Below are 288,358 nucleotides of genomic sequence, written 5' to 3'. Positions count from 1 at the left end.
GAGCCGGGCAGCCCGGGAGCCCAAATGCTCACACTCCTGCCAAGGCAGGCGAGCTGCCCACCTGTGAAAGCTTAGCATCTGCAGCCCCTCCGGCAGCAGCCCCGGGAGCCTAGCAGGCTGTGGGAGGGGGCAGCCCCATGGCCCTGGGGCAGGAGGATCAGGGCTTGGTGGCCATCCGTGCTGGGGGCTGCCAAGGAGTCTGACAGCTCCTGTGTGTGGTAGTCAGGAGCCAGGCAGGTGGACAAGGTGGCAGGTGACACCTAACCCAACCTAAGCAGGGCCTTTTTGGACCTGCCCCCACAAATCTTTTCTAGTGGAAAAAGGGTTTGCCCCATAGTTTCTTGCCAGTTCTGTCTGGGACTTCCCAAAACACAGTATCTAGAAGAGAAATTCATAAAGCGATGGTAGGCAAAGAAAGCTCACCACATGAATTCAAATTAAGCTAGAACAGATACAGCAAATGTGAAAGGATATGCAGCAGGCACATTTACTAAACCAGGATGGAGTGTGTCTACTGAGAACTCCCTGGAGATGCAGCCAGCCTAAGCACATAGGCCTCTCGTTACAATTCCTGTGACTAATGAGTAAGTGCCATGGCAGCTCCATGTATAGTTTATAGATTCACTTATAAATTTAATACAAGAGTGGGCCAGAGAAACAAGATAAAGATTAAATATATAGCAAAAATTTGTAGCAACATCAGCTAATTGCATAGCTGAGGCAGGAGGTGTTAATTACAATTATAGATGAGCCAGCTAGTAATTCACATTAGTGAGCATAGAGCAATTATCAACCTGCTGGTTTTCTTGCTACTCATAATATACATGTTTTCCCATTTCTGATGGAACATAATAGCTGTATTGAACAATGTAACAGAACAGTAATGGATATAATGCCTATTTAGGTAACCTACAGCTGTGATGTGCAGTATTATCACAAAGATATTGTGTTTCATTTGGAATAAGTCACTATCCAGAGAGCTAAGTATTTCTACTCCTAGACTTGAGTAGAAAAAGCGTCATGGGCATTTCACAGATGGACAGACACACTTTGTTTCTAACATTAACATTTACAAATATAAGTTAACATTGGCTGGACCTGAGGCGAAAGTGCAGTTTAAATTATGCACCAATAAAAAATCAAATCTTAGACTATCAACATCAGCACATCTGTTTCAAAGTGATAAATTGGAAGAATCTCACCAACATTGAATTGGAGTCTCTGAGCTTGGCAAACATGTTATGCCTATGAGCTTCCAACTGACTTGGTTTAACATCGCTCACCCAGGAGAGACCATGTCATCATGGTGGCAGCAGCCTTATAATGTAACGAAAGCATCATCATGTGGTGTGCTAGAAAGAAGGTATTAAAGGCAAGGTGATCTTTTCAGGAGTAGGACTCAAGATGACTTAGTGCTTGCATGTCATTCCCATGTTCTTCACCATTCAGCAATTCCAGTGGCAAGGCACTGGATGAAGTGCAAGTGCACAGATTCCCAGGGGAAGGAAGGCAGAATGCTGGTTTAGCCCACAAATCCTGTAGACAGTGGGGTGGACAAAATTCTCTCTTCCCCATTTACAGAAAAGCAAGGTGCTCCACTGCAGTTCCTGGCAGTGCCTTGCTCTTGATCACTCCAGCCTCAAACAAATGTTAAGGAACACTATTGCCTTCATACTGACACAGAAGACTGTCACATTTTGAAGATATTCCATTGTCTTTTCACATCCTTTCCATATATTTAGGCCATTAGTTCAGTCACATTGTAATTCAATGCAAGGATATCAAGCAGCCATGCAATTTTTGCTTGAAAATTAGTATCTTTCTGGGCAGATGTTTATCAATTAACAGGTACTTCTGGGATATTATAACTAAGCTACATATTTTCTGCTTGTTTAACAATAACTGAAGCTGAATTCAGTATTGTAGGTGTATCAAGAGAAAACGAAATCCCTCCTATGTTAATATACAAAACAAAACTGCAACGTTAGTAACAGTATTTTCTTACTATTTATTGTTTTTAAGTATTTGTAGACTTCAATGGAAGGAATAATGGGTAGAACCATGTAAATATTTTTGCCTAAATTCCATGACTATTTACTCTAATTTTAGAATAAATTTGTTTTGAGTTGTATTTGCACCACTTCTGTGTTTCATTTCTGGATTATATTCTGCAAAACCACCTGCACAGTAGAAGATTTGTGCATTACATAAGTCAACATAGCTGCTATTTTGAGAGCTTAGCTGAGATATAAAGGGAGCATACACTTCACACTTTCTATGTAGCAATAAATATACCTACAAATCTGATATATCTGTGTGTTTCTTCCTTTAAGTATATATAGGTTATCACCCTATCTTAATCTGGGATTTTTTGGTCAGTGTGATTGAAAGGAACTGATCGAATAGTTCTGTTAGTACGTATCATCCTGGAATTCCTAGGTTTCTGAAGGTCCAACGGGGGAATGAGAACCACATTAATGTCATAAACTGATAAATTATTTGTAATCATGTTAAACTGTTAAATATCCAGCAAGATTTGGATACCAAAATTTTCTGGCTTCATTTGTCAACCTGAGGAATGATATAGAAACACTGTGTGCTTTCTCTCAACAAACTTCCAGATGAGGCACTAACATTTTCAAACCTGTGAGTCTGGATGTGTTTCAAAGCACGTTTCCATCATCTTTGTGCTGAAATTCTCAGTATCACCATGATGCCACCAGGACCTGGCTGATGCCAGAGCAGAGGGCTGCAAATGAATTAAGTAACACTTCTACTGGAGACAGACAATGACGGAGAACTTATCTCACTCTCAGATGACCCAAGCTAACTCAAGCTTGAAGTAAAGACAGTTCTGAAGTTTAGAGGGAGGAACATGTGAAAGGTCCTGTTTGGCCATAGGAAATAAACAGGAAAATTGGTAAATGTAACAATCTCACAGGATAACTAAACAGATATTCAGCACACTTAAATACAGAAAAAGAGTACTTCACAGAGTTTAAGTGTGACATGCTTTCTCTATGTGACTAACTGGAAAATTCTTGCTTGACTTCAGTAGAACCAGTATTTTGTCTTCTGTACTCACACTTGACACGGATGCAGCCATGTTTGTTCTATAGAGACTCGTGAACAACTAAAATATAAGGAGCAGTTTCAAATGTTAAATGTTATTAAGATAAAATAGAACACATTTTAGAAGTAACACTTTGGGATATTTGTTATTGATAGTCAAGCAATAGAGATGATCAAATATAAATAGTTTACAGATGAGTATAAACTATAGCTCAGATATAAGTACTTTCCTCTGTATTTGAGCATCATTAAAGGAATCATTTGTCACTTTTTCCTTGGTGCCTGTTCAAGTAGAAGTTACAGCTTTCAAGGTATTTTATTGTGAATGAGGTTAACTTTAGCGTCCTTGGGCTACTCCCTCCTTTGAAGAAAGAAATTATGATGCCTATAACTATGCTAGCTGAGTGCTTTGTGACTGGAACGCTTCTGAAGCAGTCACCACACTGATAATGCCTCACCCCTGTGCAAAGTGGTGTACGACTTATTTTTGTCATGTGGTGGTTTAACACTGATGGGCAGCTCAGCACCACCACACCACTCTCTCACTCTCCCTCCTCGGAAGGGGAGGAAAAACAGGGGGAGAAAATACAGTGGAAAAAGCTCAAGGGCTAAGATAAAGGCAGGGTGAACATTCATCAATTATTGTCATGGACAAAACAGATTAAGCATGGGGGAAATTAACCTAACTTATTGCCTATTGATAGCAGACTAGAGCAGTGAGAACTAAAAGCAAACTACAAACACCCCACCACCACCCAATCCACCCTCTTCCACCTCCTTCCCCCAAGCAGCGCAGGGAAATGGGGAATGGGGGCAGCGGTCAGTCCCTAACGCTTCATCTCTGCCACTCCTTCATGGTCACTCCCTGCCCCTGCTCCCCGTGGGGTCCCTCCCACGGGATTCCATCCTTCCCGAACTGAGCCTGCGGGGGCTGCCCACAGGCAGCAGCTCTGCAAGAACTGCTCCCACACGGCTCCGTACCACGGGGTCCATCCCCCAGGAGCAAACTGCTCCAGCACGGGTCCCCCACATGTGGGCGGCAGCTCCCCCCAGACCCCCTGCTTCTGCGTGGGCTCCTCTCCACGGGCTGCAGCTCCGGCCCGGGGCCTGCTCCTGCGGGGGCTCTCCATGGGCCGCAGCCTCCTCCAGGCCACATCCACCTGCTCCACCGGGGGCTCCTCCACGGGCTGCAGCGTGGAGATCTGCTCCGTGTGGGACCCATGGGCTGCAGGGGGACAGCCTGCTCCACCAGGGGCCTCTCCACAGGCCGCAGGGGAACTTCTGCTGCATGCCTGGAGCACCTCCTGCCCTCCTGCTGCACTGACCTTGGGGGCTGCAGGGCTGCTTCTCTCACATTTTCTCACTCCTCTCTTTCCCTGCCACTGTTGCAGGAGCTTCCTTTCCTTTCCTTTCTAAAATCTGTTCTCACAGAGGCACAACCAACATCACTTGGCTCAGCTCTGGCCAGCAGAGCTGGCTGGAGCTGGCTCTGATCTGACATGGGGTAGCTGCTGGGCTCTGCTCACAGAGGCCACCAGTGCAGTCCCCTGCTACCAAGCCCTTGTCAGATAAGCCTAATATACACAGTAAATATATAGTATAGGTTTACAACCACATACTTGGGGAAAGATCATACAGAATACAGTCCTGCAGAAGAATCACTTAGGGTTCATTTCTGTTTGTAGCTGCACTGACATCAGCAAACGTGAACCAGATATATTGCTTCTTTAGCTGATTTTAATTAATACTAATACTTTTCTTCAACAATCTTATTTAAATCTAGAGCCTACAAACAACTTCACTAATAACAACAAAAAGCTAATGCATATGACTATATATAGTGGTAATGCATACCCACTGAAACGCAATGAGATTTTTCAGACAAAGTTATTTCTTCTACATAAAGATTTACAGATAGCTTTGCTGCAAGACTGTCTTTGTAAGCATAAGATCTAGCATAATAGAGTTTTGATCTTAAGAAAAGATACAATTTTTAATAGCTATCTATTATTAATAACAATTTGGAAGATGAACTGAATTTAAAAATAGATGCAAATACAAGTTTTGAATATGTATTGAATATGTATTCTGTAAATCAATTGTCAGCACTACTTCAATTTGCAAAATGTGCATTTCACCTATGTATGCCCAAAACCTGGTTTAGAGGGGCTTGTGAGCATTGAACATCAGTTTCCAGTAATACACCCAGGTAGGTATACCTTGCTATCCAAACAGTAAGTTCCTTCTCAACTCAGGCTTGCTTTCTTGCTCCAGACCTTGTCACCCACCAAAAAATTCCTCATCCTCAACCACAGTTTGAGATTTCTTTGGCTTCCATACGCTCAACCGTACGAGCTGCTAGTGGCCTGACTACCCCATCTAATGAGTCCATAGTTCTGGCAACTATCACAAACTCTTTTAGGGATTCTTGGAGCAAAAATGCAGTAACTCCACTTTTGGAGAAAGAGAAGCTAGTTCTCCAGCAAGGCATTACAGACAAGTATCTAAAAGCTTTCAAACCTGTGCACTGCTGTGATTCACTTCCAGAAATTCAACATAAATTCCAGAGCAAGCGCAGGTGTCATCAGAAGGTGATATGCGAGAGGTGACAAAGTACAGAGTCATAGGGGACTTTTCTCAAAGGCTCTGAGTCATAACACAGGGATATCTTTCACTTGTGAGCACCACATAAAAAGTGGCAAAATTATTGTTGCTTTTTAAAATTTCTGTTGCTTTTACTGGGGGGTTGTAAAACATTCTTTATTAAGGATAACTCCAGTGTAATTCTTACACCGTGACAGCACAGATGACGCCAATCTGCTGCAGATGCTCATAATTATCATTTTGTTTATTTAGGCACAGTTGCATTTGGCTTAGCTTTACCAAATGTTATAGAAAGTAGTCCAGCAGCAAAACCTATACCATAACCGAGGAGTGATCTGAGGCATCTGAAACACCGAGCACAACCTACTTCCAGATGGGAGCTGCCTGGTTGTACTAGGAAAGCATGCCCTTAGATGCTAAGCTAAACTCTAGATAGGTTTTAGGTAACCTTTTCTAATCCTGACTCATTTTAATTTAGTTCATTTGTACTAGAACTTAAATTTAGCCTTCCCAGGAGACATCTGTAGAAGATTGAAATTAAGCTTAATGTAAATATAAAGAAAAAAAAAAGCATATAAAAATGGTCCATAAATCATTGTAGTTCATTGAAATCATTCTGATACTCTTCCTACATATGCAAAAATAGCTTCTGATATTCTGAATCCATACCCTGGCACGAGCATAGCAATACAAGCACATATTGGGCAGGCACAGCAGTTCAGTGCTGCCCAGGTGAATGGAGAAAGAGGAAAACAAAATGCATAACAGAAAGCAAGGGAAAGAAAGAAAGCTTTCAGTACACCTGAAAGCTTCCAAATAAATTATCAGGAAACAGAAGCCTAATAACAAGCCTAATAACATCAAGGAGTTAGTGATCCATGTAACAGTTAACCTAAGAGGGCACAGACTTGTGCTGAGCTCTGTTATCCTGCACATACTGCTTGGCCTTCTGGCCTCTGTTGTTCTGTGCATCTCCACTGGCCACAGGATAAACCCAGCCAGACTGTTAAAACAGAGGAGCCTGCGGGTAGCTCCCACTAAGTACCAGCTACTACGCCACCTGCGTGCCCTTGTCTTTATCTAAAAGAGCAGCAAGAAGTTCTCGTGTGAACAGCTTTTTAGTCTGACAGTAGAAATCATGAATAGTTTTCTTTTAAGAAAACCCTGTAAGAGCTCAAATTACCAAAACAGGGTTGCTTTCCATGGACAGGATCATGCCGTGCCCTGGTTGGAGACCTGTTTGATGCTGCACAAATGGGAGTTCAGCATCTGAAGGGACATAAGATTGTCTATATTATCCTCTTTTTCTTTATAGTGTTAGCTCCAACAAACAGCATTTTATGCGACACTTTACGAACTCTGACTGCCTTTCTTTCTGGGACCATAATAAAAAAGCATCTCCTGGTGCAAAACAATACCATGCTTTCTTTCTGTAGCCTGCTGTAGGAAAGTAGGATATTTTTTTTCCGAAGTTTTTGGGGATTCATTTTGTTTCATTTTCAAACTTTTTAAAAATCTAACAGAAGCAAGGTACTGGAACAAGTCAGGTGTTAAGGGAGCCAGAGGTCATCAGTGTTTTCTGAGCATCCAAACTTGAGTTTTGCCACCACTAGGAAATAGAAATGTCATTTTGTTTTAACTCCTTGGCACTTAGGATCACAACATGTCCATTTGCTGGCAGAAAGACAGGCAACTGAAAAGCCTTGACACACTATAGTACAGACATCCATCATTATGTCACCTTCTGCTTTCACCTTTTATTAAAAACTAAATTAGAAGACTGACTTAAATGTTATCAAATTCAGTCAAAAGCTAACCTCTAGGCACAAATTTTACATGCAAATTTTGAAGCAGAAAGAACAAATTCTAAGGATTTCTTAGGATAAGACATGGAAGATAGGCTTATAATGAAAAGCTACTACCTCTCTTCAGTAAGTGACAATGGTGTGAAGCACCGTTAACAGATCTATTTATACTATGGGGAAAAAATAGACCAAAAAGAGAAGATGCAAGAACTTTAAAATTAAAGCTAACATGAGTTTTGAACCTAGGATAGCTCTCTGAGCAATTTCACTCCAAAAGTTTAAAAGTTGAAATTAAAAGTGGCTGCTAAAATAGGCATTCTTTTGATATGAGACAGGGTGAGAGAAAAGATCTAAAGTAACATATATATTCAGATTTTCTGGAGCTTACCATGCTATCAATTTTGCTATTATTAACCTTTCAGAGATGCAGAGCACAGGCAATTGAAGCCCTAAGCACTTGACTGAGTGTACAGAGGAGTGCAAACACCATGCTTCAAGTTTTTCTCTTTTCTTCTGTCCTAGTTGATGGGAGAAAGAAAATCAAATCTAATCTTGACCACCACTAGTAGCAGACTATTAGTCCTTGATGTACTTGGTCAACTATTCCAGGTAAGACTCTGCAGGCAGAGATAAGTCTTTGACTATCTGAGACAGAGCCCCTGTGCCTAACAGTGTGTTTATGATGATGACTGACATAAACCCCAGGACCATTAGTCTAAGTCCAATCATTTGGCACAGGTAGTCTTACAAAGTAGGTCTGAAAGAAATGCAACTTTATTTTCTGATGTTATGTATTTCCTCATAGAAAAATCAGTCAGTAGCATGAAATATTGAGAGAGGTTCAGAAATGGTTTCCATCCACCACTGGTGTTTGGCTGGCATGTTTGGTTTTTTTGTGTTTTTTTTCCAGATTTTTTTTAACTTGTTAAAAATAATCAGAAAATTTACTTTGAAAATAAAAACTCTAGAAATCAAAACAATTGTGCTCCTTAGCTCCTTATTCTTTTCTGAAACCCTGCAAAAACAGTGAGAGATGAGATCACAGAATAGACATCATCTCTGGGGTGTGCGATGTCTAACCAAGGGTAAAACAGAGTGACTTAAAATTAAAGCAGAGTAGAGATGGTGTATGCCCTGGAGATGACAGCCATTATCCACTACCCTAAAATCACTTTAGTGTACTGGCAATAAAAGTTAATAATAAAGAACATATCTTTCCACTGATATGCCCTCCTTTCAAATAATTAAATACAGTTTTTTGAAACAAAAAGACAAAATTCTATTCACAAATATAAATCCTGCATTTATAGGCCCTTATTAGTTTTCCTCAGTCCCTGGAAGCATATAAAGTTTAACAACCTGCAAAACACTAGGGAACGGGAAAAGCTGAAAGACAAAATCCATGTTGGTCTTCATAAATCCCATCTCCTCCAATATAATGCACACACTTTATGTAGTATAATTAATAGTGATTTCTTCCTCCACAGGTCCTAATGAAAGCAAGAGAAAAGGTTTGCTGTTGTCTTATAGCAACATATGATTTTATTTTGCTTAAAGGAACAGCTCCCAGCATTTAATAGTACATACTGTGCACAGCTCCTGAGCCTGTCTGGGATACTACAAGTCAGATTTGAGGCTAAGAAATGTGCCTTTTTCTAAATTGACTGCACAAAGCAACCAAAGTCACTGAAGACAAGCTGTACTGTCCCAGCCTTATCACAGAGAGCACTTTCAAACTGACCCATTCAGAAAGTTAATGTTCCCTACAGCACAAAGCAGAAAAAATATAATGAATTGGAACCTTATAAAACATTTTCATAATTATCTCATTTATTAGACTACTTCAGCAGGATTAATCTTATCAGAAATCTGACTGCTTTCAGAATTGGCTGGAACTGCCATTACCTGGCCACCGAGCAGTGAGAAGCGAACTATGTTCTTTTAAGCATCAAATGTCCATCAGCCCCTCTGTATATACTATAAATATGACCTGAGCTCTCCGAGAAGGTTTCAACCATTGTTTCACTAAGAAAAGAGTGAGAAGATGGGTTCCTATATGGCTGATGATAACACTGATGATAACCTGTTGAGTGGCTTCTTCTTGTTTATGTGTGACAAATAGCTTATTACAGCAATAGCTCCAGATGATATTTCAGGATAGTTTTTTCTTGCTGAGAGATGGTCTGCTTTACAAACTCTTTACCATTATAGCTATACTGGCACAACTGTGTAGGAAAACAACCCTCTTCCAAAGTAAATACAAAACCTATGTCCCCTTTAGCAAGTCTTGACAAATGGGAAGATCTGTATACTACAACAGGTAGCGCTAGGGACTGGACATCCATGGCTTTTATTATATTGGACTTGTCTTACTCTGGTCCCATTGCCCAAATGCCCATTTATGTCTGGACTTCTGCTTGCAGTTTTTATTTTATCTAAAATCCATTTTTTTTGTGTGTACTGAGGCCACCCCACAATGTGAACTGAAGAAAGTACTTTGGGGAGGTCAGGAGATCCACTTCAAAAGCTCACTCCTGATCTGAGCTGAGACACTATTGTCCATATGCCTATGATGTAAATATAGATGGAGTAATCCTGATGATGTGCATTTACTTCCTCTCTAAATTACTTAAAATCCATTGCATCCTTTTCTTCTCATACAAGAACTGAGGTTTCTCGTGTGCACATTCAAAGCCAACTTTCTTGTACTGGCAAAAGATTATGTCATAAAACTGGTATACAAATAACATCAAAGGTAAATAAATGCATAGTATTTCTAAATGTGGGACAAATATGCTTGCATGTACATTGCTCTTGTAAAAATGATAGATTTATTCAACCTGCCATAGACAAGCAGAGCTGTTGACACTCAGTGCCATTTCTATATTTTCTGAATTTATTAACGTTATGTAAAATGCAGAATCAGCCATCCAATGCATAAAAATTTTATTTGTTGGACATTCAGGAGAAAAAATGAATAGATAAAACAAAGCCTCTATATGTATGTTTATGCATGTAATCCTTTAAACCATGGTTTGCACAGCAACTGTCATTAATTTTAGAAGTCATCCAATCATATTCTTCCACAAAGCCTTGAGAGTATAAGAGTAAGCTCACATGTACATGAAAATGATAAACGTGTTCCTCTGCCTTACAGATATTATTTATATTCACCAGTGCCGTGCCTATCATTTTTATGTAATGCAATGCATTATAATGAATTCTAAGTAAATAAATACTTTAAAATAAAATAAATCAGAGAACTTCAGGCAAAAGCTTGGGGATTTTTTCAGTGAAACTTTTACTATTAGGGAGCCCATTAATGTTACAAAACATACTTTCTTCCTGAATCCCAATGGATTGTCTTGCATACCACTTGAGGTGTGCACGCACCCTGCTTCAATGAACACTAAGTTGGAGTAACCACCTCAAAGACATGAGTCCAACTCCCTGATATGAATCTAAAAGAGCAAGGACTTGAAGTTGGTTTCCCACAGAAACCTCTTCAAATGAGTCTTGATTTCACTATGATATTTAAGACAGTAGTACCACATGCCTTTTGTCCAAATTCTTCTCTCACACCACTAGGAGGAATGAATGTTACCACTTCAATATCATGAATCTCGATTGTTTGCAGGACAACTTAGTAGATTTTCAGTATGAAGAAATTGTAATGATGTATCTATATTCAATAAACTGCCATTATTCAATAGAATGACTCAAAAGGAACTATATGCCTGTACTTCTGTAACAGCAATAGTTACCCTCAAATTCTTATTACCCAGTCACCTTTTAAAAACTCTTAAATTATTCTTAAACATAGATATTCATTCTCAAATTTTCACCCAAGAGGAGTTATTCAGTCTTGCTTAAGTTGAGACATAAATGCTTAATAATCATCTCTAACTCCCAAATAGTCCGAAAAAGCATACCGGTCTTCACTGGGTGTCCGTCTCTGCTTGGCTGATTTCCTAGATGCTCCATTTCAGTCAGAAATATGCATGCAGAATGCCTGTTCCAGAGAGATATGCACCTCCTTCTTTCCCTAATGTGCCATTGTTAACTAGGTTCAGCATACACGAACCCAACCTCTACCCATTTTATTGGAAGACTGAAAAACTAGTTGCAATCAGCAATACAACTAATTTTGTCTGCTACAACTGTAAGTTGTACGCCATTAGTATAATGACTAGCTGTTGGAGCACTCACCTAATAGGAAATAAAGCAGCCTGAGCTCAGCCCAAGAGATGTGGGATTAACCATCTGGCTTTCAGTTATCGGGAGGTGAAAGATATGCCATCTGCCCTCAAAACTGAGATGCTGAAAACAGAAAACAGTGAGAAGGTAGGCCAGGGTAGACCAGCTCTCTAGTGACTAGAAGATTCATGGAACAGAGAAATTTCAAGTTCCAAAAAATGACCCAGAATATGAACTGAAACTCTCTTTTCTCATAAAAAGTGTTCTCACCACTGCAACCAGAATTACCCCTGCTGGGTCTTCATCTGGATCTCTGCTACTTTTCATTACATAAGGGTTCAGATGCAAGAGAAGGCATGGAAAATTCATTTACCCATATTGGAAAAGAAAATAGTGTTACTTTTAGTCAGTAAATTTTAAGTCACATAATCTGTAAATATGAAAAAGTACTGATCTCAAGAGACCATAACTATAGCTACAGTTGTGAAATCCTTGGTATGATGCAAAGTCATAATTTAATCATGGTAGTAATGACTTTACCTTTGGTAATCAATTAATGCTATGAATTTTACATTGCTGATATAAAATCATTAATAAGTCTTGTCATTTTCTAGTGCATCAGCAAGTCGTTCATTTTGCCATAAAGTAGAATTATCCTAATATACCAGCTAACGGAAAGCTCACTCCAGTGCTGTATTGATAATTTGGAGTTCTTGCTCCCAAAGGAGAGACTGTTTCCAGGCTGGTACTGACTACTCTGCCTCCCTCTTAGATACATAGAATTGCAGTGGTAGTTCAAAATAAAGAAAAATGGTGCTATTTAGAATGAAATTCTGGTTAAGATAAGTTCACAATGCTTTTACAATTGCCTTTTATGAACATTTGGGCAAGCAAAGCCTCACCTATACAAGTGCCCACAGAAAGCCATCTCTGAGTCAATAAAATCCATGTATTTTAGTTCAGTGCTAAAATAAGAATTGTCTTAAGTGAACGTAGAAGTGAAGACTGGTTGTATGTTTCAGAATAGATCAGAAATAGTAGGATTGGTTTTGGCTGACCAATTGTAACCTCCATGTGAGTCTGTAATCATTGTTTTTATGAATTCTTTAAGGAAGAAAATATTATTCTAGTCCTACACAAACCGGAATCTGATCACATGCTCTATGACCACTCTGAAATGTGAATTGTGTTAAAAACTATTGACATGTACAATGGATACGTCAGAGACAGGCCAACTGTTCTTACTTTGCCCTCCCAGTACTTGCAGCAATAAATAAACCAGAATTCGCTCTCTGCCACAGAATCTTGTCTAGATTACTTTCATGCAGAAGACCCTAAAGAATTACTTTTAGAATTTAGACATTGGATTATCTTTCTCCCATACCCAGCTTCTTGTGGTCCCATGAAATTATGAGGAGAGATGGCCAAAGGCCAGTTGTATTGCATACCTCCTTCTATCCAAAAGCACTTTATAAACTTAAATTAATCACTTCAGACACCATCAGAGTATGGCAGTACACAGTTTGGGGAAAATATTTTAGCATTTGTATACCTACACTATAGCAATTAACCTTGGTATGCTCTTATGTATGAATACATACATGAAATTCTTCATAGACTATTGTTCAAAATGCATATATGTATGCTTTTACATATACATATACATATACATGCAATACATTCCTCCTGCTTCATAATCTGTGAAGCTCAAAGAAATCTTTGAGAAAACAAAAAGCACCTATTGAAAGAGTAGTATCTAGTTGCTGTCCAGGAATTCCGATGCTTGGTCACACTGGCTGGAGTAGCAGCCTTTATTGAAGAACTGCTAACAATTCTAAAAATAAGAAAAAGCCCTGGCTTGTGAAAAGTGACCATGGAAGGAACAGGGGGAAATTAAGAAAGCAGGCACAAGCAACAGACCACTGCTTTAGCATTACCCTGAGCACTCAAAAAGACAGCTAATGACCTTGACAGTACACCTCAGGCTGAGATCTGAAGAGATCCATGGCCCCTGTGTTACGTCAGTGCAAAGACTGGTGACAGTTTTTTGAACCTGTTCCGGGATATGTCTCCTGATATGTCCTCCTCAAAGTTTCATGGTTAAAATGTCTCACAATACTAAATCCAGAATATGTTCCATGTTATTTCCATTTGCAATGTCAAAGTTACACTGTAAACCAAAATGACATTTTTCTATTTTAAAATATTTTTCCAGTAGCAAGCCACAGATCTTCTGTGACAGTAACTGGCACTGTGATTTTTTTAGATCCATTTGCAGAAGATTAAATATGTGTTTTATATCCACTTTTATGCTTAACATAATGGCAGCTACAACAAAAAGGTAGTATAGACTGGTCCAAGCTTTCCTACATTATTCTCCAGTTGACTGAACCAAGTCCCAGAGAAACGTTTTCAAATAAATATATTTATTTAAAGCACTTACTCACTGCAAAGGGATTTTTTTTCCCCCAGAAATATGATCTGCAGTCTGTTTCTAGAAGCAGCATCTTTGCTTCAAGTGGTTTCTGTAGTATTTGCAAACTCTTCAGACAGTCTTTGAAAATACAACTGAAATTGCATGTTGTGTCACCCAACACCAGAGCAGTACCACTCACAAATAAAAGTAAAAGCCAGGTTAATTATGGCTTGAACCCTACCACTGTCACACTGATAACTGACTACTATTCTTCATTCTTGTATTTTTTTAACACCAAAAACATGAACTATGCTTCCCTTTTAAGCTCCAACTCATTCAGTTTCAAAATATTAACTCTTATCTCCATCTCTTTGTTCCATAAGGTCAGTCTCCACTGTCCACTTACTCAGTTTTCTAACAAAATTTTCACCTTCACCTTCCTACGCTAAATTCAGGTGGAATATTCACTAAGTACGTGCAAACACTTTCATTCTTCCTTTTTGAGTCACTTGTATGCTTGACCATTTCAAGCATCCATTCTCATGTCTCCTGCATAGACTGTAAACTGCTCAGAGACTTTTTTTCTGGGTTTGTATACTACTTGACAGACAGATTATGACTAGCATTCTTATGTGCAGACAGGAAGCTAACTTTTTATTTATTTTTTTAATATCAAGAAAAGAGGCATTCTTAGGAGGAGCACTTTATAATGCCCTACTGAGGCTTTTGATAAGTATCCACCCAGAAGGAAGAATGCCATCCACTAAACTGGTAATACAGAGAAATCATGAAAAACATCCAGAGTTCTTGTTAAGGTAACCATTTGACTTAAGTCAGGCCAACCTATATAACATGAGAGAGGTGAAGATGAACAAAGGGGTGGAGAGTGTAGTTGTGGTGGGTTTTGTGTGTGTGTGTGTTTTTCTGTTTGTTTCTTTGTTTCTGTTTTTAATCTTTTGTTTATCTAACATAAAGCTACATGATAAGAAGTTGAAATTTTCCGTAGCAGTTATTCCATCTTGATATAGAATGACTTGGAACATAAAGAGCTCATTCAATACAGTTGTTATTCACAGTGCTTAAAATTCATGAAATCACAGCATAAACCACTTGCTGAGATTTATACTAAATATTCTTCCCCCAAAAAAATCATGCCACACCTCCATAAAAAAGGTATAAGTTGAAAAAAAAAAGTGCAAAGAGTGATGTGCAGAACTGTTACAGTACGGTATTTACTTGTCTGAATTTGCACCAAAAAATATACTACAGTTATATAACTACGTATCTTTTCAAGGCAATTTATTGTACATTAATGTATAGAAGACAGTGGTACACAACAGGGGCAAGATATGCCACTATGCTTAATTCCCATGACTCCTAGTTTGCATGTATGTTCTACAGAAATAACAAAATAGATCTGTTTGGGTTATTTTTTCAGATGGAAAATTCTAATCAAGTGTTCTTTACAGAAAACAGAGTTAAAATTGGATTTGAAGGTAGTATAACAGATGAATGATCAATGGGAAGAATTACTTTTTTTTTTTTCATTATTTATTATGGTAGCATTTGGAGACTCCAAACTTGGACCAGAAAACCATTGTGCTTGCAACTGTACAAAAACTAAAAGAGAGAGAAAGAGAGAAAACATTACTGAATTGCTGATCCCATAACCCTAACTTCATCATGACTTGATTTTGATTTCATAACACATAGGTACTTTGTACTCAGCTCAGAATGCAAAATACAGATGAGCTTTGTAGTCAAGCACAATTTTTTTTTTACCTTATTCAAGCTATAATAGGAAAGGTCTGCTTATATGTACCAGTACTTCCAAAAGGTTTAGATAAAAGCATCTCTCTTAGGCAATTCATAATTCCTTTTACACGACAAGAGGAAGATGAAAGAAGATTGCTTCCTAAAGTTGGGACAGAATATCACAGAATCATTGAATCATAGAATGGTTTGGGTTGGAAGAGACCTTAAAGACCACACAGTTCCAACCCCCCTGCCATGGGCAGGGAGACCCCCCACCAGACCAGGTTGCCCAAAGCCCCATCCAGCCTGGCCTTGAGCACCTCCAGGGATGGGGCATCCACAGCTCCTCTGGGCAACCTGTTCCAGTGCCTCAACACCCTCTGAGTAAAGAAAGAACTTCTTCTGAATATCTAATCTAATTCTACCCTCTTTCAGTTTAAAATCATTACCTTTTGTCCTACCACTACCTGCTTTTTTATAGTTGCTCTCCTGCTTTTTTTGTAGGCCCCCTTTATGTACTGGAATGCCACTATAAGGTCTCTCCAGAGCCTTCTCTTCTTCAGGCTGAACAACCCCAACTCCCTGAGCCTGTCTTCATATGAGAGTTACTCCATCCCTTTGATCATCCTCGTGGTCCTCTTCTGAACTTGTTCCAACAGGACCATGTCCTTCTTGGGCTGGGGGCCCCAGAACTGAACTCAGTACTCCAGGCAGGGTCTCATGAGAGTGGAGTAGAGGGGAGGAATCACCTCCTTCATCCTGTAGCCCAGGATACAGTTGGCTTTCTGGGCTACAAGTGCACATTGCTGGCTCATGTTGAGCTTCTCATCAACCAACACCCCCAGGTCCTTCTTCTCAGGGCTGCTCACAATCCATTCTCCTCCTAGCCTGTATTTGTGCTTGCCCCAAGAAATATATATCAAGAAAGCATGTAGATTTGATTCTATATGCCACATGAACAATTAATATTCTGATGTGTTCAAAACATCAGAGTACATCAACACTATTGATTTGGAGCACCACATTACAAGACATACCTGCTGTGATGGACCTTTAACTGTGATGAAATAAAAATATTTAAAAAGTAAAGGTATGGCACCAACCTCAGTGTATTACAATCTATAGATATTTAACTTGTTAAATACAAACTTGTTAAATACCTGTGGTTTGTATGATGGCAGAAATATTTAAGAACAATGTAAACCCATGAGGTAAGTTAATCATTGTATTAGACTTTAAAAGTCCTCCAGAAGTTTCAGTAGGAATGCTTGTTGCTAAAACATATGCCAGAATGAGACGTTTCATCTCTTTGGAGCTTTGCTTACTCTAAGCCTGAATGAGTCCAGGTAAAGAAAATTCTCTACTTAGCTATCTCAGAAAGATGAAAACAAAAATAAATATAGAAATAATAATATTTTAAGTACCGCTCATTAAAAACTAATATTCAATTTTCTTGAGTTTTAGTTCACACTCACAATACTCTGATGGCAAATACTGTTCTAACTTACGTACCAAACATCTTCTTTTTCTGTATAAACATCATTTTCAGCCTGGACACAAAGAGGGACTTACCACCAATAAAATACTGACTTTCAGGAATTTGGCAGAGCAAAACTTAGAAACCACCTGAATCAGAAACATCACAATATAGATGTAAACTTCCACACTAAATTTATGGCATAATTATCATTTTATTCACACACTCAGCCTAGTAAACTACACACAACTGTTAAGTTCCTGTCTTGCATGTGACTGGGTAAAACTATAAACCTGAACTTGTGATATTATACATCATTTTTATTATCACATTAAAAGAGTTATGGTTAAGACATTATTTAACTCAGTACAATCTGTACATTTGACTATTTACTAACTAATTAGGGGGAAAAGACAGAAGTCACTGTGGTAAAAACTATCACAGATAAAAGGAGAACGCAGGACTGCTTCGAAACTGTGGAAGTTCCAATGCTCAAATGTGTTTCTGAGATATTGATTTCCAAAAGCAGTGTTTGTGATGCATGATGCTGCAGTACTGTTTCCTTAAGAGCTGGGGGGATCTATAATTATTTTTCTGGTCAAACCAAACAGTCAACTCTGCAAACAACAAATCTTTCTTTCTTGCTGCTGGTCTCCCTTGTCACTTTATTTGGCACATTTCCCTTTCCCTTCCTAGCCAGCAGCTATTTGAATAGCATACCAAATGTCAATGAGGGTTGTTTAAAACTTTTCCAAAGGTGTTTCTCATTCTTATTTTGCTGGTCAGACAAGTTAAACTGCAAATTCATAATAAACAATTTAAACAAGATGGGAGAATAACCGAAAAAAAAGAAATCAAGTACTAGCAGTATGACTAATACTACTATGATTAACAACACTATGCTAATAGAGCTAATATCTCTTATACACAGTATTCAGGACATTAATTTCTTTGTTCACTCTCTGTGGACCTGACTGGACATACAGAGGGTTAAAATACCAATGTGATTGTTTTGGTCAAGACTCTTCCTCCGGAGCAGGTTACGAAACTCCCTGATACATTCCCAGCATCAGATCAGATGGCTCTCCAGGGATCACCAAGAAGTTTACAACACACTCCCTACTTCTAAACTGGTTTAATTCTACTAAAGAATGAGAGTTTCTTTCACACCTCTTTCTCCCTAGCACAAAACCCACCTGAAGCTGTGGTAGCAGTGTTTCTTAGCAAGGTAATTCTCTTGGGTACCAGAAAAGGCAATTTTTGCCTTATGAATGTGCTACATCTGTTTCAAACAGAGTTCCTTAGGGTTAGCTGAGAAAATCCAGTGTGCATCCACAGTGCTTCCTTAGGTGTCATGGTCCCACTCAGGGGGGAGGAGGAAATGGAGGCACTGGAGAACCCTCTTCTCACTGAGAAAGCCCTCTCTGATGGTCTGATGGAAGGGAGGCCAAAAGGGTGGATCGCTTGTGGTTGCATACTTAGACAAAATTACCGAGGCAATGAAGTTGAAGGGCAAGCCTCTAAGAACTGTGTGGACAACAGTGGATAATTTAACCTTTTCGTTGAATTGAAGCTATGCTTTCACTATTGTTAAACTGCTCAGTGAATGCAAGCAGAATAGAGGCTGAGTACAGGCTGAATACTCAGTGAATGCATCAGTTAGTTAACCCATGTTTCACTTCAAATGTGTATTCCTCAACTGGCCTATCAATATCAAAGAATTTTGTGAATAATTTTCTTAAAACTCTTGTGAAAGTATTGCTTCCACTTTTGAATTAATTCTCATCCATGATTTACTTCTTCTGTAGCTGCTAACCAAAATAATCTGTAGAGTTTTTAATATTGAAAGGATATTTTTAATTCAGAACTACTAATATTTCTCTTTCCTTCCACCTTTTCCTGAAAAACACTTACACTGTCATGTATCAAATCTCTGTTGTGACCTTTTACACAAAAACTGCATTAACTATAGCTTTCTTTTGTCCTTCATTTCCTTGTACTTCCTGGATTTACACGGAACGATGTGTGTCAGGGAGCAGAGAAAGGCATATATCTGGTATATCTATTTCTCTTTGGCTCCTGTAAGGAGTGGAGAGGCAGGAACTCAGTGATAAGCATCAGAAGTATCACTGCATTACCGTATCTGAAACGTTATTTTTGAAAGTAGAAAATTAAAAACTTCAGCAGGAGATGTGAAGCTTTTGCATAGGTGTGGAAAATATGACCATACAGCCCTCACTAGAGCTTTAGTTTGTTCTTTCTAAAGATATGCTGCTCGATCCATCCTCCCATGCCCAACTGCACAAAAAACTTATTCTAGTCCAATGATGGAGTAAATCCCACGGCTAAAAAAAAACAATATACAGCTGTGAGCAAGTGATAAAACTGCCTGCCAGCTCAGCTGTAAAGGCACGTAGGAGGGTTTTCTTCCTCCCTCTGGAACAATGTGAATAGAGTTATGATTGCCACCTGTGGAGCTTTATCCGATAAAGTAAAATGGCCATGTTGTATTGCAACATTTCATCAGCGTCTCATCAGTTGTTATTGGATATGTAATGACACTTCAAAACTGCAGGGTGACCTTCCTTTGAAATACGACGATATCGGGAAGCCTCCCCTCTTTTAAACTGAAAGCCCAGTGATGCAGAAGTTTCATGTGAAAAATTATTAATCCAAAGCAGGATTAATAGGCAAATGGAAGGCAACTTGGACATGGGGTTACACATTTCCTGATTTTAGAGACTAGTGATATGTGTTTAACAACTGGAGGTCCTAAGGTTTCCAGTCTTAGGTCTGAAGAAAATCCCAGTCTGTAGACAGGACTGGGGTCAGAGATTGTAACAGTGAATTTCTGTAGGGACTGGATTCCTGAAGCCCATGAGTGTCACTTGACAGCACGCAACTCAGAAGCCTGGAGAATGCAGGTTAAGCAGAGACTCGGGGCTGCCACACTTAGTGGTGTGAATTTGTCAGTCCAGAGGAATTCAGAGCAATGCCTAAGCCTAACTTTTCCATGTTTTTAGAGTTCTAATAACTAGAAGAGGTGTTCTTAGATTGAGAGGGGCTTTCTGAGGTGCCCTCCCCAAGAATCAATGGAAAAAAAATAATTATTTACAGTGTCAGAATGTGTAATGAATCATTTTGTTAGACTGCTAGAACCTAAACTTAGGTTATAGAAAGTGTGCTTCCTCAACCTGGTGAAAAGCTTTGCAGAGCCCATGGGCCATATGCCAAGCCATTATTCTTCTCAGCCTCTTGCAGCCTTGTTTTGCCTATAATGGTTTGATTGGTTCCTGAAGATTTCAGATGTTGATAAGCTCCTGCAAAACTGTTACTTGCAATATATGGCCATTCAGTGATTTAAGTGGACCTCATGTGAAAGCCTTCTGGATTTTTAAAAGCACTAAAAGTTGTCTTCACTCTATTCTCACTTAAGCCAAAGGGACACCAGAGACACAAAGTCAAGTTATCATTAAATATACCATCCTATGCTCTTCTAGGGATATCGTTAGTAGCTATCAATCAGGATTGTGCAAGGATAAAGATTTTACAGGGTGGAACCTGTATAAATACAAATAATCTGCTGCATATCACGCAGCACAACTGCATATAAAAGTGTACATAGGCCCTGGAGAGAGTAATACTCATCATTCAGCGAGGTACCACCACTGACAGACACAGTTAAATTAATTCCTACACCGTGAACAACAGGTTGCATAGCAACAGGCAAGCACGAGATAAACTAAACTGGTGGAAATAAACTAAAAAATATCTGGGGCTTCAGAAAGGCTAATTTTACAATGCTCAGGAAAACTTGAACGTGGGTAGAGCTGTTTAAAAGGATTTCAGACGAGGGTCTCACCAGTGCACTGTACGATGGCACTAATATTCACTTTTCCCTACTGGAAGTACTTTACCAGATACATCCTTGAGCTACCTGCCCTTTTCACAGATTTGTCCTATTGTTACGACATGGCTGACCCAGATTGTTCTCCTTTGTTGTCATTTCCAACTGAGGAGCCCGAGCTTCTGGAAGAAATTCTTGATGTTAGTCCCTAAATGCATGACTTGGCACTTTTCATCACTAAATGAAAATTCTCTTTCTGCAGTCTCTTACTGATCTCTTACTGCAGTCCTTCAGGTCATCCAATTTCTTCTTCATATTGATAATACTTTCCAATTTTTGTCATCAGCAAATTTCATTACCACATTCCTATTATTTCTGCCAAAATCATTAATTAAACTATTACATGAGATTAACCTCCAAAATCAGTCACAGAGAACCATTACAAGCAATTACAGACAATCTCTTTCCACCACTATTCTTCTGGTTTCAACCAACTTGTTGTGGTCTTTAGCCACTTCTCCTCTTCCTTCAAAGGAATGTGAGCTGCTCTGTCTGATTTATGTTATACATAGTGGGATCCAGCAATGCCACTCAGGTTATGTGGCTGCATTTTTTATATTTTTTTATTGGAGTCAGAGAGGAAACCATTGTTACCTGGGAACTTCTAATAGTCAAAGCTTGTATACGCAAGGAGTTCAAAACAACTTTTCAAAATGTATGAACTTATTAAGCAAGCAAAGTCAGATTCATTCTGGATATTTGAGTCTCTGAAGTATGGCTAGACCATCCCTGGGATCAAGCTATAAAACAGATAAAAAGCAAAGCTGAGAACTTGGACCCGAGGGCAACCTTTTCAAGATCCACTATAAGATGCTGCTTTACTGAAATATATTCAAGAACTGTTGTCACAGAAAAGTTCAGTATTGACTGGGAGTGTTTGTCATGCAGTTACAGAGAAGCCAGTTCAAAGCCTGATTCTATTCAACTTTTTCACCATTGAGCTAGTTAAAAATCATTACACATGACCATACAGTTAGTGGAGTAATAAATAAGGATGAGGGAAAGGACTCAGGCAGAACAATCTCTCTCACTTGCTGAGTTTGGTCTCTGTTTAAACAGTTTATTGATGCAAAATGCAAAATGCAAAGTTACACTAGTGGAAACCAAGAACACAGTTAAAGGCTACAAGCATGACAGGCTGTATCCTGGAAAGCAGTGGCTAAAAAGCATCTAAGATTCATAGTAGACTAGCAACTAAACATAAACTCCTGGTGCATTGCTATCACAGTGCTGTGTGCAGTACTGGTGAGAGTCACCCAAGATTGCATCTAGGTTTAGGAGTTACGTCTAGAAAAAGTTGAAAATTCAGCTCTGTAGAAAAGAACACAGAATAATTTGAGGGTTGTAGAAAATGCCTTTCAGTGAGAGACAAAATAGCTCTATCCAGTTTTATAAAAAAGAGGAAGCTATGATCTGATTACAGAATATAAGTGCATTGTCAGGGAGAAAACACCAGGTGTTATAGGCTATTTAATCTAACAGGAGAGAGCAAAGTGGGAACCAGTGGCTTGAAGTGGAATCCACAGAAATTCATGAGAAAGATAAGGCACAAAATTTCATTGATAAGCATGTGTAAACATTGACTTTTCCTATTACTGACAAAAATTTTCGATTAAAGATTTGATCCATTTGTAAAAGATGTGCCTTAGAAAACTAGTTTGAAATGCTATGACCTATTGTGAACAACTAGATGATCTAACGATTTCGTTTAGATGATCTAATGATTTCGTTTAAATTTATGATTGCACACAAATGGCAACATAATCTCTCCATCATCCCTCAGACATTCTATGTATTTCTTAGACTTTACCAAAAAAGACTATTTTTTTCTATTTTAAAAAAATATATATTATTAGTGTCACTTTCATCTTTCTCCAGCAGTAAAATAAATCCTCTAATATCAGCACTATAACTGTGCAGACATCTAAAGAAGAGTGAAATGATCACTAACACATTTTAGAAATGTAATAATTAAATATAAATTGCTTTTTCACACATAATACGACAAGTGCAAGGTCTGATATTTCAGGAATGACGTGATTGATAGAAAGTACTGTACACATGCCATTTCCTTTCCAATGATATGCCCTGCCAATGGTATACAGCTCCCATCTCTACACTGATGGATCACAAAATACTGGATCTTAATCCTGTCACTGGTGCATTAAAGAATATTGCCTGTCCTGGGCTCCGGGCCATATTGACAGAAATTCAGCATTTGTGGTGGAAGAAGGAAGAATGAAATATTTCTCTGGGAAGATTTTTTTTCCCCTGCTTTTCAAGAGAAAAAGTGCATCTTGAAACGAATCAGTAGCTTAGAATGTTAAAAGAAATCACAGCTGAACTTTACGGGCCAGAAGCAGAAATATGTCTCATATGGATTTCAATATTACAAACACATCATCATCTCTGGTATAGGCCAGACTAAAGAAAGTATGCATTTAGACCTTAAAAGAAAGCCAGTGGAAACATCTGAAGTGCAGGTGAAGTGTAGAATTACTAATGACAGCAAAAATTGTTATATGATACAAAAAATGACATAGCTTGTGTGATTTATGCCAGATGTGGGACAGATACCCACACAACTTATTTAGAAAAAAATGCAACAGATGTGACAATACCTTCTACCTCAGAAACAAAAAACATATAAATTTAAACAAGACTATAGACAACTACTACTTCTCAATGCAAAGCCAACTTGTAACTGGGAAACAAATAGAGATTAATTTGGAAAGACACCATAAGCTTATTAAATTACTTTTTGTAGTAGTACTTAAACAAAACTGTGGAAACTTTGGTAGCGTGAAGTAGTTTTGTGCGTTTTTTTTTTCAGGACAACAAAAAACGGTTTAACTATATTTCATTCTAAATATGTCGGAGCAGTGCAGAGGAATCTCTGTAACTCACCAAGGAACCTAAATGGAAGTAGGGTTACTTTCTAAGGACTACACAGATGACCTGTGTTCAGGTAGACAGGGGTGTATGTATATGTGAGAAACAAGGATGAAGACGGGGTCAGTTCTGCAGAGATTCTGTCCAGAAATTTGAATTCCATCCCCCTCTCCTTCTTTCCTTCTTCTACTTCTCATTTCACTTTCTGTCTCTCTCCTTTTTTTTTTTTTTTTTTTTTTTTCTCTTGGAGGGAGTAGAGGAAACAAGGCCCCCACAAGTTTCTGAGAGTGCTCTGATTATACTCCCATCATGGATAAAATGAGAATTCCTCCTAGACAAATCACTCTGATACTTGTGAGAAAAATCTAAAATTGTGTTTCTTTTAAATAGTCAGCCATCTGGCTAAGATTTTTCTGTGAGAGAATCCAGTATAAAATTAAGTCCTTTGTGGTTCCCCTCATATGCAATCAATGGGATCCACTTGTGAGCTTAGGTTAATCCTTCACACAGTGCTTACAAGGACAAATAATGTTTGAAAGCAAATGACAGGAAGTTGTTCTGCAGTCATTGCAAGAAGCTTGAACTAGTTGTGGAAAGCACTTGTCATTGGTTAGATGACTTCAAGATGCATATTTGAAGAATGCTTTATACCAATAGATTAAATAGATTTAAAGACATTGAGACCCTGCAAAAACTTATAGATGTACTTTTCTGTTTCTTCTGAAAATTCCTCTTTAATTAAATATTTTATAATGGGTAAATGAATCACTATTTTTGTTTCTTTTTCTAAGATTAATGTGGGGGGAGGTTGCTTGTTTGTGTGGTTTTTTTGCTTTTTTTTCTGACAGGTTCCCATGCACTAATATTAAAGGGGTCCATACCTAATGTAATGCATCAGGCAACAGTAAGAGCTACTTCTGGGGTAAAGTAAACAAAAGGAGAGACAGAGAGAGAGAAAAGGAAGGGGAAGACTGCCCAGTGGCCAACTACGAGAAGGGACGGGAGTTCGCAGGTAAGTGTCCTCTCGTAGGTGTTCAGCAACTTGGTTGAGTTTATGAAGCTCCAAGAGAAAAGTGAAGTATAGAAGTGGAAATAGTAGGCTCTTGGCACTACAAAGGCTAAGCAACATAAGGCATCATGCAAAAACACAGATACTTATCAACATTAAATTACAGGGAAAAAAAATGTCAGTAACTGTGAGGAGCAACAGAATTTGAACTTGAACAAAGATGTTTTGTTTTATCAGTTAGATCAATAATTCCAGTCCTTGGGGGAAAATGTGTCTTTTCATTTGGCTTCTCAGGTGCTAATTAATCCTTAATTATCTTCATGGATTCATGTATTATTCACTCCACATAAATGTATATTGTTACCCCTTTTCAACATATGTGGTTAGCCAAACTTCGGGGCTGGCAGGTTGCTTGAAGACATGCTGGTAACCAACTAAGGTGTTTCTTTGATCCAATTCTGTTTATTTATATCAACTTTAGGAAAACATAACATCCCTTATTTATGGTAATTCCTTGGTAGCTTCAATCTTTTCTCCTCTCAGTTTTCTGCCTTAACAACACAACAGCCAGAAAAACCTCAACAGCATTTCATCTGCTTTTCTTTCATGCCCAGAAATAGGTACCCACATTTGGGACTGAGCCTGCAGTCTAGTTCATTGAAGAGCCTTAACTGTCTTTTTTTTTTTTTTTTCCCTCCATGGTTGTGCTTTTCTGTCTTGATGCAGAAACAATGCATTTGGAGGAGGAGGTGAAAACACCGAGAGGTCAAAGCACAAAACATAAGAGGGGAAGCGCTGTTATGTAGGCAGAGTAGTGAAGAGGATAGATGAAGTCACTGTACATAAACAGAGAAAAAATACATGCCTCAGGAAAACATGGGAAGCAAATAAAATATATTTGAAGAGGTGAAACTTAAAATGGAGATTCACTTGAGCACTTATCCATGTTCACAAGGCTTTTTCTCCCATGGTGCCCACAGCCACATGCAACAAGCTTGTGGAAGACAATCCCTCCCAGTATGTTATATTGGGGGAAAAAAAAAAAATCAAGCTTTTTATAAATCTGAGAAAAAAAGGAAGGATATTCTGAATTCGTACTTTGTTCAGCTGAAGATAGAAGTGCCTTTCTGTTTTCTGCTCTCCTTTTCCTAAGCTAACCTAATTTCTCCTGATCAGAGATTGAGTGATTTATTCTAGCTTCTGCCAAATGTCATGGCAGCCAAAAATCTGTCAGAGTCTATCCTCAGCCCTTCCAAGCTCTGCTATTCCTATGAGAGCAGCTGGGACAGGTGCTTGGAGAAGGGTATTCTAACTTTATAGAAGGGAAAGGTTGAGGTCCTTAGGTCACATTTTTTTTCTGCAGTTTTATTGGTTTCATACCAAACAGGAATCTGGCTTCAGAATTATGATGGATGAGTCCTTTGTCTGACTCGCTGATCTGGACAGAAGCGAGATAAGTGAGAACTGGTCTGGCATTTTAAACTAAGGTCTATCAGAGAAGCATTTTTTTCTGTTGATGTAAATAAGAAGGTTACGTGGAGGCACACCAGATACACAGAAGATTGAGCGCTATACCTAAAAATGTGCACAGAATGACAACAAGCCATGCACACAGAAGCCAAAGAAACCCTGTCTGATCTTCCACTCATTTAGAGCCTGTTTTGATAGATGAGGTGGGATTTGAGTGGGTGTTGAAATTTGGTGCATATCCTTTCCTGATGTCTACACTAAAAGTGCAGTTACTCTAGTTCTCCTGGGCAGGTACAAACACCATTTTCAAAGACTGCAAGGTAATGATATTGTGCCAGGAGACGTGTCACAAATAAACACTGAATTGAAGGCGTATTTGTAGTGCCTCGGTAAATCAAGCACCGATCCAAGTTCTTTGCACAATTTAGAAGTTTAATCCTGAACTGTACGCATTTTCAGAATTTAAAACTTTGGAAGGGATAAATCCCCCATTGACAATCGCCTTATTCAAAACCTTGGACTTCTCCAAGGATAAATACATCTTTGTGTGTGTCAACATGAAGAGTGATAGCACAGTTTACAAATCCCTCGCTAAAACAGAGATTCTGTTCTTACTATGGATTTCCAATGTTTTACGTGTCTTTAAATATTCTGCACCATAGCGCTAATCTCTTTGCAGGCATGTGTGTGCTTATGTAACTGTCGCTGCATCAGGCCCCATATGGTTGCCTTACTGCATGGGAGCATGAATGTGCTATTTTAATTCTCTCTTTACTGCTTTCATCTAAAAAAACATCTTCCCCGTCTGGTCCATGACTAGATACATAATGAGGGTTACTATAACCTGAAGAGAAGTGAAAGCCAGGGGGAAAGTGAGAATGCATCCAGAAGAAAACATGGTGGAGAGTTCTTGCACTTCACTGCTAAGTGTGGAGTGAGTGGTGGCCTCCGTCAAGTGCCTGTTCACAAACGGATGCAGTGAGGGACATGAACAAGAGGAATCAGAAGTTCTTGTGTATCTGCAGAGAAATAATCTCACAGGGATACAGAAATGTGGTGGGATAGCTAACATGACTGAAGTGTTGCAATGGCTTTACATCCTTTTTTTTTACAGCCACCCATGGTTTTTGGGAAAGCCAGGCTGGAAAAGCAAAGAGGAACAGTGTTGCTCTGTGTAAAGGAGGGGCTCAAATACACAGAGGTTTGCCTGGAAGCAAGCCATGAGCCAGTCAAAATCTTATTGGTAAGAATCAGAGAACAGACCAACATGTGTGACATTGTGGCATGTAACTGCTTAAGTTACCTGATTAAGAGTACAAGGAAGATGCAACCTTCTTTAGACACATCATTTTCACAGGCCCTGGAGCCTTGGGCTTACATGACAAGGTTTTGGTAGCAGGGGGGCCGCAGGGGTGGCCTCTGTGAGAAGAAATCAAGACTTTAAGCACAAGAACATTATTTCTCTAGGTTTGTTGTATATAATAACGGGAGAACATTTTCTCCAGAGGGCAGTAACTACACTTCTACTTTGACATATTTCATAAAGAGACCTATATAATCTCTACCAAATACTGAGGAAGCCTATGGAAATTAGCCTCCTGTGCCTGAAGTTAGTCTTTGTCCATACCCCCTGATGTTCTGCTTTATACCATGTCTTTATATAAAAGTAGATCAAATAATTGGATTGTCATAAAAATATAGCAAAGGTACTTGTACAGACAGGGAAGGCTTTTTTGATGAAAATTTCAATTTTGAACTTCAGGAGATGCATGATGATATTAAATTATATCACAAGCATCCCTATGGTTGCGAAGATGGAGATAAAAGCAGAGTATGGAATTATTCTGCCTTCATTTCTCTCTCTTTGACCACCTAATCTAATGAGAAAATGAAAAAAAAAAAAAAGTATTTAAATATTAACACTTCCTAGCTTTAAAAAAGTAGTCTTTTTTTTTTTTTTAACCTTTATTTACCAATTAATCATTCCATTTTTGTAGGGAACGTTTCGACTCTCATCCTAGGATGCTTATGAAGACAGGTAATACACATTTAAAATTTGCTTGGGTACAAACACAAGACTGGATTCTTTGTGAGTCAGACGTGAAAGCAGAAAAAAATAATTTTCTGCTAGACCATAAGACAAGTTAGTCAAATGTCCAATGAAACTTGTTTACACAGCACTGTAATAAATAAAAAGATGTTATATATGTGCATCCTAATCACATCGCCAGTCTAAAACATTTTATATCACCCTGAAGATGCTTTAGACAAGAGTTTAAAGCTATTTTTTTGCTTACCCAGGTGCTTTTTTTTTCTATTTACATGCCTTGAATATGCACAAGGTTAACTTTGAAAGAGGTGATGCATTCCCTCTGTGCTTTCCATATTGGGAAAGATATTTTGGATATGTATCTGTTTTATCTTTATTTAAAAGGACTTCACAAATAAATTGTTTCATACTTCTCTTCATGATCAAAAGAGAAAAAGACCTCAGTAAGCCATGATCAAAAGAAATTTAAAAACAATCCTATACTAATTCATTTTAGCAAAAACAAATAAATAAATGCAAGTCAGAGAAGACTGAACAGACAGATGGCAAATAAAAATCATAAATAAATAACAATAAAGTTCTGACTGTGCATAAGGCCTTTCATGCAGTACAAAGATTCTACAGAGACAAAATCAGCTGCAAATAATGTTTTTACTCTTTTTGTGTAAAACAAAACTTTCTGCTTAGGACTGAAAAAATGTTTACTACAGATACCTTGTTTCTACACTTTTGCATGGATATTTTTGCCTCATTGTGCCAGATATGCAAAATTTTTACAAAGGAGAACCATTGGAACAACCAGCATGAATGTTGGATGAGAATGTCCTTGGATTTTAAAAGAAAAAGGAAAAAAAAAGATGTTGAAATGCCAGTATCCGTAGTGCAACACTTGTTATAAAACCGTTGAAATTAAACTATTGGTAAGTATCTAAGTTCAGCAATTGATTCAGTCTTGAAGACTATTTCAAAGGTTGTGCCTTTCTCTTTAGAAAGTATGAAAGTGCAGTAGATTACAAGCCTACAAAGATTTAGGGATACTTTGTTCAGTGAGTAATAGTACTGATTTCCATGGATTTATCAGGGTAGCAAAGTTTATTATGTTCATTATGTGTGCTCTAAGGCAATTACAATGCTGTAAATATTCAGTAATTTATCTGTGTGGCAGACCAATAATTAAGTCTATCAACTACAGGTAACAAACTCACTGTCCAGTATTTACTTGCTATTTTAAATGAACTCTAATATGCCTGAGATGATCACTATCTTCACTATCTTATTACACAGAATTCACTCAACAGCAAACAGGGGATAACTGACTTATACAGGTGATGAATTTAAAAGCTTTGTGAGAAAAATCTCTGTGGGTTCTTTCTAAAATCAATGAGGAAAAGAAAGTTCTCCAAGATAAAAACCAGAGCAGCTTAATTAGGGTCCAGCTCTGAACCACCTTTTGCAGGACGCTTTCAATTAGCTATAAAGAAAGCCTGGGGAAAGATAAGTTTTATGAAGACCCTCCTTTGACAGTATAAAATTGGAGCCCTGGCTGCTGGAATGGTTATTATAGTGCAGAACCTTAAATTAATTACCATTACATCTGAAAAAGAGGAAAAGAAAAACTAAGATATACCCAAATGGAATAAAATAGAATGGACAATAAACAGTTACACCTTCTAGTCCTAAACTTCAAAATAATGACTTGGGAATAAATTTTATAGGATGTCCAAAGTGATTTACAGATTTATCATTCTCCTCCAGTATTAGTATTACCATTGGACCCTGAGGCCACTGTCAGACTTTTCAACAGATACTGTTCATACACCTTCAACAGTTTAAAGTCTAGGAAGACAAGTGACATTAGAGAGGAGGACAGAAGCCTAAACTCATATACACATAAGCAACATATATGCTATATTACTTACCTACATCTAGCAATGTCTTGCATTTTATAGATAAGATTGGTGGGATAGCATGTTATTTAGGTTGCTTGACATTTCCTATTACAGTATTCTGCACTTAGCTGCATATAATCTTGAAAAAATGTATTAGTTTCAATTGAAACACTTTTTCATTCTGAGGCCAAACTTTGGGAGTATCTGTATCAGGCTGATTCTCCTCTCCCTGAGGATAACTATAGGGTGAGGTAGATTGTAACTCACGCAAAAGATACTCTGAGGACTATTTGCCCTGTAAAAATTTGGTAATCAAATACTTTGAATTAAGGCTTCTAAGACTTGCCTTATCTAATTCCATGTAAATACATCTAAAATTATCCAGGCTGGAAAACTTATAGTGTTGCCATTTACACATATTCTGTAGAAACTTCCGATCTTTGGCTTGGTATAGATGCTTTCTTTGTTTGGTGAGCCTGCTGAAGCCAGTGCAGAGTAATACCTCCTATGCAGCTACTAGTTTGGATGGCTGTGGGCCAGGAGGAATCCAGCAGCAAAATCTGTACATAGATTGCGAGTGCTCTCCTCGGTGTTCAGTGAGCACTGAAAAACTGTAGACCTGCAAAACTAAAAAAGACACAAGTTGATCCTAAATGGGTTGGAAAAGACACAGCCTGCCAGAGAGAAAAAAAAAAAAAAAGAGACGGGTACCCGGAAGGAAACCTGGCAAAAAGTACAAAGAAATGACCAGAGTGGATAGGGAGCCAAACTACCTGGTAAGGTATCAGGGTAAAGAAACTGTAGAAAAGACAGGGTACGGCTAGACAAGAAGTTCAAAGACAGGTATACATTACAGCAGATGTCTGGAGTGAGAGGAGCTGTTGGAAAATGCCCTACTGCATCCTGTAACCATGGAAAAGGGAGAGGAGGATTCCTGGACAAAGCCTACTTCATCAGTTGAACAGTCTCCTAGTTCAATTAATTTCTTAATAAAGGATTGACAGATAATGCTGTCACGTGGACAGGGAAGAAATAGCTGTTATTTATGTGTTAATTTCAAAACTCTTATCATATTATCTCAGATTCTCAACTTGTAAAAATGCTGGAAGAGAACCTCAGTGCCAAGACAGGAGGTCTGTAAGATTCAAATCCCCTTTATTCTCAAGATCTCTAGTGACAAATGACCAGTATGGCAAGAAAACCCTAATGCGCTACTTAATCACAAATTACTATAAACCGATACAAAACAAGGCAATATAAGTTTGAGTTTGATCAATCTATGAACGTGATTATTTGACATGGCATCAGTAAAACTAAGTGACCTTAGCTTAAAAAATTCTGTATTTCTGTCTTCTGCTTTTAGTAAAATTACACAGAGCTACGCTTTCCCCTTGGAAAATAACACACTTCTCGAGCACATGCAGCAATACAGTAGCAATTTCTCATTTTCCCGTTTTATACTGGAGCTGTATTTATCTTTCAGTATGATAAATAACAAATTCTACAGACCTCTGCAGGTTAAACGATGCCAGAATATAGAAGTGGCAATGCTGTTCCATATTACAAGAAAAATAGATAAAATGTAAGATACTTCAAAGTATTTTCAGAAACTTTAGATTTTGTTATTGATATGTAAATAAGTGATAAAACATGACAATGATAAGGTAGTTTTCAGTGCTATAAAATTTATACAGAGCAAATTATTTTCACATATATGTGAGTGAAAGGAAAAAGGGGCAATACCTCCCAGATCAAACAACATTACCATAAGTTTCTACAAGCCTTGAAATACCTACACTGACACAGCAACTCTGTTTGTTCAAAACATTTCAGCTTTCTGACAAAACAGTTGAGAAACACATTCTGAATTGCTCTTTAAGATTTTCTTTCTAACCCTCCAAAAAGACTTTATTATTCTATTATGTAAGAAATGAGTGTTTTGAGCATTACCAAGACAATAACATGAACCTCTGGCCCTGTCTGCTGCCTTTCTTCAGTCTCTTTGAATACTCTTGCCTACAAGTTCAACTCGGCTTTTCATGTTCCTGCTAAATACCATACCTAGCAAAATCGGAGAAAGTGAGCACACACCCCCAGCACCACAAGAAGTGACAAGCATATAATCACGTTTCCTATAACATATAATCATGAGCACGTAGTAAATGATCAGAAAAATCTATTCTCTCATCTTAAAATCGTCTAGCATTTTAGGAGTTACTTGCTTTTACAGAATTTTAAATTGAAACTGTGATTGTCAAGCTAATGGTGTACTTTTGAATTTGTTATTCTACTTAGAGATTGTTTAGGCTTTGGGATTCATTCTGATGTTGTCCCCGATGCAGGTTTTTTCCCCAGTTTCTATCTGTCACTGCAACGAGACTTGCTTTTTAATAAAGTCACATATTTAATTTGCTAAAACCTCTTAGAGTAAATCCCTTTAAAAACATTTTCAATGAATTTTTAAAAGGCATGCTACATAATATTATACTTACATATATGTGAGATAATTACCATGCTAAGCACCCAATTTACAATATGTAAAGGCTGTAATGTTTTGCAAAGCAATTGTTCTATCTTTGCTAAATTACAACCTTAATTGTAACTCAGCAAATGTTTCTAGGCATCTGTAACAAACATTATGAACAGGATGGTTCTGATTATGCACTTTTTTTTTTTCCCACAGATTACATTTTCCTTATCTAGTTTACCTGTCTTGCAGCTCTGACAAATTTCAAAGCAGAGGAGCACCATCTAGTTGTTTCTACACCAAAGCTGCTGCCCTTTTCCTTAAAAGTATGTACTGCTTTTGACGGTGTTCTTTTCAGAGGTTATTACTAACAATAAGATGGTAAAGAATCACAATGGTATATTTATGTATAGTTAGGCATGAACTCCCTTTGTATTAATATCTATTTCTACGTGAATATAAGAAGATATTCAAGCAAAGAACTCAGCCTATTAGAATTTGCTTGGTTCTGTTGCTTGTGTTACAAGCCAAATTTGGTCTAGATAGAGAATATCTCAGCCTCATACATCTGCAGGAATGACCTCAGGAATTCCCTTGTCCTGTTCTCAGGGGTGTGAGAGTGACCTGCTAGCACATGCTGCCTCTGGCAGATTCCTCAGCAGCAGATGTATAACATACAGCTTGCTAATGTGGGGTGCGTCCCCTCCATGGCTCTTCAGCCTTTCCTAAAGTAAACACCTACCAGTCAGGTGGGTTTATTATTTTTTTTCACTTTTAAATTTAACTAGGAAAAATGTATAGTGTTTGGAGCAACACAATCAGGATTTTTACTCCTAATTTTAGCAGCATTCTCCTTATTGAATACAGCACAGGTATTTTATGCAGATTGCAGAAAGGTGCAGAGTCAGGATCTTTTCAGCTCACCCACAAACCAATACTGCAGACTATCCACTAAAAAAATTAAGAAGGATAATTTTACCTATGAATTCTAGAGTTTGTCAGCGTGCTTCCATGTGGTATTTGCATTAGTACCAGGAGAAAAGAAGTGCTTGGCAAAAACGTATTACCTAAAGAGACCTATATAACTCTGCCTATAAAAGAATCTGGCAGGAGAACTAAAAAGGTCATTGTATCATTTTTACAGTTTCCCAAGTGAAAATTATCTTCATCCTGAAAAACTTCCTAAGGCTGCATATCAGAAGGCACCTGGAGACCTACGCTATATTCTAGACATTAATTTAAGAAATCCAAAAAGACTATAATACACAGAAGAAAAATTGTCTTATCACAGGCATATTTCTTTGCCCTTGACTGTTAAAAAAAAAAAATCCAAGTTACAAACTAAACAGGCTGAATCATTGGACTGGGATGAATAAAATCAGCTATGTATTGACCTATTCTCAGAGACAGCAAGTAAACCGAAGGTGGAGAATTATGCACAAACCTATAGACTTAATTAGGGAGTTGCTATGGGACAGCAAGAAAAAGCAGAAAGCCCATTTATGCATGTCTTCTGTATTACAGTAGAGCTTGTAAAGAATTATTATTTGACTGAAGAAATAATGAGCTTGAGAAAAAACACTCCAAGCCGTTCAAGGTAGAAGCTTGTCTTAACCAGTTACACAACGCACTTCACGAAAGTTGATACCCTGAGAAACAGACGGATGCTACAAATGCAATTCTTTGAAGCAGACTTTCATGACTCCTAGTGAGGTCAGGGTTTAATACAAAATGAGCTGAAGCATTCTAATATTGGAAAAGAACATTGAAAGTTAAAATTACCAAAATGTTTTTTCATGAACTGGTGCTAATGGTAGGAATGTTCTTCTTTGGGTTTGTTTCTCTAGGAACCACTAAACTAGAGACTGTAGGGACTGAAAGGAAAAATCCTTTAAAACAGCAGATGCCATCTCATTTTCTATTAGGAACCTGAGACTCTGCTGACTTTTCATAATGTGGATCCTGAAAATTATCCTGACCAGTCATATAAAATATTAAATAGAAATAAACAAACAAACCCAATAACAATAAACACAAATATTAAAGACCAGGTAATTTTATATTTATAAATTTACTCAATACATTTTATAGAACTTTATTAAGACCATTATACTAGCACCTACTATGCTTCCTAAATCAAAGCCTGGTAACCCTGAACTAGTTAAAAGGAGCCAGAAAAATCAACAGAGGAAATAATTCAATATGGACATCAGTCAGCTACCCCCAGTGGAAGTAGAACAGCGTGTCAGAATATTAAAACAAAGTCACTGGCAAATCTCCAAGACAACAGCTGTACCATACACAGCAAAGTGATATATCATAACAAACAATCTCTGTAGGAACAGAGACTATCTAAATAAAGTCCAAAATGTTTCCAATTCTGTGCTTCTTGGGAAGATCTGTGATAGCCAAGGATGCTTTTGATGATCAGCCCCAGATCACTATGTGCTTTCTGCATCCATGCAGCAAGTCCTCCAAACATCTTTCCTAAATCCCAAGGAGTGGGGTGTCCTTGTATGAGTTAACCCTTCCACAGGTCTTTGTCGGATGCAGCAAGGCCTTCCTATTGCTGTGTCAACCTCTGTTTGCCTAAACTACACAAATCCATTGCTCCACCTCACTGTTGCTGATGCTACTGCCTTTCACCAAGTACACTGAACCACAACGCGTTACAGCATTAAAAAAAAAAAAAAAAAAAAAAGGTTACACCTGAGACTGGGGAAAGCCTAGAAAGAGCAGGAGCCCTGCCAGAGCTGTATCTAGAGAGAAGCAAAATCCAGCTCGGTAATATCCCTTTTTATCCCCAGCCCTTATTCACAATTAAAGGTATGAATTGTCCTGCACATCTCCAGCAGGTCGTTAATTCCTCATCTGCTCCGAGCTGAGGAATGAATACCAACCTTGCTGAGAAGTGCAACCTTGGCAAGAGAAGTGCAGATGCCTCAAGCACTCAGAAATATCACCCATACTAAAAAATTTCAAGCCCGCTTTAGGGTCAGCAGGTTTATACTGTGGGACCAGGATTGTAGTTATTTTTGGGAAGGGGAGCTGTCACTCTCCACGAGAGAACAGTAAGAGCCTAGGGTTAAGCTATGTGTAGGACTCCAATTTTCCACCTGAGCTATGAGTACACCCACCACAAGTGCCTACCTTTTTGTTCACATAACACAGACTGCTGCAAGCTGCCATTTATTCTCAGGTCCTCAGAAGCAGCCTGGAAGAGGAATGCTCTAGACCTGACCTCACTCCTACACCTTCCTCTTCCAATGCCCCGGTGAGCTGCTGGCCGAGAACCAGGGGGTAGGGAGCTACAGAGGAACCAGCGCTGCCGCAGCTGCTGCTCTTGGTCCAAAATGAAGTTTCCGGGCTTTTTTTTGTTTGTTTGTTTTTCAAGAGGGAAAAGGCAGGACAATGGCAAGGTCAAAAGAGCGGCAAGGGAGGTGTTATAACAGTGTCAAAGGAAAGTGCATTAAGCACTCTGGCAGTGGGGCATAGACAGCTCTAATCCATTAGGGAGTAATACTAATTATTATTTTATTTTTTTAATGGTCTGTAAAACTATTGGTTAGCTCAGCTTACTGCTACAGTATTTGTTTAAGGAAAGACTCAGTTTAGTTAGTTAGCAGCCACTCCAGTGAGCAGAGACTGACCCCTTCCAGGTGGCGGAGAGAAGTGCTGTGCTGGTGGGCGCACGGATGGTGGTGCCGTGCAATATTAGCACAGGAAATTTTACACTATGCATTTCTGCTACTGAGGAAGGTCCTTTCTTCTCTTCTTTGCATATTTAGAAGAGAACCCATACAGGCATTAAGTAGTGTTTTTGTTTTGTGAGTGCAGTTGGCCAGCTTGGTAATTATATTGCAAGGCTGATGATTCCCCCTATAATTTCATGACTTTTTTTTCCCGTGATGATTTTTTCTTTTTTTATATTATTTTTTTTTTAGTGTTTGTGAACAAGCGTGTAGCCAACGGTCATGCCAAAGACTTGCTTCCTTATTAACAATCTTCCCTGGACCTCAGCCACGTCCCTTCCCTGCTACCCTCTCACTTTTCCAAACCCCTCTTGCTCTCTCTGCTTCCTCTTTCTGTGTTGCAAATACTGTTGATGGGAGAGGAAAGCTCTCTCTCCTTAAAGAATATGTACTACTCCATCCTGTTTACTTCACGTTCAGAATGACCTCCTGGTCAAAACAGCAGAGCCGCACCATTTTATCACAATGAATTACAGCCTCTTGAAACAATGAAACTGGAGTTGAAATGTTTCTGCTGAGTGTAACAGGACATAAGGGCACCCAGAAAAGAAAAAGCAATGAACAAACATTAACTAATTAATTCTTATAACATTCCTATGCTACAGGGAAGTAGGAATGATTAAATCAGACTGATAAAACAGATGCATCTCCTCACACCTTGAGAATACATTATTGCAGGTTTCTCACATTAAAAAGTAAAAGTGTTTACATTAATTCCCCACCACCACCACCACCTTGTTGGTACCTGTTTATATGCAGCAATGAAATCCTTCAGTCAGTATCCGTGAATCACTTTGTTTACCCTTAAATTTAGTAAATAAGATTTTTATCTCTGTTGGTCAGATAGCCTACTTTCAGAACAGGACAGCAAGAACACTCCTATGATGTAAAATAGAACTGTTGCAAAAATTGCTAGCTGTGTTTCTTTCTTAGTTTCTAGGTGACTTGTGAAATTCAATTGAGACTGAAAAGTTATATAAGAATAGTTTTTTAAAATGAAGAAACTGCTTTCCCTGAAGCATTTCAGATTAATGATGCTCCTGATTTTCTCTTTGTCACCAGAAGCATTGATCAGCTTTGATTCATGTAAAGACCATCTTCTGTGTGCTTCTTTCTTGTGATTTGATGGATATAATTTAATTTTCTAAAACTGAATATGCTTGTTTTATTAGCAGAAGGGTTTTTTTCTTGATTTTTGCTTTCCACTCCCCACTCCCACCTCTCTTACCCCCAAATTATGTACATTTCCCATCTTCTGCAATCAAATATACCTTTTGCAGCACTACATGTTATATTCTGTCTTCATAGTCCATGCAAACTGATCCTGATGTTACAATCACAGACAGGTCTGGAACAAGGATGTGTTTTTCCTTTTTCTCTCTGACACCAGATATGAATAAAGATCTGTTGTTTTGTTTTGTCTGGTTTGTGCTCTTTTTTTTTTTTTCTCATACAACATAGGGTTACAGTTTGGAAAAGCATGGATCACCACTAAATAATGCAAAGGCCAGAGGCCATGTTTAACACTGCTGTCAAAAATGAAGCTGTAGCTGATAATATGCTGTCTTTGACAGTGAAGCGCACTTACGAAGTTTCTCATCTGCAACACCTCCTTCTGGCCCCTTCAACTCGCTCTAAATCAGATCATTAAAGTAACACTCTCAAAAATGAGTCTTGGAGGAGAAGACAGTACCTTTAACCCACATGCAGACTACAGCATGTCATGAAAATTGAACAGCTTGCTGCCACTAAGAGCTAGCATCAAACAATAATGGAATGGAATTAATGTGTATGAATGGAAGGTGTAATTTCTAAGGTCTGTTTCACCCCCAAAGGTATTTGGTCGTGGATGTACTGCAGCACAAAATCATACGCCCAGCTATTCAAGGTCTCTGCATCTGAAACAGGAGGAAGCAAATGTTATCCTTGGTGTTGTCATGACATTCAAAAATGTCCCTGACATTTATCATACCGAGAACTATGATGCGCCTAATTTGTAGTAGAGCTGTCAAACTGTATAAAGCATACATCATCCTAGTAGTATTTTCACTGTGATTCTAATAAGACATATTGTATCCAAAGTTCTCCCTTTATAGGGGCTTCCTTTATTGTTGACCTCACCAAAAAGACATAGACCTCACTCATCCTGTTGTTTCTCCTTAGCTTTGCTGCTCCTGGATTTTCTCTCTGTAATAACACTTTGTCTTTTCCTCAGCCTCGAGAGACATTCAAATCCTTTTTATAACCCAATATATTGCCAGTAAGAACTCCTTGTTCCAACAGGAAAGCAAAGCAGATGAATTCTACATCTCTGAGTATGTTCCTAGAGCAGGAATCCTTTTACAATCTCATTTGAGGCTTTATATACTACTTTTTATTTGAGCAAGTACGGTGACGTGACTTTTTCATAATAATATACTCGCTTGCTTTTTGACTCATACAATTTTTCTGCTGTCTGCAGGTCCTACATGAGAGTGTGTAATAAACTATGTCTTTGCTTCAACATTCTGCCTTCCTTTAAAATGTCCATTTAGATCTGATTTTTCCAAACCAATTAACAGTTTTAGGTGCTCAATCCAAACATCTCTAAATATCTTGTTTCAGAGGAAGGTAGACAATATTTTCTAAGACAGTCTGCAACTTAGCAAGATAAAAGAAGTTAACAAAGGGCATGAACATGCAATGAATTTGTTGTTCCACTGTAACAATGTGTGTACATACTTTGCCTCTTACAAACAATGCTATCTCACTAGTCAGTAAGAAAGGGTAATCATTCATTTGCTTCTAGGTAAGAGGAGTTACTTTTGGGAAGCCATTAGACAAAGCTTTTGTGCTGTAAAGGAACAGTGGACTTCCATAATGACTTCTCTATAGGTCTGTATCTTCAGAACAAGATGTTCTATACAGTAACCACACCAAAACGTAGATGCCCAAAGTTACTATAAAAAGTCAAATCACAGGCCTGGAGCCTACTACTTATGCCCAAACTGTTTTTACTGTGAGCCTTATCCTTAATATCTTCAGCATATGAGTGTCGGGCCTTACTTTCTCACCTACCAAAACCAAGGTGAACACTTCAACTGGATGAATAGAAATCAGTTTTGAAAATGTTATGTAGCTCTGCTGGGCTACATGAAAGAAAAACTTTTTAACTTTTCCAGCTTTACATATTGTAATACAAGATACGTGTGATAAATTAACATGATACAGCAAGAACAAAGTAATCTTTTAGTTCACATGTTTTAGTGTTTAGCTTTGTGTTACACAATATATCAGAACCACATTTTGTGAAAGAATACAGGAACTGAAGTTGCTAGATAGTCAAAATAATCTTACTCCTGGACTTTGTCCAAAATAAACTTTGTTTTAAAACTTTCGATACCTTCTATCTATAAGTCAAATTCCAGTCCTGCTACCAATCTGCGGCTTTCAATATTTTCTAGGCTGTGGATTTCTAAAGTTCTTATAGTACATATGCATGTTATTTTATATTTTCTTATCCATGGATTATTGCATAACAAATAACGTTCATACTGCAAATCCCTTAGAAGTGATCTATGTATCTGTAGCTCACAGGGTAGAAACACTGTCATATTAAATACAATTCACAAAGTGTTCTGCAAGCGTACATAATGGCACTGACCATTCCTAACTGGGGAGCACTCTTTTACCTTGTTTCATATGTTTTGAATAGCCTTACAAACTTGCTTACTTTTGCGATAGGTTTTGTTGTACTATGATGATCCAACTATATGCCCTCTGTGCCCCACTGAAAAGGGAATTTGAATTGAACTTCAAAGAGCTGAAAAGCAAATGGGTTAATCTTTAGCACTGCCAAGTCTCCAATCTGCCATTTACCGTCTTCCCTATAATTCATTTCTGAATTTTCTTCCACTTAATATTGGATGGGTCATGTTCATTACTGGCTTCACTAGAATTACATAACGGATTAGTTTGACCCCTGATGACTAAAAATATATGATGAGCAATGGAAACAATCAAAATGGTAAATGTTTGTTTATCTAACATTTGTCTCTTGTTCTGGAACAGTAAGTTTTGCTGTTAGTCTATAATCTGCTTGCACATGTAACAGTATTGAGAGTTATACTTAGTTCTGTTGTGTTTCTTCCATCCACTTACTCTGATAATGGATAAAACTAACTAAGCAGAGCTAGAGGTATGTAAAAACATTTTGCAGCTTATTCCTGATACTGTATGACATATTTGAATAGGACGGGGAAACAGAAAAGAAGAGTGAAATATATATATATAGAGAGAGAGAGAGACCAGCTATTTTATTAAGATATAAAGCATAAAAAGGCATTAGGCAATGGGAACTCAAGTTGACTCTATCTATACTGTTTATAAATACTTACTGCACTAAAAACTAAGTGCTCCCTAACATTCTGGAAGACAGCATTCTTAATGATGATCTGTTCTTCTCTAAAAATATTGGGTTGCAAGGGGTGAAGGCTAGAAAAATATTTTCACCGGCCTCATCTACAGCATAAGGTAAAAGATGTCATGGACTGCTGTGAGCATGCAGTTCCACAGCATCTTAAATTGTTCCAAGTCTGATGTTTTTCAGCCCCTTCCTTAAACATGCCACCCTGTCCCCTGCTTCACACTAACGTTGTTTCTCAGAAGTCATGTGGTGATCTAGTTCAGGGAGGTGATCCTGAAAATTCAAAGGTTAAAGAATAAGTTTCTTTGGAAGGGATTTGGGGAGTTTGTCTAGTCAGGAACAATGCTGAACTGAGAACACGTTTGCTTGAGTATTTCTCCACTTGGCTCTTGAAAACCCCCAAGAAATGATATTCCACAACCTCCCAGGGCAACCTGCTGTGTTGCTTGCTGTCCAGCTGTCTCAGCCTTTTCCCCAGAGGACAAGTCATCCTGATGGCCCTTCTCTGAATTTGCTCCAGTTTATCCATGTCTTCCTTGTACAGGAAGACCCAAAACTGGACTGTATGACTGCCAGAGATCCTTCCTGCCCAGGTGTAGGACTTTGGATACATGCCTGATTAATTTAATGAGGTCTCCATTGGCCTGTTCAGGTCCCTCTAGTTGGGGACATTCACAGACATAACGGATTCTTTTCTTACATCATTAAGGCTCTCACATACCTGAAGTTAAGAAACATATGCCTGTATTCTAGGTCAGAGTTTACTCAACCCAGTAATCTCTTTCAGATAGACTCTCAACCTATCTATGGCTTCAGGATTTCCTAAACTAACCATAGTTGTGATACATTTAGTAGCCTTGGTATGTTTTCCTTCCAGTATCCATTTGAATTCTGTGTCCACTTTTGGAACCCACAACACCTGTCTGCCAGGAGTTCTTCATTTCAAGTTCCTCTTCTGTGGAACAAAAATGCACTTTTCTTGTTTGTTCTGCATCTGCTTTCTGCTAATTTCTTTTGATGCCCCTGTCCTTTATTTGGAAAAGCAAGTGAACAGCCACTCTCCCTAGCTGCACTCTTCAGGCCACTCATCTTTCTGTAGGCCCCTATTATATCTCCCCTCAGGCCATTTTTCCAGGCCATTTCTAGGCCAATTCAATCATACAGAATCTATTCCATACCTTTGATCATGCTAGTCACTTAACTTAGGAGACAAGACCTGCCGACGGTATGCAGGCAAAGCATAGTTACATGAATAATAGTGCTCCTTGTTTAGCTGTCTATTCCTGAAGAAACAGTAACAGTGTGTTCTTATGTGTACCACTTCAGCCATAAGACACTTGCAAAGCTCTGACTGGCAAGTAAAGCACTTCAGATGCCTTCAAATGAGCTTTGGTCATTCATGTCAGAGAGATATAAGAAGTTTACACTTACCATTGTTCTCTTTCCTCTATGTACTGCTTCAGGAGCTGAGTCAGCAGCAGCCAAGGTGAATCAGCACCTTTCCTGCCTCAGTTCACAGCCTGAACTCCAAATTTACCCTACCATTACTTTTCCTGAGACTCACATAAACTGTGGAGCTCCCAGCAGGAGTTGGAAACTTCTTAAATTGCTCTCACATGTATCACCAAGACAGGCCTGAACATACACAAAAGGATAGTGTTTTTAAACAGTATCTTTGGGGCTGCTTTACCAAGTGAGAATAGTGAAGTATTCCCGTGAAGTATTTTCGGTACCCTTCCTTAATGCCTTAATGTCTTCCATAGTCCACATCTGCATCTCCACAAAGAACCGGATGAAAAGTAAGCAGTTTTTGGCCAGTAGTCCAGCTCTTCATTGCTTGGGAATATCATAAACCTTCACCACAGAATTTTAGTACTGAGGTCAGATAAACTGGCTTTTCTTCCCCTTTACAGCTGCTGTCATAGCCTGAACCACAGGCAATAAAAGCTGTTTGGAGGGCAGATGCATAAGCCTTCTACACCAGCAAGAACAACACGGACACCTGCTTATTAGCATGTTGTCAATTCATGCTCTCACTTATATGATGGGCTGTTATTTTTCGGCATGGTGCTGTGTTTTTCTTCTGTGATAGGCCTTTAGGGTCATAGTATGTCAAAGACATTGTCTCACTGGGTGAGTTAAAACTTACAAGGGTAGGTCTCTGTGCTATTATCAGCCTTTCACAAACCCAAAATAAATCTAATGCCGTGTCAGCAGATTAGCTGTGGTTCTAAAAGGAGTGATTTCTTAAATTGCAGGGTGGAAAGAGAAAATAAAATTTGTGTCATTGCCTCAGCTAAAAGAAAAGAAAACAAAACTGCTTTTTCCTTTTCTGAAGAAGGCCTCATACTTGGCACATGTAATTTTCTTGATCATGAATATCAGCATTGAAAATGAACAAAGTCATGTCATTGATGAGAATATTTAACAATTTTGTAAGGCTACATGATCCCTAATATTACACTTCCTTGTGACAAGAAATAAATGTCCCTCATAATTTTTTCCACCTACTGTCAAACACAAATAAGGAGCAAGACTACCAGTAAAGGTTTTTGACAATGATAAATACACATCTATTTGATAAGCTTATATAACACTCTTTTTATAATATTGCACACAAAGATCCTTTGACTATTGAAAAAATATATATATTTGTTTCCTCGTTTTATTACTATAAACTAATACTCTACGTAATATATACTAAAATAAACAGTAGAAATATAAGAATTTCTTTTTGTCTGTTTAGACTGAACTACTTTGCAAAACAGAACTTTCACTATTCTGTGGAATAGAAGTGCAAAGCTAAAACACGTCTTTTTAAGCATCAGTCAAACGAGGAAAACAGGAAAACAAAAAAGCCACTGTTGGCACTCTCAGGAGGCATTCTGCTTGTGGAGAAGCAATGAGACTAGAATGCCACTGAGACTACCGAGGCGTGACTCCTATATGTATCTACAACAGTGTCAATACAAACTACTGACAGCATGAGTGTCAGATTACTATTCAGTATGGAAAATGGCAGTGTCACAGTATCATTTCAACAGTATAGGCACAATTTTGAGCTATATTAGCATCACTTTGGTCTTGTTTCCTGGTCTGTAATTCCACTGTGTGTCATCAAAATTCACTTCTAACCAGCTGGATCTGGCCACACCGGGGCTCAAAGACATCTTCCTGGCACAAACTGGTCAGGAATGATTTTGCTGACTTTTATAACAAGTAGGAGAAGAGAAACAAAAAGGAATATGGGGGGCAACTATAGCACAGGGAAGGAAAAGACTAAAATCGTCAATGACATAAATTCAGATTCCAGTAATCACACTAACATACTACCTTTTTTTTTCTAAGAAAATTATTTTCTGGACAAAGGCAACAAAGATTGAATCTACTTTACTGTTTCCTTTGATATGCAATAAGTTACTACCTCACATGAAGAAATGGTGGTGTTCAAGACGTCCTAAGTAAGGAAGGGAGATAGGGTAAGGTGGATCACACTGGCGGGAGAACTAAAGAAGATTCTAATGGTGATCCTGAATGAGCAGTTAAGATCCAGTCTTAGTTCCAGTTAAGTCTTAGATCCAGTTAAGATCCAACCTTAGTTGCTATTTTCATTATAAACTTGGAAATAAAGTGTGTGCTAATGAAATTTGCAGATGGTTTGAACAGAGGCCTTATTAAAACCGGAATATAGAAACAATTGGATGAGCTCACATACTGGAATGCAGTGAAATTAGAAACTAATAAACAGGCAGCTGCAATGACAGACCTCATCAGCTAGAAATATTAGTCTATCACAGAATAATTAAGTGGCCCTGAGAAAACAAACATGTGATCCTAGGATAGATCACATAAAGTATATCTAGAAGTTCAGTATTAACATCATGGTACATGGCAACTGAAACACTACAATTTTGTATGCTACTTAAGAGAGTCACATTCAAACTGGAAAAGGTACTGACAAGAACTGTTACAGTTACTGAGAAAATGAGGAGCCTACCTTGACCGAAGGCTCTATGATGGTTGCAGATGACGATCAGAGATGCTTTCTGGTGCTTTCTCCATGCAGGTAACGTGCGCATTTGCAGCTTCTCCAAGCATTTCTTCCCACATCTGCACCTGTAATGGCCAAGAAGCATCTGACAGAAGACATCTCAAAATATGTTCTGATATACAAGCACACAGGTGCTAAATAAACAGATTGACTCACTGGGATTTGCTACTTTTGGGGGAAGTAATGCAGCTCAAATTTTTCAGTTTAACTGGGATTCATGGTTCACACCATGAACTGTTTTGATGCCTAGGAAGCATTTATAAATTCATGGAACTGTTATTTCTTTGGAACATGAGCTATTCTTTGTGATTAGGATGTCAAGTGAAATGCAACTTTTATTGGTTCTTCCTTTTCAAACATAATATAACCTGGAAAACTCTTTCTTCACAGTGCAGCATTCTGTAACTTCTATGTCACAGTAAGTACTGATTGTACAGAAACCATGTCTTGTAAAGCCTGAAACAACCATGAAGTCAAAACCATTTCAGAGAAAACTCAGTAAATTCATTGGATACTTTCAGTACGGTACTTACTTGCCTCTGTAATAAAAAGGTGGAAATCCAAAGCCCAACGTTCTTTGAGTAGTCCTTTGCTCTGATAACGAGATATAACAACTTCCTGTAGCCATTAAACTTCACTGTCTCTATGACTGGAGAATCAGAATATACAGCTCTAACTGTACATTTCAGCATATCCCCCTTTAAAGTCTATTTAGAGCTACTATAAAACCCGCTACTACTTTTCAGTTAAAGGCTCAGACACATCCCGTGTGTTTTGTTTGTTTGTTTGTTTGTTTTTTTACTGAAGGTCTTCTAGACTTGCATCCTAGATTAAGTATTATGCTTGGACACATGTACAAATTGATGCATTTTTTAATTATGCTGAAATTTCCCTCAGTCTGGATTTTATTATTTATTTTTTTAAAAAAGTTTTATTAGAATCGCTGGCTCTAGGATCTTGATGTTTCTGTCAGCTTTGGTTGTGTGGATTGAGTGGATTTATACCACTGACACACCTAGAAACTATTTACCAAAAAACTGTAGTTTTCACAAGTATTTTGAAGATGGTACCACCATTTCCTTAGTAGTTTTCTTATGTCATAGTTTCCAATCCCACACAAATCCAAACAGACTGTGTGGATGTATCCTATTTTGAAATAACGTTACTCATACTTGCTGTACAGAATTCGATGTGCTTGCTAATTTCCTGAACATCCCAGTTTCATTACATGTTTTTAAACTCCACTGACAGCTCACAGCTATTTACTAATTCTACCCATAATCACTAATTTAGCAATGGTTCTGAATCTAAGGAAGCACTAACATGTGGAGTAACTTTGTTTTGCGCCTCTATTGCTTCTTAATTTCTGCTCCATCATTTTTCAGATGAAGAGGATTGCATGTTGAAGGTTTCAGAACAGCATTGGTTTATGTAACACTACAGCAATGCCAGTGCTTCTGAGCTGCGTACACCATGTAATGAAGTTGCACATCACCATTTTATCTTAAAAAAGGTGTGCTCCTTCTTTCTCATTGTATATGTCCTTATGCTCACTAATGTCGTTATTATTTTACACTAGGGAAGACATCAGGCTTTCTGTATCTTAATTCCCTCTGTCATCACTTTTGCTACACTCCAGCTTTCTATCACAGAGGCCGTTTTCCAGAAGGATGGGCTCACTGTCCTCAGTAGCACAGTTGCCCTCAAGTCATTTTGGACACTTGAACAAACACTGCCTGGTCACTCCCGTTTGTTAATCCCCATTTTGTTGACTTGCTCAGTACTTTTTCTCTTAACACACCGGGTTTAGAGGGTGCTGATTTTCTGACACACCTCTCTACCAAATAAAACTCTTCAGAGAAGCCTCCTGAAGAGAGCACACCATGAACGTGGACACAAAAACCTCACGCGCTGCTTTGCCACCGCTTCCTCTTTTTCAAAACTGCTTTACAAAACACTCTGCTGGCTCCCCCAGCACTACATTCAGCCGGAGCTGCTGGGACAGAGCCCTTGCTTTACTCATGCACGGCCTTATCTTTAAAGTTTCACCCCCAGAGCCTCCCATCAGGCTCCGAAAGGCGCTGCCCCACAGCCCCGGTTCCCCTGCCGGCCCCGGCCGCCATTTCCCGGCCGGCACGCAGGCGCGGCGGGGCGCTGTGCAGGGCGCAGGCCCGGCGGAGCGGCGCGGAGGCGGGTTTGAACGGTGGCGGCTACCGGAGCCTGCGGGGCCGGTGCTGTGCCCGGCTGCTGATGGAGCCCGTCCTGAAAGGTACCGGCTCAGCCGCCCTGAGGGGAGCCCCCGGGATGCGGGGGGAGGGAGAGAGGGAGGAGGCGGCCTGCGGCCGGGGTTGGGGCTGGTAGCCGCCTCGGAGAGGGCAGGGAGCCACCGGCCGCGGCCGTCCCTGCCCGAGCCCTGTGGCCTTTCTCGGTTTCTCCAGCTTCTTTCTAAGTTTCTGCCTCGCTAGGTTGCCCTCTATGACTTTCATTTTGCTGCCACCTTTGAGATTTTGTAGCATGAGTGGCCTTCTCCAAGAACCCAGCTCTCAGAGCTCTTCTAGTTCAAAGCACCTCCAAACACTTCCTGATTTTCCTTGCTTTCTACAGTAGAAAAACTACAAAGTGTTTTGTCTCCTGATGGAATATAGTAGCTCAAATTGGCTAATTATTGTACGCCATACCTTTGATCCTGCTGCAGGTACACGCTGAAATAGAGTTCCCCTATAAGGTCCTAGTTTGACCCTCACTGGTAGGCTCTAACCTGTTTTTCTAGCAGCATTGTAGCTGTGACGGTTATGAAGTATTTGATGCAAGAGGAAGACATTGTTTTGTTGTTGTTTTTTTTTTTGAACATGAGTGCAATGTTTTTCACAACAGAGCAACCAAGCAAAAAAAGTAACTGGCAAAAAGTTGTTGTGGTCCTCAACCAAAAGAAACGTGGGTAAAAACAGTGAATTAGAGTAGACCTGACTTAAGGTCCCATAGATATCTGATGTTATATTACTGATCATCATTTTCTTCCTTCTGGTTTCACTAAGGAGGTGTTTTAAGTTTCATAATTCTCTTACACAGTAAAATAAATAAATAAATAAAAATCTAGCAATTACAAACACATTAATTTTAGGTTGGATGTTAGGAAGAACTTCTTTACCGAAAGGGTTGTTAGGCATTGGAATGGGCTGCCCAGGGAGGTGGTTGAGTCACCATCCCTGGAGGTCTTTAAAAGACGTTTAGATGTAGCCCTTAGTGATATGGTTTAGTGGGGGACTTGTTAGTGTTAGGGCTGAGGTTGGAGTAGATGATCTTGGAGGTCTCTTCCAACCTAGAAGATTCTGTGATTCTGTGATTAATCTTTATAAAATACTACAGTTAGAGCATTTTGGTGTTATACACTTAAAAAGAAGACGTGATACTATATAATAATGATTTGGAAGGGCATCCCTAGCAACTAAAATAGTTAAACAGTGTTTGCTAAGGATGAACTTTTTAAATTTAAATTGATGCTTTCAAATTTATTCATGAGTTCTGAGAACTGTCTGGCCTGCAGTTTGTTTAAAGTTGGTTTTGGTGAACTGGCATTCTTCCAGTTTTCAGGAATTCTCCTGATCCACTATTCCCAAGGGGAAATTGGTATGGCCAATCTAGCTATAGGTCATCCTAAGTCATACTAATGAAGGAATTATTTCAAGTTTCATTTGCTTATCCCTCCATGTCATCTGGGATTGTGACTTTTTTTTTTTTTAAGACTTTCTCAGCCCAGGCTGATTTCATTCCTCGAAGAGATTCTTAATCTGGTTGATAGAGTAAGCCGCTTAAATGCAATATTCCTGACGTTCCATAAAGCAGCTGACATGAAACTTTGTTAGCCCCTGTGATAAGTACTTAATTTCAGGGTGATTCAATATCAATAAGGTGGAATTTTAAGTCAGTTGGAAATTGTTAAATGATGTTTCTGCTGAGTTTTATGGAGGTTTGCTGATAGAATAATTCCATGACTTTTATTTCATTATGTTTGGTCGCCTGCGTTACAGCAACTATTTTTAACATTTTTGGTTACCCTGAAGATTAGCAATGATTTAATCACATGGGTGACCAGTCATGTAAAGATACTGCTTTGCTTGTTAAGCTGGTAATATATTTTAAAAAGTGAAAAGTTGTGTAAGAACTGTCAAACTTCTTAGTTTGTTACATTTCAACTAGTTTAAAGGACAGCAATACTCTAAAAAAAAAATCTGTTGCTAGCATGCGATGCTCAGTTTATTAAAAGCTATACTATATAAAAGCATCCTTTACTAGATGCGGGGGGAAACTTAGTTACAAAAGATGAGGAAAAGGCTGAGGGGCTCAATGCTTTCTTTGCCTCAGTCTTTAGCGGCAAGGCTGGTTGTTCTCTGGATACCCAGTGCCTTGAGCTGGTGGAAGGGGATGGGGAGCAGGATGTGGCCCTCGCTGTCCATGAGGAAATGGTTGGCGACCTGCTACAACACTTGGATGTACTCAAGTCGATGGGGCCAGATGGGATCCACCCGAGGGTACTGAGCGAACTGGCGGAGGAGCTGGCCGAGCCGCTTTCCATCATTTATCGGCAGTCCTGGCTATCAGGGGAGGTCCCAGTTGACTGGCGGCTGGCAAACGTGACGCCCATCTACAATAAGGGCCGGAGGGTAGACCCGGCGAACTATAGGCCTGTTAGCTTGACCTCAGTGCCAGGGAAGCTCATGGAACAGATTATCTTGAGGGTCATCACGCGGCACTTGCAGGGCCACCAGGCGATCAGGCCCAGTCAGCATGGGTTTATGAAAGGTAGGTCCTGCTTGACGAACCTGATCTCCTTCTATGACCAAGTAACGCGCTTGGTGGATGAGGAGAAAGCTGTGGATGTGATCTACCTTGACTTCAGTAAGGCTTTTGACACCATTTCCCACAACATTCTCCTCAAGAAACTGGCTGCTCGGGGCTTGGACTGGCGTACGCTTTGTTGGGTTAAAAACTGGCTGGGTAGCTGGGCCCAGAGAGTTGTGGTGAATGGAGCCAAATCCAGTTGGAGGCCGGTCACTAGTGGAGTCCCCCAGGGCTCAGTGCTGGGGCCGGTCCTCTTTAATGTCTTTATCGATGACCTGGATGAGGGGATCGAGTGCACCCTCAGTAAGTTTGCAGATGACACCAAGCTAAGTGCGTGTGTCAATCTACTCGAGGGAAGGAAGGCTCTGCAGGAGGATCTGGATAGGCTGGACTGATGGGCTGAGGTCAACTGTATGAAGTTCAACAAGGCCAAGTGCCGGGTCCTGCACCTGGAGCACAACAACCCCAAGCAGAGCTACAGGCTGGGAGATGAGTGGTTGGAAAGCTGCCTGGCAGAGAAGGACCTGGGAGTACTGGTTGATAGTCGGCTGAATATGAGCCAGCAGTGTGCTCAGGTGGCCAAGACTGCCAACAGCATCCTGGCTTGTATAAGAAGCTGTGTGGCCAGCAGGTCTAAGGAGGTGATTGTGCCCCTGTACTCGGCTCTGGTGAGGCCGCACCTCGAGTACTGTGTTCAGTTTTGGGCCCCTCGCTACAAGAAGGACATGGAGGTGCTCGAGAGAGTCCAGAGAAGGGCAACGAAGCTGGTGAGGGGTCTGGAGAACAAGTCTTACGAGGAGCGGCTGAGGGAGCTGGGCTTGTTCAGCCTGGAGAAAAGGAGGCTCAGGGGAGACCTCATCGCTCTCTATAGGTACCTTAAAGGAGGCTGTAGAGAGGTGGGGGTTGGTCTGTTCTCCCACGTGCCTGGTGACAGGACGAGGGGGAATGGGCTAAAGTTGCGCCAGGGGAGGTTTAGGTCGGATGTTAGGAAGAACTTCTTTACTGAAAGGGCTGTTAGGCATTGGAATGGGCTGCCCAGGGAGGTGGTTGAGTCACCATCCCTGGAGGTCTTTAAAAGACGTTTAGATGTAGCCCTTGGTGATATGGTTTAGTGTAGGACTTGTTAGTGTTAGGGCTGAGGTTGGACTAGATGATCTTGGAGGTCTCTTCCAACCTAGACAATTCTGTGATTCTGTGATACTTCAAAGAACCATAGAATCGTTAGGGTTGGAAAAGACCTCCAAGATCATCTGGTCCAACCATCACCCTACCACCAATGTCACCTACTTGCTACTGAATGCAGTGTGTATTAAAGCAAATTTTTGTTGGAAAGGCAGTTTAACTAGTTTTACCTTCGTGAACTTAAATAGCTGTCGTTTTTCCTCTTCTGATCCAGGTATTTGTGCATTTGTAGAAGTTTGGTCATCTAACAGAACAGAAAATTACTCGAAAGCCTTTGAGAAGCAACTTCTTGACATGGAAGCAAAAGTAAGGAAACTTTTTTTTGGAGTAAACAGAATATGAAAACTCTTACTCAGAAACTAGCTTATTTGTTCTGCTTGTTTATTTCTTTGCAGTAGGGGTTTTTAAAGGGCAGGAAAAAAAATCACAGATTCAAATAGATGAGCATGCTGTAAAATTCTTATTAGTGGCAGATGGGAAATGCATTTAAAGCCTATTTAAAGCCTATCTATTTAACAACTTCTTTGCATGTTAATACGCTAGCAAATATATCTCATAAAGTATTATATATACTATACAGGGGACAAACCAAATCTAGGGGTTGAAAACCTAAGTTATTTGTGTGTTTTGTTTTCTTTAACTTCTGGGCAGCTGGTCTGTTGTTACCATGTTTTCTAACCTATGTACTGTTACATTTTATTCTTCTACTCACTCTCCTACAAATACGGTTCACTTCCAGAAAATACTAGTAAAAATACATCTAAGATGTGTCAGTGATTTTTCCATATCAAATATACTTGAGCTGTAGGTGCGAAATGTGTTTAACTGCCAGCTGTAAAATTTCAGCTAGACACCGAAGTCAAACTAGCATCTTGCCTTCTTGCACATTATTACTGGTTAATGGAGATTTTTACAACCCACATTATGCTCTAAATAACACTTGTGTGAACTCCCAGTGCTTTTTAATTCTGCATATGTAGGTGTATCTCACTGTCATTTAGGAAGTTTTGCTAACATCTCCAAAGTCTCTCTCACTGTATGAATTCAGCTGAGGTAGCATGCCAGAACAATAGAAGAACTGTTTTTATTATAAAAGGAAATACAACTCACAATAAGTAACTGGAGTAATAAAAATCTCTTGTTCTTTTGGGCTGTGCTGTGAGATCAGTTGAATTTTGTTCTAATGGCTTCAGGTTTTTCTTGTGGAAAATATGATAAGGCTTCAAAATTCTGCAAGTGCTTTGAGTTGATCTTAAAGTAGCTGGGTGTGGTGAAAGGTACAGACAAATGGTACAGATGCGTCTGTTCAGCAGATCACTTTGAAAAGGGGTGGTCCTTCTCCATCATTATTTCGTTCCTGGCCAACACTTCCTTCCCTTCTATTGGGCTGAGCACATGATAAGAAACTGGCGTGGCTCACTCTGTCAGGAAAGAAATTTCTAATTTTGTTTTCCACTAGAGTGTTGGTTCAGTCACACCAAGTTAAGGTCAGCTTATCAACACAGAACCCCCAGGGTAAGGGATGAGACAAGAGAGGGGACTGCTGCATGTGACAATACCTTGACTGATTCACTCTTCATGGTGAGAGGGAGGCCTAAGGTGGTGCTGCTCCATAAATTGGAGGCAAAGCCATGTCAAGCATCCCGTCTCCTTAAGTTGTGGGCTGTGAGCGTGATACTAGCATAAGTGACTGTGTTTGTATCTGCAGTCATAACATAATCTGAAAGAGACTCATTGGTCCTGTATACCTAGATACATAAATCTCTTGCTTTTTGTCTTCTGAGGAGCAATAAATCAGCTTGCCATCAAAAATATTTGGAAAAGCTAAATAGTTTTCTTAAAGCCAAAAGTAGATCCAACATGTTTGGAGGCAAATATAGTGGCTCAATTGAGAATGCAACAGAAATCTACACAACTACTTCCATGTGGCTGTGTTGAGGAGGTGCTGCTGTAAAATATGAATTATTAACGTGATGACATCAGTACAATCACAACTGGTCAAACAGTTTTGTTTAGCTACAATGAAGTGAAATTTTGGTTGTAAAGAATGGATTTCTAGAACTGAAATGGTTAGCATTTAGTTATCAGTAAAGGTTGATAACTGAAGATTTGTAGCACAGTGAAAATGTCAGTTGTGACCCTAGCTGTACTGACTTAAGTTTTCTGTATTTCTCACTCTTTTTAAAGTGTTCCCGTATGATTAATTTTCTTAGCATCATCAACCTCCCTTCCCGCAGAACTAAAAGTGATCACTGTTGTTGAGAATTAGTGTAAACAGTGAGGTTAACTGTAATCTAAGTCTGTGAGTTCTTTACTAAGTTAAAGATATAATTGGCATTTTTTTGGATAGTAACAGCTAATTTCTGTACTGGCTGTTACATAAGAAATCATGTTGGGCTACTTATATTAAAATGTTGTAAGATCAGTGATACAGCTAGGGTAGGCACATGAAAATGGTAATCTAGAAAAAAGAAGTTAGAAAATAAAAGGCTACTCTATCCCTCTAGCTTGTCTTGTGTTGGTTTGACTAATGAGACTTGGGCTTTGATTGCTTCAGCCTTCTTTGTAAAGATGGGAAAGATCAAACAAGTCCTTAACATAATGTTTTTATGCTATTGTTTTATCCAGAAAAACAGGCTTTCTAGTTGCATTAATCTTTTCTGATTTTCAGACTCAAAAATCTGCTCTCTGTTTACTTCTGCAGGTTTCAAAAACTTTCAACAAGCACGTGACTCACGTGGTCTTCAAAGAAGGACGTTCGGCTACATGGAGAAAAGCACAGAAGGCTGGTGTAAAAATAGTTTCTGTGCTATGGGTGGAGAAGTGAGTACTATTGAGTATAATGAATGTGACCCGTTCCAGAGAATAGATTGTGGTATTATTTATTAAAAAACTTAAAGTACACTATCCATTTTTTTTAATGTACTTGAAACAGTGATAAGTCTATGAGTAATTGATTACTTTCCTATGACACTATTTCTATAATAAAAATACCTTTCTTCCACAGAAAGGTACCATGTTATCTATTGAAAAATGAATGTGTTGAAGTAGTTGCACGGTATATTTTTTAACCATGTAGTGTTCTACTCCTTTGCTCTCAGATAGCATACATAGGCAGTGAAGATCAGATATTTACGTTGAATAGAATTCTTCCATTTCCACATGAAAAAGCACACTTCTCCAGGGACAAAAATGAAGGAGGTAATCGTACCAGTTCTGTAATTATTTCCCATTGAGAGAGTATCTCATAGCAAGGAAAAAAAAAAAATAAGATTCGTATCTGGCTTTTAAGACATTTGGCAGGTTCAGCATGGCACCGCTTGAAGATTCTCAACTACCACAAGGAAAAAGTTAAACTAAAAACAAAACAACAAAAAAAGAATTTCAGCTTTGCAGCCATCCATGAGAAAATTTGTTTGTAGTCCATGGCATCTCCTCCGAGTTTGTTTTATGAGGCCTAACTTAGATTTCAGACAAAGTATTAAATAACTACTAGTTTTTAAGAATATGCATGTTATACTCGAACACTCCTTTTGTTTGTTTTTGTAAATTACTGTGGCGATGGACCATGTCCTATATCAGTTAGGTATCACATGCATAGGGAATTAGCAGTTTGCTAAGTGCTGGGGGGGGAGCAACACTGAGCTCTGCAGCCAATTAATTGTAGGCCAGTACAACTGCAAAGCTTGCAATGCAAGTCTGTGAGCCAAAAAAGAAATTCATGCAGTTATGCTGAGGCAGAATTTTCCTGTTTTTATATATATATATATTGATATATATATATATATATATCAGATATAGAAGCTACAGAAGCTATAACTTTACAATCCAGCAAGCCTTAACACTAATGAAGAAATCTTGTAAGTTCTCAAAAATGCACTAGGGATGCAAAATGTTATTTATGTGACTGTTTCCTTCTGTGACCTCCAGCTATCTGAGTGCACATAAGAATGATGGTCATTCCAGTGGGATATTTGGTTATATTTTAAATATGCTCCTGAGATAGATACATGTATAAATATGAAATCTGAAACTGTAGTCACAGGAACTATTAACTCTTCAAGGACATGCAGGTGTTATAGTAAAAAGAATCCCAGAAAAGTCCAGGTGAGTAGCATCTGCAGTAGCAGCAGCAGCAGAATAAAAGAAGCTCACAGAGGATAGACCAGGATGTGTTACACAGAAATGTGATCTCTGTTACAGCAGTTCCACCACAAGAGTCTCCTCAGCAGTACTGGAAGATGTTGGGTCGGTGAAACCTTTAGAAATGTTTCCCTAGTATTATTACCTAAGTGGTTGTCAAAAAATAAATGAAATAGAGCATAAAATTTTATGTAGTGGGATGACATTATTTTATCATAGAATTGTAGAATGGCTTGGGTTGGAAGAGGCCTCTAGATGATCATCTTGGATCATCTAGTTCCAACCCCGCTGCCATGGGCCATCCATGTGGTTGAAATCCTCCACCAGAATGAGAGCCTGCAAACGTGATGCTTCATGTAGCTGAAGCAAGAAGGCCATGGTTATGTTCAGAATATTGCCTGAAATAGCAGCAAGCATGGCAAAGTATAAAATAGTTTTATCACAAGACGTAATTGAAGAGACAAGAATTCTTCAGCCTCAAGAAGAAGTGAGAGTGGAGGTGGGATAGACTCCTGTGAAAACAAAGGTTCATAAAGAGAGACTGAGTAGGGAATTAATTTATATTAGCCTTTCCTCAGTGGAAGAATTGGAGAGTATCACATGAATCTGGCTGGAGGTAGATGCAGAGAAGGTAGTAAATGATGATTTTTAGCAAAGCATAAGTTAGGCTGCAACTCCTTGTTGGAGAATCAGTATAGACTGCAAAGATTTACATGGGTTTCACAAAACACTGAAGCAATTAAACACTTAATACTATGTTTATTTTTTGATAAAATTGTCTCAGGCCATCCCTAAACCATAAATCTGTTGAACATAGCAAAGTAAACTGTGAGTGTTTTGCTGTGTTTTCATGTTCTTACATGCTCCTGGGCATCTTGATATTGGAAACAGGATGCTGGAGTATATTCTATTTAATCTGGACCCTACGCTTTGATGTTTGAGCTCTGAAAACAGCAGACAAGGGAACAACTCATAAACAATTACTCCAGCGTATACTTACTCTTCTGCTTTGTGCCAAATATTTTCCCGCTTAACAGCTAGTGGGCCCCTACTTCCAAAAAGTTCTGCATGTACACTAGTGTAATGTTCTCCTGAGCAGTACTTACGCCTTTCATAGGAACTTGCCCAATGATTTGAAAAACTATAGTGTTTGCTTTTCTCCATGGAAGAAAAAAAACATGTTAGACTGTCAGGGTCTGTGTGAATGTTACTTCAATTTATTTTGAGTGCTGTTTCCAGTGATTTGCCTGAGATTTTATTGGAAGCTTCTGCTCTGTAGTATGAGCATCTGTTTGAATCTAAATAGAATGAAGTTCCATAGTTTAACAGGAAGAAATTTTATATAGAAGAAAACTTTAAAAATAAGATGACAATTAAAATTTCAAAATATTTTAAAATAAACCTGTTTCCTCTTTTTTTTTTTAATTTTCTAAGAATGATTGTTATATCTAGCTTTAAAAATAGCGCATAAAATTGTGGACTTGCTATAAGATTCATTTAAATGTATTATAAGTTTAATGCAAAATGTGTGATGCTTTTGGGATCACTGAGGTGGTTTTTTTAGCGCCACTTCAACTCAAAGGACTTAATGAGCAGTCTTAAAAAAATAATAAATCTTTAGATAAAATAGAATTGCTAAAATCTGTGTCCGAAGTAAGAACACTTAGTCCAAATCTAAACATGATTGTGAAACTCTATTTGTTCTCAGTAAGGCTAACTTAGTCATGTCACAAATAAGGTAGACCAAATCACACTCAGGTTTGTCTGCAAAGCTTAAAAAAAATTATAAGATCTTTAATGCTCAACCCTTTTTCTGTTTAGCTTCTCTGAATTAACTAAATTAATTATCTGATTTAATTTAAATTTTAATGTATTCTACATCTGTGCTGATCATTATCTAGAATTTAATAATAGGCACTGAAGTCAAATAGATTGAATATCTAATTGATACTCCAGAGAACTCTAAATTCAGATAGTTTGACAAATATTTGTAGTGGTTTGGCTCTCTTTTTTTTCCTTTTCAAAACAGTGAAGCAATTAGATTGCAATTCGATGAATACAAACTTTAAAGCAGTGTGACACTAGGTGTCGCTAGCATCACAGTTTTGAATGACTGCTGGAGGAATTCTAGTAGTCTGCTAAGTCTTCTGTAATCTTTCATGTAACTAGTTTTATTATTTAGTGAAAACATTATTCAAGAATGAAATGTTACCAATTTTGACTAAAATAACTTCAGTTAATGCACTGATAACCAAGTTCTTGCCTCAATATCATCCATGATGTACACATATATGACATTCCAAGATAACGTGAGTCCTACCAATCTAAAGTCAGTCTTTGAATACGAAAAGATAGAGGCAATCTAGGGGTAAGTTATCAGATTTTTTTTTTAATTATTTAACAAATATAGATCCTTCCACAGTAAGGGTCTGTTTTAAGCATTGTCTATACAAAGAGAAGGCAAAAAAAACAAAACTAACGGGTAAGAAGTAAAAGCCAGGTCCAGCCAGATGAAGCCTACCTTCTCACTTGCCAGAATAGGAGCTTTGGATTCTTTTTTCTTGTTTTTCATAACATTCTGTAGATTAGTGTCTTACTAGCTAGTGAAAGAAGAAAACCTACAGTCTGCACAAAAGTCAGTGCCAGATTTCAGGTTCATATGAATCTGGCCAGAAGGACTTAATACAGTGCTTTTTGAATGTGTGGGGGAATAACATATGAGCTGGAATCTTTGACTTTCAGAGCATTGAAGCAGCAATTTAGAGGACATCATTAGGACAATATTATCATGTCTTCTGTTTGCTTAAATGTATAGTTTATTTAGCGTTACAGTAGTTATGCTAAGGATATGCAATTGGGAAGGGTCTAATTATTACAGGGCTGATTTATATTTTTTTTTTTGCAACAAAGATTCTCATTCTTAAAAATTAAAGATTGCATCTCTAATTTATTTTACAGGTGTCGAGAAACTGGAATACATGTTGATGAATCTTTATTTCCTGCAGTATACAATAATGAAGGATTACTGCTAAAAGTAAGTAAAGTTTGAATTTCCTGACCTTAGGCATTGGAACTGTTTATTTTCAGAACTTTCTGTAAACTCTGTCCATCTGAATAGGTTTTTAAAGTAGACTATGGCTGTGATATTTGACATCTTAAGGACAGATAATAAAAATTGAGTTTTTATATTGGTGAATAAAAAATCAAGATTTAAATTAAGATTACATAATGATTGACTTATTCAAATCAAATGACTGCAGTGTGCCCTGTGTTTCATTGAGTTGTGATTAATGCAGAAATCCTGATTTTTGAAAAAATACAAAAAAAATTTAAAAGATCTGCTGAGCTTTAGCTTTTCTGCAAGCAAAAAAAAATTAATGAATTGGATGGCTTTTAATCTAAAGTATCTGTTTAACCTTTCTGTCTTCATATTACAGTTCATTTCAGAAAATGTTAACTTCTGCAATTGCCCGTGATTCTTAAAGAGGTGATTATACATAGCATAGTGCTAAACATTGATAATTAATACTGTGATAAAAGTGGGCAAGTAGGAAGTCTAGTTACTTTTGGCCAATTTTTACCGCATACTTAAGCTTTTTATGTATCCTCTAGCACAAGTGTATGCAGCCAAAAGACTTTGTAGAAAAATCTCCAGAAAATGATAGAAAGCTGCAGAGAAGACTGGACAAGATGGCTAAAGAATTAGCTAAACAAAAGATAGGAATTAATGCAGGTAAGTATTCCTTTGGACTAATCTTCAGATATTTTGAAGTTATTTCTTTAAAGCACTTAAAGGTAGAGTTTTTTAATTTTATTTTTACACTTTTATATATCTCACCATAACAAATAAAGTTGTTTTACTTTTTACAAAGCTGTTTGCAAGTTTGTGATATTAAGGTACCTGTAGTCGTTAGGTACGAGGAACTTGATTTTTTTTTTTATTTTTATTTTTTTAAGAAAATAGAACTCATTCTGAAGCTGTTGTAGCATGTAAATATTAATGTACAAATGCAATTTCTTTGTGTAGAAACTGATACACCGGTTTTATTATTTGAAGATGATGGTTCACTTGTGTATAGCCCTGTTAATAAAATAAGAAATCAAAGCAGTGCAGTGGAAAGAAGAATAAAGGAGATGAAGGAAAAAAGAGAAAATCTTTCTCCTACCGGTAAGAAGTTAAATTTTATTTATACATGTACAAATAGCTGCCATCTTTATTGCTATATTTCTTCCATGCTTTTCTTGCTCTGTCCCTCAGAATTATTTGCATACCTTAGTTTTCTTGAAACATTTCCTTACCTAGACTCAAAATGAAAATGTTTGATTAGAAATATATAAATATTTAAACTAGACATAACTTGTGATTCAAAATACTTTATGGGGATGTGATCTGACCATTGGAATCAGACAGCATTAGTCATCATGTGGATAGCATTTCTCAAAACATCAGTCCACAACTCACATTTTGAGCTTTGAATTCCACTGACCTGGGTAACATTAAGGGATGCTGATCTAAATGATGCACACAGAAAGGGTAGTGCTTGTTTCTTCCTGCAGTCTGGTGTCAGAACTGTGGCTATACCTATTTGCCTGTGTTTTGCACCTGTTGCTTTGTTATGATTTGACCCGAGTTCCTTTTAAGTGTGATGACTGGACCCGAAAGCTGAGTATAAATTTTCTTCTATGGCATTTGGATTTGAACTGAACCTAGAATCTGTGAGCTCTCAAAGCTCATCTCTTGTGTAGATTGTGTCTCTGACAATAATATCTGAGGGGAGACTGGATGTACACCCTTCTTCCCATGTTTTGAGTTGGTAAGAATACTTTCTGATTTTTAGTTTCCATGAACGGGATATAAGTAGTCATGGAAGACAATTTTTGCAAAAAGGAATTTCTTAATCATAGAATGAATTGGGTTGGCAGGGACCTTAAAGATCATATAGTTCCTCACCTCACAGAGGTAAGGTTCACCAGTCTGTAGTTCGCTGGGGAACACAAGACTTCTTGGGAATACTAATAATTAAAATAGACTTTCTAAGTTTGTGAATTGGTATTATGTCTTGGTTGAACTTTACAACAAGATTCTAAATCTTATTTCCTGTTAAATTCTAATATTAATACTATAATTGACAAAAGATTGTAACGTTACTACTTCCGGGCAACAGTTTAAAAAGGAGGTCAAAATTGATAAGGTTCTGAAGAATGACATTAGAAAAAGCCTAACTGAATAAAATGAGTTGACTTCAAAATGCAGATCCTAGTGAATTAAATTTAGACTTCAGTTTTCAAGTCATTCATTAGAGCTTACCTTACTGTGCAAGTACTAATGAGGCCTAACTCATTAGATTTTTGTTAATTAGTATAAAAACTGTTGAAATGTGGAACATCTTTTGTAGGGAAAAAAGTCTGTAGTGACTGACATTTTAAGAAGTCTATGTCAACTGAACTGTCACTTTATCCCTTTAAACATAATTATGGAAGGAAAGTATAGAACCAGTGACACATCAATTAAAAAATTAAATCTCTTTTATTTTAGTATGGCTTGTATCTGTTTTCTCTTGAAGTTTTAAGGTAAAACTTCCAAAGGTTTTGAAAAGCATTTCTGCTATAGCAAGGCATTGCTACTAGTTGCAAAATTTATCAGATTCTTTAGTTAAAACATCTCAACTGGCTTAGAAATGTCCGTAATATTTCATGAAAGGTTTGCAATCATTCTTTGGTTTCTGAGTACTGAGTTTTCTAGAAGAAACTTGATTCAGTTTGTAAAATCTAATAGCTTTTTTGTTAGTGTGTAAATTTGAGTCTAAAGATCGTTAAGCAGTCTTTAGAATTAATTACATGGTTACAATTAGTTGTCAAAGCAACCACTTATCTCTTAAAATTGAGCTGTTTTGAAATATGAATAGATGCTGTGGAAATGTGTGTGTTTGCACATAGGGCTAACTAATTTATTATTTACAAACTCCTAGCTTCACCAATGTCTCAAACACCTCCACATAGTTTACCAGGAGACTGCCCGCTGTCTACCTGTTTAACAAATGCAGAAGATGCATCGTTACAAGGTAACTCACAACCTTACTTAAATATTACAAAATTTAAACATAGTACATGGGTTGTATATCTTATTTTGAATGGTGAAATATTTGTACACTGAAAAAGGAACTTTGTATGTTTCCTCTGCCATTTATATTTAAAGTTGAATTATTTTAGTTTTGTTTATTGGTGAAATATATAGAAGTAAGAATACAAGGAACTGGAGAATGACAAGTCACATTGGGTAAATTCTCTGCCCTACTGCTGTGCTGCTGTTGTCATTTCCTCTTCTTTGCACTGTTCCCCCTTAACGTTGTCTTGTTCTGGCATGCTATCAGTTTACTGATACAGTGATCTCGTATAGAACACAGAGTACACATTAAACAGTGTGATGTGGAAATAAAAAAGAGAAGTGAGTGAGAGAGAGAACTCAGAACTGAAGTGTCCTCCAAATTTTCAATGGAAAAACTTGAATTCAAGAGAAAACCTAATGCATTCTCCAGCTTGATTATTCAGGGAGTGAAGACAGCAGCAGAAATAAAAAGAGTAAATACAAATCAGCTTTTAAAATGTTTTATGGTTGTAGTTGAATTCAAGTGGTTAATTAAGGTTCTTATGCTCAGAATGCTAGGCTTTAGTTCCTGTGTTTTGGCACCGTAGCAGGACATAAGGAAGAGGTTTGTTGTGAAGGCTGTTGAGCTATGTCAGTGGGTATCTTAACAGCATTAATGAATAATGTATGCCGTGAGTAATGTACATCAGATCTCATGTCTCCTGTCAGTCATGTGAGCAAAAAGCTAAGTGGGATTTCAGTAGAAAAGTAATGAGAAGAAAGCTTTTAGAATTCATAATGAGGACCACTTGAGTGCACTGCCTACTCCATTCTACTCTGACAGTAAAGTATATCTCACTTTTTTTTTTTTAAAGTAGTATACTGACATCATACAGAAAATCTATCATTATGATACCATGATGTATTTCATTTCATCTTAACTCTGGTAAAACTACAAGGTGGTGGGTAATGCTGTGGTAGTAAGAATGACAAAGGTAGTTGAAAACTAAATAATCAATGTAAAATCGTTCTGCTATTCTTCACGTATTAGAGTGGAGAAAAAAGCTTCTCTGCTTTGTTTCAAGAAAGCAGAAGAGGATTTGGGGATGCTTATTACCACGTAAGAAGACATGATAGTTAAAACTAGCATAGCTTCTCGTCAACATACAATGTGCTTTGTTTCTAAATTGATTTTCTGTTTGTTTTTTTTACTGACTTCACCACCTAATATTCAGATAAGTGGCTAAATCCTTGTTGTCTTCTTTCAGAAATTTCGTATGTATTTTACTAAGAAATTTTGTACTGTTTCTGTTTTGTTAAATGCTTATATTGCTGCTTTTCATATTTTGCAGAAGAACAAATGGAAGTCTGCTTAAACTCAAGTGTTGATGATCTCTGGGGAACTGATAAATCAAAGAGACAGAAAAAAGAGATAGCAGAACCCACCTGTGGTACTCAGACTCATGTTCATGTTTCCAGGAGTGCATCAGTGAATTCTCCCTCATGTAGCTATGACCAGAAGAGCTTAATCCCAAAACAACCTAACAGAAGAAGCCTAAGTAAAGAAAAGATTTTGCAGCGTACTTTCAATGATAATTTAGAAAAAGATCTAGAAAAGTTTCCAGAGAAAAATCAGAAGGATGAAAATACCATGACTACTTCAGTTGCAAACAAAAATTCTCTCCAAATCAAGGACTTGGGTTATTTTACTCCTTCCCAAAAAACAGCCAAGTTAAATACTGTTCCTGCTTTGATTTGCAGTCTCTCTAATTCACCTGTGAGCAGAGGAGACTTAAATACATGTTCATGTGATAGAAGTTTCCCTGTTGACAGAAGTGATTGTCTTCTGGAACACAAGAAGAGGAAGAAACTACAAACAGTGGTTAGCGTGAAACTGTCTTCTTCTGAACTGCGTGCATCAGGGTCTAAAAATGAGTTCTTGCAAGGAGTTAATACTTACAGCAACGATCGGTGCACTGAAGATGCTTCTTATGAAGACTTCTTTTCCTCATATAATTTGAATAAAAATGAAGTACAGGTACAAGTCCCACAAGAATCACAGAATCCTTCTGATGCTTCTTGCAAAGAGTCTTTAAGAAGCATGGACTCAAATGATATGAGTTCCTGTAAGCCACGTACTGCTTCTGAGAAAAGCAGAAAAAAGTCTATTCAAGCAAACGATGTTGCAGTAAAGAAAACATTCAAACCAGCTGAACATACAGAAAGTGTGCCATTGAATTGCATGTCTGATGGTGAAAAAGCTGAGATTGCAGAAGCTCTAGATTCAGATCTTGTGAATAAACGGCCTCAGCATGCTCATGAAAAATCGTACGGAACTGATATAAATTACTGTACTCGTGCTACTGGTAAGTCTGTACATAGAGCTGGAAAATGAAAAGATACCATACTGCAGTAGAAATTCTTATGCAACTAAGTTGCATTCTCAAGGGATTCCAGGATTCTCACTGTAATTCCGGTGTTCAGAATTACACCAAAAGAAAAAAATGCTGCAGTACTGACTTTTTACTTAAAAAATAAATAAATGAGTACATAGGAGCCAGAGGAACACACATTTGTATTCCCATATGTTACAAACATAAAGAAATCACCAAGAGATAAGGAAACTGTGCTCAAAATGTAACAAAAGTATGTGAGCTGTCTTTTTTCTTAATGCTTGGTATTCTGTAAACTATGCTGCTATTGAAGACCTGAAGAAAACAAGGCTTTCATGTTTACAGTGTTATGGTACTCATGTAAACTTTTTATAAGTAACTACTAGTCATAGCATAGCCGAAATTATTTTTGTTTCACAAGTTAAAATTGCTATTTCAAATTGCAGGTAAAACACAAATTCTGTAATGGAAAAAAATTCTTTCAGTTAGCAATTTCTAACTTTTGCTGTAATGAAGATAGAAGTAGACATTTGAGAGCACAGAGGAACATAGAATATCCTGAGTTGGAAGGGGCCCCTCAAGGTTGTTGAGTCCAACTTCACACAGGGAAACCAAAAGAGGTGCAAAGTAAGCATCTCTTTCAATTAAGGCTTGTTTATATGGAACTCATCTTAGTTTTTAATAATTTAAGAATACTTTTTTATACCTGAGCATTCTCAAGTTAGTTTAGCGTAAGTTATTTCAAAGTAAATGTACACTAGAATATTGAATTTCAGAAACTCGGGAAAATTCTGAAACTACATTAATAAATTATGTAAAATTTATTATTTAAAGGACTGAACAGAGTCTTGGTTTCAGACTTATGAAGTCATCCACTGGAAACGTTGAAAGGTGACTGCGTACATATCTGTGAGAATTAAGTTAACTGTGAGCTGCTATTTTGGGTTCCTTACATCTATGTTTTAACACCTGGAGTACCTCACTATATCACGTTAAATATATATATATATGTATGTGTGGGTGTATGTTATGCAAGTATAAATGTACAACCATAAATGTGTGAACCCACTGTGCGTGTTTTATGCCATGTAGCAATGTACTAGAAGATGATCCTTGATTGTTGCATTTCTTAATGTCAAAGAACAATTTGCTTTTTCATTAAACAATCAAAAAAAAAGGGGGGGGGGAGGAGAAAATGTTTACTACTTTTAAAGTTTGGTATGACAGTTAATTTGAGAGTTAATTGTAAACGACAAATTCTAGTGATCAAATTGTCATTAATGTTCTAATATGTTATACTTTTATTTTTGGACAACTTGTTTAAGCTCCCAGGAGGAGAGGCTGAACAAACAGTATTCAGCAAACAAAAGTTACCAGATGTTTATACTTTTTATCCTTCCTGGTTGGTTAGGAACTTCTGTAAGCTTCACTTAGTCTTTGTAGTGATTTTAATGATTTGTGATTTATCAGTGATGACCATTTTCCTAAGTATATATTTTTTTAAGCTTTGTGCATCTGTTGTGTAGTCAAGTAGAACCTCAAGTCTGACAGCTCAAATGAGCTCACTTGAAAATGGAAGGGAACAGTAATGAAAAATGAGTCGCGTTTTCCCTATTAAAATGAGTTCTGTGGAAGAAAAATTAAAATCATGTTTTAAGCTTTCTTACTGTGACACTGTAATATGGAATCATGCATTTTTATTAAATACAGGTTTAATGTTTTCTGATTTTTATTTTGCTCGAGTAAGTTATTTGTTGTCCATGTTAATTAGTAAATAAATAGTAAATTGCCTTCTTCTCTGTATGTTCTACATGATTTGAAAGCTGGGAAATAGTGTACTATTTTTAAAAGCTAAAGAATTGTTTTAAATATATAGTTTAGAGGTTATCTCTATATATTTAAATATCTAACATTGTTCTTCCCTAGTTTTACACTGCATTTTTAAGTTAGTGGCACTCTTATACAGTGTTTTTAATGACAAGAAGTAAGATTTGATAGGTATTCTCTGTATTGACTACTTGGAACCTTTGATTTTCAAGTAAAAATATAATACATAGGCTAACTGGGCTAACCTGAAAAATGGTAATGCCTATATTGTAGCAAACTTCAAGTTCATTTTTAGAGTACATTTAAGGCTGTCCATTTGTTCTGCTGAACAGCACTGGCATAACTACTTATTTTCATCTTACTCCAAGTTATAAATCATGTAGAGAACTGTCACAGATAAAAGGTGTGAAACTAATTAAGAGTTATAAGAATATTAAAAGACACCTATTCTAAATCACTTTTTCTTTCTCAAGTTTGTTTCTAGAGATTGAATAAAATTTTTTATAGTTCCGATTTACAGCAGCCATACATGACAAATTTCAGTGTTCTGTAATCAGTAAGTTCTGGGTTTTGCATGTCAGTACCTAAATGTCTAGGAGTTACAAGATAAGCAAAATGCTAGCTTTTCTCTATCATAAATATAAGTTTATGGGCATGTAATAATGCTATCTTTTGGGAAAATTAACGATCTACGTTACTAGGAAAGTCTAAGATCTTCCTTGTCATTCATATTGTAAATTGGTTTACTTTGTAATCCATTCCATCTGCTTACTTTTAGTAGGGCTGATGCTGACATTTGAACTATACAGTTTAGAAGAGTAATACTTAGATTTGATGAACTGCTATGACTTAATCTCAAAGCTACCACAATAAATAATAATGGGCAAGGAGTGCAAGATTATGCTTTTTTTTTTTTTCAGTCATCCTACAATCAGAGGTTGAACTGGGACTTAGAATTTTTTTCAATCTCAACAAAAAAAGAATTAAGGCTTAGCTGACTGAATTTTAGATATTGATAGTGAATGTGGGAAGCAATCTTAGTTGGCTAAGAGACAAACTAAGATCAATTATAGTGTAATGGATGTAGCTCAAGATAAAGATGGGGAATCAGGAATATCATTCCGTTATTTGGTGCCAAAATGAACAAATTTAATTTAGATGAATGAGTTTTTACCTGAAGTTCTAGGTCCAGAATGCCAAGTTGGGCATACAGCTAAAATACTGTCTGTCTTTAAGAACTCACATTTGAAAACTTGCTTAGATTTCATCTGCCTTTCATCTTTTTTTTCAATTTTGGAAAAAGATCAACTTTAAAAGTAGGAACTAATTTGTAACTAATTATTAATACAAAAAGGGCAAATATTTCAAAGTAGAGGACTATTTTGATGTCAAATTTACAAAGTCTGATGACATTTTGTCCTAGAGTATGTAACAAACTAGTTAAATTTGTTTCAATACAATTCTCTCTAAGAATATGGTGGGCACATAAGCTTTCAGAAAACTTAAATTGCCTTCTGAATAACAAAAACTTGACATTTGCCCACCCTGAAAAAATTAGGGTGACTAACTGGATAAGTACAGAATAGATGTGGTATAGCTTAATTGCTGCGACACTTCAAGATATTCTCAAAGTAGAATGCCATAGATAAAATTTATGTTAAATAGGCATGATTTGACTGAACGAAAACTAGCTCATGGTAGCTAATCATTACTTCGATTCCTTTGACTCAAAGAAAATGGAAATTCTGTAGAAAAAGTTCTGGTTCAAAACTTCTCGCTGGTGATAAATAATCATGAATGATGAGAAGCCTAAGTTGTAATTTAAAGCCAGTCTAATATTAACATATTAGTGCTTTGGAGGGCTCTCAAGGTTGATTTTGATCCAGCTCAATGAACAATGATTTTGGATGAGGATTTGGAGGACCTAATCACAGCGTCGTGAGTTTGCTTGAGTATTTGGGCTAAATTTAGGTATAACAGTGAATGGAATTGCTTCAAAAACTTCTCTGTTTCATCAGAAATACCCTAGGAAAAGCTACTAAGGATGAAAGCTTGTGACTGAGCATCTGCTTTTGTAAATAGAAGGAACCAGCAGAAAAACAGGCAATAGACAGTGAAGCTTTAGACCTACAGGATGGAAAAGCTGGAGAAATCCTGATAGTCAGGAGAGGGGAAATAGGAATTGGATTGCAAAGAATAGTCCTTACTTGTGTAAGGTCCCTGAGTTGGTGATCAGAAGAGAGGATGGACCTTGTCTCCTATTCCTGCTGTCCTGTAAACACAGAAAACCAGCGAGAGTGAACCCTAATGGGGAAGAGGTCCAAGCGTCCAGGTCTTTGGGCTTTAATCCCAAGCGGGGCAAGAGTTGAAGTGATTGAGCATTCAGGTCAAGAGAGTCAGAAGGAGTATTTCACCATTTCACACTGTTCCCTTCCTCCCCCTCCACCCAAAAAAACAACAACAACACTCCCTCTTCACTGAGAAGGTGGTTGCACACTGGAACAGGCTCCCCAGTGAAGTAGTCACTGCACCAAGCCTGTCGGAGTTTAAGAAGCGTTTGGACTGTGCGCTTAGTCACATGGTCTAAAATTTTGGGTAGACCTGTGCAGTGCCAGGAGTTGGACTCGATCCTTATGGGTCCCTTCCAACTCGGGATATTCTGTGATTTTATGCGTAGCCTTAGTGCAATGCCAAACAAAGCCAACTTAGTTAAGTGATTCATTCTCCCTTCGATAAATGCAACTTTGTAAATACTCGGTTTAATGTAATAATTGTACCTGAAAGCCAGGTTTTCTTTTATTACACAAAAATTACTGTGGTGCTGTGTAAACTGGTGTGAAACTTGCAACTTTAGTATGAAAAAGTGATGACATTTTGACTTAGTTTAAAGGCTGGCATTTTAAAGTAAATCAGCAGTAACAGAAAATGTTTATCGTTTGCTGTGTAGTCTTTTTTTTGTATTCTGTTTTATCAAGGATTAAGAATTTAAGTAGCTGACAGACGGAAAATGTGATTGTGGGTTGTACATGCAGTTAGACTTGTAAATATGTATTGTACTTTTCACTATTCCCCCAAAATAATCAGAAGTTTATTTGGGATGAGCTGAATTTAGGCCACTTCAATCACTATTTATTAAACTTTCTTTAACTGATCTAATCCTTTCTTTGAAATGAAAAAATAATGAATGTCCTAAAATAGACTCAGTTGAATTAAATTTGGGAAAATGATCTACTTAAATCTTCAGTAGTTAAAACTCCATTGATCAAAAGATGGAAAAAAGTTTTTTCATCTTATGCCAGCAAGTTTAATTTCTCAAATGAATCCAGAAGTTTATTATTTAGTATTTATAAAAGTAATCCTGGCAGTGTTGAAGAATTAAATATGTTAATTCACAAAATAAGTGATGAAAAATACTGCTTTTTGGTAGACACAGTAGAGCACCTTCTTATGAATGGTGCCTTTTTCTAAATAACTGATATGCCTACTATATGTGCAGGCAATCCTTACCTACTAACAGCTCGCTAGATTTGCTTACAAACTGTTGTTTGAAAACATGTTTCAGACCTTCAGGTTATTTCAGATAAACACAATGTGTCCTGAAAGTGCCCATGTTTCAATAAGAAATGAAAAATGTAGCAAATGGTGCTTCAAACTCTGATATATTTCTTTGTGTATTCATACACAAATTGCAAAATTTGAAATAAAAAACTATTTAGCTGATTATCCATTTGAGGTTAATATATAGTATTCAAAATATTGGAAATTTGGAGTTTATTCAGAAGATGAGGAACTGAAAGATGGAGTCAAATGTTTGAGTGTCATTCTTCCATAACTGAAAGAGAATGGAAAAATAACTGGTGCAAACTATTAATTTAGTTATTTTAATTGTACTTAGCTCTACCTATGTACTATGATAAAATAAGGGGTGACATTTTCGTTTTGAGTTTCTAAATTTGTAATACGCTTTGTTTCTAGGTGATGAAAATGAAGCTTCAGAGTGTGATGTTACTGATGGCTCTTGCAAAGTTTTTAATGAACAAAAGAATAAGCACAATGGGGGGGTGAGAAAAACTAGAAGAATCCAAAAGGTCAGTTTAACTGGTCATATCGTTTGTTAAGTTCATCCTTGAACAATCCAAGTGTCTTTGTACATGCAAATAGAACTTGCATGCTTTATTCACTATCCATTTTAACTTTTCTGACTCTTACTTTCCTTGAAATGTTATGTGGGTGGTGTTCAGATATGATGCCTATAACCCTGGAACTTAACTTTCTGGAAACTTGTGGCAGTCATGCCAAGATGACATTGTATAGGTCAGTAAGCCAGCTTTTTTAGTTCAAAAGTCTCTGAACTAACCTGAACTATCATTTTTGGGTAAGTTACTAAATGGAATAGCTTTTATGTTTTTATATATGTATGTATATATATGTATGTATAGTGGATCATCCCCAATGGATGTATATGCAGAAGAAAGATTTATGCAATAGTTGCTTCTAGATTCAGGGTAAAGCTAAATTTACGATTGGAACTCAGTTTGCATGGGAACAAATGAAGTGAGATGACTGGGTCAGCACCGGATATTTTTTAGGTCATTTTCCCTTGCAAAAGTTTTGTTCTAATTACATGTAGATCTGATCAACAGGAAAATAAATAGAATCTCTTTTCATCAGTAGTGTAGCAGCAAGTCATACAGTTAAAACAAGCACTGAATTGATCCAAGAATGGGAAATCCTATAGCACTGAAAGATGTCTGATGTAATGATATGAAACAAATCAGGTGTTTCGGTGGTAGCTATTGGTGGAGTCTTGAAGAGTTTGATCAAAGTTTTTTAATGCCTTTCTTTCTGTAAAAGTTTCAAGCAGATATAATTACCAGACTGTTCAACCTTTTAAACAGCTTCAAAATAGAATATTATTTTCCATGACTCAGTGATCTGCTCTGGGTTAAAATTACAATTTGACTTCCTGTGTGCATCTTATTGCTTGTAACTTTTCTTAATTATCTCTTCACCTTCTTTTCCTAAATATATACAGACATATTATTTGTATATCTAATAACTGTATTATATAGAATGTATATAGCAAATTCACTCTAGATCTATGTCCTAGTAGAAACGTTTTCAGACTGCTTACTTTTTAAGCTAAAGCACCTGTCCAGAACAGTTTCATTTCCCGTAACAGGAATCTTACTAAAGCTGCTAAATATACATTTATACATCCACAGTCAACGGCTCTTTGTAAGGCGATCTGCAGAAACAGTGCTTGGAGATTTGTCAGATACGTTGGTACTCATTCCTTCTCCTGAGTAATTACACATTATATAGTAGTGCTAGTTTTGATTTTATTGCTCTTAACAAAAGATCCCAACATAACCCTTACACAACAAAGAAAACCAAAAGGCAGTATCATTCCTATTTTTCAAAGCAGGCACCAAACTTTGGCCTTACAGACAGAGGTGGAATATTTAAATATTTCTCCTTGGTGTCTGCTAAACTGTCTCTGATGTAAAGCACACTCTTTGAGGTGTTTAACAGTAACAAGAAATGGAGTAGTAGCTGGAGAAAATTCATATTCAATGTTTTGAGATAGCTTCTTTCACATCCATCCATTTCAGCAAGGTGATAATAAAATTTGATTCAAATGTGTGTAACATAGCATGTGCTCTGTGTCATGTTATGAATGTGATTTTGTAATTTTAAATGTATCTCGTTGCAGCTTGTGCAAATTCATATTGAGACAGTGTTCTTTTTTTAATTGAAACATAAGAACTGTACAAAAAGATTTTATGATGTTTAACTAGCCAATTGGCTGTTGCACTGAAAAAAAAAATTACATCTTATTTTCTCTTCCTCCAGCAATTGTCTGTTAGTATGTATTAAATGTTTATGAATATATTTGTTAAAGATCTCTTAATAATATTTGAGATCTCTATAAATTTAAGATCTCTTAAGTAATATATTTATTTAAGGTCTCATACCCATTATTTGTATGCATACATATGTGCAAACTTTGTAAAGGCAGTGTTGGAGATCCCTAGGAAACTTAAATTGTATATTGTTTTGGATTAAATTAGACCAAGTATCTAAATTTTTGTAAAGAATTAAGTTGCAAAGCTTTTCTGGTACCAGTTGCAATGCTTTCATGAAGATTTAAAATAAATAAATAAATAAACAGGGCAATTTTTTTAATAAATATAAACACTTTTTTAATGGCTGCAGTTTAAACACTACAATATTTTGCATGTTTGACAAGATGAAAATGATGTTGTTAGAAAATATGAGTTTGTTTCCTTCACCTGAAGCACAAAGTATATGAGAGGAATAGCACAAATATGTATATTTAATGGGATTTTATTGAATCATAGTATTATGAAGGATTTTCTGATGTTTATATAACTCTTAAAGTTTATCTTAAAATACAAGTACAAAAAAAAAAAAAAAGTAGCTTCCTAGCTATTTTAATTGAATGATAGTTGAATTGAATTGTGTGTGTATCTCTGGACCTTTTCTGTCTTAAACAAACAAAAAACACTTAATATTTTACAATATATTAATTCCAGAGTATATGCAGTTGTACTAAGTTGTTCCAGTATAAGGCTTGAGGTCATGCTGCTGGTGTCCTGGGAACCCACTGTGAAGTGTAGTGTGTTAAATTTGTTACTACGCTGTAAGTCTCTTAATTTGCAGAGCGATGTAAATTGCAGTTATTTTTTTTCCTAGAAACAGAGTTTGCAATCTAATCTCTTTAAGAGCTCTCTGGATGAGTGCAACTTGTAGACAATGTCCAACCTGAGACTTTTTGCGGTGCTATGCTACAGTTAGCACTATAATTGTAATTCATTCATTACAGTGAATGCGTTTCAGTAGGCATTTGGAGTTTCCTGTGTGATAGTAAATTAAAAAAAAAAATCTGTGGGAAATAGGCAGGGCATAAATGTTGCATTGTTTAGTTTCATGTTTATTTCACTTTGTCATTTGTAGTTTCTTTAATCTATTATAAATCAAAAGCTGTAGGTTCTGTATATGTCTGCTATGCTATTGTGTTATGCATTTGTTTTCCTTGAACTCTTATGCAGGTTGAGTTTCTTTTGTTTTTTAGCTGAAGTCAAAATTTATAATGACTTTTAAGTACTTTTATGTCACAATTTTAGATTACAACTCATATTTCCTTTTGTATATATACTATATATATAGATGTATATATACTATATATATAGATGTCTTTATTGTACTCTTAACGTGGAAGACTTCTAATCACAGTTATTTAAAGGTGTGTTATAAACTAACAAAAGCCATGAAGACAGAGCAGTTTATAACGGCAACTGTAGGCATGTTGGGGGAAGATGGGTAAGACTTTCATGAATCTTTTATGGCATCAGCAACAAAGCTTTTTTGATTTAAAAAAAAAAAAAAAGAAAAATGGTGTGATGTATACATCAAAATCTCTAAAGGTAGATCTAAAAAAAAGGAGGGGGTTGGGGGGGGGGGGTGTCTATGAGTAGTTCCTATAAAACTTACTAGTTTTGAGATACAGCAGCCCATACCTGAGGGCAGGTCATGCTGAGTTGTTGGATAGACACTGTGGATTAATGCCTATGAATGTCAGCAGGTGGCTTCCCTGGTCTAGAAATCTAAGTTAATGATTCTGGATTGCAGTGATAGAATAAAACGTTCACATATTGTGGTGCATTTTTCAGTGATTCCATGTAATTAAATATATGGCTCTTTGGTGCTTTGCATATAGAGGAAAAAGTGAAATACTTGTAAAGCCAAAAATATTCAAACATTTGTTACAGTGGTGTTAATCCATTGGTATAAGGGTTAAGTATTCATTTCGTTGCTTAGTGTCACAAGATGTTTACATTTGTCACAACATTTGTCACATATGTCACAAATGTAAACACTTTGCAGTTTAAACATATGGGAGAAAGCAATTCGTTACGCATAACAAATTAACTGCCGATTTTTTTCAAATAAAAAGTTTTCATTTTTTTTAGAGGGATATGAGATAGTTATAGTTATCTTTGAAAGGACCTAACAGTGTCACATCACCAGAAATGCAATTGCAGTAAATTTACACTCCAAAAAAGACTTAAAAATCCCATCTTTTGAGTGAGTAGAACAAGCTCTTTAACCAAGTGGAAAAAAAAAAAAGGTGTCTTGAGGGATAATTAAAACCATATTTTGTCAGAGACGATAGCATGGACTTAACTGAATTCCTTTAAGTTTTGTTTGTAAACAGATACATCTTGGCTTGCATTTCCGTAGTTCTTGGATTTGGGTGAAGGTAAAGTTGTTAACACGAAACTTAGGAGATTTTTGAGAGAAGGAAAATTTTTACAAGAATTTAGGCTCATGCTGTAGAGAAATTGTGTGAAACAGGCCATCTTTAGATCCTGTTATCAAAATCCTTCTTTTTGGAAATATTTTATTCACGGCGAAACAAATTTAACATCCTGAAAAATCTGCAACTATAAAATGTGAAGCATCTGGCCAGAAATTCAAGAAAGCAGCTTTATGTCTATGTTCAAAATATGCATTTAACTGACTTAAACAGATTGTATATCTTTGTTTTCCTTACAACTTTGATTTAAGCTGCTTTAAATAGGTACATATTTTAAACACTGATACTAGAAACGTTTCTTCAGGTTGTAATTTAAGTGAATATTAAACCAGTGTGAATTGTACAAGGTGGAAGCATACAAAAGCTCATTTACAGTTATCAGTGAAGAAACTGGATCTACACACTTCTGGTCTGAGGAAAATGCTTGATGTAGTGGGGACAGTGGACAGTTGCCCATTGAAAGTTACTCAAATTGATTGTTTTGGGCTGTAGAGATGAGAAGAGTGAATATAGCTGTCAGTAATGAGTGCTTGCGTGACACCATCAGGAAAATTTGATGATACTGACCAAACAAATGTCTGTTGGTGTGACTTTATGCATATCTGATTTGATCCCAGAATGTTTCATGAAGTAATCCTGAACGTTCCTGACCGACTCTATCTGATGACAAGTGAATAGCTGATTTTTGTTTACCTGTGGTTGTTGAGCTGACTCAACATAAAGATGAAGAAGGTGGGAAACAAGGTTTTGAGCAGACATCATTATGAGACAACTTTGAAAGTAGTAGAAGGATTTAATGTTATACATCCCTGTAGAAAATTAGCTTCATTGGAGTGTCTGAAACAGGACACTTATAATCCAACAAGAAAGTTTATTTTTACTGGTAAGACACAGCTTTTGCTGTTGCTGTATCCAAAATGTAGCTGTGATCGTTAGTTTGTTTCAAACATTTGGATTTTATAATAATATTAGCATTTGAGAGCAAAATATCATGTCAATAAGTGTTATTATTTGTTTCATACAAGTGGAATATGCAGATACTCATTTGATAAGATACTTCTTTCTCTTAGTATAAGGTTAAGTAGTGAAAAGAAATAAGTAAAGGAACTTCATATTGGCCTAATGGTTTTTAAAATACTGAAAGATATAAGAGCAATCTATAAGTAAAACTAAAACAGGTATCAGCAAGGATAATATGAGATGGCTAAAACTGCTGAAAAAGTATTCTCAGAAAAACTGGAAAACCAGAGTTTCAAAATATTGCCATGGTGACTTAGCACTTACTGATGAAGTGCTCAAACTTTTCTTTCCAGGAGATAGCTCAGTAAAGGGCACCTTTGTATCCCATGATTTGAGAATGTTTTGTATGTCTCATTTATATGTTTAATGTCATGAATACTCCCATCCAACCTTTGCAATGCAGTTCTGGTTCTGTGCTTTGTCTGTCTAGTGAATTTGATCCCCACAGATCTCCCACATTTAGCTGAGGGCTTCCAGAACAGAAGCTGTACTGCAGGCATCTGCTGCTGCACCCTAGAGTGTGAGTGCTTTGTGCCATGTCCTGATGGCAACTGCTTCATATCACCATTTAGGGACACTACCATTCCCTCCAGGAAAATCTGTAGATGAACCTGGTGGCCTGATCTTATAATTAAGGCCTTGTGCCCTTAGAAATCATCCTCTTTATGACAGGTTTCATGCTAGCTTTTCTGGTCTACCTGCTGAAATCTTACGATCTACTTCTTAATTTGAAGAAAAAAAAAAGTGTATTTTTAAGTCACTCCCTTTCTATGGCGAAAGGTTCAAACTCATCTCAACCCGAGTTTAGAATGTTTCCTGTTCCCACAGGGACACTTGCAGCTGCTGTGGGTTGTAGGTTTTGCTGTTTGAAACACTGGAAACATGTACCAAGACAGTGATATAGGTCATGGTTGACTTTGCAATTTATCATCTCAGCAATCATGGTGATTAATATCCAAGAGCTGAATTCACCCAAGTTCTTATACAAAGTTCTCACTAACGTTCTTTCGTGTCAACAGATTTGTGTATTGGATCCTTTTCAGAACTTTAAGAAATAAGGGGAAAAAACTTCTTTGTGTTTCTTCCATTCAGACGATTGATGGGTATGATGATTTTTGGACCAGAGAATATTAATAAAGCCTTACATAAAGTCAGAACATACTCTTAGGCAACTAGGAAATTGTTCTAGAGCCTCCTCTAGAACAAAAGAGGAAAAAAATAGGGGTACTCATTGAGAAGAAAATCCTAGAGTCCCGAGTTGTTTGAAATACGTCTATGGCATTCTTGAATTTGTTGGTGGAAGGGAGGCTTAGGTGCAAGAAACAGAACTCCTTTTCTCACTCAGATCATGAGGGAAACAGCGCATAAGCTTTGCGTAAGTAACGAGACCGCACACTCTCTGCTTCAGTACTAGAGACATGCATACCTCACTGCTGAAGATGTGTGTGCTTGGTGTGACTTAACTCTAGTTACTGATAAATCGCGGGTCTTTTCTGGTTTTGGAGTATACTGTTACATTTAACACTGAGGTCATAACAGTCATGCCAGAAAACCAAACAACACACTGGACTGCAGCTGATTTGGCAAAGATTGAGCCAAAGATTTCCTTCTTGGTACAGGGAGGAAAAGCAACCAATTAGATATTCTTTTTTTTTTTTTTTTAGTAAACTTAACTCTTGGAAAAATGAATATCCTGAATAAACTTACTGGTATCTGGTATAACTGTATAGGCTGGAAATGCTTTAGTTGATGGAACTGAAAATTATCATAAAACAATCTGAACAAAATACTTCCTAAACTCCCATTTCATCCGCATTTTACATATTTTCAGTATTTTTTTAGTGGATTAACAAATACTACCATTCTTTTCTTCATCAAAATTAAGCTATACATGGATTACTGGTGTCATCTTTGTAGAACTAAGAATGAGCTCACAAAGAAGTCTGCATGGTATAATAATATTTATATGCAATCAGTTAGAAATAGAAAAAACCTTGCACCACATTACTCCTTAATAGATGTACTTTGTGCTAGTAGAATCAGAAATGCTGAAATCAGCGGCCGTTCACTGTAATAATAAATAGTTCCATCCCTACATCCCAACTGCAATGGGACTGGTTTTCTTTGTGCCTTGGTGGCTAGAAGGTTTCTAACAGATGGCTGAAGAGGGCTTACAAATCACACCATGATTTTCACCGAAGCTGTTCTGTTGTTGCCCACTGCCTTTGGAATTTGTTTTTTAATCTCAGTTAGGGCACAGCTGAAGCTTTATGAAGTTCTTTTAGTCAGTCGTAATTCAAGTGTCTGAAGAAATTGTTCACTTCATCAGATCCAGTTATGAAAGCATAAGCAGCTTTAATGTCAGAACAGATGAAACAGATTCACTTTTACACCTTGCTTAAATTTTTGTTGAAATTGTTCACAGAAGGGCACAAACTATTTTTGTGAATCTTAAAGGGGTGCCTTTGGGGTGCTTAAAAATTTCAACAGAAGAAAATTAACTGTGCCTGACTTTCTCACAGATCATTTGGAAAAGTGAGTACACATTGGAAATTATTTGCTGCTAATGATCAAATATATTTATGCTTTAGTGTAGTCTTTAAAATATTTCTGCTTGGATGTATGAGTTTTCTCTTTAACACTGTTTTGCCTCATATTTCTCTTTCTTCTGCCTTGTAATTTCTTTGGTTTCCTTCTTTCACCATTATTTTAATTTTCTGTTAGCTACATTTTAGCTTAGATTGTTTTTCCTCATTTTAGCATCCACTTCTTGAACTTCATGTCTGTCCCATTTGCAGTCTCTGCCTCTCCGTGTTTTCTCATGTTTCATGCTATATGGTCTAGAGGCCAAACTTTACTAGTAAAAGACATTTGAGAACTGGGCTGCTGCTTTTCCTGAGCAATGCCAAGCAGGGAGCCAAACCTTAACTTTTACCTGTTGGAAAAACTTGGGCTTCCCATCAGAATGGGAATCACTCCTGTTTGTGCTTTCTGGGAACCGCTACAGAAAAGCTAATCTTGCTTGTTGGCTTTTTTTCATGTCATGTTGATTGACTATGAAATTTCTGGCTCAGAGATCTAGGCTTCCCACTTTGTTTCAGTCAAAGGAGTGGGAAGGAACATCTTTGTTATGCTGCTCTTCTCTTCTCTGCTCTCCTGGAGGTATTCAGAGGATGTGTAGATATGGTGCTTAGGGACATGGTTTAGTGGTAGACTTGGCAGTGCTAGGTTAATGGTTGGACTTGATGATCTTGGAGGGCTTTTCCAACCTAAATGATTCTATGATTCCCTTACCCTTTGACTGTCCTACCAGAAAAAGTCAGCCACCGCCTTTGCTTGTGATCATAGTCAAATGAACCTGCTCCTTGAAATGCAGAATTGTCCCTTGAATTGCTGTGATATCTCTCCCTTGCTGCAGAACTCTGTGTGCCCCAGGGTTTTGTTTGCTTGCTTGCTTGGTTTTTATTTTGTTTTGTTTTAAATATGGGTGTTAGCTGTTATGGATGCATGTAGAAAACTGAAAATGTCTATTAGTTGTAAAGTGGCAGCACTAGTCTGAAAAGTCTCAAGCTACTGACCATCCTTAATCTTGCCATCAGAAGTTCTGGGGGTTCCCATGTCTGTGATTACAGGCTTTCTCATTTTTTTCTGATCTTTGGCATTGAGGGAAACCTGATTCCCAGGCACCTGTCACATCATTTTATTTTTCTGCTTTGTTATAGCCTGTTTTGATGGTGGTGGTGGGTGGTTTTTTTTTTTTCCATCTTTCCCCATAGTATTATTGATTTGGCTAGGATGGGTGCATTTTTCACATCTCTTTAAGACAAAAGCAGAAGTCTTGGTTTTGGTCAAGAGATTACAGTTGAAACTCAGTTTGCAGCTAGAGGAAACTGGAAAAATATCATTATCAAGGACTGATAAGTGGAGGAAGGCCAGCCAGAAAGTAAATTATAGCTTTGAATAATTGCTGTTTAAAACTACTGAATAGAAATCATTCACTACAATTACCAATTATTCTCAGCTCTGAGCCACCGCTACACAAATAGAATAAATTAATGTAGAACAATATAGAGAGTGTTTCTAAAAGCAGGTTTAAAGTTTTGGATCCTCTCATTACAACCTTCCTAGATAAAAACAGAGTGAAATTAACCTAATTCTTGAATATTCCCATGCTACGTGTGGCTCTGGTTTTTAGCTCATGTACTAGTAGGACTGAAGAATGTGACACCTGGAATACAGCTCTAAAAAATCGAGATCATGTCTAGGAGTTCTGAACCTATTTCAGAACCATCTGAGCTGCAATAGCCAAAATAAAAAGGGCTTGGAAGAGTACAAACCAGATTGCATAATGCTCTTGTACTCTCCCTTGCACTTTATTTGCATATGAATGCACTTCTTCTCCCTGCCTCCCATTCAAAAAAAAAAAAAAAGTCCTTTATTGCTAGCATATTGGCCAAACCACACACACAAAGAAAGTATTTTGTTGAATCCTGAAGGTGAAGGTCTTTTCTTTCCAACACATCATAGTATGCTGCTGAGTTTGAGAGTATGCTGAAGCTCCTTTCTTTCAGAACTTGTCAACTTTAAGGCATAAGACCAAGTGGTATTTATTGCTTGATATCCTTTCTTGGAAAAAAAAAAAAAAAACAAAAAAAAGATGTCTGGATCCTTGACCCAGAGACAAAACGAGATCTATTTTACTTAGGCTGGAGTTACTTGTAACAGTCACAAATGTAAAACTAATCCTATCAAGCAAATTCTTACCTTGAATGCACTTTCTTCTTAAGAATTGGCCAGGAAAACACATATTTAATGTCCATTTGCCATTTATGGCAAGCATCTCATGACATTCTTAAAGAAACAAAATTTGAATTCACTTTTTTGAGAAGCAGGTTGCACAAAACAGGGGTTTTCTCTTACTGTCCTGTAGCTCCAAGAAGCACCTGCTTAAACTTAAAAGCAAGAAAACACGTTTTGAGGTTGGCTGCCTCTTTTGTGGTGTAAGTCAGTTAACATGCAGGAAGTATCACATTGGGTTTTATGTATCAGAATGATTAACAAATACTGCTTTCTTTGAGGTCCATGCTTCATATTTAAGGGGACTTGGAAAAATCTTGTTGGCAGATCCTAAAAGGAAATGCTTGATGCAACTGTATTCCTAAGAAACATGTAAAGGAGAGCTGAAGCATGTAACTGTTCTATAGGTTTATATTTCATAATACAGCCAGCATTCCAGACCTAAAAAATAATTCAGAAAGAAATATGTTCTGATTTAGAGTACAGATATGCAATTTCTCTAGATTCAGAGACTAATGATAAATAAAAAGGGCTTGTTAACTTAATACCATCTTTTCCAATGTTTTATTAATAATAATCCTTCTTCAAATGTGCATTAGAACTCATAATGATGCTCACCAGATGTCTTTTTGCTAGTCAGAAAAGACAATGCTAACTCAAAAAACATTTTGCAATAAAAGCAAAATGTAAAATAAAACAGACACAAATAACATAGAAGAAAAATTGCATAGCAAGGGAGGGGAAAAAGCAATTAATTTGAAAAATGTACAACTAAAAATTAAAACATAGTTTGGCGAAGTTTTCTGTTTGGTAACTGTATTAAAGAGTACTGCTTGTCTTATTGAAGCAATAAAACAAAATGTTGTCTGCTTAGAAAATGACCTCTAACCTGCAGAAATATGTAGTTCTAGATGAAGATGAAATAATAGTTTGGAAGGAATTAAATTTATTCCAATTTCTACCTTCTGTATACATTTTTTTCTGCATTCTTGAGTCTTTGAATTGCATTGAGGTGCACTGACAAAACATTCAATTCACTATACCAGAATATTCACTATACCATCTTGTTTAATTCATGGTGTAGCATAAAAGCTATGATTCAAAAGCAGACTTTTCAGGGTAGTGCCAGGACAAGCTGCAGGTTTCCCAGTTTGTGTGGACACAGTATTCTCACTTCCCTGAGATAAGGTTTTAAGGAACTGTTAACAAGCATCTCTGCCCTGAAGCTGAAAAAGCAGCTGTAGCATATCAAAGTGCTCTTGCCTTGGTTTATAGAAACTCTTTTAACACAACTTTGGCAATATCAATGATCTGATTAGTAATGTTTCCGTGATGTTTCACTTATTAAAAGCTCTGAGGACAGGTATTTTTGTGCATGTTCTGAACAAGCACATCAGGATCTCTAAGGAACCTTCTTTTCCTCTAGGGAACCTGCTTTGGCAGGGGGGTTGGACCCGATGATCTCTTGAGGTCCCTTCCAACCCCTACAATTCTGTGATTGTGTGATCTCACTTTGGAGCTGGTACTATACAAGGGCTCCAAGAACCTAGTGCAGTTGTTTGGTGTGGATTTAACTCCAGAGCTCTAGCCAAAGAGCTTCATTCAGATGGTAGTGAGGCTTGGCTTCAAATACTGAAGGAGAACATTATGGTCATGCTGAAGCATACCTACACTGAAGCATGCATATTTGACATAGATGAGGTTTTCAGCCCAGAAGGATTGGAGAAGAGTAAAATCTTGTTTTGAAGCCATGTTTTGTGCCTTGTGTTGTATTCCAGAATCCCATAAAGTAAATACAACAGCATGTGTTAAGACTACTGTAAATTGTGGCCCCACCTCTGACTTCAATCATATATCCTAACATGTTCTGTACCATGCCCAATACTGCAGTCCTTCTACCACAAGAACCCTTACTTGTTCATGAAATTTCAGTGTTTAAACTCAGTTCTGGGACTTATATCATTATGATTGGAAGTTTAATACTAATATTGTTACTATAATGCTATATTTCTGTATTGTTGCAATACTGTATTGTTTTTTTCCTCTATCTCTGATTGAGAAATGTAATTGAAGGTCTGAAGCTCTGAATTCTTTAGCAGGGACATTGGGAGCTTACATCTTGTGGTCGTGGTAATATATTGGGTTGGGATTAGAAACGGGAATGATTATTTCTTATGGAGTGGTAGATGTCTAGAGAAATAATATTAAATCCATAGATTGATTTTGAAAATTAGGCAGAGTTGTTTTGAAATTATTATACAAAAGTCAATCAAACTTTTTCTACAAAATTAAAATGCTTATGTATACATACTTGTGCATGTTTATGTAGTTACATAGCTTACCTAGTCACATAATTGCATTCATAGTTACATAGGTCTTAGCCATGATTTCAGAACCTCCTCTTACAGGATTATGTTGTTGACCATGTTATGTTTTGATAATCATCTTATGTTCAGTTATGCGTGTCTCCAATACTGCTAAAATTAATGTTCTGTCCTACCTTTGTGCATGCTAAAGACTTTCATATTTATTACTGACAACTGAAGGATACCTCTTTTTCTTCTGACTTCTTTAATTCTAACTCATAAAATTCTTATTTAAAATGTACGGGGCAAACACTCTTTGCACATAAGCTAGGGGGAATCTGTTGGGAGGATACTTTTTAAGGTGTCTGTTTTAAGGATTGCTGTAATCTTTGAGTATACCTTGTTATACTATTATTTGGTTAATTTTCATTCATTAGGCGTGATTTGTGAGTATATTAGTATACTAGTAATAGTATAAGTAAATAATATTATAAATTATAATATAAATACATAAAATATAGTATATTAGAATTATACTTTAAAATAAATATAATCTTGCTTCTTCAGCATCTCAGCCAGTTTCTGCCAGTCTTTTGGAAGAAACCAGAATCATTGTAAGTTACAGGGTTTCTTTGTCAAAGTTCAGCTGCTGTTTCGTTTCCATCTGATCAAGAGAAAGAAAAGGCAGAAGACAAATACTAACCTTTTTTTTTTTTTTTTTCCTCTGTAGCATGCTAGACTGGAAATCCCTCACTTTTTTTTTTTTAATGATTAAAAATTCCATTCTTTTTTTTTCTGCTGCTGGATGCTTTGATACCAGATGTGATGAAGAGGTTTCCCTTTTTTTCTGTCTCCTTAAAGTTTAATGTTTTTAATATATGTGTTGATTAGTACAGCCTCTTCCACACATTGTACTGTACTTATGAACTTTAATCCTTTTAATGGGAAAGATTCTAATTTAAGTGTTTTTTCCAAAGGAGAAATCTTTTCGCATTTTTGATGTTTTCCTGTTTCTTTTATATCTTTAGCCAACAAGAACACTAGTTATGACGAGTATGTCTCCTGAGTAAGTATTAAACATTTTGACTCTTTAGTCAGCATGCAGTTAAAAGTTGATAATCTTTTCATGCCTATAAAAATGAAATTAATCTTTTGGCCATGTGTTAAAATTTTATTCTGTTATTCTGGCTAGAAACACGTGCATACCTGTGTGTGTCATTGCTATCTACATTGCATAGGGACATATCTGTGTTTGTGTTCTTATGATGCAGACTGAATTGTTCCATAGGTGAGCTCAACAGGGTTTCAGAGGAATAAAATCATAATATTAACCAAGTTTTGAATTTTTCTGAAACATAAAGAGTTAGAGTTTTATGTAGTGAAGGATTCAGACTTCCAGCCCAAGACTTAGCCTTTTCCCCATATGCTCTGTTTCTCTAAAAAACATAAAAAATAAATAAAAAAAAATATTTGAAACATCAGTTTAAAATGTTTTCTTTCATATAAATAGTTGCTGAAGAAATATCAGTTCTAGGCTTTTTAGCCACTTAGTTTCAAAATATTAGAAGCAGCTGCCACTGCATATTTGGGAAGAGTTAATATTTTTCTGGCATGTTCTTATCATACTCTTAAAACTCTTAAAGCATAAAGACATCCAAGAAAAACACAATTCCATATTTTATACTATATTTGCTTACAGTTTTTAAAATTGTTTTTCAAAACTCAGGATATTTCTACTACCCTCAAATCTGTTTCAGTATTGAAGTAATTAAATTATGACAGTTGCATAGCGAGCACTCAGAAACAGCACTTAATGGCTGTACTTTTAGAAATTCTTTGTAAACGGTTGTCAATAGCAATTAACAAATATACTACTATGTAGGTCAGAAAGGCAAAATGGTAGTATTATTTTCCTTGTATTTAATGTGAGTGGATGCAAATAACACCAAGACTGTAAATATATTTTGCTAGTCAGTTTTTTTTGTTATTTTTGCAGTACAGGATCACTGCGAGGGAGGGAAAGATAATAGCTACAGCGCAGATAAGGGTAGTGGAAAACAGAGGCTGTGATGTGCCTAAAAGAAGAGAACAGATCCTGGCAGCTGGGGAGAAAAGTTCTTTTGTTGAAAGAGGTCATTAATGTTATTTATTTTATGTTAACATATGTTGACTTTTCTTAAAAAAAAAAAAAAAAAAAAAAAAAATTACTATTTCATAAAATAAAAGTATCTGGTGATTAAAAATTGGTGTTCTTCAGAACTTTTTCATTAAGATTGTGCTTTTGGTTGTCTACAGTTGTAGGGATTCATCAACCTGTAAGCAGGTGGAGGGAAGGACACTCTTTCTGAAAGAACTAAAAGCAGAAAATAGTCTTCCAGAGGGCAACCCAGTGGCCAAAATCCCATTCTGCTACTCAGTAGCTACAGCTACAAAAGTAGCTCCTTTGAAATTAAAAGTCAAGATGCATGAATTCAGTGGTTTCATGGCCTTGGGTTTTGTGATGATATTAAATGCTGCTCACTGATTCACAGCCAGTAGCTATCTATTTTTCTCAATCTCAAATTCAGTGAAATTTTGCTGTAAATTTGCATCCAGTTGGTTTTTGTTATTGTTGTTGTAAATTTGTATCTGGAAGCTTTTTTTCAGCTGACCGAAGTATAAACTGGTGAGTTGTCAGTGTAACTTAAAAGATATTATACACATAGCCAAGGCCAGAGTTCACAGTAACCAGTGGCAGTATTTAAGCTATTAAGTCAGTGGTTCAATTTCCAAGTGTGTCCACATACACTATCAACTTTTGACTTGTATGAAGATAACTTGCTATCCTGTTTTTACTATTCCTTTGTTTGAAATTTCTTGAAAAAAAAATAATAATAACAAAACAGATTACTGTCTTCTTTGTGAAGAATGCTTCACAGGTTTTGTTAGAATTCCTCTAAGTAGTGTTTGCTTTAGCTGGGATATTTGTGGAGTTACAACTGTTACTCCACTTTCTGTGGAGTGAAATATAGTGAGAACGAAGCAATCCCAGAGGCCTCAGGAGATGTTCTGACTGCTTGCATTATGTCAGTGATTAATTTCAATGCTTTACCTTAGAAGATCATCGCTGTGATATATATGACTTCATTCAAGGTTGTGCTTACTTTTTTTGTCTTACATAGCATGTCATAGACATTTCCGAGAAGACACTGGAACCAGGCTTTCCTCTGCAGATCTTTGCTGTTCAGTTATAATAATGATCACTAATGAGAACAGTAAATTGTTCTTACGCAACAGCTCTTCTGTAGAGATACCAAGATCTCACTGTTTTCATGATGATGTATTTATGTGCTTCAGTGTAACTATGTAGAGAACTCAACTTAAAATTCCAGTTGTAGGTGGCCATTCTGTATTTTATACGCGGTCCATAAGGTGGTAGTTTTATTTAAGGGTAACTGAATTTTTAATTGAAATATTGACTCAGATGTATAGGTAGCAAGAGAGAACTTTGACTTCTCTCTAAATTTAAACACAGCATTTTATTCAGATGACGAAAATCTGATACTTCCTAATGACATCCTCTGAAGAGTGCTGTGTCTGTTTACATTTCTTACTAATACTTTTTTGATAGTACTACAGAAGCAACCAAGAACAAAGCTCTGTTGTACTAGGCATTGTACACAAACAGTATGTTAGATAATTCCGAACTGAAAAAGCTTTTATTTAAACAAACAAGATAGATGTGGGGTACAAAAGAGCTTTGATATGCAAGTAGATATGATTGTGTGCTGACAGAAAAAGGTCTGTTTGGACTCTGTGGAAAGGCTAATAAATTTTGGGTTAGCAAATGGGTAGAGGTTGAGGGAGAAAAGGATAAGAATTGATTGGTGAGGAAAGAAGAGATGTGGAAAAGTAAGAAAACTTGAGTTAATTTGTGTTGTGTATATATGCTTTTATAATCCTACATATCAATTCAACATATCTTTTTTTCCTTTTGTCCTTCTTAGGGAGCAAAATGCAGTAATTCAGGTGGTGAATAAACTTGGAGACTTCTTGTTCTCAAATGTTGTATGTGAAACAACAAGTCATGTAGTTACGGGGAGTCCTCGTCGTACCTTGAATGTTATGTTGGGAATTGCTCGTGGGTGTTGGATTGTTTCTTATGAATGGGTAAGAAATATATTTTTTAGTACAAAATAAGTTTAATTTATTTTGTGTAGCTGAAATATCAAAAAATGTTTATGTCCATGCTATGTGCGATGTTGAGATACTCGAGCTTACAATCGCTCAATTAGAGTTAACTTGTCTGTTTGAAGCTCTGCGTTACACTGAATACTGTCTTTCACTACTTAATCTAACCAATGTATTCCTGTACTGCACCTCAGTGTATATTTTAGAAATGCTTGAAGACTCTTCATCTCACGACAAATGCATTATTTTTGGACAGACTAGAGAATAAACAAAGCATTTCTGCTCAATGTTAACCAAGTTATTTTATTCAGGTTGAATTTTTTGTATACTTTTTTAATACATTTATATTTTGTTCTTAAATATGTATTGTGTTCAGAATTGGTTAATAAAAATAAGAGGAAGTTATTATTTTCCTGCATTGTGGGAAAACTGTTTAAAAAAAAAAAAAAAGGAAACCTTGTAGATGAGTAATTTGGACATTTTGTAATTTACAGAAATAATTCCCAGATGTCCAGATCAAATAAACATTATATTTCCTCAAAATTTCTTGTGGACTACCACATAAGGTTACCAGACTGTTACTGTAAAGAGAAGATAATCATGAATTGCTATACTGGGTTTAGCTGGGATGGACTTAGGTAATTTTCCTCATAGCAGCCCATATGGTGCTGTGTTTTAGACTGGTGACCAAGGCAGTGTTGGTAACACAACAGTGTTTTGACTGAACAGTGCTTGCACAGCATTAAGGCCTTCTCTGTTTTTTCACTTATCCCCGCCAACATGTAGTTTGGGAGGGGACACAGCCAAGAAAGCTGACCCAGCCTGACCAAACAGATATTCCATGCCATATAATGTCATGCTCAGCTGGGGGGAAGTTTTCCCAAAGTAGACATTGCTCGAAGACTGTCTGGGCATCAACCTGCTCATGCATCACTTGTACTTTTGCAATGCTTGGTTTTGATTTTTATTTTTTTTTTACTTTTTTTTTCCTTCACTTACTAACAGTCTTCATCTTGACTCACGAGTTTTTTTTCTTGCATTTGCCCTTCTGATTCTCTCCCTCATCTTGCTGGGGGCTGGAGACTTGAGCAGCAACTGGATGGGGGCTTACCTGTCAATCAGGATCAAACCACCTCAGTTGCTCACTATGATTATAGAGATCAACTGCAAGCCAGTTAATCTGGCATAACAGATGGCAAGTCTTCACCTTTCCTCATGTTTCCAGATCTGTAAAACGTTGGAATTTATATGGAAGTATAAATTCATCTACAGTAAAGAGTTGTAGAATTACTTATTATTTTTCTTCTTTTTCTTTTTTTAATAAATTCTTAAAAATTTAGTCGTTGGGCTGAAAACAAAATAAACTGTTGCCTTTTTGTTTTCAAGATGTCTGGCACCTACCCATGTTAAAAAAAAAAAAAAGCTTCGCCTATGTATTATATATATTAAAGAAGCTGTTATGGTATCCTTTGAGGTTTTAAGACGTTGAAGTTTTTGATAATTAATTTTCCCTGGGATAAAGGGTATTGTATCTTAGGTCATCCTAATGAGCCAGCAATGTGTCTTTGTGGGGGAAAAAAAAGACAAAAAAAGACCAAAAAGACCATCTTTGGCTGCATTAAGAACAAACTTGAGCAAAGGGGTCTAACTAGACAATCTGGTTAAAAATATGTCTTATGACATATGAGAATTCTTGTCTTATTTCTAACTATGTTTGCATAGCTTTTCCATCTTTTTACCCAGAGTAGTTGACTGAATACTTTATTCAAAGGAACCATGAGGAATTCTGCAGAAAACAAGTCAGGGGAATTCCATTTAAGCAAAATAATATTTTCCTTTTTATAATACTAAAACACTCAATCCTTTAAATGCCTTTCTATACTGTAGCTAATCCTACCATAAGTACTCTCATTGGTAAAATACTTCAGATTGGATTCTTAAAATAATCAGTCTGTTTGGAGAAATCATTAGTACTTTTAAAACAAGACATTGTTTTCAACAGTGGTAATTGTCTTGCAGAAGATCTTCCTTAACATTTAAAGTAACTGATTTTTTATTTTTTTATTTTTTTTGCCATTGCCTTTTGACTTGTAACATGGAGGGGGCATTTAGGCAATTTAGCCTGCTTTTTTCTTTTTTTTCCTGAACAATCTTAAAATGGTCTTTTTAAAGACAGTTGTTGGAGAGTTATCAAATTTACCATTAGGCATTTAATCTTTTTAGCACTTCCTTCACGTATATTTCAAGATGAATTATTCAAGTATATATGATGATTCAGTGTGCTAGTGGGAGGCCTTAAATAATGACTAGTCAAACACTGTTTTCAGACACTTAAGAACTTAACGTTTGACATAAATTTTCCTACATGGTGTGGATAAGAGAACAACCTGATTTGCCAAGGAAAACTTGGGACTAATGCTGACCTTATAGCTCTAAAACCTGCAGGACACTTCATCATGTTCCATGCCATACAAGTTGCCCGCTGCTGAATTAAATAAAATAGTCCATGCTTGATTAAAAAGAAAAAAAAAAAAAAAGTGATAGAAAATTGGATTCCAGACTCTTTTTAATCAAAGTAAAGGGAAACATTTTTTAAGACTATAAGTCCACAGAATAAACCATGCCTTTCCACTTTCTTCTTCCCTCCTTATTTCCTCCTTTCTTGTGTTCTCTGTAATCAGCAAGACTGCGTTCTACTAGCATTGAAATTAAGTACGTCAGATGTTATCACTTATTCTTTCCTAACTTTCAGTATTCCTATATCCAGCACAGTTTGATATATGCTGTGCTGCTTTACCATAACTTTTTAAGTTAAATTTTCTTTTGTAACCGTGCATTAGAAAACTTCTAGACAGCTCTTTCTTCTCAATATATACACTTATATTTTTAAGTATTACAGCTTTTCTTAATTCCTTTCTACTACTGAAGGAACAGTTGAATAAGAACACATCATGGCTTAACAATAAAAAGTAGTTTACTCAAGAATAATATTATAAATCATCACTTGTTTTTGTCCTACATGAATTTGAAGCTTTTTTTTTTTTTTTTTACTGTTGCAATGAAAATACAGTGGTTGAAAATTGGTCTTTGCTGCAGTCAAAAACAACCTTTTAGCAACTTAAAATGGAGAGTTCTTGCTTTTGTGTCACTGAAAACTGAATATTGTAGTGAGTGGTGACTTAATTATTTACTGCAGGACCTGTTCATGAACCCTGTATCTAATTTACTTTTTATCTAGGAAAGTAGATATGATGTCTTTGTACTCAATTCCAGAGCCATGATAGACAAGCATTAATCCATCTTCTGTTAAGATAAACAAAATTCAATTCTAAACAAAATTCTGTAAATACTACAAGGATTGATAGAGGTTATTACTGTAAAATTGGCCTGGAAAATGAAATGGGATTACTTAATCATAACTAATCTTTTGGGTTTATGTTTTAATCTATTTGTTGTTTTTTTTTTTTGCCAATTACTCTTGGTACAAACATCATTTTGGTGCTATATGGACATGATGTACATGTTATAGAATATGATACATCTGTCTTGGCTCAAGATTATTTGTGAAGAAATTATTTTCATGCAGCACATCTCTAAGAATTGTATTAAAAATTGCAGTTTTCTTGATTCAGTTAAAGTTGATTTATATTGTCATTAAAAGAAATGGCTTGGATTAACAGGTTTATTTTCAATAAATGTATACAGCTATAAGTATAAGTATATAAGCTATAAGTATATAGCTAACAGATTTCAATAATGTCATTGTAAATTGTAAATAAGTAATTGTAAAAGTATACAAAAGTATCACCTTAAAATTTATAACTTAAAATCTTAAGTTGCAGTCTTAACTGAATGTTTTTTAGTAAGTTGCTGTACTTTGCTTGGCTAAACACAGCAATGCATTATGTTTAGAATTATTTTTAAGTTGATTGACTTATTAATGTACTTAACTGATGTTTAGGCTTGATATGCTATAATAGCTATATAGAAATTTTCTCTGTACAGCTGTTGCATTTTCAAATAATTAGTTTTATGTATTATAAAAGTAAACATAATATCCTTTTGCTTTTGTAATAATGAAATTCAACAATAAGTATGAAGATATGCCACTTTTCGTTATCAACAAAAAATTGCTGTCCACTAACAACAGCCCACAAAAATGAACACCTCTGCTCCTCACACAAGTAAAACACTATTTTCTATATCACACAAAGCACCAGCTTTTGCAGCAGTTTTTATAAGAGATTGCTGGTTCCCCTGAAAGTTGTCAAGCATAAGCTACTTCAGACAACAGTCTATAGAATTTGTTTCTGAAAATGATAAGATTGCTTTCTAAATTGTTTGCATTTTGCTTCCAGTAGCACAAGAATTTGGGCAAAAGAACTCTTTCTAGAAAGTTAAGAGATGGACTAATTGTATGTGGGAAAATAAGATTTACATTAGTAGCTTATTATCAGTCTGTTTAGTTTATAATCTTGTTTCATTTTATGATCTGTAACATATTAAAGGATAAATATATCATGCTTAATATGTATTATGCCAATTTTTGTCCAAGGGAACATCTCACAATACTGCTTATGAAATTTTATGAATAAAGTAATTTAAATGAAAACTAATAATATATGGATTTATATAACAACTTTATCCAAAATAATTTTTTAACAAACAAACAAAAAAATCAGTTAGCTGTGAATCAAGCATGATGGTAATTTCATGTACTGGTGAAATTCAGATTGTTGTAAGGTGAATAATGGCAACAGTTTAATGGTGCATGGCTACGCTAACAGTAAGAAACAGACATAATATATTTGAAAAGTCTGGAGAACCATGTAGGCAAAATGTGATTGCAAGAGGTAAATGATCCTAAACATAGGGATTTACTTTCTAACAAAATCCACGTATCCCATTTTGGGGAGTGTATATATATACCTCTTGTTAACTTAATACTACCTGTTGCTATAGGAGCAGCAGGGTATTGGGTGCATATGTTTTTAAGGTTGAGTCTACGAACTGTGCTGTCTGTCACTGGTGGGTAATGATACTTTTTGGACTCGTAATTAAGTCCTGCCAAATGATAACTACAGGAAGTACCTTGCAATGTTCAAATATCTGTAAAAGGAGAAAGTTATTGAATTGTGTGATAGTGGGCAACTTGGCAAAGAACTTACCAGTCTTTTACATATATGGGAAACTATATGGCTCAGCTCACACTCATGAAGTCAATGAGGAAAATAAACTCTCTGTTCATCAACATGTCCTTCAGAATTTAAACTATCTAGAAATTAGTAGGAAAATGACTTTATATGACTTACGGGTAGCCTCATGATAGGAACTTTGGTCCCATAAGGATGATGCATTTACCAGTTGAGAGAGTCTCTGAACCCTCCTTATGAGGATTTAAAATTATAGATAGTCTACTGGCTGCAACTTATAATGATGATTTTTTTTTTTTTCAAGAATGGCGTAGAAAATCAGCCTAGAAAGAGTGCTGGATGGAATATTTTTAGATTTTTTTTTGAAAAGTACGTTTCAGAAGTTGAAAATATACCTATTTGAAGTAGTATATAAAAGACAGAGTAAGATCGTAGTTCAAATACTATGTTCATTTGCTCATCATAACAATAGAAAATCATTTCTGTGACAGGCAGAGGAAATACTTAAATGTAATTTCAGTTTTCAATGTGTAAAAATGAGGAGTCTGTATGTAGGCAAAGATATCCCTGAACATTTGAAGTACTCTTTGATTATCCATTTTGTGATGGCCCTGATGAGAAGTCTGAAAGTTGTCCAGAGTGTCAGGATCGCAAGTCTGCAAGGATCATGTCCATCCAGGATTTTGGAGCTCTGCTGAACACAAATGATCATGTAGTTTCTAGACAGTCAGTACTCTGCTCTGTTAGCAACCTTTTTTTTGATCCATAATGTACAGTTGGCGGAGGACACCTAACAGAATGAATCAGAGCTTTTCATCTTTGCAGGCTGACATGTATTATATAAAATAGTTTCATAATCCCAGCCAGTTGTAGGAGTTGATAATCAGTCCAGTATTGTTCAAAACCTTCATTTATGATCTGGCTGATGGGACAGAGGGCAGCCTCAACAAACTTCCAGATAATACAAAATTGGGAGAAGTGTTTAATACACCCGATGGGTATGCCCATTCAGAGGGATCTTGACAGGCTGGAAAAATGAAGTTCAATAATGAACTGAATCAAGAGAACAGAACTGATATAATATGGCAATTGTTGACTTTCTTCCCTTTTGACTGCCTGTTTAAAAATTTTATTCTGGTATCACAATGCAAAAAGCTGACTCTTATAATATCCTTGTAAGATTTTGAAAATGAATGTGGCCATGCATAGAAATATGACTGGTATTTTAATGGTTTTTTTTATTTGTAAAATTTGTGCTTTTCAGATTGCTTGATTTTTTTTTTATTTTTTTTAGGGAATCATTTGGTTTGGGTAAATGAAATATCAAACCAACTATTGTAACTGCACTGTTGGTTCTAATTGCACATTCAAACATTTTGCTATTTTAGAAATTATAAAAGTTCTGCTTATGGTTTAATTTATTTTAGGTTCTGTGGTCTTTGGAAGTTGGCCATTGGATCTCAGAGGAACCATATGAACTTTCATCCAACTTCCCTGCAGCTCCTGTAAGTTTGATTGCCCTTTAAACTTGTAAACGCTCTTTTATTTCTCTGAAAAATTATTGGCCCTATACAAAGGTATTGTGAGCAAGAATGCTATGAAGAAAAAACATATTTGTCAAAGAATATATTACAAGGAGTTATTTTCTCCTTCATCTACTACTTCTTGAAGTGTGTATAACAACTAACTTCTGAAGCTTATGCAAAACCTTAAACAGAAGGTGCAAAAGATCAATTCACCAATTAACAATGGAATAAACTAACATCTTACGTAAATATAAATGTACTTTAATTTACTTGTGGCATATCTAATTTCTACCCACACATATATATACTGGAAAGGCATGTTATTGCCTAGTGAGAATATATGTCAGGTAATGGTGTCAATATTTTCAGTCTGAAAATAGCTTTCAGAATGTAAAATTACTGTGGACTTCTAAAAGTATTTAGTAGGTAAAATGAAGCATTTTTCCCTTCTTCAGTGCTCATTACTGAGCTCAAGTACTGAGCTGCAAACTAATGCAAAAGCGTGTTTGTGGTGGCACAGTGTATCTGTGCAGATCTAAATGTCTGCACTCCTTGTGTTGTAACTGACTAAACACTAATTTCATTTTGGATTTAAAATACTCCAGCAGGTTGCTGGTTGATCACTAACAGTTTTGCGAAAAAGGTTTCATGATTTCTCTTACACTGCAGCTAGATAAATATTTCTTATCTGCTACTTGTTTCTCAAAGTTTCTTACAGGTTTTGAGGACAGAACATTTAATGGAGGTTGAACTTTATTTTTACCATAGTTGTATTGACTGTTAAGAAGTCATTTTTAACTTTCCTTCTAAATCCATGATTTATGTAAATTGACTCGTTCAAGATGAAGACTTTACTCCATGATTTTAAGCTATAAGTTCTCAAAGTGAAGCTTTTTTTTTTCTGAAATAAGCCCCAAGAAATTAATCATTCATTATAATGTAGTACTTTTTCCCTAAAAGGAGGAAGCAAATTTTGAATATAGCAAATACTTTAATGGCAATGCTTCAGGTGAAAAATAAATAAGCATGTTCTTTCCTTCTGAATTTGTCCCCCCCCCCCCCCCCCCCCAAAAAAAAAAAATCACCACAGTACTTCAGATCAAGCTGCTTTGAGTTTTCTGTTTGTTCTCAGACCACCTTGTCTAATAACCAAGTATGCTATCAGTAACAACTTACATAGCATTCTTTGGAAGTGATTCCTGCTGGTGTTGGTTTTTGGACTCTGTTTACAGTTTTTGTGCCTAATGCAGAACTAGGAGGAGTGGAGAGATGATGAGGAGATAAAATGGAGGGAGGCATGGTTGTGCTGAGAAACTTGTTTGCAGGGTTCTTCTTCAGCAGAGGAACAACGTCAGTGTTGAAAGTGATATTTCTGTCACCTTTCCCTTATTGGGTCATTCTTGTGTTTTACTGTAGTAGATACCTCATATTTAAAGATACAATTTTTGTTTGAGTATGAATGGAGTTTACATTTCCTTTCTTTTCTTGTTATATCTTCTTTGCTTCCTAACGAGCATTAGAGAAAATGGAAGGGCATTCTACTTTTATGTACTGGTTGTTTTTTGATTACAGGAAGGAATTAAAAGGAGTTATATTATCACTGTGTTTTAATTATTTGTATCAAACCAAAGGAGTGGTTGCAGCCTTCTTTTTCCTATCGCATTCAGTCTGAAATGCCCTCCTCTCACTTCACTGTGCTGTTTGCAGTTTAATCCATGCAGTCTCATTTAGATAATGAGATCACTTCAAACATATTCACTCTATAATTTTACTTTCATGTTGATGAATAACTACTCAATGTTAAAAAAAATCATTTAACAATTGATCTGTTAAATGTCTATCACAGTATCATTAATCATCTTCCCGGAATAGTCATCAGAAAGAGCCTTTTGCTTTATAAAAACTTTTTTTTTTTCCAGCAAATTTAAAGTAGCCATGCAGTATTTAATTATTCTTGTTCTATAGTGTTTTCTTATTAAAACAATGAAAGTTATTATCAACCAGAAGTTAGCACTATTTTTCTTTGCTAGGTCAAATATTCATATTGTACAAGATTCAATCACAATTTTTAAGAAGCCTTTTTCAGATTATTGGACTGGATATACTTACTATCAGAAATATTGGGAGTATTTTCTTTATTTATCTGATTAAATGAGATGAAGGAGGAAATACGCTATTTCTATTCAATTTCATGGAATCATAAAATATCTTATCACATACTTATCAGAAAGTACCTGTGAAGGTTTAGTTCAATGCCCTGCTTCAAGCAGATCTAATTAGATAAGGATACTAAGGGACTTTTAAGGTCCACCCTGATGCTAATAAACAAAAATCCAACTATCTAAGTGGAATTTCCCAAATTCCAATTTGTGTTCATTGCTTATTGTTCCACTGCAGCACACCTCCAAGTAGGGTCTGCCTCTGTCTTCTGTGTCAAACTGTTGTAAACAACAGTAAGGTCTCCCTTTCTTCTTGTCTTGTCCAGGCTAAAACAAAAAGGCCTTCTCTCCCAAGCTTTCTTTGTACATCATGTGCTTCAAACCCTTTACTATCTACCAGACGAAAGACATGTAGAAATTAATGAAAGTAATTTTGTGAAGCATTTTTTAATTTGGTATATCTTTACAAGTTTCCTATGAGAAAAAATAAATTACTTAGAGTAATCTTAAATATATTGAAATTGTAGTGTACAACTCTTCAGATGATGACTTAATTTACATTCATTGGGTTTATTTAAAATCAGGTCATGAAGTAATATTTAGAAGTATTTTTTGGCTCTGATACTCTTCAGTGATGCTGACATATATTTTCAGTGACGAAGAATGGTGGTGTTGTAAATGGTAGGGTACTCCAACAGAGTTTTACTGACTGCTAGTATGAAATGAAGAGTTTACCTCCATCTTTTTCAAAATCGTTTACTGTTTTTAAGATACAATGCCTTTTATTATGTAAGCCTCCAGAAATGTTGTGTCTGGGCTTTTTGCTTTGTTTTGGTATGAGGTGTGTTAGCTAATGGTTTGACGTCTTGTAGCTAATTCAGTCAGCTGCTGAAATTAAAAATTTATAAAATTATTACTTTAAAGCAAAGACTAAGCATGAAAATTAAATTATGTAATTAAAAAAAAAAAAAGTCAAAAATTACCTGGTAGAGTCATTTATTCACATTGTGTCATACATTGAGGGCCTACCTTCTTCATGAAAAATTTTGAGGGAGAAGCCCTAACCTTACTGAAAAACAAACAAACAAAAAAACCTACAGTATGACCTTTGGTAACTTTCAGATTTTTTTTTCCTTTTTTTTCAAATGTAGTAATTTCTTTCTTAAGTCACATGCATAAATTGAATTTCATCAAATAACATGCATATGTTTTTTAAGATAGGTTATTTTTACAAAATATTTAGATGGACTACAGCACCATGACTGATTGTCATAGACAACTAGACATTTGGTGTTAATGCTGTTGTCTCAGTTTATAAAATACTGGTGAGTTATTTTACAGGTAAATGACAAGGTAATAAAAAAGTGCAATTTTCATAACAATGTAAAGAAACACTATAATTTGCAAGGATTTTTGTAACTTAAAAATAGTGACTGTAATAAGTGCAAACTGAAAGAAATGGTGTTTTTTGTACATGGTATTTCTCAAGAATAAATGCAAAGTACTTAAATGCTATTTGTCCTCTGTTAAATAAAGTAATACAGGCTGTTGGGGGAAAAAAAACTGAATAGGTGTAAGAAATTGTTTAGGAGATTATGGGGGAAAGAATGTAATAACTACAGTATTGAGCTAATTACAGAAGAGTATAATTTCTATGTACATAACGGCAAACAGACACACAGATAAATAGTTCTAGACCTAGTTAAGTGTTTTATATTAGAGTAATGTTTGAAGTTCAGTGATGAGGCAAAATACATATTGCTAAAACTATTTTAGATATCTTTCACAGTTCCAGTTATTTACTAACACATACATAACATAAATGATCGGTAAAAGACAGTCCTTCAGTTGTCTGACAGTTTCTTGGATATTCTTTTTATTCAGTCATTTAGCCAAATAACTGTTATATCATGTTGATGCTTTAGACTTTGTGTCTAGTTGAATAATATGAGCTTTAGCGGATCAAGGCTATTGCAATTCAAGGATTGGAATGAACTGATCCCTTCAGAACATTAGCGCATGTTTTCTGGGCTTGAAAATGAGACAAGTTGCAGATGTGTTTATATGCTTGGCAAATGAAGTCTTTGAAGACTATACAATACATAATTCACATAAGAATGCAAAAGCATTTAAAAATCTGCTGGTCGAATCATCATAGTCGTGGCTTTGAGAGAGTATCCTGAGCCTTTCCAGTAGTACCACTTAATACCGTTGAACTTGTTGTTGTTCTGTCGTAATGGGTAATACATTCCATTGAGGTTAGAAGGACCACATGCATCAAACCACCACCCTGTAAGATCAAAAAACAAAGGAAAATGTCAACAGATGAAAAATATCTGCACAAATAATTTTCAAAATAGTATATATGAAGATTTTAAACTCTTTTTTGTCCCAAAATGAGAAACAAATCTAAAACGAGTTTCTTGTTCCCATGATTTGGAAGTGTCAATATAAAATATTTGCCTCCAACCCAGTAAGGAAAGGTATTTGGGTATTAACTACATGTTCTTAAAGCTTATGTAATCCTTTGGAGTTTAAAGTTGCATAGGGAAGGCGTTGAAGCTATGTTAATTACTTATCAATATCAAACTATTGTTGACAATCTGAGGGCAAAACTTTATTTAAAGTGTAATGATATTGAGTTGTCTTTGCTTTTCATCTGCTCTTTTGTAAATTCCTGTCCTTTGCAGATTTAAATTCCCTTTTCAGTTGTTTTTAGAGGATTAATTCAGTTATCTGTTTCAGTTCTGTGTGCAGATAAGTTCAAAACAACTGTGTTGATACTTGGTAAGAAGGAGGAAAAAGCAGCCCAAACTTATATTGTAACCTTGTGGTCCTGACCTGTTAGTAGGTCATAAGGAAAAATTATTTTTATTAATAAGATAATATTTTTATACTTTTGTTATGATGGCGATAATATGCATGTTCTGTTTAACAGGGCAGCAATCCAATTATCCTTTTAGATAAGCAGAAACTCTTTTTGTGCTATAGGGAAACAAACCATTTCTTAAGAGATTGCAGGAACAGAAGTCAAATTTACAAAAAGCAGTTGTTTACATTTCAGAATATAGAATTCTAGATTGACAAATTATAGAATGACTTGTGTGGTTCAAGGTCAAAACATTACCTAGAACTCCAATAAATAGTGAACAATAATTAAAAAAGTGTACATGCCTCTTATGTGATTTATCTTAAATGCATGTATTGACATTTCATGATCATATTGAAATATGGAATTAAATACTTGTACCGTTCCATAGCATATATGTCATATGGCAGGTTTGGGGGGTTTCTCCTCTTTTGGATAGTTAAGAAATGTGTCTGTGTCTAAAAAATCAAGAGCCATTTCACTGACCAACTGAAGCTCTAAAATAAATTTTGAAGGGCTTTAGGTGTTTTAATCTCCAGGACTGTTAACTCATTCCTTGGAAGAAGAATCTGCTGTCACTCTTGTTAGTTCTGTAATCACAGACTTTCTTGTACCCCAGCTTGAGGGACTGGTGTGTATGTGTGTGTTTGTTCGTTTGTTTTCCCAGTTTTAACTTCTCTTGTTTTATATTAACTTTTGTCAAATGGTAAAATATTTCATTTGGAGTTACCACTCTAGCATTTCTGTCAGTTTGGGGTTTCTTCAGTAGTCAAAATTTAGTAAGTCAAAATTACCACAGTTTATCTCATAGACAATTTCTGTGCCAATAAAAATAGGAAGACTGAGAAAGAAAAAAACATTCCTACCTCCTGTTAGCATTTGTGAACATTTGCAAATACATTTGTCATTGTCTGCATCCTTTGTGCTAAAATCATTTCCTGGTTGGCTTATACTGCTTATTTTGCCTGCTGTCCCCGTAAGTCCTTTAAGGTGGATCCTGCAGAACAGAGGAATGGAAAAACAAATATTTTGTGGAAGTTAATGATATTTGATCTACACAATAATGATGAAATAATTTGCAGTAAGCATCCTGTTCAAAGAGTTCAGTTCTCTTCTAGCTAATGCACTGTTGTACTGAGCGGAAATGGTCAGCACAATATCCTAATGAACAGTGTCCACGTTAGTAGAGATAGCTGTTTTGTTCATGCTATATTAGAAGAAAACGACAGCAGGTAGATAATTTTTTCATGTATAATTTCTTCATTAGGCTTTCTTCTGTAAGTAGTTGTGTGCAATTTATTTATTTTTTTTAAATTCAAGTTAAAAAGCTTAACCAAAACTTTTTTTGGTTCCTGTTTTGCTATTACCACAATATGGCAATGTAGCATTACAACTTGGCATCTATGAGAGATAAGAACATTACCTGGACTCTCAATCACCAACTAGTAACTGATACTAAGGATTTTCTAAATATTTCCGTTTCCATTTTCCAAATTCCTTCTCCTGGTAAGTTTGTTTCACTTCCCTAGTAAGTTAAACTTTCAGTGAGGCTGCTCCTGTTCAGATCTCCTTATGCAGGTACAGACACAGTGAGAAGAGATACTGGAGCACTGACCTGGGGAGGCAGTTACACAGCTATGACTATGTTACGCAATTCAAAGCGCATGTCTTGAACTGGGTGGACTTAAACCCTCTGTTCCCACAGTGACTCTTTGCTGATTGCATTTCTGTATCAGTAGCTTGCCTTTCTCCGAGCTATTCTCTTTGTTTAAGGAGTAGAACTGACTCTGAGAACTAGCTTCTCCCCAGATAGGTCTTGATTTTGCATGTAATTCTCTGCTTATGATAGAAGTTTTCTTTGGTAATTTAATAGCTAGGAAATATAAAATGTGTTATAATAACTTATGTAAAAATATTATGAATGAATGAATTTGTATTTATTCAGATTTCAAAAGATTAGCTCATTACAAATTTCCTCAAAAATCTCAAAAAGTTAAATATTCTGTTTTTTCTTGAGGCAAGTTTAAAACTTTCTATTTAAACACTGACCCCTGTAAGCCAGTTTATAACATATTAGTAAAGGTTCTGGGAACAAAGTTTGAGCCTAGACTTGATTTGCAAATATCATTTGAAATTTAATATAAAGCAGAGTTTCATATGACTGAAGCATGTTTTAAAAGTATGGCTTATAACAGAAGATGATAGTCAGTGGATGTAAATTGAAATGAGATTCTGATCTCATCACTAGATGTCAGGAAATCTTCACTGTGCAGACAAGCAATGGAAGAGGTTGTACAGTCTCCATCTTTGGAGGTTATGAAGACCAAAGTGGATAAAGCCCTGAGGCATAGTCTGACCTCATAGCTTTGAGATCAGGAAGTTGGACTCAGCTAGAGTCCATTCCGATCTCAATTTTTTCTATTATTCTATGAAATGTCAGTTTTATGAACCAACTCATTCAGCTGTTTTAATGTTTTTAATATAACGAAAGTTGCTCTTGCTTGAATAATCTCGTTTTTTCATTTTTTATAATTTTAAATATGTTCTTTAAACTGTTGCATTCTATGATGTAGTCCATGTTTGGTTGTATTTTAAAATAAAGTATCTATTTACAGATAACCAACTTAGTTTTCAGTAATTATTTTTTAATCACGTAAATGGACAAGGGGTAATGACCCATATTGCAAAGGTTGTCTTACCAAGTATTTTAATGCATTACTTTAAAAAAAAAAAAAAAATCTCTGCTGTTGATTCTAACTGTTCCCAGATGAAAAAATATTTGCTTTGGAGATGAGACAGCTGTATACTACTAAGGCATTAAGATCTAACATTCTGGAAGAGGGAGATGCTGATAGTGTTAGATTGCTTTGCATACAAGACCTGAGTTGAAGTAACAACTTCATTTCTCTTGGGTGTCAGATTGACTTTGTTTACATCAAATAGTTGTTAGTGATCTTGGAGAAATTGACCTAAATTTAGGTATTTTTCTCTGTCCAGTCAGGTAAAGCTCAATGAATCTGTAAGATTCATATAAAGAAATGTTTCCCAGACCATGTAGTAGGAAAACATCTGTGATACTGCAGTCTTGAGTTCTTCTATACACTATCATACGATATCTACTGCATTGACAAAGAGCCTGTCAGAGTATGAACTGCCCGTATAATTCAGTTGTGGCTGATACTATGTTAAAATGCTATAATAATATTGAAAGGTTTTTTTCATTTTTTTAAACAAATATGTAAGAAAAAACTGTGAAGCTTTATATTTTACTGAGTGATGGAAGCATAAATAATATGTCCATTAAAATTCTTCTTAAAAGTGGATGGTTTGTAGGGGTTGAGATGTTATTTGGTCCTAGCGTTATTTTCGTAGGTAGGAACGTTATTCTTCAAGAATCCAAGAAAATGGTTAAAGGAATGAGAGGGTAGCATTAGCTCTCTATGCAGTGAACTTCTTCTGGTGAAAGACTGAAATGGAAAATCTCCTTGCAGCATTGTCTATCTGTCATTCACAGTCCAGAAATTAATTTATTCCCTGGAATCATGATTTGATAGTCTCTTGCCATTCACAGTCTTTGATAGACTTTGATAGTCTTAAAGCCATTTGCACTGTTGATCCAGCAAATAGTTCCTTTTTTTTTTTTTTTTTATTCAAATAAGGAAAGGTGAATGTTGGTTTAAAACTTAGGAATTGTTACAATTGTATTTTGGTAAAGAAACATTTAACTGATAGTCTAAACCATACTGTTTAAAGACAAAGTAACTCATTAACAGATTTTAGGATTTCTTTCTTTAAAATGTCAATTACATTTACCCAGCTGCAAGATACAAAATTTTGTTGAGACAAGAAGAAAAGCAAATCTAGAAGTTAAATTTGTCTAAAAGTTCTCTTTGACAAAGTTGCCTGTGATGTGGAAAAAAAAAAAAATAATAATCAAAAACCCATTTTCCCCCTCATACCTTTCTACTACGGAGCTTTGAGAGTTACCCCATGTGTACATTTGAACATGGCAGATGGCAGTTGTTTTTCTGTGTAAAGAGGACACTTGGATGAATCTACATGCTTGGAGTAGAAGATGGATGTACAATAGCATTTTGTGCCCCTCTTTCCTCTGCAACTGCAGACTTGTTCTTATTGACCTGAAAATTGCACACTGCCATCTGCTGTATTAGTATGTGTATCCTATACTATGCCATACTCTCTCTTCACCTTTGTGCATCTGGTTTGTTACACACACACAGTGTGCACTAGCAAAATGTACATTGTCTCCTTTGAAAAAAAAAATTAAAATGTTTTAGGGAACAGGTGAAAAACAAGGCAAGCACTACTTTCTGAGTGAATTGAAAAAAATGTACATAATTTGTAGAAAACAAGGTAATGCATCTACACAGTTTAGAATAATTTTTTCAGGTCATTTTTTTTTAATTCAGACCACATTTTCCTGCTTACCTGTATTTTTGTTCTTCATTTGCTAGATAGAATTGGTCATACAAAGAATATGCTTCATTTCCTTCCCAGTCTTTCAGGAGTATTTTAAGAACGTAACGCTTCTGATTAGTCAGTTGAGAAACAAACTCATTTCCTAGCCAGTACTCTCCAGCAGGATCACCAAATCCCTGTAATTCAAGTTGTATATTTAAATAATTGTGTTTTCTGTGTTGTTTTTTTTTTAATTATTATTTGTGTTTGAAGTGATCACTTGATCAGTTTTAACAGTCTGTTAACTCATAATTTTAGTCTGTGAACGTTCTAGATGTTTAATATTTCAAGAAGTTGATTTCAGCAATGACAACTTTAGGAATCTGAAATAGTGAATCAATAGATTATTTGGAGCAAGTTGCCACTAGCAACACAAATATAAATAACTCAAAAATGTGGACATATCATGGAATAGTTATTAATGAAAAGTGAAGTCACTCTTTAAAAACAAATACCACACTTGCAAGACTGCTTCAGAAAACAATTTATACTACTCTGACATTTTTTTAATGAACATCTAAAGATAAAGGCAACTTATAAAATCTTCATAATTTCTAAGGGTGCTATTAGCATTACTTTATTATATCAGATTTCAGATTACAATACTAAATTATTAGTATTACTAAGTATTAGTAATTAGTATTAGTAATACTAAGTTATTAGTAATAGTAAGCCTCAGAAAATATTGTTTACCATCTTGTAGTCTTTCCATGTCCGGTGAAAATCCACGCTGCCATCTTCACGTCTTTGCATAATTGTCCAACCTCCTCCATTAGTTTCCATGTCACAGTAGGCCTATCAGAGTAAGTATGTAACAGTCTAAGTTCATACAGTCTTGTGGAAGAAAAACAACAACAACAAAAAAAAAAAACACAAAGCATATACTTTGCATAATTCTCTATAGTGGCAAGTTTTAAAGTGTACAACGTGTATTAACCTAGAAATGTTGATTTTCATAACTTCATAAAATAATTTGTGTTGTCCACAAATAACTCACTATGCATCGCGTTTATCAGAATACAAACATCACCTTAAAAACAGCTGATGGCTAGTGTTAAATGGGTCATCAACTTAAGATCTAGACTTTTAAATGAAAAAATGAATGTAGCTTCTGACTCTGTACTCTTGCATTTACATTTTTTCCTGATGAAATATTTCTCCTGAAAGATGCTTTTACTTCTTCAGCTTTTTTTTTTTTGAGAGAAAAGAGTCATTCAAATTCCCCATGGTTTGCCAGAGTATACACACTGTTAAATTCAAACAGTGAACAATCTGAAAAATGGTTTTATTTCCACTGTCATTGTTCAATATGTTTGCAGATTATCTGTCCCCCAGACATGAATGTAGGTGTAGAATTGTTAGCTGAAAAGTTAAATCTTGAAGACATGCTGTTATTCAGACTGCAACAAATGATCTATATTCTAGATATTCTAGAACTAAAATGTAACTACTATACTATGATGTTTCCAAATATTCATAGATCATATCTGACTTTACCAAGTTATTGCTGTACATTTGAAAGGATTGACATGTAGTAGGCAGTTTACTGAACTCTGTATTAAAATACACTGTAAATGCATTCCTAGCACAGCATAGTTCAAATATATAGGTGACTTGTTCAGTTGATCTCTTTCTAAAATAAAATAGGAAATGACTGGTATATACTCACTGAACTATAACAGATAAAAGGGTCAACTGGGAAGATGCTGATAGAAAGAAAATCTTTTGAAAATTTGGAGGTAATTTTTGAATCATGTTTGAGAAAAATAGGGAATAAATTAACAAGAAGAATTTGTGAATACTTAGGATCTTTTTTTTTTTGAATAAAGATTTAAAATTATTACATCTAATTCTGCTTTTCTGAAACTAGCAAAACTTAAAAAGGGATGTGTGAAGTCAATGGAAAAGGACTGGTGTAAAACAGTATAATTGAAAGTCATATTGAAATCAGTATCTGCATATACTGGATGTCAGTACAGATACTCAGAAAAATCTTAAAGTTCTTGTACAAGTATTTCTGTTTGGAGAGTTCATACTTTAATGCTCTAGGTGCTCTTATTTGGAAGTTTGTGTGTGTGTGTGGTTTTTAGCACTTTCTGCCAAGATATTGAAGTTCTGAGACTTCTTCAGAATCATTTTAAGTTTGAAAAGTTTTGAAATCATAGTTTCAGTGTTAAGCTACATTAAATTTTAATCTGTAGGCTAGCTATTTAGCTATATCATTAAATAAGCAAAATTTAATCTTGCCATCTATGGTAGTGGTGCCAAGACTTGACTTCTTAGGCTTGGTTAGAATATTTCATCTTTTAAGATTAATTAAAATAAAATTTAAAAATAAAATTTAAAAATAAAATAAAAAACAAGCATAGAATCACAGAATAATAGAATGGCTTGGGTTGGAAGGGACCTTATAGATCATGTAGTTCCACGCCCACTAGACCAGGTTGCTCAGGGCCTCATCCAACCTGGTCTTGAATACCTCCAGGGATGGGGCATCCACAACCTCTCTGGGCAACCTGTACCTCACCACCATCTGAGTGAAAAATTTCCTCCTAATCTCTAATCTAAATCTCCCCTCTTTTAATTTAAAACCATTCTCCCTTGTCCTGTCATTATCCGACTGAGCAAAGAGTCGCTCTCCAATACATGAGCATCTAATACATGAGCATCTCATCATTAATTTGAGATTTCTCCTTTATTTAAAATAAATAAATAAATCGCTTGGTGGTATTTATTCTTGCGTAACTCATTACTGCTGCTTGTGACAATGTGCCTAATCATCACTGACTGGCGCTGAAGCTATATGTCTTTCTCATCCCTATTTACAGCAGATGGTCTTTTTGGTGTTAGTAGTTTTTAGTTCTTTGAGCTGGTAGACATGTAGGAAAGGTTTCTGAAAGGAAAGCAAGCCCTTAGAGCTGCTAATATTAAACATATTAGTGTTTCGGTAGGCTACAATACATAGGAAATCTAAAGCAGGTGCTGTATTTTAAGGTTGTGTCTAGACTCTTTGTTCAACATCAGAGAATAGTGAGACATTCAACTGAAAATTTTAGGAAAGACAAAAGAAGGAAGAAAGTGAGTTGAATTAGGGACCAGTTAAAGTATGTCATATGAATAGAATTTAATTGAAAGCAGCAACTTTACTTTGTACATGCAGTTCCTTATACCTCAAAGCCTGGGGTTCCTTTGCTTATTTGTTTTGTTTTTAACTAACATCTTTATTTAATGATTGGTAATGATTTGGTAATAGTATATAAATTGAACTTAGTAGAAATAAAAATTGCCTTGAAAAGGAAAGCGTAACATTCTAAAGATAAAAAGTATTATACAAAGAGATTGATCTGTTTTTAAAAAGCTAATTTGTGATATATTGTGCATATGTGAAAACTGATTGCCACAGAAGGCTATGAAGAGGGTTACTAAGGATGGGCTAAAGCTGATTCAGATACTTTTATTAAGTGTCTCTGTAAGATAAAATGCTGATCAAAAAAGTGGTCAAATATCATTGGTTGTAGAGAAAGTTGTTGATTTTGAAGATTCATCCCACTAAAAAGACTGTATAATAAGCCAGATTTAGAACAGAACTGGTTCAGCCTTCTGTGAAATGTGTAGTTTTTAACTGCTTATAGAGAGAGGCCAGGTATTAATTTACATCGTCCAGTCTGATATTGCTATTGTAGACGTTAATTGATGTTTTGAATGTTACATACAAATTCCTTGGGGCCTATCATCTAAATTTCAACTGGAATTATTAATAGATAATAAAATAGATACTGGCTATAACACAAATAGTTTACATGTGAATGGCAAGACAACTGACTTTATAGACACAATAGTCTCTTTGTGATAAATGCTGTAGTACTGAAAATTTTTTCCCAAAGGGGAAGCAATTTAGTAAGAACTGAAATACCTAATGAGAAATTCAAGAAGAGACATTCATAAAAATCTCATGTAGATTTTCCAATAATGATTTTATAAATTTTAGGTAAATTTCATAGTATATTTTTTCCACACCAAATAAAATCATGTTAGTCATCTGTGACTGCTTCTAAAAGATGACAGTTATACGGTGTTCGAAATGGAAATCCTTTCCTTTATTATGTGGAAAGTGTGGCACAGCAAAAGGGCTTGTATTGGTTTACATCATCTCCTTTTAGTGTCATAATAGCTGTTGTAAAAGATGAGAAGATTATTGTTGATTGAGATTTGTTGATTGAGTGTATGGTTTCTAACTGTTGTACTTTGTGGTTGTACACTTGCCCCCTTGAACTAGCTAAAATGTTAATATTATTTTTACTTTAAGTAAGCATCACACTGTGAAACTTTTTGCTTTCAGGCTTGACTGGCAATCTGGAACCCTCTCTCACAAGCCCTCACCTATTTAGTTTTGCTCATAAAATCATTCCTTTGCTCTCCAGATCATTTTGCTAGAATAATTTTTATTAAAATATTTACTGTGAAACTAGGAACTTCAAATTTACATACACTCTTGGTTTCTTATTTGGAAAGGTATACAGTAAATGAAGAAATATTACAGCAAAGATTGCATAAAGCAAAATAATTATGTAAGTTGATTTGTTACTTTTTACTAAAAATACTTAAGTTAATTTTATATATTCGGAAGTATTTTTAAGCATGGAGATAGGCTATTCGGTACGTTGAAGATTAAGGGAAAGATTGGCTTAGTTTAAAACAAACACAATAAATTGCTGTGTCAGCCCACAGAGGGAAAAAAATCTTAATGATGTATACGAAAGATGCAGGGAGAGGAAGTATTTATTTGGACTATAGATTTTTCTTTCAAAAAAAAAAAACCTTCAGTCTCCAGTAAAATGATATGCATAGGAGAATTTCTTTCACTCTTGTTACTAAAACACAACTCTTCTGACCTTTCAGCCTAGCTGAGGTTTATGTTCAAAAGGAAGAAATGTAACATTTCATAGAACTAGCAAAAATAGATACCAAGATTAGACAGGCAGCAGGAGTCTTCAAACAGATGCCAAAAAGAATAAAGAGATTAACATCTCAAATTACAACAAATTGGCAGGGAGTATATTTGATTTATCTTGTAAACTGTCTCAGTACTTACAGTTCTGGCAGCTGTAGCACCAAGACAGCTAAGGTCAGCTGTTTTTCACCTTCAGCTGAGGATCAGTGCTCAATTTTTGAAAATATTGTAAGGCATGATATATAACCAGAAATAGTCCCCATTCCAAAGACACAAGTGTTTTCAGACCTACTTTCTGAATGGTAAGACGCTGGCTGGGTTATCAGGATGAATAACCACTACAGTTTTTATACCAAAGCAGCTGTAATTGCTACATCTGTGCAGTTTCCCTTTGCATTACTTCTGGCTGCTGTCTGAACACTTCTGAGTCATGATGCTCTCAAATAGGTTTTGATGCTCAATGATTTTGTGCTCTGCTGTCTCTAGCTCCTAGAGATATGACTAGGTAAGAATGGCAGCCTTAGTTTCATTGTTCTGGAAAAAAAAGAATGCTAAATGCATAGTTTATACTACTATAGTATGCTATTATAATTAAATATATATATAATATATATTACTATGCTATTATATATATTATATATTATTTTATATATATATATAATTTCACCTAATGCCTATTACCCACTAAAAGATGAGCAAGATGATGAGACTTCCAAATCTCAGAAAAAGCCCCCTCATCTGTTTTGTATTGGAGAAGCTACACATATGACGTTGTTAATGCTTGGGGTTGGAAACACTTTGTGTATGTGTATTTTAGATCTACTGTTTGTGGGATGGACCCCTTTGGAGTGACTAGCTAGCTGTCTATATGATCACTGGTTAGAAAAAATATGCAAACCCATTTTTGTTGGTAATTTCAAACTTGCCCGTATCACTTTTCTGCAAGAAAGTTTTGGTTAAAACAAAGGTCTTGGCTTGGAAAGGGTGTGAGTTCTGGGATGGAAGTTCTGCCCAGAGGGGGTGGGAATGAGGAACAGCTCAGTCACTGATTTAAGATTTGGGATACTATGTTGGTAATAGTTACGGTAACGGTTAAGGTTAACATATTGGGGTCGCCCAGGCTCAGACAGTCTGCCTAATTAACAGAAGGAGGTTAACTGGTTCAGGTAACTGCTGTAAACATGAAGCTACTGACTTTTGTGGGTTTGCCTCTGCCATTTTTCCTTGTGTCAGCAGTCTCCTGATGTTTTTCCTCCTTGTTTTTAAAAGGACTTAGCTTTTGTCCTGCTGCAGAACAGGAAAGCTTAAAAGCTCGAAAATATTAATGGAATGAAATAATTGTTCTCCTTTCAGCTCATACTCAATTCTTTGGTTTTGTATTGTGATGGGAGACAAATTAGTAGAGTGGGATCAGTTACACAGATTACACAGAAGTTGTTTATAAGCTTGTTGAGAGGTCAGAAGGTGTTACAAGAGGAAAAGATGAAAACATAAACAGCAGTGCAGCACTTTTGGCAAATAAAAAAGGTCATTCTGTTTCCTGGTCTGAGTGGCCATAAACAGTTGAAAATGGTGTAACGTGTTGATTATCCCTAAACCTTCACTTCCCTTGACAACACCACTTATGCATTTGTATTTGTATAAAAATCTACATCAGATTAGAGCTTTATAGTCTCTTAATTTTCACTTCAAATAGCAAGGAAAGTTTTCCCTTTCTTTTTAATTGTCTTTTTTGTTCTATACAAAGTGGGCAGAATAATATTAAAATAATTTAATGTTATTAAATTATACATTTATTTAAATTAAGTTTAAACTATTTTTAACCTAGTGAATCACCCTACTGTCAAAATGTTGGGAGCTGGGGGTTGGCTAAATGTTTTAGGCCTCTATATTCAAATGTGAAGTTTTTAATGTTGTACAGTCTCGGAAATTTGCAATTGCACTTTTGTTTCAGAGATAGAGTATTTTAGGTTTTAGTTTTGTAGAAATGTGAACTGCTGTAAGTTCTCAGATCATATAAATTGCTTAAAAATTTATGGCTTTGCAAGCATATTGTTAAATTCCATAAAATACCTACTTTTTTATAAGGAAATGTCTACAATAATAAAATAAAAACATTATAAAATTTAGTGTTTGACTAATACATTAAGCATTTTTTTTTATATTCAGATATTCCTTTCCCTCTTCAGCCTACTTTATCTGACAAATTAGAAACAAACATTCATCATCTGATCCCCAGACTTCAACATGCTTATTGTAGCTTTGGTTCTTTATCCTCACAATCCACCTGGGACTTTTCTGCCTTCTAGGTTTTATTTTCTACTGAATTATACTATCCAAAACTTTATCATTTTATTTGACTCTAGCAGATGGAGCATTCAATCTCTGTCAGGCAACCAGTGTATCATCCAGTCACTGCCCTTTTTCACTCAGGTGTCTGCTATGGCATTGATTTAACTGATGGCGCATTGATTTAACTTAAATTGACAATGAAGTTAATTTCAATTAAGCACTGAAAAATGCTTTTTTTCTTTTTTTTTCAAAAATAAATAAATAAAAGCATCCAGAGAGGATTTTAAACTGATCTATAGTGAAAACACTGCAAAGTCTCACCTTTTATTTAAATCATGGCAGTGTTTTCCAGGATAGATGTCTCTGTTACCCTGTTTCTGTTGTTCTAATCTAATTGTTACACAACTGCCCAGAAAACACCATAACGGAGGTTGGACTCGATGATCTTGAGGTCTCTTCCAACCTAGAAATCTGTGATACTGTGATAACAAACGACTGGATCCCATACATGGGTCCAGTACTAGTAGAGTGCTTACATGAGTACACATCCCTGAGCGCTTTTTCTGAAGTCTGATTTTACCTCCTTTCGCCACCTGGAGGCAGTTGGGCATGTGAGGGAGCTAAGAACAGTAGTGGAGGTTGCTGGCCCTCCTGGCTGCCTCAAGTGCCAGCTTTGGCTTTCCTTTGAGGAAAGGTATTGTGGCATTGAGGTTGAGAAAACTGCAAAAGAAGAGCTAGTTCAATGTGGTACCTGATGGAAAACTATATTTTTTTTAACATCCAACAATAAACTAGCTGTTACGGTACAGTCAATGGGTGTCATGGCTATAAAATACTCACAACTGGTATACATTAGTGTGTCTTGGTCATGGGACAGGAATATCTTCCAAGGAAATGTCCATTTTATTTGAGGACTTTTGTGCATTTTAGGCAGTCAATGTGATCTGCCCCACTGATTGCGTAGGGCAATTGTATCGGAGTTAGAGATTTGATAAAGAAATAAAACACTACATTGATTTTATCATGCTAACCATGTGGAAACTATGTGGAAAAGAATGAAATTCTGGCATGCTGAAGTGAACAACAGCAATGCTTGTTCATTTCAGCTGAGCCAAGATTTCACCTGAACCACTTTTATCTTCCTTTGAGATACTCAGATCTATGTCATGAACTGCCCATTAAAAAACAAACAAACAAAATCTAAGTAGTAAAGTTCACTATTACCTTGTCTTTAAAATAGTATATTTACTAGATCAAATAACTTCTTAACACATACTGTGCCCAGGTAGCACTTTAGAGCCATCCTACCTTCTTTTCCTGTGCAGTGTTAGGAACTGTTAAGGTGTAGATTCCACTTGTTGTGAGTCCAGATTTGAAAGCTTCAGCACAGTCTTTGAAGCTGATTTGCTCCTCTTTAGCTATGAAGTTGTTCTTAGCTGCTAAAAATGCAATAGAAATGGAAGGCGTTAAGAGGAGATGAATAAAAGTTACTAAGAAGTGATTATTGATGTAATCAATTTATAGCTTTGCAGTCCCAAAAATATGCCTAGTCCTGAAAGAAATGTCAGATTAAGGTATTAGTTGTGTGTTACTTTAGAGACATTACTCCAATGCAAGCACGACTGCTTGATAGGTTGAAAAGTGATGACACCTATTAATATTAAGAATAAGAAAACTTAGGATATATCTTTCAGTTTAGCAATGCCTGCTTCCATTGCCTTTAGATTGCATGACAACCTCTACCTGCATTAACTATTACGAACATATCTAACTAGCAACTGATTGTATTAAAATTGACCAGTACTCCAAAATTGTGAAATATAACAGAAGAGTTATTCTATCTTTTGTAATTCAGCTGACTGGAATAACTACAAAGTTTTAGCTAGGTTTTTGCTCCATGCTGAGCAGGAACAACTCTGCATGTACCAAGCTGAAGCTTGGCAGTTCAGGCCAACCCACTAAGGAAACATCCCTTCTGGAATTCATTTCTGTAAAAAATACATTTTAATATGCCGAAGCCTTCTTGTTTTACAGAACAATCTAAGGCTCATCTTTTTGCCTCAGTTCTTTATTAACTATGGAGGTTGGAATTTCCTGGCATTTAGCCTGCTGACTGATATTTCATATTTGACCCTTCTGGGGTTGGTTCTGTGTATTTTCCCTTTTAATCTAAGAAACACAGTCAGTTTGTACAAAGTTTTAGGTGCTATATAAATACATGCATGTATTATTGTTGCTTAATGTTATGTTCTCTTTAGCTCGCTTATTCATTACTTACCTGTTTTCATGTTTTGCCTTAAATACAAAAATAACACATTCAGTGTTTTAATTGCTTTTCCACACTCTATTGTTTGTAAACTGTCTTAGAAACTTTCCCTGCTAATTTTGTCTTTTTGGCAAACAGTCATTATTTTTTCCACTCTGGCTTTAACGGTGTTGTAGCCAACACGACTTTGACTTGTTTACTTATTTGTGCACTAGCATAGCAGATAACATCAGCAGGAACATGTACAGCCTTGCTAATGGTAATTATTTAAGGGGATAGTGCCAGTTACTAACACAAAAAAAATTGAGATTTCACTTTGTTTAGAAAAATCTACAACATTATATTATTTAGGACACTATCAGAACTGAGTGCTTCTGAACGCCCGTTTCCTTTTTTGTGAGCTAACTAGAGTAATGCAGTATAGTCCATCTATACTGTCTTTTATGTTGCAATAGTAACCATTGTGAAATTTTCTTGGTATTTAATTTTAAATCCTTTTTTAGGGGTTCTGTATTCTTGTGGATTTCTAGTTCAGATTACTTTACAGGCAAACACGATAGATTCATTACTCATTTATGTAGCACATCTTTAACTTCTAAATTTGTCAAAATTTGATATCAGACATGAAGTTTAAGATAAAAAATTTGTTCACGTGTTTAACTTACATTTATCCATAACCTTCAGCTTATGGTCTATGTGTTTTTCTATGGAGCATGTAAACCCACATAAAAGTGGAAGCTTATGCTTTGATGCTGGGCTGCCAAGCATATTAAGGATGAAGCTATTGCCATAAAAGTTGTTAGGCTGACTGATTTTTAGGATGAACAGGGAAGTTTCAGTGAAAGACTGGAGAACCTGCTGTCCTGGGCTGGTTCTTTCTGTGGTCTGGGGCATACATAGGTGCTAAAATCTGGGCCAGTGTTGATGATTTAGCCTTTAACAGCCATTACGTATTGTCCTTTCTTTGATCAGCTCTGTGTACGTTGAACAATGCGAGGTGGCAGAAGCAATAGTTGTGAGCAGGAATAAAAGCTACAATCTTATTTCATATAGTCTAGCCTAGAGCTGTGGCTAAGGGAGAGTGCGCTGCCAGGTGAATGAATGCCATGCTGGATGAATACTTGGCATCACTGTATTTTGTTGAACTACTGGAGAACTGGGTAGGCAAGCCAATGTAATTCACAGAAGATGAGCAAAATAATGAAAATAAACCACATAAATATTTTTCCCGTAGAAAAATAGGTCAGTAAGCTCAGATGCAGAATTTAAGGCAAAAAAATACATTTTTTGAGAAGCACAAGTGTGAACAAAATGGTTGTTAAGCTTTAGAGGTAGTATTGTATGCAATTTGGGGAATGTAACTTAAATTATATAAGCTTGTATTCTTTTACTTACAGTTTGGTGTCGATATCATAGTAAGCAAGTTATGAACAGTCTCCATCAAATCATGTTGCTGTTTTTGCAGAACAGAGTTGTTTACCGTGGCTGTAACTAACTGCTTTTCTAGTTCTTCTATAATGGAATTCTGTCTGGCTACTAAGACCTGAAGCTGATCTTTTTCATCTTTTATTGACTTCAGCTGAAGTGTGTGCTTGTCTTCCATCTCAAGAACTCTTTTTTCTAGAAAGCTAAATAAAAAAACTACAATTAGGCTCTTAGGAAACAATTCTAAGCTGATGTAAAGAGTATTAAGCCTGTTGCATACATGCTTTATTTTATTATAGAACTAATTGGTACATAAATAATATCTGATATAGTCTGTATGACAAGCTTTTGAGGTATAGCAATTGGGTCCTGATTTGACATTATGAAAGGAAAGATATAATTTAGTCCTGAAAAGAGGATGGTAATGCTAGAAGTACAGGGAGAATCAGTATAAAACATATGTAGACCCAAAGTAACCATTACTTATGACTATGCCAGAGTAACCATTACTTATGACTATGCCATTGCTTATTACTTATGCCTTGAATATCATTCCCTCAAAGGTTAAGCATATTAGTGAAGGTTTTCATGTTTTTTACCCTATGAAATGAAAAAAAAATCTTCTAAAGATGCACCTTTGAACTTTTCATGTGTCTTGTGTTATAATATATAATTATATAGAAGTATATTATATTTATATGGGAAGTATATATATTATTTATAATATATTCTAGCCTTTAAAAATGGAGATGTGCAAATAGTTCCTTGAAGACGTGTTACCTATCTCCAGTTCTGGAGCTGGTGTGAGTAGGTGATTGGCAGGAACGTTATTGCAGTGGTTCTGATGCATACCATGAGAGGTAAAGTTAAAAAAATGCATGACCAGGAGGGAGAAGTTAGCCTAAAATCCATTACTGTTATTGAAAAAACTCTTGAACCTTTTAATTAAGTTTCAAGCAGATGAAATCGATGTCAGATCATCTTTTATTAGGTGAGAATAATGCATTTGTGTTTACATTTAAAAATAATAATAATTTAAAAAAACACTTGGACGTATGGTTCTTATTAAAACACGTTGTCTCTGAAGGAGAAAACTTACCATTATTTCTGTGTTTGGATTTCACTATAAACTGTTTATTGCCAAAAGTAAAGTACAGAAAGGGATAGCAGAAGTAGTTGGCTTTTGATCTGTATTTCATAAGACTGACTACTTCTGAAGCTTGTATATGAGTAGTAGTTGACTCTTCTCCCCACGTTAGAAAAAGATTGTGGCCATGACAATAGAATGCATTTCTCTGGTAATAAGATATTAAAGTTTTAGGGCAGCTACAATCTGTTTTTCTCTTCACTTCTCCATCTTCACAGCAGAGGTGTTTGAGGCCAGAAATTAAACTGACTCAGGGAATTGATATGATTGAAAATTAATCTGTTTGTTTTAGGGTAATCTTCAGTACCATCCTTCAGTGCCAAACCCAGTACAAGTAGTCCTGGTATTTAGATCAACTTCTGTTGTCACAGAGTTAGGGTTTTCAGTTCTAAAGAAAAATCTTAAACTCTGATGCATTTGTCCCTTAGTAAACCAAGCAATTTTTTTCCCCTATGTGAAATATAACCACAAATTTTCTCTTCAAGGAAAATTAAAAATTCTCTTCAAGAACTTTGCATAAAAGTAGAATTTAACCAAAAAAAAAAAAATTACTAAAATTAATGATCTTACCATAACAGAAAGTTGATGCTACTGTAAAGAGTATCTATAAAAATAAGAATTTACTATGGTGGTTATAACTGAGGAATGAGAATCTACAAATTTTATCAGAATTTTGCAATTGCTAAAAAGGAAAAATCGAAAAATGTTAGTAACAATTTCAGTATAAACAGTTTAAATATCCACATTGAAGTTTAAAAAAAAAATGCAACTCTAAAGCCATTAGAAGGGCACTTTAGGGAATAATATTTTGTCAAATTGATATGCCAACTTACCTGTTTTTTTCTTGTAATTTAGTTATCTCATTGGTCTGATCTGAAATCTGTCTTTCTAATTTATTTGTTGAAAGAGAGTGTTCCAACAGCTGAAGTTCAAGTCTGGTTGTCTGGTTTAATACCTAAATAAAATTTATAAAAAGTATTTGCAGATCAAGATACATCTTTTAAACCAATTGTAATATCTTTATACTGTGAAGTCATGCAAATCTCTATGTAAGTCTCTAATTCAAAAGTTTTCTTTGAACACATTTGGGCACAAATGCTCAAAAATTAGAATGAAGTACAATACACAGGGTTGCATGAATTTTGTTGTTCCACTACCATTTATCATTGGGAGTTCTTCAATGTTATGCTATGACTTTAGTTACTATGACTTTAGTTTTGCTGTCATGCCTTCCCCTCTGTTATAATCTTCTTATTTCATTACTGGCACTATTATGGTTGTTAATCAGAGAATAATTTGAGTTGTTTTCTCAACCTAGTGTAGGAAGAAATCACTTTGCATTTCTCTCACTGGTTGAAATCTTGGCCCAGTCCTCTGAATTCAGTGGTTCCCTTTTAGCAATTTTCCTTAATCCCAAATTACATTTTAAAGTGTTTATTATGTGACAACACTTTTGTTGACTCATTCCTTTAATTATAATTTTACCTTTTTTTGTATGTATTCTCTACTATTTAAATTTATTTGCATCTTTAAATGAAGAAATTGGGAAACACAGAAGGTGCTTTTTGTTTGGTATTGGATTGCATTACTTTGAGGCATGTTTTCTAGAAATATTTATTCATTGTTTTAGAACAGCTTTTTTTAATCCAGTAGAATTTGGCTTTCGTTGGCAGGAAGAATTGATTACTCATGTCCTTCATGTTTAACAGTCATTCAGGACATGATTTCACACTTAACTGTAATTGAAAATTATTGCCAAAAAGTAAGTGTCCTTGAGAGAGCAATTGTTTGGTTAATTTCCTTATGTTGTTAATTAAGACCTTAACCCAGCCACCACTAATTTCAAGCAGAGAAGGAAAGTTATGGTCATGGTTTTCTTCCTGTAAGCAGAAAATACCTGAATAATTTCCATAAAATCATTACTGTCAATGAATAAATACATTTTCTCAGCATGTACAAAATACTGGGCTCCTTAATAATAAAGTCAGAAAGTTGAATTCAGCAAATTTGTGAACTGTGAACTATCAGTTTATCAAAAAATGAACAAAGGCTTATTTTAAGTTAAAAAAATATATCATTGGATGAATTATACAGATATAAAAATGCCTAGCAAGGATTTTAGGTTGTGTGCACTATTTATGAAATATAAAATGTAATGTGCTACATACTATTTTCACTACTTGTCTGGGAATTATATATCTGAACTTTTCTACCATCTTAGCAAAACTACAAATACACACCATTCTACATTCATTGAACTTGTCCTTAACTTAAGTAGAACATCTTAAAAATCTGCATTTTATTTCACGGGATGCCATTTTTTAGCTAATACTTTTCAATTAAAGCAATAATTAAAGATATATCTTTTAATATTTTTGTTTGAAATTATTTAGAGAATAACAATTCTCTAACAGTAGGCAAGTTTACTTCTGTGTGACTGTACATTTCCAGTAGCTACCTACTAAATCTTTTTTCTCAATTCATCTCTAGTTGGTTTGTTCATCCCTCTGTTAAATAAGAATAATAAAATGCATTGTGCTGGCAATGAACTGTAACTCCACCTACAGCATCTATGAAAAAAGTCTTTAAAAAGACTTATTTTTTTTATAAGAATGTTTAAAAATTCAAAAGAAAATTCAAGCAAAAAAAAAAATAAAAAGGTTAAGCTTAGCAAATGGAACAAAGACTGAGTGGGAAGGAACTCTGTTAGCTAAGATCTGGTGGCAAGAGGTGAATAATGAACAGAGATATACAACAGGGGTTGCATAAAAGCATACTCTTACCTAAGTGTATGCTTGGACATACACTAATATTTTCACGTACATTATCTTTAAACATAGTTCTCTAGACATACTTCAAATCCTTCTATAATGGAAGTCTTTCAAGTGATAACAGTAAGCTTGAGATGGACCTATAAGTTGTCAAATATTACTGTTCTCTTAATCTGGGGTAGAGCTGTTGATGGTATTGGTTAACTTTTAATTGTTGAACTGCAGATTGTAACCCTAGACTGTGTTAAGTGTAATTATAGGTATTTGGGAAGCAGAAGCATTTTTAGTTTGAAATACTTTACTTACTTGTGCTTCAACATCTGTTAATTTGCGGGTCTGTTCAGCTGTTTGATTTAGTAAGTTTGTGCCTATTTCAATCATTACTGCAGTCTGGTTCTGCACTGCAGTTTGCTGGATCTCTACCATTTCTTTCTTCATACTGTCTTGGATGTAATTCTCAAGCTACATGGGAAAGGAAAGAGAGAAGAAGATAGTTGCATTCTTTAAATGTTGGAAGGGGGGTGGTAGTACAGTAAGCCTGCCGACTGCCTTGCTAAACAAATTTGCTTTTTTTCCTTGTCTGTTATCCATTTATGTGAAGCTTCCCAACATTAAGCTCTGTCAGAGGAAGGGCAAATATGACAAGGAATGCGTGGCCACCCATTTTCTAAAGGCAAGAACACAGATATGCTGGAGGTAGATAGAAGGCACAGCGGTGAGAATGCTTGCAGACACTGGGAACCTCTTCTGTGTTAGTGCTCCCACCATTGTAACCACCAGAGGAGCTTCACTAGCTTTGGCAGCGATGGGAATTTTTTTAGAAGACAAAGGCTTAGGAGTTTAGTCATCTTCCTGTATCTAGACTCAAATATTTTCAAAAGCATTTTTCATCACATGACTAGGAGTCAGAGAGGAGGTCGGATGTCATTTAACACTGTTATGTGTGTATTTTTATCAGAATTCAAATAAAGACATGAAACAGTAGGAAAACCCATAAATACTTTAAATTCTTATTATTTCATAATGTAAAAACTCTTTTAAATACTTGATTCCAAAGTCATTTTTTGTGGCTAAACCAATGAGGCTTTTTCGGTAGTTATTTCATAAAAGAATACACTACTTTCAAGGAAACCGAGGAGAAAATTCCATTAGCCTGTCATGAAGTCCTTCTTTCCATGTATCTGGATTATCCAAAACAGTCTGATTTTTCTCAATGCTTCTTTAAAATCATGTTCTGTATAACTCTGTAAATATTTCATTTTACTTGCATTTGCACTCTTTAGTTTGAACTCTTTTAAAAATCCAGGCCACATAATTGTTGTTGTTGTTGATATGGGAGATTTCTAGAATCAAGTTTCTACTTCAAATATCAGTGATGTCATATTTCTGCTGGTGTATTACTTTCAAATTTTAGTCTCACTGATGCCTGCAAAATTATGTGTATACTCAGTTTTTCAAGTGTACTAATAAATTGTTACTTAAAATGGTTCCAGAAAATGTTAAGCATTGAAGAAAAATAGCCTTGAGGAACCTTAAGTCAAGTTACAGTAATATGAATCTGACCCTTTTTGATCATGTCTTTCTAGTTAGATTATACATTAAAACAGCTCCACTTCTAGGGATCTATGCATTCAGTGGTTTTGCCTTAGAATCCAGTGTTTGTTTCTTTCTTAGTGTTGGGAAGTCAGAATCTACATACATATGCCTATACCTGAAGTCAGATCCTTCTTTAATAAAAAATGAACCCTTGGAGGTAAAAAGGAGTCATTTTAACAGATAAATCCTCTAAATTAGGATTTTGGTAGCTGTGGAAAGCAAAAAGTCCCCTTTCAAAATGTAAGAACTGTTAGTCTGTAAAAGGGAAATGAAAAAAAATATCTGACAAGAAGGGCTTTTATTTTTAAAATAAAAAGAACCTAAGTCTGCGTTTCCAAATTTCCAGAGTTTAGGCAAGCAGAAGCATTTCAGAACAATAATTTAAAAATTCCTGTTTGCAGGTCATATTTTTGCCAAGGCTTTAGCACTTTTGAGGCAGATGCTCAATCTAATACAGTTAAAAGACAAATAGCAAAGCAATCCTTGCATGTGTTATTGTTAACCATAATCTCATTATATGGGTGAACAATCAGTTTGGCTTTCTAGTGTCTTGGTTAGGATTTTGTTGTCTGAGCAACATGTTGCAAAGGGTTCTTTGGGATGGCAGGGGGGTAGGGAAGATTGATTAGGGGTAGAGAGATGGAATTCATTTTCCGCTCCTGTCTCTCTACTCTCCCTAAAATGAGCTAGCTTTCTGGTTTACCTGTATTCATTCTTTATGAAATAAATACTGCATTTGTAGGTCATCACTTGGAGCTATAAAAATACCAGACCTACAAATGAACGTTTCCTTTATATACTAATTATTGATTATTGGGTTATTTCCTTTGTATTCTAATACAGCTTAAAAATTATTTGACTTTACATGCTGTTGTACCAGCAAAAATAAGTTCCTAGACACTCAGAACTTATAGGCTTTGTTCTTCAGGGAATCCACATAAGCAAGATCACTCCAACATTGTTAGAGCAGGAGAACCATAATAATTTTTAGCTTCATGCTGACCTACAAAGAGGATACTAGTTAATAATAAATAGTTAGCATGTATTCTTTCTTTGGATTAAACATTTATTTCTTCTTCATCCAGTGTGACCAAACTTTCAAAACACTATCTGTTTGTTCACTCCATTCAGTCTATGCAGCTGGTGAACTACAATGTGCAACAGAAATTTCAAAATCTGGTATAGACCAAGGAGATATGCGAGATTCTGAAGGCTTTTATATAGATAAAATATTAACATTTTCACCAAAGTTAGATACTGCTCCGTGAAGACTGAGAGCAATTAATGTGTGTCTCCCTAAAGAGGCTAGACACATGGGGATTAAACAGTTTGAGTCCAAATTAACTTTAGAGTTGAAGCTGGAGAACTGGACGTGATCACGGACATCTTGTAAAATAACTTTACTATAAATGAACTTCTGTCAAAAGAAAATTACGGGAGATCTCCAGAATGCTTTTCATCTCCTTCAATACCATAGCCATGTATTATGACATTTTTATAAAAATCAAGGATATGGCCTCACCTGGCATGTAATGTACATCCACGGTTAGAAGGCATGTTGAAAAAGCAAGGCATGTTCACAGAAAAACAAACGATCAATGAGGCATCTTGGGTATCAGAGAGCTACCATATGAGAAAGCATTGAAAATATGTATATATTTTTTTTATTTATTTAGAAAAAGGCCTACAATAGAAATAAAGGAGGCAATGAATAGTTCAGTGAAGAAAGACTGATCGATCTTTGATTCTTTCCACTGCATTAAAAAGAACAAAATATCTCAGAAAATAACTGTGGGTATTAAACCTCATTCTCCAAGGTTTGCTACAGATAGTGGTCAAAATGAGAATCTGAGCAAGGTCATATCTGCAAACAGGATTACAGAATTGCATGACTTCTTTGAAAATGTTATCACTGAGTTATTCCAAAACCTACTACTAGAAAAAGAGTTAATTCTGGGCTTAAAGGTAAGGTAAACATTTTAAGATAGGCTTAGGCAATTCCCCACAGCTGTAAGGTTGTTCTGATTAGAGTACACAAAAACTGTGATTACAGTTCAAGGCATCTGGTGGTTCTGGTTGCCAGATTTTTATACCCCTTATAATTGTGCTTGCAACCTTAGAAAGCAGTTTTGTTTAGATACACAGATCTGCAGTTTCGTAATTTATCTTACTTGAATATCTTCAAGTATAAGCCTAACTCTGAACTTTGTATCATCTGCTCTTTTTTCAAATAATATATCATTCATGTGATGCATTCTAAGTTGTTGAAGTATTCTCTTGACTCCAATTTAAGAGTTTGTCTTCAAATCTATTTTTCAACTGAAAAATGCTAAATAGACAATTTAGGGCATATGGTAATAGTGCTTTCTAATATGAAATATGAACATGAAAAGGGATTTATTTTAAAATTTATAGCCGGTTTCATGATCTGGCTCCTTTCTCCTAATTTAGAGCAATGTGAAGCATCAAAATGATATGGATCTATTAAGTGTCTTTGTAGCTTTTTGTGTTTTTCCCCCCCTAAAAATCCTACGAAGCATACCTGCATAAACCCCTCTGTTCTTTTCTTTGTATTCAATAATCCTCTTCCACTTCTGTGCATTCTCTGCTTGTACATATCATAAAAATATTTTTTCCTGACCTGAATAAAGATATGCACTCATCTCTCTTAGTTTATAATTCCTTTGTGTCATAAACTGCGAAACTGTAGAAAATAGGAATTCTTAACACGTACATTTCTTTTGCTTTTTGTTCGTTCTGCGTGTGGTTTTTGGTTGTTTGTGTGTGTTTGCTTGCTTTAGAGGCAGGTGCTTACTTTCATCTTCTAAGATGAATACAAGAGTTACTTTCATCCAAGATGCCTATCCTCTTCCCCTGATCTTAGCGAGAGCAAAACATTTGCATACTCTCAGAAAGTGAGGCCGTTGTGTTCCCTTGAAAGTGGGTACAAGAATATTTTGATACAGGCTCTGGTTAAGGTAGCTATGACTGAATTTCACCAATATTAAGGATTTGCAGCCATTTGGAAGAGTGCATTTTTTTGTGCTCACTTCTTTGTAGAGTGCTCTTCATCAGCTCCTGCCAAGCAATCTCTTTTATTTATAAGCATTGTTGAACACTCAGAATTTCTGAGCAGGGGAGGATAGCCGGGGTCATTTACAAGAAGGGCACAGGAATGAAGTGCTCCAGTTCATGTCCAAGAGTTCAGTAGCTTGGTATTTTGGTTTGTGCAGCATGTCTGTCTTCTCAAAATTTTGCTCCAATTCTGAAGATGCAACAGGGATTATTTGTCAGATTTCTCCTTTGTCACATGATTACTTTGGGGAGATAAATTTTAATCTCTTGTTAATTCAATGAAAACTTGAATATAAGACTTTGGTCTTAATATATGTTAACCTTCATTACATTATGATTATTTTGGACAAAATAGTTGTCAAAACCTAATAGCTGACTCTTAATGAGGCATCTTCAGAAATTCAAAGAATCTTCTCATAAGAAAAGTGTAGAGAGAGAGAGAAATATATCTTAGTGCCTAATTTGAAAGGAGAAATTGTTAGTTAGTTGGCATCAGTTTTGGGCCTCTCACTTCAAGAAAGACATCGAGGTGCTGGAGTGTGTCCAGAGAAGGGCTACAAAGCTGTTGAAGGGCTTGGAACTATGAGGAGCGGCTGAAGGAACTGGGCTTTTTTAGTCTGGAGAAGAGGAGGCTCAGGGGAGACCTTAGTGCTCTCTACAACTACCTGAAAGGAAGGTGTGGGGAGCCAGGGATCACCCTCTTCTCCCAGATAACCAGCGATAGGACTAGAGGGAATGGCCTCAAGTTGTGGCAGGGGAGGTTCAGGTTGGAAATTAGGAGACATTTCTTCTCAGAAAGAGCAGTCAGGCATTGGGACGGGTTGTCCAGGGAAGTGGTGGAGTCACCGTCCCTGGGGGTGTTCAAGGAAAGGTTGGACCTGGTGCTTAGGGACATGGTTTAGTGGGTGACATTGGTGGTAGGGAGATGGTTGGATCAGATGATCTTGGAGGTCTTTTCCAACCTTAATGACTCTGTGATTCTATGATCTCCAGAATGTAGTAATTGTGGAGAATGTAGTATTGTAATGTGGTGAAGGGACAATGGGTGGAGTGTGTGTAAATTTTCCACCTTTGTTGGTGTTGTGATAATGTTATGTTGATTTTGGTGTGAGGAATTCTTTTTTTTGATGTAAATGAAACTTGTGAAGATTGTGTGATGGGCATATATTTGCATAATTCCTAGCATTTCAGTGATTGCTCATGGGAATTTTTCATGAAAAAATCTAATTTTTGTGTAATTTTTGCTTAAATTATATGAAATGAAAGCACAGAGGGAAAATGACACATCTTTCCAAATGTGCTTAAACAGCAAAAACAGGTGGGAAAATTTAAAAAAAAAAAAAAAAAAAAGAATTTAGTAACATAGTTATGGTGATGCATTTTTAAAAAGACAAAATTCTCTAAGGATTTCAATTTCAGATTGTCATGCTTTTTCAGTACTTCAAATCATACAAAATCATAAAATTTGATTTAAAACTTTAGCAAAGTTGCCAAAAGATGTGTTGGAGCCCATTCCAAAACATTACTTTTATAACCAAGATTGTCATCTTTTTTTTTTTCTCCTTAAATCAAGTTTTAAACTGGCAAGAAAGAAAAGACAACACGTAGAGTATGTGTTAACAGCAATTTGTTTTCAAACTATTGGCAGAGATGTTATAAATTGTTTATGACGGCAATGGTTTGCCAATTTGTATTTAAATGAAGAGCCTTCCTCACTGCTGTTATACAGTTTGTGTCCATGTTAAAGAATCATTTTCCAAAGAACCAGCAAATTATTGGTGCATTTTGTAGACACTTTAACTTACCCTTTTTTTCATTTAAAGTTGTAAAGGAGGTCTTGCTTTTGCTCTTTCCTGCCAGATGGTTAGTGTATACTAATTAAACTCTCGTGTTCCTGGTAGAAATTACATAGCTATATGAATACATCCTTCCCTTCTTTGCCAAATGCTACCCCATATAAACAGTAAAAATAATACTGGCTGCTAGTTTCATTTTATATAATTTGTCAGTTATTAGAGCAAACAATCTTTCCAAAGAAAGTTTGGTGATTTCTTTTTAATATTTATAATCTGATTCTGTCAACTGTAGCATTCATTTTCAGAAAGAGTGGTAATATTAGTCATGACTTTCTACATAATGCTGTGTCCCGTGGAAGAAGTACATAGATGGCTGGAGCAGCATTATCCTTTTCATCCATCCCTAAGATCATTAGAAACTATCAAGATCTTTTTTCCTTGAATCAAATATAGATTACTAGACTAAGCAGTTTACTACTTCCAGGGACTTATCTGTAAGACTGAGAAAATTCCCAAAGCACATTTTTAGGCTTTTTTAAAGCCTGTCTACTGAAATGCAAAGATAATCTTTACTTTTATAATAAAGCATCCTTTCTAATACTATACTGGCTGGGAGAAATAGCAAAGAGGTCAAATTTATCTGTAGTCATACCCCTATAGCCCTGTATTTAAATCAGGAAATTTATTGCATGAAAAATGTCATTAGCCTCGTGAACTCAGCAACTGCTTTGTGTGATACACGAAGCTCAGCTGCGTTTGGTAGAGTTCATTCTATCTAACAGCTGATTGCTGGCCAAATGGAGAGGTCATATGCTTCCATGCCCCAAGCACATGTTCCTGCTCTCTTTCTTGAAGTGTCTCTCACGTATGTCACTGGACTTTTGACTAAGCCCAGATGCACTAACCTAAGGGGGAAAAAAAAAAAAAAAAGGAGGGGAAGGAGTGGACCATCAATTACAGCAAGGCATTTTTTAAATGTGCATTGAAGCTACAGTGTTTGACATATATTCAGTTGTCAAAAGCTTGTTAAGTTGCTCTTACATTCCTAGTAAAAATTTCTTGTGCTTTCACAACATACTTTGTGAGTTTAGACCAGGAGAATTTAATTGGCCCTTCCAATACCTGTAGTCATCACGCTGAGATTTTGGACCCTAAGATATTTAGTCTACAGACAAAAGTGAACAAGATGGAAAATGAATTTAAGGCAGCCATTTCTGTTCTAATGACAGGGCAAAATAAGGAAAATGCTGATAAGTCTCCTCAGTTCTTTTTCTGAATACTTGTTCAAAGTATAGAGGATACCTTCCTACTTTTCATACTCTAGATGTCATGAGTTACCTTTAACCCAGCCATACTTTGTCTTAGTTGCCTGCTCATGTTTCAGAGTGGCAGTGTTCTTTGGATTCTGGCCATGTCTGGTTTCTTCATAAGTGATCTGAAGCAGAATTTAGCCCATAGTTTGAAACATTTTTTTCAGACTCTAAATATGCAACTGTCACTTTTTAGAAGCTCATCCATGTATACTTAAATTTCTGAATCACAGATACATTTCTGTATATAAAGACAAAATACAAGTCTTTCATCAAAGACTTTTCAACAGACTTCACTTTCAATAAAAATATTAAATATACAAATTGCTTATTTGTAGTATAGTTGAAGTTTACACACTAGAAAAGGTGTACTTGGGATAAGATTCTTTGGATAGGATCTTTTTGGATCCTGTTGAACGTGGATAACAGTGAAATGTAAGATAGACTCTCTAGAGAGAAGAAAACAGTATAATTAAATGTGAACACAGCAGCTTCATCGTAGCAGTTCACAGAGGCAATAAGAAGCTGTTATACATATATATGCCTCACATACTGCTTAATGTGCACGCATGTAATGAATGGAGCTGGGATCTCCATGTATGTATATATTTATCTTTCCATATCACTGCAATGTATTGGTGTTATGAAGACAATACTATTAAAATTCCAATTTTGCAGATAGTTTTTTTCTCTTTTAAATAGCTTTTCATACTTGTTCATACTAGGCTACCAAAACTGCTTAAAGTTAGGGAAAAACAAATGAAGGAAGGAAGGAAAGAAAGAAGGAAGGAAGGAAGAATAACTACCCCTTCCAAGATTCATTTATCTTGACAGACCTAAGGGAACAGATTTTAAAAGTCATTGCATCAATCCCCATCAACCAGACCTTCAATTATTTTAAATTAGCTTCCATTAAAATCATATATTTTCCTATGTCTTTTGAAAGTCAGTAATCAGTTTCAGAAGCCTATAACTTTTAGAAGAAAATAGTACACTGCAGAAGTGATTATGTCTGGAAAAGAGACATTTAAATTGCTTTTTTTTTTCCCTAGGGCAGGAAGTCCCTATGGACTATGTGCTGTTTCTCAAGGGAGGGAAAAAAAAATCTTTTGGGAATGTATATGGGAATGCTTGAGATGTCTCTACAGCATTAGCTTTTTACACGCTTCATCGAGCATGTCTGCCTGTCCAGACCTCCAGCTAAGAATTTTCTCTTATCTCATTTTCCTGTCAGCAAACAAAAGGTGAAAGTAACATCATAAATGAATACTAGCTGAAAGTGAGCTGTGATTTATTAGAAAATATTCAAGTTAAAATTGTGTAATAAAATACTGAAGGTTTAAATTCCAACTCTAAGAATAGTAAATAAAGAATTTGAAGTAAATTATACGCAGGAGATGATTCAGTTAATGCCATTTATGAACTAAGTTAAAGCTTACTAACTTATTCTCATGTCTAATTACATCTCAATTAGAGTAAGATGATTTTCTAGCAGAAGAAAAAAAATCCCTGCCTTCATTGGGAATAATCTTCTTGAATAAAAAATAAATATTTCATTAATATTGCTTGAAACTAAATGCATGAAAAGCCTCTATTGTCTGTACAAATATTTATAAAGAATTACTTTCATTGTGTGTTCTTGACTAAAAGTATTTTGTTCCTAACACTGGCATCATCATACTTTCTATGTATTTTGAACTAACTACAAAAGTTACAGTCAAAGCTATGACAGAAAAAAAGCAAAACAGGGAAAGGGAAGAGGCTTTGAGATCTGAAACTATCCCAAAGGCAAACTCACAGTTTAGCTCCCATGGTTCCAGCCTCTGAGCTTGTTTTGTATATATGGTAGCTCTCTACTGCTCACCGAACTGAAGATAACGTGTTTTCAGGTGGCTTGTCACTTGGAGGGTGACATAAGCTCTTCGTTCTACATGTGATGCATTACACCTTACATGGCACACAGATGTTCATTTTTAAGAGACGTAAATGAAAGGCAAATGAAAAATATTCTTGTGTTTTCAGAAATATTGTTAGTAGAAACTACATGTTCATCTTCAGAAATCTTTTAGTAGTCTAAGTTCCTGTATGGGCAGGGAAATAATTTTAAGTAAGATTTAACAACTGTATCTTCAGACCTAAAATCAATTATTTGGTGATTAAGCATTCTCATTAAGAGTTACAGATATTCGTTAAGGCAGTAATCTAATATTCCGAACTGCTGTTGTTCAAGATTACAGCGAAGTGGTATTTCTCTTAGAAATCAGGGAAGGAATTCATAAAGTTCCCATTAGTCTAAAAATAAAGAATAAATAAATAAATAGTCTGAGTCATGAATGGCATTTTGCCGAAGTTCAGTAGCACTGAAGCCAGGAAGACAAAAAGCCAGTGATGCTTCTGCCATTCACTGAAATGAATATAAATATTCCTCGTTATGTGTAACAAGCCACAAACCTTCAGAAACAGGATTCCTTATTTATGAACAGCTTAAGAAATATTGCCAATCGTTAATTTTTTGAAATACTAAGTTATAGCATTGAGCTAGAATTTCACAAATTGAATATTCAAACCTTTTGGAGACAAGCCTACATGCTTTCAGTTGCATTTTGTACTTCCATGCTACCATCAGTGAATCGGGACTTTTTCAGACTGGTATAAAAATGAAATTCTGCCTTAGAAAGCACACTTGAATAAACACAGGTGCTATCCCAGATCTAAAGTAATCCTTTCCCATTTGAGGATTTTCTTCCATTCCACTGAGCTACAGGCAGCTGAAATAAACTTACTGTCAGGTATGCTGTTGGGGGTACTTATGATATTTCTCATGAAAGGCAGTAGCTATGTAGCCTTATATACTTTAGATTTTTTTAGTCAATTTTTATCTGGCATAAACTTTTCATGAAATATTTTTAAAATATTTTTTCTCTCAATTTACGATTTCAAGTTTGTTATAAATTCCTCTTTAAATAGGACAGCCTATTTTACAGAACACCTCGTGAAATCTATGATTTGCAACAGCAAATAATAGCGCAATTTTCTGAAGAAACAATGAAGCATATTTCTCTTTTTCAAAGTATGCTATCAGGAAAGTGAAAGAGAGCTAGGCATTCACAGCTCATTCTCAGCATTGCTTTCTAGGGAAGCAGTCATCTTGCATTCCACTTCCAACCAGAAGGAAGAATGATTCGGAGTTCAAGGATCAAACTAGTTAGGAAGCCGTGGAACACAATTAGTCCCTTTTGTAAGCTATAAAACTGGGTGTCTCCTGTTTCCAAGCTGTGTTCACAGAGCATCTTTCAGCATGAAAAATCATTAGGTTTTTTTTGTAAACTTCGCAGATAAAGGAAACTGAAAGCATTTTGAGTAGTTCTTAAACTTTGCATCATACTAGTTTCCAAATATAGTTTAAGTCTTTTAGAAGACTTTTTGAAGAAGAAGAAGCCTCAATGATGATGCTACTAAGAGAGAATTGGTCATCTGAGCTGAAGACATGCCAATTTTTCAATGTTCAAGACTCTGAGGCAGCACACAGGTCAGCTGCTGATTTCAGTTTTGGAGGATATAATTTCTCTACTAAGATATCACAAACTGATTTTTCTGTACATTTCCAAAAAGAAAAATTTCCTCTCACATGCTGTAGTTCTTTCTGTAAGCCATGCTGCATCTTTCTCTCCATTGTTTCCAACTCCGATAAGCTAGATAGACAAGGGGAGGTGATGTGTCTGACAAATTTGCCAAATTTCATCACCAGTCTGAAAATACCTTGCTTGGCAGACCAGAGCTGTCAAAGGATTTCCCTGAGGTTTCTAAAATACTGGACAGGGGAAGCAGGACCCAAAACCAAAATGGACTTGACTGACTACAGAAAACACTAAGTTCTGCCTTAAGTAAAGGAAGCTCAGGTGTTCATCTCTGCTTAGTAGAAAAACTGAACATCTTGGTATGTTCTCATCAAATGGTACTTGTTTATTTCCCATTGTTGTTCTGTTAGCACAGTTAAAAGTCTTTAAAGCAAAAGCTTCTGAGGAATTCCATGCTTGAAAGATAAAACAGGAAGCTGTGTTAAGAGTAGACAAGCACAAATATTTGGAAATAAGATCAGCACATATAGGCAGCATACTGCAGAAACAAAATGTAGTGTGTGATACAGATGCTTGAGAAAAAAATATTTTAAATTATGTAATCCTATTTTTATTTATTTATTTATTGCCTCAATAGCTAGGCTTATCTACCCAAAAGCAGGCAGTGTAGTGTATTGGAACAGCACCAAGAAGAAAAGCCTCTCCATCCATTGCTTCCAAAACTTCCTCTTTATCTCTGGTGTCCCACAGAGCAGTCAATTAGTGATGGAAAGTCACCTCTTGAGCTGAGTTCCAGTCAGTGCTCCTGAAAGCCTAAAGCCAGACAGCTGCATCTTGGTGCCTTTCTATGAAAACCAGAAACAGGAGCCAGATCCTCTCAAAACAAACAAAGCTATTGGTATTGATTAAAATAGAAGAGGAGGAACTCTCAGCAGAAATGGCTGCGAACCAAAGCTATGCACTTAGGATGGGTATTTTAGGAGAGGAAGCCGTCTGTCAAGATCTGATGGGATGGTCCACTCAGATGGTCCACTTTTAAATGCACTTTCAAGAGATTCTCTTGGATGCAAGACTCTACTCTGAAGATGAGTAACCAGATCTAGCAATAGAAAAAGTACAAGGCTGTTGACACTGCATGCCGCCAGCAAGAAATAAATAAATAAATAAATAAATAAATAAAAGAGGTCTGTCTTAATACCCAGGAGATTATGCATGTAGGTTGGGGTCAAAAAGAAAATTCAACAACTAAAGAATCCAAAACTGAGCCAAAAGAATCCAAAACTGAGAACAAGGGACATAGCAAAAAGGGAATTCAAACTGGACAGCCAGGAAGAAGATGAATGGTCTTAAAGAAGGCAAAAAGAGAAAAAGAAAAAAAAAAAGAAAAAGGAACTTAAAATGGATTTGTCAGGGTTGTGAAAGAAAACTAAGACTTCAAAAAGACAACGAGCTGTAAAAGAGGGTTGGAAGACTGATCTTGAAGCTGGCTAAGGGCAGGAGTTGTCTTATGGTCGTCAAGTTTAAACAACACGGTGAAGTTGTAAGGAAACATACTGAGGAAAATGGTGAGTGTGAAGGACTTGACTGGATTAGCCTCTTAGGAAGCATGAAGCATTTTGCCTTTTGAGACAAATGAATTTATAGATACATCAAATGAAATCTCAGTTTCACTAAGTCAGTGGTAACTTTTCTACTTGCGTAGAGTGGAGCTAGGATTTTTTATGCTGTCCTCAGAACTTTTTTAAGATAATGAAATTTACCGTAAGGAAGAAGGAGATCTCATGACATGGATATGTTTTCTCTAGATACAAATACCTGGAGGTGTTCAAGGCCAGGTTGAGTGGACCTTTGAGCAACAAGGTCTATTGGGAGGTGTCCCTGCCCATGACAGGGGGGTTGGAACTGGATGATCCTAAAAGTCCCTTCCAGTCCAAGCCATTCTATAATTCTACTATATCAAACTTGAAAGTGACAGAATATATATATAATATGTATATACATATATATATATATATAAAGTTATTACTAAATTATATTTAAACATTCTCTGTAGCTAGTAAACTGCAGTTTAACTGTTTTTTCCATATAGTCAGAATCCTTTTTTGTATGTGATAAGCCTTCAGCAGGGGTCAGATTGTTTATATTTGTTGCAGTTTATAGCACTTCTAAGGGTTAGGTTACTAGTCTTGGGGCTTACCCTCTTGTTACTTGTACTTTGCTTCATTTTTCACAAGACATTCCCAATAAGACTCCAGTAGCAGTCACATCAGCTTGGGTCTTGTTTGATTGACTAATTTAAATATATATGTATATATTATTTACTATTGCTTTATAGGTAATCATTATATGAGACAGAAAGTCTAGCATCAGGATGGAAGTTAGACATTAAGTGAAAAATGCAAGAATAATTAATATGGTCAAAGTTCAGACCTCATCCAAGGAAGTTTCATTTTTTTCAAGTCAATTCCTTAAAACCATAAAAATGTAAGATTTTTTTCTGGTTTCACTCATTCACTTAAGCTGTCTTTTGCCTACTTCATCCACTTCTTTAGAGTTATATTAAGAAAATGAAACTTGCTGTTCCTTTGAACATTTGAATTACCCTGTTTAAAGAAAGGCTTTCTGAAAAGAAAAGCAAAACCATGGAAATTTTTTTCCATTACATCTTTACCAGAAAATTTCTGTTAATATTAAACTGGTTGAATGGATAGGTTATCTGTTAATGCAATATAAAAGAGAATGTTAAGTATCTCTGCCATAGTTACATATATTTCAGTCTTGATCTGCAGCTTTTGTGATATTGGATTGTTGACTTTTTCACGACTGAGATAAGATTGTCAGTTGACGGCCAATGGAAGCGAAAAAATAGGCTATTACTTCTTGACTGGTTGGGACATTCTCTTTAAGGAGCTGCTTTATATTTCACTTTGAAACTGTGGATTTGAACTAGGATCTTGTAGGTAGTTTACACCTTGCAAATGGACAAGGGGAATGAAAATTGTTTCTGAAAACAAACAAACAAAAAAAAAACAACCAAGTATACACAACGTAGTGTTGGAGTCAAAGGAAAGGACCTAAAGGAAGTACGTGAAGTATCTTGGTACGATCCATACAAGTTCTTCAGAGGAAGACAGAACTAAAATGTTTTTTTAGGTGGCAGCTATAAAAATTAAAACACTCAGCTTACTCATATGCCTCAGGGTAAGACTATACATCAGGTCATATGATGAAACTAGTGCCTCCGGTACACTGACGTCACGTAACACCTATGGGGGTTGGGGAGCTGCTGGTGGGGTAAGGGCTGTCACTATTGCCCAGGAAATGGCCTTTCCACTGAGCTGGGTGTCTCCCCATTCCTACACCCTGACAGAATGGAACAAAAGAGGTTTTTTGTTTCCAGGATTACAGGTGTCAGGTGCAGGCCTGAATCAAAAAGAAAGCAGAGCGATGAAGCTGGTATAGTGTACTAGAGATTTAAGGTTCCTAATATATTCCTAAAGGTACAATTTTTCTTTATCCAAATATGAGAACCTTAGTTTTTCTCCCTATCAAAAGTCCTATTAGATGGAGTGCTAATTAAACATCAAACATTTGCCTAGTGTGTTTTCATGTATTTTAGACAATTTATTCAAAAAGCATACAAAATATTGTTTCTGAAATAGCTCAAATGATGTCAGTTGTGTAACTGATTATGCTGTCCCACAACAGAATTCTCTAACATGTTAATTTTGAAAAAGCTGAATTATTCCTGTCATCATGTATGTTTTGAACACCTTTTGAAATGCATGTAGCCATTTTTAGTACCTCGGTAGTTACAACATTAATAGGTACTACAGAGTCTAAAATGGAATGCCTCTTCAAGAATTTCAGTTCCTAACATTGAGACAGTTGTGATCTATCCAGCAAAACCTTTTTTTTTTTTCTTCTTTTTTTTTTTTTCCCCCTCCTGGAAACTTAAATAATAAGATATTGTAGCCAGCTGTTGAACAAAATTGTCTGTTAAGTCCTAGGCTGTTTTACCACAAGACATTGATTTTAATCACTGACCAGCATCGATGATAGAAAGTTGATATGTTGTTCCCCAGATGGCAAAAGTACACTATATAGTTTTCTTTTTTTATGCTCTGACATGGTGCTGGAGTCCTGAATACAAATACAAAGCTGAAAGATTATTTTACCCTACAGTATTAAAAAGATATTGAACAAAGGTTAGACAGTATATGCTGCTGGGGTTTAACAGGAATCCCTAGAGGCAGATGGACTGCAAAGAAAGTTAATGGCATGTAAGAACTGTGAAGTATTCACTCATTTAGAGAGGAGAATGGTTCTCTCCTTACAGCTTCTGTGAATAATGTTATTCTGTGAAGGACACTATATTTCCATACTTTTACTAACAAAGAGAGGAGTTAATGGAGAGAAGGTTGTGTAATCTGTCAGCTTCTCTTTTTTAGCAGCAAGACCTTGTTGTGACCTCAGTAGGCTCTTGAAAGATTATTAGATAAAGTGATAAAGGTTGGTATGGGCAGTATAAAGACACTAGAAAAGTTCCTGTAGTTCCTCTGTCTCCTTCCAGACTAAGCCATAAACTGCTGGAAGTTGGAATGAGAACAGACAGCCATCTCCCGGTCATGCAAATTGCAGGATACATTTGCTGAGCTTTGTAAATAGCATCTTAATTTTAGGGTTAACCTGTTGCACAGACAGATGAAAACTAATAGGATTTTCAGTAATTATTTGACCTGGAAAATGTAGTAAGCATTAAAAAATAAAAAAAAAAAAAAGGCATTTAAAGAGTAGTAATGTATTTTCCTAGGAAGCTTGAAAACTGACACAGTGAGTGTTTGCAGAACTATTTAGGTGTTAGATTTTTTATACAAAATATGGATCTGGATTTTGTAACTTGAAGAATTCTTTAACATTTCCTCTGAGCTCAGTTTGCCTGGAATAAACTTAGATTCACCAAACAGTATTTGAGTTGTTCCTAGAGAATAAATATGATTCTTTTTTCCTCTACCCCATTTCCTAGAGATACATCTGTTAAAGGAAATGAAATGATCACAGTATTTCCAGTTGTAAAGTGCTTTTTCAGGTTTTGTGTGTGTGTGAGGTTATTTGGTTTAATTTGTTCCACTGTGGAATGTGCCATATCTCTAAGGCATTTCTGGGTATTAAATTACTGTGCCATACCTCTTTTCTTTTTTTTTCCTTTTTCCAGATGCTCAGCCCTGTGAAATTATCTGATCTTTTCTATTATTTTTTCACCTGTAATTAATATTTGGTTAGTCTGAGAAATTCAAATAATATCATGACAGAAAAAAAAAAATCTGTGCTTATTTCTGAAGGTTCTTACTCAGTCCCATAGGAACCCTCCTTTTCTTGAAGATTATATACATATTTATAGTCCTCTGACAAATTATTTTCTCAATAGTTTAGCTCTTATTACCACTGAGAGATTTACTAGGTTGCATTTGGACTGCCAACATATTTTCTCTGTGTGACATCCTTGTTTCATATACTAGTATATGCATGAAATATTTTTTTGTTCAAGAGCCATCTTCCCTCATTTTCCCTAAGTGCTTAAGAAAATCTGCAGTACTGGTATCCTTAAGATTCCCATCAGTAAGTCTCTTACTAGATGCCAGAACACTTTTTTTTTTTTTCCAAATTGCAACTTGCATCTTTTGTTCCATTCTGTCAGGATGTGGGAAGGGGGAGATACCAAACTCCAAGGAAAGGCTGTCAGTCCAGATTCAACTCTTGTTCCTAAGCTGTTTTAACAAATGGGATGCATAATGTTTATCTATATATTTTGTACCATATTTGTAGCATATTCCATGCTTCTACTTTCCACTTATTGTCTCTTGATTCTGGGGTTTACAAACTTTAGTGCCAGCATTGCATGCCAGGGTGAGGGCTGTGCAGCATGCTGGCTTTTACAACTTCTTCAGAAATGCTGGTAAGTCTTCAACTTTTCCACTCCTCTTTCTCTTCCAGGCTGAAAAGACTGACTGAACTTACTCTAGGAAGCTACTTATGATGATATCCTTATCATAAACTAATGATGACTATCATTTGAGTCATCTGACAAAACTCTGGGTTTGCTAAGCTCCAGAGAAGCATCAGAGAGTGACACCTTTCTCCCTGTAGACCTTAATCTAAGGTCTGAGAGTGTATCTTCTAAATCAGTTAGCAGCACTCTGCATGTCAAGCCCTATAATGGTATTGCTGCAGAAAGAGTCTTTGCTCCCCATCCTGGCTTTCAGCTGGAGCTGTATAAAATCCCATGAAACAATAGATGCAAGAGGGGGTTCTTGCATTAAAGTATGTAAGAGGTTGTTAAGTAACTAGTGATTTACTGAGTTACCTTGGTTTACTGTCAAAAGTATTGTAAATAGACTAATGAAAAATGTGGTATATTTTCAAAAATGCAAATACTGTAGTATGAAAAGGACAGCCCACTACAGCCATTGAAAACTTCATATTTTGAAAGTTAAGAAATAGTTATCTGTGTCTGTTAGGCAAAATTCAATGTATTCTAAGGAATACATATGTGATAGTTTGTTTCTTCTTATTAGGAACCAAAAAAAATGGTATTGGTTGTTTTCCTTGGCAGATTGCAGGAGAAGCATGTTATTGAATTAATTCATAATCAACAACAAATAAGGTGCAGTAACAAGATAATTGTCTGTAAAAAAAAACACCATTCTGGAATTCAGTCTCTCAGCAAAAGTTTCTAAGACGTTCTAAGGGTTATGCTGTTATGTGTTGCAGTGTATTTATGTTAAGTGGGTACGCAAACACAAAGGACTGCAAACTGTCAACTCAAGCATCTCCAGGCTAATTTCCTATATGTGCACTTGAAGGAAAAGAAAAGAAAAAAAGAAAAAAAAAAAGGGCATTTATTGTTAATAATTAATGGAGAAAGTCTCCCAGTTTGCTGTTCGGACCAGTCAAAGATGATAACTTTGTGATCATATTAATAACAAGCAGAGCATTTGAAAGTACATTTTGAATGCTACTAAGAGACTGGTTCAGTAAAACAGGCATCTGTCTACCATATTTTTTTCTGATCACATCTTGGAGATGATGAGCTCTCAAATTCAATTTTATCTTGTAGGTGTGTACAAGAAAATCTCTTGCTCTTCTTTGTTGGGTTTGTACTGTTTCATGCCTGTTCCATCAATTTGGAATTTGTGGAGTGACAGAAATATTATTTGCAACAATTTTAAGCACATGCAAAAGTATCGTTTTGAGTCTTTTTACGAGAATTTACCTATTGGAGATATAAAAATAAACTGCAGAGTCAAATCATCTAGACAAGCTTGGAAACTTTATCCAATAACACGTATTAATCTCAAAGTAAAACGGTATTTTCTTTTTGGTCATGCCAGTACTCTTTTGCTTAGCAAATACATAGTTGATAGACAGAAACAAGCACTTTTCACATTTAAGTGAAAACAGATGCATTACTTAAGAAAGGAATGCAGCCCTTGATTCAGAGTCAGAATCATCTCTTGCGTATTTCAAAATCCAGCGCTGTACAATATATTTGTCCTTGTCCATTGCATGCAGATGTTTCTGGATGGTGCATGTCAGAATATTTTTTCATATTTGAGATGTGAACTTCTGTACCTTAATGTCTTAAGCCACCACTGTATACTGTATCTTGAGTGTTATAATAATTATAACCATTTGTTGGTACTTATTCATAAAATATTATGCATATCCACTCCCATACATCTTAAAACATCTGAATTTGTTTCCTCTAGAGAAGAAACATGTTTCAAAATGACAAAGGGTTTTTAGCTTCCAGGATAAGGAAAAACAAATCTCAGTTCAGAGATGCTACATCTCTATCAGCAAAGTGTTCCCCTCCTAGTCTGCTGGCATGGTTCAAGGTGAAGTTCTGGCTTTGGGTTTAATGTTGACTACTGACTTTTATTTTCTAGTCTTTTGACCTGCCGATAAACTAAAAAATAAATTACCCTATATGCCATACACTATCAACAATTTGTACATAAATTTTTTCAATTTTTTCTAATGGGAAAGACAAAACATGACCCATTTCTTTTACACTATTGCTTTGGACAGAGTCCTACCTCCTTGTAGTCTAAAGTAGGATCTAGTTTATGTACTAAGAAGTAAATTCAAGTCAGCATTCAGTTATTTCAATGGCCAAATATCTGAAAAAAAAATGCAGTTCCTGCAGTAGAATTGCCATGATCCAAATGGTAACATTGCCATTAATTTAGATAGATATTTTTAATTGTAGACCTTATGAGAATCACGTCTTCTAGAAAACCCAGTGTTTTTATATATAAAGAAATTCTCAAGGATAATACTCAACATGTATAACTACATTTAAAAGTTCCAGTCTCGTATCTGATCTGTATACCAACCTCCCATCCTCTCAAATTAACTGAAAATCTTATTAACGAGAGGCTTGTTCTCCCTGCCTATACACACACTTTAAGAAATATATATCTTACACATCTGCACAAATTGATCCCAAAGTAGGAAATGTCAAAGAAGAAAGTTAATTTCAGGCTTTTTATTGCACAGTTGATCTAGAGTTTTGGCCTTTGCTCTGCGGCATCGCTTACTGCTAAACACTGGATTAGGTGGAATAGTGGTTTGTTCTAGTATGTCATCCAAACGTTTAAACGTAATCTCCTTTTGAAAGACATTCCAATTTTATGTATGGTCTGTACGGTGATGGTGTAAGGCTTTAAAACTGTTTGGACAAAAAAAAAATGTTTTCATGAAGCAGCAACCAATTGAACTTGCAGCAGTGATAGAACAAAGTCTTCTGCTCTGTATGCAGGACCAGAGCAGAAAAGAACCTGGCCCTGCTTAACAAATTTTCTTCCCATTGTGTTTGTCCATTAACCAGATAAAGCGCACACTTCCCATGCTGTTCCATTCATACAGCCTAGAGTTCATTCAGAAACATAATGTTTCCTTTAGTTGATGGATTAAAGGCAGGATGGGGGGAGGAGTGTAAAAATCTTTTGGGATGTGCAACACTTCAGGAACAACTTTTAAATATTAATTCACACTAAAAAAGTGTCTTTTCCTTTTTTACGCAACTTCAAAATAAAACGGGTACTGCTTCTTAAACAAGCAAAATTATTTTTTTAAAAAAAGCAAGAGGTAAAGCAGGTTTTGTACAATTGCTGAGAAATTAGCATCAGATTATTTTTAAAAAACAATCTTATATTACACTTTCAGTATAGTACAAAAACTAAGTGAACAATTTTTTTTGGCAAGCCTCAACAAATCTGGTGTTATATTTTGGTAAGTTGAAATATGAACCCAGGAATGTGTATTAGTGATCTTAAGAAATAAAAACCCAGCAAGTAAACTCAATAAGCAACTTTAAAGGTTATTGTTTGCTTTCCATCTTCACTTAGTAGACCAGGTGTCACTAGCAAAGCAAATCTGAGGAAAAGCTACTTTTGTTGGAGCCTCTTTGTGAACAAAACAGATGACATAAAGAGCAGGTGTTAAAATAGTGAAAAAGGCAAACAGTAGTTATTTTACAGGATGTTTAGCTGCAGAACGGCTAGAAAAAAAAATCAGTCTATTCTAAAGCATCTTACTTGGAAATCTTTGCTCAAATAAAATCCTTCTCTGTCTTGTAAAATAGAATCTGCCTTTTGATCCCCCAAAGAATTGGTTGGATATACTTATCCTATTCCTCTTGTAGCTGACTTCCCAGAGCCTGACAGGAAAAAGCATAGTTTTTACTAAATAAGGATACTGGAATTTGCTTACTGCTTTCTGTTTACCTGATGTCACTTATGATACTGTGTTTGCCTACTTAAGTGGCATTTAGCACTGGAGCGTTGTGTGTGATTTTACTATTTATGTTAGGAAATTGCTTACCAGCTGGGGAGATTAGGCTGTTTTACTTTGTGTGTTTTTCATCCTGCACTGCACATCTGTTAATGTTGGTCTTAACATTACAATAGTGAGCACTGTAAATTAATAAATAGACAGATAAGCCCATATGTGGAGGGAAGTTTTGCCTGTGAGATTAAAAAAAAAAGAAAAAAAAAAAAAAAGACTACTGATCTGACATTTTACCCAACACTTAAAAATGTGGGTGTCTCCATTAAGCATCCTAAGCCCACAAAGACAAATTTAACTGCCCACACTTCAAGCTTCAAGTGTGTGCATTCTGGATTTAAGCCTTAAGGTTCATTTTCAGGTAGATGAAAGCACTATTGTTTCTGCTTTGAAGTGTGGCTTCTGTTTCTCACGCAAATTCGCTAGCAGGTTTCTTTGATTCTATCATGCTAATTGTGTACCTCTGTAAATGATGGGAGAAGTGAAACCTAATGCAAAATGTTTTTGTAATGAAGCAACCTTAGAATCAAAAAGTGGCTACTCATTGCAGATAATTATGAATTCTCTCCATTTGCAACAAATATTTCATTCTTCAATAAAGAAACCCTTTATGGCATCACTTGAACAATTGTTTCCAGTTCCTGTGTCAACTGCTCAGTTAAGCCCTCAAAATATTTACTGCTTAGAAGATAGTCATCTTGGTACAAGGCACAAATTTAGGATTATGATTTTATGATGCAATTAAACTATACTATTGCACCTTTTCAGGTGCCAGTCAAATAAAGTTTCATTAAATCAAAATATGGTGAATAGTGTAGCATTTAGGATCAAGTGAGTTCCTATAAAGATGTGGAATTCTGATCAGGTTTATTTTCTGGTAGTGTTAAGAATTTATGCAGTATGATTTTTTTCTGATGTTTCAGGTCTAATTATACACATGTTGCCACTTTGGCAATCAACGTCATTTTCCTTCAGATACAATGGAGTGCCATTACAGGAAGCTATGTGGCATCTAGAACACCTTTTCCAGAATATTTTTTTCCATGAATATTTTATACTTGAGTGGAAGTGTTACAGGATGAGAAGGATATCCGCCAATGATCTTTCTTGAAGTTCTGTCACTTCACCAGGCTAACTTCACTGCAAGCCAGACTTGCAGTCTTCGCTTTGAATTACAACACTTTGTCAGCGTGGCTTACATGTGCTAATTTCTCCATGCAAATTTCGAGATCATGTTTCAAATATATATTTTTAAGACCCGCCTCAGATAAAGGCATGTTCTATATTGTTTAAATAGAGATAAAATAGCCCCTGTCAGCTCATTATAAATTACTAGCTGGTTCTTTCATGTCAGAATTTTCAGACGTGCTTGCTGTCTGACTGCCTGTGTAATCAGTATGTGTCCAAGCAATTCAAATGCAATGACAAACTTTGAAGCACAAGCTCTGCAGAACAGTGAAGTTATCTGTTCCTTGCTAGTCTATAAAGTTGTGTTCTCAGACTGCGAAACAACTTGTGGAATAGAAAAGCAATTCAGAAAGCTAGTTTAGATCGTACGTTTTATGAACTTTAAAAAAATAAATAGGTAATGAGATATTATAAACGTAATTTTTAGGATAGAAATATTATCCTACCTTCATTAGCCACTGGGTGTTGTTTTCCATGATGTTTTCAAGTAGTTGCAGTCTCTGAACTGAATCATCATAGTCTAGAGGTGCGTCCCTCTGCACGGCGTTGGAGACGTAAGAGCTGGAAGATCGGCAGTTGTCTGTCTCGGGCAAGAGGAAGGTGTAGCTGCACGACCCGTGCTGAACCTGGTACTGCTTCTTGCCGATAGTCTCCATGCTTTTACTGAAGGAGTTGTATCCCGAAGCTAGGAAAATGCTGCAGCTCCAAGTGAAGTAAACAGTCAGCTGCATTTTAATTCCTGCGGCCAGCCAGCAGATCCGGAGCGCCTTGGTGTGCTGACAGGAGCCCCGATTGAGGTTAACCTGTGCAGAAATTCAGTGCTCTGCTGCCATGTGTCGTCTGAACGAGGGCTGGACTTTCTGGCCGTCCCAGTCCCACGCTGTCCTCCCCCCAGTCGTGCCCTCAGCTGTCAGATGCAGAAAGGAAGAGCAGTCCCACCGTGGCTGCAGGCTCTGCCTTCCTTTCCCCCCAAAAAAGCCTCAACGCTTCCTTCTGCTACGGCTTCGTCCTGATTTTACCGCTCGGCAAACGAATCAATCACTCTCCTTTCCTTATATGATAAGTTGATAAGGGAAGGCAGACATGTGGAGAGCTCCGCTCCTCCCTCCCGAGCTGCTATCTGCCCACGGGGGGGTCTCTCGCCCTCGGAATAAAAGGCGAGCGCGCAGCCCAGCGTGGGATGTCGGAGAGCCCTTGGGGAGGAGCGGCTCTTACGGGACCCCTGCGCGTCCCCGCAGCAGCAGCAGCTCTCATTAAGAATTTCCTAGGCTGAGAAATCAGTTCCGATCGCCTCCAACTATGTTTGCAGAGGGAGCTTGTAAACTCTTTGCAGCGGCGATCATTTTTAAAACGCTGTCAAATAGCTAAGAAAAATAATAATAATAAAAAAAAAAGTTCCTGTGCTTGTTTGTTCTTCTTAAAGGATTTATTTTTTTTTGATACACTGAACCAAGATGTAATTTAGCTTGTGGTTTATATGTTGTGTAATTATAGAGAAAGACACTCTCCTAGGCATGCAAAAGCAGGCTTGGGCACATCCTTGCAAAGAGAACAAGAGGGGGGTTTTAATTAAAAGTTTTCAGTCAAATGCAGCCTCTGTACTTTACTGAATCTCTGACCTGAATAATCATTTCTAATCATTTCAAGAACTAAATGTTTTCAAGCCTTTTTTTTTTTTTAATTTGGCTATATTAAACAGCTAACTCTGAAAGCGATAATATTAATAACAGCTGCAAATCAAAAGTCAGCTGGGACTGAAAAATGAACAACTTTACAGAGCAAGTAGAAGTCAGGCACTCAGGACGTGGCATGGGTGAAAAGCAGTTATTCTGTCAGCTTTTGCTAGCCCCTTTCTGGGCCCTCGGAAGAGGGATATACCTGGAAAAGGTGAGGGAAAATCTCATAAAGTAAATATTTGGCTGTATGAAATGGCTGTAAAAAGGAACTTCTCCTTCCTTCCCACTCCTAGTGATCTTGAAAAAGCAGAAAATTACTAACCAATTTACCAAACCCTGGGAAAGAGCTGATTTCACTGAAATTTTAGAGGAGTTCACTTTCTCTGTTGCAGAAAATGGCTTCTTGGAATAGGATATTGATTCCTGAAGAGAAACTGCCGGAAAGTTCTTCTAGGTTTGGGTTTGGAAGCTGTAAATTTTTCATAATTAAAATAAACAAAGGGAATGCCACACTAGGCCAGCTAACACGGATTAGAGACCAAAATTCCTATTATATGAGGAAAATCCCTGTGTGCCTCATGATCTCTTCGGACAGACTTTCCTATACAACGTGCTATGTTTTATTTAGTGTATGAATGTATGAATTACTTTTTATGTCATGAAAATTGTGTTCAGGGGTTGTCAAAAACTGTTGTAGCAGCTAAAATGCATTTGCTTACATTGTTGGAAGTTTCTTTACATAACATGTTGTTACCTCTGGAAAGGGCAATCTCTAAAATTCAATTCTGGAGTGTCCCAGGAAGGCTTGACTTAGAGTTGGACTGTGACCTGTGCAACCAATTTGCCAGATTTGCTTCCTGTGAGGTGTTCATCTGCCATCCTTCATCCTTCCAGCCAGTGGAAATGGAGAGAGATGTTTGGAGTTCTTGACTATATCAGTCAAGAATATTTTCCACAAAATGTAGATATTTGTAGGGTTTGGCATAAAAAGTAGACATTTCCCATCCATTCCACTTCCTGTTGCAACAGCAAAGCAAATTAATGCAACAGGTACCTGCATTGTTAAAGATTCAAAACCGTTCTGCATAGTCATGTCCACTTTTCAGTACATTGAAATTTTTGAAAGAATGTTTAATTCCATGTGCTTCACAGTCTTTTGCACATTGAAAAGCTTTTGCAGGTTGAGAAACCTGCTCTTATGCAATGAAGACAGATTTATGGATTAGATTTATACAGTAGACTCCTTGGAGCATTTCTAGGTATCTAGCCAGGCGTTCAAATTTGTTATTGTCTTTAATTCCAATACTTTTTATTATTTTTTAAGTTAAATGAGAGTTTCCTGTTATGACTTGTTTTTAACTGTCCTTAAATGGGTCCGTTCCCTGCTTTCTTTTCCTCTCACAGCTAGCCCAAGAAATATGGGGCCTGCACAAGAGTAGTGCTGAAAATAGGAATATTCCAGTCCTGAAAGCTGGATGAGGAGAATGAATGAATGAGGAGAACTGGAAGATAATCTGAATTTTTCTGCTTATATTGTCATGGTTCTTTTAATCCCTTAGTGAGATATTAAAGGAAAAAATGAGGCTCACCAGTGTAGTCTCTTAGAAGTTTTCTTTTTAATTATTATGCCTCTATTCAAGGGACTGTACGTATAAGAGACAAGATTTAAGGGATACTGACAAACTGTTACACAGGATTTCCATGAGAAGCTTGATGAGATCAATAGTTTTTGAGTTGCTATCGAGTTTGCCATCCGTGTGTCGCGCTGGTGAGTCAGATCACCAGCCTAATCTTGCAGCTCAGTTTTGCTGGGTTTTTAAGGAGAGACTGGCATGTCTCTAAAGGTTTGGTCTGGAGTCTGTTTTCCTTTTGGAAAGGCCAGTACATGACCCTGGGAGGCCCTTGAGCAGTAATGGGGCGAGGAACAAAACTGAACTTGGAGGCTGCCTGCAGAGCTTGCTGTATCTTGGACCTCCACTAGGGAGAACTGTGGTTGTATGAATACTGGAGAGAGAAATCAGTTTACCTTTTACGTTTTTTGTTTTGTCTTGTTTTGAATGAATGAATGAGTGGCCAGTTGCTATGGCAGCTGTCAGCACTTCAGGGAAAATGTATGGAAAGTGCAGGTATTCCTGTGTGAAATGCCAGCAAATGCCTGGTGGAAGACCCTTACCGGCACAGCAGGAATCGCCAGTTGTGCTGTGCTTCTCATCCAGCTCTTTGAGCAACACCCCGAGGTACGCTGTAGTAATGTTTTCCCCAACTTCTCCTTGACACTTCCTGGCTGTAGTGGCAATAGCTGAAATACAACCCCCAACACGCACATATTCGCACACATAACCGAGGGAGGATTTTGCTATTTCCCCATCTGGGTCTGATGGACTCATACTGCTTTAATGAAGTGCTCTTTCCCACTGCCCAGGCAAGTTAGTGAGTGTTCACCTTGCCAACAAAATAAATATACGTCCCTTTAACCCTTCACTACGGGGTAGTGCTCTATTTGGTGCATCTTCTCGAGCATTTGTTTGTGATCCTTCACCCTTTCCATCCCTTTGGGAGCAGCTTTCCCAGCTGTGGAGGAGGAAGTGGTCTTCTCTGCCTCCCCAGGGACTCAAAACCAGGCAGAGTTCAGGGGGAAAGAAAGTAGTAACAGCTAAATTTAGAAAACTGGTGTGAAAAGTAAGGCAAGTTAAATACATTTTCGTCCTTGAATACTGAGGAGGAGGAAGGAAGATGCTTGAATACAGCCTTTTTACGGAGCCTCAGAGGCATAATAACAAGTCTTCTTGCAGGGCAGGGCTTATTCCAGAAAAGCTGAATGACAGAGAAGATCTGTCTCCTGTCAGTTATGAAAAGAAACATCTCATTCTTAGCCATGTCGAAGTAGGAAGGAATGTAAATCATTTGGCATGGAATCTTATATATGCCAGTATGAAATTCAGTAAAAAGTTATAATTCAGACCAGTTGCTTCATCTCAGTATTTTTTTTTAATGTTCATCGTTTTCTTCGTCTTTTATTTGTGCTGAAGATATGGAGTGCCATGTTTGCATTCATGATACATTTATTCTGCAAAATGAAATATCGATGTTTAATCTGGGATTTCCTGCTTGCGTTATAGCTGAGTGTATATAGTATTTGACATAAAATAGCAAATAGTGGCTTGGTATATTTAAAGTACAAATTAGAGCTTTCCCTTTTTAGAAAGAAGATACTCACTCTACAGAACTCACCTTATAAGAAGTGATGAAGTGTATATTTTGTCAAAACTAAACATTTAGAACGTTTTGCCAGATGTGTTTTAGGCAATTGCTTTTCCTGGGAAACAGCAAATTCCCTTACTCAGCCAACCCTGCTTTTATTCCATACAGCATATGACTAAGCTGCTTTGAGTATGCCTGAATACCACTAACATTATCTTTCCAATTATCATTTTACTTACAGCTGCACAGCTTCTGTTTGACAGGCAAATGCAGAGATCTTGTGAGACCTCTGATAGAAAAGGAAGTAAAAAAATAAATAAATAAAAATGGATGTAATATAAGAAAATGTTGACTTTAGGCTATATCTGCAGACTTTGCCACCTAAAACATCTGAGGTGTTGATTTAGTAGATAAGCAAGTTCTCATTTCAGCAGTTTTTGTGTTTTAGCAAGAGAAAAAAATACATAACAAAATATGTGCAAAATAAAAACACAACAATGAGAACAAGCATTTTTGGTGCTACATTCTTATAGGGATATTTGATCTACATATAAAACTGAAAATGCTGTAGTGTGAGAATGTAGAACTTCAAAATCAAATCTGAGATTAAAAAAAAAAAATCTGAAACTTGGAATAAATTAATGAAGTATTTTATATATTCCTGGTATTTACATTCCTTACATTTTAACACTCAATATTAAGTCCCCACCTTTGGTTCCTGGTACTTTAATGTTAGTTTATGGTAGTTCTGTTTGTTGGCTTCAAAATATTTTCTTTCACTGGGAGTATTTTAACATAGTTCTCAGGAACAAGTGTCAACAAGGACAAGACTCGTGAACTCGTAACTTAAAAAACAGGGAACAGTATCTTGAACCCTACTAGATTTTCAGCCTGCTAAAAATCTTATCTGTTTTGAGATCTTAAACTCTTTGAATGAGACAAGTGCCTTATTATTATGTTTTCCATTAAGCCAAAACATGTTGTTTTTAGCAAGGCCCATAATTCAGTTCTTTAGTACTTTTAAAATTAACAGTAATATCTTACAAATCTTTTCTCCTCTCCCCACCACTTGCCTATTATTCTTTTTATTGCATCAGACCTTTTTCACTGGTCTCTCATTACTTGTTTAACAAAATTTCAGGATTCCACTCACTTTCTCAGCTGCTGATTATTTCTAATCATTCAGAACATCTGTTGTAACATCTTGTGAATTCATAGTCATCTCTTCCATGTCTCCTTTGAGTGCCCTTCCTTACAAAGAGAGGTCATTTGCTCAGTAATTCTCATATTGTACTTTTTTTTTTTTGAAGGGACAAGAGGTCAGTAATCTAATCCACTGAAAATTTCAGTTATCACTGTCTTGGTGACTCAGTCTGTTTCAATCTGTCCTTGAAACATCCAATCCATTATTTCAGTAAATTATATTTTTCCTAGATGCTACACCATTAGTTGAAGTGTGAATTGGCCAAAACTAGGATTTATATCTACCCTTGGAAATGCTTGCTTGTTAGCCCCATATTCTCTTTTGCAGTTGATCCTGCCAACACTCTTCAATTTATTGAATCTATAATCTGCAAGTTATCTTTATATCCCTTTGTTACTTTGGTATTTTATTCTCTCCCTTTTTTGTTTCTACACTTTCATGAATATCTATAAAATTCTTATGCTGATCGTCATCATCAACACATTGAATTTTGTAATATGTTCTGTTTGGCTCCTCAATAACATTTGAAATGTGACTTGTTTATGAAGCTTATTATATTAGTTCTGCCCCTTTTAGTAAATAATACTCAACCTTATTTTCATAATACTTGTTAGACAACTGTCAGAGGTTCGCTTATCTACTTAAATGCCTCAAATTTGTTTCCATTTTTGAAAGCTCTAAGTGCAGCATCTCTTCAACCAAATAAGTCAGCTTCATTGCTTACTTCACAGACACTCACCGGACCAACTTTCTTGGACTGTCTTGATTACACTTGGGATGTCTCTTCTCGGTTAACCTGACATTTAATGTGACCATATTTTCCATTTATAGACTTATTTTGATATTCCACTTTTGTTGCATAACATCTGCTCAAGGCTTTTTGAGATCATATTTGCGATCATATTAACATTAAAATAATTCATAGTTTTATACATATGCATACTTAAATCTGCATGTATGTATACACTTAGGATGCTGTAGATGCCACCACACATAAAATATATTTGGTCTTGTTAATTTAGTTTGGAACTTTGTGGTATCTCATCTTAAACAACAACAACAACATGAATGTATATTTTTTGAAATTTATGTCCTTATGACTTCCACATTCCAGAACTTTCTTAAATGCAAAATGCTTCTTATTTTTTACTATTTCATTAGTTTTATAGTGATTTTATTTATCATTCCAAATTTTCAAGGGACATCTAAAGTACAGTGTACAAATACCTATATAACTGTAATCTATACAAATAATCTGTGCAGATATCTAAAAAGGTTCTCACAACACATTAATGAAGTTTGTATTCATAGCACAGATGGTAGTTTTTCTTACTGTGAACATTTTTTTAATAATGAATGTTATTTTAATCTTTAAAAGATGAATCACCCACTTACTGAAGTAGGAAGTGAGTCCCATGATTATGGAGAATAGTTGCTATACGTCCTTCCTCCTTAATATTTTTATATTGTTTGGCTATAGCGCCCAAAGGCTTTGTTCGTTCTCCTCAGAGTTATGTGATGACAGCAAATTTTAGCTGGTAACAAGTGTAATTACATCTTAAAGTTGAATAGCATGAGTACAAAATTAACATGGAAATTTCAGCTAATGTCAAGGATCTCACAACTGGACTGCTGAATAACTTTGACAGTTTTAAGTGTTGTGCCTTGTCTATCCCCCATACTGGGCAAAGTATAGTACAGCACTTGTTTAAAGAGGTTACCATCAGTTTGAAACTGAATGAAAAAGCTTCTGTGCTAATGCGTAGAAACTAGTTCTACTAAGTCCTCTAAAACCTGTTTTTAAAAATTGTTTCTGTAGAACATACTCATTTACTCTTCTTTATTGGATTGTATGTGAAAAGATTAACAGAGATATTCATACTCCTTCTGCTCATGTACTGTTTACATGCTAATTTGAAAACTTTTTAGTTGTAGTTTTGCATATTTGGACACTTTAAAGCTAGAATCTTTATGCAAGGTTTTGACTTTTGCTGTGTTATGCGAGTGTTGAATTATGTTGATGTGGAAAGGCAGTAGGCTGTGAAAGAATCCAGAGAGCTTTCAGAAAATGAGAAATCTGTCTTACTGACATTTTAAAGAAAAATGTATATGCCATTTGTTTAAAGGAATGTATTTTTAAAATGTCTAAGCAGTTGACGGTAATCTTGCCTTCCAAATAACCCTAGTCCTTGTGATTTAAACCCTTCTTCTGTAAGCAGTCATTCAGGTTAGTGGAAGGTTCCCACCTCTGGTAACAGCGCACTTCATTGATAAAAACAGCATGTCATACTTCCGAAGAGCATGTTCAAGATTCTGAATTCAAAGATAAACTGATGTCAAAGAGAGAATGAAAAGGAAGTGAGAAACTGTATAAGAGGAATAAACAAAGCTTTCACAGAGAGAGAGGACATTTATGGCAACAGTAAGGTACCTAGTTCCTGACATCTGTTTCCCTCAAGAAAAAAAATACAGTACATATGCTAACCTTTTTATGGAGAGTGCAAGAAAAATATTTGCAGCGTATTTTCATATATTCATATTTGTTGAACTGTATTATGGATATGTAATTTGGAGAGGATAGAGCAGCTGCATACTATTTTTGCACTCCATAAAGTTAAATCTTTGCTTACTTCAATTCTAATAAACATAGTCCAGTAATAGTTCTGAAAACAATACCAAGCCTCTTGCTGATTCTGCACCAAAAACTGGGGGTTCTTTTTATCATTGGTATCACTGCTGCACAAGCAAAGGAGGAAGGTAATGTAAGCATGCTCTTGCTTTTTTTTTTTTTTTTTTTTTTTTCCCTTGTTAGTTAGGCATCAGAACCTGTGATGGAACAGAAGAAAGATTACCTGCACACTGATACCAAGAGTAGGGCTCCTTTGTGGACTACTTATCTCCACATGGTAGGAGTGAATCTCCTACTGCTGGGTAAATATTAACATAAGTACCCTACCGGCTGAGTAACAGCCTGTTCTTTATCTCTCCAAATAAATCATCTGCTGGAAAGATAATCCTCCATCTCCAGTGGAATGTGTACAGAAGATCAAATCTCTTATGAGTACCCTATCATTTAAATGGTATTTTTTCTTGAAATATAAGCTAAATAGAAAGTCCTTTTACTGCCCTTTTACTTTATATAAATCTGAATTTTTACTGAGTAGTTTCACTACATAGAGAAAATTCAAATATTTGAAAAAATCTTTATTTTGTCCCACTAGAAATACATGCAAATGAAATTCAGTGGCGGTCACTGATGATGTCTGTAGTGTCTGAAAATGAGTTCACATTCAGGCTAGCCATAGCCAAACATGTATTTATGAATATTATCAGTTAGTTCAGTCTTCACTTCCTAACTTAAGGATAAACTTGATTATAGAAGATCTGTATCTTCTCACTTGATTCTTAAGTCAATATGTTCAGTCAAATCTGTGACTGAATTCTATTCTAAATAACAAATAAGTCTTCATCTTTACTGTAAAATGACGTATTAGATGTTGTTACTGCTTCAGTTGTAGCCTGTGGGATGTTATTAATAGCAATGTCCAGTGAACAGCATTTTTCTTAAACATTAATAACTTCAAATCTGATCCATAAAATTAATAAACAGCTGATGTTCTACTAATTTCTGTCTTCCATTGCTTGTTGACTACTCAAGTATCATTTTTAAGAAAAAAAATGTTTCCATTAAATTTAAAATATTTACTTGATGATGAGAAGACAATTAGAAGAATCTCTCTTAAATCAGCCGGCTTAGAATAGTTTCCTTTTCTATCAGTGATCATTGTATCCTTGAGTAAGGTGTCAAGGTGGGATTCTTTGATTAAATATAAACATCAAATCACCCAAGGCTTCCTTGCAGAGCCAGAGAGATTTCTTTATTGATCATAAGGAGATTGACTCTTGAGTAACAAGCTCAGGTGAAAGCATCTGAAGTTAGGTGAGATGAATGACATGCAGGTCACATTACAAGAGCTGGCCTCATGCTTATTATAAAAACCTTGTTGTGGACTGCGTAGGAAAGACGAGAGCCTTTTACAAAGCACTTTTCTACAAAAGATGATGAGAAATTAGTTTTAAATCGACTGATTTCTTTTCTATTGCTAAAATTTCCAGTTTGACTTATTGAAGAAGTGATGGTTGTTCCAGTTTTGAGATGTGTCCCATTGTCTCAACTTGAAGTGTTTTTATTAGTATATTATCACCTTTTTTTTTTTAATTTTCTTACAATTTTCAGACTATTATATCCCAGCTTTATTGTTTTGACTCTAATCTCTTTCAGCACTTGAACTGTGACTTGATTAAAAAGCAGACCATAAAGAAATTGGGTCTAACTGCATTATTCATAATTCTTTCAAGTTTTTCAAGGTTAAGAGCATTATACCTTTGGTAAATGTCAGCTGAAATGTTTAAACAGTGCCTGTTCCAGAACCCGCTTGCAGCCCTCCCTAACAGATGGCGAGAAGGGATGGGCTAGCAAAGGACTGAGTTTTCAGGCAGCTGTGCGGTATTCCAGGCAGGACTACTGCAGGCAGGGAAATAGTTAGGAGTTATGGCTTGCACTTCATTTTAATTTCATACCAAGTACAAAAATATTTTCAGAGGCTAAGATCTATTAGGCTGTAGAAAAGCCTCTCATGAGAAGTGATGGAATCCCCACTGCATGAGTAATTTAATATGGTTTGCCAAAACACTGAAATATGTAAAGGAAAATCCTATACTGGCAGCAGTAAGAATTAGGTGACATAATAAGCTTTTTCATCTTTAATTTCTCTCATTAAACCACATCACTTTGTTGAAAGAAAGAAAAATGTTTATGTTGGACCTCCATGTGAAAAATATCCCTCTTCAGATAAAAATATAATTAATATATTTGAAATAATTCTTCCATTTTCTCACAGTCATGAAATTAAAACCATCAGCCAAAAGTTAATATTAGTGCCTGCAAACTGATAAGCACAGCTTATTAGCACTATTAGCAGCAGAGGTTTAATATTGGAAATTACTGTGGTTTAAATTTCATTGCAGTAGTGGAACAACTGCGTTTTATATTATTAATTCTAGTGATTAAATTTAAGAGAATATAGTTAATCCTATTACTAAAATACTGTGTGGGATTGTGTTTCATGGAGTACTGCTTCCCACAAGTGAACCTGCTTGACTAATAGAAATTTGCAACCAAATTATTCTCAGGTATCAGTTGCTTAATTGCTACTTTTGTTTTCAGGTTTAAGAAAAATGCTTATTTAAATGTTTACAATAAATAATGTAAAAAATGTGCTTCACAGAGATTATCAACATAACAATCCATAAAGTTTACATTAAAATCAGACTGCTGATGGTTTTCATTAACTTGAAACAGATTCTTTTCTGCCTTTTAAAACCTCTATTTTCTTCTATGTGAAGCAGGCTCCCTTGTATTCAGATTTTTTACCTCACCAGTTCTGCAGTACGGTGGAGAAAAACTGCACTCACCTACATCTCACCTAACTTTGCTGGTGCACAGTTTTAGCCTGCAGTACACCCAATAAAGAAAAATAGCACATGCTTTTAAGACAGAGCTTTCAATAAACTGAGAGCCTGGAGGACTGAGGAAAAGGTGATGCTTTAAGGGCAACCTGCGGGCCTCTCATTTAGAAGGCTTTTCTAGTATCAGGCAGAAGCTTTTTCTGAGGTGTGTGGTGCGCACTGTGGTTAGGAGCTGCTGAAGTAGACAAAATGTGGGTCTGGTCTCCATTACTGTAATTTGCAAATACCCTGTGTCTGCTCACAGAGGATGGCCCAAGGCTTTTCAAGCTGTTAATGACATGAACAGTAGCCAAGAACTGTCTTTATTTGAAACAGCAGTGTATTTTAAAAGTAAGCTAGAATGTGTGAATCCTCAACCGGTTGCCATTTGCATGAAATTTACACAGTGAGAATTTTTCTTTAAAGAAACAGATTTCTCACCAAACGCTCACTTGACTAGTTAAACAACTGGAAGTCTTTTCAAGAAGTATCACTACTACTTAAGATACTGCCTTTCACAGATGGTCCAAACAAGAACCAGGCTGTAGAGTAAATGTCACTTGATTCACTCCCATTGATTTCTCAGTGTTTGTGAATTCATTAATTGTTCATTCATTAAACCCCATATCTTTGCTGGCTCTTTCATGTCAGAATGAGGCATTCATTTCCAGAAAATGAGATGGCAGATGGTGTAGTAAGTACTGCCCCTTATTAAAACTGGGGGGTTGAAGTAATTTAAATTAATAGAAGACCAGCAGAAATGAAGATATATATGATCAGAAATAAAGGAAGAAAAGTGTCTTATCTATTTTTTGTTTGTTTTGTTTTGTTTTGTTTTCCCTAGTTAATTTTCTCTCATTAAAAGTAGGAAGTGGCATTGTAAGTCCTTAATACTAAATGTTGAAATTCGGGACAGCTGCAGACTGTTCAGACTGTTTAACAGCTCTGCATGTGAATGTCAAATACACTGAGGTTGGTACTGTGTCTGTGATGTTATACATGCATGTTTCATCCCTGGAAGTACTGTGTTATTTTTCCAGTTTACTAGGACTGGTTTCTAGGAAAATAAGTGGAAAGCCATGCCCCGTACACTTTTCATGTGAGACACAAGACTTGATGGTGTAATAAAGGACATCTCCTGTTAATTACACAGGACACCTGCCAAGCCTGCAGAAAGAAAAGATACAGGCCAGAGAACAGAACCAGAGAATAAGTGATCACTGTACCCTTTTTCTGTTTTTAATGTTTATATTCCACTCTGGTCTCAGCTGTTCTAGTCAATCTTTAACAATGTCTCTGAGCTGAATGTGGTGTCTAGACCCTGTATCTAGAATAGTAAGACGTATTCTCTACTTTCTAGTCTGTCAAATGTTTTCTGGTTAAAGCTTTAAAATGTTTTTAATTGTCATAAGTGAATGACAGTCAGATTTGCAAAGATAACACACAACATACATCAAAACTTATTAGGCTTTGAGTCTTCCAAAAATCCTGGTATGTGTCCCTTTGCATCTCTAGGTAACAAATGTGACTCTGATTCATAAACATGGATAAATATATGAGCCTGTTAATACCTTATGTGCATGAATACTTCAGGTTATGTTTGAAAGCTTAACTGTAGCTATTATAACTTTTCTCAACAGTTTTGGGGTAAAAAACAAGTGTTACTTTCTTTTGGGGTGCAAAAACAGTGCAAAACAAAACTTGGCTATTCTGCTCTGTTAAGTCCTAGATTTTGAACTAATGAGATAAAGTAAAAATGATGGCTTAGATTTAAGGAAAATAATAATTTTTCTCATGGCTAAAGAAGCATAAAAATGTTACTCTGCAAGGCATCAGTAGAAGACGACAAAATAATAAAAATGGTAATTTTGGTTTTAGCATGATTTTGGAAGACAGAGTCTTGATCTCTGAGTAGTTCAATTCACAATCCTGAACACATGAATTCTACAGGAATCCTCACTGAAAGACCTTTCTTTCACATTTTTAAAATTGATGATGTAAAAGCTGATAATATTTTATATATCTGACTTTGCCCTTGAGTGTTTTTCCTTGTATCTATTCATATATCTAATACATATCAGCCCCTCTTTATTGGCATGCATGTGTTTATTGTACATAATGAAAAGCAAGTCTTCTCAGTACAGCTACATCCAAATATGACTCAATACCTTTGAAAACTTCAGTTTCAACTGGAATTGGGTGCCCTGCCTTCAGGAGCACTGAAGGAGGATTGCAGTTACAGTCACTATAGTTGTTCAGCAAGTTTCCTGGTTTACCAGGAAAGCTTAGCTGAATAACATTTGGTAGCTAAAACTCACTGTAGTGGCTTCCAGTGCACATTTTATAATATGCAAGTTAGTGCACATGCACTTTTTCCAAGCAGTTTGACTCACAATCATTAGGAATCCTGAAGACTATTTACCTCCATTTGTCATATTTTAAGTAATACGTAAGTTACTACATCTGCCATGGTCTCACTTTAAATACTGATTCAAAGATTATTTCATCAGTCTACCACTTTCTGCGAGTCATACGCTGCTTGTCTGTCTCATATTCTCTTGCTGTTAGTCTGTCTTCACTGTATTTGTGCAACTCAGAATAATCCCCGTATTCATTTGATTCACTGCTGCAGACAAGAAAAAACTTTCATATATTCAGGATGAGAATGCAAATTACTATTTTTATTTAATAAAGACAGATTGTTGAGCCTGGCACTAATTTTATCCTTTATTACCAATGAAGACATGAGAACTTCAAGTACATCCTGCTTCCATACCAGGGAAATTGGCTCGAAGTGAAAGGAGGAAGACATAGTTTTTTGTGGATTGTGTCCTTTAAATGTTAGTTTACAAAGACATTCTGAGTCAAAAGGCCAATTTTATCCAAGCAATGTTTTTTAAGATGTATGTAGCATATTCAGACAAGACAGCTGGAACAAAACAGTTTCAGAAACTGTTAGACTTTATATATGCATCCGATGATTGCTCAGGAACCCATTTTGGGAAAGCTGCCCACATACCTGCGTGGCTTCCCTGGCTGATGGACTTGATTTATGTATCTGAGCACTTGATCATGTCCTGTAACGACTTACATGTGTCACACCAGCTAGTTCTGTTTTAGCTACGTATCTAATCTCCCATGATAAAAATCAGCGTCTGTCATTCCTTTTTACCACTTTCTTGTCCTTGCTTCCAGCATTATGGATGTGCAGATCTCACTAATAGAATCCTGATGTACTGCTGCACTTTGGTTACAAAAAAACTTTTTATTGGTTGTTTTGCTTGTAATGTTAGTATATGCCACCAGTTTTCTCCCTGCGTTTGACTAGCCTGGACAGCATGGAAATGAAAAATGAGTGAATGTGAAGTTTTTGCTAAATGAAGGCACCAAGTGTTGACAGGATGGCTGATTCCAACCCAGAATTTTCTCTGCATATAAACACAGAATACATTTCATAAACCAAAGCTGCAGTCTTTGTTTGTTTGCTGTTTGGTTTTATTCCAAGTGTCTTGAGAGATGACCCTTAAAAGAAAAGAAACACTAGGATGTGTTTCCATAAACTTGTATGAGAAATAGTGTGATAACAAGTCACCAGAAAAGCGCGCAAAATTTGGAGTGAGGAAGCTGAAATTAATGTATACAGATTAAAAAGAACAGACTTGGGCCGAGTGTTCTTTGCAGCCAATATTCATTGCTAGGAAGAAATTAAGGTTTGTATTGTCCTACTGATAGAGTTCTGATAGATTTCTGGCTTGCTGTAATTGTAACACATCCTATTTCTATATTATTTTCTGAACCTTGCACTTCTAGAAAGTCAGGGTTTGGAGAAGCTGTGTAGAAGTTGTATAATCATTTAAAAACAGTAGTTTTATTTTGGTCTTTTTTCCACAGTAGCAAAAGCCTTGTTAAGGTTATGTGCCTTTGTCTATTTGTTCTCTTCTGGTGATGTTGCACTGTGATTGTGTTTGCCTGTATGATTCATTACAAGCCTGCTGGCAGATGGTCACGTACACTTTGCAATAATGCTTGATACTAATAATAATCAGCTTTCAGCTTTTATTTTTCCTAGGGTAAACTGATAGTAATATATCCTAATTCCTAGGATATGGCTGTTTTCAGCCAGTGCTGTCTAAATACTTTTATCCTTCAGTAAAAACAGTTTCTGTGTTTATGCTCAACATCTCATGAGTGAAAGGTAAATTGTTTGTATGGATGGTAGTGACAGAAGACTTAGTATTTCATCTTTCTTATAGGAACAAGGTGAAAGAGTAATTTTTTCATGACGGTATATGGTAGAAATTTTCTTGGCTCTTGCATATGAATGATTTTTTGTTGGTTAAGCCATTGGAGCCCCACAGGGGCTATGTAGCTAAAGCTTCAGAAATCCTGCTTTGTCTCACATGATCCCCACACTTGTTATGTAGAAGGAAATTGTTTATGTACATTTTATTGCATAACAATAAATCAGGTTTATGGGAAATGTTTATCAGTAATGGTCAGAATGCTGTCAGTCGAAAACACATTCCATTTATTCAAATGGTGAAATTATAAAGCACTACTTCTGTGTAGAGCAGTAAAATGTGTATATCAAGCAGCATCGTTTTATAAAAGGAAAAAAATGTGTTGAATTATGTGCTCCTACCATTATAATATGACACAGATAGATTCATCATTCTTTTAATACCAAGAGTAATGTATTTAACCATAGTTCTAGATGGAAGTGCTGAAGAAGCCACAATATGGTGGAAGTTTGTGGAAACTATTTATAACTGTCTTTATGTTCGAAAAGGAAAATTTCTAGTCTAGCAATTTTAGTAGAGACAGCTGCTGTGGTGCTCTTGGTGGTTTTTGTTTATCATAATGGTAGTACACTATATCCAGGCAATAAAATTAGTTGTAAATCTGACTCCCTTAAAACACAATGTCATGTAATGGTTCCATCAAAAATGAATCTTAGTAGTTCAACTAAAGTTTCTTTATTTTTAACAAATTCCTTGTTCCATGCTTTCATTTAGTCATAAGCAACAGGATGTACTGCGACTCTACTTATGTTCTTGCAAAAGCCTATGACACTGAAGTCCATGGCACAGTCTCTACAGTGTAGGATCATGGCCTACAGACCCAATAAGATATTTTTTCTGAATGTAATTCTCAGTTACAGGACAAAGAAATTCTTATTCATCTCCAGAGAGCAGTAGAAAGTACATTTTAGCTGATACAGCTTCTATTTTCAGACTCTTTCATAAACGTGTCTAAGGTATGGTGTTAAGTGCTGTGCTCTGTCTTCCAGAAATTGAGGTTAAAATAATTCACAGCTAATATGAAAAAAATGCTACATGAACCTATGCCAACTTCTGTCCTTCTAGTCCTGGTTTCACAGATATGAAAGTTGTAATAAGCACCTTGATTCCTAACTCTCATACCTTTGATCCAACCACATGAAAAAAAAAAATTGTTTGTTATAAAATTTATTCATAAGATAGTTGCAGAATCAAATTCCATCTTCAGCAGATTTATTTTGCATTGTTTGTGTTTTACTGGGCTTGTGTGTGTATGTATGTATATATAGACATACTTCTGTTCTTGTTCTTACTGCTTTGTGATTTATTATGTGTTGATGAGATTCTGTTGTAGACCTTGGAGGCTTTTCCAAAGACAAGAAGTTCTACTGTCATGTTTTCCTTATAATGATTTATGTCTTGTATATTGAAGTTATTTTTCAGAACTATTTAAAAGATTGTCTAAATTCATGATTTTTAAAAACACTGCTATTTAATAGTTGCCTAAAGATGGTCCCAGAGGCTGTAATCAAAAAAGGGCCTCACTATTAGAAAGGTAGACTTCTGTCATTATTTTTCACTGAACATAAAACAGGACTCCGCATCCTAGTGCATTATACAAATCCAAAACAAAAGATAGTGTCTGCCCCAATGACCTTTTGATCTAAGGAAGAATGTTTCCATCCTTCTTTTTTTTTTTTTTTGTTGTTCCTGACCAGTCTGAAAGGTCACACTTTATCCATATCCCGTTTTACCAAATTTATTTGTAGTCCTGAAGCATTATCAACTTAATTTCAAGTGGAAGACTCTGGCAATAGTTGACACAAGGGATTTCTACCTGCGGAACTGATTCCAGGCAGATTTTGCTGACCTTCAAAAGGCTTTGCTGCATGGAATGACTATTTTTAAAGCTATTGTAGGGAGAGACTTTTAATGGGAGTATGTTTGCCTGAGGGAGGGGATTTTTATGGGTAGTCTGAAAGGGGCTGAATTTTGTTGGCTGTTTTAAGAGTATCTGTTAATTAGTACCTTTTAAAGTAATAAGTTTTGGAGAATCCAGAGAAAACATGTAAAATTTTTATTTAATGTTAATTTCCTAAAATCAAAGGAGATGCACATTTAAGAATCAATTTAAGAGGTACCTTTTCAGTTAAAACTGAAAAACTTTAGAAGTCTTTCAAAAGATTTGCCTAGCCTCAGACATTCCTCTGTGATTTGAGGTAAGTTTCAAGTTCCTGAAAGAGCTGCAGTTTCAACACAAAGCAAGGTCAACTTCTTTAGGTTTTATTGAGTAGTAGTGTTGAAATTCTGGGTTTAGTCCAACATGAAGGATGTAAACAACCCTGTGTATGTTGATTAAAATGTTTTGAGCAAAACTTTGTCGTTTGAAATTATATGCCTGGGTTAATTGTGGTTTAGAAGAAAAAAAAAATAGGAACAGCACAAACTAAAGTGCTGTTTTTCCCATTCCATTGAGTTTTCAGTATTGCTTAGCACAAGTTTATAGAACAAAATATGTGTTTTCTTGAAGCGGTAACACAGTGTGATTCTGACACATACTCGGTACTGTGTGGATTGGACCAGTTGCTGCTTACTTATGTAGGAGATATGTAGGAGATGTATCATTTCATTTGACATGTAATTAGACAAAGCAGGAGAAGCATTCTGCCTTTTCTGGGATCATTTGTCAAATTTATGAATTTTTTCAGGATTAACTGGACTAGTTCTAGTTTCATGCTGTCTTTGAAGAATGTTGAAGATGTGGTGTTGGCTATTTCCCTTACCAGAAGTCTTCAGCACTTTCTACTGTCTTCAACCATTTACAGGGCCTACTTTTTCTACGGCATTCCAAATTTGTCTAGCACGCAACCCTAACTAGGTGACTGTGTGTCTAACTGTGCGTGCCTGACAATTTATCTGTGATTTATAAGCAAAAGAAGCAGTGCTTCATGAAGATACAATGTGCACATAGACACTTTTTAGTAATATCCAAAATGGAATGTGTGTAATTATACAGCTTCTGGTTTAATGCCATTTTCACATTTGAACTTCTGTCTTGGTGAGTCAGCACTTCCAGTTTCAAGGTTAAATAAATTTAGGAAAGAAACCACATATGTTGTAATATTTGGGCCATATTGTACTTAACCAGATAATTATGTTGTGTTTGTAGGTATGCTGTTTAACTTTTCTGTGCAAGTTGTCTTTCTCATGGCATTTGCAAATTGAGTAGAAAGAGACCTTTGGTCTGTTACCTAAATGTTAACAAAAACTGAAAATTAAGGAAAGAGGGCACTGTAAAGGATTTTTATAACTCTGGCCTCATAGATCTTGCTGAGGTAAACACAGGATCATTTCTGTTTGGAAAAAAAAAAAAAAGATTTATTTTTTTTTTTGGTATTTTGTGATCTAGCAAGTTATGATAATAGGTGAAAATTGCTGTACAGAATGGTATATTTCAAGTTTTCTAGTGTTCTAAAAATGTTTTTGAATCACTTCACATATGTTGTTATGTTTGTATGGCATTAGGGGAATTGATTATTGCCTTTAATAGCTTTGATGAGGCACTATTAGTGAAAACCCTCTTACCTGTTTTTCATCTCAGACAACTGCATGCCATAATTAGGTGTACTTCAAAAGCCAAATTAAACTGAATGAAAGAAGTAACCAGTAAGGATGTTCTCTTGAGCATTCATTCTTACCATGATGAATGATGCTTGTTTTTCTCTTCTCTTTAATTAGAATGTTTCTACATTTGCCAAAGAAAATGTTGGAATGCAGACAAAAACTGAAATTATAGGAACAGGGCTTGATGTAATAGCTTATTTGTAAAGGAAACACAACTTGTTTGGTATTTTATTGAAACAGGAAGTTCAGAACCTCAGTACACAGAAGTACAACAAATTCTCAGGTGCTAGTTGAGTCATCTGTTGTTGGAAGTAGTCTCATAGAAGGCTTCCCCTTGATTTAGTTTTAATCTTCAATTAACAAAGGGAAGGAAATTACATACAGATTTAGTTTTAGATTATGTGCAAAGGTCTGTGGCTTTTTAGCTGTCACCCTGATGTGCATGCTTTGTGATTATGACATTGGTACAACTGGATTGTGTCTGAGTGAATATATTCAGCTTTTAATGAGCATAAAAATTCTGATGTATTTCATTTGTGAAAAAATGTAAAGCTTGCTTAATCAAAATACTCTGATTTTTCTCCCTCTCATCATCTCCTGCTTGATTTCAGCTTTACAGCAAACTGTAGAAGTAATCATCTGTGATAAGGTGATAAATGATAAAACCAGTAGGTTTAAGTTTAGTATTTATTATTTATTTTTTAATTGCCATATTTGTTTGTAATAATAGGTCTGGTATACAGCAGAAAAGAGCATGGTGATACCATGTAGTTTTGTTTAGCTGTGAAATCTTCAAAAAGGCACTTGGGAATTTGCGTGTGTATTTTCTCTGTAGAAGGCAGCTTTTTCCCTTCTTCAAAGGTCTGTATGACACTGGCCTTCTTTGATTGAGAATGATTTTATTGAATTCCCTCCAAATCCCATCATCATTGTTCCTCTGTTTAACCCCAGAAGTACTCCAGTACTGTAAAGTGAATTCTCCTTTCCTCCACCAGTGGCCTGAGTAATGTAGCTCTCTCCATACTTGTCCATCAGGTAAGGACAAGTGCATTAGCACTTTAATCAGAAATAATGTTTTAATGAAGAAATTCATGGGTAACATTAGGACTATCATGTCAGCTCCTAAATTATAAAGTTAATATAACTTTAAAACAAAAATAGATGCATGATTCAGTGAGTTTGCAGGACATTTATAAATCTTTGCCTTATGCAGGGCTAGCTAGATTAAATTCTTTTTCTCCATCTTTTTCTCCATCTCCATACACTCCACCTAAGTAGTGTGTGTAGTATAGTATAGTGCACATGCATGCAAACAATATCTTCTACCATCACGGTAGTTTGCATTGTTACAGGACTAAAGCTGTATTCCTGTGATGCCCACCTTATTCCAACTGTTTTTACTGGGAATTCTGGACTGGGATAGAGCCATAGGCAGTAAATATTTATTTACAATATTTTACTTTAAAAAAAATAAAAACAAAGTGTATGTTCTTCTGTGGGGATGGGGAGGAATTCTTGAGCGTTTGTCTTCTATCTAAGCTATCGAGTTGTTTGACTAGAAAATAACTTCAGTAATTTTGTTTGAGTCTTCCTGTGCTTTAAGGTAATTATCCTGCATCTAAGCTCAAAAATCCAGTTGCTCATAGTTTATATACAGTATTTGCTGAGTATTTTTTGGTCTGAATTGTTACAGCTTGCTTGTGCAATGACAACCTCTTGAAAAGGCTTTCTGCTCTTACTGAAGCACTTCAGATAAAATCAGATAGGCTAAAAAGCAGTAGTCTCTCTGTCCAGCCTAATTCTTAGATGAAGAACAGTAAGAATATAGGAAAGGAACTCGGAGGACAGGGTCAGTTCTCTGACCCTACAAACTTTGCTCAGCTACCATGAGAAGTCACTGAAAGTCCACTACCATAATAAGTCTGTCTAGTTCTCTGTTTTTAACCGTGTCATAGCTGGCAATCTCAATTTTAAAACAAAAGCAAATTTCATAGGGAATTTATAAAAACATTTCTAATAATAATAATGATGATTACATTTGCAGTGAACAGAAAGTAGACCTTTCTGTGCAGAGAAAATAAACTGTGTCAGGTACTGCGGCTCTACCCTGCTAACTTTCATAACACTAAAATTATTCTGTGTTCTCAACATAGTTCACTATCCCTCAGCTATAGACAACAATATCACAACTTGCTGACAAAATGTAGTCAAAAAGTCTAAAAGGTAATCATACATTTATTGCCATGCTAAAATGTTCAAGAGTTCATTAAAGGAATCTTCAAATAGAACGTGTCACTTTCTGTAGTGTCCTTCCTTCAGTACCTATGAAGAAAGTGGTGCTCTCAAAAAAGATCTTTTCTTGAGTTCTTTTCATTTGAAAAGCACCTGGTCAGATATTTAAACACTTTTTTCAGCTGTGTGTGCTGGCAGCTCCATTAGTGCTGGAGGGTAAAGTGTCTTTGCTTTCCATACTTCCCATGGGATCTTTTCGTCTAACATGACACAATTAGACAAAGCAGAGATGTTATTGCACACAGGTAATTATTGCTGCCATGGAGGAGCAATTATTGCTGCTGATCAGGGAAGCTGTAGACCAGAAGGAATGGTGATCATAGTTCTATCAGGAATGTCTAAAAGTTGCCCAAAGCTGTTATATTATTTGCAGCCTGCAGAATTCCATAGGTTGCACTGATTTGTTGATGCCAAGTAAACTTTTGAATGAGTTTATTTTGGTAGTTCTTAGACAACTTTAAAGGTGTTTCTCTGTTAATATTGATGTAATTTCAACTGAGCTTTTAGTTTGTATTTTAAAAAACAAGCATTCCCTGCTACTTTTCATTGCAGTGCGTGTGTCTCACTAAATACAGAGAATTCCATACAACTTCTAAAAGTGACTCTTAGGGCTTCTGCTGTGCTCAGTCATTACCAGGCATCTTTTTTAAACAATGTAAGAAAAAAACAAAACAAAAAAAAATCAGCTTTTATTAATACACTTTTTCATTATTAGGTGTCCTGTTATGTTGTAATAGATTGGCTGCTGAACAGAAGCATTTTATATTTTTGTTAGTGAGGGAATACTTCAGGCTGCCCTACTTAGATGGTACTGTTTTCCTCTGTTGATACTTAAAAAATAAATAAATAAAATGAACGAGAAACTTTTTTAAAAACTAATTTGCTGATGCCTATTTTTTTAAAGCCAAGTCTGTCTTATTTGTCTCACTGAACCATATCAAAAAAAGATTGAGAAAAGTCAATCCTAAGAAATTTGAAGGAAAATGAACTGATCATGTTCAAGCTTTGACATATTTCATAAAGCTGTTGAAAAGCAAGCCATGAAAGCCAGATTTATGAGCTTTTTTAAAGTTATTTGTAGATTCCCAAGACGATTGTGTTCCCATCACTTACTGTAGCCTTTAAAACTCAAATGACGCTTAAAAATATTCATGTTTGGCACACACTGAGTTACTGCTGGGCGTTGCAATGGCATTCAGCTAAAACTGAAGAGTAGAGAGAAGAATGTACTCTGCCTTTGCTTCAGTCATTTCAGTCAGTTGAGGTAGAGCAAAAGGACTCACATAATCTTATTTTAAAGATAAAACGAGGATTTTTTTAATGCTAAGATTACTTTTATTGTGGGTTAATACAACTGTTTGTGGAAAGAGCCTTTTGGGAACAGCTGTGTAACCCTTCACATTTGCCAGGCTTTTCCTTTCAACAAGATCACTGATTTTGTTATTACTGGAATAGAAAACCCTTTTATTTATCAAAGCATTATGCATCTGCACTTTGCCAGGTATAGCAAATCTGTTGACAACACTGGATTTATCATTTACTGTTAAAGGCAAAAAGAAGGATTCTCTGTATCCCTAAACCAGCAAAACAAATGTCATTTTTGAAGATATTACTGCACAATATCCTGTGTTGATTAAATAGAAAGTTAACCTGTCCAGAATGATTCAGTATCTGAAAAGTCTAAGGTAGTTAAAGTAAGATTATCCCTTTCAATGTATTTAATGCAAATACTAGTCTTCCATGTTTGATGTTTTGATTTTATGTAGTATTCAACCAGGGGAATATCAAGTTGATTTCAGTGAATTGCAGCACATTGTTATCTTATGGAATTGCTGTTTCAGTACAGCCTTTCACCAATGAAATATACTTAGTTTGAAATGTATTATTTCATTCTGTGTAAATGCAGATATGTTTACTCCCCTGTGATTAAACATGCTATTTCCTTCATTAATATTTAGTTCCTTACTTCTTCGCTGAAATTAATGATGTATTAATAGGCTAGGTACTGTCTCATGCAATAGGTACTGGTATGTAAATAATAATAATTAGCCTTATGTGGGTTCAGAGTTCAATAAGCCTAGAGGATACTATATAAAAATTATGTATAGCTTCTTACTGTTGCCATGTGAGAATGAGCTATGAGATGACAATAAGGGCAAGTCACAACTGTTAGCATTAAAAAAAATAATGGTAAATTTAGCCGAGCTTGTTATTTATGTGCAGGTAAGAAGTCAGTTTAAAAGAAGCATCCCATACCTATGTCGCTACCCTATTACATCTGCCCAAAGTGACTTCATTCTCACTTGTGTAAATGTCTATACACCACTAGCGCAGATGAATGGGAATGGATCTGCAGAGTGGATGTGCAGAGTTCATGCTGAGAGCACCTTGCACACAATACTTGGCTCAGGGGTCTGGACAAGATCCAGTCCGGTCCCCTCAACCATGCACATCTTCTGGTTCTGTTCCATCCAAAAGGAGTCCCATCCTGTGCAGTTGATGGCTGCTCCACAACAGGAACCAGAAGATCAGTAAATAGGAATGACCAAGAGGTTAGTTTCAAAAACACTCTCCCATCTTGAATTAAACCAGGGAGAATGTATCTTTTCCGCAGAAGGTCTTGTGAGAATATATCCAGCAAGAACAGATCTTTGTCAACCATGAAGAAAACCAGGTCCATGCACGTAGTGCGTACCTTTCAAAGCTGCTGATACTTGTCTAATGCAAATCACTGGGAGGCTGAGGGTTTTCTCGTTTGTGTTGGCACAACTGCATTTGTTCAACTGTCAGCTGTCCCAGTTAAGAGAAAACACTTTCTGGTTTTAGTTTATTTCCTTTTCAATTTTGAGACATATAAACATATAAACTGAGTCAGATGGAGAGTCCTACCAGTAGTGCCAGATAGAAAATGGTGGATTCAGTAAGGCTCACTGAAGATCTCCTGCACAGATGATCTGTGTATGCTCAAATCAGCTCTTCATCATACACAGAATGAGGCCACCACACCAGCACACTTGTCAGTCATTGGCATAAACTTTATAGCTGTCCTATCCATATCCTTCATTTGTTATCTCGGATTTTTCTAAGCTACCGGGCAGAAAAATTTGATTAATCATGACCTAAAGTAGTAGAACTGTAGATTGATTCTGTAAGTGGTAATCTGCTGCCCAGCTTCTTAAAGCCAGCTTTGTTGTTATCAATATTGCAAATTAAAATATGGATTTGATGAAAGAATCTCAAACTGCTTTTAAGTTGTAGCCATTTACACTGCAATTCCTATCACAGTCTACGTGGACTTTGTCCACTTGTCTACTTGAATATAAAGGTGTTGTTTCACTTCAATTAGTTATTCATGTCGCTTATCCTGTTCCAAAGAATGTAATTATTGCAGAAAAACCCTTTTTGATAAATTGTTTGCATACTTAAGCTCCCAGTCCTGCACAGATTTTTACAAATTCCTAATTCTGTACAGACAAATAGTCTAATTGAGATCGATGGCATTACTCATGTGCGTAAGGAAAGGTTGGAATTAAAATAACCTTAAAAGGAATAAGGAATGATCAGAAATTGGTATGATGGAATTCAGCAAAGACATGTGCAAAGTAGGAGGAGAAATAATCATCTGCAGACATACAAAATGAGATTGACAATGCAATATTGCTGCCAGAAGAGCGTTTTAGAAGATCCGAAACAGAACATATGTCACCTGTGTCTTACTCTGATGAAAGAAGCAGGCATACTGGGATATGTTAACAGGAATGCTCTAAGATACACAAATAGTTTGCAGCGTATGCAGCAGTGGTAAGGCCTGCACTGGAGTATTGTGTCTAGCTTTGGGCACTACATTTTAAGAAAGATGCGGATCAATTGGAGAGCGTCCAGGGGAGACTAACAAAATGATCAGAGGTCTAGAAAATATGACCCATGAGCAAAGACTGAAAGAGCTGTGTTTGTTTAGTCTAGAGAATAGAAGACTGAGGGGAGACACGATAGCAGTCTTCAAGTATTTAAAAGGTTGTTGCAAATAGGAAGAGAATAAATTGTTCTCAGTGTCCGTTGGCACTTGGACAAGAAGTAATGGGCTCAAAATGCAGCAAAGGCAATTTAGGTTATATTATTAGGAAAAGCTTTCTGCCTGTACAAGGAGATAAGCGTTGGAATAGATTGTGCATGGAGGTTGAGAATTTCTGTCTTTGAATTTTATTGGGATTCCTGGGGGCTTGTCACTTGTAGTCTATGTAAGCTAGTGGTATGCCAATGATGTGTGGCATAGAGTTGTATGTTGCACACTGGTATACCACTTCAGAGGGATACGTGGCACAGTGCTGCTTTATTTATATTCATGTGAGTAAAAAAACACCCAATTATAGATGGTAATTATATGCAGAATTTTGACATAAATTTGCAATTGCAGTTTGCAATCTCATTACTGCCTGATGGTCAGCTGAGTTTCAATCTCTTGAAATTAGACGGCAGTTAAGGTGGACAAGTTCTTGAGGCATTCCTGAAACAAGTTGTGAACATTTTCTAATCCAGAAAAAAATCCTTCTTTCTTTAGCTAGTCTGTAATTAGAGGATTTTTTAATTTCAAAAAGAATTATTTTGTGTTGAAACTGAGTGCAAATGTATTCAATTCTGAATGTTTTTGAGGTTGAAGACAGTCGCAGTAAAATAACCACATCTTAACAGTCTTAACAGAGTGTTTTTAAGTGATGTGTATTGGAAATACAGCTCCTTAATTAGATGTCATACTTAACAGGGAAAAGACTTATTGTTTTGCCGTGATTTGTTTTTTATTAATCTATAGCTGAAAATGTTGATATTACATAGCATTTAAAAATAGTTCTAGCTTTGGAAAACAAGGAAATTAAACTAAAAATAAGTGAATTTGTTATCTTTTTTCCTGCAAAAATTTGCTCTGCCGGAAAAAATGGTTCAAAACATCTTCCAGTATAATTTTGAATGTCCGCCAAACAGTAGATTTATTTGCCAAACGTTTTCATACAGTATTCCCAGTGAGACTCAGTCTTTCAGAGAATAAATTGGTGAAATTAACTTTTCTTATCAGTCTATGGGGTTTGAGAGAAGCAAGGTTGTCTGCCAACACATAGTGGAAAGAAACAGTATTAGCTAAATTGTCTGGTTTCTAGCTTTCTTCCCTTCACCCACATCTTGGCCAGGAAACACTTACATGAAGGACTATGCAGAGGAGGGGAAGAAACTGTGTTTTGAAGAAGTTTCCAGATAATATGGGTCTTTACAGTATGTCATTTATCTTCTTTTACTTTCCTTTTTCTTTTTCAAGAGCAGACATAGAAAGTTTCTTTTTTTCTGGAGCAAATTTTCCGCCCTATCTTTTAGAAGTTTCTCCCTCTGCTTCTGGCTCTGGGCTCAGTGCAACTTCTGCTGCACAGACGTGTACGGAGCCTGCCTGTGCATCGTCCCAGGCTGCGTGCATGTGCTGGGATGCTGAGGTAGCTTGAATGAGCATTCAAGAAGCGAGTTCTCACTTCTGTCTGGCTGAAGGCTTATGCTTCTCAAATTTGACAGATAGAGAGCTTCTGTTTTAGCCAAAAGATATCACTATCCCGTGGAAAAGTTGTTTCAATCAAGATTGAGAAACATGCATGCACTACTTGGAAATAATTTGTATGAATGCTGCAAATTGAGTTTTGCTCTGAGGATGAAAAGCAGCTCTATCAACGATAAATGCATTTTGTGCTAAACTGTAGAATAAGGTTATTGGTGCTACTAAGACACTAGTGTGATAGTGTGGCTTGGTCCAGCTGGGGTCCTGCATCTGTGTGAAGTGCCATTGATTTGAAAAAGACTTTTCAGAGCCAAAGATCTATTTCTGTGTGAAACATCTTGCTGAGTGTAGTTGTTTCCAGCTCTTAACATGCTCTTTTATAAGGGAGAGTACCAATTTATTTATCTAGTACAGCATTTCAGTGTAATTTTTAATCAGAGATTTTAATCAATATTTGAATTTTAAAATTGTCAATTTTATTTAAAAAAAAACCAGCAAACTGCTAAAGTAAATCACAAGGAAATAAAACTAAAATGGTGAGCTCTTAATTGAAGTAGAAAACGTATGTATGCCACACATTCTTCCTACAAAAATAGAGTTTCTGTTTTGGTTAGTTGTTTCCATTCTTCTAATAAACCTGATATTTTGAAAGATGAAAAAGAGCGTTTCTTCTTTGTCCTGCAGGAGAGCTACTGCATTGTTAACACAAACTTCCTTGATCCCGGTAGGGTCCTGCAGATTCTGCAAATTCCTCACTGCAGGATAACAGGACTTTCAGAAGTCTGCACGCTGCAATACACCCCTCTTTATCAGAAGCAGGCTGATGCTTCACTTTTGTGTATGTATGTGAGCCCTTGATCTTTAAATGTACATGGGGTTCCACATATGTGTTTTCCTTTTAAATTTTTACGAAATGACGGACTGTCTGAAAATGCATGTAACCATGCAAGTGTAACGTTTCCTAACGGTGCTGTAGCTTTGAGTGTGTTCTTCCCAAGGTCTTTGTACAAATTACAAAAACTGGAAACACAGATGTCACTTGGCCCATACATTTATCTGTATTGAAATCATATGAATATTAATATAGTAGAGCTTCAGATTTCCCCAGCAACATCAATCAACTATACTAAATGGATATACTATTTTATGTGCCTCTTTTGTTAAAGTTGTAGATTATCAAACTATAAAGGCTGGACATTTTGTTATAGCAATTTTGTTTTATGGCATTTAGTATAGTTCACCATTTATCAGAATGGTGAACTAATCCAATGGTCAGATTCTTTTCTCCTTTATGGAAATAAGTAATTTCTCAACAACTTCAAATGAAATAATACTTTCTCTTTTGATAGTTATAAGCTATAAAACTCACAGTCTTACGTCTGCAATTTTGTCTTCTGCTTGCATTTGATAAAATGTCTATTATTTTTGCTAGTAACGTTAATCAGTATGTAATATATAGCTTTTCATAAATTCAGTAAATATTAAAAAAAAAAAACCTTTTTCAAATAGGTATTGCTAAGGTTTCTGATCCTATATATGTTAGGTAGTAATAACAAAATAAATTTAAAGATTATTTTAGTGGATTTTTTATCTCTGTTGAATAGCAGAAATTAAGAATAAAGATTTACCATAATGCTTATTTTTATTGTGTAATACATGACAATTTTTGAGATATGTATAATTATTACAGATTATTCACATTTGAATTCTAGCCTACAAATAGTTTCTCTTAATTGTAATAATTCAGAACCATATACTCCATTTAATTTATGTGAAGTATTATTACTCTAAGAGCATTTTAGACTGAAAATTTCTTCATGTGCTATTTTCTGAAAGTACATCGAAAATCATGTGCTGTTCATAGGATGTTAGCAGTGTAATTGCTGAAAAATGTCCAAGTACATCCAGAAGGATTAGTTTCCTTGCATTTTCTATTACTTGAATTCAGGTATCCGTTCAGATATCAGATATACCTTAGGAGAAGTACATACATAATTCACAAAGTAAAAATAATTTATTACTGAAAACAAATTACTCTTTCTTATGTGTAACTTAAACTAACATTTGAAGGCAAGTTTATTTTAACTCTTATCCAATTGAATGTTTTCTTAAAACCTTGAAGTTATGATTCACTTGATGATGAACTGTGTGCCATTCCTTCTTGTTCTTGAGCTTAACTTTTTCACATATAACTAAAACAAAACAAAGAAAAGGGGGAGGGGGGGGAACAGATTGATGTATTATAAAAAATATAAATCAAATTTGACTCCATTACTTCCAGCATTTCACCCAGCAAAAGCAAGCACACAATCACATATTTTTCCCCTCTTTTGCTGTCTTCTGCTCATCTTCTCTTGCTGATGAGATTTGGGTCCTGACTTAACAAATAGATAATACCTTTGTGGAACTTGATGGCTATTTCCTGAGCATCATACAAAGATCAAATCCTTGGACTTTTATGGGGTTTTGTGTTTGTTCCCGCACCCCACCCAGCAAGAGCTATTTTCATAAAGTTCTAGGCAAAGTTACAAAGTTTTTTGTTTTGTTTTGTTTTGTTTTGTTTTGTTTTAATACATGCACTTTTGGTTTGTGTCCAGTCATAGGAGAGAGGAGAGTCGGTGAAATGTATTTCTTTTTTATAATGAAGAAAAGTTGTAGTTTTTATTTTACATTCTCCATAAGTTTTATTTGTCTCAAGAGCAATTTTTCCTTTCAAAATGTAAGTAAGTTCAACAAACGTACATTAATGGTACATTTTTGAGACACGCGTACATATAATAGGTATTGTCCTGCCATTCATCCAGTTAGTGAAAGAACGAGACTCCTAATACTCAAGATTTTAACAAAAAGAGTAAATATGAGATTCTGTGAGATTCTCTTCTATGAGATTCTGTTTTTCTGATCATTGCTAATACATCTGATCAGAAAGAAAAATTGGTGTCAGTGTCTGATAGCATAGCAGGCAGTGGTGCTGTCTGTTGTAGTACAGACTGACACATCTGTAACTATAACTACCAACTAATATATACACAATTTGTGGAAATAATTATTTTGGGGAGCGTGAAGTTTTCCCAGGCTTGGTCTCTTCTGAGGAATTATTTATTTTTTTTTCACCGCTTACCCAAAATCAGTATGGTTTCAAAGGGCTGGTAGCGCTCCTGGAGTGCCATGAACTCTTTGATGTTGCAAAGGCAGCTGAGTCAATTCGGTGTAGGAGCTAGATTGCACTGTTTAATCCCACAGCCCAGCAGTGTGTGGTCGGCTAGCTGCCTCTGCAACAACTGGCGAGTCCCATATTTTTCAGGTTAGTGGGACAGAAAGCAAAGCTAACCTTCCAAAATGCTCCATGAGCTCTGAACATGAATGCTACTGCTTTTCCCTGGCTGGAGGATGTGTGTGGAGATCCTGCGTGCTTGAGCAAATATAAGCACAGCTGCAGTGGTGGTTCAGGTGAAGGAAAAGTGAATGTGAAGTTCCGTGCCGAAGCTGTCCTTTACTGATATATCAGGGCTGTATTGTATTCCTACTTCATCCTCTTGGCGAATGAGTTGGTAATACACACAGCTGGAATTGTAATGGAAGCTGAAGAACATAATCTCTATCGCATGTCTGAATTTCACTGTCCTGGGTTCCTTTAACGTACACTAAACATGGAGAATAAATCAAGCTGTTTGTGAGCATCAGCTGAGGCAAGTGTTGGGTGCTCAAATTTTGAATTTCTTGATTTGTTGGTTAGCTGTGTATGTATTTGCATTTATTATTAACTTAATCCAGAAGTTCTTCCTATATGAAGACCTACCATAGTTTTCATTGTGGTGGAAGCAAGGAAATGCTTTCAGGGAAAATGGTTGAGGAAGTGGGAACACCGCTCTTTTCAATCATATTCTCTAAAATATGTGAAATAGCAGGACGGCAACAATTATATTTTGTCTTCTGTCTAAAACAAGTCCTGTTGCATTTTGAAGATAACAGCTTCTCATAACTAATCATTTTTGTCTTTAAAAATGTGGAGTTCCAGGTTGACAAAAACAATGTAACATCTGTCTCCATGACTTAAACCTGATTCGTTTTAGGTAAACAAACATTAAAGTCTCATGCTAATTGTCTTTCCTCCATTCATTGCAGCTGATTCATCCAAATAAACAATTTCAGAGATCTTCTCTTATCACATTGTATCTGTCATGAAGCTTTTCTGAGATTGATGTGAAGGGACTACTATTTTTACTTGACTATAATTTGTTCTTTAATTCATTGACCATGCTTAACACAAGCAGTTTTGTAGTTTCATGACCACACATATTTTTAATGATAAAAATGAATGACTGCTGTCCCAGTAATACTAAAATCATGAGACTGCTCCATAGACACCACTTGGAGATTGCAAAGTGCTTTATGTGCCTGAGCTAGTCCCATTTGATGGGACTGATCCACTGATCATGGCCTCAAAGGCTCACAAGGCCCATTGGCCAGTGATACTCCTGCCAAATTCTAAATCTGATACCATATGTTAAAACTGTACAGTGCATAGTTTTCGGTATTTCATGACATCAAGATGCCCAGCATCCAGATGTTTCTAGAGGAGCATTCTGCTCAGATGGAGAAAGGTGGTACATACAAAGTCCAAAAACAGATCTGCACATGTGTAAAGTATCACGTGCCAACATATGTACAGCAATTGCAATCAGACGTGCTCACTGCATGAATGTTGAACAATTCTCTGCCTGTGATCATTTGTCTGGCCAAGAGTTAACGCTCTTTCTCTGAACTGAGCTGGGGTCCTCTGAATTCTGCAATGTAACTCTGCTTCGACGCTGTGCTCGACAAAATTATTTAGAAGCTGTTTGGCTTCCATGAGACAAGATTGTGTGCCATGTCATTCATAAATCTAAATTCACAAAGGAGAAGAAAATACAGGCTATATTTTTGGGTTGTGCTTCAGGTTTTTTTGGCCTGGTTCATCCGTAGCAGTCACTGTCTTTATAACTTGCTGAATTCAGAATACAAAGAATCAGTTTAGTTTTATTCTCAAGAGAGCAGCCAAGGAATTAACAAGAACAGAAAGCTGAATTCTGTATTGATGGAGGAGAGCTCAGAATTCAAGTTTGGATTGACTTGTCCAAGAACGGCACGCAAGACAGTGGCACAGAAATGACCCGAGCTATGAAGCACGGGCTTCACGCTTCACTGGTGACCTGCCTAATTGGTCATAAGTGCTAAGGCAACGTACTTTGACTTTCATCTGAGAATCTGCGAAGACTCCATGGAAGTATTTGGCTTTATAAGACCTTGTAAACCAGGTGAAGACTATTTTGGCTGCACATCTGCAAAGCACATCTACTATTGCATTAACATCTTAAGTGCCTGTGGTTTCACAGTATTTTTGTGCCAGCACTGGAGGAAGGAATCCACTCAACAAGTAATTTCTTCAGCTACTGGTTACACCTCTTCACTGACTGCAGTTCAGCCCTTTTATGTAAACCAGACATATACGGTGTCCTTTTTGCTATATAACGTGCTTATGTTGCTCATCTGTATGAAAAAATCCGAGCATCACATAACATGAAACCTTTACTTTTGTTCTCATCTTACTCCTAGACCATTATATATTTTCTGAATTTTGTCAAGGGATACAGACTCATAAATGTTAAATATATTAATTTGGCAGGTCAATGGCAATCTCACTTTAAAGAATTTCGGGCTTGATTCTTCATTTATTTTAGTATTAAAACTTTATATTGCTTACCATGGGTTGTACACTTGTTCTGTGCACTGCTTTCATGCACAGTATACCTACAGGAAATGGTTTTAATTGCTGAACCACTGTCCCATCTGATATATACAGATAAGAAAATTTGCCCCATATAAATCAAGGTTTTTATTGGATAGCATTAGAGGCTACACTATATTCACAGAGGACTTCCTTTTTTGCTTTTGTGTAGACAGAAGTGTTTACATGAAACAGTCAGTTTGCTGTGAGTTCTGTTACATTTATGTCACTTCATGTATCTCACAGAAAATGCAGTTGGTACAGGAAGACAGGAGAGGTAAAGAGGTTACAAATTCATTCAAACTGTCAATTAGATATGTTTGTAAAGCCCCCAGATACAAACTGATGAACACTATATATTGTAAAGGCTTTCACAGTTTGTATTTCTGCCAAAATACTCTAATTATTTAGAAAATCCTTTACAATGTCTATGTAATGGCACTGTTATAAGAATGTAGGATTATGGTGAAAGATAATTCTGTCAAGAGCTTTAAGAGGTCTTACAGGTAAGCCACCTGGCCTATGACTTAAGAGTCTCAGCTCTGGTTTTGGAATTATATCAATCAAGTGTATCATATATGGTAATTTTAGTTTCTATATCAAAAAAAATAAAACAATAAAATACAGAAAATTCATTGTATATTTTACCCAAGAGTTTCTGATAGAAATGAAAAGTAAAGTTTGTATTCATGTTCTCTCATTCTTTTTTCGTGAATTAATGAAAACAATGATTAGTTTTACTCTGAGTGGAAATATACCACAATGTTTATCAATTTCTTTGTTTCCTCACATACAGATCTGCAGACTTCAGCGTCACCTATCAACAGGGAACTACCAGCAGAATCTCTTTTCAAACCAGCCTGTAATGTTTGTATCTCCCACCAGTCGGCCACCCTGCAAAAATCTGATTGAACTTATACAGCTCTCAGGAGGAAAAGTATGTAAAGCCTTACGTCAGGCAAAAATCTGCATAGGAAAATACCCAGGAAAGAAGTACCAGGAAATAAAATGTTTATCAGAAAAATGGATATTAGGTAAGACACTATACTTCAACCCATATAAAATATTATGGAATATGTATTCAAAACTGGACTATAAATTGTTTACTAAACTGAGGTTATGGAGAAGGAGATGGAACAGACTGTTACAGTTATGTTTTCAGTAAGGTTGTCTCTGTGATGAGGACATTCTGTTAAAAACTAAGGCTTCTTTGTGATGATCTGGCTACTCACCTTTTTAATTTTATGAAGAACAAATTTAATCTAAAAATATATATTTTTTTCAAACTTGTCTTGTATATGATTTTCTCATTTAGAACAAACTAGATTATGGGAAAATCCCACAGGATAATTTCTTTTTAAAAAAGAAATGTTTGTCAATTTATTAAGACACAATAAGAAAGATTTTTAACTGGTATAAACTGGCATAGCACTACTGAAATGCAGTAACAGGCACTCTCTGATAATCTGTCCTGAATTATATGTTATACGTCTGACAGACAGTTTTCTGCAGTCACTGATTTCCACTTGGAAAAAGTTTATATTTAAAATCTTCTGTTAGTTTCCTAAGAGCTATTAGTCCATTACTTTTCCATTATTCCATCACAGTTCTAAAGGTTATCTCATTGCAGGGATTCAGACGTAAAATAAAATTTTATGTCAAACTCCTCTAGATAGTACCCCACTCAAACTCTGGCAGTAACTGTACAACACAAATTGATGTTATATGAGACTACATAAGTAAGTCCTAATCTCTTGACTGTTAATGCTATCAGATCATAATGACTTAAACCTGAAAGAAAATAACTCAAAAGGAGAAATGTAAAGTGAGCCATAAGAGAATACTTGTCTAAATGCAAGTGTTACTTGATACCTGAAGATAAAATTGTGAAGAGTTGAAAGAGATGCACAAGGAGAAGGCATCGTTTTTCTACGTGTGCCTTTCTCTAGCTTTCTCTGTGCTTTTCTCTAGCTTTGAAGAAGACTTTAAAGACCAAACGTGGCCAAAAATAGTGACTTGGTGAGCATACCAGAGGTTTGCACAAGACTAAAAATATTATATAGTAAATTAAACATAAATGTTTCTCATAATATTTCAGTGGTTAATTTCAGGTGGACAACTGTAATAATCAAGACTGGCATTTTACAGTATGTGCAATTTAATACCAATCTCCTAATACCCATCTCCTTCTGTTACATAATAAATAAAAGGAAGACTGAGGAAAAAGTGTGCCCCCTCCGTAAGGAAATGGAAGACCTGGTTATCCAGAAAATGGAGAAGGCTGAAGTACTCAATGACTTTTTTGCCTCAGTCTTCACTAGCAAGTGCTCTAGTTATACCTCCTAAGTTGCAGAAGACAAAGATGGGGACTGGGAGAATGAAGAACTGTAGGAGAAGATCAGGTTCGAGACCATCTAAAGAACCTGAAGGTGCACAAGTCCATGGGACCTGATGAAATGCATCTGTGGGTCCTGCGGGAACTCACAGATGAATTTGCTAAGCCACTATCCATCATATTTGAGAAGTTGTGGCAGTCAGGTGAAGTTCCCACTGTCTGAAAGAGGGGAAAGATAACCCCATTTTTAAAATGGGAAAAAAGGAAGACCTGGGGAACTACAGGCCAGTCAGTCTCACCTCTGTGCCTGGCAAGATCATGGAGCAGATCCCCTTGAAAACTGTTAAGGCACATGGAAAATAAGGATGTGATTGGTGACAAGCAACATGGCTTCACTAAGAGCAAATTATGCCTGACAAATCTGGTGGCCTCCTACAACAGGGTTACAGCATTGGTGGATAGGGGAAGCAACTGACATCATCTGCCTGGACTTGTGCAAAGTATTTGACACTGTTCCAATGATATCCTTGTCTCTAAACTGGAGAGACATGGATTTGATGGATGAACCTCTCGGTGGGTTAGGAATTGGCTGGATGGTCACACTCAAAGAGTTGCGGTCAACGTCTCAATGTCCAGGTGGAGATCGGTAATGGGTAGTGTCCCTCAGGGGTCAGTATTGGAACTGATGCTATTTAACAACTTTGTTGGTCATGTGGACAGTGGGATCAATTGCACCGTCAGCTGATGACACCAAGTTTGCTGATGACACCAAGCTATGTGTCGTGGTCAACACGCTGGAGGGAAGGGATGCCATCCTGAGAGACCTGGACAGGCTGGAGAGGTGGGCCTGTGTGAACCTCATGAGGTTCTACAAGGCCAAGTGCAAGGTCCTGCATCTGGGCCGGGGCAATCCCAAGCACAAACACAGGCTGGGTGGAGAATTAATTGAGAGCAGCCCTGAGGAGAAGGACCTGGGGGTGTTGCTTGAGAAGTTCGACGTGAGCTGGCAACATGCACTTGCAGCCCAGAAAGCCAATCGTATCCTGGGCTGCATCAAAAGAAGCATGGCCAGCAGGGTGACTGAGGTGATTCTCCCCCTCTACTCTGCTCCCGTGAGACCCTGCTTGGAGTGCTGCATTCAGCTCTGGGGCCCCCAGCACAAGAAGGACATGGATGTATTAGAACGAGTTGTGAGAAGGACCACAAAGATGATCAAGGGGCTGGAGCACCTCTCCTATGAAGACAGGCTGAGGGAGCTGGGGTTGTTCAGCCTGGAGAAGAGAAGGCTCCAGGGAGACCTTATAGCGGCCTTGCAGTACCTAAAGGGGGCCTACAGGAAAGCTGGGGAGGGACTCTGTCAGGGAGTGCAGTGATAGGACAAGAAGTAACAGTTTTAAAATAAAAAGGGTAGATTTACATTAGATATTAGGAAGATATTGTTCACTATGAGTCTGTGAGGCACTGGCACAGGTTGCCCAGAGAAGCTGTGGATGCCCCATCCCTGGAGGTGCTCAAGGCCAGGCTGGATGGGCCTTTGGGCAACCTGGGCTGGTGGGAGGTGTCCCTGCCTGTGACAGGGGGCTTGGAACCAGATGGCATTTAAAGTCAATTCCAACTTATACCATTCTTTGGTCCTATGACTCTGTAATTGTTAATTTTGTCTTGTACATATTCAGCCAAGTACCACTGCGTGAAACTCCTTCAAGAGTGCTCTGGCATGTGATCTCTCTTGTGGCACAGCTGACTTCTACTGGTCCCATGGATGTCTGCCTCACCCTAATCCAGCATCTCCTAAACTACATGGAGCTGGATTGACCAAGCTCAGCCCATCAGTGAATCGGTGGAACTGTGTATCTGGCTGCATAGTCTCACACATTACGTAAAGGATCTGAATTCTGTGTGCTTTTACAAATTTCTCAAATTTCTTTTGCATTCTGTTGGTGCCTTTTCTGTTGCTATGTCTTGCTGATGTGGTATGGTTATAGAAACACCAGCTAACAGATTTGAAATGATGAATCAGCAGAATTTGGAAAAAAGAAGTGTTTCTATATGGTACCTTAATGGGTACAGGTCTTTGAAGCTTAGCCCCTCTCTCAGGAACATTAAAACAGTGGCTGTCTGTCCCTACAAATTGCCATCATAATCAAATAATTAAGTCAAATCTGAAGTTTGTCTAATCTTTGACACTTCACTGTTGTAATCCAGTTTGTGGTTATCTGCTGTTAGTACAAAATGCCAGTTAACTTGCTTAGTGTTGACCTAAAAAAAAAAAAAAAACTATAGGTATATAATATAGCACTGTTTTTTAAACTTAAATAAATGGTAGGTGTTTCCAATATTATCATCTGACTGTTTGCATTTGTTTTAGGGTCTTTCTCTCTCTGTTTTCTCAGCTCCACTGGACTGCTCTGAAGTACATTGCTGCCTTATAATCTGTTTCTTGTGCACATGATCTTAAATAATCCTGCCTTTTTATTTCTTTTAGATTCAGTCACTCAGCATACAATATGTCCTATGGAAAACTACATTTTTCAGCTGTGAGCTAACTCAAGAGCTTCCATATGGCTGCAAGGAACCAAGCCTGGTTTGTCTTCAACAACAAACTAAGCTGTGAATAAAATTTCTAAGAGAATGCAAGTTACATATTTATTAAATACGGTGAAATGTTTTCTACATTTTTATTACTTATATAAATGTTTATCTTGTGATTATTTTTTTAATAATAAAGTTCTTCCCAAATAAAATCATTGTGCTTCTATTTATTTGTTGAAGACCTTTGGACCTAAAAGTTGAGTGAATTGTTATGTTCTGGGTGGAAGTAGAAAGATGCTTTCCAATCTCAGAGTGAATTTGATCCTGTTTTAGTGCAGTTAAAAGCTGTCCGTGCAGTGTGGGTGACTGTGCCCGAGCTAACTTTGGTGTAGTTAGCAGGAGCTGTGCCACCAGTGCATGGGTTCTGTAGGTTCCTCTATTCTGAGCACCCATGTGGACAGCTGGAGGCCCATGTTGCCATATCTTCTTGACCACTGCTAAATAAGTTTGTTTTGGTAAAAGGATAAGGTGGTTTATCGTGCTTAACTCACGCATCCCAGTGTAAACTTGTAAACTTCTACATTCATTTTTCAAAAGTAATTCTAACTCATTAATTATGTTCAGATGCCTTCAAATGCCTTACATCTAGTCTGAAACCATGAACAGCTACTGATCCCGAGTCAAATGAATTAAGGCAGCACATCATTCATTCATGCACTCAAATCTCTTGAAAATGGAACTCTTCAATAAATCCTTTAGGCATGTTTGAAAAATGTACGCAAATATTTTAAATGTTAAAATCTTCTTCAATCTGTGTTTTTGTTTTTAGCAGGTACAAATATTTGGATATAAATTATGTTGTGAAATATTTGGCTATAAATGCACAACCTCCTTTAAATATTTGCAGGGCCCATCAAAATAATATATTATTATCATAGAGGATAAAGTATTACCCAGTAACTTAACGGCAGCTTATACCTCGCACCTTCCAAACTCTATGCGCCCCTGAGTACTGCCAAACAATGGAAATTCTGTACAAAAAATAGCAATTTCAAACAAATATTATGGAACAATCAAAGTTCAATAACTTATAAACGATGCCATTCTTTTGCACTGTTATTACTTCTTGGTCTTTTTAAGGGCTTTGGATGCACAATTTCTTTAAACTTGAGGAGTATTCAAATTTTTTTCCTTCAGAAAAAGTTCAGCAATGTCTGTGTGGCAGGCTTCTTCAGGCACAAATTGCATTTGCATAGTTGCTCTGTAAAATGCGTAACATGCTTCTTCATGGGAAAGCTCCAAATTGTGATTATTTTATGGAAAATCAGACTCACATCATTTTCAGAACTAATGAGCAGCTCTAATTTGAAAAGATGAGATCTGAGTGCTATATAGCTTTGTTATATATATAAAAGAGAAAATATAATTAATTGAAGTATTTTGCTTGCTTAGTTTTCTGACATGCACATTTTTAACAGCATCTTACCTATATGTATCATACAAAAATTGGTAATCAGGTCTCTCTACAAATCTGGCTGTTTAAAATTGAAACTATTCACCTAATTACTGCAGAGCAGTGATAACATGGTACCACTCTTCACCCTTGTGAGCCCTTTTATTAAGAAAGTAGTTGCCTGGTCTTATAGACCAAAATAGAAATACTTAAATAAGTTGTGACATGTGAACATACAGTTCCCAGTAAATAATAGAATAATTTGTTTGAATTATATTGCTTAACCTTGAATATTACGACCTCCTAGTTTATTTTGTAGTCATTTTCTAAGAGCACTACACATAGAAATCTGTCACTATTAATTTATGCAATGTAACATTCCAAATCCGTTTTCTCATAAATCTTCTTAAGATGAATCTCGACTATTTAAATTGCAAATTCTTGGATCAACTTGTTGGTCTTTATTAGTCACACATGTAACAGACTTGACAGTGAAAAGCCTAATATACTTTTTGTTTTAATTGAAATGTTTCAGGTAAAGCAATCCATCAATTGAGATAATTTTAGCTTAAATTATGTGGTTTGATAGAAATCCCTATGTCTGCTGGCTGGTCTTGAAAAATCTGCTGTACTATGTACAGCAGCCGGTTAATGCAGCCAGCAGGAAATTAAATGCCTGATTTTGGTCTCCCGTTGTTGGTAAGAGGAGTGCTGTACATCCATACTGACTGCTGTTTGGTAAGAGGACATTGCAAATACAGGAGTGATTAGAATTAAATCCAGAGATTAGCATGTTGTACAGGCATCAAAATTAAATACTATTTCATTTTTTATAGTCGGGAGTCTTTCCATGCTTTCACCATGCTTCACTGAGGTTCTGCCATATACAAACTGCTGCACACTGCTGTCCTAAATGGCATCATGCTCACCTTAGCAGGAAACTTTCTTTTTAAATCTCCCCCCCGCCCCTTTTTTTTTTTTTTTTAATGTCAGGCTTTCATGTGGAGGAGAGATTCTCTTAACCTTAGCTTTTTTATCCTGCATGAGTGTTTTTGCCATTCATTTGTGAAAATGACTTAGCTGCTGTCTCTCCTTCTCAGAGGGCCCCTGTAGCCCGGCTCAGTGATGTCTCCAGCAAAATCACATAACTATAATCAAAGATTTTTCTAAGTTAGCTTAATTTGATTAGGAATCTGTTTAAACCAAAAATAAGTAGAAAAGCCAAAATAAGTATTATTCCTTCCTGAGATTCACGCTGGCTGAGTTCATTCCTAAAAGTAGTTTAACTCCCAGCACAGGTCCTATTTTAACTCATTCCACTTGCATTGCTGATACAGATGATAGCACAGACCACCACTACCCCTCCCCTTCTTCACTTTCCATAGATAAAAAGAGTTTTTACCACGCTTCCCATAATTTACTGGACACTCACATTGGCAAGTGCAGAAGTACTTAGGACAAACGCAGGCATGACGTTGGATAATGTGTTTCTTAGACCATGTCAACTAAATAATGGCAGCAGAATTGGTGTCTTGTTCAAACAGTATATCCTTAAAAACAAACTAGGATCTAAAACAGTTTCTGTATTGTCACAGTGACTAATAATGTAAAATACGCAAGGATGTGTTTGAAAGCAAGACTGCTGTAAATTTTTAATGTGGGTGAATTATACATCTCTTTTTTTCCCCTTTCTCTGTTTTTGTTTTTTTTTTTTGCACTCAGTTTTAGACAGCAACTGTGTTTATGATCTGTATGATCTAGTGAGTAAAAAGGTCTCTAAATATTCACAGTGATCCCAGTATATGAGCCATCTGGTATTGGTTACTAAACTACAGATTGCTAAACTGCAATCTTTTATGTTTCTGGATATTTTCCTGACTCATGCATGGACAACTCTTTGGAGGTTGTTACTTTTTAAATAAAAATAACCAGTAAAACCTATTGCATCACTTAAAATTCTGTTTATAGCTTCACTACAAGGTATCTGCAAGATAATTTAGAATTTAGGCATGACTGTATTATGTGGTAAAGTGTTATCAGCATATTCAGCACTAGGAAGTTGTTAGCGCTCACTTTTTTTTTTTTTCGGGAAGCCTATAATCAACTTAGGGACTGTAGAGTTCCTAAAACTGCAAAGGTGTTTGTAATGAGTATTTCTAAGCAGGAGCTGTGGCTGGGTGGAGCTGTTCTTCTATCACTTCTTCAAGCATAAGATGGAGGTATCCCAGAAACATCTAGAAAGCTGATTAAACTGATTTTTTTCCTCAAGAGCAACTCACGGCCTTGGAAAAAAATAATAATAATAATAATAATGGAATATTTGTTCAGACCAAAAACTGGAAAGCATGAAAAACTGCATCTGTGCCAGCAGTCTGACTTCTTTAATGACAGATCTATCTAACAGCAGAAACCCAAATGACTGCAGTCTTATTGCATTAAGCAAAGTTTTATTTCTGATCTCCTTTTATTGGTGTTTTTCAGAATTAGCTCTTTGCACGATATGACCAAATGGTGGGCTTGGGAAGAGCATCACCTTCACTTCAGCATCATGCAGCAGCTCACAGGAAGATGGTTTAAAACTGTCAGTAGTAAATAAATAACAGCTGGTGCTTAGGTTATCAGCACAGGTGTCTGCTAAGAGCTTTTGCTCAGACTTGGCAAGGCACAGTTTTTCCCCAGTTGATACAGATGTGAAACAAGCCTCTACGCATCATGGAGCAGCTCAAACTCCAGCAGAGGGCTGAGGTGCTGATAGGTAGCAGCCAGACGCAGCATAGGGCTGCCAGTTTCTTTGGACTGCCTGAGTCAGCATCCCTCAGAGGGGTCTTCAGAGGCCTGTGGTGTATTGCAGGAGATGGAGCCCGCCCAGCCTCCCAGCGGGTCCACACCTTCCTCACCACTGGGGCTCCTGAGGTCGTGAGAACTGAACCTTCACATGACTTCTTCCATTCCTCGTGTTGTTTGAGTCGTAGCTTCTGGTGCCTGGAAAGCACCTGAGCTATCGCCAGAGACAGAATTGTCCGGTGGAGTTAATTTCCCAAGGAGATTTATCAGTGCCCAGAATATCTTTCATATTCCTCTTGAATGAGGTGGCAAAGGTATTGCTACTGCTGGTCCAGACAGGTTTGGGGGCTGTATTTTCCTTCTTCATGGCAGATTTCATGGAACTTTTATGGCTTTTAAGAGATGGATGAAAACTAGGTCTGTAGGGAGGAGTGTGTAGAGGGAGGTAGTTGCACAATGCTGTCACTGTGACATGATCTTTTAAACACAGGCCAAACAACCCAAGCTGAGACTTGGAAACTCACCAGTGAGGAGATGCTTTCTGCCATACATGGGTGTCTTTTAAGGCTCCGCTTTTTCAAAACTTTGGATAATTAAAGAAATAGACTTTCAAAGTTGTAGAAGAAGATGGCTTTTTATTAAGAATTGTTACAGAGATGGCCCCATATGTAAATTACAATGCAGGATATTTCAACAGAAAAAAATCAAAAGAATGTAGCCTGGAGCACAGTGTGAATAAGGAAAAAAAAGGACTTGTCAAATGGGAAAACTTCCTTGGTAAGGTTATCACAGACCTTGCTGCTAGGCAGTGAAGCACTGTCTGCAGAGGAAAACTCAAATCAAAAAGAGGCACAACTTTTGTGTTATAGAGTGACTAAATGTCATCTTTTCCCCCTTCATATTCTTCTAAAATAACTATTTCTTGTATAGTGCCTACAGATTTCATAGTGTTGTGCCAATCAAGTTCATAAAACATAGTCTGTCTGATTTGACCCTCCTGTCCAAAGCCAGGCACCTTGGTTTTAATGGAGACATCGAGATGTGTCCTTTCTTCCCTTTCCTTTCTGCCAGAACTGCCACCCAAGCCCAGAGTTAGAGTTTTCATCTTGACTGCTGTTTTCCTTCCTTCAGTCGACACTTGTAGTATCAGGTCCTCTCATCCACCAAACTCCTTTTCCTAAGATTATTTGTGCAGTTTTCTGTTCTTTGCCATCTTTGCCATTTTAGTCTCTACTTGTTTCATTTTTCCGGTTCATCAAAAAAAACTTGCTGACTTTTCCAAGCTCCATCACTTTAGTCCCCCACTCCCTACCACCTCTGACATCTAACTACTTCTTGATTCTCGGTTTTGTTTCACTGAAGTCTTAAGCATTGAATCTCGTGTGTGTTAATAACTACTTCATACTTCTGTTTTCAGTCTTCCCTTCTACAAGTTACCGTAGAAGTCCACTCCGCAGTTCTTCATCCTCTCCATGTCCTACTTGAGAGCTCTCCACTTCTTTACCGCAGGTAGTGGTAAAGCACCTCCAAGCACCCAGGCAGGCACAAAGCTATACCCTGAGCTTCTGATGGGCTAAGACTAGTATATTTGATGTATTTAGTTGGTCTTATGCTGCCCCAGCCCTCTGGTTCACCCGTCTGCTTTGCGCATTCCCTGATGAAGCTCTCAAGCTCATTGACATGTTTGGGAGTGGACAAGTGCCTGGGACCATCAGACTCTGCTTTGCCATGAAAATGGAAGAAGAGTCATAACAGAAGAGATTCCCATTGTATTAAGACACAGACTATGTACTTTGCACAACCCTATGCCTACTTCCAGGAAATAGCAAATATTGTAACGTTATCCCAGAAAGGCCTTGTAGACTCAGACCATATGCAACACATAATATGCTTAAACCTTAGATTAATTTTCAGACTTTTTTAGACTTGGGTAGGGCTGTTTTTCCGTTAGATCATTTTTTAGTTGTTGACTTGGTTACAGGTACGGGGAGAGGTAAAGGGAAAAGCACTTTGTGGATTTTCAGCTCAGGAGGGAAGCATGCCAGCTCGCTCACTCAAGAACCAGAAGTCAGTCAGGAGTTCTGCTAAGTAGTCCCTGAGATCCAGAGAGGAGCTTTAAAGCCATGATTAATTGTATATATGCAGTACAGAAAGATGATATGATTGTAAATGTTCTGTGCAGCAAATATGGGTAAACCTCTTCCATCAATGTGGCTAACGAAAGCAACATCCAAAATCCTGCATTGTTACTGTTTATATGTTAAGTTGACCAAACGCAGGGTTTTTGAGGGGTAAAGGTTTTAGTTTTAAGAAAGGCACAATTATGAACCTGCTCTGATTACAGCCTAACGTGTTACTTCAGAGGAAAATCAAGACACTTGGCAACAGTGTTAAAAGCTTGCAGATACTTGACCTCTGTGAAGAGCCTGGCTGGTCACTCTGCCACTTTTAATGCGCACTTAAAGAAATCTGGTGTTCCTCCTCCCCCCGCCGATGACTGAATATTTCTGAATAGCTTGAAATTCACACCCACTTGAAATGCTGACTTGGGAATACACTTTTTTGGACACATGCTTCATCATATTTCAGCTGTACACAAAGATAAGCATTTCAGAAGTTTGGAGGCAGAGCATTTCCTCCTACAGAAGAGAATTTATATTTTCCCTGACATTGCCCAGGCAACACAGGCTTGAATAAAAAATTGACGCTAAAAGCAGAGTTCTCTAGTCTGGGAATCAACACTGTTATTTTATTCCCAGCTACATTCAGTATCCTACTTGACGAAGAGAAGAATGTCCTTTATAAGAGCAGGGATGTTGAACATATTTGGATGACCCATGTAAAAGTGATTAGAGGGCATGAAGACGCAAGTGAAAGAATCTGGATTTAGAGAACGATCCAACTTCAGACTCACTTTTCCCTTACATTGTATAGTCTTCTCCCCCCCGCCCTTTTTTTTCCTTTCTGTTATTAGTAGTGGTATTTTGTCTACTATGTGTGAGCAAGAATTTTGTATGAGAGACTGATACCAATAGGCTCTAACCACTAGTCTCCTAAGCAGTATCAGAGCCACTGAGCTGCAGAAACAGATCTCTTGTCTTCCCATTCAAAAACACTTGTATGCCTAGAGTAGCAGTGGTGAGCCACACATGAACTTAGAAGATAGAAAAATTTCACGGGAGATATGGACTTGTATCTACCCAGGCTTGCATCTTGGGCTTTCTACCCAAGTCTCCAGTTCTCTAGATACCTTTGTGAAGGTTACTCATACCTGGCATGCAAGTTAGAGCTTCTAAGTTAGAAACCTATGTGAACATGAAGTCAGCAGAAGCTGGAAGATTCTAATAAAGGCTGTCTGAATATCCAACTGAAGTTCTCCAGGAGATTATATCATTCATTAAGAGAGGTGTGTATCTCTGAAAGCTTCCTCTCATGCCTCAGTTAGATAGCTAAAGGTACAAGTAACCCAAAGGTGGATGTTAGAAGACCTCATGGATTTAAAAGGAAACGGACAAATTCAAATCAAAATAATCTGGCTCAAGAAGTACCTGAGCTAAGAACTGTTGGAGGCTGGGCAACTGCTAAATGGCCTGGTGAATCCCTCAGTCTTGATGGAACCAATTCCAGGTGCATGATGGCCTTTCTGTATAGTACCAGCCAGGCAGCAGTTATACAAAATATAATGCACCTTGCAAAACTAGTCAGAAGGGATGGGTATGATGATCTGCAATGGCCTGCAATACCCAGAGATACAACAGCCTTCCTGATGATGAACCATCATGTCTGGTCAGGAGAGCAGACAAGATGTGTGCTGCATCAGTGGCTATGGCACAGTTTGAGGAACCCTATGACACCCAAGTCTGCTATGACTTCCTTTGTGACTGACGCCCTGAGATAGTGTAGGCTGAATCTTACGAATACTGCACTGCCTAACCATCCTCTTGCTAATCCTGGAGGTGGAAATCAGCATCCAAATACTCTTGGCAATCTTACATGGGTGGTCCTATCATGACTGCACCATATAAGAGGTGCCTTCCCCTTCCTACACTGTTGAGAAACCATATCTTCAGCACAAATCTTTCACTCTTCTTAGACCAGAGACCATGAAGTGGGTATATAACCGCCAGGAAAGCAGTCGGCTCTGCCTGCTCTAACTCTCTTTGCGCAGATACCTCCAGCTGTTCTTTGTGGCATACAGCGACTAGCAAAGCTTGCTTACTTAACAAGGACTCTCAGTACAGTCACAAACCATCTCTACATCTGTAGTCAGAAATGGTCCAAGCTGCTGCAGCAAGAACAGCTGTCCGAGGGAAAGCTGAAAGCGGCACATCGCTCTCACCGTGCTGAGCTGCCAGCTGTAGAGCAGCGGCGGGCTGGGCACGGCGCAGCCTTGCAACACCGCTAACAAGCGTCTGGCTGCGAAATCCCTACAGGGTGCTATTTTGATTTGTTGCTGTTCGCTGGAAGTGTGTTCCTTACACCTGAATTTCTGCTGCCACACAATCTATAATTCAGCACTCAAGATCAAGAAATCAGACCTAATGAAACAACAATGGAAAAAACAGTATTCCCATCTACACTGCTTCTTAATTATTTACACATGAATCTCCCTAGTAATGGCTAGGAATCATTCAGTACTTGATTACATTGTGCTTTTTTTTTTTTTTCCTGGAGCCATAATCTTAGTAGCTATCAAGCTTAATATCTATTACTTAATACTACTCCTTCTATCTGATATAATACTAGAATTAATGAAAAATGGTGTTCAAAGAAAAATGTTTGAGATTAATCAAGAAACATCTGGAGCCACACTTGATCTCAAGTTGATAACTTTTTGCTTTTGTATTTTTGGCAGAATTAGTTTCAGTTACTGAGGTAAGAAAAATCCCTGCTCTTTGTGGATCAGAAAGAAGTGCTCAGCACTTCATAGTTAATATAATTTGCTCACATCCGTGGCCTTATCTTTTCTCCAATTCTAACTTAGCAGCTGGACTCTGTAAAACCAGTGATTTACTAAGATGATTACTACCTTATAGTAAAAAAGCATAAATATTCTTAGACTGCTTTCCAATGCAGAGAAAAAATTGCATATGAATGTACAGACCCAAGTCATACAAGAAAAGTACGAACACGGGGTCCCTCAGGAAAACTGGATGGTGTAAATCAAGTGTGGGAAAATGCTGAGAGCTTCAGGTCATGGCTGACATTTAAACTCAACACCTCTGCTTCTGTGTTGCTATTACTGGTAGTCAGTGACGTAAAACTGCTTTGCTTTGGGTTTGATATTGAGATAACTTGTACAATGAGCTACTGAATATAGCTATATTTACAGACTTTATAAACTCTTTATGCAGAATATCAATACGGGTACCTAGAAGTAATGTCCCTTTTCAACTCAAGGCAAGTTCTGATATCTGCTTCTTTAGCAATGTACTCCATCCCATTACCATTGTCCATGATTCAGCTGACTGATATCTGAAGACTGACAGCTAAATTTTCCAAAACAGCAACTTCCAAAAGAAACAAGAGAGGTAATTTTCCTCTCTTCACTCTTTATTTCTGCTGCACCAGAGAGGCTCAGGGTTGCTTCATCCTTGACCATTGCCTGTGGTCTTCTTAATAGAGTTAAAACCAATGTTAGAACTGGATCAGCACAGGCTCTGTCAGCCCACTGCTGCTGGAAAACAGTCTGGTAGTCCGGAGAAATAACTCTGAAAATACCCTTTAAAAACATCTAGCATTGTCTTAGACAATACTTGAGTAATAATGCATATGGCTACTAATAAGGCTGTAAATGGCTGCATTACTGCCAATAAAAGAAGCCATCTGGTACGTCTGCCTATTAAAACACAGGTTCATTTGCAGCCTTTTAATTCTTTTGTTTTCTTGCTAAGACAAGGTTGTAAGACAATCTAGACACCCAAAGCAAATATGCTTGTCCCAAGGGCTGGAAGGATCAAAGAGAGCACTAGCAAGGTAAAACTCACTTTAATTAAGAGGTTAGCACCTACCTGGTTAGTGGCATCGCCATGCAGCAGCTCTTTGTTGATCCTAAAACCATGGCAAATTGCAAATAATACAAGGCTTAAAGACACTTGCACAAAATTTAGCATTAGGCTTTCACCACAGGATATTTTGGCTTAGAAGAAAAATAACAGTAACAATGCTATAGTTTGTAAAATTGCAGTAATAATGCCATAAGGCATTATTTTTTTCACTATAGTAGTAGAAATGTTTAGTAAAGCCCTTTACAATTCAACTCTCTGAAAGAGAAAACGATCACAGCAAAACCCACCAAGTATGACTGTCCCACACAGGACAAGTGTCAATCAAACTGATTCACAACTGTGAACTCCTTCAGCTGGATTTTGGGACACTGCAGGTCATTATGTCATTTCTCTAAGTGAACCGGTCTGAGACACTGAAAACCAAATCCATCCTCAACTTTGAGGGCAGTCTGATTCCTGTGCCCAAATGTAGCAGTTCACAACAACTCTTATTTTAAATAAGGCATTTTAATCCTCTATTCAAAGAACAGAAAGTGTTAAGATACTAAGAGATTCTACTTTCAGTGCTTGAAATAACCTGTTTTTGAGTGATGCTAATGAAAGATTATAGGCAGAGTAAAAAGTTTTGGAAGTTTTGAGAGTCGTTTATTTTTTTAATAATAATAATAATAATTGATGAGTTTCGTTTTCAGGGACTTTTAAAGTAACAGACATGATTTCGAACACTAATTTTATCAGTGAAGCACAGCAGTGGAAAAGCACGCAACACTGCAACTTCAAATTAGCCATTCTGCAGGTTACAGCAGCCAAAACATAGAATCAGAGATCCACAGAATCATAGAATCATAGAATGGTTTGGGTTGGAAGATCATCTAGTTTGGGTTTAAAGATCACCTAGTTCCAAGCCCCCAGCCATGGGCAGGGACACCTCCCACCAGACCAGGTTGCTCAAAGCCCCATCCAGCCTGGCCTTGAGCACCTCCAGGGATGGGGCATCCACAGCTTCTCTGGGCAACCTGTGCCAGTGCCTCACCACCCTCTGAGTGAAGAATTTCCTCCTAACATCTAACCTAAATCTGCCCTCTTTTAGTTTAAAAACATCCACTTAAATGTTTAGTTACATTAACAGTGTTATTTTCTATGTCATTTTTATATGACTAATAGGCTGCCTTTCAATGTCTTTGTCAGGTCACACAGGACATGTCTGTTTAGATGTCAGCTTACATCTGCTGATTATGTTCAGCTGTCAGCAGATCAACAGAGAGATCTTTCTGAAGGATCTGGAATTGTTATGGCAAGTTCCCTTATTCCAGACAATCTGGGATTTGGACAAGAGCACAAGAAGCTTTTGAGAGCATTTATTTTTGACGTGCCGCCAACGTGCTGCGGGGTTCGGGTGAAAGGAGCCAGACTTGTCGCCTTCATGGCAAAATACCACAGCCAGTGACGGCCGGCTGGTGCCATGGGGAGCTCATCGGGAAGGGCCCATGCACAGCCCTCCACGGATTTAAAGCACTGAGAGATTCAGCACATGCAAAAGGACAAGATGGTGGCTCTAATGCAGTAACAGCACAAAAAAACACATGGCAGTGGGCGATGCTAGCTTGCTGTAAATGGCCACAGCTAAAGGGAAGGCCCAACACCCTTCGGCACCGGCCATGGCGGGCAGGTGCTCAGCGGCAGGCCTCAGCCGCGGCAGGGCCCTGCGCGGGAGCCATTTCCTGTTTTCACAGCACAGAGCACACATTTGCTTGGCCCTGCACCATACTAGAGCCTCAAGCTCGTCTCTGGCTGCTCCCTAAACCTCACCTAGCCCCAACCCGGGCTCGAAATTGCCATTTAATATAACCAGTGGGTAAAAATGCATGTGCAACTTCTTCAATAAGATTTCTGGCTTCACCCTTTTAACCCAAAGAATAACTATAAATAGTTTATAATGTCTGGGATTTCCACAGCCTAAGTGCAGCTATAAATAGTTCTAAACATTTTCCCACTTCATGCTTTTGAAAAGAACATTCTCCACTTCCTTTCTTGGAGAGCCCCTGGGAATAATGCTAGATCACAGCTCAGAAAATATGTATATGAGGAGAGCTGAGCAAAACAGAGCTAACAAAGTCACTAACAGCAGCTCTCCAATTAATTTTGCACAAGGAAAGGGTCAAGCGCCTTTTCTAACGAGCTCATATTCACCACGCACCACAGGCCGCTCGAGCCGGCCATTTGTGGTTCGTCTCCTCGCTTAGCCCGTAAAGGGTATTTTGGGGCTTGTTTGTTTTTGCAAGGAATTCGTTGTTCTCCAGCCTCAGAAGCGATGTCAGGGTTTATTTGTATTTACTTGAAGTGCGTGTGTGTTCGGCGCTTGGCATGCTAACCGCCGAAGCAGAACACGTCCTTTCGACTTATTTTTACTCATGACTTCAGCAGCCTCTCGGAGGCGCCTGTCAGATCCAAACCATCGAGCCAAAGTGGCACAGCCGCTGTGCCAGGGCTGCGGACGGGACCCCAGCTCCAAGGGGTCTTTCCCATGGTGGCTGCGCCCTCCGCGCCCCTCCGCGCCCCTCCGCGCTCCTGCGCTGCGCGGCGCTGCCCTCTGCTGGCTCCTCTGTCTGCTGCGGGGGGAAAAGGCGAAGTTTGACTCCATGGCACGTCTGTCGTCCGTCCCTCCTTCCCTCCACGTTGCCTTTTTTTTTTATTTTTTCTAATAAATCTTGCCTTAGCTCCCTACAGTCCTTTCGCTAAAAATGGTCTAAAACCTCCAAAATCTATTCTACCCTTGAGGTGAAGACATTTGGAGTCGATGATGGCATTTATGAAGGGTAACAAGATGCTATGAAGGATGATAAGAAATTATTTGCTCAGGGACAGCAGATCATGCTAATAGACAGATATTTGCAAGATGCAGCTACAGGGAATGGCATACACACGCACACACACAGAATTAGGAAGTTTATATCAGCAGATCAGCTCAGGTCAGAGACACAGACCATTTACTTTGAGTGGCCCCGAAAAATGTTCATGTGAAAAAAGAAAATCCCAGATGCCATTATGTCTTTCCAAACTACGGAGCAGCTTACTGAGAGCATTTTATGCCTGTCTTACATGTATACAAAAATCTAGATGAGCAGTAATGAAAGACCAGATTCAAAACAAACATTTTTAAATTGGGCCTAGGAACTGGCAGGGATGTGGAGTTCCTAATATTAGATGGCAATGACTTCTGTAAACAGAGAGCATGAGAAGAGAAAGTCCTAACCCCATAGGACTCCAGCAACTCAGAGAACCTCCATAGTGTGAGGTGTAAAATGTGTGACAACTAAGAGCACAGTGAAATGGTCTACAGCATAGATAAAATCAAGCTGTGATGCCTCCAGAAATCCAAACCTGTTTTCTTTTGATGCTTTAGTTTTAAATGTCTATCTATGCAGTGGCAACGTTGTATACAAAATGAATGCAAATTGCCTGTGTTACAACCAAACCAAGATGCTGATTCCTTAAAAAGAGCCAATGCTTCCACGCATATTACTACCACAGCCTTTTCACTGATTTGTTACTTGGTGCGGAAACTCTGCACCCACTTAAATGCTCAAACACTTCAAAAATGCCTCTTTTTTCATTGACTCAATTTTAGTTGGTCCAGATAAAAAGTTGCTGAAATAGTGGAAAACTCCGTATAACAGAGAAGATCTGACTGTGCATAGGATCAGAGAGCTCTCAGCACAGCCCCCCCTCGGAACATTTTTGAAGGATTTGGAAGTTGCACGTTGTGGAGGGGACTGAATGTTTTTTTCTTGGATGCATTGCAGCCAGAATATGGAAACATATAAATATATATATATATGTATGTATTACAGCTGATCCACTGAAGAAGCAATCGGACCACTGAGTACTCCGCAGTCTGCTTAAAGCACTCTGTTCATCACAGGCTATATCTATATTAAGCTTAACTGTAAGAAAAGAGAAGCAATAGTTTGATGGCTAATGATAAAAGACAAGCCCAATCTCTTGGCCAGGAAGAAAAGGTAGTGGCCAGCTCGTACTCTCATTCAGGGTATTCTGAATCAGCGTTGAGATGCCTATGCCAGGAGAACACTGAAACAGTTCTGCTGTTTTGATGGTAGGAACAGAAGCCTCAAATAAAGCTGGAGAAATAACCAAAAGTTTGATAAATAACACTTCTCCCTCCTTGGAAAGAGCATTGAGAATGCACAAAGCATTACAGTTACCTGGGATAATCTCAGATATTTGTGTGAATTTAAAAATAAATAATTACAGTGAGAGAGAGAGAATTGGTATACCTTTTTTCTTCCTGTCACAAAGTACTCCGTAAGCATTTATGTTCCTTAGCCCAGTTTTGTGTTTTGCTTTTTTTTTTTTTTCCTTACAGTCTTGTTTTTCAAGTGGAACTCCTTTACTAGTAAGCATTCATTTAAATAGTCATAGTATGAGCCATGGCCCTGAAACAGCAATTTCATTCATCTCCCTTCCATGCAGGGTTTTACGTTTGCATGTCCCTATCTCTGTGGTGTATAATTCAGTTCACTCTAATGTATTCAACTCAAAATGCTGAGCCCAAAAGCCAAACACACGATTTACAAGTCAAAGTAATACACTGGAAGGGCTTGGTTCAAGGAGAAGCCTTAACACTATTTTAGATAAGCTCCAAGCTGCAGCTGAATGTGGATGTAAGCTGAGCTAGGAAGGAGTTAAATAATCAAGCTGAAATGTTATTTAAATATCATGAATTAAAAGCTCCAGCCTAGCTGCAAAGAATAAAAAAGGGCACAAGCTTGGCAATGTTCCTAAGGCAGTAAAAGCAATGTTTAGAGAGAAAGAAATCTTTGTCTGAATGCAAAAAAGGAAACTCAAATTGGCAAAATGGAGCAAGGAAAATGTATCTGGGTGATAGCAAGCTGACAGAATACAAATTTCCCTCAGCACAAACATTTAAGCATGACCGCTGTCAGAGACCTCATAATATAGTCAAGGTGAAAACCCAGAAAATTCATAGCCTATTTATAAAACTGCATTTAATTTGTAATTGTTTCTGTCACATCTCACTCTCCACTGTTTCCTACTCTGAAGGAGAAAGGTCACTTAATTCTTCCTTACTCGTCTACATTTCAAGAATTGCTGTCTTGAAACTCAAATGCACTTCCATGGGCACCAATGGGGCTTTTGCTGATGATTTCAGTAAAACAGGGACACGGACACCAGCCTCCCTGGAAAATCTGCAGCAGGTGGAGAGAAACCTAAACCTCTTGCTTCTTCAGCGGAAACCATTAGCCAGAGGAGTGAGACTACATTAAGGCGGTGTAAGTGCTGATGGTTGCCAAAAAGGGTGGTCCCACCTCCTCCTCTCAGGGAGCATAACATTGTATGAGCACACTGAGGTGGGTCACATTGCTCATTTGGTGGAATTATTACCCTTATTACCCTTTTTAAATATTTTTTTCCTCTGGAATCAGGTTCAACTTGTAGCTACAAAACATCTCAATCCCACGTCAGGGAAGCAGTGTGTGAACGCACAGCTGAGGGGAGTGGGCCCACTCCATCCAGCTGCATCAGATGAGGCATAATATGAAAATGCCTCATGAGAAAAGAATGATCAAAAGCCTCAGCACTAGGCCTTGAGGGACTACGATGAGTTTCTACAGGGTGCGTTTAATTAGATAGTTGAGCATCCCATTTCCTAAACAGCAAACCTGTCATTGAAAACTGGGTGGGAAAAAATAATTCAATACAAGCAACACAAACTTGTTTCAGAACGCATTCTTCCTCCCACCTGGCCCTACAGTGGAAAAGTCTCCACAGAAGACCGTGGAGGAGGGATGCGAGCTGCCCTGGAGCTGCAAAGTCCTTGAAGCCTGGTGGACAGGACCGGGAGCCCTGTCAGTGTGCGCGGTGGCTGCCGTGTCCATCTATCCCACCCCACAAACCCCGTGGAAGGGTTTGTCAGTGGGTCTGCTCTGCCTGCCACGTCCTTGCCACCCAAGTCACAGTGTTGCTGGCATAGAATTGCAGAATGGCTGAAGTTGGAAGGGACCTCTGGAGGTCATCTGGTCCAAATAGTAATAATAGGCCTGATAATAATTGAGCTACAGCAAATCTAACCGCTTCCCACAGCCCCCACTCTGAGCGGGGCACTCACAGCTTCATCCCAACTGGAAGAAAAGGGACATTCCTTCCCCACTGTGAATGCGATCCAAATGTGTCACAGTACTTCTAATGAAACTCTATTTAAAATGATTGTCTTGATCAAATTGCCTGTAAGGAAAAACCCCAAAATAACCCAGTGAACATCTAGTTCAATTCACAATTGTTGTTTGTGACCGATGCCAAACACATCCGAGAAAAGGACATTACTTACATAAATTCCTGCAATCGTCTGAGCAAGGAGAAATGTCTTCCTGACCTGGTCTTTGGCCAATGATACATTAATAGCCATTGTAATTTTCTTGTAGGTAATGTAACCACAGAGGCTCTCTACACTGAAATAATTAGGACTTTGGAGATTCCCTAAACAAGTTCCCATGAGAGAAGTGTCTGTGGTTAAGTTTTCAGGACTCTGGTAAATTACTCAGGCTGGAATACACTGCCATCATTCTCTGCAGTGACAAAAATAAAGAAATCACCAGGTAATACTGAAAATGGATCCCTGCAGTTGGAAATGTGATATTACATGACCTGCTGATATTTCTGTCTTTCTTTCTGTTGTCAGAGAAAACTGGATGAATGGTGGCTATCTATTGCACTGGTACTGACTGATGAAACATTTTGTAAATTATCTGCTCATACACCTATAAGCTTATTACAAGAGAAGGATAGAAATTAAACTGAATTCAGCACTTTCATAGCATTTTTTTTCCTTTTGAATCTAACTTTAGTTTTACAGTACTGGGTTCTGTGAAACTAAGAAGTACACTTGTGCTGCTGCATGGGAAATGTCTTGTTTTTAATGAGTTGCCAACTTAATGACCTGTGGGATTTCAAAGTTCCTTTTTGGTTTTAAAGGAAATGATTAATATATATTCTGTCTTTAATTATGGCGCTATAATTGCGTGAAAGGAATTCCATTCATTCTTTTCTTCATTTAAATGTTTTAATTCATGAATGTTAGACAACATATTCTCCTAAAAGGTCTGTCTCTAAAAGAGACATATATTATTACTCACTTTCAAAACTGAAGAGTGATGAGAATATTAGTGCTCCTCAGTTTTGGGGCAGAATATTTGGATTCTTACTCTAAACGGATGTACATGTTGTTTAAAAGATTGCTTTACTAAAATAAGGTGGATTTATATGGAAGTAAATGGCATGACTTCAAATATCTATTAACGTAATACTGTCCTTTAATTTTTACAACAGAAAAAAAATTATAAAACAGGAACTCTCATGTGTATATTTTTGTTGATACTTAATAGGCTACTATAGCCCGCTAGCACATGTCCTAGGATAAATTTGGATAAGCGGTGGATATAATATATTTCAGAAAGCAAATCTTAATCCTGCTGCCCTGCCTGCAATAGCTAAGGATTTCTAGTTCTGAAAATGAGTCTTGACTTCTTTCTCCTCTTTTTGCCCCAAGTAATTGGGAGATTAAACTTCTGATTTTTTTAACAGCTTATATATGCATCATGTACAAATCCCATCCCTGTGACTCAGACATTTTGATCCTTTGGTTATCAGCCAGATATTTTTCAATGATCTGTGAATCTCTGCAAATCTGACTACCTTTTATACCTAAGAAGAGCTTGATTTTTCAAAACCTTGATTTAGAAAAAACGTTTTAGGGTGCACAAGAAAAAAAAAAAAACACAGAGATGTTAAGCACCTTTCTCCCATCACCTACTCAGATTTTCTGTACCCAGCACCACATCAGCCAGCCGCCTGGTGCTCATCACCAGGGACCTCTAGTTTGCTTTCCCAGATTTTTTGGCTTATGGACCAAGACTCACTCCTCGACATGGGTCATGAGGACAGCACAGACCTAACTTGTGAGACTGGAAACTCTTCTGTTACATATGCTCAAAAGCTTAGTTTCTTTGGGGTATTGAATAGTCCCTAGTCCTTCAGAAAAAGATGTGAAACTTGTATTTGCTAGTGCAATTCACAGCTTCTCAGATGCTCCTCCTCTCTCTTTCCTGCCAGGGACTATTGGCTCTTCTGAAGCAGCAACACTGCTGTGAAAGGACCACAGACATGGAAAGGACCACCTGGATCATCAAGTCCCAGTTGTCTGCTAATCTCTCTCAGGACTGTGTGATATAATCCATTTATAAATTTATCAGCCTCCATCTTAAAACTACTTAAGACTGTATTGCTCCTCTATATCCGCTGGAAATCTCTCATTTCCCAGAGATAAGCTTCTATCATCTAACAGAAATACCTAGTATTAATCCTTCAGTGCATAGACTTGCATTTTGAGTGATTACATTTAATCCCACTTCCTTTTCTGCAGTTCTTATCCACCCAGTTAACCCTAGGCATTTTGCCTTTACAAAACTGCATCAGGAAGAATATAAGTTTAAGAAGTTTATTTGATAGATAAGAACTGCATTACAGTTCTGTTAATAAACAGAAACTACTCTACTGTCCTAAAGGTGACAGTGACCTTGTCTGTTAGTTCAAAAAGGAAAGCCTGCCCACCTTTTCTGTTAAATTAGAGTGCCTGAGTCTTCTGCTAGAAGGGAAGAGGTAAGTTAAATTGCAATAACGCATCACCACAGGATTATAAAGTGTTGAGATAATTTTCACAAATGTAATTGTGTAGCCAAAAAGAATTCTGTTGCATTAACCAACATACTTATAACCTAATGTATTAATTCAAGAATCAATATGGTTAAGAGATCCTTAGAAAACAAACAAAAACAGATAAAAACATAAGGGTGATTTTCCATAGCTTTTCCTCAATCATGTTTCTGAAAACTTTACCTCTGGCATAACTGTCAGCTATGTCAAAATGAACAAGATAAGCAACTTAGAAAATAAAGAAATGATTATTTCATTTCTCTATAAGTAGGCCTGTAGGTTTCATAAAAATTTCATTGTGTCCACATGTGAACCTAGCAAAAGGAACCAGTACAGCCCAGACACTAGTCTGAGGGGCCGTTGCCATCACTAAACGATGTTCCAAACCTCCTCTGTCCTCACCCAGCTACTCAGCCCTGTGTCATTAGGAATTAACACTAGCACAGACCTACTTTCTGCGGCAAAGTCATTACAGAAGGCATTTAACAGCATCAGCTTCAAGACCAGTCTTTAAGGAACTCTGCTTTTACACTAGTTCTCTTTTCTCTTTAGCCAGTTCCTCAACTTGCCTGCAGCTCTAACACTAATCTTCAGGTTCACCACCTTAACTAATGATTTTCCATTTGGCACTGCATCAGGTCCTTCACAGAAGCTGACAGCTCTATTGCATTTTATCAGTTACCTTATTAAAGATACCAAGTTTGTCTGACATGAGCTACTGTTGCTAAATACATTTTGCATTTTTATCCTCTTTCAGAACAACTTTACAGAATCGCAGAATGGCTGAGGTGTGAAGGGACCTCTGGAGGCATCTGGCCCAACCCCTGCTCAAGCAGGGCCACCTAGAGCAGGGTGCCCAGGCCCACGTCCAGATGTCTTTTGAAGATCTCCAAGGAGACTCCACAGCCTCTCTGGGCAGCCTGTGCCAGTGCTCTGTCACCCACACAGTAGAGATGTGCTTCCTGATGTCTGGACGGAACATTAGCTTGCTTCAGCTTTAACAGCTAATTGCCCATTTAGTGTCTTTAATCATTTTTTCCTTCAAAAATAGATTTTAAAGTCCTGCGAAGTCAGACTGACAGACTATCCAGAATTCTTTTCCTAAATAAAGCACAGTGTATTGATGTAATTGAGACCTTGCAAGCTGCAGAATCAATGTTGCCTGTTTTCTTCGTGCACGCAGCACATTCTGCCTGCCCTCAGTAGACCATGAAAGCACTGTTGGTAGAAGAGCAGTAATTAAAAAGTCGATAAATTCCTCCATCAGGCATTTCAAGTAGATTAATAAGAAATGAATAAATTTTATATTACCCAAAGTAGAATTGGATAACTTTACTTACTTGCATTTACTCTGGGTTACATTATCAATCATTTTGGCATCGGTGTTGCAGTTCCCTTCAGGGCCCTCGGGAGCAAGACCACAATTTCTGCAGTCTGCAATGTTGATTCCCAGCTACGTTTTTTACTTCTCTTTTCCAACAGATACTTTAAATGATTATGTCTGACAGGAAGAGCCAGGCAGATGTCATTAAGAGTAGGTCTATGACATATCCTGTCCTCATACCATGTACTCAGTGGAATATCATGTCCTCAGTTTCACAATTTAAATATATTTATTTATTTATTTATTTATTTTTAGCATACTGTTCCTTTCAGAATGTCTTCTCTGGTGGTATGGCAGAATACCAGAGGTCTTGGGTGTTCACCACAACTGAATTGGTGTGTCACTTCGATTCTCCCTTTCTGGCTGCTTTATAAATTGTTCTGTTCTGTTCTGGTTAGGGGAGGATTTCAAGCTTGGACTTTAAGAAGATATTGACAAAAGGAGGATAGTCAAGAAAAAGCAAGTGATGTGAGAAGAGATTTAGAAAATGTGGACTAGAAATAAAAGACTGAAGAAAGTAGATTTGTTTGTTCCAGAATAAGGAAGACAAGAGACTTCAGGGAAGAAGTCTGTTAATAACCTTCATAAAAAATGCAAAAGATTAACTAGGTATGTTTGAGATTTTCTTAATGCAACAGGTCTGCCATAGATAGTCTCTTGAGATCTGTCAGTTTTGCATTTCTATGCTTTTGTCTCAAGACAGAAAGTCATTACCATTGCAACTGACAGACATTTTGGACCTGGAGATTTCCCCATTCGTGCCTTAAAGCATTGAGATGGTTGTTTTCATGCATATATCTGTATATAAGCTGTTTTATTTTTCTTTTCTTGAGTACTTCCTTGCAATACATAGAGCTAAAGATGGTCTATAGCCAGAGAGGGGGCAACACTCCACGCAGTTATATCTCTTCATTCACAAATTATAGGTGAGCATACATAGAATTGTGACAATGTCTGTGTGCATCTTCTATGAAGCTTTTGACTGTTGTAGGTTTCCAAAGGATGGAGATGAACAGCAATTAGTAGATGTATTATTAAAATATTATGTACATTACCCTTTTTCTTTACTGTCAGACAAAGATATCACCCTCACTGTAAAAGGCAAAGGTATTGCCTTCCTTTTACAGGGAATGGGAGTAGGTAGAATGAAAATCAGCCAACTCCTTCCACCTCTACTCTTACACCAGGGTCCCATCAGTAAGCAAATGGTTTGAGAAATGCATCTAGTATTCTTCAAGTGGAACTGTGATAAAATCATTGTGGGTGGCAGTGAAAGGATTAACTGAAACTACTGTGTCAGTCTTCTTTCTGTGTGGTTTATTGCTTCCTAAACAAAGGTCTATACTTCTCCTTCTCTTACTGAGTGCACCATCCTTAAGGTAACAGACAGTCCTGCTCCAAAAAGCTGAATGGAGAAAGGTAAATTTGTTTTGCAGAAGACCGTGATATTTTAGAATATGGTTTCCTTCTGTTTGGAGCAATCCTCTATTTAGAAAAAGAGCGTGAATCTGTGGCTCCAAGGAACTGCACGAGGTGGACTGCCCTGGAGCCTTGAGCCACGGAAGTCCCCACTCAGCAGGCTGCCCCACAGCTGTGGACACTGAGAGCTCCAGCTATCAAGGAAGAGCGAGCCTGGAAGGCCTGAAAGCCACGGCCCGCGGCACTTCCCAGATCTCTGCCAAGGAACCAGGTCAGCAAGCTGTCAGGAAGCTGGGTAGGGTTCTCATTGAAACACTAGATTTTGATGACTCAGCAAATGCTCAATTAAAAACATGTCAGAATTTTTCCAACCAGCTCTATTCACAGGCTAAACAAATAAGGGGTGTGGGGAGGAAATACTGTCCTTATTTTACACCAGAGGGACTGAGGCACAAAGATATGGAGTAACTTATGCCAGGTGATATAGAAAGTCCACAGACAGGAGGCAAACTTAGATTCCATGCCGTCCCTTAATCGCAAGAGTATCCTTCCGTTAAACTTAATTAATTTGCCATTACAATGACCATGTGAGATAAGTATTACTTTCATTTTATAAGCAGGAAACCAAAATAACTTGTACAACAGCAAATAGGAAGCCTGTATCTGAGCCAGGACCTGAACCCAATGTTTCTAAAGCTGCTAAGCTTTATCAAGCGTGCCTTTTTCTTTCATGGATAAGTATATTGGATTTACATGGCTTGGTAGCAGGGGGCTGCAGAGCCCAGCAGCTGCCCCATGGCAGAACAGAACCACCTCCAGCTGGCTCCAAAAGGGACCTGCTGCTGGCCAGAGCCGAGCCAGGGAGTGACGCTGGGTGGGCCTCTGGGAGAGCAGATTGAAGGAAAGGAAAAAATGGTGTGCTACAGAAGCTGGGAGATAGGAGTGAGAAAATATGGAGGGAACCACTCCTGCAGCCCCTAAGGTCAGTGCAGCAGGAGGGCAGGAGGTGCTCCAGGCACGCAGCAGCAGTTCCCCTGCGGCCTGTGGAGAGGCCCCTGGTGGAGCAGGCTGTCCCCCTGCAGCCCACGGGTCCCACACGGAGCAGATCTCCACGCTGCAGCCCGTGGAGGAGCCCCCGCTGGAGCAGGTGGATGTGGCCTGGAGGAGGCTGCGGCCCATGGAGAGCCCCCGCAGGAGCAGGCCCCGGGCCGGAGCTGCAGCCCGTGGAGAGGAGCCCACGCAGGAGCAGGGGGTCTGGGGGGAGCTGCTGCCCGTGGGGGACCCGTGCTGGAGCAGTTTGCTCCTGGGGGATGGATGGACCCCGTGGTACGGAGCCATGTGGGAGCAGTTCTTGAAGAGCTGCTGCCTGTGGGCAGCCCCCGCAGGCTCAGTTCGGGAAGGATGGAATCCCGTAGGAGGGACCCCACGGGGAGCAGGGGCAGGGAGTGACCGTGAGGGAGCAGCGGAGACGAAGCATTAGGGACTGAGCGCAGCCCCAATTCCCCATTCCCTGTTCCCCTGCACTGCGCTAGGGAGAGGAAGTGGAAAAGGGTGGATTCGGGGGGGGGGGGGGGGGGGGGGGGGCAGGGGGAGTGTTTGTAGTTTCCTTTATTTCTCACTGTTCTAGTCTCCTAGTGATAGGCAATATATTATATCAATCTCCCTATGGTGAGTCTCTTTTGCCCATGACGATAACTGTTGAGTGATCTCCCTGTCCTTATATCAACCCTTGAGCCCTTTCCATCGCATTTTCGTGGTTGTGGTGCAGTTCAGCTGCTGAGCAGGGTAAAACCGCCACAACAAGGTTCAGAGACAACATATAGTCAGTCTTGGTGGAGTCTTAGTTACATAACCACGTTAACTATGGTTTACATTCCTACAGCAAAATTCTTCTGTGCTACAGTCTGTTTATGCTGAAGCTGTATTCCATACAGAAACACAGTTTTATTATGAATAAAGCCCTTGTATGCGGCTGCGGGTAGTACAGAACCAAAACTTCAGCCAGAAGGAGGTAACCAGTGCTTCTCTAAAAACTCATACATGCAGTTCGACTGGCTTTCCTGGCTCTGCTAAGCACCAGCAGCTACCTAGGCACACCACGTAAGTTCTTTTCCCAGATCTTTTATGATCCCAGGTTTCTTAGGCCCCTGTATGCAAATACTAACTCTGTCCTTCAGCTGGATTTCTACTCTGAACCCAACCTTAACTGCAGGCAACTGTAGCATCACTTGATGTTAAAGTCAGATAATCTTTTATTAATAGGCTTTGATTTCAAATACCAAGAGTTTTCTTTGTTGAGTTCTTTTTGCCTCTCTAAAAATTTGGGGTTGAAGTTTCCTAAGGTTGAAGTTTTCACACGTGCCTGGTGACAGGACGAGGGGGAATGGGCTGAAGTTGCACCAGGGGAGGTTTAGGTTGGATATTAGGAAGAACTTTACCGAAAGGGTTGTTAGGCATTGGAATGGGCTGCCCAGGGAAGCGGTTGAGTCACCATCCCTGGAGGTCTTCAAGAGACGTTTAGATGTTGAACTTAGTGATATGGTTTAGTGGAGGACTTGTTAGTGTTAGGTCAGAGGTTGGACTCGGTGATCTTGGAGGTCTCTTCCAATCTAGACGATTCTGTGATTCTGTGAACCCTGTAAACAGGGTTCTTTTAGGGAATGTAGCTTTGGAAAATATGCTATTTGCTGGTATTAGTATCCTGGTAAACTTTGTCTTTTTTAACACTTTTGGTCTTTGAACACGAATTTGAAATTTGACTATATAATGAGAAGCATTTGTGCTATGGATATATAACAAGAAGCACTTGTGCTATGGATGTATCTTCTGCTGCTACTGTGAAAATCTGCTCAGATTTGGCTAAATCATGGGACTTTGATACAACTGTGTGAAGTGCATAGTAGAGACTCCCAAGTTTCCCCAGTGAAACACACAAATCACATTCTCACAGACCACGCCTGAGTCCTTCTCAGCTCCAGGCTGAAGAGATGGTGTAGTTCTGAGACACGGCATGCTGCATCCCCTTAGGGTTGTGCCAGAGTACTTTATTTCTGCTATTCTCCCAGTGCTCTCTATGACCGCACCTGAGCACAGCACAAAGGAAGAGACCTCCCAAGTTAGGTACAAAGGAAATAAGAGCTTGACCAAATGAGGGAAAAAAAGACATAAGTAGAACAGTTGGTCGAGGATGAAACTGTAACTGAGAATTGTTAAGGAAAGACTGGACTGTGACCAAGTAGGCAGGAAGTAAAAATTAGAATTGCTTGAGCAAGGGGACTTTGACATACAGAAGAAGGGATAACAGGATTAGGAGTTCTCGAGGGAAATTTAGAGCAAAGTAGGATTCACTAGGAAAAAGAGACTGACACTGTGTGAGAAATGAGACTAGGATGCACAGGAGTCATGGGAGTAGAAATAGCTAGGTTTGCCTGGGAAGGAGATTGGAAAACAGCATGTAGAGACAGAGTGGAGCTGAGAACACCGGATGCATTTTGGAAGAGAGACTGAGAGTCTGAAGGGTGAAGGCTGGAAACAGGGTAAGGACTCTTTCTCTACAGAAGGAGAAATTTTGGAGGCTGATTAAAGGTGATGTGGATCCAGACAATGCAAAAGAGTTTGTGTTATTTAAAGCACTCTTTCCTCTGGGATCTGTAAAGAGTCTTGAGAATCACCATTTTTCTAGGGTCCTCAAAAATGCTTTAGAAACATCAGCAAAGTGTGTTCCCCCTCCTTTACTGGTTTAGCTTAATTAAATGGAGTCATATTATACCAGACCTATAGCCGAGAATCTGAAATTTATTTTTATGGATAAATCCTATGGGAGTGAAAATAATGTCTCTCACAACATTTCAATATTTAATTTTTGGTTAAAAGAAGAATCACTTACAAAGTTAAACCTTAAAAATTAGCAAATGCCACAGCTAAAGCTGGCTATGCCTTTACGATGTAGAATAGTTTTCATATGGGGAAAACCAAATAAAATTCAGTCTGGAAAACAGACAGTCGAGAGGGGATATTATAGAGATGTCGTAAAATCATAAGTGGCACTGTTAAGAGAGTGGAAAGGCATTTTCTGTCTCTTTCAGTACAAGCTCCAAGGTAAATAAAACGCAACTACAAAAAGCCAGGTTCTAAACAAAAGGGGACGATTTTACTGCTTGACAAAGGATGTTGTGGAGGTTATAAGACTATATGGGCAAAGGGAAAATGGACAGGTACATGTAAGATAAATCTGTTGGCAATTACTGATGTATATATAGAACTCAGATCTGACTCTAGACCGTAAGCTACAAGTGGGATGGACTTGGAGAAAGCTTGGAGAGTATAGGAGAGGTTTGACCTGTCCTTACTCCTTCATGTATTTACTGTTCTTATTGACTTGTATAGGGAAGTACAGCCAGAGCCTCAAGAAGGGATTTTAAGAAAAGCATATTATGAAACACTTTGAGAGAGATCTTTGGGTTGTGGAACTCAAGTGGATAGGGGTGTTTCTGAAATTCAGAATTAGGTCCTGAGAGGCAGTTCTGAGGACACAAAGCTGTCTTCAACCTTTCCTTTTACCTGACGTTACACAACTACGTATCGAGCCTGCTAATTTTAATTAACTTCCTGCTCTAGCTGTTAATTGTCGTGGACTGTATTCTGCACTGCTTCGCTCCCTGCATGATATGCACTGCATAGAAAGCCTAGGTATCCACTCAGAGTTGTGGATTCCACGAATTTAGATGCTTAAATCTTTAACTGGATCAAAGGCCTCCTTTGGCCTTAATACCTGTACCTTATTTCTCAATACATAAATGGAGGTAATACTAATAAATCATCTCACAGGATATTGTTGAAGATAAGACCATCTACAAAGGTTTAAATCCTAAACCTCGAGGCTGTTTGACTTGTATCTAATGTGATCTGGCTTTGCTAAGTCTAACTGATGATTACAGTGAGTGGGTGACAGGATTGTGAAACACCATCATGGGACTAAGTATGAGAAAATCTCTTAACATTCCATGTTGGTATTTAGAGGCACAATCACTGTCATTTTTCACTATAAGAGGGAAGTCTGGTATTTTTCCAGAGTTTGGTGAGTTTGGCCAGTTTAGAGGCAGCAACCACTGGCAGAAGAACCTAACATAAGAATAATTAAGTTCACACCAAATAATTAGGTCCACACCAAACAGACTCGGATCTTCAGGCATGGCAAACAGATGCCTGTTTCCAGCATTACAGGCTTGTTTATTCTTTCAAATTTCAAGACTGTTCTGAAAAAGAAGATGAAATATCTTAACAAGTTTGGAGTCCTAATTTCATAATGTGGTGAGTTTGCTTCTTTCAGCTGAAAATAAAATGCCTAGGAATTTAGTCAGTTGACAGATTGGCATTACAGTTAAAGGAAGTGTAATTAGGAACTGTGCCTTCAGAGGATTAAAAATTAAAAATTGTAGTGAGGGTCAGAGCATTTTTCTTATTTTGCTCTGTAGTCTAGAATGTGAAAGACCAGTGGTCACATTCCTGTGGTTCAATTCAGAATGATCCAGGGTTAAAAATACCTATGAATCAAGAGAAGCAAAGAAGAAGGCAGTGTCCTAGATCTAATTATTGTGGCATAGCAATTTCTTGAATTGGAAAGTTTGGGTTTCACTCAGTTGCAGACATTTCAACACCATATTACCACATCATATTGACATAATTATACTAGGAAATTTAAAAAGTCCAAAACCATAGTACAAGGGACTGTATACCTTTCATGTGACTAAAAACTAAATTGGTGACCTCGGTGTTTACCCATTTGATAACATAGACTTGATAACGAGAAGAATCTGTGCTAAAAGAGCCTGTTGAAAATATCAGATGATCAAAAGCAGAAATGAATTGTGTGAACATGTGCATGCCTTTATGTGTGTGTGCACTTGGTGTGGAATGGTGACAGATTAAGAAGCTGAAAAAGCAGCAAATAGAAGAAAAAAAAATAAAAATTTGAACATTACTGTAACAAAAATGGAAAAAGAGGGGGCAAGTTTAAAACATGCAGAATGTAAAATACAGCAAAGTAAGATCAAGCGGTCTTATTTACTCATTTGTAATACAGCAGAAAAGACATTCAAAGAAACCAAGGGGCAACCACTCTAATGCTGGTGAAAACATGTCTTTTAGTATATTATGATTTCAATGTGTATCAGTGCTCAATTTTATCACTGGACTAAATCCGACTCAAGATAGGAATAGCCATCCATGTACACAGCCGTGTATATAAACACATACAAAAAGCCCCCTGAAATCCTAAGCTGAAAGAATATTATTAAGGTTGCAAAGTCAAGCACTTAACTATGTCAGGAAATGTCAAGATTACGACTGCTTGAGTTCAGCTATGGTACCACTTTTCCACTAGACTACTATTGCATTCAGTACATAGAATGTGCATTATGTCTTGATGAGTTTGGTATTTTATCTCCCCCCCTTTTTTTTTTCAGCATGTGTCTTCAGTTCTTATTTATTACATGGTAGTCAAACCATCCTCCAGTGGCAGAATTGTTCATTTCTGCAGATTTTTTAATTATTATAGTATCCCAGTTCTTCAGAAGCTTGAGTGAACTTAACCTCTCAAGAGTCTTGTAAGGAAAGATAGTATCTTATCTATATGGAATTGGAGGCCTCAAGTTCATTCCTTGATATAAATACTTTTATTCCTTTCACATTCTCTTCACTGCAACTCATCTCTTCAGGCTGTTCACTGAGACTTGAATGCCATCTCATAAACTCACACTCTGTTTTCAAACCCAGCCAGCTGATTTTCCCCATATTTTCCCAGTCCTTTGCCACTTCACAATCCCAGTTCACTTTTTGTCTTACAAACTGCTAATCTACATTTGCCCCCCTCTAACTGCAGTTTCACTAGCCAAACACACCTAGTTGCTCTGAATCCTAGTCTGTCTGCAGTCTCCTTTGAGCAGCAGCATGTCTGGATCCTCTCCAGTCTGCCCTACCATTCCAGTCCCACGAGAGCGCTCGTTCCTGCATACCTGATTCTGTCCTCCTGGCCTCAGCTTTCCCCTCCCTGTATTGAGTTGGATTACATTCTCCACCCTGTACCGCGGTGAATTACTTTCTCTTCCATGTGGCCATGCTGCAGGCATCACAAAACAGAAGCTTCTTCCTCAATTTTCTGAACAGCCAGAAAAACTGCCTGCTGAAAGAGGCTGTGACGGGGGAAGCGCTTCTCTTCTGGTAGCCCTGGGCCAGGGAAGTGCTTTCAGTTACTCAGTGAGGACAGAAATGTAAATACTGATCAGGCCAGGGGCCCTGGCAGAAAGTCTCCCCTTTTGGAGGGGAGAAAGCAATAAAGCATCTTGTAAGGGACTCTAAAGCTATGGTGCATGCCAAATACGAGTTCTCCCTGCAGAGCGCAGCACCCCTGAGGCGGTTCAGAGAAAGGCCGCCACAATACTTCAACCTACCATCTTTCCACCAGTCTTGTTGTGCTGAACTATTCGGATAAAATTTTCAACACACGTTAAAGAGCCGTCAGCGTGAGGTAAACAGCAGCCAAGGACAAAGCTTGTCCCAGTTAAAGTCTGGCAGAGGAAACAGAGTCTTAACAGAAGGTACTGAGCATCCACTTCTTTCGTAAGGATCCTTACACACTGTAACTACCCCTACTTCTGTAACTACCCCTTCGCAAGCTCCAGGATGAAATGAACTCTAAAAAAAAAAAAAAAAAAAAAGGAATAAATAATTATGTGTGCTTGAGTTTAATGTGAAACTTCCTCTCTGGCAAAGTTATTACAGAGTTGTTTTCTACGAGACTCCGTGCGCTTTCTTTAGGGCAGCTGGTGCAGCTGCTGTTACGGGGTTCACCGGGAGCCAGAGGCCGGGGGCAGCGAGGCCACCCCCGGGGGAGACAGAGCTTCATTTACACCGCGCTGGGCTTAAATGAGTGCTGATTACAGCCGATAAGCGGGAGTGCCCCGCCTGGCAGCGCACCGCGCCGTGAGGGACCAGCCCCACAGGGGTGCCGCGGCCATTTCGGCGCGGGGCTGCCGGTGCCCGCTCCCCACCCGGCCTGGCAGCGGCGGCGACGACAACGCCGAGCCCCGTGCCCGTGCCCGTCCCCGTCCCCTGCGGCCGTGATAAGCGGGGCGGAGCCACCCCGGTGCCCGCCCGGCCCGGAAGCCCCCCCGCGGCCGGTGAGGGGCCGCCTTCCTGCCGGCGCCGCTCCTCCTTCTCCTCCTCCTCCTCCTGCGGCCGGGCAACATGGTGGCGGAGGCGGTGCTGGGGGAGCCGTGAGCCGGTGCCCGCTCCCGGGGCACCCAGCCGGAGGCGGCCGCCTGGCGGGCGGGCCCGGCCCGGGGCGAGGGGAGGGGAGGCGAGGCGAGGAGAGGAGAAGGCGGAGCGGGCGATGCCTGAGCCCGTGCGGGTGTGTCGGTGAGGCCGGGAGCGAGCGGGAAGATGCTGCTGTCGCTGGTGCTGCACACCTACTCCATGCGCTACTTCCTGCCCGCCGCCGTCATGATGGGCACGGCGCCCACCTACGTGCTGGCCTGGGGCGCATGGAGGCTGCTCTCCGCCCTGCTCCCCGCACGCTTCTACCGCGAGGTGGACGACCGCCTCTACACCATCTACCAGAGCATGGTGCTCTTCTTCTTCGAGAACTACACGGGCGTGCAGGTGAGCCGGCTGGGACGGGACCACCGCTGGTGGCGGTGATGGTGGTGGTGGTGGACCTGCTGTAGGGTCCCCCCGTGCCCACCCCGCATCCCTGCGAGGGTCCCGGGCGGTCGCTGCCGAGTGAAATCCCTGGGGAGGAAATCTGCTGCTGGCAGCAGGTGCAGGCTTCGGCCTTTCCCCTCCCAGCAAAGCCTCTGAGACCGCGAGGAAGACTCCCGCCCGCGTCCTGGCCCAGCGCCGCCCGACGATGCTCTTCGAGTGATGCTTTTCACGGCGTGCCGGTGTTGTGTTCGTTTTGCAGGTCGGAAGGCAGAAGGGACGTGACAGCAGTCATGCTCGGTCAGCACCCGAGTGGCAGCCTCCTTTGCACGCTTGAACCGCGCGGCCTGTTCCGCGCACCTGCGGTACTGCACTGAGAGTTGATAAGGAAATTGTAGCTAACCATAATTGCACTTCGTGCATCTACAGGTTTCTAATAAATAGATTCTTCACCTTTAGATTATTACAGCTTCACAGTTCTCTTACAGTTTGCCCGCTGCCAGGTTTCGGTCCTTAAATTTTGGATCAGCCGTGGACAGCGATTACCCAGTACCCCAGAAAGCGCAGTCCAAAGTTTCAGGTTAAGAAGACAGAACTGGAGGCCTCTCTTGCACGACCAGGGGTTCATTTGGGTGCAAGTAATAATACCTCACTTAACAATTTTCTCATCACGTTACATATTTGAAAGGGCTACACATTTATTTGCAATTTGAAAGGTAAATAAGGAGACTTTTAATTCTGTATTTAAAAGATGCTCACTGTGCCTCAACCTGATTTTCAGTGTTGCTGAGTGTACAGAAGTGTATTTGAAGTTAGTGTCAGCTGTATGTGCTTGGGAGTAAAGAATAACAAGTGTTTACGTGTTGACTGGTGTGTTACAGAGCCGGTACAAATAGGTCCTTCTTGATATTTCCAGTTAAGTTATTCATCCACTGACTTATGAAATGTTTCTTTCAAACTCAGGCTGGGTCTCCCCTGGTTTCTGCTCCCAAGCTGCAGTTGTAGGCCTCACTTAATGGAAACCCACAAAGCCAGCTACACAGAGAGCAGAATTGCACAGTTTGACATCAGGATGAATAGGAAGGATACAAAAGGGAAGTGAGATCTTCTTTTAGCCTTGATTACTTTTTGACTGACTCAACTTGTAACTCATGTAACCTCACCCTTGTATCTTGTCCAAATTTGTTAACTTGTGTTGTGATTTACATCTTTTTATTTTTAAATAAAAAAGGGAAGGGGGAGCAGTAGTTCACAGGTTAAGCACTTACTGTTTTATCTGCCTTATTTCTTTGTCTAGCATCTTTTAATGCAGGCATTTTGATGTGTAGTAGCACACTTTGGTAATTAGCTGCTGAAAGCAGCAGTATAGTAGTTTAATTCAACCCCTTCAAAGATTGAGAGCAAGAAAAAAATCAAGATATAAATTGTAACAAGAAAATTGTTCAGTTTTCCTACTAACATTGTGCACAGAGTAGCAACCACTTTAAACTTGTGATAAAAAAACGTTTTCATAAAAAATGCCTATCGTGTAAGGGTACAGGATGGGCAAGGATAACCAAAACAGACAAAAAGGCAACCATTGTCTGTCCACCTTTGTTTTCTTTGGTTACATTGATAGAAATTCTTCCATACAAACAGAAGAGAGAGGCCCGTACAGGTGATCAGTTAGAACAACATCTAAATAGAGATGCTTTGTCAGAGTGAGCAGCAGATGATATTAGGAGGAGAGGAGGTGATGCAGGCAAAGCTGAAATAAAGAATCACAGAAACAAGGAAGAAGGTTCACAAAACCAACCTGGCACATGTTGTAGGGTAAGTGAAATAGTAACTGAGACTCAAAGCTAAATAAAAACATGGAAAGTGTGATGCATATGTAGGAAGGTAAGAGGAAGAACCCTTAAGATTTGTGTTTCATTTAACTGGAAGAGATCTCCGATATACTTAGGGAGGAGAAACAGGGTGTCCTTTCAGACCTACCCATGCAAACACTGAACACGTTTAACTTGAAACTCATGGTGGAAAGTTAAGCATGTGCCTGAATGTTTGAGATTGGGATGGTAACCTGAGAGCTCCTGTGAATTGGCTGTTTTAAGGCATGTAATTAAATGCAGAAGCGCAACATCATTATATGCAATCTCCCCCCCCCCAGAATATAAGAATATTAACTTTAGTAGCTCCATAAAGGCAGTTATATGGGTTTACGAACATTAAGACATCATAATAGCCATAGGAGGGAGGAGTTCAGCATCTCTTTGGGGTCCGTTAATTTATTCAGCCGATTTAAGTTTGTTGCAATAATTTTTGTAACTGGATAAAAGGGAGGCCAACAACTTGATCCACCAGGATACCAGGACATACTGCCTAGTCTCACTGAAGTCATTAGGGTTACACAGACGCTTAAGTGATTTACTGAATCAAAGCCTTAAGTGACTTTCTTAGCACTGCCACAGTCTCACCCTATGCAAAAGAAAAATGTCTTTAACATTGTGTTCCGTTCAGCATTCCTTGTATTATTATGCTTAGAATGTTTGTGGTTTTTCGATACGATAACACTCCAAGGCTGTTGTGAATAGTTGAGATGTCTGACCTTAAAATAATAATTTTGTTGGAATTCCCATTTTTAGCGTCAGTGAAGTGTTAATAGACTAAAAGTTGGTTTGGATTTTGAACATAGATTATTTTTTGACTGAATGAAATAGTGAAATATCTTGATTTTTTAAAATTTATTTTTCAGGAAAATGATGTATCTGTGCATCAATGGCTTTTAGTCCGTAGAGTATCTAATCCTATCTTTCCCTCATGACCATATGTGCAAACATTTTTTCTTATTTTGTACTTGACTTGGGTGTTTTAAGCCAAGTTTATTAAAACAAAAACTCTAGTTTGTGCTAGGAAGACGTTTTATCTTTGTAGCACATACTTCAGTTGTGAAATGTAACCAGATAAGGTGATACTCTGAACTGTGTGTCAGGAAGTCTTGAAACAGTAATAATTCCTTTTCTCTTAAGTATTTGGCTTGAGATATGAAATAATTACAGAGCAATAATTGCTGTGAACCATTTCTGAGTATTTATATTCTAAAGAATGGTTCATGAAATATCTAAAAGGTTTTTTTTTTTTCATTTTCTCATACTATAAATACTTTTTAAGTTTTAGTCAGACCTGTTAATTTTTTCCACCAAAAAGATTTGTTTTGGAAAGCCTGAATAGAACTTGAGCTAAGATGGAATCGGTTTAGGTTTTCCAACAATATTAGAATTCTGTAAATGAATTACCAAAAATAGTCCTATTGCTAGTCATCATGCAAGAGTTGGCTGTAGAAAACTGAAGAACCAGTATTTAGAGTACAAAAAGCAAGCCAAAACTTGCCAATCCTGAAAATTGGGTAAACTGTACAAAAACATTATGACTATAAAGTGAAATCCTGTAGCGTTCTGGAGATTTGTCAGTGCAATTGCAGTTTGGCAAATATCCATGCATTTTATTAAGGAGCTATAAATATATATAAAATTAATCTATACGTGGCATTGTGACAGTACTTTTCAACAACCTCCAGGATTATAAAGTCATAGTAATGAAAATCTGTAAAGGTGGTTTGTTGGGAAGTGGAACAGGGAGAAGGGCCCTGTTTTGGCCCTATGTTGCTTTGGATGGAAATGTAATTACGTTGAATCTCACCTGCCCTGCTGTAAGCTGCAGGAGTGCTACAGTATTTTCTTCTAGGATGAACATATATGAGATGCTTGAACTCTGTAAAGTGAGTAGGAAGTCTTAGAGAGCAAAGGGTGTTAATTTTACCAGCGATGAGCCAAAGCAGTCATTGACATAGACAGGTGCAGTTCAAGTGCATTGGAGGGCTTGCAGTTGCTTGTGCTAATTGTAGATTTGGCCACAAGTTTCCAAATCCTCAAGCAGCATGTGAACAGTGTGGTTGTCTTACAGCTTTTGTCTTTGCTGTGCTAGGGAAGTCCAGACTCTTCTATTTCATACAGCACAGACAATAGACGATTGCATCTTAACACAGAATGTGAAAACCAAAATGACTGCAAATATGCCTATGATTAGGGTGTTTGAAGGGCTGAAAAGACTAGTAATTCAATACGATGAGTGCTATCATCTCTCTATGACCCTTAGCATCTTATCCCAGTTGCTGTCAGGGTGATGAAATTAATGCCTATTGTGTTTGTGCACATGTTTCAGATCAGCTGGGATCAGAACGTTCTTCAACCTTTTTTGTTGTAATTGTGTTTGATATTTTGTATGGAGTGGCAGTGAAGAAATAATAAAGAAATCATCGCTTGGACTGCTTCCTAAAGGATCATTTTCCTTCTGAAAGATTTTGACAATTGCATAAAATCCATGGCTGAATTAATGTGCGTGGATTTTTTTCAATGCTTGTGTCAGCTCTCTCGCCCTACCCCCACTTCCTTCTGAAAATGAATTTTTGGAAGTGGTGCTTTCATTAAAGGCATTATGAAATTCTATTTTTCTTTGTCATCGCAGGGCTCTGGGAGAATCAGATGCAACCTCGGTGTTGTTTTGCATAGCTGTGGTGTCTCTAATAATTACTTTAGAAAATATGTGAGATCCCAGCTACACAACAAAACATGCTTACTGGGCTGATACTGAAGCTTGGGCTGCTGTGTAGTGACAAGGTTGAGCAAATCAGAACTTTTCAGGGACACTGTTACTCAACTCTGGACTATACTGTGCTGCAGAGCGTAGCCCAGGCCCAAAGTCTTGGCTTCCTGGGAGGCCTGTGAGGAGAGCTCAGTGTGAGGTTGGGATGTGGATGCTTAGTGTCGTAGCCTTTGGGTTATTTGCTTTGGAAGTGAGAGGTATGAGGTCTGCACTCAGCTTTATTCCCAGGACAGCAGCTTTGCCAGGCTGGGCTATCTTTGCTGCAGGCACTCTCTGCTTTCCCGTTTGAAGCTGTTCCACGGTGCAACAGGTAATGCAGAAGGGCCCAGCTGGGGAGAGGGAGGCAGCAGAAGTGTAAGGGCAAAGCTGTAGGAGGCTCACGTCACAGAGGTGCTTTCTGTCCCTAGATACGTCAGGGGCTGAACCTCCTCAAGATGAGGACCTGGGCAGATGCCACTACCAGAAAGTTAAAAGGAGGTGCTGCTTTTCATCCTTCTCTGGTTGTATTTGCACAGAAGGTGCTGATAGTAGCACTTCGTGATCCTAACTTTGTAAATGTGCGCTTGAGGTCTCTGAGCTCTCCACCCAGTGTGGGCAGCCAGCCCGACAGCTTTGAGTGGGGGAGTGCTGGGAGGCACCGGAGCTGGGAGGCACAGCTCTGCCGGCAAGGCCAGGTGGGACAGCCTTGGAGGACTGTCATTTTGGCGATCCTGCTACTGGACCTGGCTTATAGCACACTGTGGAAATGGTGTCACGGAGCAGCAGCAGCTCTGGTTAGGCGATGTGGCCACTTTGTGAAACTATGTTAGCTGGTGAGTGGTTAAGATAAATCGTGAATTGTTTATGGTAGAAATAAGTCTAATGGTAGAAATAAGTCTTGGGGGTTGGAACAGTGCTGAGATTGAAAAGGTAATTGAGAATGTAGCGAGGTGAATCATTTCTGTGTGGTAAACATTTGAAAGAAGACCTGCTTTTTATAATGAAAATTTTTGCTGTTATACTAGCTCAATGAAGGCAGTTTACCCTGGCTCATCTCATTAGGGATTTTGGAAAGCAGCTTTCTCCAGGCGTATGTGTCTTTTATAGTATTACAACAAAGTCCTATCTGTTATTGTAGCAGAAATTAAGTGATACCTGCTAAGCCTAAGGGATGCTGCCTTCAGATTGAGACGGATGTCTAATTTTAGACTCTTACGTGCCACTGTGGTGTTAGGCAGCAAAAATAGGTACATTAGGTATGTAAGCTTTGTGCTCTTTCTTTTTTAGATATTGCAAAAGACATATTTGCATATATTTTAAATTTTGTTCTGACTGCATTTGGCTAGTGTTGTGAAGCTAGAAGTCCTTGGAGGTGGCAGTTCTTTTGGGTATCAGCAAGCATTTTTATTTGCTGCAGCTTCTGGCCCTGGGGCAATCTGGATAGAATATAGTATGGAGGGACTCCTTGGTCATTGCTCGTCCTGATCTCCTCCTATCCCCCGATACATGAAAAATGAAATCAATTAGTTACAAATTAGTTCTGTTAGCTCTTTCAGAAATCACGTATCAGTTACCCAAACCAGAACTACCTCTGTTTGGGTTCGTAATACAGAAACTTTGTGTGGAGATTTGCCTGGCATATATTTTCTAATTGCCAAGTCACGAGTGAATCTGAATTTCATATCAGCCTTATCTAATACTGTCTGCAATTTAAAACTAAAGTATATGTTTTCAGTCTAAAAATAGCTATGTATACCTAAGAAAATCCTATAAACATAAGTATTTGCCAGGTAAGAGGAGCTAAGGAGTCAAAAGACGGTTTGAAAGCACTTACAAAATTCTGCTTTCAATTACTTAGCCAGTGAGTTTTACAATACTGTAGTTTGATATTAAATTTTTTCTGGTTTAAGATATTCAAATTAAAATAGATTTATATTATATTCAGTTCTTAATGTAAGTCATCCTAATTTTGCCTGAGCTGTTATATTTTGAAATACAGGTGGTATTTATCACTTCCTTCTTAACCTGCATGAGTTTTATACACCTTCGTTTTGAGTTTAACTCTGTTTTGGTAGATTCTGGGCCATGGAGTTTTACAGTGTTCTTCCATGCCCTTTCCTTCTTCTTGCATAATACATCCAGATGCTTTATGTAAGGGTGACTGTTAATTGAGAAGTTTTTCTCCTAGTACTATACCATCAGACACTGCTCTTGCTAAGAGAAGATTCTATTCATAGTTAAACATTTGAGTCCAATTATTTCCAACTATTTACCTCAGGCTTACAGGGTGTCTTTTTTATTCCTCAGTTTTACTTGTCTTAGATAAAGTAGGCTCAGATGTCAAGGATTTTGACATTACAATTATGAGGAAGCATAACTTCTCAGGGGAAAAATGCATTCTTTAATCTTTGTTCTGTCAATTTGAATTTAAGCTCTGAAGAGATTTGGGATGAAAAACAGGGAAATTATTTTCTCCATTTCATTTCTGTCACTTACTACTTGTCATCTTCTCTGTTACAGCTCCTCATTGTGGGTCTAGGAAATCACGTACTTCATGCTAGTTTGATATTTTGTTTTCCTTATTTTTTTAGATATAAAACTAGCTACCTGTGATTTGGCTGAATTTCTGTATTTGAGCACATATCTAAACATGAAGAAAAACAATATGACTTGTAACTGTATTGTGGTAGTTGCAATAATTTTTCCTCTCGAACTCGCAGAATGACTTGAAGACTTGCTTTGTCCATTTTCTAAAGCTACTTGGGAATCAGAGGGCATGCGTGTTTCTCTTGTGTAAGCAAACATGGCTCACAGTACCAAGCACGTGCTGTGGTGGTATGCAGAGGTGTTAGAGGGATGGTAACTGTGGTTACTTTTTGAGGCTCACTCAAGTTTACTGTGTTCAGATCTGGAGCCAGATAAGTTGCAGCTAGTTCAGACACCTCCCCTCGTGTTGTCTTCTGCCTTGTCTTTGCCTTTTCTTGAAAGTCTGTAATGCTTAAATGATAAATATTTATTGAAAATGATATGTGGAAGAGCTTTTGGAAATCTTATTCCAGTATCACAAGCAGAGAGCATGGAGTTTTTTTCATCTTACTCTTTCCCACGCATCTTGACTCATTGATAACTCCACACCAGTTCAGCCCGTACTTGATATAAACACTTGTATGAGTTTTACAGATAAAAATTTAATCAACTCTTCCTAGAAGTCCTTCACATTTAGAAGCAAAAATCCTATTATAAAGAGCTCTAGCTAGAGGAACACTGCAAATAACATTGCTGCCACAAGGTTTCCTGCTTCTGGCTGGTGAGATGCGCAGAAGATTACATTTTCAGAACATGCTTAATGTATCAAGGCATCAATAATTGCTAGGTTTTTTGTTTGTTTGGATTGGTTTGTTGTGGTTTTTTTTTGGTGGGAGGAGGGGGAGGAGGCGTTATGTACTTCCCACTACAGAAGAGTAGCAAAATAAATAACAGCTAAATTGATGTGGGTCACTTTTTCCATTCTTTTAAGATAATAAGAAAATTCTGTAGAAAAAATCTCCAGAGGTGCCAAAGGATTATGAGGGAGAGTGTTGCTCTCCTAATGAAACAGGTAGAATACTTCCATGCCCCCCTGGTTTTGCGTATTACCAAGATGCCAGATGTTCAGGAAAACTCTTCTGTAGCAATCTCAGCTTATAAATAATCTCCTTTCACATATGTTTATGTATTTGAAATGTGCACAGTACTTGTGGTTTTTGTTGTCTTAAAAAAGATGTAATTATTGGGCATTTATGGTAAGAATCATTTAGATGCTCTAACTTTGACTTTCCCAAATGATCACTGACTGTAATTGTGTGTCACTCCATGGTCTGTGTCACAGAATTGCGTTGTAATCAAAAGCAGGCCAATTGCAGAAAGATCCAGTAAATGATTTTGGCATTGGAAGTAGGTTTTATTGAGAATGTAGATGCCAAAATCTGTCACCAGTGCTGAAACAATTAAGCTATATGGGTGCCTTTTTAATGGTTCCTCAGATAGCTAAGGAGTCCAGGTATGAATGAAATAATTGTGCATGTTTTAAAGTGAAGTGCTTGAACCATATATAACCCTGATCAGAATGCAGAAGCAAAGCTCCTGTATCGACAGAGTACTTTCAAATATGCTGGCAGAAATGGGGACCTCAAAAACAGTTTTGTCTCTTACTTTCTATTTAAAAAAAAAAAAAGGAAGAAATGGTGATATTTCTCTTTAACTTAATGAGTGAAAGCACAAACTGTACTCGTGTGTTCCATCAGTTCAGCTCCTTCTACATACACATAGCCTCACCACTTTGAAAAGCTGATTTAGCCGTGTGTTTTCAGAAGAGAGAATCCGCCGTCCTTAGATGAACCTTCTAAAAGCACTGAGCAGTGTGTTAAGGCACGATGGGATTTAAGATCTGCATCTGCTTTTGGTGCTTTCAGTGGGCTACATCCGGGCAATTCAAAGCTGGCAGACTTGGTAGTGCAGGTCTTGTGAATCCTTTTCTGCAGCACTGAGTTCTCCTAGAAGCCAAGAGCTCCTTTGTCTGGGTTATGGTTGAATCAAGTCTGGCACCATTGCATAAATAAATACAAACTAGCAGAACTTGCTCAATATACTATTTTGACAACTTACTCCCTCTGAAATTATTCTTTTGTTCAGGTTGGATATCCCAATTATTACGCATGTATCATAGAACTTTGTGCTTCCACCATGCCCCTTTTAGAAATACACTGATAACCAACTGAATTGCCCTCTGAAAGAGGAGTTCCAGAACTATACACATCAATCTCTAAGTGATGTTAGACTGGTGTGAATAAAGGTATTTATCATGTTATGTTGTAAATCACTACATGAGGCTTTGAGGAGGACTATAAATAAAGTCAGGTAATGCTTCTGTAGGAGTAAGTCTATAACGTCTAAGAACTCTACATAGCATCTGTGAAAGATGCAAGCAGATAAGAATTGCAAACAAATCTAGTCCAGTTAAACAAAAATGATATTGCCCATCTGTTGACAAGTGTCTCCTTCCTCTTACAGGACTGTGGGATTTTTGTATTAAATAAGTATGGTAGTTGTTATTGCAGTTACTTGATTTCTTTTGGTACAATGATGGCAGTGAAACTACCATGATTTTTCTTCAGACCAACTGCCTGCAGCGAAAATTACTTAATTCATTGTATAACTAGAAAAAGTACGCAACTAATTTTTATAGCCTAAATATTTAAAAGTCTTTTTCATGCTAAAATACAAAAAAGTAGTCAAATGCACACAGAATAAGACTCTGAAGTTTTATTTTTACTGATACAGATATTATTTTATTGAAAACATTAACGTACGTTTTCATTAGCACACTAGGTAGCTGCATTTCCATTCAGGTTTCACTGATTCTGATTGTTTGGGAAGGAGCTTTCCCTTAATTAATGAGTGAATTCTAGTAATCTCTTTAATTCAACGGAGAAACTTTAAAGCCTTTATATTCAGCATCAGAACTATGCTGCTTCTGTACATGTAGTTGGTGCTGTGCCACTGAATGAAGCGTAACTGCTTATGTTTATAACAGTTCATCAATTTAGACCATCAGACCAAAACGTAGAATGAAAGCAAAAATGTACAGGCTTCACCCTTAACGTCAGATGGTATGATTCAGTCATACATAATAATGTTCCTAATATAGTCTTATTGCAAAAAGGGAATAAAATGGCAACAACTTCACATTGTGCTGTGGTTTTGGAGTTCTGGGATTTCTGGTGCGATCAAAAGAATGATTTAAAGAACAATCTATGAATTTCATATAGAAATCTCAATGTGTCCCATAGCTCAGTCTCTTGGCAGTGGTTCTCTTCACAGAACCCCAGTAAAATAAATAGCTGCAGAATACTTGAGTGAGCTATCTGCTCCAATAAAGTGGATTGCATTGGGATTTTATGGTTTGGTGCTGAGCCTGAGCAGCTGACTTCAGACTTGATCAGTTATGTTTTGAGTAGGTAGTCTCTTTGACTAAAAGACGTTATGATGTATAATTATAATATGACCATTACCTAAAAATTGTATGTGATCTAAAGGTATTTTTAGGAAGAAATATATTGAAAGGTAAACATTTTGCAGTGCTAGAGATAAAGCAGCTGACAACTAAATTGTGCAATTTTTCTTCTTTCTCATTCAAACTTTCATCTTCATGCATTCCCTTGAGCTTAGATGTTGCTTATGAAAAATATTAAGGACAGTGCAAAGTCTTGAGTCTGTAAAATGGTGGAATCCTTCTGTTCAGTGTTTGGGGGAAGATTTGTGTCTTTATGGTGTAGGCAAGTGAGACCTGTATTTGTTAAATGAGAATAAAAGTGCTTCCCTATCTTCTGTGAAGAAAAGCTAACATTTTGATATGCTTATAGTAGGGCATCTGAATACCTGAGAAATTTGTCAGCACCAAGTACAAGGCCCCCAGTTATGTCCTGCCTTGAGCCTGCTTCTTGTCAAACAGGGTAAATAGATCCTGTGATCTGAGATATTTTGTTTAGAATCACAGAATCATTTTGGTTGGAAAAGACCTCTAAGATCATCTAGCCAACCTTTATCCTAGCACTGCCAAGTCCACCACTGAACCATGTCACTAAACTCTACATCTACACGAAGATCTCCAGGGATGATGACTCAACCGCTTCCCTCGGCAGCCTCTTCCAATATTTCACAACCCTTTCAGTGAAGAGATTTTTCCTACTCTCCAACCTAAACCTCCCCTGGTGCAACTTAAGGCCATTTCATCTTGTGTTATCACTTTGGTGCTTGGGAAAAGAGACGGATCCCCACCTTGCTACAATCTCCTGTAAGGTAATTGTAGGGTGTGATAAGGTCTCCCCTGAGCGTTCTTTTCTCCAGGTTAAATAACCCCAGCTCCCTCAGCCGCTCCTCGTAAGACTTGTTTCCTAGACCCTTCACCAGTTTTGTTGCCCTTCTCTGGACACGTTCCAGGGACTCTATGCCCATCTTGTAGGGAGGGGCCCAAAACTGAACACAGTACTTGAGGTGCGGCCTCACCAGAGCCAGGTAACTTCCCTAGTCCTGCTGGCCACACTATTTCTGATACAAGCCAGGATGCTGTTGGCCTTCTTGGCCACCTGAGCACACTGTTGGTTCATATTCAACTGGCTGTCGACCAGTACCCCCAGGTCCCTTTCCACCAGCAGCTTTCCAGCCACTCTGCCCCCAGCCTGTAGCATTGCATTGGGCTGTTGTGCCCCAAGAGCAGGTCCTGACACTTGGCCTTGTTGAGCTTCACAGAGTTTGTCTTGGCCTGTCGGTCTGGCCAATCCAGATCCCTCTGCAGAGCCTTCCTACCCTCAAGCAGACCAATACTCGCACCTAACTTGGTGTCATCTGCAAACTTACTGAGGGTACACTTGATACTTCCGTCCAGATCACTGATGAAGATCTTGAACTGGCCCCAGTACTGAGCCCTGGGGGACACCACTAGTGACCGGCCTCCAACTGGATTTAATTCCATACACTGCAACTCTTTGGGCCCAGCCACCCAGACAGTTTTTAATCCAACAAAGCTTATGCCTGTCCAGGCCTTGAGCAGCCAGCTTCTCCAGGAGAATGCTGTGGGAAACAGTGTCAAAATCCTTACTGAAGTATAGGTAGACCACATCCACAGCCATTCCCCCATCCACCGAATGCGTCACCTTGTCCTGGAAGGAGACTGGGTTCATCAAGCAGGGCCTGTCTTTGATAAACCCATGCTGACTGGGCCTGATTTCATGGTTGTCCTGTAAATGCTGCATGATGGCACTCAAGATAATCTGCTCCCTGAGCTTCCCCAGCACCAAAGTCAGACTGACAGGCCTGCAGTTCCCTGAGTACTCCTTCTGTCCCTTCTTGTAGATGGGCATCCCATTTGCTAGCCACCAGTCTAATGGGACCTCCCCTGATAGCCTGGACTGCTGATAAATGATGGAAAGCTTAAAGGACTGCTTGTGTCATCAGGCAGATTTTTAGAAGAACAGAGAACTTCCCACAAGATACCTGTAGCACTAGAATTTAAGTACTGTTGCAGTAGATCTTAACAGAGCAGCAACGCTGCAGAAGACAGCTTGTCCTGGATTATGCATTGACTTCAGAAGCCATATCTAGTAGTTGCTTTTGGAGGTTTGTTGATGCAAGCTCCACCCTTTTACCACAAAATTATTTCCAGATTTTTTGACCAAAAGATGAGAAATGTATCCTAGGATACCAATTATTCTAATAAGCACTCCAGTTGTAGTAGAGCCCAGCTCACACAGAAGCTCTTGTTCCAAAGAGCATGCAGTCCAAGTTACTAAAGGAGTCAGGAAGAAATGGCAAAATGGAGAGAACTGCATGTTTTGAGGGGAGCACAGCTGAATACCTGAAGTTTGTATAGTTGTTTTAAACGATTGCTGGATTTCTGGAATGTTCTGTTTCTCTTGTCTTCCTCCAGGAGAGGGAAGGAAAGTTCTGCTATTACCATATTTCTGTTTTAATCCTTTCTTCTGGTTGCTTTTGGCTGTGTGCTGGAAGCTGAGCTTTATATTTTATATTCCACCTTTTTCTCTGCATTGTGCCCCAGTGCACATCAGTTCTGTTGCTGAAGTAATAGCAAAGAAGGGAGCATTGTCCTGCAATTCACACCTGGTTTCCATGCAGAGGAATGAGGGGAGGGAGGGCCGTGAAGTCTGAGGAGCCAAGAATGAGTGTGCCAATGCCACAGGACATCAAATGAGATGGCCCAAGTTTTTACCACCAATAACCATCTGTGTTGCCATACTGCCAGTGAAGCAGAGGTGTGAGAACTGCTTGCATGATCACCCACATCCAATTACCACACTGAGGTTATCTCTTTGCCAGGAGTTTGATGTGGTCACCAGTCAACCTGCGTGCAGGTCTTCTGATAGTGTGATTACTTTTCTCTCTTGAGTTAGTTTGTCATGGCCTTATTTACTGAGACAATATAGCTAGGATGTGATTAAATGAACTATTTCATTTTCTTTGGTATGTGCAGATTTCCTAATCAAGAAATCAAAATCTAATTCCACCTTGTTGCTGTGCAGCCTTGTCAAATTACAGTGTATTCAGGTGTGGCTGCCATGCAGGACTGTTTTGCATAGCTATGCAAGCTACTGCACTTGCACAGCCCTGGCTGAATATATTGCACTGGATACAGAAGCTGGTGTCACCAGATCACCCTGGAGCCCCCATTTGCATACCTGGCTCAGCGTAATGTTGAATTAGTAAATTCCCCCTTCAGGAGGGCTTGTGGTTACCTCCTGCTTGTGCATTAGAGCTTTGCCCTTGATGCCTCTGAGGCATGTCTTGTGCCTGCTCAGCATGTGAACAGCTGGGTCCCAGCCCTTCCACAGAAGGGAATTCATTTAACATTCTCCTTCCCTTATCTGAGACCAACTGAATTGGTCTAGATCATCTTTCAAGGTCCCTTCCAGTCCCTAACATTCTGTGAGTTGGGTTTGATGGCACTGCTACATAAACAGATGTGAAAGACCCGTATCAACAGCAGTGGTATTACCTGCTGTTGCGAACTGGGCTGTGAAGCATCCAAAACATGACTAAACTCGCAAATTTTAATGCTCTATACCCAAGTTATGTTTGCAATGGAAGACTATAAACCCGCACGCTGTTTTCCCTCAAATCTCTGTTTAATTTGGCTTGCTGTGTTGCTCTTTATTGTGCTTTTTTTTTTTGAAGAAAACGAAAGAACACCTATTCAAATGAATAGGTTCCTCACTTGCTTCATTGTGACAGACAGAACATTTTTCCTCTCAGTCTTTCAAACCGATCGGTAGGTAGAATATATATATATATATATATGCTGTGACATATCACTCGGGTGCTTGCCTGCACTGTGGTCCCTGGATATGTTCTGCACCAGCAGTCTGAAAAGGAGTTGGTTGCTCTTGCACAGTCCTCGGCAGCAGGGAGTTCTGTGGAGTTACAACTACAAGCAACAGCAGGGAGTCAAAGTGTTTCTGGAAACCATTAAGAAGAATATTGCGTCACTTCCTTCTGCAGCTATAATGTAGGTTAGGTGCTCTGGTTCACCTAAAAGCTTCAGATCGCCAGAACTTGAAGGCATGCCCTGAATGCTTCCCCTGCTTACCCACCAGCAAACGAATTCCAGAGAGGAAAGAGGCAACACTTCTGCAGGATTCAAGGCTCTAAATTTTAACCGTCTATAAGTGTGGTCTGCAAAAGTTTCCAGAAACACAAGGCTAAAACAAACATGCTTCATTCTCAGAAGGAAAGTTACATGACTGTTCACGGAGTAGGGGTGTCCTGTGATAGCTGAAGAAACCTCTAGACAACGAAGGCTCAAAGTTGCCACTCTTCTCTGGCTGTAATAATAGCTATATCGTATAATTTCTAGCCCACAGTTCCTGGCCATGAATGTTGAATATGTGAATAGCTGCTCGCTGGCTTTTAGCGAACTGTATGAGCCTTTTGTTGAGACTGCTGAACTGAACGATGCTGTGGTTAAAGCTGTGGCCTCCTCTTAGACTGAGCCATTCAAGCAAGCAAAATAGTTGTGGGTTTTTTTTCACTTTTTTTTACTCTTTCTTTCACTTTGAAATAAAATATCCTTTCTTGTGTTTAATGAGAACTAATTATAAATAGGAGAAGATAGATCCTTTCAGTTCTGTACAACTGCATGGCTGTGTGTTTTATCACAATTGAAAAATTTTGGTCTGTTACACATAAACATGTTTTGGCTGGCTGTTACGGTAAGACTATGTCGTACACAGAAATCTACTTACAGTAACAATGAGAGGGTGTTCCTCTGGGATTAAAAAGTGAACCACATCCAATCCTATTGAAATAAAAAGTAATACAGATTAACTGTTACATTTGGCAGACACAATCTTATATGTTTTTTTTAAGGGAATATCTGTTATATTTGTTTTTACTGATGTAATAGTCACAAGTGAGTGCTTTGAATTGTGGTTCTGATCACACAGATTTTGACTTTGTACACAAGAGAAAGCAGAAATTTTTAGAAGTTAAAATAATAAATTAAGTATTTCAAACCATGTTTATTTTTTTGTGTGGGCCAGCTCTTCCAGTGTCAAGGGCAGATTTTGTTTTCCTCTTGTTCATATTTTCTTACCTTTTATGAAAGCATAGACATCAATCAGGACCTTCTGTTGTAGTGATCTGTTGCATTGGGCCTTTTCACTTCCTCTAAAGCAGTCTTTGCCAGGAACTGCACAGTGGAGTCTTAACTGAAATTAAAAAACAGTATTTGTGGACCTACTGCATAACATCTCTGGCAGTATACACTTCAAAATGAAGCTTTCACTCTATAAGTGAGAGTAGGAAGATAATTTTTTATTTCAATGAAATCTTTGTACCTGAATTGTAAGAGCAGATCCTTTGATGCTACCTTGTACTAAATAGCATGTGGTAGCAAGACTGTCAGAAGGAAGGTTATAAATTCTCCTTGAACTTTAATGAGAAAATTACTCATACCGCTTTTCAAAATCTTGTTTGAATTTCTTGGAAACTGTTCAGAATATACTTGTCAACTGGCTGGTTACAAATAGTTAGTTAAATGTATTGTACATGCATTTTCTGGAAAAGAATTCAAATAAGTAATATCCTCTTATGTTCTCCGTACTGTGTGCTGGATGATCTCTTGTGCACATATTTACTGAATATCTCAAATTGCCAATATATGGTTTCTTGCCTTGAAAGCAAATCTGATTATCAGTGCAGCTGCAAAGAAGCAACAGCATGATTGTAAACATGCAGATTTTTGTGGGGTGTTTGCCTAGTGTTACCATACAAAAAGTTACCCATTGGTATAACAGGTTAACTGGCACATTTTCCAGAGCTGCTTCTAAATGTGCTTGTAAATGTGCTGTAAATGTAAATGTAAGGATCAATTTGAGACTCAGCACACTAAATGATTTTAATCAAGATCTGAGTGTTAGTTATATCTTCCTGATAAAATATCCAGACAGTCCCGACTGGGGAAGTAGTGATAATAAGTGGGTAAACCTCCCATATAGCGCTTTTGTTTTGGTGAAACCCATCACTTCGAAGAAGAATATGTCTTTAATACAGCTAATTTCTACAAACAAGGAATACAACCCATTAGTATTGAGAGGGTCAGGGGGTAATGCTATCTGGAAAATGCTGATTGGAAAACTAAGCTAAATTAGATAATGGAAGTGTTTATAATACACTGCTGTACAGATTCTTCAGTTGAGAATTGAAATGGTTAAATTCAGCTTCTCATTTTATATCTGAAATAAATTTGATTGAATTAATCCATTTTCAAAGCTGTTTGGATTGAATTAATCCATTTTCAAAGCTGTTTGGATTATGATTACTTCTGCATCATGCTCTTAACTGTGCTCTCAGAAGGCTATTTCACTCCTAGGTAGTTACTTTTGAGGGAGGAAAACTGCAAGGTTAAAAAGGGATCTTTAAAGTAATGGAGAAGAACATAATGTAACAAAAGCTGAAGACCAACTTAATCTTTTATCCCTGCCCCACCGGTCTCATATTTTTGTTCATTCTTTGTGGTTAAAATTGTGGCAAATGGTTGAGATTTTTTTCTTGATCTAATCTAGGAAAGCATACAGCTTTAAATTGAACTGATCTAATAACAAGTGCCTGGCTGAAGCATATGCTATATGTTACTGATGTGATTTATGAAGTTAAATGATGGTTTTGTCATGGTTCCTTTTACCTTTAATTGCATTAGAGTAGGGATCTTGTGGTTATAGGTTGGCATCAATGGATCCCATTGTAAGGCTGAGGAGTAAGAACAGAACAGACTTCTTGTGCCCTAATTAATTAGTATTAACTTCCTTGTTGATTGCATGATGGGTTCTGATAAATTAATGGGGTTAATGGTGCTAATTTGCTGGAAATTTTTCTTGGAAAACTGCTGCTAATTTTTCTTGGAAAACTGGTAATTACCTCACTGGATCTTGTCACTGACTAATACAGTGAATATAAACAATAAACTAACACTTTTTTTTTTTTTTTAGGTAATAATCTATGGGGATTTGCCAAAAAATAAAGAAAATGTAATATATTTATCAAATCATCAGTGTACAGGTTTGTGTGGTTTTTTTCTTAACGCTTCTAAAGATCTGCTCATCCTTTTGCTCTGTCCCTTCCTAGCCTTGCCCTAATGAGCTCTTAATTAGAACTTCTAGTTCAGAAAACTTTAACGATATTTCGGTATACAAAATGTGCTTTTTGTTTTATCAGTGTCAGTTGAGAACTGGTTTAACTGAACATTTTGGACTTTTGTCTTTGCAGTTGATTGGATTATTGCGGACATGTTGGCAATCAGGCAGAATGCTCTTGGGCATGTCCGGTACGTTTTGAAAGATGGGTTAAAATGGCTTCCATTGTACGGGTGGTATTTTTCACAGGTAAGCCCATTCATTTTTTCCTTGCTCTTTGTGGGTCAAATATATATGATGTACGTGCCTTCTATTTATCATATGTAATGGGAAGATGGAGTTCTGAGCTGACAGTTGTTTGAACATGAAAATAGCTTCTTTCACTCAGTGTAGTTAGATGTGTATTGTAGTTGAGATACTGTTATTAAAAATCAGTTTACTCTTCTAAATTAATGCTTTTTATGGTCAGTATTTAGTACTAGAATTAAAGCTGTACAATCTGTTAGTAGCTGTTTCAGAATATTCTAATACTTTGTTCTTTTTACAGTCCAAATGCCCACTTGGCAGTAAGTGAAAACAGACTTTTTTCTATGGTTTTTTTTTTGGTCATGCTTCAAACTGTGTGTAAATTCACATTTTTAGTGTGCGTATTTATTTATTTATTCATTAAAACAATATAAAAGAGGAATTTAGGATGGCATGGAGGAGAGGCAGATCCCAGCCTCCATGAAATTGTTAATGGTTTTGCCTTGGGCTTCAGTTAAGCCAGAACTCTGTAAACCTAAATGAGTCTGACCATATTCCTATTACTACTTCTTACTTTCTCCCCTTCCTACGTTATGCTTCTCTTGTTCCTTTTAGTTTGAGAGCTCAACCTGATGTGACTCAAAGTCATACAATTACAGAAGAAACAGTGGGCCATGTTGATTGTACAGACGACATACTGAGTGATCGTGATCTTTAATCTAAAATGATGGAGAACAATGTAAATGACATTTACCTCTAAACTCCTCTCTGAATTTGTCATGTCTATTCTTTGCTTTTTCTGGAAGCAGGACTGTTTCTATATACAAATGAAACAAAATGTAGTTTAGGTAGGTGCTTAATTGTTAGAATAGAAATGGATTAAGTTTTGGATAACTGCTCCAAAGTGCCTGTTACACAAGATTCTTCCCCTTTGGCTTCCATCTTTGATCTTTACCTGTTCCCTGAACATTAATCTGTTTTCCTCACCCTTCAGAAAAAAAGGGAGAAACCTTAGAAAAATACTCTTGCTAGAATACTAAGACTTTGCCTCCAATAAGCTACTGCATAAAAATGCTACTACTATTGGGTTTAGAGAGTAATGGTCAAGGCGGGGTACAGATCCACAGACTGCCTCATAGGGGATGCTGAAGACTAGGAAGCGCCTCGAACAGTGGCCTTTCCCAGCAATCAGATGTTCCCTTCTAGCTTTGCTGTAGGTGCCTACACTGAGTGCAAAGTCTTGAATCATGTCACCTAAAATGCCCATCTCTAGAGAGAGTGGACTCTCTGACTTTTACTTTAGAGCACAGGTAACGGTTGAGGTTCCCACTTTCAGTGTGTAAATGGTTAGAGTGTTCCTCTAGGTACCTACCGGCAGATCCAGGTTCAATGCTATTTTCAGCCTGACAATTGAAAATTTTTGTTGTCCTTTGCGTGAGTGCCATAGGCAGTGAGCAGGCTGTAAAGCTAGGCTGGAGCATGCGTGGTTGACATCTTTTCTTCAAAAATTGCAGTGTTTAGAAAAGAATATGCAGCAGAGAAAAGAAGAAGACCATATGTGATTTACTTTTATTTGTATAGGGGTTGCTCTCCCAGTTCCCTAAATAAGTACAAAATATCATACCTGGTTGTACCTCAGTGAGGGTATCCACTGGGAGAAAATGGACTTCTCTGTTGTCTAATAATAGTCTCCACCAATTACTTTGGTTCTCTTCATTTTTCTTCCACTGAAGAGAAAGAGACCAGTCTGTTGCATGGAAATATTTTTGCTGTTTGTACTTGCTTGTAGTCATTACATTTGTGGTGATTTAAGTCGGAGTTAATTAAAATACAGGCAGGATATCTATTCCATCTGCTATCGCTAGGTGCCCAAAATCGTTTTTTTTCAAGATTTTGGAAAATGACTATTGCTATGTGGAATATCCGGTGCTCTGTTTTCTGATTGATATATCGACTGTTAACAGAAGGTTCCTGTGGAAATTAATCCGTATGTAGGCTACACTTTTAATCAAAAAAAAAAGAGAACCTGTTCGGCTTCATGTTCCTCAAAATATAAAACTACTACAAGATGTGGGGGCTATATATAGCTATATAGGTAAATTGTTAAAATTATATAAAATTAATTCAGTGACACAGATGAAAGGCAGCTTACTGACAATGGTGATGCATGTGTTTGAATTACGGATACGGGATGCAGCAGGACTGCAGCGCAAGCTAATAGGTATTTTTATTGTTTTTATCACACCAAACAGTGCAAAAACATAAAACACTTCCTGCCCTTCCTGTTGATGTTCTGTTAGTGATGTCACTTACACTCCACTAAAAGTTTCCAGAGCCACGTAGTTACGACATGCTCACGGAATTCATATTCCCTACCTCAGGTAAACATCCTGTTTGGAAATAAACGTGGTCTGGATGTCCAGGAGAGCAAAATTCAGGCACAAAGGAAGTATATTTGTAAACATAATCCATTGTTGACTGAGAGAGGGGCTTTTAAAGTACAGCGGAAAAAAATCAAAAACTTAAAAACAATACTTCCAGAAATGTGTTTTGAAAAGCGTTCATATATTTGATCTCTTACTGAAAAGGAAATGCAATACAAATTGGGGAATTTGAGCTGTATACAATTGCATAACTGACATTCTTCTTTGGAGGCAGATATCTAATAGCAAAGAAAAAAGGAAAAGAAACACTTAAATTAACCTGTTATGTTCCGAGTTTTATTTATTAGGTAGATAGATTTCTTTTCATAAAACTGGTTTTATTATTTTTGGGTGGATCTAAAATTTGCTTTGCCCTATCTTTCTGCGCCAAAATGCAGCCAGCTCTTATTCATCTTATACCACCTGGTGAGGCTAGGACATAATAGCGATAAATATTTTTGATATCCCAAAGTTTGCTTGACTTTTTAACATAGGAAGTAGGTCTTTTCTGTTATTCAGCATCAGCTCATGTATGCTTTTGGTTGTTACTGAATTTTATCTGATTATTTAGCTAGTGTGGCATCTTGCCTCCTTAGCTTTGTATCCCTGTGCTGCAGGGAAGCTGACATATATGTAGCTGGGTTTTGTGTAGTGAGCGGTGATCTTAAAATATGTAGTTTGTCTGTCCTTGTGTTAAGTGTCTGTATACTCATATTGACATGAGAAGTACAAATGTATTCCTGAGCAAGGAAGAAGTCTGAATTGGGGACACTGAGATTGTCTTTGGTGTTGGGTGTCCATGAGCAAACTGGACAACAGTAACTTGATTTATGTACGTTCACCAATTTTAAAAAAAAAAAAGGAAAAGGTGGTTCAGTACTTTCCCATTTTACTGCAGCTGGTTAGTAATTTGATAAATAAGGGAAGACTTTGATAAACGAGGGATGGCTGGAATCAAAGCTTGACCTAGCTGAGCTCACACAGAACAATGACTTACAAATTATGTGGAAGTCTTATACAGTAGACGCATTGTTTCTCATACCACACTGAGTTTGCCTGTCCTGGGAGCAGTTGTGGTGTCACTTTCCAGCATAAGACTTCTACGTCCCTTTAATGCTGTCAGATCTTAAAAACAGCCTTGCATATGAAGTTTGTAGATAGCGTGTGGCTCTGTTTGCTGCACAGCTGATGGAAAATTTTTCTGTTCATGACATTATCTATCCAGGGCTGGTAAACTGCTAGCGTGCTGGGGCTGATACGATGCTCAAGCATCTGCTTAAGGCCAGGCTCAATGGACTGGGTGGTTCTGTTCCCTGCATAGTTCTGGTCCCCTGCCAGCCATAACCACACAGTGGAGCATTGCAGCTGCACCTTGGAGGGAAGCACAGATAATAATGCTAAGACAGAATATTTAATATGGAGTTAATGCGCCGTTGACTTTCTTTCCTTTTCACTGCAGCTTTTGGAGAACAACTTCAAAGTCATGTCAAATATCACTAGCTGAGCAGTTGCACAGCCATCTCTCCACACCATGGAAAGCAAAGGCTGAAAGAACATTTTGTAGCCTGCTCCTCTGGCTGCCTCCTCCTAACCCTCAAGCTGTAGCCCTGTCCATGACACTCAGATAAGATGGTGGCTCCCCACACGCACATGCATCCACCACAACACCCCTGTTTCTGTAATGTATTGTATCTTTTCCTGAGATAAGATATTTGAATGAGGTTCAGCTCCTAGAAGTTTAATCTTATTGTCACCTTTCTGTTAACAGCATGTAAAAGCACAAACAGACACGAAATTACCTGATAAATCCTAATGCCAACAGTCAGGGTGGGCAAAGAAGAGTATGACTGAGTTAACAATTGAGTTAGAGAATCCTTGAAGAAGACATCACTTAAAAATGAAATTCTGTTATTTGGGAGCATTTTCTTTTCTTTTTCTTTTTCTTTTTTTTTTCAGAATTCATTGTAGCAGTTTTTCATTTTGGACCATGTTTGTTTACAACCTGTAGTAGCTCAGCTGTAGATAAAGCAAAGTGATAGAAGAGGGAGGTATAATGAGGCAGATTTTACTTAAGTTTTTGTGATAAGTTGTGTGGAACAAGTCATATCTTTTCCAGGAAATGGTCTAACTTCTTTTAATGGTTTTCAGTAAAAAATACTTTTATAAAATCCTTTGCCTTACACGATTTTGGTCTCAGTATTTAATTTCATTTAATGTTTAGTTCTCTAGTAAAGTACATGAAAATGTTTTCAGGGCTTGTGATAGTTACTTTTGTGCCTTTCATGAATTCTGTATGTATAGGTACAATACAAGTAACTGCAGTATTTACATTAGTCACTACTTAAGAGCAGGCACATATGATTGAAAACATTGGCCAGTAACTACTTGTATGTGAGTGACTTCTGCTGTGGGATTTCCCTTGATCTACAAGTTAAGCTCCTTGTCTATGTTTTCAGGAGTAAATCCCTGGGGTCAGTTTCAATGCCATCTTCCAGTCAATTATTTTAACACCTTTAAACAAGACACTTCAAGTGTCTTACAATACTTTTTGTACATCTGATCCTCATATAAACAGATTTTGTGAACTTATGTACAAATATAAATTTAGTTTTAAGTGCTTTCATCCTAGGAGAAAATGTCTTGTGGGCAATTTGCAGCATGAGTCATAAGGGTGAATGTCACTGTCATCTTGTTTGTTCTTTTATCAAGTATTCTACATTAAACTATTTAAATATTTAATCCTTTTCTTTTTTTTTTCTTTTTTTTTCCTTTTTTTATCTCTGTTAGCATGGAGGAGTCTATGTAAAAAGAAGTGCCAAATTCAATGAAAAAGAAATGAGAGAGAAGTTGCGGACCCAGATGAAAGCTGAGACTTCGGTAAGATTATACTTTTCTTTCTGCCCCCCTTTCCTCATTTCATTGACCATTTTAGTGGCGAGGGCTTATAGGAGAAACTAGCCATGCCTCACATCCACAAACTACAAGACAGAAGTCATGGATTTGTTTTCTTTCTGTATTTTTACAGGTTTGGCGGTTTTTGTTTTTTTTTGTGATTAGAATGATCCCTCTAATTAAACTCCTAGAAATTAGACTAGTCCTTTTATGAATGATGCAAATTTCTTGATTCTGTCTGTAGAGGGCAGGGAGGATCTGATTGAAATCTTAGAACCTATAGTAACTACTGCAGTAACTTGCTTCGGCAGCCACTTCTAGTGTCTCCTGTGTTTCAAAAGAAAACATTCTGACTATTGTAGCGTTGCTTGTCAGACTGGTATTTTTGTATAATACCAGTTGTTTGATCTTCTGAAAGTCAAGAATCATTCCTATTAAATCTTCATTAGTCATCCCAATGATCAGTCCACTTTTAGTGGCAGTGACATCTTAGAACTGAGTAACTTTGTCTGCTACGCTTGGAGGAGAAAAAAAATCAAAACCAGAAAAACGGCTCATGATAATTTTCTATTTGAAGACTCATTGTTAGTGCCAAGTGACTTTTCTCATGACTCCCTGTATGGTTTGTGGCTCAGTGGTTAGAATCACTGCACTTTGCTTCCATTACTTGCTGTGCATTAAAATGTTTTTTGCCTTTTTGGCTAGACTTACAGAAAACAACTCAGCCAGCCATGATATAGAACAGTTGCACTTTCCTTTTATTTAAAATGATGTGATTAAGACTTGCCACTCCAAGTAAGTGGCAAATCTCTTAAAGATGAAGCTTGGGTACAAGGAATATATAGATTGTTTTGACCTTCGTAATACTCTTTTTTTTTTCTTCTTTTTTTTCTTCTTTCTTTTGTAGATAGTATGTTTATGTTTGCACATATCAAACATGTTGAAAAAGTAAACCGGTCTTACGCTTACTGAATACCTCAAATGAGTAAAGCATGCCCACTCAAGATAGTTCAAGACAGAATGAGTTTGAGCACTAGGATTTAGCCTGAACATTGTGAGCTTTTTTGGTTTTAATTAAGTAAAGTGGATCTATTTCCTGTTTTTAGACTATAAGTTACAATGGCCAGAAATACATTACGACAACTTAAGTTTTTGCCCTGAGTTTTTGGCTAGCATGAAATGACATCAGTTCAGTAGAATTCCACTTGTCCTTTCGGGGGGCGGCTCTTCCCAGTACACCAGTAAATAACATACATCTTCTGTAACAGAGCATAAAGAGGATAAGGAGACTTTTTTGGTTGTTGATATTTGCATGACCCTTCTGTAAAGAAGCTTAATTCTCTACTGGAGCATGCACATTTTGTGTTTATAAGTTCCAAATCTTGGTTTCAGTCATATACACAAAATGTAATCTTTATTAGATTATATCTCTGTGGCATTGTACTCTATGTTTAATAAATACTTCTGAAGTTGTTGGTGTCTTAAAAATATTTTTGCTAGTAGAAAATAGAAATTTAGTATACAACACAGCTTAACCACTATATATTTTTAGCATAGTAGTAAAGGTGAACGTACAAGTGTTATACATTGTATCTTCATGAAATGCGCTTAAAAAGTGTATAATTTCTTTGGTTTGTATGTTTGACAGGAAGAACAAATATTAAATCAGTATCTCTCAGTGTATCATCTGGGGCTGTGTTAGCCTGGGAATCTCTCCCTGAGGAGCTACTTGGATCTTCTGTGCTCCAGAGGTCATTGGCAGTTGCTTAGCTCATAAGAAGCATAGGTATATCGGGACTTGTCCATCTAATAATGTCCACAGGGAGAAGATGGCCATATTCAGTAATGATCATTTGTGCCAGCATTACCCAGAAGAGTTCTGGGATGTTGAAAAGATTGCTTTACATAAGTTATTTTCTGTGTGCAAGTGGAAAAGATTCTGCTTTCTGTAAAACTTGCAGTGTAATTGAATAAGCAAAGACAAATAGTAGGATGTATGAAATGTGTTTGAAGTCACTCCCCTAAGCAAAGTGCTGGTTCAGTTTGCTTTGGTTATTCCGGATGAAATCTCCTGGCAGGGTGTTTTCGCACACAGGCCCGTTGATTTCTTGCTAGCCAAATATGCAGCTTCTGGTTGAGTCCGGTTTTCTGTGTGCCCTCTGCATCCCCTAAAATGCAGGGTTTCGTTGTAATACTAATGTTTTGATTGTGATAAGAGTCTTGATTTGAACTCTGCTTTAAATCACTCTGCTTTATAGAAACATTTGGATTTATTTTTTTTAACGCAATCTTAGGAACACATGCCTGGAAACTCATCTAATTCTGCATCTCTTTTGGAAACCTGTAACTAGTGTACAGTGTTGCTCCAATGCTATAAATTGGCTCGACAGACTAATGCATGATTTTAGCCTAATTGAAAAGTAAAGGGAGGTTGAAGCATAAACCTTTTCTTTAAAGCTGCTTCCACCATGAGTTCTGCTTTTCATGGTGGATGTCCGTGTTTGATTAGTAAATGAAATAACTCCAGAAGGCTTTTTTTTTTTTTTTTTTTTTCCCCCTCCGGAATCTTCTTTCTTCTTATTCTTCAGTTGTATATGGATTGAAAACCTGTACCTAACCTGTCTCAGATAAGGCCAAGTAAACTTGGGACCACCTGAGTACATTTAATTTTTGGTATAATTTGGCTGCCTGGAAGTTCTGTGGCATTGGAAACAGGGCACAGAAGTGGATGTGCTTACCAGGCCGTTGTTGCCATTTTCCTCCTGTTATCTAGGGTAGCAGCACGGAAGAGAATAGCGCGTAACTGCTGTTAAAGAGCATTGTTTTAAATCTCCTTTAGGCAAACCATGTAGGGAGGGACCCTTAGGTTTTACCAAAGCTGTCAAAAGCCTATTTACTGGGAAAATTGTTTTCATCTGCTGGGGTAGAAGTTACAGACCACTGAGCAGTCATTTGAGGGAAGACTAAACTTCCTATAATCCACTTTATCAGAGAATTTAAATGTGGATGCCATAAATGCTCTTTAACCTGTAATTAATACCGAGAGAAGAACATGATAACCTTTGTCCTTAATGCATTATTCATGAATAAACTTTGCAGTTCTGTCTTGCTGGGCCATTCACAAGCAACCATGGTGCTTTTAAAATGAAGACATTTTAATCAGTAAAACAAGTACGCCTTGAACTTGTCGGCGCAAGAATGAATTGCTGCAGGCTTCCTGTGAAAACAAGTAATTTACTACTCTGAATTTCTATTAAAATTATACACTGGATGGTGCAGATCAGAGTAGACTTTTCCTCCATTTATTGAGCAGCTGTGACTGTTTGGTTGTTCCATATGTGCGTGGTGGAGGTTTTTTCCTTTAATGTAGTGTTGGAGAAAAGTTTGCCTTTCAGCTGCTAAGGAAAGAATTATATGCCAATAGAGAGAGATGGAAGGGAATCTGTGTTAAAGGTCACTTGGTTATTTACAGTTTCTCTCCACATAGTGTTTAAACAAAAGAATCCAAATGATTAATGTTCAGTCTGTCTGGAGCCATCCCTGTTCCCATTAAGAAACCTAAGATGTGTAGGAAGGCGGAACCAGAGTCCGCTACTCTACTTAGCACAGCAAGCCCTTCAGTTGCTTTACTGCCTCATTTCACTTGGTTCCTTTTCTTCTTGTGTTAATAATGGAAAGTAAATTAGAGGTGGAATGCAAGCAGAAAAATAGGACTGCCTCTTGACCTCTCACATTCACAGTAGGATTGGGTCAGTGATCAGGTATGCCTGATCTCATGTTAGGGCAGTGGACTGCATGGTACAATTTTTCACCTTTCTTAGGATTTCTGCCTGCCTTCACCAGCCCCCGTTTCTGCCCTGCTGCTCACAGATGTTCCACCTTGCTTCCAAAATATAGCGAGGCAGCAGCAGCAGTTCAGCTATTAGACATGCACAAAATTGACAATAGACTGAAACTCATTTGTTCCTGTATTGTCTTAGTGGAGACCTTCAACTACTAAATTTTTCTATTTCATTCTTTCGTTTTAATTTTCAACTTACCGTGTAATTATACACGCAAATGGTTTGTTATTGGGCCTTTCATTGCTAAAACTCACTTGAAACTGTGTGGTTTTGTTCCAAATGGCAGAAAATCTGGCTGATGGTTAACAAATTGCAGTCTTGTGTCTGGTTGTGAGAGCAGAGACTGTCACACACTTCGAAGGACACTTTTGTGTTAATGTTCTAATGTAAGCCATAACAAGGATAAATGCATTTCTCGGTGTAACAATATATCCAGCAGGCACTTGATACACTCAGTCTGCTTGTTTTATAGAGAAAGTTAACTCTTCTGAACAGCAAACTATTCCATTTGAAATGTAACTTGTGTGCCTGTTTATCATGCCTGAAGAGGAGGATATCTGCAATGTGAGATGGGGATACAGCCCAGTACGGCCAGTGTTTAGCTGGTTACTGTGTGTCTTGTGTTTGTAATTCATTCAGCAACAGAATAAATCTTTGTCCTGAGAAGCAGTGCCAACCAAACAGCAGAAACCTGAAGAGGACAGATACATTAATACAACTGTTATAAGGCTTGATGTTAATGTTATAAGGCTTATTTTGTCATATGGTTACTACTTTGCAAATCCCTGACAATTTATAAATCCTGTATGTCCTTGCTTGCTTTCATAGAATAGCTAGGGTTGGAAGGGACCTTAAAGACCATCTAGTTCCCATCCCCTTGCCATGGGCAAGGATGACACCCACTAGACTTTCCTCACGTTGACTTTTGTATTTTGCTCAAATTATACCAGATATGCTTTCTCACACCACATCTTTCTCAGTGATTGATCAGTGTTAATGTTTCTCATTCAGTTCACCAAAAGCATATCATTTAGGCAGTGGTCTAAATCGATTCAGATATGAATCCATCTAGTTGTCTGGATGCGATAATGAAAATAAGAAAACTGAGAAAATGCATTGTTTAATATGATTTTGAATATTATAAATAAAAATATTTCATTATTTTCCCTTTTCACCCTCCTGAGAACAGCACAGCAAAAGCAAGATATCTTTAGTCAGTAATACCACTTCTTGATGCCCCATGTTCTTCTGTGGAGTGGCCGCTACTCTCTCTGGGGACACCATCCAAAGCTCTGTCCTTGGTCAGGTTTTCCCTTTGGCATCTCTTCTCCCTGTGTGCTTACAGTATCTGGGCTGACTTTGTTCTGTGTTCCAGGGATTCGCATGTAGCTTCATGCCCCTTTCCCCTGCTCCAGCAATACCAGCTCCTTTTCTGATGCTGTTCTTTCTCAAGGTCTTCCTCAGCTGTTTCCTCCCCTCTTTAAGTGCTGCTTCTGTACCATTGCTATTTCTTTTTGACTAGCAGAACTTGACAACACTGGAAAAATGAACAGTTGCTATATGCATGAATACAGTTGTCATATGTTCAATTAATTTGTAGAATAAGGGGCAAGTCCACTGACTTTACACTGAAGACTCCTCAGGTAATCTCTGCCTCTTTTCTGGCCTTCTGGTTCAAACCAAAATCAGTAAAATTCTACTTAGGTGAACCCACTCCTTCTAACTTTTGAATTGATCAGAGACAGTGTCTTGACACTTACCTATTATACAGAAATAGGTACAAAAAGTGTAATATAACTCTGAACAGAGGGACCTATTCTGCCAGAGTTAAAATTGGTTTATCAATGAATTGGGGATTGTGGCAGTGCTAAATTTTGTGTGTCATTTTCAACGCAAGCACAGTATTTTGCATTCACTGCAAGAAACTGCAGGTGGTGTTTCTAGGCAATTAAAATGCTCCTACAATTCAGCAGCTCTTAATCCAAGTTCAGGAGAGCTTATTTAGTTATTAAAATCTTAGAGATTTGTAGTTCTTATAATCTCTGGAAACACTGCTTAAGGATTTAGCTTCTGCTGCCCAGTTGTGCACGTAGCTTTCATAGGCTGGATTGCACTAGCAGAATATCTTTGTCTTGTACAGCACTGTCCATGAGAAGAAGTAGGGCACCTATTTACATTCCTGAATTTTACTCAGGTAAAGTAGTCCTAAGGAGTTGCATATCAGCTGCATATGCTGAATTTAAAGCATAGGCCACTTCTTTGTCTTGTTGATGTGCTTTTTAATTCAGAGATGTTCAGATTCTGATCAATGAACTTGTTCAGCTGCTTGTGTTTTAAACGTTTACAAGAGCAATGAAAATGTAATTTCTACCCCTGCTTTGTATTATACATCTAGGACTGGGGTAAGTAGCTTCTACACTCTGTTGTGTAATCAGCTTTCAGTGGCTGAGTCACTGCTTTGAAGGCTGTTAATGCTGCTACATGCCTTTAAGTGCTGATCTCCATACCAAGAAAGGTATTTCTCTCCTGTGTGCTTCACTTTCTTTTCTCTTTCAGTTATTACACGTTATAGCCACTATTCTACACTTTGGAGCTGAGCATTCATGCTTCAGCGAGGGAGGAACAATCCTCATCTTGGAGTACCATTTTAAGGATCCAAATTACATGGTTTTAATATAAGCATATTTATGAAAAGAAAAATGCATCTTGATTTGAATATTATGCCCTTTTCAGCTAATGCTGAAAAATTCTACTTTGTCACTTAAACATTTTCAACATGAAATGTAGACATGGCGATGGGGAAGTGTAAATTGTGACTGGGTCCGAGGATTCCTGTACTCATCTCTGTAATCATCCCTGTACTCATCCTACTGTCGTATTAAGGAAAAAATGCAAGCACCTTACCTCTTAAAACCATGTTCTTTTGTTCTTTTTCCACAAAATCTGTATACATCTTGCCTTTCTGCTAATCCTTAAATTCTTGGACTTCACCTGCCTCTGCAATCTGCCAGTTTTCCTCCTCTGCAAACATGCTGTTGCAAGTACAGCCTTTCCTCTAGCTCTATTCAGAAAGTCTTGTGGCTCTTCTCTTTATGCCACTCTGCTAACACTGGTTTAGCCATTCGCCATTCTTTTTTTTTTCCTCTCACCTGCCAGATTCAAGGTTATGTACTCAATTTTCCCCTTTCTTGATCGCATGCTGGCCTCTCCTGTTGGTTAACTTTCACAGATTTTTCCTTCTCCACGTTTTAGTGCATCTTTCAGCCTTCCTCATTGCAATAATTCTGGAGAGTTCGCTTGCTAGGTCTTGTCTTTCTGCATTCAACCTTTTCTGTAGCTGTTCTGCAATCATCACGTGCAAATACCAGCACACTGATGTTTTGTGGGCCAAAAGCACAACCTGTTTCTCTCTTCTGAGCTTTTATTTTACTTTGCGTCTTTTCATGATGTACATTCCTACTTGTCAGGGTCTTCATGTACTCACTGGTAATCTTTCTTGTACTGTTTTGTAAATCCACTATCTCATTTCTTTGAAATATTTCTCAAGACTCATTTCTGCAAAGATAACAAAGTCTAGGTACAGTAGGCATGATTTTACTACAAACGTGTCAGTTTATGTTCAAATCTGTGCTAGTTAGCATTTGTGGCAGTAGCTTTTTCTTCTGCAAATGAACCCTCAGTACAAAATTTTCACAAGTAAGTAATGTTTTACATCAACTTTGTATGTAGGAGATAACGCAAGGGGAAAAAAGAAAGAGGGATGGAAACCTTTGTTGTGTGTTGAAAGCAAATGGAAAATTCCTCAAATTAGAATTCCTCTATTTGGGTACCTAATTTTACACTAGACATGCAAAAACTTTGGGAAAGTATAGCTGTATAATTATTTGGAAACCCGTAAAAGCAGTTATTGCTGAATAGTCAAGCAAACTAATTTACTTGGGAAATTTAACCTTGCAGATGCTCATACATAAAGGAATGTGACTTTCAAGATGAAATTTTGCTACGCTATCTAAGTTCATAATATATGTAATGTCTCATACAGTGAGATGCATAAAGGCACATGTCTGATCTATCATAATTTCAATTAATAATATTTCTAATTAGGAATAGAATTAAATGTAGAACTCAATATAAGGAAAGATATAGATGGAAGATCTATATTGAACCTTGCTCTTGTTAACGCATGCTATCTCCCTTCTGCAGTCACCTGGACACCTATGGTATACATTCAAAGAAAATTATTTTGAAATCCAAACAGAGAGCTAAGTTTTAAGAGCTAAGAAATTTTTAGCTCAGATATTCTGATTTTTCTTTGGATCCTTATAGATAACTATATCTTAGCTGGATCACCAACAGATGGTGTGAATTAAATACAATATCTTATCAAGTAATGTTAATTTATATAAAAGGAATCAACTTGCATTCATTAAAAGATCTTGTTTGTTTTGTTTTGTTTTGTTTTTGCTTTTTCATCCCACAGATGTATTTAGTGATTTTTCCAGAGGGGACTCGTTACAATCCAGAAATACCAAAAGTCATTGCAGATAGTCAATCATTTGCTGAAAAAGAAGGTAAGCAAAAAGTTTTTGAATTCTTTTGTTATGGTGCTAGCATGTGTTATATAAAACGTTATATAATTTGAAGATGATCTCACCTAACTGGACTGTTAAGCCTGCCTGGTTGATACTTAAGCTTTAGACTAGAATAAGTCAGTGTTCCTCCTACCACAGAGTAAGATGAGAGAAGCTTGTATACAGACATTTCATGCATTTTACATTGTACAGGAGCATTAAGTCTCAAGGAAGTTCTCTTTAGTTTCTATCTATATGTATTCACGGACACTTCTTTTCCTACTTTTCAGGGACATAGGAATCACCTACACTGGATCAGGGCACTACTGATCTATCTAGACTGACATTGTAACTCCAATTGCAGTTGTTACTTGACATCAAGGATATTTTGAATCAGGAATGTTGTGCCTTAAAGTCTTCCCAGCTCTTCCTTTTTAATTACTATTAATGCCACAATTTCTTTTGGGATTTGTTGCTCTTTCATCTTCCAGTCTTACCCCTCCTTGGTTGAACTTTATCCTGTAGTTGCATTGATGAATGCTGACATCATAACTGCAGGTGGAATTTCATCTTTGGAATGGCTTGCAAAGGCTCCCAAGCTTTTTCATTTTTCTCACATCATATGCACAATACGTAGAAACTTTTAACTCCAACAGTTCAGTCAACATATTTCCTGGTTTTGTTTTTTCCTGTTGACCAAAAGTGAAATAATTCATCCTGAAGGTAAACAGAGAGAAACAAATAGGTCTGGTAAATTCATTTCTGTGACACGCTGAAATGAATTCAGAAGTCTGTGAATCAGCCTGTTGATATCATCAAGCTATTAAGTATTGTTAGTTCTTGTCCAAAAGGATATACGCTTTTCTTCTCCTCCTTGGGAAGAATGGAATTTGTTTGCGTGTATGTGCAAGAGAGCTTAAGTCATAATGTATTTATTCATCGCTTCAGTTTCCTGTCGGAAATGAAAGTCAAATGTTTCATTGAGGTTGGCAGTTCTTTGAGAGTTCAGAGGGGGTGTTTGATATGAGGTGGGTTTTTTTTTTTCCTCTCTCCTCCTTTTTCAGGGAATAGAAAGGGATCTCACTGTCGTTATTATTTTAGTAAACCTCTTAATTATACTTCCGCAGTCCACAAAACAGTAAAAAAATGCTTTGTGCTTTCAGAGCACCTGTTTGTTTCTTCTAGTGCTTTTCTCCAATTATGGCCTGCTTTTGTCTTGTAAGGGTTACTCCTTTTAAAAATGCTCACAACAAGTATTTATTAAACAGGAAACTTCTTCTGTTCCAGCGTAGAATCCTCTTGATCTGCTTTTCCTCATTGCTGAATTCTTTCATTGTTATTGTTCACAAAAATTTGGTCTCTCCTCAACTTTTATACGGAGAGGGTGGGAACTGTCCCTGCAAGTTAATGGGAAGATTGATACTCACTTGAATTAGGGCATCCCTTGCACAAGAGAAGCAGGGATGGCCAGCCTGCCTGACGCTAAAAGCCACATAACAAAATATTCTTACGGCTAAAAAAAAAAAAAGCCACAAGGCACAGACCACGTACGCTGGGGAGCTCCGAGGACAGGAAACTCCAAGCGGCCGCCGGCAGATGACAACTACTCCCCAGAGCCCTGCCATGAGCGGTGCTGGCCCCAGCTTGTGGCTTTTGCTTGGCAGCCCCAGTGCCACCACTGTCCTGGCTGCTGGCTGCAGACTGGGGCTTGGTATGGGAGCTGTGACCGAACGCCTTGCCCCACACATCATATTTTGTACAGTTTTGTGAAAGGTAGCAGTGCCCAGTCAGATGAATGAGGATGCATTGTGATTATAGCTTAAAATTTGTACTTCAGTCATTGTCGAGAAACGAAAAGTCTGATGATTTTGTCTTGTCTTTGATATACAGCATGGTGCTTCAGTGTTGGCTTTACAGACACACAGGGGATTATTTTTTTTTTTGGTATTTTATAAATTACATTGTGAAATGTGAGTAGGCTTTTTAGCAATTTTTTCCTACATTTTTGCACATTTTATGTGTTGAGGAAATAGTTCAAGTGTAATATTGAAAAAGTGGTTTAATTCCTAAGAATTAAACTTTCACTTGATGTTATTTTCTCTGACAGATAGGACCAGAGATATTGTACCCAAAGATAACAAAGCTATTCCTAGAGCACAAGCATAACTCATGTTTATCATGCTGTCTGAAATCTGAAATACTGTTTTTGACGTCTGTGTATATGTTTTAGTAGTTTTGTAGAGAGGAAGTATGAAAATATTGCGTGGATTTTGTGTTTATTTTTACTCTCCATGGGCTGGATACTCTTCCAGGGAAGTTTCATCAGTTTAAGCAGAATTATTGAGCTGAATTTAATTACCTGACGTTAATGTGACCAGTTGATGAATTGCAACTTATATCTTGGTATTCTTTTTAAGAACATATCAGTCATGGATACAGTCACTGCCTCTTACAGGTGGTCAGAGGACTAGTTCAGTAAAGCAAAAACCAACCAGCCAAACAAACAAACAAACAAACAAAAAAAACCAAATGCTTAGGTCGACATCCAAAAGCTTATTTTCATGTTGCTGGTTGCAGCTATTATGTCTTTCGTCATTGATATGAATATTTAAATAAATCTTATCTGTCTATGAATAGGATGAAAGGATATCAAACAGCAAAAGAATATAAAGGTGATTGAGGCCCCCCTTGAAAGAGAGGTAACTTTTTAAAAATACTGATTATACTTCATGTTACAGTTTATTCTTGTCTTAAGACTTGGGTTCTACACAAAATATTGACTCCTTGCAAAAGCAAATGGATTTCTTCTTTCTGAAACACCAGCAAATCAAACACACACAGTCTGTGAGTGAAGAAATTGAGACAGTGCTATAAAACATGGAGAAACGTCTAGGGAAGGAATAGTAAGCCTATAGTAAGCCTATACTTGCTTACTATTTTTAGAAGGAAATAAAGGTACTGTACAATAAAAAATAAAATCCATGATCTAGTATTGCAGATTTCTCATTAACTACCATGCCAAGTTCTTGTTGAATGTGCTGCCAGTTTTGCGATTTTTTTTAAAACCAAGGAATGCCAAAAAACATCTATAAAGATGATGAAATTAGGGCATTTATGTTCCTGGTTTTCACAATGGAGACTGACATGTGCAAACGTGCAGTAATTGTTTTCAGTGAGATGTAGAAAGTTGCTTACTGCCGGGGGTACTGATTATGTGGTAATAAATGGAGACTGTTGTCATCTGAGGGTAATGCTAGTACCCTCAGAAACTGAAGATTATTTATTCTACATGTTTTACAAGTGGTTGAAAATTCTAATCAAATCAGATTTTTACCCAGAATAGAACAGGCAGCATTTTAAACTGAAAATATATTTATTTCATTGTACTGGGGAAGGAAAAATGTGCTCCTTGAATTTTAGAAACAAAAATTACCCCTTAAAACTAAGTTGTTTGGGATTAATGCAGGAGCTGCTCATAAAACAAATTAAATCCTGTGGAGTTGAGAAATTTATTCCAGCATTTAATTTTGTTGTCCAAATTCTAATATTTGCTGGGGTTTCACAGCCGCAGCAAACCAAGTAAGCAATGTTGCCAGAATCTCTGATGAAAACATCTGTCAGGTTTTCACATTTCTGTCAAGTAAATGAAACCCTGCACTTCCAAGCCAATGGAGTCAGTGCCATGGGGGTGGATTTGAACATGATGATCCTTCTTGTCCTCTCATGATGGGAAATAGGTAACCACGTGAGATGATTTCTTGAGTGATTGCTGCTAGGATGCTCTCTGTTTTTCTGTTTTTCTACATGGTTGGTTACTCAGGTTTCCAATGGGATATCTCCTAAGATTCTCATAATCAAAGGAAATGTTTCTCTCTGTAATGTACTGAATAACTAAAAATGTGAAGGCATGTTTTACCTCTTGTCTCCTGAGCCTTCCAGTTTCCACTACTTAAGCATACAGCATCTTAGAGTTTGCTTTAGTTTTTCCACTGTAATTAGTCAGCTAACATGATCAATTGTCATCTTCAAAATCCGTTGGGATCATTCAGTTGACATATAATGGTGACCCTTTATATAGTAGAGACTATATCTAGAGGCTGGTCAGCTGTTTTAGGCATCTTAAAAGTGTCTTGGTTCTTCCACACTAACCAATGGGCTTGAGTTTTGAAGTCTGGGGAATTTAAATTTGTGGGTGGCACTTTTATTTTCTTAGGGATTTAAGTTTAATCTTGTTGTAATATTAGAAACAGTATTTATTTATTTATTTCAAACCGTAAATCTTTCAAGGCATATTACTGGTTCTGGACTACAGAACAAAATTTCTACACAACCCATAAAATACATGATTTTTTTTTCCTGTACCAGCTTCTGGTATAAAATTTATTTCATTTATATGCTCCCACAATATGTATGTCTAGATTGCTAATAATTTTATAGGAGTTAGACCTTTGTAATGTTCCAAACAGTGACAAATTTCTTAGGTTTTGTAGAATATGAACTTTATCCAAATGTTAAGGAAATGGTATTTTAAGGATTTGAAAATGAATAAGAATAATCCAAAGCCCTCCTACTCCTAATGTTGCTAACTTCTGAAAAGTCAAAGAGAACATGATAGGAAGCTTGGAGAGTTTAACTTGACTTGCTGTTGCTGAATGAAGACAAAACAATCTTCCCAAGTGAAAGGCATTTATGAAATTTTGTATTAATGTTTGATTTCTAACAAAGGTCATTTAATCAAGCAAATATTTCAGGTATTCATTTATCGTCTCCCTGGGTTTTATGCATAAAAGTGGCAAATGTAAACATTTTTTAATGCTAAGCTTATCTTGCCTAGTATCATGCTTTCTACTAAGATGTTTGTGCGTGCAGGATATGCTTATCTCAAAATTGCTTTTACAGGTCATGTGAAAAAGAGGTATTTCAACGGAGCTAATCGAAAATGTTTCCCTTCTAGATCTTGGCATTGGTTTTAAATTGTATTTTAAAGCAATCTGAAGTATTTAATATCCAGAATGTTATTTGAAACTTTCTTTAGAAAATATCTTTTGTTAATATTTTTTCCACACGCTTTGATGTAAGCAAGCTTGGCGTAAAAGTGAAATGTGGAAAGGAGAGTAACATCTTTTAAAAAGTCATGTGTGGGGGTGGACCTTGAGTAGCATTTGAGAGCCAATACCCTTGGATTTCTGCTATGAAATGTTGTCCTTAGAAAATTAAGTTTAGGAAAGAAAGAAGCTATCTTATATTCTTAAAAACTTCTTTCTGGATACACCCATTATGGAAGAAGGTGTCCTGAAGCGTGGTGTCTCCTGTGTTGTGCTGTGGGATGGTTGTGCACAACTATCCTGGCTGGGGACCTGTGGCCAAGTACAATGTTGTCTGCTGGTTGGGTAGCAGATCATGCCTGAGAATACTGGAAACTTGAACCTTGCTACTGTGTACCTAACTTTTCAGTGGGGGGGGGGGGAAAGATGTGTTTTGGAAGTGTTTTCTTATGTGAGCACATTTCTTCTGCAGCTTTCTTGGCAGAGTTCCTTAAAATCTATTCCATGAGAGAGGGCGTATAGGAAGCTAGAGATACTGGCAGCTTGGGAGAGGAAGCTCCCGCACGAAGATTGAGCACTCCACCATACGTAATTTTATACGTCTCTCTGGACCCTGGTTTCAGTAACTAAGCCACTGAGGTCACTCCAGTAGGCTGGTAGGAACGTAGTGTTAGGTGAGTGTGTAGGACACCCCAAATAACTGCAAAGCTTTCAGTCTAATACTACCCCTGTGTACACACATGAAGGCACAAAAGGAAAAGAGGAAAGAAAGACCGAGATGGTATTAAGCTTAACCCACTGTTTTTCACCCTGCTTTCAGTTTTTGTCTTACCATCAAGTAACATAGTTTCATAGGGGGAAAGAGACCTCTCAGATTAATCTGACATTCACTTTTAGAGAGAATATAACTTTTGTTGATTAAATGTGGCAGTGCTCATGCAATACACAGGGTATTTATAATTTAGAGCTGGTTGTTGTTTTTCTTGATTGTTTTCATTTCAAATGAGGTATGTGCACATGTCAGGGTTAAAAAGATGACTAATGGTGGAGTCTGAAAATGTAGGTGGCCTGCCTGCACTGACCAGCTCTATGAGCTTTTGGCTTGGATGAAGGAAAAAGAAAGAGGAATCTTCTCCATAGAATTGTACTCAGCTATTACGTGTAACTTTACCCTGAGAGCTTAGATAAATCGTGTTTTGTTTTTTTTGCTGTCATTGTTCTTTTCTGTTTGCATGAAGGATTCAGTTCTGGAGATGTTAATGATTTGTCTCCTTAAACTTCCCAGATTAAAACCTTACTTCCTTTTGTTCAGAAAGTCTGCAACAAAACTGAAGTAATTTTGCATCTTGTTACAGTCTAGTTAATGGTTGCCAGTTGAGGTACCATTGCTCACGCTATTTCTTTGGACTTTTGTATTATTTTAATGATTTCACCCTTAATATATTCTCTCACAGATCTGCATCAAGTTATTACGTTTTGGGGTATTTTATGTCTGTTAGTCATTTAAAAATCAGCTAACATAGAAGAGCAAAGCTATAGCATTTTAAGGTAGAGTATTACTTTATTAGACATTTAGTTTGTTTTCTTTGGCATTTAAAATAAAATCTCATGACCTCAAATACTTTGACAGAGAGTTCTAACTTAGTATTGCACAACATTAAAAACAGTTTAAGCACAGTGTGTTTTGTGAATTGGATGCAGGCCGCTTGCCAAGGTAACTATACTGTAACTACTTGGGCTTAAATTCTGTTATGTTGATTTTAGCAAAGATCATCAAGTAATTGCAAGAATGTGTGCTTAATGCTTTTATAAAACATATTTTAAAAGGATGTGTTGAACTCCTGTTATTGCTGCATGTTTGTCATACACTGGAGCTGTACTAAATAATGGATTATGGACTTTCTTCATTGGTTTTAGATAGATACATACTTTTTTTGAATCTAAACCTTCAAGAGTTCCCTTGTAGCACGTAACACAAGAGGGGCTTGTTTTACAATTGTACTTCACATATTGTCACTGACCATCTTCACCACAAAAACTCTCCATGAATTAATTCAAAAAACTCAGCACTGGGTAGCCTTCGACGTGTGTTTTAATTTGTCTAGAGGATTCAGTTCCCATTAAAGCCTTATTTCTCCTTTCTTTCCCCACAGTACTAGTATGGGTAGGGGGAAGATGAGTTGGGCAGGAAAGGAATGACAGCGTTTTTTGGATAAAATGAATGTGTTGTGGGATTTGGATCAGTAAGAGTTGTGTTGGGTAGAACGACTATTGCTAACACAACACTAGAATATTCAGTGCTTGATTTACTGAGTAAACGTTTGGAAACGTAACATAATTAGCTGTTTGATGTGACAGTTCACAAGCTAAAAAAACCCTACAACCATGTTATGCTTCAAAATATTTACACAATCCACACAACATTTTGCATAGATAGTTATCCCCGTTGCTGGTAAAGCTTAGAACGGTGACTTCAGAAAGAGTGCTAGCAAAAAACCTTTTATCTCCCTGTTTGAACAAACACTTTCTTAGCAAATACTAAGAAATCAAGATAACGATTTATACTGAAAATTTCAACTATAAGAATCTTAGAGCTGCTTAGAAACCAGCATTATTTTAAAGTGTTCAGTAGATACTTACATAATTTTAGATCAGAGTACACTTTACCCAACAAGAAAGGAAGAGAAGTTCAGTACAAAATCAGGACATACTATATTGCCTTTTGTGTTGATTTTCCAAGTGGCAGTATGTCTAAAGCAATACCACAGTATTTTGATTTAGAAAAATAGTCCGTGTATCAGGAACCAATAGCACCAATGGGTGGATCTTTAAAACATATTGAAGAGTAAAACTATGAATGATAAGGCTAGAAAGCAATAATCACAATCATATTCTGATACTTCTCTTTGAGAAAAATACACATCTTATAGCCAAATAGTGATTTTTTTTGTATGCAATGCCTTTTTCAGAAGCACTTTCAAATGAATGTGGAATAGCTGTGTTGAGATCACAGAAAGGTTTGGGGTTTTTTGTTTTTGTTTTGCAATTCATTGTATATTAAAACTTTGGAAATTGAATAAAGTTTATACTTTCAAACCCTCTGTGCTTGTGTATTCTAAAGTGTGTTTTCAGTGGAAGCAATCAGCTGAAGCAAACATTGAAATGAAATACTGTTGTGAGGGCTTGCGGATTGCTGTTAAACTTGACAGTTTTATGTCCATGGTCTGGATGGTTAAGGTCAGCAGTGGATTTCTGTGACTATGGTTTTGTTAATAAGTGAGTTTAATAGCTTGTTGGCAGGGAAATTGAGAAGGTTTCTTCCATGCTGTTGACTCTGTGCTGTTTTCCCTCTGCCCTGCTTAGTTTTCTGTTAGGATGGTTTGTTGAGTCAGCTGGTGGGAGGGTGGTGCCAGAGCAATATGAGGTTAGTAGCTGACACAAGCATGCACAAAAGAGTAGTAGTCAAATGGCTGCAAGGATAAAGTGGAATTTCCCATTTTGATCAGCATTAAGTCATTGCATAGTCTTGAGTCTAACTGCTTTCTGTCATCCTTCCTCAAAGAGAGGACCGTCACTTTGTGCCACTAGAAAGAGGAAAGTGAGAGCTGGGAAAAAAAAATCTAAAATAGAAAATAACAAATGTATTGAAATATCTGATAGTGTGGTAGCTTTGGAGAAACGTTGCATCTTGTTTCAGCATGTGTAGTTTAAAACTGTTGTTTTATTACTGTGGGACGGTATTAGGATTCAGTATGTTGATGGAATTGGTTTGTCCATTGGAAGTGAAACGCCGGATGAACATTGGGCATGTTTAAAGATATCTGTGCTTTTGCCTCATTTACCAAACCTGTTTCTGAGACAGGCTATCAGGAGGTGATGTTCTGTTTGATAATTCTCAGCTAATTTTTTTTTCTCAATTGGACAAACATAAACGATGAGGAGAAATGCTTTTTCAGCACATATGAGCCATGTTAAAACTATCACTACTTTTAGAGCAGCAGCTGTACTGAGGACTCTTTTGTTGAGCAGCCTGTCTGTCATTAATGTCCTGTAAGATTTGTTTCATCTTCTACATGCATTCAGTAGAACAAATGCGATGTGCACACATGCTCTCTCTCAACTGAGAACTGGAGATTAAAAATAATCCTTTTGTGACTTTGAGTGGGGGTGCCAAGGTTGTTGGCATGATGTTCCTTTTGTGAGTGTAGCCCAAATTACTTTCAAACCCTGTAATATTTTTTTTCTTTTTTTTCCCTAGGACTTGCTATATTAAAGCATGTGCTAACACCACGCGTGAAGGCAACTCATGTAGCCATCGACACAATGAAGGACTATCTGGATGCAGTTTATGATGTGACTGTAGCATATGAAGGTACCGTGGACCACAAAGGGCAAAGAAAACTGGCGCCATCTATGACAGGTGTGTTGATTTATATTAGACATGCTGCAGACATGTGCTTGTTGATATACAAAAACCACCACAGGTGCTTTGCAATGCTCGGAAGATAATCTCCACAGTGCTCTAGCCATCTTACCGCTCCTTGGTAGGGCAGTGTTGACTAGTGACTCGGCTTTATAATACCTACCCACAAGATCTACTGCTCCTTCTCTTCCCTACTCCTCACAGAGAATATATTTATGGTCAAATTCTATCTGCAGGTAGTCTTTGGAGTTCAAATGATCTTGAATCCATAGGCAGCAGGTGGTGTTCACCTTTGTGTTTCTTCTAGCACTGGCATTTGGCCTGATTGTAAATTCTCTCTTTCTCCCTGCTTTGCTACATGTGTGCAAATGTGATATAATTGCTGAAATGCATACATTTTAAAGGGAAAATATGTAGTAATATATTTTATTTGTAATTTTTCAAGTTGCTGAATATGCCCAGCAATTTGATAAACACTCAAAGCATTTTATGCAAGTGAGCTTTACTTGCTGTAGTACTTTAACCACTTATAGCACTTTAAGAGACTGGGGAAAATTAGTTGTACATACCTTCAGTTAACTCACCAAAAAGTTAAGTTCTGGAGTATCTGATGGGGAAAACTGGGACAGAAGGCTTTGGGGTTTGATGGGTTTTGTGCTTGGTGGTGGGTTGTTGCTGTTTTTTGTTGTCATTGTTTTGTTTTAAATAATTCAGTTACCTGCACCATCACTGGAGGGCCAAATAGCATCTTTCATTCCGTTTGTAGTTGATGGATCGCTCAACCATATATCTGCACAGCTGTCTGTTGCTAGCTGGCTCACAATGATACTTTCAAGTCTTTTGCACTACTGATACTAAGGGGAAAATATGCCACATTAGTTCACCCTTGTGGGCAAGGGCTCAGTGTTGTCTGAGGGGCTTGCAGGTAACTTCATAGCTAACTTCATTGGCGGATATAACTTCTTGAGGTGGTGTAAAGTTCATATGAACTCTGTCCAGGTGCATGTTCCTTAGAAGTTCTGGAATTGTCTGTTTTTACATTTTCACCCTATTTAAAATTCTGAATAGGTGAGAAATATAACTATTAACACCATGTATTAACTCAACACTTGTGTTGTTCTGTTAGTTCTTAGGATAGTTTTATGGTTAAGTATTGAAAGTGCTTTTTATGATTTAACATGCTTTCTTTTAGGCATTTTTTTATCATAGTTTTGCAAATTTTACGATGTAAAGTTCATGACTTTTTTTCAAAATACCTTATGACCCTATTACAGACTCCCTAGAAGACTGGCAGCCTTACTCTTTTCCTGTCACCCAAGATTTCATTTAAAACAAATAGAATTATTTCCCCTTCTTCCCTGCAGCATATCTTGTTTCATGACTTGATTATTAGGCAGTTTCAACCACTTTCATGCTGGACTTTTCACTGCCTGATGGTTAATTAAGCTATTAAAATATCATTACTTATTGATAAAATGGCAAATGTTCAAATTCTTTATGAGCCCTCTTCACCTATTGAATTTTTGCATGAAAAATAGAATGAAATTGCATGAAAAATGAATTCAGTTTGCATGAAACATGGTATAATTATGTAAACGGAACTAACAAACTGATTTTCCCTGTTGGCTGCTTCTTGTGTCTGGTGTCAAGTGGTAATCAGATGGTTTTGGGGTGACCACTCCACATCCAGCCTTCTCAGGACTCCACAGCAGGACTGCATATCCCTCATGGGTGTATCAGCCTTGCTGGTAGGGCTGGGATAATTACTGTCTCAGACTTTGGTAACAATAAAGCTAGTAAAGCAGAATGAAGTGAAGCCAACCAGTTGTTATCCATTACAGAGTAGATAAATGAAATATCCATCCAGAACATTCCAAGTTATTGTGGCAGTCAAATGTATTCCATATAATATAAATTATGTAGATTAAGGACACTTTATAAATTACAGAGCGGAACATAGCTGTCATTCCTTTAGACCCTCCAGACACAAAATAGAAGAAAAAATAATTTATGTTCTCAAGACTCAAGATCACTTCAATATTTGTTCTGCAACAGCCCAACAATTGGTCTGTCTACGAATATACTACAATAACAGGAATTGATTGTTAGACATTTAAGATTATTTATCATTTTTGCTCTGTACAGTACTACGACGAGGTATAAAATGCCTCTCTGGTGTGCAATTCATATGAACATTTCATATATGTGTCAGTGCTGAATGAAAATTTTGTTTTTCGTGAACATCAGAACAAAATGGTAGTACGATCCTGGGGATTTTTAAAAGATAAGGTTGACGTGTCTTTTTCAGTCTAGCAACTCTGATTGAAATTTATTGCATGGAAAACAAACTTCTGATAAACTCAACTTTACTTGAGGACTCTGTTTTCCATAGTATGACATTTCCCATGTGAATGATATCTGAGTTCCACACAATGTGTTTCTTGACATGCATTTTGCTTTCAGTTCAGTAAATGTCAATTCTTCAGAAGAGCCGGTGTCACTTCTGGGAAAAAAAATAAACAAAACAAACAACACCAACAACAAAACTACGTACTTTTCCAGGGATTGGCTCTTGGCTACTGTCTTCAGTAGTAAACAGAGCAGGTTAAAAGGAACATTTTAGTGCCTGTAAGTTGTACTATCATGCTCTATCAAGGAAATAGCGTTAATAAGCTGAACTGAAAAGAAAATCGGAGGAAAAAGTAATTGCATTTTAAATTTTGTAATGTGGAACTCTTAGTTTAAATAGCTTGTCTTAGAAAAAAAATATTTTTTTTCACTCCAGAAAGCTTCGATATCATAATATTTACTTGTCCAATGGGACCGAAACAAAACATTATATACTAGCAACTGGGAAGACAACATTCACCATCCTTTCTGCATTAGTGCTTGGAGCAGTGAATGCCAGGAACATTTGATAGCATGCTGCCTTTTAAAACAGCCAAATTGTTATAGTATATTCTTTCAGATGTGTTGAATTTTTTGTCAATATTTATTCATTTCATATTTAGTTGGCACTTTCCAACTGGAAATTCTGTTTTAGAAGACATCAGATTTAATTAGTGGTTGTAGACAGGGATGTTGCTTTTTTTTAGTGCTTCACTTTCAATTGTAGCTAACGGTTGCATTTTGTGTTTTGTTTTGCTTTTTCCTACCATTTATCTATCGTTCATTCCTTTTCTTTCCAACAAGTTTGGATCTTGGTACATTTCCAGTGGAAGTTTGTCCCACACATGGCAGCCTTTCTGAAGAATAACACTTTCCCACAGATTTCTTCCCTCTCTTAGTGCTGAAGATGGTTTGTCCAGTTCATTAATGACAGACCATGATGGACCACTTAGGGAAGACCACGCTACCAGACTGCATTAATTTGCGATCATTAGAATAAGATCCATATAATCATATGAGCACTTAAGCACTATTAAGATGCAATTTAGGTTTAAATGCTGAAAGTACAATTTAGAAGGAAAAAGGAGAGGGAGAAACACTTGTGCTGGACTTGTTGATAATACTTTACTATACTATCACTAAATAAAATACTATCGTTCTGTTTTTTGGGGGAAAAAAAGAAAGAACCTGATTTTCCTCCTTCCAAATGAATGTGCTGAGTGTTCACATCCAGCTTTGCCTGGTGTTAAGGGGTAGGTCTCACGGGACGTGGGAACTGTTGTCATTCTTGCACCTGAAAGAGTATTATGTACACATTTACATCTTTATTATTCTGCCTGAAGCCTGGAGGTTTTACCATAAGCAGATGGTATTTATCTGGCCTTTGTAGAAGAAAGCGTGTGTGAAATAGCAGCATGTGACAATGATAAACATTGAATAAAAATGGCAAGTACATGTAGACTCCGTCTTAAAGAAGTCAGAGGAATTCCTGAGAATTATTGACTCTGCTGTATATCAATTCCAGAACAAACACTTTGAAAGCGCGTGTATGTGTGTGCATTTCTGAAAATCGGTACATCACTTTGATCAGTATAATTTGAGGAGGTCAAACTGGTCTAACTTCCCTGGGGGAAATTACGCTTTTCCAAATGCCTGTACTTTTGTTAGGACCCAGTTAGACGCTGAAGTACAGAACAATAGCAAAGAAACTGGAGCAATAGAAACCAGTCTTTGTCTGGACTTTGGCCCAAATTTGATCATATCTATTGTCTTTCAATATCCACAGAATGATAACAAGCACGTGGTTATAGAAGTGCTGAAAGAATTGAAAAAAAATTTTTTTTTTAAATGATAAACAATAATAGGAATATAAACCAGTCAAAAGTAAGATTTATAGCGATGAACTGACTAATCTGTTCAGATCTCTGCTAGCTGTCATCTTATTGCACGAAGAAATATTGAAAATTAAATGGTAATTACTTTAGAGCAATTGAAAGGATGTAAATTACAACTGAGGCTGGACATCAGCGTTGGTGAAATTTGTGTCAAGTATTAGATGGCTTTTTAACGTTTGTAGTAAATTTCATGTCATGAACTTGTCATACTGCATCTGTTCAAGCAAAAACTAACTGCGTTTCATATTTCATAATGTAATTTTTCCATTGAAATATTTGGAGCAATTTTGATAATAACCAGCAACATAGTTCTAGTGATATTCTGTCTTACAATTTTTCTTTAAAGGAAAACCCTGGTTTTATTAAGTATTAAAATATGACACGTTTTAATACAATGATTTCACCTGGTGCCATAAGGAAAGTAAATGATCAATCAGTTTTAAACTGAATGCATTTTCACTTGTCTTCCATAGGACTAGGACTATAGAACCCTTGTCATTTCCTATTAAAAGTAGTTTGAGTAGCATGAAAGCCTGTCTGTTAATTTTGGGATGATTTATTTGAAGTGACACCTTGAGCACAGATTTGCATTTGTGCATTGATACTCTGCAGATAAGGGCTGTCTTGGTAGATGAAAAGTCTTTTACTACTGTAACAGTTACATTGTAGTTCTGTTTGAGAATAATGACATTTCACCAAACAACAGCATCATTTTATGGGAGTACGGGCCTTGCTGTAGGTCTTCATAGGACTCCAAAAACCAGAGAAAAGTCTAACTGAGCATGAGTGCCAGAATGACTAGCACCTCTGTTTATTTACCTACCTCAAAACAAGAATAGAAAGGGATTTGGAGTCTCTGGAGCCATTTCCTGTCTCCAACAACAACCCAACTTGGATGCCTGAGGAGGTTTTTTAAGAATAAGACAAGCATAAACGATACTTCGTCTCCCCAAATGACAATCACTTGTGGATGCTGCTTCTGTGTGTTACTAGCAGCCCCTGAATGGGAGTAGTAACCCCTCCGGTGTCCCTGGGAGCCCAAGGAGTTTGTTCATCTGATCATAAACTAGGACCTTGTACATCTCCATTATTTTCAGGCAGCTCCTGCTGATTGTAGGTATCCGTAGCTTCCCTTTGGGAATGTGTAATCAGAAGACACACAAGCATCTTCTAACTTTTGCTCCACAAAGAGGATTTTGAAAGTATTTACACTGCAGATTTACAGAACTGTGCTGCGCCATGGGCTTCATGCACATGTGCAAGGAAGCGTTCAGCTGCCCAGGCAGCATTTATGTACAACAGCTTGAGGAACTCCTGCTCTTTATACAGAAGTGTATTTAAACCCTGAGGATAACAAAAATAACTTTAACTTCTTCACACTGTCAGGTTTGGCCAGAAATATGTTGCTGCTTGGAGAGCCTGTGTTTATTCGTGCTTTTTTGTATGTGCATCAGAGTCCTTTTTTTCTACAATGTTTGTGGTACTGTTCCCTGTTTATCAAAACAGACTATCTGAAGAAAAGGGAAAAACATCAATACTAACAGTACTGGCATAGTTCCTAACAGATCCTGTTTATTTGCTAGAGATCATTGTTCTGAACTGTTCCAATCCTTGTATCTTTTCTTGCTTGTATGTGTGTCAAAACTGTTTTTTCCATTTCTGAAACTTCCAAAATGTTCCAAGGAAGATGCAAATATCCATACAGTGAGCCTCATAAATCTCCTTCTTTCCAGTTACCATCTGTGGAACCCTTTAGATGTTATCCACAGACCTAATCTGATCCAGGCTCTGTTGCTGGCAGCCTATTGATCAAAACTTTCATACTTTTGTAGGAAACCTCCTGCTAATTTGGCCAACATACAGTATTCACAAATCATTATGGAGCAGCACAAAGGCCAGAGTGCATCTGTTAGAATAACAGATTAAAACCACTCAAAGATTATTTCACTGCACTATGATGTGCGAGGACTATGGGTCTTCATCAGACACCATCTTGTGTCAGCAGGACTGAGTACAGTGACACTCTACTGCTCACCAGTGCTAGTGCCCGTACAGAAAAGTATAGGCACCATTTTCTAATAGTAATTTTTAAAGGTTCTTTAGATCCGGATATCTTTACGAAGGTAGAGAAGTATGGTTATTTACAGTTGAAATTGCAGGATTTGTTGAGATACAGTTCTTACCTGCCGTCTTCAAGATCTTTGGTCTATTTTTTCAAGTTTTCTTATCTTTCTCTCTGCTTCCCTTCTCCAAAATGAAAATTCAGCCTTTTTAATGTCTCCTTGTTTCGAATGCTGGTGCTTTTTATCCTTAAATGTTTTAGTTGTCCCTTTCTGCAGTAGCCTTCTCTAATTCCACCACATCCTCCTTGAGATACAGAGACCAAAATTGCAAACAGTATTTAAAAAGTGGATTCAATCTTTTTATGTAGCTGCAAAGTGACACTTTTGCCCTGCTCTCAGTGTCCTTGTTGATGCTGCCCAGTATTTGGGGGAATCTGAGGCATCTGCTACTCAATTGAGAGGATAATTTCAGAGAATGGTCACTGACCTCCCAAATTGTAACCACCAAGTCCAAGCTAAGCATCATGTAATCAGAGTTCCAATTATTTTCCCCCGTAATTATTTAGGCTGAGGCTCAGCTGCTGCATTTTTGCCCCATTTGCTCAGTTTGGAGGTCTTTTAGGTGTTCCTCACCACCAACCTGGCATTTGACTGCCCGAAAGAGTTTAAGATCTTCTGAAAAACATCTAAAAAAATGGAGATTTCACTGTTTGCCCCTTCTTCAGCTCATTGGTCATGATGAGGAATAAAACCAATCCTAGCATCAGCCTCTGGAGAACTCCAGTTGCTCTTTTTTTCAGTCCTGAAAAGTGATCATTAAGTCCCTCCATTTGCTTCCTCTCCTTTAAGCAGCTTTCGGTCTATAAAACATCATTTTCCCTAATCCCATGGCAGCTTAATTTCTCTAATAGCCTTCAGTGTGGAACCCTGACAGAGGCTTTATGAAAATTCAAATATATCATGTCCACTGAATCCCCTTTATCCGCTTGCTCCTTGACACTGTGGTAGAAAGCCAGCAAATTGGTGAGACAGGATTTCCCTTTGCAGAAACCATGCCAAACCTTTTCCAACAGACTGTGATTATCTCTGTGCTTAGTGATCTTATTATAGACTGCTATCTTACCCGGGGATGTAAGACTCTTTGGTTTGTATTTCCCAGCATCATCTCTAAAGCCCTCATTTGTAGAAGGGAAACCCCCCATTTTTCTGGCACAGTGGCTGTTTGCGCTGATAGGTTACACATCTTTGTTTCTGAATTCCACATTTGAGAGCTTTTGGATGAATGCTGTCTGATTTTAGTGACTTCCTGACATCTAACTTGTTTATTTAGTCTAATAATTTCTGTGTGTTTACTTATTGATCTAGTTCCTTTGAGCAGTGTGGTACAAAGAATGCAACGGGCGTAGGAATCAAACAATTTCAGCAAGAAAGGGAAGTCTAAACAGGTATTTGAGCTTCTCTTACATGGTCTTATACGTTACCCTGAGTGCTGCTCTTCGTACCTTTGTCATCCAGCAGTCCCACTAGTGCCTTAGCTGGTTTACTGCTTTTGATGTATTCAAAAAGTACAATTATTAGAGCATCCTTTGGATTTTTAAAGTTCTTTTTCAATTCTCTTAATTTTATATTTGCATTTGACATGAGCTGATTTATGGTTTTCCTTTTCTGGACAAGCTTTCTATTTCTCCAACAGAAGGTAGGAATATAGCAGTAGCATCCTAAATTTTCCCATTCAACCATGCATGTGGGTTTCAGACCACTTTTTTCTTTGTTTGTTTGTTTTGCACATGTTTTATGTGGGTTTCTAAGTTTTGCTGGGGTTTGGTATTTTTTTAACAGTCTCTAGGCTGCCTTCCTTTCAACTGTTTCTTCTGTTGTGTTTTGCCACTTTTCTTTTTCTCCCTCCTATTTTCCCCCCCAACTATACAGTTCCTTTAATTATGTGTGTGTGTGTTCTACACTTATTTAGACTCTCTACAATGCTGAACGTAATTGTACTGTCTTTGCAGACCACTTTTCACTAATACTGTGCACAACTCAAGACCACATCAGGAGTGGCATCTTTTCTTGTGGGTTCTGCAAGTAATTGTTACAGGAAAAAAAAATATTTTCTTTTCTCTTTCTCTCTTTTCCCCTCTGCACTTCATCCTGATGAAGCATTGATACAGTTCAATCAAGGCAGCTGGAATCTCACACTCCTGCTGGCAGCCCTGAAATTGCAGCGCTCAGTCTGGCTTAACACTTTCTCAACACTATTATCAAGCTTATCATCCATCACTATTATCGAGCTTATCATCTTTTTAATAAGATGACCTCGACATAATTTAATATATCTAATAAGTATTTTATTAGAGGATACACAGTAATTTAATTTTGCTTGTCGTCTTGTACTGTCTTTATACTATTACTCTTTATATAGTCCTTCACACATACTGCCATGCCCTTGCCTGTGCATCATGCTATGTCATGCCAGTAAATCTGGTAGCCAGTTAACATTGTGTGCTCCTTCAAGGTCACTGGGATACCTGCTTCATAGGGATAGTCTCTTGAGGACAAGAATTCTCGTCCTCCTGTCTTCATGTTTAGGCTTCTTGTGTTGGTGTAAAGGCACTTCTGAGTTTTGCTCTCACACTGAATTTTAGTTGCATCCACCTCATCTTATGTCAGCCTAAATGGTTGCTTTTCTTGACCTTTTACTTTTCCCAGCTTCTATCTGAAGTATCTAAGACCTTTTCAGTTGTCATTGCCACCACCCTGGCTTAATTAAGATTCATGGGACATCCCATTTTTCTTGTTTCTAAGGGTCCTCCAGCTCCTAACATGCTTACTCCCTCCGCTGCAATCAGAGGCTCTGATCTCTGCTCACATCTCAGCCTCGCACGCGGGACTGCCGGTACTTCTGGGAGTGCTTTTCTCCACAGCCAGGCTTGTCTCCCAGTTTGAAGCCTGAATTTATCCTGCACAGCATCTCCTCCGTGCTCCCCTCCATCAGCAGCACCAGCAGGTGTGGGTGCTGCCAGCTCCTTCCCTGGTCCCCCAGGTTAACCTGGCTGAGCAGACTTCACTCTGCCCTCAGTGTTTGCTTTCCCGTCTAGTGCTGTTTTGTTCCACCACTGCTTTATTTTGTCATAGCAGGCAGGGAAATAGTTTTGTGGCAGCTCAACTTGAGGTGATGGAAAGCATGGAGCTGAGAAACAATGCAGCACTTAAATTTGTGTTTGTTTTGCCAATCGGTTGTTAATTTGGTGTACAAAATAAATGAAAACAGAGAGATGGGATTTCTTTCTTTAAAGGAAAGATAATTTACAAACTGCTTTGGTAGCTTAATGTTTAGGTCCAGACAAGATGCTTTCTTCACTTTTTAAATTTCCAATTCAGAGAAGAATATGTCTTTGCTGTCACGGTTTTGCCTGTAAAACCATATGCAACACAACACACAGTGTTTTGTTACTGAAGGAGGTGCATCGTTATGTGTTTGAAATATTAGTTCCTTAGAGTAAAAATACATAATTCAGATTTCAGTTTCCTGTGATACCACTTTCACCTTATTGCAAACATTACTAAAGTCCATTAAAATAGGAGAGAATTGGGGCCTGTTTAGGTGGACATGACCATGTCGGGCTTCAGTTTGCCCTTTCTTAATTTTGGAGGACTTTGGCAATAATTATGAAGCAATAAAAGAGTCAATGTGGGAGGATGAAATCTGAGCTACTTTAGTGCTGTCATATTTAAAGTGCCTGTAAAAATAGACTTCAATAGTACTTGAAAACTGGAATGTCTGAGTGCAACATCACTGTCAAGACAAATGAATTAGGGTGGTGGAATGAACTGTGATATCATTAAGGGAAAGGTGTTGTAAAGTCGTTTATATATTCCTTCTCAGTAGCAGGTATGTTTATGTTTTGGAGCTTCTCTCTTTCCCTCACCTTCCCTGGTAATGCTGATAATTGAAAAAAAAAAAATGAATTAATTGGCTTTTGAAGGTGAAGACTTTCAAACTGACAGAATTTTGTGAAAGTCCCAGCAAGCAAAATGTGGCACGCAAAATATTTGTTGGAAATTAAAAAAGTCTGGGAATCTGATTGCTTTTCTGGAGGCTGTTGCATCCCTTACATTAATCCTAATTCTGCATTGATTCCTTCAGTCCTGGGTTAGTGTGTATTCTGTCCCACAGGAGGAGGGCTGGAAATCCACAGTTTAAGGACAAAAATGCACTTTTTTTATTTTGAATTCTTTCCTTCTGCTGTGATTGGTCATTAAAAGCATGATAAACATTCTGCACTTGGATCCATTATATAGCCAGATAATTTCCTAATAAAACTTTCTATCTCCCATATGAAAGTCAGTCCACTTGGCTCCCACACAAGTTGTTGGGGTTCATTTCGGCCAAATCATGGTTGGTTCTTGATTGACTAACACTGTCCCCAGTATGATGTTTGATTATAATGCATGATTTGCACTTGTGTTTTGTCTTTTGAAGGAAAATTCAGTCTTACTTGTTCCTGCTGTTAATTATAACAAATTCTGGCAAGTTCAGGGATCTGAAAAGCCTATCAGATGTTGGCCTTAAGGGCTAGTGTGCCTGAAGTTGGATGTAATTTGCACATAATAAATTGCTTCAATAAGATTTTGTTTCTTAGCTTAATTGCACAAGTCTTTTGGGAGTTAAGCTAATGTGAAATTGAGGGTCATGGGACCACCACAAACCTTTAGAGGCTGTGGTAATAAAATCCAGCTGTTTCTTCAATAAAAACCAACCTCTCAATAAATTGTTCTTATCCACTGGTGTTCTTAAGCGGTTGCAGTGACATTATGCATCTAAAAAAATGGGATTAGTTGCATTAGACCCTGAAATGAATTGGATAATTAAAGACTAGTCAGGTTCCCTGACTAGCTTGATTGAACGCATTACGACGTCATCTGCAGATGTACTGCATGTCCAGGTTTTGGATAAAATATGCCTCGAATCGATGGGTGAGAATATTGGTCCTCTTTGGGAAGCACCTCTAGCTGCAGATTACACAGTACTGAGCCTCAGTTGAAAGGCTGTGGAGAAAGGCATTGGGATTTACGTAAGTGGGAAGTTAAGAGGAGGTTTTAGGATCTTCATGTAATTGGACTAAATTTAAACTGACTGAAGAAGACCAGCAAGTAGTAAGAATGAGGTTGTACTGGAATTTGGGAGTAGAAAAAAACAGCAACAAGGCTTAGGATTTTGTGGAAGGGTTTTTGCTTTCCAGGCAGGTTTGTAGAGCTGCTGCATTTCAGACTTTTGTGGGGGAAGGTGTTCCTTTTGAAATTTCTATGCTTATTCCATTTTTGTTAGCTTGAGCTTATTGCTTATAACGTACTCTGTTGCTATCTTTAACCAAATATCAATAGTTTTTAAGAAGCATAACATTAGGTTTTAAAATATCACATGGCTATTAACAATCCTATTAGATTTTTGTTTGGTAATTTTCCTTAATAATTTATAACTGAGATTATAAATAACATCAAGAAAGAGCTGTTTGTTCCTGTACAGAACAACCTATTTGCTACGAAGCAAAAGAAACGTATACTATACAATGCAGAGAACATTTTAAGTATACTCTAAAGCTAGGTCTGCAGCCACAGCTGAATATGCACAGCATAGATACTTTGTATTGTGCTACAAAAAAGACCATATCATTTGGCTTCCAGGCATTTTTTTTCTATAATACAGTTTTGCATATTTTTAGAGTGCTCCACGTAATAGGTAATACGACTCCAAAGAGGATTTATACATCAGTGAACATTTTAAGCGTTTAAGACATGGATAATATGTCCAACATTTTAAAATATTAATAGTATGCTTTTAGGTGCGCATAGAGTGAATGACCTTCATATGGTGGTTTCGATAGTATCCTCAGAGAAAATCCTTTCTTACCATTAAAAAAGCAAGAGGAAAAAGCTGTTTTCAGATACGTGAACTTTGATTTCATCTTGGTTAGGAAAAACATTGTGCATAAACCTGAGGACAGTAGTCTACACCTACCATCATTTGGACTTTCAAATACGTCACTTGCCTGACATCTAATAGCTGTAGCTATTAAATGGCTTTGCCAAAAACTTCAAGGAAAGTGGTGTATTCAGTGACTGTTGTGCTTGTTGTGCCATAGCTAAGAGGTGGACCTGGTTTTGGTTAGAGCTCTCACCCATTTCTTGACTTGATGGTGCGTGGGCTGTGTTCTCTCTGCATGCTGAAGCGCAGTTCAGTGAGAGGCTCTCTCTGCCTGAGGACTAGACAGAGCTGCACAGAGCACCTTGCAAATTTCTGCAGCAAAATGCCCTAATACTTTACTGATCCCGTTATCTCTTCTCCTGCCATCCCCCTTTACAAGGACACAAACACATTTGCATGAACATGCTCTTAAAATTCCTTAAGGCAATTTCTCGTGTATGATAAGGATTGCTTTTACAGCAACATCCTTAAAAATGGAATAATCCTGTAAAGAAGGAAAGCAAATGGGGAGACATCTGCTTTGGCGGACAATAATAAAATGTACATGCAGTGACAATTATTTTTCACAGTCATTCTTCCAGATACCCCTCACAGTTATAGGTCAAAGTCCACCGATGTGAAGATCCTAAAACCTCCTCTTAAGGAGGTACATCTGCACTGCTGTCCAAAAAAATGTCAACAACCTAAAGGGACCACCCAGTCTGCATTACATTTGTTGCCCATCTGTATTGTTGGAAGGCACTTTGGGTCCCTTTTCAAAATATGAAGGTTATCCAGATTTCCAAGTACTTCTGTGCTCACATCATACATCATTTTCTATTGGGGTGCTATTGTTAATACAATACCCCTTGCTACTGATAGATGCAAATAATTTTTAATAGGCAAATATTGGTGGGTTTTTCATGCCACAAATATTTTTTGTGGGCAATATTTTTACCTCCTGTTACTCGTAAAATATCCCACAAAGTAATTGGCTTAATGCTTGCTTGCTAAATTTTTCTAGGGAGAAATTGAAATGGGGAGAGGAGAATGCAACAGGGCTGTGTTTAGCTTTGTTGATTCTGTATGACAGAAGAAAAATGGAGGTATGCAAACTGGAAAGCAGCATTTTATTCTGAGTCTTTTGCCCTATTGCATACTTTAATTATAAGTTATTACTTAAACTGAAGCCCACTTCCTCCTGGAGATGGTTTGGGAAATCACTGTTGCTCAGATTTTGTCATCCAGGAGCAAACATAATTTAGGTTTTAAAAAAGACAAGGAAAGAGGATCGCTAACTCTGATCAAAATTGCAGGCTGGATACCTTTCTCACAGAGAAGTTATGGCATCCCACGCTGCAGAATGGTTTTTCATGCTGGTCTTTTTAGGACATTTTTCCATGCTGCACCTGATAGCAGGCCCTTTTTAACAGCATGTAGATCAGACAGCTTCTAAGTTGAGTGAAGTATTCAGGATCCAAACATAAAAATGGAAGGCTTTTGAAAACCGAAGTTAAACTTCCAAGACACTTACAGCTGTGAGGTCAGACTTTCAGCTTATTTTAGATTAATAAATGCCATACAGTGTTTCTGTAACTCCGTCCTGTTGTTTTGCTCTCTTTCAGAGTTTCTTTGCAAGGAATGCCCAAGAGTTCACATTTTCATTGATCGAATTGAACTGAAGGACATTCCAGAAGAACAGATGTATATGAGAAGGTGGCTTCATGAACGTTTTGAAATAAAGGACAAGTGAGTAGCAATGTGCAGAACTTTCTGTTTCAAGAAGTTTGCGTTCTCCTTTTCCATTAATAGATATGCCTATGATTTCTGTGTTACCAGCAGTGCAAGCTATAGGGCTCTCGGAAGACAGGTGGTGTTGGTACTCCTGTGCATATTTTGTGTAATGCCTTTGTGATTAAAGCTTTTGCTGAGAAGGTTGGGATTCTGGGGTTTTAGGCCTTCCTTAGACTGAATAGCTGCAAAACCACGTTCTAGGCCAGACTCATCTGAATAGTTTCTATTTATATTCCTGAGTCTGAGCCATGTGCAGCCAGAAGCGTAAGATTCCCGAGGTAGGCAAGCAAGCAAAAAGGAGTTTGGTTCTAGCCTAGTCGTCAGTGTTAGGGTTATACCTACGAACCTTGGTTAGTCTTGGCCTAGTCTCTTTTGCCAAAATTGGTTATGCATCTTCTGTCAGAATGCATAAGAACTTCTGTAATCCACAGATCCCTACCTTCACTGGGGAGATCAGGTGAAGTACAAGTTTTATCTATCCAAGCCACCTTTGAGTCATGGCAGAAGTACCTGGCTCCCTCCAGCACCACCGGATAAGGTCACTAATGAGCACACCAACAGGACCTAGGGAACGAAAGTGAAGATGTGCCTGAATGTGGGATTTAAGTATTTGTTTGAGAGATGATGGCTTAATTTGCCATGTCTGAAGTCCAATTTAAGAGAGCTGAATATGTTTATTTTCTAAATCCCTGACTGCATGGTATGAGTTAGAAATTTGACAGGTTTTTCAGGTATGTTCTGCTTTAAAATTGTTCTGGCATTCCATGGAAGCAAATAAATGGATGAGTTTGACCTGTGATCTTTGAATCTATGTAAAAGTTAACATGCCTATCTGTGAACATGGCACTATTAGTAAAGTGACTTAGAGTTTAGGATCAGTAGGTAATTTTTCTTTTATTCCCTTCTGAGAGGCAAGAAAGTACAAATTTCATTTCATAGACAAGGAACTGATATGTAAAATAAAAGGCTGTCCAGCATCCCAAAAGTAGTCTTCTAGTGAAGACCAGCAAAACTGAACCATGATCATCTGTGTCTCATCATAGACTCCTGTTGACTGGTATACCCTTTCTGGGACCAAAGTAGTCTGTCATGCAAATTTAAAGCTGCTTAAAACAGAAATCTAGAATTGTCAAATCTATTTATTACTGTTTATCAAAAATAGAAAAATTGCTACTAAACCTATGTTGTCACATTTTACTCTAGCGTGATTGACTTCCAAAATATTTTAAGTCTTGTGAGCCCTGGTTATTTATTAGCTTATTTCACCAAGATACTTTACCTCCTACTTCAGTTTCTATTGATTAACTGTATGATATTTTATCTTACGATATTGCTTGGTACTCTGGTCTTATTTGCTAAATTCTAAATATGGAGGATAATTTTCAACCTTTATATCCAATGTTGAAATTATTCCCTAAGGAAAATCTGCTTATATTGCTCACAAGGGTTCAGATTGAGTACTCTGATGCATAACATCACTTTGAATGCATCATATTCTTAGAGCATGCTGGTTGATTAACCTTGCTACAGATGAGCTGCTACTTACTGTTAAATTGTTTTTTAAATAACGTGATTAAAAGTAGTTATTGGATGAAATAAAGTTCTTTAAAACTTCTTACTCTAATGCGTAAATTTGACGATCTACTTTTCTCCACTTACAGGTTACTAATAGAGTTTTATGATGCAAAGGATTCTAAAAGAAGAAATAAGTTCCCTGGAAAAAGTGTTCATTCCAAACTAAGCCTCAAGAAAACTTTGCCATCCTTGCTGTTTTTAGGTGGCCTGACTGCTAGTATGCTTCTGACAGAATCTGGAAGGAAACTTTATGTAAAAACATGGATATATGGGACTTTAATTGGCTGCCTGTGGGTTAGCATTAAACCATAAGCAGATGTTAGTCTCCAATCAGTGGGATGTGCTGTCTTTTCTTGCACATTGCACCAAACTTTTTCCTGAATTTATAGTAAAAAAAATAAAAAAGTGTAAATAAAGCCTTATTGATTGAACATTGGAAATAATAGAATTTGTGACTTAAGCCTCTGTGTGGTTGGTCTGGGGAAAATAAATCTAGTTTTTCAAATTTGCTACTGATTTTTGCTGGAATAATGGCAGATAAACTGAGTCATATGATAAATTGCTTTCCCCATGAACTAACATCCATCTCTATCTGCAGATTCGATGAAGTATGAGTTGTGCATAAGGGTGTCTTAAGTGGACCTGTGAATGTATTTACAGAGATTAATTTAGGTTATATATTTATTCCTCTGGTATTCATGTTGAATTTTCATTACTCTTTGGTGCATTGCAGCAGTCCAGTTGCACCTATCTCAGCTGTATCACAACTAAAATCAAAACTTGTTTTTCCTTTGGAATTTTGCTTTTCAGTTTTAGCTAAATACTGTGTTCTTGAAAAAAAGGGACTAGTAAGCTGGCAAATCATGAGATGTTCCCTGAAGCAGAATCAAACGTTCCTGAGAACTACCGTTCATGGGGAAGAAGCTCTGTTTATCTAGTGCATGATTTTTGATTATATTGCAGTATTAGCTGATTATTTTACATATGAAAAACATTAAATCTTACTGAGCAGATAGCTTATTTTGCGCACCCTGTATTTGTGCATAAAAGGAATGTATGCAGTATACTGAAATGTTAAGTTTTTATTTTGCAGCCTAACCAGACTGTAGCCTACCTTGTGTCTGCATTGTCTGTAGTGTGTCGGGAGTTTTGGCTGAGCTCACAGAACTGTAGCGTCCATGTGCCATAAGCAGCAGCGAACACTCAGAAGTTTCCTGTTACCTCACAATTTTCTGGAAGCAAACTGTGCCATTTGGGTAAAGCACAGTCTCACTACAGCTTCAGGAGTAGGGGTTATGGTAACGAGGAACCTTCAGGTAGCCCTGCAAAATCTGAAGCATGTGCCTTTTCCTACTAGTCTGATTTAGCCTGATGTTTCATAATCTGGCTATCGTCTCAGTGTTGTAATATCACACACCAGGTTTTCAAGTCATCCTAGGCGATGCAGACTTCGGGTGGATTGAAGTACGGGGGTTGAAGTATAGGACTTGCACTACTGTAGTAGCAAAAGAAATGCATATCTTTTCAGTATTTCACCTGCTTGAAAATATACTTTAAAAAGCAAAATCAACAAACCCTTACTACCAGAAAGTCTGTGATTCACATGGCTGATATTTTTGTTGGGGAAATGCCATTTCCTGATATCAAGGGAATAGTCTATATGTACAGTGATGGGGTAGGAAAGAGGATGTATTTTAGCTTCTTCCATTAAGAAAATCAGACTCCCTGTATGAAAGAAATAGAGAATATTTTTATATCACACTTGCAAGCTTTAAATGTGCATCTCTTTTTAGCTTCAGTATGATTTGTCTTGCATTAAAGCCCATCATGAATTAAAATATGTCTCTTAAAATTATAACAGTTTTTCAGATTCCATCATTGCCAATTAATTGGAGATACTGCTTTTTCTGTGGATTTTGTTGTGGTTTTTCTTATTAGAATAGTTCCACCTTAAAATCATTCGGTACAACTTTCAGGTTGCAGTTCTGTGTCCTTCCATAATGGATTTTGTCACTGGAGTTATTTATATCAGTGATTGATTCAGGATATGTTGATGAACTGTTTTAAAAACAATGACTGGGAACAATGTTGAAAAACAGTATTGTTATGAGGCTGTGAAACCAGAAAAAAAAGCCATTTTATGTAACAGCCAAATGTGCTCACATATAGTTCTTCCTATTCTCAGCTGACTGTTTCCAGTGGGTATAACCAGAAGGCAGTGTTTCTGTGTTAGTTTGATTTTGAATCATGGAATGAAATTTTACTCTGACATGATTACATTTCTTTGTAACAGCTAAGAATAACATTTAATTACACATCAAAAATAAATGCAAACAGCTTAACTCATTTGTAGAAAAAGAAATGCTGTTTTGGAGAGCCTAATTACCACAAACTATTGGACCTCCCTTGCTGTTTAATTACCAGGAATATAATTGACGCAGTGCAACAAACAGGATGTTTATTTTGAACGTTACTCTCTATGTTACTCTTAATTTTTTTTTCCTTGCAATTAATTTATAAATTTTTGAAACTGTAATTTGCTGATGTGTTTGGCGTTGGGAGTATCACATGCTATTTCTAAATATGCACTGATATTAACTTGAAATATTTCTTCATTAAAATAAGAAGAGCCAATGCTCATTCAACTTTTCTGTCGTGTCTACTTGTTCTTTTTTTTTTGTTGTTCATTTTTTTTTCTGCATTTGTATGTTTGTAACTTGGGTTAACAGGAACCCTTCACAAAAGAAATGCTGTGTGTGTGGTTTTAGGTCCTTGATGGAAGGGTTCATATGAGAAGGAGTCAATGAAAAGAAAACAACTTTGTCCTAAAATGTGTTAGAATCGATTTGTGCTTTAGGTTCTAACCCAACTAACATGCAGCCAGCTGGAGTGGACTAGCTTTTTCACCTGCACCAGTTGTTCCTTATTAATAATGGTTGTTAAGGTGCAGTACCACAGTGCTGAACAGGAATCCAGCAGGCTCTGCTGCAATAGGTCTTGTATAGATAACGCTGGCAGGCAGCATGACCAGGCTGGGCAGAAGCAAGGGATGGGAAGAGGTATTGCAAACAAATACATGAAGTGTATCTCACTAGCAAATGCCATGTAAGTTTTAGTGATGAATTAAACCTGAGGAGCGAAGTACATTCTCAAAAATGTATTATTTTTCCAGCTCTATCAGTGCACCTAATAAAAGAGATTTCACTCCACACAAGTATTTTCTTATGCATCAACCATATGTAAACATTTTATATTCAGCAACACACACCACCATGCACTGGTTCCAGGGTTTTGTACTTGGGGAACTTTTGTACTATTGTGAAAGGGATTGGGCTAATAAGGAAGCATTAACTTAAATAATGGAGAACATAAAAAGTAAAGTGAGACAGAAAACTAAGGCAGTGATTGATGCTATGATGAATAAATGAATGAGTAGGACACGTGAGGGGAAGATCAATTGGGAAAGAAGAGGAAGGTCAGTCAAAATCAGAAATTTCTCCAAAGCTCTGTGCTCGGTCTTGGCTTTGTAGCTGCTCTAAACCACTGCAGTCTTTTGCTAACTCATCTGAAGCATTTTTGTAGTGAAATACTTGGCTTTTCTCCATTCAGTAGAATGTAGCATACCTGTAAAAACTGTTGGCAGCAGCATATTCTTAGTACTTAAAAGTTGGCCTCTGATTATTTTGGCATTTTAGAGTGCATAGACTATATACTCACCTTGAGGAGGAGAAAGATATCTATTTTAGGATTGGATAATGAAGGGGAACAGGAGGAGGTTTGGGATTTTGGGCTTAGTGTTGCTAAAAATGAGAGACTTCTCCCTTCTCCAACCCCCAAATAAAAAACCCTTTTAATGGCACAAATTTCAGGTCAACCATACTCAGAAAGGCAATGGAAAAACAGTTAAGGGGTTCAAGATCTTGTCACCTTCTTTATAAAGTCTTTATAAAGGCTTTTCCTTTGTAAATAAGGATAACAGCGGTTAGGTCTAGGTCACTTTTTAGCAAATTGGCTCTGATGACAGGGCTCGGAGTGAACACAGTGGGGTTTCTCTTGTCCTCTCTCTTTTCATGTCCTTGTCTGTCTCATCAATTTGCAGCTCTGTGGTCCCAGTGAAGCTCTGTAGCATGTTATAGAATTTGCTAAGCATAAGAGAAAAAAATAAAAATATTATTTTAAGTTTGTATAATGGCAAAAGTCATGCAGCTGAAACAAAATATGTAGCAATCCAGAGAAGGAAAAGCAGCAATAACCTAATGCAACAAGATTAGAAACATCAGCTCCAATCAGGCAAAATCACATGTGATTGATTCCAGGGAATATCTGTTTTCCATGTGGGGACAAATTTCCCTGTCTGCATGGCAAATGTTTCTCCTACCAGTCCTCTTTCAGTCCCAGGTCTGTGCCTCCACCCTTGATTGACTGGTCTACTGTTTACCTGATGAGGAGTCCTTCATCACCAGAGCCTGATTTTTCAGACACTGCTGTGAATCTCAGGTTTCCTCCATTCTCCTCCCTGACCCAAAGTATTTTTGTATTTGTATTCAGCTCGATAAACTGCTAATGGTTCAGTAATTATATACCAGTACAGGCGCTTACCTCCTTCAAGCTACATTCTCCTTTTGAGGACTGGCATTGGGTGAGCAAAGCCTCTCTCCGTGCTTGTGATGAGGCTGAGATCTGTAGCTAGTGGACTAGGACAGATTTTGCTGTTGAGGGAGGTTATTTGTAGCTCTGCATTGGATGTGCTGGATGGGTTTCTCCTCCACCTCCACTGGAATGTGCTCTTCCATTGACAGGCAGTCTGCATGGCCGTAAGTAAATACACAGACTAGAAGCTCCCTTTAAAAATGATGTTCCTGACACATATTTGTAATATGAAAACTTTGTTAGTTACGCTTGTACAAATCGTGTTTCACAGCCATTATGCTTCCCTTTTATCTTGTGTGGGAATTCAGCGTTTGAATGACATTTTGATGCCTCGTGTTTGTCTTCCCTGCATGACTAATTCAAACCAGAATAGCTCTAACCTGTTTGCCTCATTGGGAGACTAGCCCAAAGATAACACAGAGGAGACAGATGCTGAGAGGGAGAAGTTGCTGTTAGCTGGCTGGATTGTGGGGTGGCATCCCAAACTCCTGCTCCGAGCCACCAGGCCGCCCACAAGGCCTGTGTAGTAGAAGGGCCCCTGAAGTCCCAGTCCCATCACCACATGCCGAGACAGGAATCACCCAGAGCTGCCAAGACAAAGGGTACAGGAGAGAGGCATGTCCTAAAATCCAGCCCTCTCGCGAAAGTAAGGGTAAGTCAGTCACAGAAAACATTTATTTGCAAAGTATCCGGGACTGGTGCTCTCTCAATCCTCTCCTGGCCTGAGGGAGACCAGAGCCACAGTGCTTCCCCACCACCCCAAGTCCCTAGCGAGGCCATGGCAGGCCTCTTTAGGTTGCTCTGGCAAAGATCTAAAAAGAAGTCAAGGTCTGTAATGCTACCATAACTGTAAATGGTGACTAAGGCACGTGGAGCTGTCATTCAAATGCTGCTCTGGGGTGTTTTCGTAACCCAAAAATGAACAGCCCAAGGGGCAAGTTGGAACCAAAGATTTTCCCTAAGCATGGTAGTGGCTGTATCCTCACGGTTGTGGTTACAAAATGAGGAAAAGGGGAAGGGTTCTTCTCCAACGTGCTGTTCGTGTCTGAACGTGAACCAGCAGTGTGCCCAGGTGGCCAAGAAGGCCCATGGCATCCTGGCCTGCACTAGAAACGGTGTGGCCAGCAAGACGGGGGAAAGGATTGTCCCCTCCTACATGGCACTGGTGAGGCCACACCTCAAGTACTGTGTTCAGTTTGAGGCCCCTCACTGCAAAAAGGACATTGAGTTGCTCAAATGTGTGCAGAGAAGAGCAAGGAAGGTGGTGAAGGGACTAGAAAACAAGAGTTATGAAGAGCGACTGAGGGAAATTGGAGATGTTTAGTCTGGAGAAGAAGAGGCTGATGGGAGACCTCACTGCTCCCTACAACTACCTGAAAGGTTGCAGTGAGGACGGTGTTGGTCTCTTTTCTCAGGTAGCAAGTGATAGGGCCCAAGGAAAAGGTCTGAAGTTGCACCAGGGGAGGCTTAGATTGGCTATTAGGAAAAAATTCTTCACAGAGAGGGTGGTCAAGCACTGGAACAGGCTGCCCAGGGAGTGGTGGAGTCCCCACCCCTGGAGGTATTTAAGAGACATGTGGATGTGGCACTAAGGGACATGGTTTAGTGACAGGACACTAAAGGTAGGTCAGGTAGATCAACCTGTAGGTCAGGGTGATGGTTGAACCTGGTGATCTTGAAGGTCTTTTCCAACCTAGATGATTCTGCAATTCTGTCATTTTTGAAGCACCTTTGTTTAGAACGAGCCTGGCACCTCAAGGGCACCAGCAAATGCCACCTTGTCACTGGTACGCCTGCTTTGGTCCCATACTCGCTGCACCAAGCCCCTCCTCCCCACCCCATCTTCTTTAGAGACTCCCATGAAGGCTGAAATTGCCAAAGTGATTTTGCATTTCTGGATGCAGTGAGCCTCTGACCGTGTGCAGCTGTGCAGCTATTTCATCCAGTTGGGACCACAGGGGAAACTGAGCGAGGGAAAAACTAATTTGCATTTGGCCAAGATGTGGGAGTTAATGTTAATGATCTCAAAAAGAATCAAGTGCTGTTCAACATCATTAGGCACAAATAAAAGAATATGCAGACTTCCAAGACTGAAACCTGAAGTTCAGGTATTAAATTAAATTACTTTTCATGCTGCATGCTTAATACAGCCTGGTTAAATTTTTTCACTTACACTTTAGCAGACATTGACATCTCTTATAACATTGCATTTTTAGTAGAAACTTTATTGGCATTGCCCTTATATTAGTTTGCACTCAGGTCTTTTAAAGTCCCATTTGATGAACAGAATATAAAAACGTACCTCTCCTCCATATAATCTATAATAATTTTTGGCTTCTATAGACTAAGAAATCTTCACTTCCTGTCACATGAGGTATATGAAAAAGTTGTTTTGACATCAAAGTGCTTTAATAAATTCCCCTTGACCACAAAGAGTTGCATTACTGTGGTCATATACTGATAAAAGTTGAAAAGACATTTTTAAAAGATATGTTTATTATTTTGTTTTGTTTTGTTTTGTTCTGTTTTTCTTTTACAAGGAGGGAAGATAATTTAAAATGCAGAATTATTTCTTTCGGAAACCACACAGATGTAGATAGGACACAACTGCAGTCATAGGCCTACCTGCTCTTCTAACAGAAGAGAAATAAATACAGGTGGATGACATAATCTACATTGCTGTTTAACAAGACAGAAAAGTAAAAATTGCTGAAGAAACTGTGTTTCTATTGCCCAGAAAATGACTGGTATTCGAAACAGCTGACAAAATAATTTTGCATAACAAGTAGTCCTACCGCCAGTACAGGATGTGTTATTGTTTTCTGTGTTTAAATAGTAATAAGAGATTTTGTATACGTATCCTGATACTGTCAGTTGTATTCCTGTCCTGTGACAGGAATGCAAGAGATGCAAAGAGTCGCAATATTTAAAAAACATCCTCTTCTGCACCGCCAGGCTGGAAATTTTAAGTGCCTGTTTTTGCTTGCTTGTCCTCGGCAGCCTCCCGAAAAGCTGCCAGGTGCTTTCGGAGCAGGCGTAGAGCGAGCAGATGTTCTTGGCAGCGCCACGCCTGTGAAAGAGGAGGTGCCGGCAGGGACACGTGCTGTTACTGAGAATGCCGGTCGAGGTGACACAAGCGAAGTGGCCCACCAAGAAGGTGGGAAGTGGATGCTGAAGCCAAGTGGTGGGACCATGGCCACGGTGAGCTGACAGCGTGCCCCTCCGAGCAGAGGGGACTTCAGAGCTAGCGGCGGGTGTCAACAGCACAACCATGTTCTTCCACACACAGTTATGGCTTCTGTCTCCCTTCTTCCTTGGAAGACTGACTTAAAACTAAGCCTGGTTTGTGGAAGAATTGAGCACCTGAATGTGCTGTAGAAGGCAATAGAAACATACCAAGTGCAGCTACAGCAATAGAGAGGTCTCCTGGTAGAGCAAATGTCTTCATGTACTTCATGCTCTGATCGGGAAATGCTCTAGGCTCTGGTCTTCTGTTTGTAACATGATGGCAACGCCCCTCCTTACATTTCCTTACATTTCAAGGGTGTTCTATGAACACTTTTATTTTTGTTTTGCAAAGTTTTGGAGCATTTTTATCGAATTTACCATGACGGCATCAGGAGGAAATGTATAATTCTGTCATCATAACCAGGTTTGTTTAATGTGCATTCGGTAAGGTATGGTCAGGCCTTCTGAGTGAGAACAGCTCAACTGTTCCTGAGCGAGCTCAGGAAAGCATGCACAGCAAGGCTGAAATGAGATCCCTCGCATCCTTCCCCTGTGCGCAGTTTCCCAGTTGCCTTGCCAGACTCTGCTCTTCACCTTCCCTTGGTCTTCTGCTCCGATTTCCCTGCCTCCCTGCACTTCTGCCTCTCCCAGTGCTCACTTTGTCTGCTCCAAGTCTGCCTTTCCAAATTATCTCCTCCTCCTGGACTTCTCATCTCCTCTGAGTTCAGTTCAGCTGACGTCTTCATGTAGCCTGGATACAAGCAGGTTAAAAATAGTTTATAAAAAAAGTCACCATGCTTTCAACTCCAAATATCTGGACTTAGACCTGCTCTGGCCTGAAGCAGTGAGGAATTGTAATAGCTAGGGAAGTCCTGGTCCTGCGGCCCCAGCCCTGGAGCGTGTCCCATGCTAACGAACTCACCGGAGAATGAACCCCGCAAGCTCTCGCAGGCTCTGCCGAGCATGTGTGAACGACAGCTGCTTTGGTTTTCTTCCAAAGCCATGAGAGTTGGCCAAATTGGGACAGACTTTTCGCCGAGATTACAGAAAGTCCATCTCAGCAGTAAGGTTACTTCTTTGTCCCGTTCCAAGTCCTCCTTCCAACAAAAAGCTCACAACAGCTTTTCAAAGAGGATTGCCAGAACCCTGGGAGGGGACTTGGGCTCTTGTTTGTTTTAAACCTGGCTATGATTAGGTAAAAGGACGCTTTCAGAAATGTTGAATTGTTTTGGATGAAAGCTTTGAAGGGAAATCAGCCTTCAACACATACCTGGCAAGGAAAGCTTTGATGTAAATATGTTCTGATTGGACAAAGGTATGTGCAGTAAGCCCAGGATGCAAAAGGCACGATGTGTTGGGCAGCCCTAACCACAGCTGGCATACCAGCCATGTATGTAACCTGCACCTTTCCCTGCCTCAGCCTCGAACTTTTCGGAAATGTGGACACAAGGATCGGTGTGGAATCAGTTGTGGTTTGGGTCAAGTCTGGCTTATTGTTTGGTTTCAGCTGGGTCCCTTCAGTGAGCCCATTTTGTTGCTGTACATAGCTGAGAGTCTCCTGTCTGGCACTTCGGTCACACGAGCCGGACCCCATAATGCACCAAGACAGCCTGGCCACATAAGTGAGGTTGTAAGGGTTTGTGTAAACCAAAGGACCAAAGCAGAGAGTAGCAAAGCCATGTACAGAACAACTAAGTAAGTGTTTCACTTCCTCATGTAGGTAAATCGTGTATTTTCTCCACTGGCTATTAATTTTTCCTGAGCACATCTTCATCTGTCCAGCACCACTGTGTTTCTAAAGCCACGCTCAGAACTGGTCCAGGTGAGGTCAGCAGGGCTACCACCAAGCTGCCTGCCTGGTGCTGCTGACTTCTGCCTGAAAATTTGGTCATTTCATTATAAAATGCCTTAGAAACAAGAGACATAAGGAAGGGGGGAAGAATGCACCCCGTAATTAAAAAGAAAAAGGTTTTCTGTCATTAAGCAGACATTTCTGCCGGACCCAGTTGCTTGGTCATGCAGCATGCCTGTACTGCATGTTCAGCAACAGGCACGTAGCTGGCACGTTCAGGCTCGTGGGGCTCCTTTTTGGGGTTTCAGCATCTTCCCCAGCTCCTAAAACAAGCAGTCGCAGCTGGAGTTTGCATCTTTATGCTGTGCGAGTAGGTCGTGAGAGGCGGTGCTGCAAGACCCCAGCGCCCTGCCAAGTCTCACGTCTCTCTGTTCTGGTTCAGAGAGGCCCTCTGACACCACCTGCGATCTGAGCGAGCCCACGGGGTCTGCAGAGGAGCAGAGCCAAGGGGCAGCTCCCTGCGAACAGCGAGGGTCTCGGTAGGCAGGCAGCAAGGACGAGCCGAGAGGCTCGTCCAGCGTTAGGACCGAATTTGTTCGCAACAGCAGCCGCTCGGTCAGCGTCTTGGATTAAACCCCAGGGCTTGGGCCCAGCTGACCCCTGCAGCTCTTATTCTGGCAAACCTCCTGCGCAGAAGGACTGGAAGAGATATTAACATTGATAAACCGAGGGGTGAGTGTTGTCAGGAGGTAGCTGTTACCCTGCAGAAAGCAGGCAGGGAGGCTGAGCACACTCGGGGCCATGGTGCTGCACCTCGCCTCTCGTGGGGTCTGCAGCACAGCAGCACGCAGACACACGGGGGGATGCACGTGTGTCTGAGCATGGTGACTGGTGGCTGCCCCTGTTTTTCCATGTTTTTCCAGACAGGTTTTCACCGCAGAGAAAAGCTCAGCGCTGACTCTGCGAGGTTTCTACCGGAGCTTCTCCCCTGGGCTGCGCACAGCGTGGTGGCTGCCCCGGGGTGGATGCTCCCACAGTGCTGGGGAGCGGGGCCTGGGGGCAGGCTTTGCCTGCTCTCTGCAGCAAATTTGGCTTTCCCACTGCAACATCAAGGTTCGTGTGGAAAACAAGGCCTGGACCCCCAGCACCACGCCGGGAGAGCACGAGTCCTGGGGGGACGGGGTTAACAGCCTGGGTAAGACTTTGACTACCCAGGCAGGGACTATAACGTAAAAAAGGTAAGGGAGTCAGGAGAGAAAATGGGGCTATAACGAAAATGGAGTGTGTTACGAGCGCTGCTGATGCCAGGCATAAATCTGTCGCTGCGGAATGGTTTTGGGAAGGGGAAGAGCGTGCTCACAGGGCCATGGCCCCGAAAGCAGCACAGAGCTAGCGTTTACCACCATCTCGTGGCGAACTGGAAGATACCAGCTCCTCGCCTTCTCCTCCGATGACCTGGAAGGGGAAGGGGCAGTGAGCTGATCCTCATGTTTTAGTGTCCTCCCAGCACAGGGGCACCCACCGAGCATCGTTAACAGGAGGGCGATGGGCAGCTGGGTGCCGTCCGTGCCCAGCCCGGAATGGGCCCGAAAAAGTCCCTCTGACAGAGCTGCACTCACCAGGCTCACAGGACTTTACAAAAAGAGATGAATTCCAGCCTGAAAAGAAAAAAAAAAAAAAAAAAACTGGGGCAAGCTCAAAGCACAGATTTGCAGCAGCAGACCGGGTTTGCAGCGAAAGAAAGGATGGAAATAGGTTCAGAAGACAGAATTGGAAGGGAGGGCAGAGGAGGAAGAGGGCTGCCCAAGCAGCAGGCAAGATTTATGATTTCCTACTGAAAATATGCGAAGCACTTTCTGAGCTGTGCTTTAGCTGTGTTCAGAGAGCAGCGACAGTAATACGCCTTAATGCCCTATGCATTATGTAGGAAACTCACTTAATGCACAGCGGAATAATTTCTACCCTGGAGCTTCATTCCAGCCCGATCATAAATCACGAAAGGTCTCCAGTGTGTGCCGCAGGGGTTAGCTAGCCGCAGTCTGAAGCAAACGGAGGGAGCTGAGCGAGCACAAGGGCGATGCAAGCCCAGTGGTGCCTTCTGAGTGCTCTCAGGGAGCAAAGTGGGTACCTAAGCCAACGCTCACCCTGTGAGCTGGGTGTTTTACACCTGCTTTACCCACACAGAGTCGTATCTTGGGTTTGATGTATTGACTCTCCTGTGCTCTACACGAGCAAACACCTTTTTTTCCTCCCAGTCTCCTACTTCACAGCAAAACCAAGGAGAGGAAGAGCGAGCCCTGTAGTCTGCCTTTCATCTCCTCTATCAAAAAAACGTGGCTTAGTCCTCCCATTATTTTGCGGGATCACTAGCGTGGGCTGTTCTGCCTCTGGATGCCATGCCAAGCTCCCTGCATTCCTCCTCTCCCTTCTTGGCTGTCCTGACTAGAAAGAAGGTGTCTGATTTTAAATCCGTGGGTGGTGATCAGCAGGCCTGGGAGCTACATCTGAGCAGACAAAGCATTTGGCTTCGCACTCGTCTCAGATAATTCGAGACATCCACGATATTCACAGCTACAGCTGACCTGGACTCCCTTGGAGGAGATAGAGGAGCCCAGACCCTCTTGCTCCTCCTTCCTGGGGGCTGTTAAAAATGATAGCTGAGCTGCCAAAGCGCCTCGCCCAGGCAACTGCAACGTGTGTGTGGTTTGGATTCAGTGTCTTGATGTCCTCACAGAGGGTATCCTGCCCTCCTCCCTTTTGGGGATGGGCTTGGGGAGAGATCTGCCCTTTTGGAGGGTCAGTTTTCTCGGCCTCTTTGTTTTCTTGACATCCAGCAGGTGTGGAGCTGCTTGTATTGCGCTGAGGAGAACAACAGAGGCTGTTATATTTAGCAACACTCCCATGAAAAAGATTGGTCTTGTTAGGCAATGTCTGATGTATTTCATCTAAATGCCACACTGTGATCCAGAAATTTCCATTGCCCAAGCAAACAAGCAGCCTGGGAAGCGTAATTATGTGCCTGTGTTTGGAAGGAATAACCTAAACCACGGTGAGGCTAAAGATACCAGAAGCTCTATTCCTGTCTTACTTTGGATACTTCTAGAATGCACTTTAGGGCGGTCAGTGGTGTGCTGGTGGGGTAACCAAGACACCCCCCAGGTCTCACCACCACTGCCAGAGCTGAAGGCCCCCAGCTTCTCCACAGCATTTGGGTTCAGCACGTCGTTCCCTTGGGGTTCAGGGCAGATTGCTCCCGTCCAGTCCTCAACAGACTTGCATTAAACCCTCAAATCACTGGACAGCTGTAAGTTTTATTTCTCCTCTCAGGCAAGATCACTCTCCCTGTGGTGTTAATGATCTCCTGAGCATTCCTGGTGTTTAAGTTTCCATGCCGAGCGGTGCGTGACGAGAGCGGAGCTGGATTGTATTACATGATATTAGCATTTCTCCAACTGATAAAATGAAATACCTGCAGTGGAGCCAGGCTGTCCGAGCATCCTGGTGGGTGCTCAGCAGCACAGCGCGCGCAGCTGTGCATATTTCTGTCTGTGCAGCCCACGGTCAAAGAAAACTGAGGACGAGCAAATGGAGGAATTTGTCTTGTCCCACGTTAGAGGACTGGGTGCTGCAGAGGTTTTTTTGCAGAGCGACTTGAGGCCTGTACTCTCAATGAGCTGTGGAAGGACAGACAAATGGAAAAAAATGCAATTGCCTCTCAAACACCGGACTGTTGTTACAGCTTTTGTATTAGCTAATACGCCTACTGCACCCTGTAACCTGCTCTGTCTCCCCGCTGCACCCTTATCTTTGGGATCTTACACGTGCTTTTACTGCGTACAGAGCACATAACTTACATTGCCAACAGCTCGGTTTATATCTGGTCGTTATTAAAAGCCGGGGGAAACAAATAAAAGACATTATTGGCTCTGAGAAGCTCTCTGCTCTGCAGGCAGTCAGATGAGATGACCTTGAGAGCTCCTCCATCGCTGGCTGCTGCAGCTATCGCTGCTGCTGAGAAAATGAGCCTGAACAAAATGAATTCAGCACACGATTTCATTACATTTTTTTTGCACTTGTTTTTATCTAAAAGCCTCCCACGCTCTCAGCTTTCAACTTTGTTTCTCTGCTGCTCAGTTGTCCTAGAGGTTTCTAGCCCCTTTGCTTTGTGTTGCCTTCCCTCTTTCTGTTTCCTCACCCTCCTTGTGGTTTCTGCATCACCGTTCTCCTAGCCAGACACACGGTGTATTCCTGTGTGTGCTCTGTTCTGGTACCCCAAACGTCCTTGCTGTATCTCTTGGTGTTACCCTGCACCTCCCCTCTGTACTGTTTTGCCTCCCTCCACTTTGGGTTACCTTTTTCCCCATCTGTTTTTGCCTCGTGCTTTAGTATTCTGGTTTATATATTGTTATTTGATATTTGGTCTGGTTCTTTTTTTTTTTTTTTTGGTTGGTTTGTTGGGTTGATTTTTTTGTTGTTGTTTTGGTTTTTTTTGCATGTAAAAATAACTTCATTTCTTTAATCTTCTCTGTTATGGTCTCACTATCACTTACACTCCATCAACTTCATTGATTTAAGTGGCATGAGAAAGAATAAGAGGATAGTAAAATGTGGAAGAGATCAGGACCCAGACAGTACAAAGCGGCAAAATGAGGAAAGGAAAGGAAAGCCTAAGATAATCATTAGGGCAGATGCAGGTCTTGCATAGGGCAAACTCTGCCATGGGTATGGATTTGCTACACCCAGGAGCAGCAGAGGACCCGCAGGCACTCCACAAAATCACCCGAGCTTTCCGGAGCCAAGCAGCTGTCAGTTTGCCTGCACGACTTTCCAGCTTCCTTGCTGAAGGACAGCGAGTACCTCCTCTAGCCACAGTCCCACAGTAGGCACTAGGAGTGAATTTGGGGCTGCAGATGCCAAGGGACGCTCCTGCTGTGCAACCTGCCTCCCTGTTCCCTTGTTCCCCAGCAGCCAGACAGCAAGCTCTTCTTTTTCCCATGTCTCTGGGCTGTGAAACCCAGTGAACATCTGCCCCTTTGTTCGGTGAATCTGCTGATGCATTTTTATTTTTTTATTTTTTTTTTTAAGACAGAGAAGTATTTGGACTGGGGAGATGATTTCTATTTATGAAAGCAGCACTCTCAGTCCAGTCCCTGGTGCGAGGCAGTTTGTACAGCACAGCAGCACCTCGCATCAGTTTTGTTTATTCCCTGGCTTGTACTCAGGTCAGCGGGACAGCCTCTTAATTGCCAGAATGTGCAGAAGAAAATGTGAGAGCAAAATTAAAGGACCAGACCTAATAACAAGGAGTGTTCAGGCCAGGCTGCCAGCTATCTCTGTCACCTTCCCGATGGCTGAACTCGCAGGGCTGGTAATGCTGCGAGCAGCGTGACGGCAAGGAGGGGAAGGCCTCCAAGCAGCAGTTCTTCCTGTGCAGTCATAAAAAGCTGCATCTAATCCATCTTTATTTAGTCGCAACGATTTAATATCCACAACACGTTCATCCTATATAATTCCCATTAGTTATGTTCAGAGCTCTTTATGTCTTCCCTTTCAAAGGCCCCAGGCCACAAGGACGAACGTACCCCCTCACTGTTTCCTCAGTTCCCATATACATAAGACCGTTCTTTTCTGGCTCCAGCTGAAGGACAATTCGACAAGTGCCCAAAGGTTCTCTCCCATGCACTAATTTAAAAATCAAAACAAAAAGCAAAAGAACAACGAAACAACAAAAAGAAGGACCATGCCCTGGATCTCGGACAGCCCCTGGATGCTGGGGAGATGCAGAATTACAGAATCACAGAATCATCTAGGTTGGAAGAGACCTCCAAGATCACCCAGTCCAACCTCTGACCTAACACTAACAAGACCTCCCCTAAACCATATCACTAAGCTCTACATCTAAACACCTCTTAAAGACCTCCAGGGATGGTGACTCAACCACCTCCCTGGGCAGCCCATTCCAATGCCTAACAACCCTTTCAGTAAAGAAGTTCTTCCTAACATCCAACCTAAACCTCCCCTGGCGCAACTTCAGCCCATTCCCCCTCGTCCTGTCACCAGGCACGTGGGAGAATAGACCAAGGCAGGGCTGTCTATAATAGACCAGGGCACAGCTGTCCCCAGTGGTGACAGGAATTAGTGGGGACCTCCCTGTGCACTTCACACTGCTCCTAACACACAGTCAGAATTGCTGTAAATGTTGAAATTGCTGAGAAAAAAAAATGAAATTGCTCTGCGCCTGGCTAAAGGGTTTAGGGAAAGTGGCTAAAATGTGGAAGTGTATTAAGTCACGTCTTTACAAATTGCATGATATTACAAATTTCTCAAAACAGCTGCACTAAAAGTTGTCTTGACAGCATTCCCAGTGAACATAGAGTAATTTTATTTATTTTACCTCGAGCAGATTATAACAGGCATACGAATATACTGTCTCTTAAATGGAATTGTCATCTCTTTCAGTGAAATAAATTACTCCTTTGCACTTTATAATGGATACATTTTTCATAGCAGGAATGTTTAAGACCTGATACCTCTTTCATTTTCCTAATGGACACAGGCAGGAGTATGGCTTCCTCGTGCTGCCCTGGGGACTCAATATTGACTTACATTTCGTTGTCCAGAGCTGTCAAGTCTGTAAGTGCTGGCTGAGCTGCGCCTTGCAGTTTTGCCTCAAGCTTTTCACCTGTCTCTGTGCACGTCCTTGCCATTTCCCTTCCCTCCATCAGCTGAAGCTACATCCCATGCCCTGGCCGGCAGTCCCCCAGCACCTCACTCCTGCAGCCCAGCAGCCTAGGTCCCTGGAGGCTGCCCATGGCCAAGTGTCTCAAGGAAGGTAATGTTTTCTCTTGTTTGCCTTTTTACAGAGGAAAAATATTACAAGATTTGCGTAGATTTGTGTAGAGGTGGCTCCCTGAGTCGCTTGGTGGGTCCCTCCATGCAGACCAACCCTTGGGAACTGACAGACCCTTGTTCTCCACCCTGCTCCATCGCAGCTCCTGCTGGGAGCCCGGCGATGTCCAGGCTGCAGAAGGCACGAGGCAGAGAAAGTGAAAAATGTGGACTGATGGGGGAAAAGCAGGTGTGAAGTGGAGAGAGGTGAGATAAGCCTAATGAAGAAAGATAGGAGGTTGGGATATGAGCTAGGGAGCCCAGAGAAGGAGGTAGGAAGAGTAGGATCCCGAACTGAGAGCAGGTTGTTAATGGGAGAGGGGTGCCTGGGGTTTACATACCAGTGTAATGAGATAGGATCTTATTAAAAGAAAGATGAGGTTGGAAGTATGTCTTCTTTAGTGCTTGTGTACAGCCCACCCCAGGTATATTTGCAGTCCCTGGTGACAAGCAGTGTTCTCTCCTCACCTTGGTCTTTCCCTGAAGCCTGAGCAGGCCAGAATGAAAAGGTCCCAGCCCAGGACTCTTTTTGTGCTGTCTCGCTTTTCCTCCCTGGGTTCTGTTTTTTTCTAAGCTCAGTGCTGTTAGATGTTCCAGCTGCGGTGATTTTTATCACTCTCCTATCAGGCAGGAAGCCCGATGCTCCATCAGCCTTTCAACTGTGGACTGTTTGATCAGGTGCACAGAGGTAGCAGAGAGGATTCAAATAACGCTCCATCCATACAATAGCTATTGTTTCCTCTATCTCCCGACTCCAGAGCTAGAAAAGAAAGATGTTGTTTCCCATCTTTGCTTCTGAAAGCCAGGGTTTTCAAACAGCATTTTGATCTGACTTCCACTGACTGCCACGGCAGTGGGTTCCCAGCTTGCGCACAAAGGGCATTCGCCCTCCCTCTCCTACATACTTCATTAAGCTTCAGGGCCTAACTCATTGCTGTTGCTCGTTTCAAGTTGTGAAACACCACTGCTGCCAGGTTTATAATGCCTCCGTGCAATTTTTGGAAACGAAAAAGTTCCCAATGTTTTTGAAAACTTTGTTAAAGTTTCGTTCCTGCTTCCCAAAGCAACGTGTAAATCATAGAGAAATAGGCCTCTGGTATTAATTTCCTAATCAATCACTTATACCAAGAAAACCATCTCTCAGTCACGTCAACATGACTTAAAGTATGTCTCCAGAAACCAAAGCACTGACCATGAGAGCAATGGGCATGACAGCAATGGACAAGGAGAGAAAGCGGGCAGATAAGCCCAGTGGTCTTGATTTAAAAGCTGTGTGGATGTGAGATGTCTGCATTTGATTACTTTAAAGAAACCCATTCCTCTCATCTCCTCTCCCCTTTGCTCAGCCTATGGCAAGGGAGAAAATTCATCCCTGCTGTTAGCCAACTGAAGTCATCCTGATCTCGCTGTTTTTAATGCTCACTGCTGTGCTTTTTGTATTTATATGAAGAAATAGCAAAAAGAAAGAAAGAAAAAAAAAGGACGGAGAGAAAAATTAGGCAGAGTTACAATAACAAGTGAGATACCAAGCGAAGATTAAAGCAAGACACAAAAAGTTACAGCTCAGCATGGGGTCAAACACAGAAAAGCAGCATTTTATCTTTAACTCTCCTCTTCCCTCTGTCTATACATTGTCTCATTAGGCAGTTTGTAATGAGCTTGACATCTCACAAAGGTTTGATACACTTTAAATCTTAAAAATGGAAAATGGAGGAGAGATGAAAGTTTGCTTTTAAATAAGGCGGATATACTTCATGCACAACACATGAATTCCAACTAACACTGATGTGTTTGTGTAAAATACAGACACGCTCCTGGGATCTGAGACCTCAGCTGGGATTCTTCCCCCAATAAGTCAGTGTTAATATCGCTGGACTTCACAGCTGTGTGCCTTTTTTCTTGTTTTATTTTTATTTTTTTCTTTATTGAATTACTGCCAATGATGGCCTGTCCTGTGGCACAACTTGAGCAGGAAAGTTGTCCTCCTCTCGTGGTGGGTAGCTGTAGGAAGCACATGAGTAAGGGGCTCCCAATTCCTGGACCTCTGCTTTAATATTGCATTCCCCTCATATAAAATTCCCTTTTTCGCAGTATCATCTCACCCTTTCATGAGTTTCTCAAAGAAAAGCAGATACTTCTCCTCTCTGTGAGAAGCTCAGTGCATGACAGGGCACACCACAAGGAGCAAACTGAAGCTGGTGTGGAAGGGACACTCGCTTTCTGCTCCTGCTCTTGGTGAGACGAATACTAAGCGCTAAAATTTGCCAAGGCTTTGCTTATTCATCCCTGTTTTATATATGTGTGTGTGTGTGTATTTGTGTATATGTGTTCTTGCTTGCAGTTATGTGTGTTCGTGTATGTGTTTGTGCTTGTAGGTGCACACACGTATATAGGTAATGCTTTAAAATCAATAAGGCTACCATCCCATTGAATCTTCCGAAGTTAGGGGCAGAGAAAGAGTAATTTTCAGAATTGTAACTTCACATTGACACATCTAAATCTTGTCTATGTTCTCTTTTTGTCTGGACATGAATCTCAATTTCTTAGTATCCAAGGTATTTATTTTACATGGTAACACTGCATGGGGCTAAAGCCAGGGATAGAAGTGAATTTTTCTCTCATCTCCCTGACACATTTTTTTTTTTTAAAGAAGAATAAATTGAACAGGTTAACTGACAATGGAAAATGGCAAAGTTTCAGGGACCCATTACGTTAATGAATAATGGCTAGTAATAAATAGTACATTTTGTCTTCCTCTCTCTAGTATCATCATCATTTACTCTTCCAACTGCAAAGTATTCTCACTACGGTCATGAAGAGCCTTGCCAGCAATAAGGGCATGCTGTATGCACACTTGGGGATATCTGCTGTATGGACTGCAGTACAATACAGAGATATCCATGTAAACCTCAGTTTCAGAAGTAACCAGTTACAATAACTCTGTGTCCCATGGTTGCAAAGCTCATGTAATAAGGAAGGTAAAACAGCAAGGTCGTGCTCACTGCTCGGTGTACGGTACCACTGCAATTGCTAGTGAAGGTGTTTGTAGCACAGCCCTGTTCTGCACAAGCACAGAGTAGCAGTCAGGGGCAGGCGTAAAACGAGGAGGCCATAGCTGGAGAGCTGCCACCTACATGCCAAACACTTCTGTTTTCTCCCTGAGGTAAAATTCCTGTGTTGTCTGGTTACAGCTGTGTTTGTGAGCTCAGCTAAGGACATCAGCCCTGATAAACGCATCAAAGCGGATCAAAGACAAGGCTCCAAATACGGATGTTGGTGGCAATACAGAGATAATAAAAGTAGATGTGTACCCAGCTTGTTGGAGAGGAAATACAGTCGTATAAACACGGCACTTGTCTTTGAACATAAGGTGGCCATCTAATCATTTAATAGACTTGCTTAGGAGAATGCCACCCTGCTGAGACATTTTAAAGATATTGGACGGCAGGTAGGATTTCTCCATGTGTGCCTCAATAAGTCTCCAAATACAATGAAACCCAATCCTCATTAAAGGTAGGTTACACAGAGCACTGAAGTTTTAGTCTTGTCAAAAAAAGATGGCTAAAAACTCCCTTTAAATAGAGAGCTGCTGCCCTTCTTCTATCCAGCAGCCCCAGGTGAATAACAATTGTGCCTTCCTAATACCCAGGCCTTTCTCTCACGTGGCTTCCTTTACCTAGAGATCTTGTGGAGCCTCTTCCTTTACCTGCCCATTTCACCCACCATCATCAGTGAGCAGGAGCAGGCTGCAGCCAGCATCCATCCAGCACAGGATTCCCCTCTACAGTGGCCAGCAACAGATGCACAGGAGCACAACGAGGACCATTGTAGGCTGAACTTTCTCCCAATACATCTTCTTGACCTTCAGCAAACACCAGTTTAGGAACTTCCTGAGGTGAGAATTTCATCCAAATCCCTGCATACCAATAGATATATTTTCCATTAACTCGTCTAATCACTTCTTGAATCCATTGGTACTTTTGGCCTCCACAAAATCTTTCACAATGTTATTATATACTCATGGACAAGTTTTGTTTGTTTTTAAACTTGCTGCTCAATCATTTTGTTGAGTGCTCTCTACTCCTTGTATTCCAAGAAACAGTGACTAATCATTCTTTTTTTAGCTTCTCCTCAATATTTGTCACTTCATTGGCCTGCAGAGCACCCGGATCCAGCAACTCCTCACGTCGCAGAACCTAGACGATTTAGTCCTTCCTCACAGTGTTCTTCTCTGCATCTTTCTCTGTTCTCCTACAGCTATTCTGTAGCAGGGTGGGTGGAACTAAACAGAGCATTCGGTAACCCAAGACACAGGGGCACAAAAACCAGGACAATGTGTTCCTGTTGGCCTATTTCTCCAGCCTGCCTAGGTCGCTCTGAATGGCACTCCTGCCCTTGAGTGCACCAGCTGGTTTGCACCACCCCACTTTGGTGTCATCTGTAAATCTGTTGGGAGTGCCTTCCTTCACCTCCTCCAGGTCATTGATGAAGATGTTAAAGAGGAGAGGCGTCAGGACAGACCCTTGGGGTGCCCCACTTGTCACTGACAAGTGGAGGTGGGGTCCAGGTGGAGGAGTACAAACCACCAGCCGCTACCTGCTGATCCCAACCATCCAGCCAGTGTCTTTCTGGACTAAAGGATCCTTAAAAATGTACATCTGAAGTCTTAGGAAAACGTCATAAGCAGAGGTTTGGCAATCTGTTTCTGTGACTGATCAGTATTGGTTCATGAAGGTCTGGGACTTTAGTTATGCTCGTTTTGATCATTATCACTGATGGAGGAATTCATTGGAGTAATTTTCACCTTTGGTTACCCTTATGTTCAGCAGAGAGAGAGAAAGAGCGAGAGCCTTTCTCGGGTGGGTGGAAGCAAGGCATTCCACCCACTCTGATACAGATGGGATAAATCTGTGAGGGCTTCCTTGTCTCCACCAAGGAAGGAGCCCGAGCAACTAGTTCAGTATTAAACGTCTAAGCTGAAAGCAGCTCAAGTCAGTGAGATGAGCCATACATGTGCTGTCTTTGTATTTTAATTCCCCTTCTATAAAATGGTGATGCTAATGCTTCCTTGTTCCTCACAGCTATTTAAACCATATGTACTAATGTATTTTGCCTGGTGCCCAGAATAACAACCGTCCTTTTAAGCCTCCCATTGGCTTCGTGCTACCACTATTCATGATGGAAGATGGAGCTTCCAGAACAGATTAATTTTGAGCACCTGCACACAAGCTAAAAAAAAAAACTCACATAGAAGAGGCATGAAAGGAAAAATAAGGCAGTGAATTTCCATAATTTGTCATTCTCTCAACCTTTTGAACTGCTGCCAACTTCAAATCTAGATTGGCATATTTCTTATTTTGCTGTTTTTAACAGGAGATAATTATAGCTCATTGTTCCACAGCTCACTGTGTAAAATGCTGAGCAGTACTTCTGTCCATTCTCCTTGGCTCTAAGGAACTTTAATTACTTTTGATTTTGTGTCCCAGATAACCACTACTTAGCAGTTAAAAGTTCATTAAAAATGAGGCCAAACATAGATGAAAATGCCAACAAAAACATGCCTGAAAAGATAGATGAATAACATGGCATTGCCAATAGAAACACATTTTCTCACACTACATTTTTAAACGTATCTAACGAACATTTTATAAACTTTAAGTACATTTGATGAAACTGACTTTCTACAAAGTAATTGTACTAAGGATGGAAAATTTAAAAATGTAAATGATACTCTAAAGTAGCAAACAAAGAAGACACATTCTGCAAATATCCATGAGTGTTTCTTCCATGACCTAGAGTTCAAATTTCTCGACTGTTTTGCACACTATGGAAAGAAGCTTAACCTATAAAGAACAATTAAAATGAAGATGGAAAAAGAGTGTTTGGGTTGCACTCCTGCACTTTCCACAATTGGGAAAGCAACAGTTCCCTTCGGTTTTCCTTCTTTGGCTGTGAAGGCAAATGGCTAATGCTTCCAAAATGTTTCCGTGCTATTCCATGACATCAAGTATCTCAATGAAAGGAGGCTCCTTCTCCCATTCTTTTAAGTCAAACTCCAAATGAAAAGTACATCATTAGAGATCATTCTTTTAGAATTTCCTCTTTTTTTTTTCTTTTTTTTTAATTTGAAGTTTCCCACATAGAAAAGATGCTCATAGCACCTCTTATCTCAGCTTGAGCTCAGTAGCATACTGAGATCTTCCTCTTTTTTATTCTTGTGGATTGGTAGAAAGAAACCAGTGCCTTTCTTACTAGCAAGAAAACAGAGTGGGTAAACAGGGCGCCAGAATCTTAGATTACGACAGAGATTCATCACTGCCAGATTGGACAAAGATCAAATCATTTCTTACTAGAAAATCTATAAAACAGTGAAGCAAACTTGGATGCACAAGAATGACCCAGTCTTATCAGCCTCAGAAACAGATTGCCAGCCTCTACTTATCACATTTTCACATTCAGATGCAAATTTCTAAGTATTCTTTAGTCCAGAATGAAACCAGAACTCTTAACCAGCTCACAGCAATAAAGTCTAGCTCTCTATATTTAAAACTAACTCCAAAATACTAAACATTTATAGTTAGTGATGGAAGCAGCCTAAGAAGTTGGTAGTCAGGGGTGGCATACAGGCAGCAGGGGAGGAGGGAAGCCCGCACAGGGTAACAGCAGCGTGCCTCTATGTCA

The 288,358-nt window shown here is 38.0% G+C and overlaps 3 protein-coding genes and 1 long non-coding RNA gene across 9 annotated transcripts; 3 read left to right on the top strand and 1 right to left on the bottom strand.

The window, feature by feature from the left end:
• The first annotated feature begins 47,356 nt into the window (after nucleotides 1-47,356).
• Nucleotides 47,357-177,918, top strand: MCPH1 (microcephalin 1). Of its 3 annotated transcripts, XM_080584553.1 has the most exons (14): nucleotides 47,357-47,487; nucleotides 51,454-51,545; nucleotides 53,944-54,062; nucleotides 58,341-58,416; nucleotides 58,995-59,115; nucleotides 59,410-59,550; nucleotides 61,352-61,444; nucleotides 62,820-63,833; nucleotides 69,663-69,775; nucleotides 83,183-83,220; nucleotides 86,141-86,303; nucleotides 92,905-92,982; nucleotides 173,636-173,873; nucleotides 177,660-177,918. In XM_080584553.1, exons 1-14 carry the CDS (start codon nucleotides 47,469-47,471, stop codon nucleotides 177,713-177,715), a joined length of 2,361 nt encoding a protein of 786 aa, XP_080440679.1. In that variant the 5' UTR covers nucleotides 47,357-47,468; the 3' UTR covers nucleotides 177,716-177,918. The 3 variants fall into 3 exon arrangements, with proteins under 3 accessions (XP_080440679.1, XP_080440680.1, XP_080440681.1); XM_080584554.1 differs by lacking the exons at nucleotides 173,636-173,873; nucleotides 177,660-177,918 and adding an exon at nucleotides 117,964-140,197; XM_080584555.1 differs by lacking the exons at nucleotides 47,357-47,487; nucleotides 51,454-51,545; nucleotides 53,944-54,062 and adding an exon at nucleotides 54,341-54,440.
• On the bottom strand, nucleotides 96,142-144,393 carry ANGPT2 (angiopoietin 2). Of its 4 annotated transcripts, none has more exons than XM_080584556.1 (9): nucleotides 140,204-144,393; nucleotides 117,669-117,824; nucleotides 115,425-115,546; nucleotides 113,415-113,647; nucleotides 111,062-111,189; nucleotides 103,204-103,305; nucleotides 102,481-102,647; nucleotides 98,898-99,028; nucleotides 96,142-97,452 (listed from the first exon to the last, which is right to left on the bottom strand). In XM_080584556.1, the coding sequence occupies exons 1-9, from the start codon at nucleotides 140,486-140,488 to the stop codon at nucleotides 97,292-97,294; spliced, it is 1,485 nt and encodes a 494-aa protein (XP_080440682.1). In that variant the 5' UTR covers nucleotides 140,489-144,393; the 3' UTR covers nucleotides 96,142-97,291. The 4 variants fall into 4 exon arrangements, with proteins under 4 accessions (XP_080440682.1, XP_080440683.1, XP_080440685.1 ...); XM_080584557.1 differs by having other exon boundaries at nucleotides 111,062-111,192; nucleotides 140,204-141,092; XM_080584559.1 differs by lacking the exon at nucleotides 117,669-117,824 and having other exon boundaries at nucleotides 140,204-141,101.
• A 29,783-nt stretch (nucleotides 177,919-207,701) lies between the features above and the next one.
• AGPAT5 (1-acylglycerol-3-phosphate O-acyltransferase 5) lies at nucleotides 207,702-267,768 on the top strand. The gene is made up of 8 exons (XM_080585451.1): nucleotides 207,702-208,160; nucleotides 225,857-225,926; nucleotides 226,134-226,249; nucleotides 231,457-231,546; nucleotides 239,884-239,974; nucleotides 249,278-249,439; nucleotides 263,376-263,499; nucleotides 265,206-267,768. Exons 1-8 carry the CDS (start codon nucleotides 207,942-207,944, stop codon nucleotides 265,429-265,431), a joined length of 1,098 nt encoding a protein of 365 aa, XP_080441577.1. The 5' UTR covers nucleotides 207,702-207,941; the 3' UTR covers nucleotides 265,432-267,768.
• A 7,443-nt stretch (nucleotides 267,769-275,211) lies between these two features.
• Nucleotides 275,212-286,236, top strand: LOC308193311. Its single transcript, XR_013949537.1, has 3 exons — nucleotides 275,212-275,521; nucleotides 285,358-285,572; nucleotides 285,802-286,236. It is a non-coding gene; the product is annotated as an uncharacterized lncRNA (long non-coding RNA).
• The last annotated feature ends 2,122 nt before the right edge of the window (nucleotides 286,237-288,358 follow it).

Source organism: Anser brachyrhynchus (assembly GCF_964034855.1).
Source record: "Anser brachyrhynchus genome assembly, chromosome: 3".
NCBI lineage: Eukaryota > Metazoa > Chordata > Aves > Anseriformes > Anatidae > Anser > Anser brachyrhynchus.
The sequence above is the reverse complement of the archived record's forward strand: the minus strand, read 5'-3'. Positions and strand labels throughout refer to the sequence as shown.

What these genes read in the sequence shown, in the direction of transcription:
- MCPH1 (XM_080584553.1), top strand. An exon ending in AGAAAATCTTTCTCCTACCG is followed by an intron (nt 59,551 to 61,351) that starts GTAAGAAGTTAA and finishes ACAAACTCCTAG; the next exon opens with CTTCACCAATGTCTCAAACA. An exon ending in ATGACGAGTATGTCTCCTGA is followed by an intron (nt 83,221 to 86,140) that starts GTAAGTATTAAA and finishes TGTCCTTCTTAG; the next exon opens with GGAGCAAAATGCAGTAATTC.
- ANGPT2 (XM_080584557.1), bottom strand. Translation starts at nt 140,488, where the DNA reads ATGCAGCTGACTGTTTACTTCACTTGGAGCTGCAGCATTTTCCTAGCT. An exon ending in AAATTACAAGAAAAAAACAG is followed by an intron (nt 113,648 to 115,424) that starts GTAAGTTGGCAT and finishes TTTTTTATTTAG; the next exon opens with CTTTCTAGAAAAAAGAGTTC. An exon ending in ACACTGCACAGGAAAAGAAG is followed by an intron (nt 103,306 to 111,061) that starts GTAGGATGGCTC and finishes TTACTCTGATAG; the next exon opens with GCCTACTGTGACATGGAAAC.
- AGPAT5 (XM_080585451.1), top strand. Translation starts at nt 207,942, where the DNA reads ATGCTGCTGTCGCTGGTGCTGCACACCTACTCCATGCGCTACTTCCTG. An exon ending in ATCAAATCATCAGTGTACAG is followed by an intron (nt 225,927 to 226,133) that starts GTTTGTGTGGTT and finishes TTGTCTTTGCAG; the next exon opens with TTGATTGGATTATTGCGGAC. An exon ending in ACTGGCGCCATCTATGACAG is followed by an intron (nt 249,440 to 263,375) that starts GTGTGTTGATTT and finishes GCTCTCTTTCAG; the next exon opens with AGTTTCTTTGCAAGGAATGC.